Genomic DNA, 263,010 nt, shown 5'->3' with positions numbered 1-263,010 from the left:
AGATCGCCTCCACTACCGCCGCAAAAGATCACCTTTACCTACGCTCTTCCTCTGAATTCTCTTCTACTGTCAACCTAATTGAATCTCTTATCCATCCAGCGCTTTCCGTTCCGCCGCCGCCGTCTACTGTAGAGACCAAACAAATATGGTGATCATCGGCAGCAATAGAAGAAGACCGATAATTATTAAGCCCATAAAGATGGTGGCGGTGGCTGTAATTGGAGAAATCGTTATGTTGCTGGGAAAACGATTATGGAAAAGAAGAGTAAAAGTTAAAGGTTTAGATGGCGTTAGAGTAATTAATAGAGTAAATATAAATAAAAAGACATTAAGAGTATAAATATAGAGGGTAAAAAAACCAAGAGTATAAAACGTAACTTTTAGTGTGTGAGGTAATTTTTATAAATATTTTAGAAATTGGAGTATTTTTCCTAAATTTCTCAACTTTAAATGCGAGGCAAAATTCGTTAAATTGTTTATGTCAGGGTGACAATTGCGCAAATTTGAAAAGTCTAATGGTTTTATATAGTTTTTGCCAAAATATACGGGTCAGTTTCAGTGCTGGCTGAACTAAAGCCTGAAAGAAGAAGAAAACAAGAAGATGCAGTCACCGTGTCTGCACAAGGCATCGTTAATGGCCAACCATCGACTAGGGTTTTGCCACTCTCTTAAATCAAATTCACCTATTCAAAATCTCTCAATTCTCTCCAATTTTCATAAACCAAACTGCAAAAAATTCACTGCCCAATGCCAAAGCAAACCTCACCGTCGCCAAAATTTAGGACTAAATTTGAGAGGTAAGAAGGAAAATATTTGGAGCAGCGACAATGAATTGGCGAAAAATGTTGCGGAGAAAGATAAAGAGAGAGTTAAACAGCAGCGGAGAAGGAAAGGGAGGAGAGTTGTTAAAGGGCAGAGAAACAAAGGAGGTAGAGTTATGGTGTCCAGTGCTATGTTAATGGAAGTTGAGACTGTTCTCCAAACTCAGGTAATTTTCAATTTTTTAGTTGGGTACTACTTATGTTTTATATACTGGTTTATTTTGCGTTTGAATTTAGAAGAAAAACAGTGGATAATTACATGAATTTTGCCCGCACGGGTTTGGTGTAGTGGTCTAAGTTTCAGCCATTTAGGCGCCATAGTGGTAGATTCAAAATCCGGCTATGCCCTTTCCAAAAATAATGGAGTGGTTGAGACTGCTGGCCATTATTGCCCGAATTTGCTAGCTACGGGCTTGCAGACGGTCCACATTTTGGAGTTTGACAGTGGTCCTAGGCTTCGTCTAGGGGAGTGAGTTCTCATTTTCAAAAAAATTGTTGAATTTTTGGCTTCTGAGTGAAGGAAATGGTTTTTTTTTTTTGAAAACTTTAGAGTATTTAAAGATTTTGCCTATTCTTCAACTTTGGCTTCTCTGAGTTTTGAGCATGTACTCTATTTATTCATTTATACATTTCTTGTATTTAAAGCAATGATGGAGCTTACGAGTTGGTGGTTTTGCCTCAGGAGCCTGTAATAAGACCAGTGTGGAATACATTTTGCAGTAGTGTGAGTGGGATATGGAAGGGGGTTGGAGCAGTATTTTCACCAATTACTGCTGAAATGGAACCCATTGAAATTGGAAGCAAGAACGAACATCTATATGATTGCTACACTATTTCTCACATAAAAGCAATGCCGTCCCTCTCAGGAGGAACAATGCCGCAAATTCAAAGGAAAATAAATTGGGTGACTTTAAATCCTTTTGGCGAAGCGTTGCAGCATGCAGGAGGAAGTAATAAAAGTAAGGAAGAGCTTGAAGATGGAAATGCAAATTTACCTGCAAACCAAGCTCGTACTTTGCCCGCTTTTGAGTCTTTTAACTTCGAAAAAAGTGATGTGCTGGAAGAAGATGTCATGGGCAATGAACCCGGTCTCATTTACTTTGAGGTATGATCTACTTGAGTTGAGCCAAACTAGTGATACAAAGTTGAAAAGATTTTTCAGTTGGTTTATGATTAGCATAAACACCCTTTGGAGCTGCAATAATTTTTCCTATGAGCTAGTTGATAAGGAACATGCTCGAAAGAATCTCATTTTTTTAGTTTATTAGTCATTATTTTACTAGTACTGACTTGCATGTATATATTCGTCTATGAAGTCGATAATTTACTGAGTTTGTGGTCAATTGACTGGCAGGATGGATCATATTCTAGGGGTCCAGTAGATATCCCAATTGGGGAAGTTGACGATTCCAATTATTATCTTTCTCCAACTTTCAAATTTGAACAAGTAAGTCAAGTATGATATACTACTGTTATGATTCAGTTTTAATTTCAAACACCAGTTATTCAGCTTCTATTCTACAAGTTAAGGAAAACTAGTTACAACTCTAATATGGTTTCTGCTTAGTGTTTGGTTAAAGGTTGCCACAAAAGACTACGCATTGTTCATACAATAGAGTTCAGCAATGGGGGTTCAGACATCCAAATATTGAGAGTTGCTGTTTATGAAGAAGAGTGGGTCAGTCCAGCAAACATCCATGACCAGAGGTACTTTATGCTTTATTGCACGCATTTGTAGTCTAACAATGCTGTCCAAAGAGCTTAAACATTTGTACTTAACCTCCGTCGAACATGCTAGGACCAGATACATGTATTATACATGACGTCCGACTTTTTTTTAATCACTTGCTACTTAAGACAGAAAGTTCCCATGTTAGATTTGATGAAAGATTCGCAAGCCGAGAATAAAACAGCTCAAGTCTTTTAGTAAAATTAGTTCTGTTGTTTGTTATGATGTGAACAGCGGTATGGAATTTGAAGCAAAGCCATTTTCTCAGCGTAAAAGAACCCAGCCTGTGGATCTGACTGGGTCATGGAAAGTCTTTGAGGTCAGCGGTATTCCAGTGTTTGGAGATGACGTGGAAACTGAGGATAGCGATAGCACACCATATGTTTACCTCTGTACAGAAACGTTGAAGAAGAGGAGCTTGCCTGAGAATGCAGTCTGCTTTGCGGAGGAGGAGATAGTAGACATGCAAGATGCAAGTGTTCTTTGGCTGCCAGGTGGTGTTACAGGGTATGTTGATGTTAACAAGGATGGCACCCTCTGCATTGGAGTCGGGTGGTACTCCGACGAAGGAATCAACCTTGTTATAGAAAGGGACTATGGAATAGATGGGAAGCTCAAGGAAGTCCGATCAAAAACTGAGGTAAAGAGGAGATGGTCTGATCCGCACACTATGTAAATACTTTACTGATTTTTTGAAATAATTAGTTCTTAATTGTGTATTATATGAGTGGCAAAACCGTGACATACGAAGTTCAAGATCTGTTCCATATTTAATTGAGAGATTCCAATCAGGTCCGAGTAGCATAGAAGCTCGATCACTAATTGCAAGAAATTGTAAAAATCACTCATCCACTTCGCCTTCTGTTCCGGCTAATGGAAGATGATTGAGAGAACATATTGATCGCAAGTCCAGTTTGTGACAAGAAGTCAACCCCTCTGTTTGTTATGTAATCGAGTCGAATTGAAATATTATCAAGCTCAACTCGATTGACTTTTGTTTAAGGAATTCAAACTCGTTAAAATATTTCTGATTGAACTCTGCTCAACTATCCATATAAAAACTTACAAATATAATTTTGATTTAAAAATTAAAGTTATAAATTTATATATAATTACAGAGGGTAAAAGTTATTAGTTAAAATTTGATTAGACTCCCATAGTAATCGAGATGAGTATTTTAAAGCTCGAATTTGAGTCAATAATTTACTCGAGTAGTTCGAACTTGAGCTCAACTCAATATTAATTGAGTCGATTTCTAGTATGTTCGAATCAATCCCAAGTAACCTGCCCATTGGCTAGATTCAGATTCTTTTAGACCCCTACTCTCTATTGTATGGTGAGGTCGAGGGTTCCAAGTTTTTTCTCCATTGAATAAAATATAGCCACACACATTTTTATAGAAGTTAAAACACCGCATGCCACTATACTTAATAGATCAAATGAAATGATTTAAATCCATTATTTTTAACATTTTGTGTTTGATCTCCAAAAACTGTAGATTTTCGGAGGTTGTTGGCTGTCGAAATCAAAGAATAACACAATTACACAATAATCCTCATTTTGGACAAATCTAAATGCTATCCAGATATTCAAAAAGTTCACTGCACCAGTCGAGAACAAATGCAGTAAAACTGAAATCTCCATAAGATAACAGTTCAACCCAATCCATGAAATATACCTGTTAGCCAGTTACCAAATGCATACATTCTTGCACGATCTCAGATAATTCTCAAAAAGCAACAAAACTATCAGAAGGATTCAGATAACAATTCCTAAATGCAGAAATCATACACACAATCATTGACGGAAAACTGATGATAGACATTAAGTCCTTAAATGGGTTTGATCTTGAAGTGGAGCGAAATGAGAGAGAAAACAAAGCACTTCAAATCCTGCAATCACATAAACAAACAGCATTAATTTTAGAAATCCCACATTACTGGAAAAAAAATGGAGATGGGCTTGATTTCTTTCCCAATAGCATTGATCAGTTTTATCCCACATATAAGGCCCCTTTTCGCATTCATTCTTTATAGGGCAGGTTATAAGCATATCAAGCTTATAATGCCAGATAAAGACAAACATCTATGGTCACTAGTGAAGACATATCCCACCCGAGAAACATATAAACATAACATGCAAACCAAGAGTGAAGAGCACAGCCAAGGGTTGCAGCTCATGATACTATACAGAACTTGAACTTGCGAGTTTTCTGCATTTTTAGTCAGTCTTACTCTAGATAATCTACATAAACCGCCAAAACTAAACTATTTGCTACATATATTGTTTAAAAACATATTGTACACTATTGAATAAAGTACTACGCAAAGGTTAAATAAAATGCAGAAAAAATTATAAAACAAGAGAACAACAAAGCATGTATTTGCTGACCTGAACAAGGTAATAGAAGATACGAAGGCCTTCAGGGTCCTTGCTACTCTGGACATCAACAAGAGATCCGATCTTAGAGGTAGTAAAGGATATATGCTCGTTATTCATCACTATCTCAAGCTCTTGTCTACCAATCCTGTCTGGTTCTGGCCAATTTGCATCATCTTCCTTCATTATCTGTCAAACCCAATCAATTACAACCAAATTTAAAAGAAAATAAGCTCATCAAGAAGCTGCATTTCACTATAAAACGGATAAGCGCATAATGGTATTTGATTTTATTTCAACAATGTAAACTAATTTATAGCTATATCTAATCTTTATGCAACACTCCTTAAACCCCAAACATTTAAAAATGAAAAAGTATAAGCCTGTCAACTAAACCCTAAGTTTCGATTAAGCTTCAGCATGGCATGTAAGAGATTCAACAATTCAGATTAAAACAATCTAACATTTAAAATTGCAAAACCCTAAAAAATAAAAAATTCTAAAAAAAGGACCTCGCTCTCGGCAACGATGCGGCGGCATTCCTTAATGACGGCAGGAGTAAGGAAGAGTTCCTTGCGGATCATGGTGTCGTTCTTGTAGTTGGAGTTGTTGGCGTACCGGAGTTTGCCGTCCGGCCTGAACTCGAACTCCAAGAACTCGTGCCCGAACTTCCCCTTGTGACCTACATAGTATCGCAGATAAAACTCATCTTCTTCTGAGTTTGCCATAGCTCTCTTTGGTCTCCCTCACAACCAAATTCACAGTATCGCGAATTGAAATACACAGACTAGGACGATGGCCGCCTGAAATGGAGAGGATTTTTTTTATTTTGTAACAAATAATAAGCACTTGGTTTGAATTCGGTGGTGCCCCAATTTGAAGGTCCATAATTGTTTTTACTTTGGGCTACTTAATGGGCTCTTGCAGATCCATCCACTAGCCCACTCAATGGCCTCCCACAAATTGAGACTGTTCAATTTATTTATTTATTTGGACAAAAATAGAGTATAATAAGGTAAAATTGAAGTATATCATAGTACACCAAATGTTAAAAAATCTAAGAATAAAAAATTAAACTAACATTTGATCTACTTAAAGGTAAATTAAATAAATAATACAAAGATTACGAGAGACGGCGTAAAATAAACCAAAAATATCCCATACTCCATTTACACATATAGAGAAATCCATAGGCCAAACACATATTTGGGTCCCTGCACTATCATTTTTTTCCAACTTAAGTCCCTGAACTATAAAACATTTAAAATAAGTCCCTGCACTATTAAAAGTCTCTGATTTAAGTCCCTCCGTGTCATTCCGTTAGAGAGTGAGATACAAACGCTTGACTCTGAGATTGATTGTAGTTAAAATTTATAAAATTTAAATTTTAAGTCCCTACACTATTTTTTTGCCATTTGAGTCCTTGCACTATAAATCTAACTTAAATTTTTAATTACTCAAAATTAATTAATTCAAAATAAATTTATTTATTTAAATTAAAATAAATATTTTTAAAAATATGATATTTTAAAGATTGCGAGGTAGACGAACAGTTTTTTAATATATTTAATTTTTTATAAAAATAAAAAATTAATTGTAAAAAATAAAAAATTATTTTTATTTAATTAAATTAATAAATTTTAAATAATTAAAATTTTAAATTAAAATGAAAAAATTTTATTAATGGTCGGAGATGATTCTAGCTTTGGAAATGCTAAAAAAATTTAATAACATTAAAAAAGAAAAGAAAATAAAAATTTTATTAATATTATTTAAATTATGTGATAAAAAAGACTTAAAATTGATGTTTCTAATAGTGTCAGGACTCAATTTGGAAAAAAATGATAGTGCAGAGACCAAAATAGCATTTTTGATATGTAATTGTTAACGTCATCCACATTCCGTTAACTTGCGCAATGATAGGGACTTAAAATAGATGTTTTTGATCGTGTAGGGACTTATTTTGAACGTTTTATAGTTCAGGGACTTAAGTTGGAAAAGAGTAATAGTGCAGGGACCTAAATATGTGTTTGGCCAAATCCATAGTTTGTTTCATTTTAGAATATACTTCAATTATATTCCAAAATAGCCTTGAACCTACAAAAAAATTTGAATTTAAAGCTCGAACAAGCACTGAAAGATCTTGAACAATTATTCAAGGATCTATACAAACAAACACAAAATTTATAGAATCATACCGAAAAAAATGCATAAAACTCCTAAGAGTATAGTAGTTTATTTTTAAAAAAACTCTTAAAATATTGATAGATATTAACAGATCGTTGAAAAAAATGTGATTGCCGACCTAAACTATAAATCACAAATACTTTAAATTATTGTAAAAAATATTATTTGGACCATCATATTAGGTTTTGTATTTCATTTTGAGCCTTAAATTATCTTTCTATATTTTATAATCCTAACATCATAAAAATAAAAGCAAAATAATCTAAATCTCTCACATGTGTCATAATTCAGACTTTAGTCTTTCTTGTTTGAAAATTAAACGACATGGTTTGTCACTTTTGTTTCCGTCAATAGTTTAGTTCCTCCGTTCATTTTTGGTGTTAGTCAACTAAGTCAAATGACTTAGGGATAGATTAGTTTTCAAACATGAGAAACGAAATCGTTGACTGAAACAAAAGGTGGGGCTCATATCGTTTTTTGATTCTTTTTTTGTAATTTAGTCTTTTAACTCGTTGACTAACATCAAAAATGGACGGAATGACTAAATTGTTGACGGAAATAAAAGTAAAGTACCGCGTGTCGTTTGATTTTCAAATATGTAAGACAAAAGTATATAATGACATATATGTAGAGTCTAATATTTCTTAAAATAATTTACTTTGTACACCCTCTTAATAAAGTTTTGTTTTAAGTAAAGAAACAAGTGATTTTTGTTTGAACAGAACAAGTGATATTATTTGACTATTAACGATTGATAGTCGCTTTATTTTTCACATTAGCTTTCATATATATAATTTTGTTAAATATGTAATGATAATATGTGAGTACTTATTAAACTTAATTTTTTAAATTTATAAATTTTATAATTAAAAAAGTGATTATATGAAGTTTCTATTCCTATCCACTTCAAAACGAGATTAATTGAGATTAAATGGGATCATTGAATATTGATAAATCGCCAAAAATGGGATACAATCTGCTAAACCTGCACAGACCAAAAACAGAGGTCAGAAGGAACTTTCGGTAAGATAACCGGACGTTCGCTCCGACGCTCCAGTAAGTTTCAGTGAAAGAAAGAAGAAGAAGAGAAAGAAAGGAGTAATCAGTTAGAGAAAAAAGAATTATCTAGGGTTTGCACCTTAAACTCCTTTTTTATAGTTAGGGTTTTAGTGCAAACCTTGCCTTACTGGCAGGCTCTCCTTCTTGTGGTCTAGGGGTGTCAAAATGGGTTACGGGCCGTGTTCGTGTCGTGTCGACCCACTCTGTTGACACGATTAGGGTCAACCCAAACACGACCCATTTAACTAATCGTGTCAAAATTCCCAACCTTAACACGACACGAATTTTAAACGAGTAACACGACACGACACGATTAACACGTTAAAATAAACGGATAACACGATTAACACAAATTACACGGCTAACACGACACGGCTAACACGACCCACTTAACATTTACGAATATTATAAATCATATAAATATAATTTTAACCTCAAATTTATCAATTAATATTCAAATTATAAGATTTTAATATAATTAACTTTATTTATATATTAATATAATTAATTTAATAATTTTATTTTTATTTTTTATATTTATAACTATTTTATTTTTGTATTATTATAAATAATATAATTTGTAAACAGGTTAGGTGGGTTAGATGGGTTCGCGAGTCAACCTGTGACACGACCCATTTATTTCGTGTCTTAAACGGGTTGACACGTTTTCGACACGAACCCGCTAAGCCTCAACTCGGATTCGCCAATTTTACGGGTTAAGCGAATCATGTTATCGTGTCATGACCCATTTTGACACCCCTATTGTGGTCCCTGTATTCAGTTATATCTACGTGGCAAAGTCCCCCGCATTAAGCGCTGTTTGTTAGGTGCGTGAACATTCCTTACGCATCTGTCAGAGGATCTTCTGTGGTCCCAGGATCAGTTACATGTGATTGTAGATCGTAGTGGAATTTCGGAGCCCGTCTTTCAAATCTCGTTCGACCGAGCTTTCACGTTCTTGTGTCCAGAGCTCGGGCGGCGCTTTGTGTCTGACGTCATCTAGTACTTATCCGAGATGCCACTTTGTTATATCTTGTCTGGTGACCCCCCCCCCCCCAGGTCACGAGGTCTACGATCGGTTGATCTTGATCCGACCTATGACGGCGAGCATCACAGACGGACGCCGTACGTACATGTATTCCCAGATCTGAGTTTGGGGTGGCGTGCTCCTTGTTCATCACAGCTCGGCGTCCCTTATTGGGACCAGGTCGGTAAAAATGCTTGATTTAGCGATATTTGTTCTTGGTGAAGTGGTGCTTCGCCCCTACTAATTATACTACTACGTTATCAAATATCATTTTTTTGTTATCAAAGATAGAAGTTGAGCTGCATAATAAGAGGCAAGCCTCTGCCTATGCATATTTAAAGAAGCTAAAATCACATATGGTAGAGATAGGGTCTCAAATTGATGATCTCGGAATGTAAATGAAGAGGTCTATCTGCACTATTTTGAGTATAGAGTCGCAACCAAATAATATTTTGTTTGCCTCCTTTTCTATGAGTAATTATCATATGCATTCACTGCACAGTTTTTATAAGAAACTAATATGATGAGTGGAATGCCACTTTTTTGTATCATATTCATAATTATTGAAGATTTCGATATTTTACATATCTCATTGTCTATTATATATGAAAATAATGGTAATGGTACAACGAATGTATGAAATGTTCTTTTTATTAATGAGAAGAGCAAACATTGCTGGTATGTAAGAATTTTACATAAAGTCAAATTCAGTTGTTGTAGCCAGGATATGATTTTTTATAAACAAAATAATTGACCGAGAGTGATTGAAACCAAACATTCAATAAAGGTCGATTGTTTTGACATTATACAATAAAACATGAAAATTCAACTAAAGTAAGTTTTTATACTTCAAATTCCAAGTGACAACTCGAGAGTCATTTTCTTATGATTAAAACACGTTAAGTCTTTGTTATACCTTAATACTTAGCTAGTATAACATTGTAAAAAGTCGAGCTAATTCTCGATTACCAAACTTTAATTATTTCGTGTGATTACGCTGAGTAATTTCTTAGAAATTAAAATTTAGAAGAATTATGACAAGAATGCATTTTGTTTTGAGGATATGAAAGCTGACTGTTTAGTAGGCAAATGTACAAGTGATGTAAAATTATATCATGAAGTTATTTAAGGATAAAAAATATTTAGATGAATAAAACAGTACTAATATAAAACATAATGGAGAGTTATGAGTAAAATTCATTGATTATTCTAAGAATCTCTTGTACAATAATAAAAACTAAAAACACACACAATTTGATCAACACACAATCGAACGTGACAACATCAAAACATAGCAGCACTGCCTCTCCCCTAGCACATTAATGTAACAGTGGATCCAAACACAACCAAAGCACCAACCATCAAATTCCGAACTAGGCTATCGGCCCCATTACCGGACGGTGGAGGTGGTCGCGACGAAGTTGTAGAAGGTGGGGTGCCAGCCTCTGGAGTAGGGGTGGTGTTGCCACCAGAAGGAGTAGGAGTGGCCGGAGTGGTGCCGGGGGTGGTGCTGGCATCCATAACATTAACTGAGAGTTTCATGCCACTGCCGCAGTGACCGCCGGTCGGACAAATGAAATACTTTGGTCCTGATTTGGATAAGGTAACTGTGGTGCTTCCGCCGGAGTGGGTTGCAATGGCGTTACTGGAACTGCAACTGTTATAGTCGCCCTCATTTGTTTCAGCTACTTGGTGGTTGCTACCGTAGGTGAACACTGTTTCCATTTATCAAAATCAGCAACTTAGTAATATTTTTCAATTAAATCTGGTTATTAATCATAAGAGTTACTGTATTTTTTTAATTTGCAATTTGGTTACCGAACTTCAAAACATTACAAATTGGTTATCATACTATGTTTTTAGTGACTCCGATAGGTTTTTAATAAAATCCGACCAATTTTTGTCTATCTAGCAGCTGATATGCGCTTCAATTTTCTCTCATTTCCATATCAGCTACACAAATCAAAGTCATTTCACATTTTTGTATCATGTCAACTTCTCTATTTTCTTAAATCTAAAATTTTAGAACAAAATTTGACTACTATGTAAATATAAATTGGCCAGTTTTCATATCAACGCATGCCAGTATTATTAAAAACATACTACAGTAATTAATTTGTAATGTTTTAAAATTTAGCAATCAAACTTGAAATAGAAAAAAGTACGGAATACCTCCATAATCAATAACCTATTATATTTTGAACATCTAATTAAATTAACATACCAAGAGTGTCACCAACAGTGAAAGTTTCACCAGCAGCCCAAGTGTCGTAATCTACTCCGAAATTGGTCCATCCGGAGCTGCCTCCGACGATGTGCTGAGCACCGTAGACTGCCGGAATTGCTAGCAGAAGAAATAAGAAAGCACTTGACGCTGCCATTTGTTTAGTATGAAGGTGGCAAATGGGCTTCACATGTTATATAATGGCAGATTAGCTTACTAAATTATTAAATAAATAAAATTAATTAAGTCGCCAACCAATAGTCTTCATTTTATTACTTTAATTTAAATCTACCTAATGCATTGAGAAATTACTAGGCCATTGTTCTGGTTAAATCACTAACCAAAAGTAATCGGATATAAAATGTTAGAGTAGTAGGAACGTTGCTTAAAACAATCATGGGACACATCACACATATACATTCTTACTACCAGGCTTGGCTTCCGAGCCAATTAATTTTATAATAATAAATGTGTTGTAAAATAGAATTAATACTAACATTATATATCATATTTTAGAAAATTAATCATACCATATAGTATAATATAAACAATTATATAATACGATGGCACCTAATAATAGAGAAAGCAGAGGGAGTAGGTAGGCATGATCCCACTAGTTTCTCATGATTATGTATAGAATAAGATGTGTTAGTTATGTTGGAGAAAATGAAAATGATTGTCATCACGTCTTTGTATTGACTTTCAATTCTTAAGGAGTTGGTTTGGGTTGTTAAAGTATGGCTACTAATTTAATGTCAACAATACCTGTCTTTTTTTCCTTGTTTTTTTAGTACAGGGTTAATGAAATTTTCTGAACGGATTTCAACTATGAGATGACATCTTTAAATTTTTCACATTTAAACTAATTCTCACTCAAGCTATGTAGGTTCTTTATGGACACAAACTCTGACTCCAAATTTTAAACAGCCGTATACATGAGTACGGTTTGAACCCGCAACCTCACTTAAACATAAGAATGCCTTATTAAATTTCTTCATTCTTTTTAAAAAGCCTTCACCAAATAGTAGTAGAATAAGAAAGTTATTCCAGATGAAAGAATATATATTCCTACACGTGTTTGTCAATGATGGGCTGTGCCTCTCCAGCCAAGATAATCATCCAATCAGAAACTAGATCAAATTCCCTTAGACTAACTTACCGTTTTAAAATAATGGCCTCTACCTGGGTATGGCATTCCCTAAACAGTGTCTTATAATGTGCATTTTCTAAGTTGTATGAAATAGGATGATCATTGCAGGCCTAATTGCTTTGACAATAGTTTTTATCATAAAAGCTAGGTTTAATTACTTAAAAACCACCCAGCTTATAACTTTTTTTCATTTATACCATGATTTATGAAAATTTTCAATTGTACCCTATTTTTGATTTTTATGTTTCATCTCTACCCTAATGAGTTGAATTGACCTATTTTCTTTTGAAAAAGAATTTAAATTAGTCTTTCATTTTTAATTTATATTCTAATAATCTTGTTTTTAATATTTTCATCTTTAAATTAATTAAATTATCAAAAATTTTATTTTTGGGGTACAAACTAGGGGTGGGCAAAAAAACCGGTCAAACCGATTAACCGAACCGAAACCGGAAAACCAAACCGGAAAATGTGGTTAACCGGTCCAACAGTTTAGGTTTAGGTTTTGATTTTTAGTTTTCATGGTTAATGGTTTAGGTTTAGTTTTTGAATTTCTAAAAACCGTGGTTAACCGGTTAACCGGTTTATATATATATATTCATATATTTTTAATAATTAATAAGATATATTTTATGATCTATAAAATAATATTGATTTTATAATATACACAATAAAATCTAAATATAAAAATATATTGATATATATTTTATTTAGGAATATTTATATATTTTAGGAGATTTTATATATGAAAATATTGTAAAAGAAATTTGTTTTCCTTATTAAAATATTTACTTAACAAAAATAGGAATATTTAAGTCTATAAATAGTAGAAAGTGGACGTGAACAACACTACAAACAATTCAAAAAATACAAACCTAGCTTTAATATTACTCATAAATTATTTGTAAATTATAATAGTTTTAAATATTTGCATTGATTTAACTATTTATAAGATAGTTTAGATTTATATTTTTTTAATATAATTTGAATTTCTATAGTTTTTTTTTGTTTGCTAAAAAATCAAATAGAATTAAAAATATATCTTTTTTTGTCTTTAATTTTTCTAATGGTTATATGGTTAAAAACCGCAAAACCGAAAAACCGAACCGTTTTTTATGGTTAACCAATTTACCGGTTAACCGTTTAAAATTTTAGGTTTAGGTTTTTAACTTTAAAAACCGTATTACAATGGAACGGTTTACAAATTACCCTCATGGACCGGTTAACCGGTCCATGCCCACCCCTAGTACAAACGAAACATAAAAATCAAAAATAGGGTACAATTGAAAATTTTCCAAGGTCATGGTATAAATGAAAAAAAGTTACAAAATAAGTGGTTTTTAAGTAATTAGGCCTAAAAAATATGCATAAACATAATCTATCTAGTTTAGTTGTTACTAGTAGCTGATAACTGATAGTTAGTAGTTGTAATAAAAAAGCTACAATCTCGTAAGGTCAGTAGGTAAAACGGAGAAATTCTTAGGTAGACTCGGTCTACCACGTCATCTGTGGACTAAATCAATCATATCATAACACCTCATTAAACTGAGGGTATTCTTGTAATATCAACATTAAAAAGTGTATGCAAATAAAAAACAAAATTACAAAAATACCCTCATTTTAATGAGGTGTTAGAATATAATTGACTTACACTACTAGAAAACAGGGCATTAGCGACGGATAAATCCGTCGCTAATGCCCCACATTCCGTCGCTAACTGCTGTTAGCGACGGAATTGCGACGGACTCGGTCCGTCGCAACATTTTTGGTCGCAAAACAAATTAGCGACCAAAATTGTATTCCGTGGCAGATTTAGCGACGGATAACCCGTCGCTAAATTCACCAGAAACCGTCGCGAAATGGTCTCAAGCTGAGACCAAAGCTGAGACCGAATCGCGACGGATTAGCGACGGATATATCCGTCGCTAAACTGTCCAATTTGGAGACAGACTGGGCACGTTTGGCGACGGATATATCCGTCGCCAACTCCAGAAATCTAGCGACGGATTATGTCCGTCGCCAAAGTAGCCAAGTTTGTCTCTGATTTGGCAAGTTGGCGACGGATTTATCCGTCGCCAAAAATTAAAATCCGTCGCCAATTTATGTTTTTTCGGCAGATTTATGCCATTTTTCGCAGTTTTTTTCCCTGTCGTTTCAAATCCGGTAAATACAGTAATTAAAATTCATTTACGGATAACAATTAATAGAAAGTTGACACTGAATATATAGATAAATATCAAAATACACATAACGTCGTCTAAAAGAAAAAAATACATAATTAGTTCTGAATCCTAATCTAACAGGACACTACAAATCTGTAGTGTCATCACGGTCTGGTGGGGGAGCGGGAAACTGTGGCTGATACTCTGGAGGAAGATTAGGCATCATCCTTGCTATCTCCTCTCGGATAAGCTGGGCCATTGCCGCTTGGTGCTCACGCCGTTGCTCTGCCAGCTGTTGACGATTTTGCTCCGCTAACCTCTGCTCAACCTCTCGCAGGCCCTCCTGAATGCCTGTCTGCACACGGCGCTCGATGTCCTCGTCCGCAAGATGTGTCGACCTAGAAGAGCTGCCTCGCTGCGCCCTGCTGCTACTGGGGGCCGCATACCTGCTACTCGCCGACCCTAAACCGTACACGCGGTGCTTCTTATTGACACCCTCGATGTCCAGAAACAGTTGGGTCTCATCCACCTCAGCTGGACTCGTCGAGCTACCCTCTCCGGTCGGCGACTGAGTCGCAGCAGCCAGCCTCTCAGCAATAGCGTCCTGCAAAACAGTTAAAAAACATATCAGTTCAGGTTAATGACAAATAAAAAAGCATAACATATGAAAAGTAATTCAAATTGTTAACGAAATTTCGGCAGCATTTCTTTTATAATATGAGCATCACCCATTTTTCAGGGAAATCCTGCAAGAAAATTACAATATATAACCCAAACAACAAACACTTTCAATCTAATTAAGTATACAAACGTCAAGTCTACACAACTTATATACTTAAAGATTTAATCCAAATATATTTAACAAGTACAATATATATATTCAGCACTGAAGCCTAAATCTAATTAATAGATTTATGAATTTATAAGAACTTACAGTCATGTTCTGAGCCCGCTTGTCTACAGGCTTCTTCTCACCCTTCGTGGAGTGAATGCGAGTGTACAGCTCCGTCGCACTCGGTTTCCGGCCGAGCTCCTTAGCCTATTAGAAAAAATATGATTAAATAAGTTCGAAAAAAAAAAAAAATAATTTTACTTACTGAATTTAGAAACATACCATCACGTCCATATGCTTGAGAGCTGAGCGGGATCCCCCGGTATGACGGACCGGTCCAGTACCGGCGCCCGCCGGCTCGCTCATCGATAACCATTCTCTGAACGGAGCTGAACTCGTCACCCCCCTCATATTCCATGTCAACGTCATACTCCGGTAGCTCTGCAACGGGACGGGGATTTAAAACATTTCCCTCACCATGAAAAACCCAGACTTGATAATCTTTGACAAACCCTTTCTGCAAAATGTGAAGCTTGACTGTTTCGACATCCCGATAACTCGTATTTTTACATCCTGTCCTAGGACAAGGACTTTTAATCTCAGCCCCACTCATACACGCAGGATGACGTAAGGCGAAATTCACAAACTCTTGTACGCGCTCGTCAAAACCTGGGTACAACAACCCGCCCTGGAGCCGCCTATACATCCAACTTCGGTCTGATTCCATTTCTGTAGCACGGATAATTAGGAGGGGTTTTCGCTCGAAAATAGCAAAGTCAATGTAATTGACTGCTTTAAAGGTATGGACCTATCCCATTCGCAAAACTGGCGCCCCTTAACTCGGCCACGATATATGCCTAGCAACGGCGAAAATATTCGGCAGCCTTCCGGCGTCGTTCTCCTTCAGTGCGATATTTAGCATATGTGGTGTAACGCTAATTATATATTCCGCGAGGAATAAGCGTTACATAACATATACTATACATCCACCCGGAGAACAAACGCTGGAAAACAACCGAATATTTTTCTACCGCTACTAGACATATATATTTTTCGTGATCGAGTTACGGGAGGACCAATTTTGCGAACTGTACAAACTGTACAATCCCGTGTCGTTCAATCGCTTGAACACACGGGACGGGAACTCTACGGCTAGGTTTACGATTTTATTCGGTGGGAATAAAATCGAGGTCATTTTAGGTTTAAACAGCTTATAAATTAACTAATTAATTATAAATGAAAATAAAAATAAAAATAATAACGGTACTTACTTGTTGTAGAGCAGAACCGCAACAGATATAAAAGAACAATAAAGAATGTCGAGCCGCTGCAACACACTAACGGATATCACACCTATCACGCAATAAATATATTAAATTTCTAGAAAAAATTGGGCAGCACTTCCCCTAAAAATGAGCATCACCCATTTTTCAGGGAAGTCCTGCAAGCAAATTACAATCCACAAACCGCAATCTACATCAAACAACTAATTGTCCTAAATAACAATTAATTAAATTACCGAAAATTAAAAATAATTATGTGACCTAATTAAACAATTATTTAACCTAATTAAACAAAAAAAATCAAATTAAACATTTGAATAACAAGTTAATCTAAACCAATATAAAAAAGATTTACTAAATATTATTATTAACTAGAAAAATTATATTTAAACTTAAACACATTAAATTAATTACAATAATTAATTCACCTAAATTACATTTGCAAAGTTATGGGTTTAATTAACCTAACAAATTGTAATTAACATTTTTAATCTAATTTAACCTAACAAATTATATATATAGTAATAACATTAATTAACTAACCTAATTTTAATTTTAACTAACCAAAATTTTAATTAATAATCTATACTAACATACTAGATTAATCTAATTGAATTAACTAAAATCTAATTAACTAACCTAATCTAACAATCAACTAACCTAATCTAACAATCAACTAACCTAATTAAATAATTTAATAAATTCATTATAAATTAACAAATTAATACTAACCTTAACAGTGGAAGCCGGAGAATGCAGCGGCACCGGAGGAGGCAGTGGCAGCCGGAGGAGGAGCGGCGGTGGCAGTGGCACCGGAGGAGGCAGTGGCAGCCGGAGGAGGAGGCTGCCAAAAAAGAGAAAAAAAAAATAAAATTAAAAAACCAATTATATTTATAATGAAAAGCTAATAAGTAAAACCAACCTCGCCGGAGGAGGAGCAGTGGCAGCCGTAGGAGGAGAGGAGCGGCGGCAGCAGTGGTGGAGAAAAAGGTGGAGGTGGTGGGCGTTTTCAGAAAGGGGAGAAAACGGTAGGGTGGTGGGCGTTTCAAAAAGGGGAGAAAAGGATGGCCGGAGGACAAAAGGGAGAAGAAAAAATCGGTGGCCGGAGGAAAAACTTAATTGAAATCAAAAATGGAGAAGAAGAAGAAGCGTTCTGCTTCAAATAGGGTTTGCTTTTTAGCGACGGACGCATTCCGTCGCTAACAAGTAAATCCGTCGTAAATTGGTAAGTGAAACGGTGCGTTTCACTTACCTAGAATTTAGCGACGGATACAAGTTATCCGTCGCTAAATATTAGCGACAGATAACTCCATTCCGTCGCTAAACGGTAAAATGAAACGATTCGTTTTATTTGGTAACACTTTAGCGACGGATTAAACCAATCCGTCGCAAATATTCACCAAAAATTTGGCGCATTCCTTTCCCTCCAAATTCCCGCCATTTTAGCGACGTATTTGCGACGGATTATCCGTCGCTAAAATGGCGGGACTGCACCCGCCACAAAAATTCACATATTGGCGATGGATAAAGCACCGGTCGCTAAATCCGTCGCTAAAACAGCGATTTCGCGACGGATCCTTAGTCCGTCGCTAATTTCCGTCGCGAAATCGCTGTTTTCTAGTAGTGTTAGTCCACGGATAACGTGGTAGACCGAGTCTATCTAAGAATTTCTCGGTAAAACGTTAAAAGCTCTTAGCTAGCATCTGAACTGCCTTAATTAGCCATATTTTTCGAGATTAAGTATCCAGGAAGTCAAACAATTAGACTGAGCTACCAAATAAAAAGTTTAGAAACTGATAGCTATATTGAAACATAATATTTATTTGATGAAATCTAATTAGCTGTTGATATATTAGATAATTTAAATTGTATAATTATTATTGTATTTACTAAATAGAAAATCATTAAAATTATTTTTATAAGAAAATATGTTACTTTAACAATTTTTTATTGTGAAAATTGATATTGTTTTAGTTAATTTATTATAGATGCTTTAAACTAAAAAAAAACGATTTTATGTAAATTTTAAATATTTACATCATTTTAAATAATTTAAATGAATTTATACATTCTAAAAAATATTTATTTTAAATAATTTGTCTAGATAGTAATTAAAAAAGTTTAAATAGACACCAACATAAATTCAAAACAATACTGCAGTCAACCCTCTAATGATTAATATACATGATGGATTAAAAATTTATTAATTATTAAAATTATTAATTTATTAAATTTTAGAAAAAATTATAAAAATTATAAAATATATTTTAAAACATCTACATTCGCGGACCTAATATTAATATTATGTTATAAAAAAATTAATTAAATACACTTCACTATCACTCAATTCAAAATAAATAATTTTGTATTTTGTTCAAAATATATCAATTTGATATTAAACCAAAAAATAATTACTCCCTCCGTTCTTTTTTTAGTTGTCCATTTAGTAAAATATATTTGTCTCTAATTAGTTGTCCATTTAGGATTTTCATGTGATTTTAGCTATTATCTTCCAAATTTACCCATCCCTAATAAATGACTCCATGTTTTTATTTAAAAAGCATTTATTAACTAATAATTTTTCTTCATAATTTAAGACAAAAGGAGCATTATCTTGGTATGTGGAATATTTGCTAAATGGACAACTAAAAAAGAACGGAGGGAGTATCAAAAAGTTGTATTCATGAAGTAAAATAATTTTTAATATCTTTTTGTATTAGAAATGTTTCACTTACTTTTACTTGTTTATTTAATAACTTCCCCTAAAATTTCTCAAACGAACAAAAAAGTTATAATTTGATGGTATTTCAGCTTACACCTTATGAATTAAAGTTAGTGTTACCTCAAAATAAATCACCAATTGTAATATATTTCTTTAAAAAATCTCTCTAATAATTAATATTCATATAGAATATATTTTAAATTTTATTAATTATTAAATAATAGAATTATTAATTATCCGACGTGGAACGAAGTTGGTTTCCTCAATTTTCTATTAATTATTAGAATTATTAATTTATTGAAAATTGACTATTAAAGAGTCTACTGTACTTCTATTCCATTTAAAAAATCATATTTCAATATGAGATGTTCTATTTAAAAAGTCCTATTTTTATTTTTGAAATATTTTTTAATAAAAATTTTCTACTCTCCTTTTAGTTATCCTGAAAAAATTCTGTAAAAACTTCCATTATCATTAATGAAAATAAAACATAAAAAGAGATAAAAACAAATATAGTGTAATATCCCAAAATATTTTAAGATAATTACGTCGTGCCACGTGTCGTGATTTCCGATAAATTAATAAAGAGAATTTAATTTAATTATATCGGAAATTCAAGAATAAAATCTAATGAGTCAATTAGCGGGATTTAAGGAGTTAATGTTGAAAATTTGGATGTGGAGGTATTTTGGGGCTAAATTGCAAATTATGCAAAGTTTAGGGGCTAAAGTGCAAATTAGCCAATTAAGCCCGAAAATAGAGATTTGAGGATTTTTGATGGAAATATGTATTTTTGAGTTAGTATTATTTATTTGGAGATAAATAATACGTAGTTGAATTAATAGAAAGATTAATTGATTTCGATTTGGACTAAATTGTAAGTTTTGAAAAGTTTCAAGGACCAAATGGCAAGTTAGCCATTATATATATAATTCATACCTTCAGATGAAGGTTACAGAACCTTCATCTTCTTTTTCCTTTCTCTCGTTCTAAACGGCGATACCGTATCGTTTCCGTCGCTCGATTCCGTTTCTCGTCCGTTTCCGACGTTCTATAACTCCAAACGATCGTATTTCGACGGGTAATCACGGTAAGCTTGACGTTTTACCGTTTGGTTGATTATATTTTAAGTTATATCGATTCAAAGTTTTAGGCCACGAAACGATTTTATCGTTTTATCGAGTTTAGGATTGATATATAGCGTTTTGAGCTTAGAATACGCGTTTTGGTTGAGTTTGGAGCGTTTTTGCGTATATAGCAGGTCGGGAACCCCGGAAATCGATTCCGGGGGATCGTGCACGACAGTACACGATCGTGTACTGTGGTACACGAACGTGTACTGTGGTACACGAACGTGTACTAAAGTACACGAACGTGTACCATCATATGGTACACGAACGTGTACCAAGGTACACGAACGTGTACCTCCCTGTACGAGCGTGCACCCTTCGATTCTCGCACCCTGAGTCTTCGTACTTCGACTGAATTAATGGAATTCACGTATTGAATCAGAAATCGAATAGTAGTTAACCTAATGAGGTTATAAGAAGATTGAATTGGGAGTAACTTACGATCCATAAACGAGTTTGATATCGTTTAATGGGATATGCGTGAGAAGCACGACGATTAATAAGAGTTCAATGTGTCGAGTCTCAAGTCTAGAGTCAATCTTAGAATAGGATTCTGATGTGAGTCAAATGTTTTGAAATTGTTTTAGATCCAGCGAGGCAAGAAGGAGCTGGACCAGGAGCTCGGGAAGCTTGACGTTTCTAAAGCCCCGACGTATTTTTGGATAAGCGTTTTCAGTGAGTTTATACGATTTGCTTTTAAAGTATTTAATTAAGCAATTATTTTATATTGCTTTATAGTTGAATTGCATGATTTATATATTAAATCTTTAAGTGAGTTGCACTTATGTTTGATTTGAAACCAGTATTGATCCGATGGAACGTGCTACCTATTGAGCGGCAATAGGACTGTGTGATCACCAGTTTTGATTTGATACAGCTGTGAATATGATTAAGTATATGAGTTCTGAAGGTAGATGTATGATTGTGATACGAGAGTGAACTCGGTTACAGTGTAACCTGAGCCCCGTATCTAGTGGGTTAGACCCACCACTGGGATTAAGAGAAGTGTCGCGACTGAAGTGGTAGAGTGTGAATACTCCCGGGTCGGACTATTGGATAAGTCTTCCTCTGAGTATATACGGTTAACATATTTGAGGATTAGGGTTTCAATCGGATCCTGTACTTGGCTGCATATGATTGATTACGATTTTATGTTTTATTTGAATACTTACTAGTAAATGTATGAACTCACTCAGTATATCCCAATATACTGACCCCTCACAGATTTCCTTTCAGGATAAAGACGCTTTGAAGCAACGGACTTCTATCCTACTTCCAGAAGTCTGTATTTTTGAGTATGTAAAGAAACAGTACTTTACTCTTAGAGCTGCAGTAGATAAGTGTTTTGTAAGTCAGCTTGTATGTATAGTTTTCTGTAAATATAACTTTAACGTTTTAAAGTTTTAAACGTTTTACGCTTGCTGCGTTATATATATTGTGACTGCCAGAGGATATGTGTACCTGGCATGTGTGCTTCTGCATGACACGTGTTTGCTTATGTCATGCATGACGTTTATGTTTCGCGAAAAATTATTTTACGTTTTTAGGCTTGCTACGGGTTTCGGAGCAACCACTCCCATTCCCTAGCGCCGGTCTCGGCTCTGAGATTGGGTCGTGACAATGTTGGTATCAGAGCATGGTCCAGTTACCATTGCTTATGTTAGAAAAGTGATTGATTTTCCTAGGATTCTACTGCAGCACATAGGATTCAAGTCTTGTCTTTGTTACGTATTCATTTGATTTTCGAACTTTCAGCTTTCCCTCTAGGATGTGAGTCTGTCTTACGTGTGTGTTCGCTTGTGATGAGATGCGCGTTTAATACGGTACGCGTTTGCGATTATATGTGATTATGTGGCTAAGTAACGCTGTTTGTCATGGTCAGGATGTCTGACCAACGACAAGAAGTAGAGCGAGCTGCCGCTGCAGCACGTAATGTTATAGAAGGGGCGCATAACGTCCATCCAGAAGCTCAAGATGAGTCTTCTGTTCATGGAGGAGGAGATGGCCAAGAGGCCCAGGCGCAGGCACCTGGAGTGCAGGCGCAAGCCCAGCAACCTAATGTTGTGGGTTTTGATCTGAATCAGTTTCTTACGGGAATTGCGGCTATGCAAGCCAATCAGGCTGAGGTGCAGAATATGCATCGTGAGCAACTACAGCAGCAACAGTTGCGTAATGTGGCTTTCACTGACCGAGATATCGTATTGGCTTATATGCGTCTCAAACCAACTAAGTTTGACAGTACAGGCGATGCTCTCGATTTCCTCGAAGAAGTAGAACGTAATGCTCGACGCCTGCAAGCTAATGAGAGACAGACCATCATTATGGTGGAAATGTCATTGAAAGGACCTGCGAAAGATTGGTTTCAGCAGCATATTCAGCCAACCATGGACACTATGACCTGGGCTGAATTTGCAAACCACTTTAGGGAATACTTTTTACCTTATGCGGTGACGGAGAATTATCGTAGTCAGTGGTTGACCCTAAGTAGAGGCAATCGGTCTGTGCAGGAGTATGTGACGGAGTTTACCAGAGTGAGTAGGTTTGCACCAGACCTGACTACAGACCCTGTTAGAGTGAACTCAAGGTTTGTAGAGGGTCTAGGAGCGGAATTTGTGAGTCTGACGTCTGATATCGGAAGAACCCTAGTGCAACTGATTGATAGCGCTAGGCAAATGGAAGTTTCTCTGATCCGTTTTGGAAGAATTCCTGACCCTTCCAATGTTGCACCTGTGAGAGATAATACGTTTCGTAGCGTACAGAGTGCGCCTACTCAGTCATATGTTGGGAATTATTCTCGATACACACAACGTCAGCGAGAACGCAAAAGACCTCGACGCGGAACACGAGTTAGTACTTCAGGCACCGGATTTAGTGCCAGATCGATGAGTGACATGGGAGGCGGAGTTCCTTTATGTCTGAACTGTAATAGGAGGCACTACGGCGCGTGTTACACTGCTAATGGAGCATGTTTTAATTGTGGTCAACGGAGCCATTTCGCTAGAGACTGTCCGAGGCAGATGCCCCAAGGCTCAATGACTACTGTAGTACAGCCTTTCTATCAGCAGCAGAGAACTGTGCAGCAGATAGTGTCAGGATATGATCAGACTGGAAGTACCTTTACTGGCCAGAGAGGCCGTGGCTATGGAAATCGTGGAGGAAGAAATGGCGGAGGACGTGGAACTGGTCAGACTTCGCAGGCTGGCGGGAGTCAAGCTAGGGTCTTTGCACTGAATCCTCAGGAGGCTCAGGCTTCCAATGCGGTGGTGCAAGGTACCTTTCCTATCGCTTCTCAAGACGCATTAATTTTATTTGATCCGGGCGCTACGCATTCGTTTGTTTCGCCTAGTTTTGCTAGTAAGTTAGGAGTGCAACCAGCGTATCTTAGGAATCCCTTATCCGTAGCTACCCCAGTTGGAGAAAGTGTGGAAGTTAGTATCGTTTATCCATCTTGTCCTGTGAAAGTTCAAGGACGAGATTTGTTAGTTGACTTGATTTTACTTGAGGTTTTAACTTTTGACGTCATACTGGGAATGGATTGGCTAGCTCAGCACTACGCCAATGTGGATTGTCGGAAGAAGACGGTAACGTTTAACACGCCTGGAATTGAAGCGGTTTCAATTCAAGGTGATAAGATGGAATCTTCTGCAAGTATTATTTCAGCTATTAAAACTTGTAGTATGTTGAAGAAGGGATGTCAAGGGTTCTTGGCAATAGTACGAGACGTGGAAAAGAAAAGTGCAAAGTTAAGCGACGTACCAGTTGTATCGGAATATCCAGGTGTTTTTCCGGAGGAATTACCTGGATTACCCCCAGATCGTGAGATTGAATTTTGTATCGAATTGGCTCCTGGCACGAAGCCGATATCGATACCTCCTTATCGAATGGCGCCAGCAGAGCTCAAAGAACTTAAGGATCAGTTAGAAGAATTGTTTGATCGTGGTTTTATTAGACCGAGTGTATCCCCGTGGGGTGCACCAGTGTTGTTCGTGAAAAAGAAGGATGGATCGCTTCGACTATGTATCGATTATCGACAGCTGAATAAGGTAACAATTAAGAATAAGTATCCGTTACCTAGGATCGACGATTTGTTCGACCAGTTACAAGGAGCGAAGAACTTTTCCAAGATTGATCTGAGATCAGGTTATCATCAACTAAAGATTCGCGATGATGACATTCAGAAGACTGCTTTCCGAACTCGATATGGACATTACGAATTCCTTGTTATGTCATTCGGATTGACGAACGCCCCAGCAGCCTTCATGGATTTGATGAATAGAATATTCAAACCGTACTTAGATCAGTTTGTGATCGTGTTCATCGACGATATTTTAATCTATTCGAGTACAGAAGAAGAGCACGCTCAACATTTGCGAATAGTACTACAGAAGCTAAGAGAGCATCGGCTTTACGCCAAATTCTCTAAATGTGAATTTTGGCTAACGAAAGTGGCTTTCTTAGGTCATGTGGTTTCACAAAGCGGCATTAAGGTTGATCCAAAGAAGATTGAAGCTGTGATAGAATGGAAACGGCCTGAATCAGTTACGGAAATTAGAAGTTTCCTTGGTTTAGCGGGATATTACAGACGATTCGTACAAGACTTTTCGAAGATCGCTGTACCTTTGACGAAACTAACTCAAAAGAACGCGAAATTCAACTGGACGGACCAGTGTGAACTCAGTTTTCTGAAACTGAAAAAGTGTCTGACAACGGCACCAGTCTTAGCATTACCAGAAGGAACGGAAGGATTCACAGTTTACTGTGACGCATCAAGAGTTGGACTAGGATGTGTCCTTATGCAACACGGTCGAGTGATTGCATACGCTTCGCGACAGCTCAAAAAGCACGAAACGAACTATCCGACGCATGATCTAGAATTAGCGGCGGTGATCTTCGCGCTAAAGATCTGGAGACATTATTTATACGGCGCTACGTGCGAGATCTTTACAGATCATAAGAGTCTCAAGTACATTTTTGACCAACGAGAGTTAAACCTCAGACAGCGGAGATGGATGGAGTTACTGAAAGATTACGACTGCACGATACAATACCATCCAGGCAAGGCCAACGTAGTGGCAGATGCCTTAAGCAGAAAGTCAGCTGGAAGTCTCGCGCACGTTACAACAACATGGCGGAGGCCATTAATCAACGAGATACATACGATGTTTAGCCAAGGAGTGGAGTTCGAAATCTCATCTCTCGGAAACCTAATGGCTCAGTTAACGATACGATCGACGTTGATAGACCAGATCAAGGAGTTGCAAGCAGACGACCCTCAATTGAAGCATCTAATTGAGGAAGTTCAACAAGGAAAGAGTCAAGATTTCAGTATCGTCAACGGAATCTTGAAATACGGCAGTCGAATGTGCGTTCCAGATGCGGAAGACTTAAGACAGAAGATCATGGAGGAAACTCATGGAACGATCTATAGCGTTCATCCTGGTTCCACGAAGATGTACCACGACATCAAATCAACGTATTGGTGGAGCGGAATGAAGAAAGACATCGCAGAGTTCGTGGCGAGATGCCCGACTTGTCAGCAAGTCAAATTGGAGCATCAGCGACCTTACGGATTTCTTCAGCCGTTACCCATCCCGGAGTGGAAGTGGGAGCAGATCACGATGGATTTCGTAATCGGATTACCCAAGACGCAGAAAGGGTTCGACTCTATTTGGGTAATTGTGGATCGTTTGACGAAGTCAGCACACTTCATACCTATCAAGACGACTTATTCTGCAGCAAAGTTAGCAGAGATCTACATCGATAAGATCGTGAGCCTACACGGAGTTCCCGTGTCAATCGTTTCAGATAGAGGTTCCGTATTTACCTCTCATTTTTGGAAGAGTTTACAAGACGCGTTAGGAACACGATTGAATTTTAGCACTGCGTTTCACCCTCAGACGGATGGACAGTCTGAGCGAACGATTCAAACGTTAGAAGATATGCTTCGACTTTGCGTATTAGACTTCGGAGGTAGCTGGGATACGTACCTACCTCTAGTCGAGTTTGCCTACAACAACAGCTATCATTCGAGCATCGAGATGGCTCCATACGAAGCGTTATACGGTCGCAAATGTCGTTCTCCTATCTGTTGGGATGAAGTCGGTGAACGGAAGCTCACTGGAGCAGAGATTATCCAGATTACGTCAGAAAAAGTACCGTTGATAAAGCAACGTCTGGATACTGCTTCCAGTCGACAGAAGAGTTACGCGAACCCCAAGAGGAAGGATATCGAATTTCAGCTCGGAGACTACGTGTTTCTCAAAGTATCACCGATGAAGGGAGTAATTCGTTTCGGAAAGAAGGGTAAATTGGCTCCGAGATATGTCGGACCGTATCAGATCGTGGAGCGTATAGGCTCAGTTGCCTATAAGCTAGACTTGCCACAGGAGATGTCGCAAGTTCATCCGGTCTTCCATATTTCCATGCTTCGGAAGTATGTACCAGACCCTTCTCGAATAATTCAACCACAAGTGGTGGACGTGAACGAGGAACTAACTTACGAAGAACGGCCAGTGCAGATTGTCGATACGCAGATACGACAATTGCGGACAAAGAGAATTCCGATGGTAAAAGTTCTATGGAGGAGTCAATCCATAGAAGAGTGCACGTGGGAGACAGAAGAGGACATGAGGCAGAAATATCCATATCTGTTTACTCAAGGTACGTGGCTAATTTTAAATTCGAGGACGAATTTATTTTAAGGGGGGTGAATGTAATATCCCAAAATATTTTAAGATAATTACGTCGTGCCACGTGTCGTGATTTCCGATAAATTTATAAAGAGAATTTAATTTAATTATATCGGAAATTCAAGAATAAAATCTAATGAGTCAATTAGCGGGATTTAAGGAGTTAATGTTGAAAATTTGGATGTGGAGGTATTTTGGGGCTAAATTGCAAATTATGCAAAGTTTAGGGGCTAAAGTGCAAATTAGCCAATTAAGCCCGAAAATAGAGATTTGAGGATTTTTGATGGAAATATGTATTTTTGAGTTAGTATTATTTATTTGGAGATAAATAATACGTAGTTGAATTAATAGAAAGATTAATTGATTTCGATTTGGACTAAATTGTAAGTTTTGAAAAGTTTCAAGGACCAAATGGCAAGTTAGCCATTATATATATAATTCATACCTTCAGATGAAGGTTACAGAACCTTCATCTTCTTTTTCCTTTCTCTCGTTCTAAACGGCGATACCGTATCGTTTCCGTCGCTCGATTCCGTTTCTCGTCCGTTTCCGACGTTCTATAACTCCAAACGATCGTATTTCGACGGGTAATCACGGTAAGCTTGACGTTTTACCGTTTCGTTGATTATATTTTAAGTTATATCGATTCAAAGTTTTAGGCCACGAAACGATTTTATCGTTTTATCGAGTTTAGGATTGATATATAGCGTTTTGAGCTTAGAATACGCGTTTTGGTTGAGTTTGGAGCGTTTTTGCGTATATAGCAGGTCGGGAACCCCGGAAATCGATTCCGGGGGATCGTGCACGACAGTACACGATCGTGTACTGTGGTACACGAACGTGTACTGTGGTACACGAACGTGTACTAAAGTACACGAACGTGTACCATCATATGGTACACGAACGTGTACCAAGGTACACGAACGTGTACCTCCCTGTACGAGCGTGCACCCTTCGATTCTCGCACCCTGAGTCTTCGTACTTCGACTGAATTAATGGAATTCACGTATTGAATCAGAAATCGAATAGTAGTTAACCTAATGAGGTTATAAGAAGATTGAATTGGGAGTAACTTACGATCCATAAACGAGTTTGATATCGTTTAATGGGATATGCGTGAGAAGCACGACGATTAATAAGAGTTCAATGTGTCGAGTCTCAAGTCTAGAGTCAATCTTAGAATAGGATTCTGATGTGAGTCAAATGTTTTGAAATTGTTTTAGATCCAGCGAGGCAAGAAGGAGCTGGACCAGGAGCTCGGGAAGCTTGACGTTTCTAAAGCCCCGACGTATTTTTGGATAAGCGTTTTCAGTGAGTTTATACGATTTGCTTTTAAAGTATTTAATTAAGCAATTATTTTATATTGCTTTATAGTTGAATTGCATGATTTATATATTAAATCTTTAAGTGAGTTGCACTTATGTTTGATTTGAAACCAGTATTGATCCGATGGAACGTGCTACCTATTGAGCGGCAATAGGACTGTGTGATCACCAGTTTTGATTTGATACAGCTGTGAATATGATTAAGTATATGAGTTCTGAAGGTAGATGTATGATTGTGATACGAGAGTGAACTCGGTTACAGTGTAACCTGAGCCCCGTATCTAGTGGGTTAGACCCACCACTGGGATTAAGAGAAGTGTCGCGACTGACGTGGTAGAGTGTGAATACTCCCGGGTCGGACTATTGGATAAGTCTTCCTCTGAGTATATACGGTTAACATATTTGAGGATTAGGGTTTCAATCGGATCCTGTACTTGGCTGCATATGATTGATTACGATTTTATGTTTTATTTGAATACTTACTAGTAAATGTATGAACTCACTCAGTATATCCCAATATACTGACCCCTCACAGATTTCCTTTCAGGATAAAGACGCTTTGAAGCAACGGACTTCTATCCTACTTCCAGAAGTCTGTATTTTTGAGTATGTAAAGAAACAGTACTTTACTCTTAGAGCTGCAGTAGATAAGTGTTTTGTAAGTCAGCTTGTATGTATAGTTTTCTGTAAATATAACTTTAACGTTTTAAAGTTTTAAACGTTTTACGCTTGCTGCGTTATATATATTGTGACTGCCAGAGGATATGTGTACCTGGCATGTGTGCTTCTGCATGACACGTGTTTGCTTATGTCATGCATGACGTTTATGTTTCGCGAAAAATTATTTTACGTTTTTAGGCTTGCTACGGGTTTCGGAGCAACCACTCCCATTCCCTAGCGCCGGTCTCGGCTCTGAGATTGGGTCGTGACATATAGATAATAAATATTTTTGTAATCTGTATGTAAAATCAAAGATTTATGTAGCAATTCGCCCCCTCAACTTGTAAGCAATGAGCAATTAACATATAAATTAATTTTGTGGGCAAATTAGTCATGAATTTGCTGATTATGGGCAATTAGCCCCATTTTGAAAAAATAGCTTAAAATTTGATGGGGAAAATTGCCAATTGAGGAACAAATAATTTACAAGTTTAGGGGGTAAATTGCCAAATTGAAACTAATTGTCTATAATATGCAAATTTATGACTAATTTGCCCACAAAATTAATTTATATGTTAATTGCTCATTGCTTATAAGTTGAGGGGGCAAATTGCTTTTTAAATCTAAAATCAAATGAAACTTTTACGATGAGAGGAATAAGTGTATGACAATAATTAATGGTTCAAAAAGGTGACAACTCCTTGTATCAATTAATCAAGGTTTAATTACTTAAAAACCACCCATCTTATAACTTTTTTTCATTTATACCATGATCTAGGAAAATTTTCAATTGTACCCTATTTTTGATTTTTATGTTTCATCTCTATCCTAATGAGTTAAATTGACCTATTCTTTTTTAAAAAAAGTTTAAATTAGTCCTTCATTTTTTACCTATATTCTAATAAAACGTTAATGTTAATCATTTATGTATCTTGTTTTTAATATTTTCATCTTTAAATTAATTAAATTATCAAAAAAAATTACTCTTGGGGTACAAACAAAATATAAAAATCGAAAATAGAGTACAATTGAAAATTTTCCTAGGTCGTGGTATAAATGAAAAAAAATTACAAGGTGAGTGGTTTTTAAGTAATTAGGCCATTAATCAAACATATAGTAGCAATTAATCGAGGTCAAAAAGCACTTGTTCGACCATTAATAGCTAAACTAAGAGTATTTATCCCACACAACGGATGTGACACGTTATTTTTACAACCAGCCAATAATCGTTTGCGATAGAGAATCTTTATTTATTACTTAATTATTTATCATTAAACATTTGCACATGGCTAACGCCTTATTGGTTTGTTGCACGAATGACGTGGCGCAACCGTTGCGTTATATAATTATTCCTAAACTAAATACCAACATAGTTGTGTCGCCGATGATTAATTAATTTGAAAAATTAAAATTTTATTTGGATCAACATTTAAGCTTGCCAGATTATTTCTAAAAAGAAAAAAAAAAGATTGCCAGATTCTCTAAATAATCTTAATAATATTAACTTTATCAACTACTATTTGTCAATTCTGATTTTAATTTTAATTTTCTTTTATTTTTTAATGGTAATAAAAATTAAATTATCTTTTAAATGTATTTATCGTAGTCGAAAGGGTAATTGTGGAGAATGGAAATATTTTAAAAATAAAAAATAAATTTATCCGATTAGAATAATAAAAATAAAATTATTGATTAGAAATGTATTTCATTTTTTTCAATAATTGAAATTTTGCGATTTTAACAAAATTTTGTAATTTCAGTTTACTAGCAGTGACATATAACCAAGTTCTCTCAACAAATTCTGAATTTTATCAAACTTCTTTGAGAAAGAGACCTTCTTGGGGTTGGAGAAGCCTGATTCATGGTTTAAAGTTACTCAGAAAGGGTCTCATTTGGCAAATCAATTCAGGAAACCAGGTTCCTGTTCTGTAAATCCTTGGTTACCAAATCGGTTTCCTTTTTTGCCAGCTAATGCATCTGTATCTCATACTACCCAGGATTTGGTAAGAGTTGCAGATTTGAGAAGTCCTAGAGGTTCCACCTGAAATGAAATCAAAGTCCAGTCTTTATTTTTAAAGGAGGATGTTGATCAGATATTAGCTATGCCTATTCTAGTTTTTGAGACAGCAGACAAATTGATTTGGAAACATACTGCCAATGGTGTGTATTCTGTGAAATCAGGTTATCATATTGCCTTGGAACAATTAAATACAAATACACATCATAGTTCTTCTCCTCTGATAGCAAAAGATTGGCATAATTTTTGGCATCTTAATATTCCAAATAAGCTTTATATTTTTATTTGGAGATCCATTTGTAATGGACTACCAACTGGGCAACAGTTACAAAAAAATTGCAATCTGCATATTATTGCCCTTACTGTGGAGAAGAGGAATCTCTAATTCATATGTTTTTGAGGAAATTAGACTCAGCACTTGATTATCAAAAATAATTCCAAAAATACTTGAGCATCTTTTTTTTTTTTCTGTCAACACTTGATCCCACCTTTTTATTTCATCTAACACTTGATTTCACTTTTTTATTTCATCCAGCACTTGATTTCACTTTTTTATTTCATCTAACACTTAACACAATTTTTTTATTTCATCCAACATTTAACTTCATTTTTTTATTCATCCAACATTTAACTCCATTTTTTTAAGATTTAGAATTTAGATTTTAGGATTTTAGGGGTTTAGGTTTTATAATTTTAGGGTTAGAGTTTAGCATGATTTAGGGTTTAGGGTTTAAGATTTAGAATATAGGGTTTAGCATGATTTAGGATTTAGGATTTAACATGATTTAGGGTTTAGGATTTAAGATTTAGAATTTAGGGTTTAGAGTTTGGAGTTTAGGATTTAGGGTTTAGACTTTAGCATGATTTAGGGTTTAGGGTTTAGTATAATTTAGGGTTTAGGGTTTAGAGAAATAAGATTTTAAGTGTTAGGTTTAATGTTTTTATTAAATCAAGTGTTAGGTGCAATTTATTTTCTTTTATAAGTATTGTCCGCAAATAAAAATGAACACAAGTATTTTTGAGATTATTTTAACAAAATCAAATATTTTTCAACTTTTCCCTATGTTTTTCACATGTTCAATGGTGGGTCAGGTATGGTTTCTTAGTCCTTTAGAACTTAAAGTTTCAGAGTTACCTATGATGCCTTTTCCTTCACTCTGGATTTATTTATACAACCAATTACACAAGTTAGATCCATCCAACAATGCCATTTGCTTACTGGTTTATATTATGTGGCATATTTGGAAATCCAGAAATACATATATTTTTGAGAAGCAATGGCAACGTCCTTTGGATACAGGCATGGTTGGATTATCTTAATTTCAATAAGCCAACTCTCAATGTTTTAAATGAGACGGTTCAAAGTGCAAGAAGTGTTTTACGTTGGAAACCTCCTCCAATTGGGTTCCTTAAGCTGAATTATGATGCAGCAATTGATAAAAGATTAAAATTTGGATCCATTGGGGTTGTGGCAACTGATCATCTGGGTATTATTCAAGGTAGATTCTCTGTGTTTTATAGACATATATATATGGGATCCAGGGGTGTTAGAATTTATAGCATTACGAGATGATATGCTCTGGGAAGATCAAAGGATTGGAATAGTGTGATTTTTGAAGGAGATGCCAATCAAGTAACTCAAGCTGTGAATCATAATCAGTTAACTAAATTTCAAGTTTGGGGTATTTGTATGAACATCAAGCATCTTCAAAGTCAGTTTCATGAATCACACGTTTGCTGGGTTTCCAGAACTTGTAATACAGTGGCACATTCAGTAGCACAACAATGTAAGCATTCATATAGATTACTGCTTGGCCATTGTATTTAGTTCAAATACTTTGCATAAGTTGTAAGCCAGGGTTATTTCCTTAATATAATACCTTTAGACAAAAAAAAAAGAACAACAAAAATATTATAATCATCATATTTGAAATAAAAGTATACCTTTTATATTATATTTTTTTGTTACTTCTCTCCATTAACTCCTTGGAAAGTTAGTTTGTAAAATATTTTAATTCAATAAACAAATTATAATACATAATTTGCTCTTTGGCTCCCTCAAATACAATTACATTTTAATATTTTTTTTGTTCTACTAAAAAAGAAATATATTTTTAATTTTTAAATGTTTCATCTCATATCAAATTTTTTATGTTAATTTATACCTGATTGAATAAGACAAAATCTCACATGATGAAATAAAACAAAACCTCACATACCGACTTTGTACCAAAATTCGACATTTCTAATCTATAAAAAGCCTCATTCAACAAGTCTCTATATAAAGTCAAGTCAACCTATTACTATATCAAGTTAATCTTTATTATATAGTATTTTTTTATATTATATTAAAATAAATACTGACTTAAGTTTTGAAGTGGATTTCGGATCAAGAGTCCAAAATCATATCTGATCTTGTTTGTATTATAAGACACAAGTTCACCTAAATATCAAGTTTGTCATAAACGACCCGAAAGACAAGACGATCTCGGATCAGATCCATCAATATCAAACTTTCTATTTTATCCCTTATTTTATTTCTAACAATAATTATTATAATTCTAAATATAATTTACAAGGTTACAATTAATAGGGTAAATTGACAAAAATTAATCCTTTTTCTCTCAAAAACAAACCTTAGCACCCTTGTGCTCTTTGTGCAGTCAGCCATGGAAGATGGATTTTGGCAATTTGTGGCTAAAATTCATCTCCCCAACCTTTAAATTTTCTAAAATTATAATAAATAAATAATTTTTCATTATATATCTTAATTATTATTTCTGTACTACGTCTTTGGAGGTTTTATCTACCACATATGAATTTTATCAATTTTATATGAATTGTTGCTTTCTCCAAATAGGGAACTTTACAAAATATTTTCTTTTGATTTCTATAAAAAAATCTTAATACCTACAATTCGATATTTTACGCTCTTAGAGATCGCTTAGTGGTTCTTTATTTAAAAGTTTAACAGAACAAGCGTGTCGTCGAAGTTTGAAGGTATGCTCTTCCGTTGGGCTGTTTTCGTCTCTGTCTTTTCTATCCAGTGCTCGCTCAACATCAGAAAATCTTCATCTTCAATCTTATTCGCAACATAATAAATAAATATTTCCTTGTGCTTCCTTTTGTAAATTTAGTTTATAAATTTAATTTCTACAACTTGAATCATAATCTTCTTGTATTTTTTAAATTTATAAACTTTATGTAATTTAACTAAGTTTATTTTTAAATTTAGAGATATGATGTTTTTATTGCTGACACATTTAGTTGTCATATAGTTTAATATGTTGTAATTATCTAGCCCATTTTTGTAGCTAGATTTGAAACTCTTATAATCGATTCTTAATCTAAATGAAACCATTTTCTGCTAAAAACAATTGACAAAAAATAATACAAATTAATATCTTCTTAATCTTATGTATAAGCAATATGCCCGTTCAAAAAAAACAAGACAAAAGGAATACTCCCTCTGTCCCATTTAAATTGAGAAAATTCTCATTGCACATTGTTTAAGAAATTTTAGTAACTTTACTTTTATATCCTCATATTACATTAAATTCTTCACCACTTTTTAAAAATATGCTTTTAAAATGTATTAATTGAGGAGGGGAAACGAAAAAAAGTAGTGTAAAAAGTATTCTATAAATAAAAGTTCTCAAATAGAATGGGACACCTAAAATAGAAAATTTATTCAATTAGAATGGGACGGAGGGAATATATGTTAAGTTTATTTTCATTATTACCTCTTTATCTTGTTCAAAATGGCAAAAATGATCTTCCAATAGAAAAAAGAGAGGCCAAATTCAATGACAAATGGCATTGGTAACCTTTTAAATCGATCTTGTCCAAGCACGCCATGTGGTGTAACTACGATTTTCTTGTTTTCTTTTGCCAAATTACAAACAATGAATATAAGAGTATCGGCCTTCATCCCAAATGACATTTAAGATGACCAAATTCAATCACAAACAACAATGGTTGACCTCTTATCTTGACAAATCCAAGCACGCCATGTAACTCCAATTTTTTCATTTTTTTTGACAAATTATCAAGTGACAAGCATTGCTCACAATAATTGATGCAATTTTTTTTTTCATAAAATAAAAAAGTACGACAAAAAATAGGCATCAGAGAAGCAAGCATTTATTTATGGCACACTCATTTTGCACCCGGGATTGAGGAGGTTAAGCTGCTCTAGCATTGCTTCCAAATCTATGTTGAAACTAGTCATAGAATGCCCAACAACCTTTACCTTTTTGCCCCAGACAATAATGAAACGTGGCAAGTGCAGATTCAACTTTGCTCACTCCTCAGTCCTTATAGATGCATTGACATGTCAAAATAGTATGACAAGTTCAATGCTCTCCAAATCTACCTATAGTTTGCCTCCAATAAATTGCAACTAATTTTTATATTTATATTGCAACTTGCACCTTTAAGCTTTTAAGACTATTAATCATAAATTGCAAAACATATCCAATCTTCCAGTCAAAATAAATTGTAGAAAATGGCCATCCTCTAATTTTGTTTGTTTGACTAAATGCAGTGCACCAACATGAAAATATCAATAGTTTGTTGTTCGTGTGAGATGAGGAGTAATTGACACCAATTACCATGAACTATCGATTTTCTCTTTGAATTATTTCTAAACTTTAATTCATATCACAATGGTTTTTAAATTCAATTCGTATCTCAGTTGTCCCTAACAATATAAAAATAATTAATCTACAAATTAAAGTCTATGAACAATTCTAGAAAAGAAAGTAGTTCACTTCAGAGTCTGTCAGTGCAAATTACCAGTAAGACAGTGTGTTGAAAACTTTTGACATAAGAAAGGCCCAGCCAAATGGTCTTAGATGAGGCCGTGAGTGAACTTTTTGAGACAATAAGTCCAGTTTGGGAATTGTGGATTCTTCTTCAATCGTGTACAACAAAAGGTAGCCATTCTAGCAGAATATAAAAGAGAAATTTACATCCTATATGCTTCGTTTATATTTTGTTTACAGATTTTTTTTCCAAAAAATTCATTATCAAACCTACTAAAAATCTATCAAAAAAAAATACTATAAGATTTGCTAGCTACTAAAAAACTACTAAAATCATATTTTTATAAACAATCTCACTTTAAGAAAAATTTTATAAAAAAAAATCCAGTAAAGACCCGCCATTTCAGCAAGAGAAAATTACATGCTATACCTTAATTTTAAACATATTTGCTGGCATTTTTTTCTTTTTTTTTTTTCAAATTTATGTTTTTATCTATCTTAAAACAGTTCTTTTTTTTAATCCGCCACTAGCTACAAGTTTGGTCATATCCAGATAAATTACCTGCCGAAGAAGTAAGTGTAATCTCGGTGTGCCGGTTAATTTCATGAATGAAATTGGAGCTCAGGCCATTTGCCGGAATTTATCACATAGTGACAAGACTTCTTAAATAAAAGGCCATTCCACAAGATGTCACCCAAAGAATCAATTCTGCTGGTTTTGACTTGCAATACGCTTTGAACTTAATCTGGTTTTCATTGCAAGAGATACAATACATATTGAATATTGAACCCCAACCTACGTAATACTTTTTGTATTTTGACACACAATAACAATAAAGCTAACATATGACGAGTTGTTTGTCTTACTTGAAAGTTTATTTAAATTATCATGTTTGGGTCCTCATATACATATCCCACTTACATATATGTCGTAAGAGAAAAAATTAAAACAAAAACATTTTACTATTACTACCAGGACATTAAATTTATTAGAGAGCATATAACTGTTTTTCAGACTCTTACAAACTTAAAAGAAAAAAAAGGAAATAATATACAAGGAAAATGACATAAATACGTGGCGATTCTTATAGAACTATAGTAACTACACCGATTAACTTATATAAGAGTCGGTGGTAGTCATTTAAAATGATATTTTACTATATAATTCCCAAAAAATATGTGCGTTTATTCCAAAGAAAATAATAAAGAATATAAAATATATAGACATGTTCGAGAAAACAAAATATTTAATTAAATTAATTTACTCCAAACATAATATTCGGTTATTTCATTTCATTTAGAATGTTTTGTTACCATATAATTCACCTAAAATTAAAATAAATTCTAAAACAAGATTGAACCAAACAATATATTGATGAATTTGGATTTTCCGACTTTAAGCACACTTCAACTAATAAAGCTAACAAAGCAAAAATGTTTCCTTCCGATCAACTTGAATTTTATTTAAAATAGCTACTTAGTTTAACTTAGATCTCAAATATGACCAAAATACAGACAGCCAATGAAAAAACCAAAACGGTAGAAGATTTCACCGACGGCAATGCAACAAAACAGAGAAACTAACAACCATATAGAAACAAGTAGAAAAAAGTATTTAGTTAGATCACATATGGTATTTTACCTTCCTATATAGATTTCTAACATTTGCATAGAGAGATGAAAAATTTTAAACTTTTTTTGGTCCGGATTCAACAAATCAAATAGGTACACAGATTTAATGTTTAACAGCAATATTATATCTTATAACATGGGGAGCTTAAGTTTTGTTCTCTTGTGGAATTGGTTGTATGCCTCGTACATGACATGAAATATAAAGTACTAACCTCAAGCTCCTGCATGGAGCGTGCCCGTCACTCCCAATTGCATATATTCACTATTTCCTCTAATAATTCAGGTTCCCCTATCTCTGGATGATGGGTCCCTGTCTCCTGAAATTTGCACAGCAACAATTAGATTTGTATACAAATACCATGCAAGTTGAGTGGGACCACCTTCTTTCAATTTCCTTTTCTGACTTAAATGATCGCAAATATAACTACGAAAAATATGCACGATATCATTAATTAAAGGTCTTGAAGGATCATTGATTCAATGTTTCTATGTTGATTTCAATACATAACCATACCAGAAAGAACAATATGTGGCAAGAGGAACTGATATTATGGAAAATTCTTAAATTTCGCCCTATAAATAGAGCAAGCCAATATCATCAATTGAAGACAAATAGAAATAAAAATGGAAGGAGATGGAGAAAGTTCACACACTCAATTTACTAGTGCAATGAATCTTACAAAGTCAGGAACACTTCATGTGCCTGAACGTTTTGTTCTTCCTCCATCTTATAGGCCAAATCTTGGTCACTCCCCTTCTATCATCCTTCCTATTGTTGACCTTTCCTCTTTACACGATCCTTCCCTTAGGTCTCACGTTATAAATCAGACACGAAATGCTTGTAAAGAAATTGGAATCTTTCAGGTATAGTTGTATTCTTGCAAATTCCATTGTAATATGTCAAATAGTAAGGCATGATCATATTTTCGAGTAAAGCTCACTCTATATCTTTTTTTTTATTATATGACATTGTCCTTATCATATTCTAATCCATCTTTCACTCTTCATATCATCAACAATAGTCGAATATCAAGGAGGGAATTATGCCCCTTAAACATTGATATTAAGACAAATGCGTCGTGATTAATACCTAGATAAAGAAAGTCCGTAACTCAGAGTTGATCTGACTCATTCAACACTAGCACCCTTATTTTACGTACATTATCGAGAAAGAAGACACATGCATGCATGATCATAAGTCAGCACCATGAAAAACTGATATGAATTTCTGTAAAAACTTACATGTTTTCAGGTTATAAATCATGGGATCCCTCTTTCTGTAATGGAAGATGCTCTGCAGGCGGCAACAGACTTCTTTAACTTGCCTCTCGAGGAGAAAATGCTTCTACTGTCTACCAACGTGCATGCACCGGTAAGATATGGCACCAGTTTAAATCATGCAAAAGACGAGGTTCACTTTTGGAGAGACTTTATCAAGCATTACTCCCATCCCCTCTCAGACTGGATCCATTTATGGCCTGCAAATCCTCCAAGTTACAGGTAAATCGAGTATTAAGTTGCATTCCTTAAATAATTATATACTATAAGCAGTAAATTTCACACTAGAGCCACAAACTAGAAGCAACTTCAAGTAAGCATAATTTTATCAGTCAACATAAATACCATTTACAATAGGCAGTGGTTAACATCAGCTCAAAACGAGTTTATGCGTCATGCCTTCACCTTTTTAAAAAGAAACCAAGCAGAAAAGAACAAAAATGATAATACAATGCAATGAGATCGAACCTGCTGCTGCCATTTTTTGACATTGCCTAAAATATCTTATTTATTTGTTTGGTCATACAGGGAGAAAATGGGGAACTATGCAACAGCTGTGCAAAATTTACAAAAACAACTAATGGAAGTTGTTCTAGAGAGCTTAGGCCTGACACCTAAGTACTTGCACAATGAGAGTGAAGAAGGATCACAAGTTATGGCCGTAAATTTCTATCCAGCATGTCCTGAACCACAACTCGCATTAGGGATGCCACCACATTCAGACTATGGATCACTGACAATCTTACACCAGAGCTGCACTGGTTTAGAGCTCATGGACCGGGACAAGAACTGGTGCTCAGTTCAAGTGACTGAAGGAGCACTGGTAGTTCAGTTGGGAGATCAGCTAGAAGTATTAAGCAATGGCCAATATAAGAGTGTGGTTCACCGAGCAATTGTTAGCTCTGAGAAAAAGCGGATTTCGATAGCAAGTCTTCACAGTTTACCTTTAAACAATAAAATGGCGCCGGCAAAAGAGCTTGTAGACGAACAACATCCAGCATCCTACAAAGAGTTCAGTTTCGGAGATTTTCTTGAGTTCATCTCAAGCAATGATATACTGCATGGAAGGTTCATTGATACACTGAAGAAGAATCCATGAAAAACATATGCTTCTAGGAATTATCAACACGTCTATTTTGTGTTTGTGTGCTGGTTCTGTTAGTAGACTGTAAAGTCTAACGACTGCATGTTTAGATAACGTACGTACTACCCAATGATGAGTGTACTTGGGCAACATTACACTAAATAAAAATTCTATAATATTTTCTTCTCACTATGGCAGCCGACTCTAATTACGCGTATAAGACAAGAAAAAAATTCCTTTTCTGTTACTTCTACAACACTAGAGTATGTATATCTAGCGTAAGGGATTGACAGAATAGAATAAGTAGGAAGATGGAGAAGAAGAGGAATAATTATACAAAAAAAAAGAAGTTAAAGAGGTTTCACCATTATTCATTTGAGCATACTATTTACGTAAATGCTTTAATTCTCAAATCAGAAAAATCTTATCATTCATGAGCTAAAGCCTAAAAAAGAACAACTAAAACTAATTCCTGAGCTAAACTATGTGAACTTCACATGGAATGAGAAAACCGTCTTTTTTACGCAAATGTGCATAAATATAACGGACGTCTTTTTATGTCAAAAAGAAAATTTTGTATGAACAACCAACAGAATTCCCAATACAAGCATCATAACTAGTTAGAATAAAATCTTATAAACTTTGATTGATATTCAAAACCATAAAAAACACAAAATGCTCCTAAATTAAAGCGCCAACTCTCCTTTAATTAAGCTTGTGCATTGGTTACAATAGCAACTTTCTAATTTAGGTTGATTTGAGATTAAAGATCAAAATTCAGTCAGATTCTATGAAATTAGTACAGTTTCAAACATTTTAGATAAACTGGATAATCATATTTTGGTAAATTAATAAAAAAATTGATGCGATTAGACATTAATAATGAATTTTTTTCCAATTTCTTAATCGTTAACAATGATTAGTAGCATTTTGTTCATCAATTCGCTATAATAAAATTAGATACAACAGAATCGGACGGCAATCAATTCATAATTGGAGATGCAAATGAAAACAATTTTACCAAATCTGCCAATAATGAGTATGAACAACAAATAAACCATCTCATCATAATCGAAGACATTCAATTAAAAAATCACAATGCAATTATATTAACCAGTAATACACATTTAAATACATTGATTTCATTAATATTTTTCAAGATAAGCGAAAAATATATAATTACTTACTGAAAAAATAAATTAATCCACAGTAATCCACTCGCTAATGTCCTTGTCTTCTCTCTCGCTTCACGATTGAAAGTTTCCATTACAGTGTTTTTGGAAGAAAAATGGAGATATTCGAAGCTTCTATTCTCTTGGTGCTTTAATGGTGTTTTAATCGGACGGCCAATATCATTGGGCCTGCGGAAAGATCTCATATCGACGTCCCTTAGGAGCCTGTGACGAACGGGCATTCATCCATTTTTTAGCTGTCTGTTTTGTTGTTTTCCACACCGTGTCTTCCATGCAGTTGGGGTGTTCATAAAGCGTCCCCACACAATCCCACTCCATCCAAATCATCCAACAGAGGTTTATCCGGTTTAGAAAATGCATTTTTAAATGAGTAATGCTATTTAATTCAACAAAATTAACTTATTTTGTTATACCGTCTGACATGTCAACAAATAAGTGATTATATTTAAAAAGGAAATGTGAGACATATATTTTTCTTTTTTTAAATTTGAGCAAATAAAATACTAACACGTCAGATGGTATAATAAAATGGATATATTTTGGTAGGTTAAATAGCATTTTTCTTTTTAAATTAAACACAAATACCATTCATTCTTTTTTTTAATGGAAGGGTAAGGCTTGTGAAAAAAATGAACTCACACCAATGAGTTATAGTTCAAATGGTATAAGCGCTATACAGCAAACTAATAGGTCGTGGGTTTGATTCCTCCCACAAGCGCTCCCCCTCTCCAATTATTAAAAAAAAAAAAATACACTCACATTTTTAATAAATTGCTGGTCAGTGCTTATTTCAACGCAAATATAAAAACTATTACTATCTATTTCTTTTAGTTTATTGTGAAAAATTTATCAACTACAAAGTGAATTATATAATCATTTTATATAAAATTTCCTGTAGCTATTTTCTTATGATTATTTAGATAGCATATACAATTCGATGTTATAATTTAAATAGATTGTCCAATTTGATCTGCAGTTACATGGATTAAATTTATTAATCGTCTATAATAATTTATAATTATCAATACTATTTATTAAAGTACAAATCTGATAATAAAAACCCTGTTATCCTATTAAATAATTAGTTCATCTATAAAATCAAATGTTATATTAGTCACCATTATATAAATATTTGAAAATATAAAATATATGTTCTTTTGTCTTTATTAATTATAGAAATGATATATATATATATCATTAATTGTCTTATAAAAATGATGCTAAAAAAGATATAAACGATATAAAAAGAAACTTTTGAAACGGAATCGATAAAAATACAAATTGAGTTTTTTTAAAAAAGTTTATACAATTATTTTTATATAACTGGAGAGGAAAAAGGCTTGTGGAAAAAATTGAAGTCACAATCTAGCAAGGGGTAATTGATTCTAGGGGTCACTATACTTTTCAAAAATTGGAAAATGGTGACCGAACTTCAAAACGTAACAAAATGGTTACTAAACTTTCAAATATGTGATTTTGGAAGGTTTTTAAGTGTTTTACAGTCAAATTATACATGTGTAGTAATCAAATTTTGATTATTTATGACAAATAATACCTTATATTTCATATATACATACAATCAACAAAAAATCGACTCGAAATATTTTTCTTCAGTGACCAAAAATCCTTCTATCTTAACATAACCAAATAGTACAGTAACTAAAATGTTACGCATTGAAGTTCGGTCACCATTTTGCAATTTTTGAAAAGTACAGTGACCTCCAAAATCAATTACCCTCTAGCAAGATACTACCCAGAGCTTATACTATTTGATTTATTATTTATTGGTGCCATTAAATTATTAAACACTTATCAATCAGGGAATTATCTTATTGATTTTCTCACTTTTATGAGAATTATGGGGGTTTTGACCATCACTACTAGAAAACAGCCATTTAGCGACGGATTTTTCCGTCGCTAAATGGCCAAATTCCGTCGCTAAAAGTGTTTAGCGACGGACAACGTCCGTCGCTATATATTTGGTTGCAAACAAAATTTACGACGGGACGAAAAAATTTGCGACGGATTTTTAAAAATTTAGCGACGGATTTAAATCCGTCACTAATTTTTAAAAATAAAAAAAATAAAAAAAATAATTTTTTTTAATTAAAATCGTAAAATGTAATATCATTTAAACGGTCGCCAACCATCACTAACCCACCCGCGATAGACCACACACTGTCACCGACCCACAATTTTTATAGACTTGCCAACTTCCCAGTAGGTCACCCATCCTCCCATTACTCCACCCATATCTCTTTAACCATAGAGTTCCCTCGCGCGTAGCTCCATTTTACCCAACTCATATATTTGTTATATATCGATGTGTTTTATATTTAAATATGACTAAAAAGAAAAAATATTTACTCCCACACTTTATTCCCGCATAATAATTAATTTTTATATAATAATTAATTTATTTTTTAATAATTTTATTATATAAAAATAATTAATAATTATTTTTTAAATAATTAAATAATAAATAATTTTTTTTTAATTTTTTTAGTAAATAAATAATAAATAATTTTTTTTATAAAAAATAATCATATTTTCAAAAACAAATTAATAATGTTTTTTAATTAATTAAATTTTAGCGACGGATTATGAAATCCGTCGTTAACTCGTCTCTAAAATTGACGAGAATTATTTCGGCAATTTTAGTGACGGATTTAGTGACGGATTCAAAATCCGTCAATATCCCGCCAATTTTAGAGACGGAAAATCCATCGCTAAATTCCCGCCAATAATTTGATGAGATTAAAGCAGAATTTCTAGTAGTGCATATTACCAATCCATTTATAAAAATAAAGATTTACTATTATATTTACATTGGGTGTGAGAGAATGAGCTGTCAAAATAGTTTGAATATATAAATTTACCAAATAAAAATTCCGGTTAGCTCGTAGATTATATTGCTTTCTTTAAAATATTTAGCGGCTCTGCTTAATTGGTACAAAAAAGTATATCAATCACACTGTTTTGAGAATAAAACAACCATCAATCTGATTCACACTGCACTATGAAGATCATTCTAATAACACCCGAGAAAAAATTGCTCAAGAATTAAAACGGTAATAAATATTAATAACGTTGATAAAATAATAATAACTAAACTGGTAAAAAATTGTGGCTAAAAGGACGTTTTAATTTGACTAAAACATTCTTTTTGATGAATAATTTGACTAAAAACATTATAGATAACGTTTAGAAAATAACTCATTCATAAGACTAGATATCCTCTAAAGTTCAAATTTTCGAGTTTTAATGTTCAACTATGTAAGCTCACTTAAGTTTCAAAGAAAATATAAGCTCACTTAAATGACTTAATGTGAGATTCCCACCACATAGATAGATAAGGCATTTTCATTTTCGTTTAAAATTCATTATAAACCAACATTTAAAAAAAATAAAAAAAATAAACTACTCTATGTTACGTGTATTACACAGGCATTGGACCTCCGTTGAATAAAAAAAGAAGTAGCATAACGTATTGGCCTTTGATAATTTTACATTATCCGCCAATTGTCAATAACAAATTGCTAGCACCTGCACTCAACAAACAAAAAACAAAAAAACATTATAAATAACAAATTCTTAAAATAAATATACAATTTATCTTGTAGAGAAATAATAATTCTACCAGAAAACCATATAAATAAATAAATTAATAAATCTCTTTTAAACCTTGCATTTTGCATAAGTTTATATGTAAAAATCCTGAAATCCAAAACAAAACAGTATATATAAAAATAAAAACTTTTAGATGAGAAAGAAACTAGCAGATTAATTAGTCAGTCATAGATTAATAAAAATCAAGATTTCGGAGTGGCATTCAAGAAAAATAGACCTACTTCTGTCATTTACCAACGAGTTTCAGCTCAAATAGTATAAGCGTTGGATAACAAACTGTCAAGATCGTGGGTTCATATCTTTCCACAAACGCTCCCCTTTTCCAATTATCAAAAAAAAAAAAAATTCTTAATCATTTTAAATATTTCTTCATCATATGTATTTTTCTTCACATCCCTTTAACATGAATGGTGAACTCGATGCTATTTAATCTTACTGATTCTACAATACAAAACAAAAGAATCATGATCATCAAATCCAAGTGTAATATCATTCCTCTTTGTGCGGACCAATCAACACTAAATCAGAAAACAAAACATAATCTTTTCGTTTGATATATTGAATGAAACAAAATGTGTAATAAGTGTTTCTAAGGCAGTGGCGAAGCCATTCATTGGCGGAGGCGTGCGCGTGCCCTGATCGGAATTGATAGAAGACACAAGTTTTTTTTTAGAAAAAGTTTTAATTTTCAGCTCCGCCTCTTGATTGATACGAAAAACGTAATGGCAGTAGACTAGCTAGTAGACTATATTCTACTACATGCAATTTTGAGCATTAATAGCTTTCAAGATTTACCAAAAACAAGAAACAAGGCATGAAAATATAAGTAACTCTTTTCTAAAGGAATTAAGATCTAGGTGTATGATTCGGTTCATGCCAAGTAAGAACTGTGCGATTTATTGTGTAGTTCATCCAGATTTAAGCGTTTGTCTCTTAATTGGTAACAAAAACAAAAAATAGAATGTTGCCTTTTATTATATAAAGAATCAAATCGAAGTTATAATATTAAATCTTTCATGCATGGATGGCTATCCGTTTAAGAAAAAGTAGACGTGATCATAAATACAGTACCACTATTTGTAATTGGTAAATAAAAAGCAAAAGAAGTTAAGCAACGCCTCAACTTAACACAAAATGAATGAAGAAGATTCAATTTGCAGATATGTTAATTACCATCAACAAATTTAAACCTTGAGTAGTTGAGTTGGAATTTTAGCTCCCAAAGTGACCAAAGAAAATTTGGATGATCAAACTGATAACTATCATAACATTGAAATGACAATCATCCGCGATGGACTATATATATATATCAAGACTTATCCCTTTCAAATGTTAAACTTAATGTATTGAATCTTGATCATATTAGGCTCTTTTAAATCAAAAAATACTGTAAAAATCTTTGCTTATCATCAGGCAATATGGTTATGAATTATGACACAGAAAAGTGAAGCAAACTAGAGAAGACGAACCTGCAGGCTCGAAGCGACATTCGCACGAACCGTAAACAAGAATCAATCGTTGAAACTGCTAGTGAAAGTGATTGAGAATGAGAAGGATCAGTTAGAGTTCATTTGTGTTGATTTTTAGGTCATTCGAATTCGATGCAGAGGTATATATATATGAACGTACATGGATGCAGCTGTGACATGCAAAGTACACTGTACCTAATTCTGTCATACTCATTACTGCCAAATCTGTGGGTCCGTACTATTTTCTATGCACCACTTCATATCTATGTGTAATTTTTCTTTTTATCAAATCTATGTGTATGACAATATTTTTTTATTGCCTTCACCTATCACAACACATTCACACTCTCGCCATCCTAATACTCTCCATGTCAAACAGGAAAAAAGAAATCGGCCTTGAACACGTATATTTTAAATAAATTATAGATAATTAATATTATATTTACTTTTTATTAAAAAATCAAAGCTAAAAGTTATCCAATGTTCATTATTTTTTCAGCTCAATCCATTTTTCTGATGAATAATCCATTATCCATACTAAAAAAGTTAAATTATTTGTGTCAGATTTTTTTTGATGAATTTAATTAATTTATGGTCTGATTTGAATGTGCTTCTTAGATCAAATTATTTTACCATCTCTAATTAAGAGTTAATAAAAAATATTAGTTGAATATTCTAAAATTTTATAAAAATAAGCAAATTTTTGGAGATATTTTCAAATTAAATAGTGAATAAATTTTTTTAACACAAAAAAGTAGTAGTCAGTCAAATTTATTGATGCTTAATAAATTATTCTGTTTTAGAAGCAATCAGTTTTTAGGGGATGTTTTAGATGTCGCATTGCAAATATATAAAAATGAAAAAAAAAGTATAAACATCACTAAGAGAAAAATCTCCTATGTCCCTTCTACAAATTGTTGTTTTAATAAAATGTTCATTATACTAATGAGATCTTATTATATAATGCTTATAGCGATCCAAACAAAATGTATATTTATTTGGTTAAACTATATGCATGATAGTATTTATTTTTATATTGATAATGGATAATAATAATAATTCAGATTCAAACATGATATGATCACATAAATGATAAAACTCTTTCTACTAAATTTTAATATTTTTTAATATGTTCAATTTTTATGATCAAAATATTCTTGATTAAAAGTAAAGTAATTTTGTGGTAAAAATATATTTTCAATGTCTCGAAATGTAATTAATTATACGTGTAATTCTATGCAAACATCAGACATATTGCCAAATTGATATTTGGAACTTGCAATATAATGTTATTTATGAAAACACATGGTCAAAATTATTTTGAGGTCATAACTTCATAAGAGAATAGTTTTATTCAATCAACAAACAATAACAACCCAACTTGTTAACTCATTTTCCTAGATATACATATATATAGACAAATTTTTATGGATAATGAAATTAATTTCTTATCAGAAGATGCTACGAAAATTCGTTCTAGATAATGCTATTTAAATATGTGCTGAATTATATATTATAAGGTCAAATATAAATTAAACCACAAATTTAGTATATGATTTGTAAATAAAATAAAAACTTTGAAACATAACAAATGTTTTGACAAATGGGAGCATTAAACTATTTTTTATTGAAAAACGTTGACATGAATACTAAATATGCATTATTCCGGTAGCTACATCAACATATATTTCAACGGAAATTAGTTTGATATTCTGATTATTACAAAAATAAAAATTGATGACCAATTTTATCAATATTTAAAGCTCGTTCGTGTTGTAATTATAAAAACGCTAATGATTATAATTTTATTTATAATTAACTATTTATCATAAATACTGAATCGGGGATGATGTTTTTCACATGAACAACTTTCACTGATGACGTATAGATTATCAGTATCTATATATACAGTACGAAAGCCAACTTTTTTTTAAAGGATTTTGTTATCTTTCAGAAAGTTGATGAAAACTGCTGCATGTTTGATGGTTTTGAAAAATACTGTATTTTATGTGCAACCAGTCAACAACAAATACCGTATTCGTGTGACGACTCATTTTTTGGCTCATAATAGACTAACATGCTTCAAATCTGCAAGCAATTTGCTGTTGGTGGCTCACATGCTTCCCTATTTTCAATGCTTATATCAACACATAGTAAATTAGTAATGAGATGCATGTATTTTTCTTTTATATGGTTCATATAGCTGATGTAAATACGTATGAAATTCATGATCACGAAGATAATTTTTTTTATTTTTTTGAAACTTTTAAACACTGCAAACAGCTATATATACATGCAAGTTGTGAAACAATTAATTCCCGCAATAAATACATACAAGTTGGATAATTTCTCGCAAGTTTTAAAAATATTTATCTTGATGAAACCTAACTTCCGTTAGATACCTGTAAAATAGAATATGATTGGAATGCTTATCAGACATTGGCGGTCCGATGAACACTCTAATTTATTTTTACAATGAGAAAAAAGAAGACATTTGTGGAATAAACTGATAGTTTAAATGTTTAATTGACGATATAAGAATATTTAAATGTAAGTGAGTATTACTCATGTCCTTTATATAAAGGTAAAATAATTATATCAAAATAAGATGTTTTCGATTTTGAATAAGAATCCTATTAGGATATGAATTCTCTTTTAGATAAAAGAAATTTTTATTCATGTCTTGTATGCCGTTTATTTGATTTTGTTAGTCCCATTGCTAAGCTGTCGATTTGTTGGTTTATAGGATTGGACACTTTTTTAAGTTAATTTTTTAAAACTAATTATATTAAAATTTATAATATGGTATTAGAGAGGACCTTTTTGTTACGCGTGAAGATGAGTATTGAAGTTATATTCGTTCCACATTTCTAGACTATTGGTTTGTTGTTGTGCATGTAAGTGGATTGAACATCAGCTTTATCATTTGGGAATGAATTTTACCCAAATTCACTTTATATTTCTTCCGATAAACTGAATCCAAAGCAGCGGTTTCACTGTTTATTGTTTTTATACGAATTAATTCTGATTTTGCATGTTTACACCATGAAATTTAGTTATGAAAATAAAAACAAATTATTTTGCATATTAATAGTTTTTAGTAATTAAATGAATTTTTATCATTTAAATTCATAAAAGACAATTAATATGTAGATTGATGTTTGTAGTAATTGATTAAAGATGATAAATGTTAATAAAACAAATCCAACAGGCATAGTTAAATTTTACGTATAATAATCAGGTAAATCAATCTTTTTTATTTCAAATACTACATTTAGAATTAGATGAATGGATCAATACAGTATGATTGTGTATTTTCTCTAATTTATCTATTTTCATATAACATTATCTAAATATGGAATATGATGTATTAATATATTTGTACTATTTATTGCAATCTATTTGCATGTTAAGTATATAATGTGAGCTAATTAATTTTATACATAATCACTTAAAACTACTCTATCTTTTCAATATTTCTCATTTGTATCTCAACCTTTTAAAAATATCAATTATGTTCATAAACACATTTTAACTACAATTAATTTTTAATTTTTTTCAAAAAAAATTGAACTTTTTTAATTTTTTATTCTATGGCCAAACCTTTTTTTTGTTTCCAAAAGAAATATAGTTATCAAAATAATATTTGATTGACCATACATAATTTTTTTAAGGGTTAATGTCAAAAAAATCACGAACTTTACACGTTTTCTCATTTTAATCACGAAGTTTAAATTTTCTCATTTTCATACACGAACTACCACTTTTTCCCAAATTCATACACGGTGCTTAGGTGGCACTTATTCATTGGTGTAAAATGACCCCCACCTCAGCGAATTACACTAATGGAGCCGTGACACCTCATCACCGTGCATGAATTTGAGAAAAAGTGGTAGTTCATGCATGAAAATGAGAAAATTTAAAGTGCATGATTAAAATGAGAAAATGTGTAAGAATCGTGAATTTTTATGACATTACCCTTTTTTTTAAAATGTTTGAAAGAATATTTTTATAATTTAATAAAATTAACGGCAAAAGGGCTCAAAAGCTACCCACCTTTCATTTTTTTTTTCAATAGCACCCTGACCTTGTAATTTTTTCAATAGCACCCTATTTCGTATTTTTCAGTTTCAATAGCACCCTAAAGCATCAATTTGAACTTTTTTCATTTGGTTAATATTCAAAAAAAATCCTTCATATATATCATAAGTTCTAAATATTCTAGAATGTTTTAAATTATATATAAACGCCCTCTTCTTCACAAAATTAAAAAAAATATTTAATTAAATTAGACTCGTGGCGGAACCCGAGACGAAATCCGAAGACGGGCTCCTCGTCTATGGAGGAAGACCATGGAAGACCAGCTCTGGTCTTCCATGAGGGAAGACCAGCAGCTCGCTGGTCTTCCATGAGGGAAGACCAGCAGCTCGCCGGTCTTCCATCTTCCCTCATGGAAGACCAGCAGATCTGGTATGGAGGAAGACCACCAGCAGCTGGTCTTCCGAGGAAGACGAGCTGCTCGGCTTCCTCCGGAGCGGGTTTGGTTTTTTTTTTTAATTTTAAATTAAATTATTAATATATATTTATTTATTTTTTTTGGATTTATTTGAAAGATTTTTAAGTTAAAGGACTTATTTGAATTTGTCCAAGTAGAAAAAAGTATAAAATGACCCTTAAATTTAATTGTTTTAATAAGTTTAATGCTTATAATAATAAAATCATCTTTTTTTTAAAATTTAGGGTGCTATTGAAATCGAAAAATACGAAATAGGGTGCTATTGACAAAATTACAAGGTGAGGGTGCTATTGAAAAAAAATTGATAGGTCGGTAGTTTTTGAGCGCTTTTGCCAAAATTAACAATGAAAATACACACAGTATGAATAGATTTCAAATTGAAAAGCTATTTAGTCAGGTGCACGGTAAATACTCCCTCCGCTCCAAAATAATAGTCTACTTTCTTCTTCTTTTTTGTCCTAAATAGTTATCCACACTTTTTGTAAATTACAATTTAAAATGTTGATTTTTTTTATATTGTCCTTATTTCAAATTTATCATTTATTACCATTGGTTTAAAAAATAAATTAGTGTTGACATTTAATAAAAAAATGATAAAAAAAATGAGGATAAAATTATAAAAAATTAGAATATTAATTGAATTTTTTATACTATATTAAAAGAAAAGATAGACTATTGTTTTAGGAGGAAGTAAATGATATTAAAGTGGTATACATCAACTGCTAGAAAATTTTTTAAATACAATAGAGATTGTGCGCTTGACAAACTAATATTTCAGTATCTACAACATTTTTTAATCGAAATATTTCAGTATCACAATATAAATAAATAATTCATAGTTTAAAATCCTCTCCGATCACACAGTTGAAAAAAGAGCAAAACTAGTACTCCTTTTTTTTTCCATTTAACTAATTTTATTTATCTATAAATACTTATCCATTTAAAGATTTAAGGTGATGATTTTAATCTCTATCTTCTAAATTTATCCACTCTATGTTTTACTTTTAAAAACATTTATTAACTAATAGGACTATATTAGCATTTTTGAAGCACTATCTTAATATGTACAATTTTAACTAAATGGACAGCTTAAAAAAACCGGAGGGGAGTACTAAATTGCAATTTTTTGTTAGACAAAAATGACAGACAAGAGACCTCAAGGTTGTTTTCATAAATCAACAACCCCCTTCATCTGTCCCAAAATCTCAAAACAGCAATAAGATATCATAGATTTGAAAGGAAAAAAAAACTACAAGCAAGCAAATGAAACGCCTGAAAATATACATTTTAAAGCATAAAATTAAGCAGTTATATAAATATCGAAAAAGCACATTATTTCAGCCAATTTCCTGCCAAGATTTACTAAATGAACCCAAAAATGGCAAACAGACAATATCTTAAAACGGGGTTCGGAAGAGCATCACTTGCCACCCAAGGTTGGAAAGTGCCCAGGATCTTCTATAGAAGGAGCTGCCACATTGCTTAATGCATCTCTGTTGCTGAACCCTCCTCTTGAACCACTGCCACGGCCTCGACCGCGACCACGACCACCTTGGCCATAGTATCTTTCTCCTTCAGCAGGCTTCAAGAATTCATTAATGCTAACGGACTACAACCACCACAAAATTGAGATGTTAAGATCAGTATTTAATTATAGATTTAGTCGGAACAGAAAATAATGAAGTGAAAAAGGAAAGCTAGTTGCAATTCTTAGCAACAAAAGGGACTAATTAACAGAGAAGTGACTAAAAATATAGATCAATACGGTGACATTATGGATGCAAGATGATCCGCATGAGCACAACACAACAAACCAATATCGTAACAAGCCACAACTATAGAACAAATAAAATTTATATATTTAAAATGACTTGTAAAGTAGGAAAAAAAATTCAATTGAAGATGGTGATGAAAAACATCTTATGGCCTCACCAAAAAGCAGGAAAATTTGTGCATTTAAGGTGGCAGGAAAAACAAGAATAATACACAAGGCAGGCATATCAAGAATAGCTAGAATGGAAGGCAAAACATGTGATAGAGCGAGAAAGAGAGAGTACCTTTTTAGCTTTCTCATATTTTTCAGAAGCCTCTTTCTGCTTATCCTTTTCAGCACCCTTGAAAAAAAAATTAAGTTAATGCTGGCTTCATAAAATTAAAGGCCAGGTAAAAACTACAAACAATCATGACACGCCTCACCAATTTGATAAAGACATCATCGTTGACCTTCTTGTTTGAAAGCTGCTGCATGGATGTAAACTCTGTAGCATCCACCTTCCTACCCTCAACCTTGAGTGATTGCAGGGCCTTCCTCTTCTCTTCCAGCACTTTTTCATATTCTTCAAGAGTCATATTCTGAATAGCAACATACATCTTAGGCTATGTTTATAGTAATTCATTGATTTTGTTCATGCAAAAGCCTACAATAAGTAACAGTAATTCCATGGAATAACAATTCCATGAATTTTGTGGAAAGAACAGTTATTACATTTCTTAGGAATAGCTATTCCATTCCATATGTATTCCATTCTATTAACAAAACATGGCCTTAGTCATACATGCCATTAATGCTTAAGCGGGTAATAATTGCTACAGGTTGCCATGAGACAATAACATCAAGTGTTACATTAACCAGATATTGTTCAGAAAGCTAAGGTTAAAATCTAATAAAATATGCATTAGTATACATGAACAACGGTACTCCAGCTTTTACATTTGAAGCACTAGCAAGACCACAATTAAAACCTTCCTAGACAGCTGCACAGCTTCACATAAACTGCCCAGGAGGTCAAAAGGAATTTGAAAAAGAAACACTCCACTTTCACTAAATACCCTAGTATTATAAAATTCAGTCTGCCATGCCCACAACAAATCTGAAAGAAATGCCTAACAAGTACTCTTAAATGGCATACTGGCATATATTCCATTCCCAGAACTATGAATCTGAAGAAATAATAACCAGAGAAATCTTGCAAAGATCAGCATTATAGGTCAACTTCTCCCAGACGGCACAAACAAACATATAATTAGATGTATCGCACAGAAATAAGTACTGTCTAGTATATGAAAACATTGACCTCATTTTCTGGATCCTTTTCTTCAGGTTCATTGGCAGGGCTTTCCTTGATTTCATTCGCAGGTTCCTCCTCTCCCACAGGTTTCTCATCACTTACATTTTTCTCACCCTCATTGACAGCTTCCTCGGTCACCCTAAAATAGCAAGTAATATGTGTTCCCCGTTAGTATACTATTAAAACGGTAGCAAGCGAAATATTGGAAAGTATGAAACCAGAAAGAATAAAATGAGATTTGCCTAGATAATATTTAGGACCGCACACAGCACATACTTCAATTACTCAAAAGCTAATATGTATTACACACTATATGATGAAATAAGCATATCAAACCACACAATTCATAAGTAAGAAGCCATATTGATTGTAAATGCCAGCTAAATCATAGGGAAAATTTCAAAGGAATGTGAATTGGCAAGCTATAATGTGCGCCAAAAGAAACGAACGGGGGAAAAACATCAAGCACCTAGAAATGACAATTACTGTTAAATGTGAGATAATACATACTGAAATGATGAATAATGTATCAAGGCCAGTGAAAGAACCAACAGAAATGGTTGAGTTGAGTGCATTGTTCATCGACAATTCAAAAGAAAAAGGTAGATCTAAAATGGGTTAAAGAGAATAACTAAGATATGGCCCTAAACCAGGACTGAAATCACCAAGTTCAGAAATGAGGATTAGTTGAGTGATTGTTGTTGGTTTATTAGTAAACTTACTGAGCAAGTTCATCAGTTTGAGTTCCCCAATTACCCCGACCACCGCCCTCTCGTTTGAACTCATTTCTGCAATTAGAAACAAATCTGATTAGATGCATAAAAACAAAAACCACTTGAAGATTAAACATAAAATTAAAATATCCACCCGCGTCCAGTCCCACTACGACGTTCAAATGCTCGACGAGGGCGTTCATCATCACCAAAATCTCCATTATTGAAGCCACCACGGCGGCCACCACGATAACCACCGCGAGGTGCACCATAGCTGCGTCTTTCAGAAGTCTTCCCAGCATCTCCATCTTCAGGAGCTCCTTGAGCTGCAGGTGGTGCAGAATTGCTGAATGAATTCTCATTGTTGGAGAATTCCCGATTATATCCCCCACGGCCACGACCACCATACCCACGACCACCACTTCCTCCACGACCACCTTCATTTCTTGCCTCTTTCACTATACAAATGAAAGGAAATGAAAATTAGTGCACAGAAACAGCATGCATGGGATAAGGCGCTTCAATGGGATCTTTTATCCCACTTGCAGGGAAAATTTCCGAACGTTTAGCATTTCCTTACGCTTGGCATTGCAAAAAATACGACATAAGACATATATAAAGATATAGACAAAGTTGAACTTATGAGTTATGACAAAATACATGTGTGTAGTTTTTAGTTTTTACACTGAAACACAAAGTATGATATCAGTTATCATTATTAATTTCAAGTGCATTCATTCCTTTACCATATATCATCATCTTCCAAATAAGTTTAACAATAGAATGTTCCTATCAGCACAAAGCACAAAATATATGCTACGCAAATGACAAAAGTTAACCCGAAAGTACCTAAATATGACTAATAAATACAATCCTCTTAGGATTGACAAAAAAAAAACTAAAGTTCTTTTAAATAATACACAATCTCAAAATACTTTATTTAGTGAGCTGAAAAAAAAGCTAGTAAAGTAAAGTGAAATCAGAAGGAAGAAAGCTCACCAGCCTGAGAAGGAGGCAGAGGCTTGGAAGGTAGCTTAGCCGGCTGCTGCTGCTGCTTAGCTACAGGCTGAGACTGAGTTTTCTTAGGCACGGCGGCGGCAGCAGCGGCTGCGGCAGCGGCTTTCTCCTGCGTGGCAGCTATGAGCAGTGAGGGGTCATCACCGTCATCGTCGCCTAACAAATCGAACGGGTTCTTGGTGGCCATTTGAGATGGAAATATAAAACCCCTCCCCCAAAATCTCACTGATTCTTCAACTTATTATAAACCTTAGCTTAACAACATGACTTCCATCGTTAATAGGGAGACAGATCTGGTAATAATAATGGGGGATTTGAAGAAGAAGGAGAGAAACCCTAGCCGCAAAGATAAAGGAGGAAAAGAAGGCAAAATAGTGAAACCTAATCTTTTTATTTATTTATATTTATCACCCCTCCTACTTGTTGTCTACTTGCCTTGTTTGTGTCTCTTCACTCTATTTTACTGCTCCTGTGGTGTGCCAATGCGCTTACACTCTTTTATATTCCACATCTTGTCTTCTTATTTGGAGCTGCCTTTCCCTTTATTTACGGATATGCCATTATATGAACTCTCATGCTTCCAGTCTTATCCTTTTATTTGTCTTTTTCTTAATGATAATCAGAAAGGAAGCGCTTACCAGAGAATTTAAACCCGCAATCTAAACACTTACTGCCTAGCGGCTAGCGCTTATAGTATTTGAACTATAAAACATTGATTTTGTTTTATTTTTTAAAATCAATTAACCTAATACTCTTTTTAACCTCAAGTTTTAAAAAGCTGCATATATAAATACAATTTAAACTATGACCTAAATTAAACTGTTATCAGGAGATAATGCAGCATTGCACAATTTATCTTTACTTCACCAATTTCGGATTCACTTTTTGATTAATTAAGTTTCCCACTGATAACTGTCGCCTTTTGTTGGCTTGTAAGATTGATTAATTCCATTTATTTATGTAATGTAATAATATACTTGAAAAATTGTTGATTCGTATTAAACTTCATTTTTTACCTGTAGTCCAGCATATGAAAATCAGACACAAGTAGAAATTACAATCTTATTATTTCACACATTCTGAGTTATTATTGTCAAAAACCAATCAGAGAGAGGAGTTTCAACATACTTTATTGTATAGACTGTATAGTACACTGCAAAAAAAATTTGGAACCATTACTAGATAGGTTATTAAATTTAAGGACTTATTTGAACATTTCCCATTTTATTATTGTCTCTAACTGGTAAAGCTGCAACATCCACTCTGACTAGAAAAAAACATACCATAAGTGAGGAGAACATAATGGTTACTTCTTTTGGCAGCTAAAAGTAAGCTCAATTCAAGCAGCTTTCTTGTAAGTAAACTAAAACTGGACTTGGAGTTCTCAAATAAAATTGAATAAAACAAAAACAACTTAATAAATAAATGTTACAAAATTTCACAAGCCTCGCAATAGCTGGACCCTGGAGGCTTCATTTATATCGACCCCTTCCCCTCAAAATAATAATACTCCCGAATTAATTATACATTACTCACCGTAAAATCTGCCTCGACTTTTCTTCGCCTCTAATACTTGGCTAATACTAGATAATCGTTTAATAACATCTAAAATCCTGGCAAAATGGAGAGGTCTGCTATTCCTCGAGGTAGATCTGCAATTTTCTTTAGAAGAGCAAGTCTGTTCTTCCTGATCCTTTCATCTTCCTGTTTCCAGGAATAAGCAATATTAAACTATACTTCTCTTAAACACATCACTAGATTCACTATGTTGCCAGGAAATGGATAATGTACGAACCGAGAAATCAAAATAATTCATACGAATTAGAGCATTTGATACAAGTTTCAAAAAAAATAAAAAAAAATTGTAATAGAAAGATTGGTTCCGGTTAAAACCTCTCGTTTCCAAGAAAAGTTGAAAAGCATATAATTTTCATAGTGATACTTATCCCATTGTCAGAGTGAAGATAGAATAGAATTGCATGCTAACAACGCATTAAAAGAAAGACGATAAATAAATTATGTTGGAGACATACCACCATGACAAAGACATTATTGAAGAAATCCTCGAGTGGCTGCAGTAGCTCTGAAGACACTTCAACAAACTTGTCTATCTCAATATCTGTGACAAGGTTAATTATTAGTTCACATACTTGGTTAAACTAATTTTATTCATAATCCATAAACCAACATGGTCTACAAATATTACAGATTACAAGCATTGGAGAATACTGGTGTGATGAAGAAAACTTCTGTACCAGGATAGATTTTGCTTTTTGCTGACTTGAAGGTGTCCCATAAGGCTTTCTCTTCAGCTGTGTCAAATGCAGCCTCGTCCACCTTATCAATAAACATATTTCAACTATTAAAAGGCGATAGTGTACTAGTTTACATCTCAGGTAAGCATATCTTTCAGCATTGCACCTTCACAAGCATATCAGGAACTAATGAAGGGAATGATATTCTTCAAGCCAACATCATGTATGTTTGTGATGTGTGTGAGTGTACATCTAAATCATAAACCCGTAGAGTCTGGAGATAAACCTAGAGCTTTTACACGCTGAACAGAAGGCATACCTCAATATCAGACTCCACATCCTTTCCACGAACAATCCTTGTCGGACGAGAATATGCTTCAACTACCTTTGGGAAAAGATCGCCACTTGACAAAGTTTCCATCTGAAACAATTCTTAATTCAGCACTATTTTAAATTGTTGCCACTCAAGAGCATCAGACAAGGGCAAAGAGAAATATCCAATTTACTTTAACCTATTTTAATTTGAGACATTAATAACTGCAAACATGTCAGTCATCCATCCATACATCATTAGTTATTAAGACATTCATTCTAGCCTCTTTGGCTGCAAACCATTATCTTCATAATCACTCATTTTGTTTGTTTGTTTTTCTCAGAGCGGGTATCATTTTCTTTAGGAAACATATAAATTACAATTTTATTAGACTATCTAAAATCACATTCACATTCTTCAATGAGAGCACAACATCCCAACTTAACCTCAACAATAGGTCATCAGCATGTTACGATATAATTTTTCTAGAACTTCAAACAGGTCATCATCAGCATGTACCAGCAATTTCAAGAAGTTCCAGCAGACAGATAATTGTAAGGAGAAGAAACTACACGTACTCTGTATGCCGTCTTTGCTGCCAGACAGGGAAAGGTTGCACGTTCTGCAAGGACTGAGCGAACAATATCTGCACTGATTCCCTTATCAACCTGAACAAACCTCAATATGAATAAAACATTGAAACATTTTCACTATGTTGTCCAAAACTAGAACTGCGCTTGGCAATATTTTGTGGATATAATGAGAATTTTCATCTTCTCCGGCCTCATTATTTTTGTCCAGAGAATTTGTTGTCATCTTATAACACTTGTCAAGTATAAAACTCTGCAAATGTAGTAAACTGACCCTAGCAAGACATACTTACCAGATACTGCTCCAATCTCCGAGTAACAAATTGATATGCCTACAAGGAAAAGGGAGTTTTAATTGTCATATTCAATGGCATATTTGCAGTAAACAAATCAAAAGCACAAGGCTGTCCAAATATGAGGATGGGGGATCTTATACAGATAAACACACATAAAGATCACAAAAGGGAAAACACTAAAAGACATCAGGAATCATTGAATAATATACACTACAAGAATCAACTACACTATCTGCCATAGAATCCTGATAATCAGAACACAAGCATCGTAATCACATGAACCTCTATGGTTTATTGAATACTAAAATAGCCTTGTTCTTACATCATCTATCAGGTCAGCTTCAACTTTAATAGGTTGAACATCTGCTGCGATTCTTAAAGCATGCAACAAATCCAATTTTTTTTCCTTCTCCACCAATATTTGGACCTAAACAAACCAATGCAGCATTAGACTAGAAAATCCAATTCAGCCCCAAACCTTTAGAAATAAAATTGTCAATTAACTTACTAGACCATAAGAAATTCTCCGTAGCCCAAAAGGATCATTAGTGGAACTAGGCTGACAACCAGCAGCAAATAAACCAACAAGGCTGTCTAATCTGCAAACAACTTTCACATTAGTACCAAATTAAAGTGACATTCTAGAGAACAATAGCAATCTATTAATTGACCTCAATCATCCATACAATGATGTGTGCTTATTGCATATCTGGCAAGGAAGTTGAGATTGCAAAATAATTGCTGGTAGTTTATAAGAAAGACATCCCGCGGCAGAGAATAAGCTTGAATAGTTTAACTGTTTTCCCAGTTATTCTTTCAGAGAGTAAAATTACTTTCATAAGCATGAACACATAATTTCTGTTTCACACATTCATTCCTTGCATTTCCACTTAAAGCCAGAGGTTTACTGAAGGCCTTCTCTCTTTCCCATTTGTTGACAAATGAATTTACCATCCAATAAAAGAAAAGAATGTCCATTGTTCTTTTCTACAGCAAAAACATAATTATAACTTCTTAAAATACACATGCCTTGTATACTAGTCTTAAGATACTTTACTTTCATTTCAGAAAAAGTACATAACAACACTGTCAATCATGACACTAATTTTACCTGTCAGCAACTGCCAAAACTATCCCGACATCAGTTTTTGGAAGAACATCTCCAGAAAATCTGGGACGTGTAATTTCTAATAAGGCCTCTGCAACCTGAAGAACAGAGCCCACACAAAAGTCGAATTGTTAGTCTTTGAAAAATTCACTAGAAACATATAAAATACTGAGGCAGGGACAATACAACATAATTGACAATGAAGAAGACAATTTTCTTATAAATGCTCAGTATATAGATAAATGATAATTTGGTAGAAAAGCCTTCAAATTTGTTGACTGACAAACCTGCTCTGGATAGCCATCTCTAAGAGCATAGTGGCGTGCCATTATTCCAGAGAGGGCTGTAAATTCTGTCACAACTGCTGTAGCAAGATCTGACATTGCAAGAGATGCAGCATCTTGGACAACCGGAAGCATATCTTCACTGACCCCCATCAGTAAAGTTACTTTGGTGACTATGTTCTCGATGCGCATCATTTTGTCAAGCATTGTTCCAAGCTTCTCCTGTTTTATTTTATATGATAAGAAGAATACAAGCAATTACGGACTAAGTAGCAAGTATTTATCACTCAGTAAACATGTGGAACAAATGTTAACATTTTGTGCCTCAAATTGAATTTGAGAATTTAGATATTCCCTGATTCTTAGCATATGTTATCCTCTGAATACCTAATAGAACATAATTAACTTACATGAAAAAGAATCCCTTTTAGTTGACTCCGGAACTCTGAGAATTTTTTTCTGGTATCCATCTCATAGAAAAATTTTGCATCTTCATAACGAGCTCTGCATTTTAAATATAAAAAGCTTGACTTATCTTTCGAGTACTACGCGAGAAACCAAAAGGAACGAACAAAAAAAAAACCTCCATGAAAAGACTGTAGCTCATGCGAAAATGAGTAACTAAAAAGCCACTTAGAGAAATCTTGTAACCAAAATGAGGAAGATATATGGAAAGCTTTAGCTATATGATTTTATAGAACTGAGCTTTCCAAACATATTACATAGTAAGACCCGCATCTACCTGAGCACAGCCTCATTCCCTTGCCTAACTACATTCTCATTGATTGGTCCATTTGCCACCTAAAAGCAAACCTGAGTCACTTTATAATTTACAAAAAACAACTTTAAAAAGCATAATTGGTAAGCAAAGCTCACAGAAATGAAATACGGAAGAAGCTTTCCACTGTCATCAGTTACAGCAAAATACTTTTGGTGCTTCTGCATGACCTACAAAATTCCCGATTGTTATCAGTTATTGGACTATTTATTTAAGCTTAAAGGATCTTTAAGTTACATTTAGATGCTCAATTATCTACTTTAAAGGCTTTACATTAGCAAAGCCATAGTGTTCAATAGTCAGATGTAAGCTTTCTCCAACATTAAAATAACTGCACTAATTTTTTGCTGAAAAAGAAAACTTTCCCAGTTGTCTTGACTCTTGACCAGCGCAAGTGTTTGGCCAACTGCATACCATGTAAAGACCAGGTGGCTTGAGAAGCAAGACAATTGATCTTTGATAAATTTTAAGTTTCTTAATACAAACAAACAAATGTATGCAGGTAATTAGCATAAAATATTCACTTGTCGGGAAACAAGCATAAGAAAGCACTGTGAGGGACCAAAAGCCAAATAGAATCAAGCTTATAAAGTCTTACCATTGTTAAAAGATCATTTGGAAGCTCTAAGAAGGACTCATTAAACTTCCCAAGAACTGGTAAAGGTGCCTCAACAAGATTTACAACCTACAGCATTATGCAGATAAAGTTATTCACAGAACCCTAAAATACTCAATAAAAGAAAGTGCAGTTACCTCATCCAGTAAGTTTTTCTGAATTAGGATGTGGCCATTGACACTTTTTGCCAATGCATTAGAGTGCTCCAAGATACTTCTCTTTCTTTCCTGTGTGTAAAAATAATTACTTCCATTGGTTCAGATTACCCATTTCCAAAAGTGATGACAGAAACAACTAAATGTGATAATATCGCACCCTTAAATAATACCTCAATATCAATACGGATTCCAGCATTCCTCATTATACTACCATAAGATTCTGCACTTTCAACCTGTAGAAGTGTTTATGGAGTCACAAATGGTCTTATTTAGTAAAGATGCTAGAGGTTGACCAAGCTATATGTATATTACACAGATCCATTTTGCAATGAAAATGGAAAAAATGTTTAACCAAGAGGGAATATTGATGATCTCTTTCAAACTACTTCTCAAGGCCCACAAATTACTTCTTCATTTCCATTTTGAAATAAATTTTTGTAAATAAAAGTAATAAGAATTAGTTAAATGCACATAATAATTTCAGAGACTTTTCTGCAAGCACTTTTGTATTGCTCTCCCATATATATGAATATACTAAAATTGAACTAGCACTCAGTACTCTATTGCATGACCAGCTGATGGATATTAAACATATTAATTACAACAGACCTGAACAGTAGCTGAAGGAGTATTACGAAGGCCATAAGATTTGTTGCCGCTGCAAAGACAATTTTTATATAAAATGAGCTACCACAGATATAGGTAATGCAACTTATAAAATGTAGAAGTGCTATTGGCTGTTGATTGTTTATTAGACTTTTCAACTGAAGGAATGCAAAATATCCAATTTCCTTAAAACATCACCTAATGTCACGTGCATGCGACAGAACAAAGAAGTTACTGAAATCACCAATAGAGCATCAAAGACCATAAGAAACACTTTAAGGACACGTTTATTTATAAATTGTGGAATTCTCTAAAAGAATTACATGGACTTTAATTTTTTTTGCATAAACAAGTACTGCCAAATTCAATTAATAGTGTCAGCTAATTGCCACATTTAAGAGTCTTGGCTTCTCAAATGCAATCTTACAAATGGCCAACTAGTTGCTTCTGCTGTGCATGACAACAGTTTAAGAACCATAGAAAAAGGGTAATAAAAAACTTGTGCATGTGAGGATTAGACAAAGTTATCTAAATATTAATTCCACTTGAAATTCAAAATGCTAACTGTCAAAATAAAATAAATCAAATGCACCCCTATAAGTATGGTCTGCAACCAACACCCATTGGTACCGTCATCCCAGCTAAGCTGACTGACATGAAGATATGGCATCAGAGTAAAGAGAGATTTATTCAGATAAACATAGGTAATCATAAGTACCTTAAAACTCCAGCATACATAAATGGAACAATCAACTGTCCATGCAAGGCCATTATCCATCGAATAGGTCTACTGAACATGACCTGCATCACATGGAAAACCCACAAGTGGGTGCCGCATTGGAAACATATGCAAACACCTTTCAGATAGGTGTAACAAAATATAGAAATATTGTTTCCCAAGAAAATTTGCACAGCAAAATATTAGGATAGAAGACCTCTAAACAGAAAATCAACTTTGCAATTACCTGAGAGTTCCAACGCATAGTCTTTGGGAATGATATTTTACTGATGGTATGCGGCAAATCTTTAGATAAAATCTAGCATGACAAAGAACTACGTTAGTGTAAATAATGAAACAGCACATTGTCCAATAAAAGTAGATTTCTGTGGAGAAAATTGAATTGCTGTAACAGAATGAGAAAGTAGAGTTCTTTCAACCCAGTCAAAAATCCACACCCCAGCCCCCACTTTCTCTTCCTCCTTATTCATGCATATCAAAAAGAATAGCAAGTCCTTCCAAAAGACCAAGCATCTTATCCTCTACATCTACATAAGTGTTTTACTACCCAAAATGCACAACATATTATAATCTTTTGTACAACTAGCAAAGAAGAGAGGTGTCTGTATAACCTCCAAAGCAAGTCGAGTAGTCTCCGTCACACGAACATAAACATATTCTGTTTTCCCTGCAACGGAAAAAATGGACAGATTTAGCGACTTTACGTATACGTGAATTCTCAATTTCTATGTCCAACCAAATTCTTCCCATTGTTCCTAGAAAAAAAGATAAGCCACCAGCATTCCTGAAATTTTGGTCACTTTTAAAATGGCCTTCATACTTATTACAGCATCCATACAAACATTTTATGCATATGTGCAAAAAAAAAACCATTGAGGATGTTACAGATGCCAAAATAAATATAGGCCGCACATGATTAAGCATATACCAGAGCTGACCCAGAAAATAGTGCAGGGGTATTTAATTACCATATCAAAAGAGCAGGTTGAAAAGAAAGAAAAGAAGGACGAATCAATTGATAGCAAATATGCTTTATAAACTGTCCTATTAAATTCAAATGCAATGGAATAAAAGCTACATAATTGTTTATAAGAAAAGAATATAACATGGCATGATCACAAAAAGAGCGCACAGAAAATAAGTAGAAAGACAAAATGGAGTAAATTTTGGCTTCATATTCCAGTTAAAGATGCATCTGGATGACTTACCATCAACCTTAATAAATAATGAGTCCAAGGTAACATTGTATCTACGGCAAAAACCCTCAGCAGCCTAGCATGAAATAAGAAGCTAATGTTATAAGCGGACATTGAATAAACATAACACATGAGAAATAAACATATTCCAAAGCACTTTAGAGTTTCTGCACTACTACTATACATAGGATGACGTGAGGACATACCAATATGCTTTCGTCTACTTCTTTGGTTTTAGTTAGAAATGAGAAAAAATATCAAACATTATGTTGACAAAGAAAACAAAAAAAACTACTTATTGATCCTTTTTTAAAGGAAGAAGGAAAAAACAAATTTATCTAAAACTGCTTTTTGAAATATTGCAAATGCTAAAAAATTACAGGGTATAGGATAGCTTTAGATCTAAAAAAAGAAAATGCAACGCTATAATAACCTTTGTAGGATTCCCTTGCTCGTCAAAAGCCTTTGAAACAGGGGGTCCTCGCACTTCAACCTCTACTTCTGGCTGCTTAGAACAAAGACTCTCAACACAAACCTGAAAATGCAATAGTAAGGCATAAATTACAAGGATTCATACATTTTAGAACCAGAAAATAAGAAGATCACAATAAGTAGAAGATAATGCACAGAAATCCAACTTCCAACGAGCGATATCACAATTCAACATCATTGCATAACTGAAAACTAACTGAAAATGTAACTTGCCTGGCAACCTAGAAAAAAATACTACATGGACTTGAACCACATGGTCCAGAAGTTCAAATTTGGATTAGTTTGATTACCAAAGGGCCTGAGTTTACATGCTACTCTCCCATCTCACCTCCTCGCAGATGTGGCCCATTCTTTTACATTGGGTGTTACAAAGCAAAAAGACAGTGGGAGTTGTAAGAAATATACATAATTTTCTTAGTGAGGATACATTATTCCTACCTATATGTTCTTACATAAATTATACAGCAATAGTATACATTGCAACATTTGTATGAGGTGATTGACATGCAATAAAATTGGTAATGAAGCAGGAAAGTTGTTCGATGGTGAGCGTCTAGTTTTTATGTGGACAAAAAGCTATTTATATCATAATGGCATACAAGAAGTTCAATTACCACAGGCAGATAAACCATGATTTCTAAAAGATATGGAAATTGACAACAGGAAGCAAAGAGAGGTAGAAGCAAAGTTATACCACTAGTCGGCGAGGAGTGCCGAATGCTTCCACGTCACCATGGCTTAACCTCTGTTTTTCTAGTAATTGCAACACTGCATCTTTAAGCTGCAAGCAATATCCAGTAGATTAAAAATTTATGACCAATAAAGTACTTTGCACATTACAAGGAAAAAACCACAAAGCATGAGTTGGACAATAGCCCACGTTGCATGCTTCATACGGAATTACATCGTACTTGCTGGCTGGCATGAACTACATCTTGAGGAGGCATTTCCTCAGTCCCAATTTCAAGAACAAATGACCTTGGTTTGTCATGCATCTGCAATGCAATTAATAAAATAAACAAGAAAAGGAGAATTACATTGTAGATTACAACTTTCAAACATCATCCATGGCAAGTTAATATTAAGTTTGAACACCAAATATAAATAAAGGAACAGAAGCTACCAGCTATTTCTATCTATGCAAAGATTTTCCAGTGTTTGGTTAGTGTGCATGCATGTAAAACTTGTAGGTTCTCATGTCCCTAAAGTTCTGGGCATTTAGCAACCGAGCATAAAGTATGTGCACAGAGTAATCATGGCTTTTCAGCCTATTTGAGTCAGTCAAAAATAGAAGAGAAACATCTCTTTGTAGCAGAATAGCAATAAATCCTAATAATTTCAAGATAAGTATCACAAACACCACCATATATCTATTAACTGTCATCACAAGACTATAATTTAAGATTTGCAAGCTTTGAACTTCTTCTTTTCTAACTTTTTTTCCTTTCTAGAGGTGCGTATGTAGTGGCAGGGGAATAGGAAAACATCAGAACAAGATAGATAGATGGACCTCAACTAACCTTTTTGACTGCTTCATCCAAAACCTCCTTAGCACATTCAAGATGCATAGTTTCAGAAATAGTACCTAGTGGATGTCCAAGGGCCTCTCTGGTCTTTAACCAAAGTTGGGCACATTGCCGAGCTAAACTGATACATCAATGAGAAATAAGCAGATTTATAACTTTAGAAAGGTCAATTTACAAGCACCTCAATATCAAGTATTGTATTTTTTCCAAGCTACGCAGATTTCATTTCTTTTAAAGAATCATGTTTATTTCTCCATATTGACATCATCAAAGTAATAGAAGATAACATCACCTAAGATGAGCTAACATTTCATGCATAATTTTGGTTCTTTCATTTACCATCTCAACAGGCTGTCATTCAACCAAAGCAGTTTATAGCTGGATAGTATCAGAAAAATTAGTCTCACCTACGCATTCTACCAAAATAACGAGCACGCTCAGTTACGCCAATATAACCTCTAGAATCTAAGATATTGAAAGCATGAGATGTCTTCAGAAGCTGGTCATACCTAGCATGTTGAGCAAACAATAACATTAACAAAACATGGAAAAAGGTCCATATAATATAGGTGAAAGAATAACTAGAAGTTCCAAAACTTACGCAGGAATTGGAAGGCCTGAAGCAAGCAAGGATCGAGCTTCTTCCTCAAAAAAATCAAAGTGCTTTTGAACATGATTGACACTAGCATGTTCTAAATAATATGCGCTCATTTCCTTCCTGTAACATAGCTGTAACTTTTTCATGATACATCACTAGATGGTGTAAAAACAAAATCGAGCTAAATAGTAAACAATATTGACATACTGAATGAGAAATAAAAAATGATGCCAAAAGTAACAACACTGAAAAAAGCACATGTGAACACAAGGTTACAGGGACTAAACTTAATGAGATATGCAAAAGAAATTAAAATGACCATCATGTATTGCTAATAATGTGGGAAATGGATAATGTGCATTCAGATGATAGCAACAAAATTTTTAAGGGGAAAATAAATAATTTATTTACTCATTTTCTAAGAACAACTCTCCATATGTGATCCCATCTGCATACTGAATTTTTTTAAAATGATCAACTCCCTGCCAATTATTTAAAATAATATTAGCAAAGTTATAAATCATAACAAAGCTAGAAAGAAAGGAACAGAAATAAATTTGACTTGACCTGAAGTAACATAAGTATCCGCTCAAGGCCATAAGTTATTTCAACGGATATTGGTGACAGTTGAACACTTCCGGCCTAAAGAAAGAGTGGGAGAAACCAGAGAATATAAGGGAAACGTCATGAAAATTCACAAAGCAAGAGAATAACAAGTGCAGCCTCAATTGAGGGAAACAACCACTTCAAACTAGATTCAACGCCTCTTAAAAAATATTACCCCAGGCGACTTAAGCACTAAAGTTGTACTCAACTCAACTATACTATGCCCTTGGTCAAAGTTGATAGAGATTGACTATAGATTCTTTCCCCACTACAAAATGATTTTAAGCTACATCTTCATAAAAATGTAAATCCCATAGACCATTAAGAACTAAAGTTATGCTTGGGCAAAATAATTAACACAATGAAAGAACAAGAAGGGATGCACATGAATTAGGGGGGTTGTAGAGATGGTAGGAACAACTTTCAAAAGAGAAACTAATTAAAATGATGGTGCGAACAAGTATGAAAATAAATTCAACCTGATAATGAAATTAGAAAAATAAAATCAAAACTGGTATATTAATAATTCATAAAATTAGCTTAATTATCAAGACGTCCATTTCCTCATCTCTTAAAACAAATGAAAATTCCTTTCCCAGTGAATTCATCTTCCTATACTTTCTTCCACTCCCATTTCCTCCTCCCCAAACAGTGAAAATGCAATAATCAAAGAATAACTAATGTAGTCACTCAAATAACCTGTTGAAAATAAGTGAACTGAGTGACTTCCATCCCATCCATCCAGATTTCCCAGCCCAAACCCCATGCACCAAGTACCTGCAACAATTTCCATGGCGACGTGATTCAAATGGCAAGTCAGCAAGCCAGCACTCAATAAAAAGGCATGCATGCATATAGCATGAAAATATCTGTAAATATAAATTATTACTGGACTCTCCCAATTGTCCTCCACAAATCGTATATCATGTTCATTGACATCAATACCTGTCAAAATAAGGCAATCAAACGACCAAGCATCATTGAAATAAAACAGAAATTGTAAAGATAGACAATTCTATTCATTTTAATTCAAACTACTTAATTACCAAACAACATAGCTTGCCTATGTTTTATGAGAAAGATAATCACTGTATCAATTACAACACATTGTTTAATCAAGTGTAATTTGTAAAGTAGTTCTATCAATAACTAAAGCGGAAAATTAGATCATTTTTATCTACATATTGATCTCGCTTAGTGGGTGTCTACTAAGTGATCTGAATTTTTTCCCAACTTTAGTTGACATATGCTTTACTAGATATCACATGCAACTCTTGGATTTAAATGCTACAAGTTAGAGATTATATATAATTCCACGAACAACAAACATCAAATCAATACCTAAAGCTGATAGGCTATGAATAAAAAGGTCTTGAGAATTTCCAGGATCAGGTTTTAGGATAACCTGAAATAAACAATAAGCAAATGAAAGAATATAATTATCGCATTGGTTCCATTCTATATACAAAGCTCAAACAAACTTCAGAGATTGCATGAATCAATCAACTTAACCTGAAATTGAGTATGACGTTGAAGTCTGTTGGGGTTTTCCCCATATCGACTATCATCTGGCCGAATACTAGGCTCTGCATACCTGTTATCAGAACTCCTCATAAATAGATAAATAAAAAATTAACCAGACAAGAAATCAAGTAGAAGCTTTAAACAACAATAATTTGTAAATTTGCAACAAATGAGATATGCGCTATTCATATTATATCTGTGAAACAATAAGCTAGATAAATTCTATGTAGAGCAGGAAATATAAATAAATAAATAAAACTCAAAGCATACTTACGCCACATTCCACGGTTCAGGCCCAAGAACCCTTAAGAATGTAAGAGGATTCATAGTACCAGCTCCAACCTGGTCAAGTAACCACAATCTCAGCTTCAGAGAAATGCATACCAAACAAATAACAAGCACAGCAACTGTATGTAGAAATGCAAAGGGAATAAAAGAGAAACACATAGCATTAATGAAAGCAAATATAGCATAAACATTACCTCTGTATTGCTGCATTGCATAACTGCGCAACCAACAGAAGCCCAATACTCCTACACAAACAATAGAAATTCAAAAAAAAAAACAGAAATGAGAGTAACAGTGAATAGGATATTATTAGAGTGCACAATTTTGACCTGCAGTCGTTGAATGGCTTGTTGAAACGTTGGGATAGAAGATTTCTGCTGCTCATTGTTCGGACCTGTTGAGGAGTGTTGCTGAATTGAAGATGTAGTAGTGGCAGTTGTTGTAGTGAAGCGACGGCGGTTGAAACGGAGGAGGCTAGGGTTTGACCTGCCGGAGAAGCGGAAGAAGGATAAACGACCAGTCTGTGGTTTTAGAAAGGAAACGAGTAAAGGGAGCGCCAGAATGGCCATGGTTTGGTTAGTTCCCTCTATGTCTGACCGGCGTTGGAGGCTTTGCAAAGAAAAAAAAACAAAGAACCTTATCAATTATATTGGATGATTTTCTCTAACAGTCCCAAACTTCACTCTCTTTCGCCTAACCACCCCTGAAATTTAAAACGTATCCCGACCCGTCTTTATATTTTAAATTTATATCTCAATTGTCTTTGTCGTTAATTTTTTTTCCAACACCGTCAAATTTTACTACAATATATGTTTTGGTAGTCTTCGTCATTAAAATTAGAAAATTATTAAATTACTTGTTGAATATCAAACTGCAAATCACATCAACAAAATCTGATGGTTTTAAAAAAATAACAACATAAGTGTTGAGATATAATTTTGAAGTACACGGACAATTCGCATATAAATATGAAGTATATGGACGATTAGGATACCATTAAATTTTAGAGTCGGTTAGGAAAAAAATAAAAAAATTGGGAAATCTTTGTTAAAAGTTAAACATATTAAAAAAATGCCCTTTATATTTAATATGAAGATCAAGTTGGTCTTCTATGTTTAGAAAAGTGTTGACACGTATTTTATGTTTTAAAAAAGCTCAAACGAACCCCTTCTAATACCGCTAGGAAGATTCTTACTTATGTGTAATTTGATTTGGCGCTTAAATATGAAGTGGTTCAAACCCTGTCCTTAGTTTGGCCTGTGATTTATGTATGCATTTCTTACATTCAAATATATATTTTATGTATGAAAAAAATTCAAATATTATCGTTCATGTATGATTTAAAATTCAAATATGCCCATAACGGCTTACTTAGAAGTTTAACCGAGTCGGATTAACTTGCATGATATATAAGCTATATAGGATTGACTCAAAAAAATATGTGAAATCAACTCGATTAATTAATAGTTGAGGTCGAGTTTGAACTACTCGAGCTAATTATCGAATTAAATTTGAACATCAAATTCGCAGCTTAAATTTTAATTCATATACAAAATTTCATTATTAAATATTTATATTGATAATCGAATAAGTCGAGTTTAAATTTTGAATATTATATTAGATTCGAGTTGGAGCCTTTGGAATGAAGTTTGGTCGAATAATCAAATCGATCTCAAACTTAATTATGTTTCTCTTCGATTAGATTAAGTGACATTAATGTTCCTTGATTGAGGACTAACCCTCTAAAGGAACAATAGGTGATCACCTGCATAAATAATAAAGTAATCTTAAAGGGCCTTAAATTTGGTTTGCATGATAACTACTCTGGTGTTTAAGTCAATACGATTCTTGGTAAAGGTAATAAGTGCAGTAAGTATTTAGATCCCAAAAATACATTACTCTTCCAAGCATATGTACATAAATGTTTATCAAATTTTTATGAAGCGATTCTCATAGTATTGTGGATGGCTCATCTCGAATGTTTCCCTCCCTATTGGGTAACTCTTTATGAAGAAATGATTCCCGGTGTCACTACTCTCATGCTAGAAGATATGGCTAGTGTTTCTGTCCCTAAAACGTGTAGACTCAAATAGTTTGGCCATTCCTTGTAGAGCAAAAAAAAAAATTACATTAAGTGTGTGTTAGAACAATTTTAAATATGAACGATATGTTTAAACCTTGTTATATGTAAAGAGCATATTTGAAATTTTTTATATACGAGAAGCAAAATTAGACTATTGACCAAACAATGAGAGCATATTCGAATCAACTCATGTTCATAGCACCAAGTTGATCATTTTTCTAATAGTGTTAGAAGGAGGGGTACATATGAATTGTTTTCAAAAATATTGATGTGTTTCAGCATCCTTTTAAACATAGAGAGCAAACATAATCTCTGGGTCAAATAAAGAGAGCACATTTTATCCTTTCACCATAAAGTTACAATAAAAATGTCTACTAGCGCCACGCATCGCGAACCGCCCCGTAGAGCAGTACTAGTAAAAACGACATTGTGACAGTTACTCATCATTCACACTCCACCTGAGCCGACTGGCCCTTTTTCTCTGACGCCGCATAATTTCTTGAAAAGAAATGGCCGAAGAAGAAGAAGTGTTGATGGAAATGGAAGCGGTGCAGGCTGTATATGGAGACAATTGTATCGTCGTTAATCAATTTCCTCCTCATTTTCACCTCGATATCAAGCCCCGAACCGCCGATATATCTTCTCAACAGGTTTATTTTGTTTATTGAAAAACAGATTTCTAGGGTTTCTATCATTTTTACACTCCCTTTGTTTGTTTATTTCCAATTCGATCATTCCTTTTTTCTTGCTGCAGTTCGTAGAAGCAATAATTGAAATTCGAGCAAGTTCTCAAGTAAGTCACAGCACTCACAAGTAATCACTATTCTTATGAATTTGTTTGATTATTGTATGTTTATTCATTTGTAGCCTTATTAACTGTAGACATATTTATATCGTGCAGTATCCAAATGAACTACCGGAAATCAGTATTATAGAATCCAAGGGGCTTGATGATGGAAGGCAGAACCAGCTACTTGATAGCATACAACAAAAAGCTCGCGAACTCTCCTCTTGTTTGATGCTTGTTGCTCTCTGTGAGGTAAATTAATTGATATGTCTGTCAATTTTGTCTAGATAGCTTTTTTGTCGCAAGCATTAGTATCCAGATTCCGTATAGATTACAAACCAAGCAAACTTCTCATGTAATGATTATTAATTATACATATAGATAGTTTTTCTTTTCCAGTATCTGGTGGCTTTTGAAGTAAACAATGCCTATATGCATTTACATTACATAGAGTTTGAGCCTGCTATAGTTTACTCCCCTCCAGCCGACATCATCTATCGTATTGGACAAAAACACGGGAATTATCAAAATGATTGAACACTCGTAACTATCTAGAAATAAGACTCTTAACTTAAATACCCTTTCATTGAAATGTGCTCCACTTGTTATCTCATTAACTCAGATATTTCATGTTTCCCTCCAATACTAGTTAACTGTTTTGGAAATCAAAGTATGTAAAATGCTTTTATTAATAAATGTGGCATTAATACTTTCTTTTTCTTGATTTCTGTGACAGATAATTTGTCTAAACGGACAGTTAATATGGATTAATGACTGTTAGGACTGTGGATGTTTCTGTTGTTTTTTTAGCTTATCATTTTAGGTAGGGTAAAAATAACCTGCTCTCCGAGGATTAAAAGTTTGCATGGACATGGGAGATAATTTTACTTCCCTAGTTATTGTATTGGTTTTTACAAATTCTGAAAGTTTATTCTAATGCCAAGTTTCTCTACTTGGTTTAGGGTAATTTGGGTTACATTTTCTTTGATTTCCTTAGATTTTTCTTTATTGATGTCTGTAAAAGGAAGTATCGACTGATTTATATTTTCAGGATGCAGTTGAGCAGCTCTCTTTTATGAATCACCCTGATGGAAATTGTCCATTGTGTTTGTGCCCTTTGGTCTCAGACGATGAACAGAATGAAACCCGGCCATTTATGAAGCTGATGTCGTGTTTCCATTGCTTTCACAGGTATGGATCTTTTTTTTGTTTCTAGCTAACTCTAAATATATTATGTGCATCCACTTTTCAGCAATCTATTTTTGCTGTCAAAATTATAACATCGGAAGTGCAACACACTTTTTTATTTTGTTTCCGGCACTCCAAATTATTCCAGTGAGTGCATTTTAAGGTGGTGGAATTGGCTTCAGAAAGAGAACAAGACCAATTCTGACACCCCATCTGCCACAACTCTGCACTCCGTCAGAAGCCGGGAAAATAAGAAAGGTATGCTTGGCCTTAAATTTAAGGTTTGCAAATAGTATCCATGTGTAGCTATCAGTATCATGGGGTAATTTATAAACATTAAACCATTTACTGAGTAGGGACTTGAGAAACCATTTAAGTTTTGGCAACATTAAAAATTGGAACTTCAAAGCACTTGCTAAATTTCTAGGCCAATTTTAGTGCAACGATATTGTTCTAGAATGTACCTTCTCTTATCGTACCATGATGTTATATGGTGATTTTGCCAGTGCATTTATTTATCTAGGTATTTCTTTCTTGCACCTTAAACAATTTTTTTTTTTGGCAGAAAACTGTAATCTTCATCTTTTCGTTTTCTTTCATCATGGTATTAATTTCTTGCAATGAGCTGGTTTTATTAGATGCAATTGGAGAAAATATGGGAAACTGTCCAGTTTGCCGCAAGGTCTTTCACACCAAGGATTTCGAACATGTGCTCAGCTTGGTCGAGGTGCATACCTCTGAATCAGTAAGCATCTATAGTCATCTAATTATACTATCTTGGAACTTTGTTTCTTCTCATTTTTTTTGCAATGTTATAAAGAAAGATTGTGCGGCTGTTTCCATGATAAAATATTTCCACATATAAGTGCTAAATTCAGTCCGCTAAAATTTTGACAGAAATTGTATGAAAAGAGAAAACTCAGGAAATAAACTTGTTAAAATAATAAACCATTTTTCTTGCTAGTCCATTAGATGTTTTATATTTGAAAAAATATCAGATTTCATGTGTAATCATTTGCCGACATCAATGGCTCACTATCTTGGAAACTAAAATATTCTGAATTTTCAGCAGAGAATGACCAGAAGGCATTTTGGTAATAATGATGAAGGCAAATCTGCAGGATTGCCTCATATCCTCTAATTTCTAAGGCCTCACGAATTCCTCTTCTTCCACTTAAAAATATTAGAAACTAAAGAAAATAAAACAAGTGGGTTGGCAACATGATACAAGTGAGATAATTTAACATTTATAGGTAAAAGATGAAGCATTCAAACACATATTTTGTGATCCCCGTGTGACAATATAGGATATAAATCGTGTAACTGAGGCATTAATTTAATAAAGTTGTTCCATTCACAGTTCTTATGCAGATCTTGTTTATTCCAGGCATCAACTCTTCATTCTTGATATTATTATTAGTTGGATTCAATCACTGATGGGTCTTTTTCAAGTTTCTTCAAAGATGATGATGTTAATTTGCTTATTGTGTTGTTCTTAGAGCTCCAACATAACAGAACTTGATGAGGAGCTACTCCAGTCTGATTCAGAGAACATTCGAAGACATAAGTTTGAGGCCATATTGAAACTACAGCAAGAAAATAGTGGTTTAATTGAACCAAAGAAAAATATAGTAGTTTTACCTGGCATGCATCTTCCTCCGCCAGCCCCAGCGCCTACCCAGACGTTGAACGATGAAAGTAATGAAGAGCAGCAAAACAACTCAACAGTCTCGACGGGAATAAACATTGGGGATCCTTCAAATAGACCTAGCTCCAGTCAGTACAGGAAAACCGGCAGGCGAAAGCAAAAAATACAAAATTCGAGAAAACAAAGCGTGTGGGTCCGAAAAGAGGATGCTGCTTCTAGTTAGGTACACAGCACATCTTTTTTTAGACTTTTCCTTTTTTCGCAAAAGCATTATGTTGGAACTAAAATACAGATTGGCGGTGGCAACAACAAGCAGGGCTGCGGTCTGATCTTATACGCTTGTTATGTCTCATTGAGATCTTCTAAAATGCTATTTCAGATTTTTGATTTAGACTTTGGAGATGTGATGGCTTAAAAGATGATTTTTTGTTGACAACGATGATAACTTTGTAAATGATGAATGAATTGTTTTTTTTTTGAGGATGATGAATGAATTGTTGAAAATGATTAATAAGTGTCTTTATCTGTCAAGGGAGTTGCTCTTTTTTCCTAAATATTGGTTTCCTGAACTCAATGCATCCTAGGCTTTGTCACATTGCGGTGAATTCTAATCTCAAATTTCAGCTGTTGGTTGAAATGTTCTGAAATGCGGTATTGGTTCATAATGTGATCCACCTCTACATTAGCCCAGTAGGCCCAGTAATGCATTAATGCTCAAAATGTTTGTCATTTCAAACTTCAAGAGAAAATGCTTGCCGTTTTCACCGGGTAAGAAAAGCCAAAATAGAGTTGATGCTCCTGGACATGGTTAAGTAAAGGAGGATGTATATTCTTTTAGAGTCTAGAGTATATGCAAGAATCTTCTCAATTCTGACAAGCAGTTAATAAAAATGGCCCCTATTTATTTATAAAGTTTGATAAGAAATCTGAGCATTGTTGAGTTGGCAGGTTCTCATTCATTCCTTATATTCCTGGCTCATAATCTTTCTGGGTGCTTAAAAATTTCAACCATCAGTAAGATATTTTCGAATGGAAACTGTATTTTAAATTGATTTTGATTCTGATGGTGATTTTTTTTCAACGGTTAAAATTTCTATTAATAATAATAAAAATTATATAAATAAATAGTTCTTTATTAATTTAAAAGAAATATTCTAAAATAATGATGAGAATTGTTTTAATAGAATCATCGAATAAGGTTTTTTCAACCATCAAAAGATTTCCAAATACATAAATGGTTCAAATATTGAGACTACGATCTTGAAGCCGGCCTCTTTGTTTTCCATGTGAGGAAGACGAGCTAGGTTGTCTTCCTCCCAAGAAAGACAAACCAACTTGTCGTATTCCTTACATGGAGGACGACCAGCAGCTGGTCGTCTTTCGTGGAAGACGAATCAGAGCTGTTTTGGTTCACCGGAGGCTAAAAAAATTTCCGAACAAAATTAAACTAAAAATGATATAAAAGTATAATTTAATTAATTTAAAATTTATTTATGGAATAAAGTAAAAAAAAATTGTATAACATTTATAATTAATTTGTAGAATTTTAAGAAGATGATATTTTTGTTTTAATTATAACATTAGGGACTATTTTGAATATTTGTTAAAATATGAAGTATTGGGAAAAAATCAATTTAATGATTGAGAGTGTAATAGAAAGTAAAAGGTGTGGATTTTATTAACTGAGGGTGGAATTGAAAATGAAAGGTGCGGATTTGAGTAAAATTGGTGATTTTGCAACGTGAGGGTGCAAATGAGAAGGGGCCAAAAGATTGAGGTTTTTTCAGACTATTAGCCTTTATTTTTGCAAAGGTGCGGTTAGTTGGAAGTCTACTCGACAATTGAAAAGGCTGATAAGGAAGCAATTTAGCATTATTTTGTTACCGAACTGCTCGTGTTTTTCAGACTATTAGCCTTTATTTTTGCAAAGGTGCGGTTAGTTGGAAGTCTACTCGACAATTGAAAAGGCTGATAAGGAAGCAATTTAGCATTATTTTGTTACCGAACTGCTCACGAGCAGTTCGGCGTCCGACTTGATAAGCGTTCGGTTCATATTTGTTCGTATTTTAACCCTTGAACTTGATTTTATGTTTATTTTTTTAAACGAGCTTATGAGGTGTTCATCTCGTTTATATTCACAAATAGCTCATATAATAAACTCGTTTAATAGTTTGTGAGCAAGCTCGTATATAAGTTCGATTAAGAGTTCGTGAATTGGTTCGTATATGAGCTCGATAAAAAGTTCACGAACCGACTTGTGTAAATGTCCGATTAAGAGTTCTCGATCTGGCTCATAGTTAATTATATATAAAATATTTTGTTAGTTTATTAAAAGGCTTAATCACCAAAACCCCCCACCTTTTAGCCCCTTTTCAAATGCACTATGACGTTATAATTTTGCCAGCTGCAACCATATTCGCACCTTTGTATATCAATTCCACCCTCAAGTAATAAATTGATCTCTTCTCCATTTGGAGAAAGTTAAAATAAGTAATCCATTTTTAACTTTTTGTGTGGAAAAAAGTTCAAACAAGTAATTTACAAGGGTTTTTATGAATTTTTTCGAGTGAAAAAGAGTCCAATTTGATTTTGAGGGTGGAATTGAAACTCAAAAGTGCGAATTTGGGTGCAGCTGACAATATCGCAACGTCACGGTGCAACTGAAAAGGTGCTAAAAGGTGAGTTTTTTTTGTGATTAAACCTTTATTAAAAATACATAGTTTCAAACAAAACTATATAGTTTTGATATAAAAAGAACAATTGATTAATTGTTTGTGTTCGTTCATTTACCTGCAAAACCAACAAGCTCGCGAACAAGCACATTTAAAGCATTTGCGAACTTGTTTGCGAGCTTGTTAGTCTGTCAACTAAACGAACACGAGTTAAACACGAATCGGACATGAACATTATAATTTTTTAATGAACCGAACATGAACACTTCGTTTAAAGCTGAAATAAACATGGCCATCTTATTCGTGTAACAAACTGAATATGAACACTTCAGATTTCGTTCATTTTACAACCCTAAACATAAGCATTCAGAGAAGTGATAATCAGACTGTTATTCACTAAATAAAAAATCAATCTTATTGAATTAGGACGAAGCGCATTAATGTTTCGTGTTATTTTGTTAGCTTTTAAGATTTTATTTATAGTACTATTTTTATATATTACTGAGTATTGTCTTTTGGTGACGAGGACTCACTCCCTCGAGTCAAAGTCCAAGATCACTGTTCAAATTCCGGAATATGGATTGCCCGCTAGGGTACATATCTGACAATTCTTTGTTACAATGGCGAGCAATCCAATGCCAACCACTTCATATATTAAAATGGGCGTAGTCGGAGTTTTGAGCCCGCAATCATGACGCCCAGATAGCTGAAATTGAGACCAGTAAATCAAATTTTACGAGTTTTAGTGGAGTATTTTGATAGTGCTCAAGCATGTAAATTTATTTAACTTAATCTTGTTAAATTTTAGTGTCGATCTTTTTATTGCTTCCGCAACAAAAACTTATCATCAGACATGGGTACCATTGATGATCAAGAATGGAAGAAGAAGCAGCAGCAGCAGCACTGTTCCAATTAAAGCTCCGAAGCAATATTGTCCCTACCGGCCAATTGCAATAAAAGCGTTCAACTAATAAAGGCAAAAGGCTCACTTTAGCCCCTGAGGTCAAACCGAAATAATTAATAAGACCCTAAGGTCGAAGGTAGCTCAATTTAGACCCTGAAGTTGTTCAAAATGGTTCACATCCCACCGAAAAATTTGACACCGTTAGTTTTCTGTCAAGTGATGACGTGGCACGTATGAAAAAAGTTCAAAAACATCCTTAACGTTTAAAATACTTATCAATTTTTTATTTATAGCTTTTTTTAACCATTTTCACCCTCTTCTTCATTTAAATATCAATAATTAAATAATATTTAAAATTAAGATATTTATTAAAACAATCGAAACTCAATTAGACACTTCGAAACCTAATTTAACAAATCGAAATTCAATTAAACAAATCAAAATTCAATTAAACCAATCAAAATTCAATTTAAAACTGATTAAATCAACTAAAATTAAAATTTCGTAAAACCCATCGAATATTTTTCGAATCTATTTAAAAAAAATATCACCGCCTTCTACCGACCGCCGAATATTTTTTCCGGCGGTCTTCTCCGGTTCTCCCATGGGAGAACAGCCGGCTGTTCCCCCATGGGAGAACAGCCACTGCTCTTCCCAAGTGGGAAGAACAAAGGCTGCTCTTCCCAAGTGGGAAGAACAGATCTGTTCTTCCCAAATGGGAAGAACAGATCGACTGTTCTTCCCATGGGAAGAACAGCCACTGTTCTTCCCATGGGAAGAACAAGATTCTTCATGTTCTTCCCATGGGAAGAACAATAGGATGGAGAAGACCGCCGGAAATAAATTCCGGCAGTCGGTGGAAAAGGAAATTAAAAAATATTATTTTTTTATTAAATTTTTTTATTTTAATTTTTATTTGATTTTTGGTTGGAATTGTTTTTGCCGAAGATTATAGTGGTGCTGGTGTGTAGTAGCAGGGAGGTGAATTAGATTTAAATTGAATTTTGATTGAATTTCGAAACGTTTAATTAGGTTTCGAAATGTTTGATTGAGTTTCGATTGTTTAAAGATATATTTTAATTTTAAAAATTATTTAATTAGATATATTTAAATGAAAAAGAGGTTGAAAATAGTTAAAAAAAATTATAAATATAGATTTGGTAAATTTTTTAAACATTAAGGATGTTTTTGAATTTTTTCCTAAAGGCCACGTCATCATTTAAACGGAATAAACTAATGGTGGTGCGATGTGAACCATTTTGGACAACTTTAGGGGCTAAAGTGAGCTACCTTCGACCTTAAGGTCTTATTAATTCTTTCGGTCTGGCCTCAGGGGCTGAAGTGAGCCTTTTGCCACTAATAAACTAACGGACCAATCATGCCTTGAAAAGCTTCACATATAGTCTATAGAGAGCCACATTGCTCCTTTGATTTGAGCTTTGTTTTTTAATTGTTTCTTTTTGCTTTTTCAGAGTTGTCTCCGAACCAAATTGCTAATCATTCTTCAGACCACACTCCCCTGTCTACCTTTTCTTCAAATTCTATTAAATGAAAAAGTTCAAATCCAACTCATCACCCTAAATATGTATTTCAATCAATCTTAACTATTAGATTTTGCTTCTCTGTAACTGCAAAACTTTCTTTCACCGGCTGGATAGTTGATTACCATCTTTGACAAAAAAAAAACTGGATCGTTTTTTTTTTATAGGGAGCACCAAATTAAATTAAATAAATCAGGTGTCTACATTGTGTGCTATTTAAGGAAATACTTTACATTCATCCCATCAACTTTTTGTAACTAGGCTTGTAAAGTTTTACCAAAAATTGAGACCTCTTGAACAGTGTATTTTTTGGTCCTCTTGTTAAGTTTTGCTGCTGACTGAGTGGACTAATTCCATTATCAAAATACATGTTTCAACCCCTGCATTATTATATTTTTTGTATTGGATTCCTCTATTATTATTTATATACATTTAGTCCTTTATAGATATTAGGTCTTTCAATCACAAAAAGTATTAACATCGTCAAATCAACCCGAAAACCAAAAAAAAACAATAGAAAAACTTACTTTTAACAAAAATAAAATGCAAGAACTCAATTAAAAAATGAATATAAAAAAATGAATAAAAAATTTATATCAGTTGTGCTAGCGGCTTATGGTGTATATACACTTTATTTCCATGACCGTCGAATTTTTGTCTACAAAATTAAAAGTGTAGGATTCAATCTTGATAAATAAAAGTTGAGGGATCCAATTCAAGAAGGTGTATAGTACAGGTATAATTATATGACTTTAGTAGCTCTATGCGTCCACACTGACACTGTCCAGCACCTTTGGTTGTTAGTATGCCTCATCATAATTTGATGCCTTATAAGCTGATTTTAGCCACAAAAATATCAAAAATAATATTTTATATAAAAATAAATTATAAATGTAAAGATTTAAAATTTTATTAATTATTTTTATAAATATAAAGAAAATATAAAAATGTAACACTCTATGTTTCCGTAGAATATAGGCAACACACGGTTCGAAAGAAAAATATTCCAACCATTTTTACTCCGAAGATTATTTTTTTGTTAATTGGAGAGGGGGAGTGCCTGTGAGAGTAAATAAACTCATGATTTTGATAGTTAACTGTCCCGCACTTATACTATTTGAGATACAACTCGTTGGTTTTTACTCCAAACAAATGAATATAGATGTGATTGCAAGTGTGAATCATTCTGGCATTTGCAATAAAACCTGGACCATGGTTTTGTAGGACCAAGTGAATCACATCCACTATAACTGTTTTACTTCTTTTAGTTATTAGGACTGCAAATTGTAATATTTTTATAAATCAGTGTAGGCAATTTGATGATCCATCAATGCCTCAAGTAAATTAGTATGAATCAATCGCGTAAATTTAATTTTGTTTTTATTAGTTTAAATGGATAAGTTTAGTGGTGCAGTTGTTGTACAATAACTTCAAAGTTTAGAAAAATGGAAATTGAATTACTAAAATTTCAAAAAATGAACTGAAGATAGTAAAAAATAATTATAATTTAGTAATTATATATAAAAATTAACCTATAAACGAGTTAAGTTCGAGCTCGGTTCATATTCACTCATTTATAGGCAATACCCATGACAACTTTACGATTTTCCCGGGAACTTTTCTTTTTAATGAAAAGTCCTTCAACTTTTTTCTTTTCTACTTTAAAATGGTTATTAAGTCTATATTTGTGTACAACGATTGTAGCAATTTTATTCAATTTTTTTAATTTTTTTAATGATGTCCTAATTTCAACTTGCAATTTTAGCTATTTTTCAATCAATTTATTTTTTCAATCTTTCATCTCAATACTCTACCTGTTAACTTTATTTGATTTTTTTGTCAACTTTTTATTTATTTATTTTCAGCCACCAAAAGAGTTAGAAAATGTATAATTCGATTTTAATATTATTTTTTATTTTTTTAATATAAAAATTTTAATTTTAAAATTCTAAAAAATAAATTTTACTAATTTTATAGTCAGTTTATAAATTCAATTAGAAATTAGAATAATTAAACTGATTAGAAAAAAATTGGCTAGGATTAAAATGAAATAATAAAATCGGAATGCTATTGTAAAAATTAAAAGTTTTGAATAAAATTGCAACTATCGACATTTTCTTATTTTATTTTGCTATTAGGTCTTTTGTATAATTGATCCCTTTTTGTATAATTGGAGAGGGAAAGTGCCCGCGGGAGGAATTTAACCCATGACCAAGAAATTTTGCTATCTAGCACTTACACCGTTTGAGTTATAACTCACTGGTAATTGATCTTTTTTTTAAAAAAATATAGTTGTTAAATTTGAATTTTTGTATAATTCACCATCTATTAATTTTAAATTTTAATCGAGGTCAAATTTAGCTCGTATAATAGTTAAAAAATACGTTCGAGTTTGATTCATTCAACATCTAAACCAATGAAAACGAGCTAATTTTGAACCAAATATAATAATTATAAAATTTAAATAAACCGAACTCAAGTTTAATATTCAAATTCGAACAAAGGATCAATTCCCCCCTTACTTGGCAAGAAATATCAAAATGGCTCAAGGTCGTGATATGGGAACAAAAAAAATCCACAATTATGCAAAATCGGTCAAAATACCCCTCCCTCACCTTTGCCCACTCTCACCCCCTTTAAAACACTCTCCATAAAAAAATAGTAAAAAAATTAAAATAGTCCTTAATAGTTGTTTAATCCTTCAAATTAGTGCTTGAAGATTTTCATAAAAAAAAAAACAAATTCCTACAAAATCAAAAACTCATTTATTAAATAATTTTTTTAAAGCAATATAGGGACTTTATTATATTTTTTATATTCATTCCCACCAAATTCGCTAGCACCATCACCGCCGGCGTCTCCTCTCTGACGAGCTTTGTCTGAGAAGACTAAACCAATATGAGTCGTCTTTCATCTGTTCAACAAATTTGTTCAACAGATTTGTCGGAGTGGAGGAACGAGCTCGGCGGTTGGATAGTCAATATGGAACGGAGACAGCAGATTTGTTCAACGAGAATGCCAAAGTGGAGGAAGGAGGGCAGCCGTCAGAATGGAGCAGGGACGGAAGTGAAAATGGAGGCAGGTGTGGATGGTGGTTTTTGACCGATTAATTTGGCATAGTTGAGAGGTCCATTATATCACTATCTTTGGGCATTTTTAACCGATTTTGCATAATTGTGGGTTTGTTTGATCCTGTTTCACAATCTTGAATTTTTTTGATCTTTCGTGCCAAGTTGAGGTGGTGAATTGATCCTTTGTTCATTCAAATTCAAACTAAACTTAAACCATATATAACAATTTAAGCATAAACATTTCAAAATTGGACTCCACTCGAGTCTAGCAATCACTATATACTATAAGAGGACAAGCTCTTCAATCAACAAAAAGAGTTTGATCAATTGGGTCCTTGAGGAAAATTAATTACCATAATCTGATTGGTCATAAGTACTGCAACTGTTTTTATTGGTGCTACATTTCAGTGTATTGCCAGATTTATGTAGGCCTGCCTCCTCATTTATCATATACTATACGATTTTATGAAAAATAACATCAACTGGCCCTCTTTTGGCTGGATTATATTATTTAATGGTAAATTGCAGTATATTATGAAAATAGTAGTGTGGAGACAAATCCCATGCATATTTTTTTCCTATATATGGTCAATTAATCCGTACACGTTCATTTCCAATACTAAAATACTTGCAATAAATTGATTGCATCCACATGAAGAGAAAAATCGTAAAAGAAGATCATGTGCGAGACAAGTAGTTGAAATTTTGATCTTCTAAACATGTTGGTTGTCGTAGCCCTAGCTCCCAAAATGTCTTTCAATATTGAATTCATCTATCTATATTACATTTTTGATGAGTTATGACTTGCACAAATCTTTCAGATGAAATAAAATATTTAACCAATTAATAAAAAATAAAAATATAAGATGTTGAAGTGGGAAATCCTCAAAAATAATTTATGACAATCTGACCTGACAATTTTGTAATTTATGGCAACTAAATTCAACCCTCATTTAAATTTACGTAATATTTCTTAAACTAAGATATATATAAAATGCCAATTATGTAAGGTAATTATTCATTAAAGTGAAAATAAAATCATCACCTATAAAATCATTTACCTTGTAGCTCGAATATTGTCAGTGATGAGAAAAAAAATCTGCTAGGTCGTGGGTTAACTTCCTCCCACAAGCGATCTCCTCCCCAATTATCGAAAAACTATAGAATCATTTTGCCTATATTTTATGTTAAAAACTAAGTCATTGCTATAAACACATATTTGTCATTTTGGTCAAAAATATAAATATACAAAATTATTTTATTATAATTTTCTAAAGATGTGCAAAACAAAAATTGTAAAATGAACAAAAATATATTAATAAGTTAATGTAAATTTATTAAGTGAACATATATTCAACATAAATTATATGTATGCATAGGCATGACAGAGTTAAATTTCATAGCAACCAGACTGTCCCTCGACCTCGAGTGATAATGTTTTTGCAACCCATTCCATATAAATCACAAACCACTAAAGCATCTCCATCTTTACCTTTTAAAAATATTTTATTTTCTTTCTCACAACTTTTCTATATTGTGAAAAATAAATTGCCTGACCTACTTATCGGAAATTGTTCAATAATTATCGGTCTTAACGGTATTGATCGTCCACATAAAATAAGCAAAAAGAGAAAGTGGGACCTTACTATATATACAACATAATTTTGTTACTTTTCCCCAAGATATTTATAATACCTCCACCACTAACATTAATTAATTAATTTATATTTTCTCCGTCCATTCTTTTTTAAAAAAAAAAAAGTTTAAATTAGTAAATTGAAATTATATGTTACTAGTTAATTTATTAATCTTTTTAAATATATTTTAAAACTATTGTCAAACCCTATATATATTATCAATGTATTTTATATTGGTTCCACATATTGAAATTTAATACTGATATACGCCTTTGTGATTTTTTTAAATATATCAAGTTAGCTATAACTGAAATATATTTATAAAAAATTAGACTAAGCTGATGAAATTAAAAAATTGAAATTGAAATAATTTTTTTTTAAATGGTTAAACCTTTTAAATTTTATCCCACTTATTTTAATCGAGCTGCATTTTTTTGTTACTTAATGATACATTTTAAAGTGGATAAACTTTTTTTGTGTCTATTGTTTTTTATTTAATTGGATGAAATTATCTGTAATAGACAATAATTCAATTCAATGTCACATTTGCATAAACAGACTCAATTTATCCAATTAGACAAATTCTACTATAAATTTTGTCCAATACACTATAACTAAATTATAATAAAAATGGAAAAGAAGAGATGGGAAATATAGAGACACTTTGGTATTTATATATACATATTTCATTTTTCTAATTGCAAAATATTTTAGAGAGTCATAATCTAATATAAAATAAAAATTTAGCGAGTAATTTTTAAAATATTACTCTCTAATTTTTATCTATGTATGTATGTATGTATATAAAATATATTAATTTGCACTTTCATTTTTCTTAATTAAAAATAAAACGATACAATTTTTAGTTTTGTTTTCGTTAATATTTTAGTCCTCCGTTTATTTTTATTGTTCGTCAACTAAGTCGTTTAATTTGTAAATAAAACGTTTAAAGTGAAGGACCATATTATTTTTTAAGTAAATTACTATGAGGTCTCCATATTTGTCATAATTCACACTTTAGTCTCTTATGTTTGAATATTAAAAGATATGGTCGTTCATTTTTATTTCCGTCATAGTTTAATCCCTCATTAATTTTTGGTGTTAGTCAAATGAGTTAAAGGACTTATAAATTAACTTTCAAACATGAAGGGCAAAATCATTAACAGAAACAAAACTGAGGGATGAAATCGTTGAAAAAATAAAAATAAGGAACCATATAATTTCGTTGTCTCGGAGAACTAACAAAAAGAAATAGACAAAAGAATTAGATTGCAGACAAAATTAAAAGTGAGAAACGATATCGTTTAATTTTTAATAAGATGAATTACAGTCTGAATTATGATAAATATAGAAAGCCTCATATAGTAATTTGTCTTTTGATTTTAAAATAAAAATAAAATTATAATATATGTAGAGAAGTTAAGAATAATTTATTCTAATTTATGTATGAAATATATAGATATATATCAAATAAATATTTGTCCTAAAGTTTGTTGAGAAAATTATGAGATATATGGTTATGTAATGGGTCTAATCATTCAATTTTCCCACTTTTAGATTTTTTAAATTGCACCTTAATGTAGAAAAAATTTCAATTTTATCTTAATTTGTTTTTTTATATTTCAATTATACCCAAAACATTAGATTGACCTCTTCCATTTAAAAAATTTAAGTTAATCCTTCATTTTTAGCCTATATTATAATTAGACACTAATGTTATTAATAATAAAAAAAACTTCTTCCTCACTAAAATCAACAAATAATAATTACTTTTTAATTTAATTTATATTAACTATAAGATTAATAAATTTTTCTGTCTGAACTTTTTTAAAAATGATAATATGATGTCTTAATAAATATTTATATCAATTTAGTGTATGAACTTGTTAAATAATTACAAATTAGTTGTTCTAGCCGGCTTTGTTTTGGTAGCAAGTAAAAACGTCGGTTAGGAGTAGAAATACTCCTATTTGTAGGTTAATTTTTAGTCAATATTTACATATTATTTGTCATTTTTGAAATTATCGTTGTCTTATTATCATTTTGAACGTTTCAGGAAAAATATGCAAGTATATCGGATTTTGGAGCGTTTTGATGTAATCTAGAAGTCCCGGAGTCAAAGAGCGGTTTAGAGCGAAAATGAGGATCGAAAAGTGAAAGTTGTGTCCAAGTCTGAGAGAGTGCGAGCTAGAATGGAAGTTCCATGAGCTTTACAGATAAAAAGGCCAAAAAATTGCCCAAGGATGAGGGTGTGCGATCACACACTCTATTCCCATGTCACCTTTTTCTGACATAAACTGGCTGAAATAACTAATTTATAATTATTTAACAAATTCACTTACTGGTTTGATATAAATTTTTACTGAGACACCATATTTTCATTTTAAAAAAACTTCAAAAAAAGTTTATTAATTCCTATTAATTATCAATAATTTTTTAAAATAAAAAATCATAAAAAAACCATTTACATAAAATGAAGTCAATTTACAGAAAAAATTAAAACGCTTTTCCGGCAAAAAAAAGATAAAACAAATTCGTTGGGCGGGCTCGAAAAACAGACCCATTAGATATGTTCTTCCTCAAAGATAAAGCAGATCTGTTCTTCAACGGTTTGTTCTTCAGAGAAGAACATATCGCGTTTGTTTCTTTCCTAAAGAACAAACTATGGACGGCGGTGGGTTTTCCAGTAGGCGGCGGCGAATACATAAATCAGAAGAGTACGGTGGATGGTAGTAAGGTTGGAAGCGGTTTTTATTGATTAATTTTTTAATAAAAGAAAAAATATTTTTTTTATTTAAGACTTATTTGAACGTTTTTAAAGATGAAGGATTTATTCTAAAAAAATATGATATTACATTTTTATTAAGTTGTTTTGAATTTTTTTATTCTTGAACTAATTAAATTGTCAAAATATTTAATTTGAGATATAATTGAAACGTAAATTAAGATAAAATTGAGTATTTTTTTACGGTAAGTATAATTAAAAAAATGTATAAAAATGGCGATAGTTATTAAGTGATTAGGCCTATTGTAATGTGAGACGAAGAGTGAGTTCATCACATTCTGTGGCCATGGCCAAGTACATGTACTGTATAACCGAGTACACATCCCCATTGCAGAAACAATTAGAATTCTGCAGCTGCATGCAATCTTAAGTTTATCCAATAGTTAATCACATGTCAGCCACGTGGTCAAAGGAATGTTACATATATATCCAGATCAACATAACTTGATGTATTTAAATACAATAAGATCAGATGTATTATAGGAGTTTATTAATTTTTATATAATCAATTGCACACGACATGTATACCATAAAAACTGAGGTTACAACAAAATTAAGTACAATTAGCATTTTAATTGGACTGTTATTCTGCATATACATAATAATTGGTCAAAAATTAACAATAAAAAATGCCTAAAAAGTGATAAATTGGGATTTCATTATATATATTCAAAGAAGCACAAAAATGCATGGCTTAAATTTAATACCAAAATTGTTAGGTAAGAAAGCAATAAAAAGAATTGCATTTTTCCAAAATTGAAGTGTACATGAAATGCATTTACAAGATTTTGATCATACTAAACCAAAAACTTTATTTTGGAAAGTACAATATTTTCTTTCCGGCTTTAAATTAAAGATTGAATTGATCACATAACTCACTTACACATATAATAAAGGTCAATGTCTATGTCTAGACTATCAACAATTTTAATCCCTATGTCAAACATAATAAAATTTTAAAATCATATAATATTTGCTACTATCTTTCCAACCTATGTCAAATAGATCTATAATCAGTTTGGATCTGATGTTAAGTAATACTATATATTTATGCATAGAAAATTAATCTTACGTAAAATAAATAACATTACGCCACGTCAGCTCTACATCGATTGTGAATATATTTATTAAAAATCAATTTTTTTATATGACACCAAATTAAAAATATAGTACGTTTACTAAAATAGTTAAAATTATGGATAAATAAATATATTTCATTTATTATAAAAAAACAACGTAATGAAGGCTTAATGATATAGAAAAGCTAAATATTTTTTGATTTTGAAATCTATCCAACTTTTAAAAGTTTTAAATTTATTCGAATTTGGCTAATTAGCTGAAAATCTATTCAATTTTTTAAAATTCATTAAATATTTTAATAATTGATTTATTTGAATAATGTGGCAATTAATCACTAATTCGTTTTCTTTTTAGTTTTTAAACTTATACATTCAATTACCCACGTAGACATAATTAGACCAACTTCAAAAAATTGATAAATTTTCAATGAATTTATCAAATTGAATTAGATTTATATCTTTCAAAAATTTGGATAACATTTCTGAAAAGTTCAGTCTTTTGACATCATTAGGCCTATAATACTATCAAGTAAAGAAAAATGTGAAAAATAAAAGAAGAAAAGGCAAGAAAACACACAAAAAGGGCATTTATAAGAGAATTCTAAAATGTTATTGCAAAATGAGATTAATGTGGTGCAACTGTAATTCCAAATTTTGCTTAACGTTAACTACTAACAAACCATATTTATCTTCCAAACATGTTTTTCTACCATGTATACTCCAACAACTGTCGTGGCCACGTGTACGTTCCCTAGCTTTGACCCAAGCCGAACCAAGCTGAACCGGGGGCTTACGGCTCTCATGTCTTTGATTTGATACGGTCGGAAAGTGAGATTTGTCATTACTTTGGAATTTAGCCAGTACTTTTCCGGCTGAGTCAAACTCAGAATCAGATTAGACTGTGACCCCACCTTCACCATATCATCTCCAATCTCCATCGTTCATTTTACTTATTTTGTGGGTTCCACCACTAAGTTGCAGCCTTTTCAGTTGAGTTCAATTTCCATATACTAATTCAATTTGTAAATTGTTTTCAATGTTTTTATCTCAAACTATAAATAGTCATTTTTACCTGAATGATAAATAATTATATGTATTTTCATAGTAGAGTGTATTAAAAATAAAAATTATCAACAAATAAAAAAATAACTACTATACTATTAAATATGGCTAAATGTAATATTATTATAAATTAATTAATTAATTTAATGTTTATATTACTTATAAAATATCTACTAATTTTAAACAAAAAGATTATAAATTTTCAAAGTATACTAATTTATGTCCAAATCAAAATCTCCGTCCAAATTTAGCTTCTTGAAACCTAATGAAATCAAATATTAACATCAATTGAATTGATAAATTTAAACAAACTCTAACAGTTTTATAGATAACAAAATGAGAGGGCATAGACCATGATTGTTTTTGCCTTTTCTCTAAATTATAGTCTTTTTTATACCAATTTGTGTTTGTCATTTCTTGTGTGAAAAATTAGAATTTGGGTTTTGCCTTTTCTTATGACTTTTTAATATACATATTATTCTTAAAAAGAATAAAAGAGTTAGCTTTATACATCCTTCAAATTTTTTCTTTTGTTTAAAAAATAAGAAAACTAAAATCTGTTATTTTTATACATATAATATTTATTATTTTAAAATATTTTATATAAATTGATCAATTCTATATTTAATCAAAACGATGACTTTTTAAATTTGTTGATTTCACAATTTTAATATTTTAAATCCATTAATTTTATTGAATTTGTGAATTTCAAAAATTCTCCATCCAAACAATACCTAAGGTGATTGTATCTTTTTTTATTATATTTCTATGATTTTTATAATTTTCAGTGCCAACTCAATTTGACAGGTTAATAATCATATAGTACTTGATTTTTGAACTATAGCAGTGGAAAAAAGAAAAAGAAAAATAGCTGTATAATCATTGGAAATACTACAAACCATATGGAGTATATTTTGTAATCTATATATGTACATAGTAACATACCAACCAAAATAAAGTATACCTTACTTTTTCCTATAATATAGGTTCAAATATGAAGCTAGTTCTCTTCATATCATCAAAGTACCACAAATTTTTTTCTACTTTTAATGATCTTCTTCTCACTCTTTATAATAATTTACATATTAAATGCACCATTTCCCATTTCTCTCATACACTTATGTTGCCCTATAAATACCCCACTTTCAAACTCTCTCCATCCAACATTTATCTCCACCTTCATCTTCTTCTTCTGCAAATTCCTCTCTGAGTATCAGAAGCACGCATTTGCGAGAGGTTAAGAGAAATTGATTCTTAATTTCGAAAGCAATGCGTCTCTCTTTAGCAAAACCGGTGCCATATACAATTCCTTCAACACACGTAAGAATAGATTGCTGCAGAGCTCTTACTCAGCCGATAAAGCTCAACCGGAAGTCTATGCAGATAACTGACCAGCCTCTCCAGAACTGGGAGCGTCTTCTCGACCCAGTTGACAGCGCAATGCCGTCGCGGTCCCCCTCCGTTAAACTACGTAACAAATGGATGGAATATCAAGGCGTTCGAAACTGGGAAGGTTTGCTTGATCCTCTTGATGAAAATTTACGTGGAGAAATTCTCCGATACGGAAACTTTGTGGAAGCTGCGTATAAATCATTCGACTTCGACCCTGCTTCCCCCACCTACGCAACATGCCAGTTTCCGAAGAGTACATTGCTCGAGAGGTCTGGTTTGCCAGAAACCGGTTACAGAATTACCAAACACCTGCGTGCTACATCAGGGATTCAACTGCCACGATGGACAGAAAAAGCCCCGAGCTGGATGGCAACTCAGTCCAGCTGGATTGGCTACGTGGCAGTTTGCCAAGACAAAGAGGAGATTTCGAGGTTAGGGAGAAGGGACGTGGTGATTTCCTTTAGAGGTACTGCTACTTGTCTCGAGTGGCTCGAAAATGTAAGAGCTACCCTGGCAAATATACCCAATGCAGATTCAGACAAGAGCTCAGTAAAATCACCTCCTGGTTCTCCAATGGTAGAAAGTGGATTCTTAAGCCTCTACACTTCTAGAACACCGACGGGACCAAGCCTGCAAGAAATGGTTCGAGAAGAAATTCAGAGGCTTCTACAAACCTACGGCGATGAACCTCTTAGCTTAACCATAACAGGCCATAGTCTTGGCGCTGCTCTAGCAATTCTCACTGCCTACGACATCAAAACAACATTCAAACATGCACCATTAGTCACCGTCATCTCCTTCGGCGGCCCGCGTGTCGGAAACCGGAGCTTCCGACAACACCTGGAAAAACAAGGCACCAGAGTTCTACGTATTGTGAATTCTGATGATGTAATAACAAAAGTACCTGGATTTGTAGTTGACGAAGACAATGACGCCGCAAAAAAAGATGACATAATGAGCATTCCAGGAATTCCAAGCTGGATCCAGAAAAAAGTTGAGGAGACACAGTGGGCGTACGCCGAGGTCGGAAGAGAACTGAGATTAAGCAGCAAAGACTCTCCGTACATAAATAACATAAATGTTGCGGCTTGCCACGAACTTAAAACTTATCTGCACCTAGTAAATGGATTCGTGAGCTCATCATGTCCATTTAGAGCAACAGCCAAAAGGGTTCTTGGCAACCATGCACGTACTGTTTAGATAGATGACAAAATAATTAAAGAGTTAACTTAATTAGGGTATCTTTGTTTTTATTAGGTGATAGTAATGATTAACTGAACGAATGTATCCGTACAATGAAGTGGTTGTACGGACCTTGATCCACAGTTTCTTTTGTACAACAAAATTATTAATTCTTTCATTTTTCTCTCACAAAAATTCCAAGTCATTCATTATTGGATTTTGAAAAGCATAATTTGTCTGGTTGCTGACATTTCATATGTTTATACTTGTTGACTTAATTTTTATTATTTGACAAAAGAAACCTTTTTTCTATATTTAAATAACTAATTAGGCCTAATATTCAACAAACGTTTATGTAAATTTTGACACCGACCACATGTAATTAAGAACGCCGTCCAAAGGCATTGATTTAAGTTCAACTGTCTATTATGCATGTAAGGTAAGAAACATATTTTTGGGAATATTTGGAATCACTGATCTCACTAACTCAGACCAACTTAAATAGATTATGTTAGCACGATAGAATAAAACTCTTTTAAAAAAATTCAGTAAAACTGCTCCATATTTAGGGCTCAAAATCTAAACTTTTGATTAACGGATAAGGACTTGTTCTCATTTATCTCACCAGAACTATAGCCTTTCAACCAAATTATAAAAAAGTTATAAAACGATAATGGAACTATATTTTTTTTGTCGAAGTTAGCAAATTATAAAAAAGTATATAACGATTATCAAATTATAATTTTTTATTACTGCATGAATATACATCTCTATCTAGTCACATCACCAAATTGATAACCGTTTTATGCAAAAATTATAGTTTAACAACCGTTTTATAACTTTTTAAATTTTGTTAATCGTTTTATAAACAAACTATAATTCAACAACTATTTTGCAATTCTTTTTATAATTTGATAACCTCCAAAATACATGTCCCTACAAACAAAATTAAAATTAATTATTAGGCCAAGTTGGTATTATATAGTCATGCACTTATTAATCATTTCATGTCTTTTTGTAATGAAACAGAATAACTTATGCTAGCCATTAATGCATCAATCAACTGTTATCCAAGATTAATGGACAAAAATAAAAACTGTTATCCAAGATAAAAATATATTTGTACCGCTTTATCTACCTAAAAAATGTACTTAATACTATATGGTAGAGTAGTGGTGCCAACTTAATTAGTGGTCTGAGATCGATGCTTCTGTTTCCGGTAGGTGACTGACTAGAACATTGTCCTTGTTCACATTTCTAATTCTATCCTCCTCTCATTATCACGAATCAGAGTTAAGTTGCGGCATAGTATATGCAGTACAATTGCAATTTTTGATCGTGCTCTTTATACTTTGGTTAGCAAGTTGGAATCTTGGATATGTATCGCCAAATTTGTTAAAAATATTTTTATAAGGTTGTACTTATTTCATTTCTATTTTATCTATAATGATTTTTTTTAAACAGTTGGATTACAAATTAAAAAAATTAAGAACGACTCACGATAGAACAAAAACGGTTAGTGTAAATTATATTATCGCATTAAAAGATATGCAATTTGACATTAATTGTTGATCACAACAACAAACAAATACTAGTATATGTTATTCTCTCAATTATAAGTTTTATTTATAATTTATTTTCTTTTGTTCTTCTCTTGACTAACTTTAGTTAATATCATTTGAGGTTTTCTTTGAAGAAAAATGCGATGTATTTAGTGTAACAAAAGGTTTGTATTCTTCCCTAAAAAAAAGGTTTGTATTCTATTTGTTAAAAAAAACTAAAAATATACACATATAGAAGGATATTGAACATTCTGAGTCCTCATGAGTTACAATAGTTACATAAAGGCTATTATATTTCATTTTCTTATAAAAAAATCACTTTATAACGAGAGGTAAATTCAATTTAGCTATAGAAAATCACCAAACTTATAAGCAATTATAAAAAGATCACTGAGTTATATATCCTTTTTTATAATTATGGCTTACCACCTAAGCAAAAACGGTGTGTTTAAGTGTGAACACGGTGAGTTTTATACAGATAACCTCTAGTTAGAATAAAACGAAACATAATTTTGTAACCATCAATATATAACCCCAATGACTGTGTTTAATATCCCATAGAGAATTTTGAGTTTTATTCCCTGAAGAGGAAGTGTGATACTCCATAAGTATTAGTAGTACATAGTAACGTAAATTGTGTCAAAATTATCAACATCTTAGGTTGTAGCAGTGAGATACACGAGTCCGATCAATTGCATGACTATATAAATTCACTTCTTTGACATCTTAATTTCTAAACTTCCACCGTCCATTAATCAAACAGAGAATATAATATACTTAAGTTATATTGACGCGTGTGGTGTGGAGCTTTTTAAGTACATTTTCGAAGTTGGACTATGAAATTATTCTGAGGTTCTTATTATACAAGTCAGATTAGCTAACCGACTTATTACAACAAACAGTGAAGTGTCTGAATACTGTTTTCACACACACATAATTTATATATATACTTAATCATAATCATGAAAATTGTCAGTTTAATTAGAGAGCCATTTATGAGGGGGGAAAAGTCTAATTAAAGCATTTGAATATTTTTATCTTTGACTTGCTTTTTTGATGCATATTCTATACGTGTTTTAGGTGCACTGCTTGAAAAGAGACAACGGGTACAATGCAAACTCAACACTTACATTTAATATAGAAATTGCAAATACGATGCATTTATAATACAAATTGTGCCACACGAATAAACAAGTTTAACAAAACGTGTTAACTGTTTAATTATTTGAATAATAAGAAAATGTATTTATATAACAAAATAGAGTTATTACCACTTATTAAAATAAATAACACCACAATTATATATGATACAAAGATATAATTAAATAAATTTCCAACTTAAATAATATATTTCAAATTATTAATAGAACTAACAGAAGGGCCTTATAGTTTATAAAATCAAAACTGAAGTACCAAATCGTTTGATTTTCAAACAAGAGGTACCAAACTGTAAATTATAACAAATGTGAAGTACCTTATAGTAATTTGCTCTATAACAATTTTAAAAATTTGTTATTTTGGCCCATATTTTGTGAGTGTTAGGTACGACTTTTAGCTAATGTTGGGTGATTTTCAAATAGGGTACATTTTGTACACTTAACTGTATAATATCATGTTATGTTATTTCTAAATAAATTATGGATTATTTAACAAAAATTGAAAAAATAATAACTTAAGCTATCAAAATTCTAAAATCATGGTGTGAGTACATAAATATAAGATTAACTCTCTTAACTTTATGGATTTTGTTTATATGGTCCATACACTTTCATTTAGTGTTATTTGATCTTTTAACTTTATATTTTTTGTTTATATGATACTTAAATTTCCATTTGATCTTATTTGTTATTTAATTTTGATTTTGATTTTTCACTTTCTTGGATCCTAAAGAAACATAAAGTTAAGGAATTAGATAAATAAAAAAACATAAAGTTGAGGAATTAGATAAAGAAAAAACGTAAAATGAAAAAATCAGATAAGATCAAATGAAAGTCGTGGATCAGATAATTAAATAAAAAAAACATAAAATTAAAAGTTCAGATAAGATCAAATAAAAGTTTAACGATTAAATAAATAAAACTCTTAAAATTGAGGAATCTTAACACGGGTTAATCTATAAAATATATTTTGAATTGAATTAATCTTGCTAACAACAAGATGTTGCATGGGTACGTGTAGAAAAATTGGATTATGTAAACTATTTGACACAGAAAAGTCTTAACTTTTTGTTAGTATGATGATATCTTAACTTTTTGTTAGTAAGAAAGGGACAATTAAGCCCAACAACTCATGGAGAATGACAATACTTTTGAAGATCTATACCCCCACACAAATATGACATTTCATCTGCCTAACATCTATAATTCTTTTAGCACCCTAAGAGATGTACAAATAACTATACTACATAGCTTAACTATTAATTTTATTTGTCAATTGATCAATTTACTTAAAATTAGCTCAAACTCGAATATACAAGGCTAATTATTTCTGATACACTTTCACATGCGAATGTCAAGTTTGAACAAAGTTACAAAGACCCACTTTACTTTCTTTCTTTAATTTATTAATAAGGAGCTGTCATAAATAAAATTTTAGACCTTTCAATTATAAAGTTTCTAATACTATATTGAACAATTATAAAGTTTCTAATTACATTAAATAATTAATTTACTTTAAACGCGGCTTTGATGATGGTATTCTCTCTAACATTATTTACTGCCTATCCATTAAAGATAAAAATATTTACATTTTGACAAATATATTCTAAATGAACCTAAATAGGCCAAGTCTAGAGATCCTACCTATCATTTTAAAAAAATTCGAGACTTGAAAATTTACAATTCTGAATGTTGTATTGAGTGACATACTTTACAGTTCCAAAGAGTGTAGTGCGCAAATCAAATTTTAAAGTTTTAGTGAATACTTCTTTTAATATAAATATACTGTGAAATTATAACTAAAATATGAGCCTGAATTATTTGCAAACATTAAGACGGACTGCGATGTTATGCTCTCCCTTCCCAATTATCGGAGAAAAAAAATCTGAGATGTTTAATACCAATACTACTAAATTTTGTTTAACACCAATACTACTAAATTTTAGGTTAATCTACTTATTATTGGCTATATCTCTCTTGTCGCAGTTGTAAGTCACATAAGAGAGGAACGAGGGATTTTTTGTTACCATAGAGTTCCTTTCATATAAAAATATATCATATTATTAGTCACATAAGAGAGGAACGGAGGGATTATTTTTCTGTTTTTTTATTTGTAGTCCATCTTTCAGAATTTTCAATTTTATCTTAAATTTTAATTTTCAATTTCAATTATATCTATTTGTTTAAATTAGAGTGGAAGAAAAATCAAATATATCATCCATATTACTTTATATTTGAAAACTATTTTTTTTCTTTTTTGATCGATATTTGAAAACTATTATGATAAAAACGAACTGAAATAATATAAACAATATATTTGAACTCCTTTTCATCTAAATAAATAACTAAAATTAAAACTAAAAATTGAAAAATGAGTTGAAGTTTAGAATTTAAAAGATGAGATCATAAAAAGCTAAGATATTTTTAAATAATTAAACTTAATTTTAACTGATTTTTTATTGTATATAAATGTATAAAAAATGCGAATGCATATCATAGCATATAGTAGATATGATTGTGATTTTTATTTTTTCATTTTGAATTCCTAATCTTTATGAATTTATCATTTTATGAAGTACTGTCTTCTTCAAAGATGAAGTTTTTGCAAGAAATCGTCTATTTGGAAGGTTAACTTACAAATTTAGATCTTTTAGATTTGATTATTGTTCCTTAGATTTTAGATGTGGGGCTTTTTTTGTTGTAATTTTTTATTGTCTTTGAATTAGATTTAATTTTTAGGTCTAATTATTTTGACTTATGTATTTGGATGACTTTTGATAGTTAGTTTAGCCCTATTCAATGACTGTGATTTTACAGCTCTCATTATCCTTTTTAAAATAGTTTTTTCAATGTATTGAGAAACTGTTTATGTAATTTTCGTTATGATTAATGGAAATTTTAGTCTTTGATAAAAAAAAAAAACAGGTGTTACCTTCATGCTAAGCTAATAGACAACAGATGTGACGTCCAAAATTCCACATTAAAGACACAAGAGACGAAATTTGTTTCCTGCAATAAAACAGGCAAGTTGCGGCTTCATAATAAATACTAATTTAGAAAAAAGATCGTGCAAAACTTAGACCTTGAATTTGGAGTATCAAAGCAAGGTTAAGTCAAAATCAAATCTAACAGAAGAATATACATACGTTAATACTATTTGATACGGACATTTTAAAAGAATGCGTTCATACTCATCAAAATTAATCAAACCTAACATTTTATTTGACAACTAAAATATCGATTTATTTTTCGGTGAAAAATATTGATATGCACAATCATCATAATAACACTACTGCAATGACTAAATTAGTAGTATCTTTTTCCACAAAAAATAAATCACAACAAATAATGCATGCAATATCACAAATTAAGCTGTGCCGCGCAAACAATTTAACTCACCACTACCACAAAGAGTTGGTTATTGCCTAATTGGTAAATCCTTCAAATGTGATTCACGTCTAATTTTATCAACACATACCTTTTCATTAATTATTCACACACAACAAAATGTTAAAACAAACATCGCATTTTTGCCCATATGTACTAATTAAATCTACAGAAAATGTATCCATTAGATAAAAACTGCAGTTGCATTTTCATATTTTAAAGAGGCTGGCGGTCTAGCTGCAATATGATTGCCAAAATAGACTCCAATAAAGTATTAACTTTTTTTTATAAAAGATTGAAATACCAAGAAATATTTATTTTAATATTAGATAATACTAATTTAAGACATACAAATAAATAAAAATGGACAGTAATCGTTCGATCATGCTGAAAGTAAATAAATATAGGAAAGATTTTAACGGGTATTAAACTCTGTAAGTTACTTAAATTTTACTTAACTATAAAATAAATATAATATTATGTTTTGTTTGTTATCACCGAAATTATTATTTTGTTTAACTGGGAGATCACTTGCCGAAAAAAAAGAAGCTAAATTGCTAGCACTTTTAATGTCAAATGCTAGATATCCTTTTTTTAATTAATTTTTTTAATTTAATAATCTTTTGAAATGAATTTTAAATTTGATGATCTTTTTAAAATTTTACTTAAAAAGAAAAAATAGTTTTTCAACAAATAGCATGCCGGAGAAATACTTCAGTAACAAAAAAAAAAACAAATATAACATTCATTTTATAATTAAGAAGAAGTTTAGTAAGTCATAGAATTTAATATTCTAATTTTAAAGTTGAGTATAGACGGTCAAAAGTCAAAAGACAATGTCAAAAATTACATGCATAATTATATAATAGTCATTTAAAATTGGTATAGCGCGTTTAGAACTAAAATATTTTCCTTTTTTTAAGAAAAAAAAATACCGTATTAACCTTTTAAAAATTATAAATTTATTTTGGTTTAGCTAACTTGTTAAAAATTTATTCAATATTTTTAATTATTGTGTCTATGTGACGATTGAATATATAATTATTTATAAATTTAAAAAGAAAAATAACCTCCGATTGAGATGTAACGTGGTTTGAGTAAATTATAAAGCTGTCCATTTTTATATATACTTTCCGACAAAAATATGGAGAAAGTCCACAGTTCAATTGGAACAGACAAAATAAATTTTTTGATTTTATACTACTTACTTGACATGCCAGATAGATATAGTTATATTAAATTTAAAAAAAAATCTAAATATTATTTTTATGAATTAGAATATAAAAATTTATAATTTTTAAAAAATACAAATTTACCATAAAATTAGATGGAACTATAAGCAAAGGTATAAGCTAATTAGCCTTCATTAAAAATAATATTTTTTTTCTTATACTGCATTATATGATCTTCTTAATTTTAGTTGCTTTGGCAAGTGAAGTTTTTTACCTTTTCGAGATATTGGCAAATGAAATTAAATGAGATTGATTGAGTGGGAAAATTAAAATGTGAATGAAATGAAATGGTCCAATTAAAAACAAATAGAACTGCATGGCGGCACCGAAAGACGCATGAAGCGCGGCAACATACCACTTAGCAGCTGCTATTTCGTTTATAACGACAGCTGGTCCATTACTTAAGGGGTTTACTATTCGCCGCCCCAAATTACTGCCCATCGCTCAAGTTTTGACTGAAATGTCCCTAACATAATTTCAATTCAAAAAAAAATGAAAATCCTTTCAACTCAAAAATCTCTCAAACTCAACCTAAAATCCCGACGATAATCGGAGCCGATTTATGTCGCAATCGACGGAAAATAAAATACGGGAACCTTCGATAATTAATTTTTTTAGTTTTTAACTGTTTTAATAAAAAAAATATTTTTTTAAGGGCCATCGCCCGGCGAAGGCGTTGGCGCACTGGGACAATCGTCCCCGAGGGACGATTGTCCCAGTGGACCATCGTCCCTAAGAGATGATTGTCCCAGTGGACCATCGCAAAACAATGGTGATGGCGCCTATGGGCCATCGTCATCGTCTGGCGATGGCCCGTAGGTGCCATCGCCATCGTTTAACGATAATCCACTGAGACAATCGTCCCTCGGGGATGATTGTCCCTGTGCACCATCGCCATCGCCGGGCGATGGCCCTTAAAAAAATATTTTTTTTTTAATTAAAACAGTTAAAAACGGAAAAAATTAATTATCGGAAGTTTTCGTTTTTTATCTCCCGTCGATTGCGACATAAATTAGCTCCGGTTATCGTCGTGATTTTAGGTTGAGTTTGAGAGATTTTTGAGTTGAGAGAATTTTTATTTTTTTGTTTTTAAATTGAAAATATGATAGAGGCATTTCAGTCAAAATTTGGGCTGTGGGTAGTAATTTGGAGCGGTAAATAGTAGTCCACTTACTTAATTAAACATTTAGCAATTCCCTTTACTTTATTTGACGAAACATCATAATGAAAAATATTTATGGAAACCAAGGTTAACTAAAATTATTAAAATATAATTAATTATTGTAATATTTAATGGTAGTTATCATGTTAATTTATTATGTCCACGTATCATATAATAAATAAATAATTCATAATTCTATTTGATAAATTTAATTCACACAAAGATTTATTATATAAATAATACGAGGATGAATTAACTACGATATTATGTGGTTTCCGACTATTTGATTATCAGTCTTTAAACCTTTTGAGTTTTAATTTTGGATTGTAAATCCTCCAAATTTTAATTTAGAGGCAGAATGTCTTCCACTGTTAAAAAAATAGCTAACACCTAATAAGACATTCAAAAATAAAAATAATAAAATAAAATTTAAAAACTCATCACCTACATATATATTGTCTGATACATCATTAATAAAACTTCAAAACTCTAAAATTTAAAAATTTAAAACCAAACCAAACTCATAAATTTTTGAAACTCATCCATAGAACCTTGCCACCGCCCTCAGACACGGCCTCTAGCCGCTGCCTCCTTCTGGCCATCATATAAGGAAGAACAGATATGTTCATCCTCAAATGAAGACAGACACGAGGACGAACGGTTCGTCACCTAAGGACAAACAGGTCGTCCTCAAGTATGGATTGAGCGGGCGTGTCAATGGTAGACGGTGGTGATGGCGTGGGTGAGTTTTAGGATTTATGAGTTCGGTTTGATTTTAGCTCCTTGAATTTTAAAAGTTTTAAATATTGATGGCAAGTAAAATGAGTAATTGATTAGCATGGCATGTATTTTATTTTTTGATAATTGGAGAGAGAGGAGTGTTTGTTTGAGGAAATTAACCTACAACTTTGACAGAGTACTGTTGAACATTTACACCATTTGAATTACAGCTTGTTGGTTATTATTTTTATTTTTTAGATACTACATCAATAATGTTTTCTTTTTATCATCAGCTATGGTTGGAGACTGGGGCGGCTAGAGGTTGTGTGGGTGGATTTCGGGTTTTTGGTCTTTTGCATTTTAGAGTTTTGTAAGTATAATTAAACAGATACTGAATAAACTAAACATTTAAAAGTTCATTAATTTATAGCAAGCACAAATAATTTTAGCTTATTAATTTCTTCATATATACTACTACTATTTTAAAATACAATTATTTAAGTTTAAAATAATTATACATTTAGCTATAAAAGTAACAAGATATCGGATTAATGACATGTTTATCTATAAAATTAAGATTTTTTTTTAAATTAGCCCCGATTAAATTTTTTTCTGCATTTGTGCCATGCAAACCGCGGAATAGTTAAGCGTCTTGGGATAAACCGCGGAAGTATTCCGCGGTCTGCAGACGTGGCTCCACCTGGACACAGGTGGACGCAGGTGGAGCCACGTTGCCACGTTGGACAGCGGAAGTGTTCCACGGTTTGCTTTTCCCATGTGGCTCCTCCCTGACTGGTCAGCGAGGAGCCACGTAGGCTAGACCGCGGAACTGTTCCGCAGTTTACACAAACCTCGGAACTGTTCCGCGGTTTACACAAACCTCGGAACTGTTCCGCGGTTTACACAAACCGCCGAACAGTTCCGCGGTATGGAAGAGACTAAATGGAAATTTATTTATTTTTGGAAGTAATTTGAAAAATAATTAGCAAATGAGACACACAATTATCATTAACTCCAATATATCACCTAAAAATGTATAAGATGATAGAAAATGTGATGCAAATATGAGACTCATTCAATAACAATAATTAAGAGAATAATATCAGTATGAAGGAATGAATGCCCTCGTGGCTAAATATATTATGTTTGGAAATTTTATGAAGAAGCTAACCTTACTGCCACCTGGGCCATTTGCATCAGATTGTTGCCACCTCTTTCAGAGATTCTACGTGTTCGCTTCAAACTCCTTGCTACTCAAGCCAGGAGACAACTGATCAACTTTTTTTTTTTTGATAAATACAACTGATCAACTTGATTACCTGTTAAACAACATTTTAATTTATTTCTTGCATCATCAACTTGTGTAAACATAATTAACCAAAATTTAGCGAAAAAACATAGACAATAACACCGGACAGACTCGATAATACTATATCTACATGCATACAATAATCGTTTAAATTTACCTTCCAAAAAATAATAAAAAATAGAAAATAAGAGTGGATAACTAGTCAGATCTGCCATAAAACATTAAGACCACACAAAAATTCTATAGTTAATTAATGATTTGAGTTTTTGAATATGAAAAACAGAGAGAGAGAGTGAATTCAAGCAAAAATGAAAAGGAAAATAAATAAGTAACAAAAACATACCTTTTTTCATTAGATTAGGGTTTGTCTTCTGATTTGCTTTTCTGAAGTGATACTTGTTTTCTGGTTCGGGTCCTATTTGGTTTTTGATCTGTCAATTGCTTCTAGGGTTTAAACGGACATGTGGCGAAAACTAAAACAAACTCTTTTAAGCTACATTGCTATAAAAAAAAAAAAAAGAGTTGTATAAAATGTAGTCACTTTGGACTCATAATATCTGCCTAAAAGTTTGTGTTAACAATAAGAGGTAATTACTCACAACCATCACTACAAGAAAACTGAGTTTTAGTAACGCTCTATCGCAACGTTCGTTAAAGTCGTTGTAAAAAATATATCTATTATAACGACTTTTCTATTGGCGTTTCTAAATGTATTTTTTTCACAACGACAAAAAATACCATTAGTAAAAGTAATTTTTAGTAACGAGCTATCATAACGCCTATTATAATCGTTACTTAAAATATATTTTTCATAACAATTTTTTTAATATCGTTTCTAAACATACATTTTTCACAACCGTAAAAATTATCGTTATTAAAAGTATTTTTTTAATGGCTCTAACACAACGTATATTAAAGTCGTTATTAAAAATGCAGTTTTTATAACGACTTCTCTAATGCCGTTTTAAAATGTGCATATTTTAATAAAGGTAACATTCTATAATAATTTTTGTTAAAATCGTTATTAAAACTATTTTTTTCACAACGATTATATGATATCGTTTTTAAATATATATGTTTTACAACTTATGTCATAGTCGTTGAACAAAAACTATACTTTTTATAACGATTTGTTTGTGTCTGTGTTAATTTTTGGCTTTAATACTTACCCATCTCTTTTTGTCATTAATAATAAAAAAGAAACCAAACAAAACCCTTTTGTTATTTTGCTTCAGATATATCAACAGTGGTTCAATTTCAATAACATCCAACTTTTCCATTTCAAAACCCAGGTCAATTGTTGTGACGCCGCACTCTCAGAATGATGCCGATCTATACACCCTACCGGACTATAGTAGAGGTGGTCGTTAATGGTTCAACACAATATCAATTGAAGAATCGAAAATCAAATTTCTGTAGAAAGAGGATTTTAAAGGAAGGCATTAAATTTTTTTGCAGATCTTATAAGATTTATGAAAATAAGGAAGATGATACTCAGATTGGTAAGGTTGAATTTTATTTTTAAATTGTTTTAATTACTGTTTGGGGATTAAGAGAACTCGTTTCTAGTTTTAAAATTAAATAATTAATTTAAATTTTTTTATTATACAGAAATTTTAGAAGGTGAATTTGTTTTAATTTATTGTTTTTGGATTAAGACTACTTTTTCTAATTTTTAATTCTCTTATTATATAGAAATTTTAGAAATCGGTTTTGTAATTTGAATTTGTTTTAGTCTACTGTTTCTGAATTAAGAGTATTTTTTCTAGTTTTTTTGAATTACGTAATTAGTTTTAAATTTTCTAATTCTTTTATCATATAGGAAACTTTAAAAAGAAAATTAAGTAGAATCCTACTCAAATAATAATTCTTAAAATTGTTAAAAACCTAATTCTAAGTGCGAATTCTTTTGAGAAATTTGGCTAACAATTGGCGGGATAAAATTTTACATTCCCTCCTTTTTTTCCTTTCCTTTTGGGCAAATTACCTTCAATTCTATCATATCGCTTACGGTTTTCAAGTCTCTTCTTTATTGAGGAAAAAAGCTTTACGAGGAAAACAAAGCAGAAGAAAATTGTTACTGCACCTAACAAGTAAGATATCAAGCTATAATTATTTTTTAGAATTTCATGTCAATTGTTTCATTGCTGTGAATGAATTGAAATTTATTTAGCTAGAATTTTTTAAGAAAAAATTAAAAAATATTTAATAGTTGATATAGACAAAAAAATTGTGTTTTTTGCGAAGCATAAATTATTATGAATAGGTTAATCTGCTTATACAATATTATAGTATATGTTTTACAAGTTTAGAGGTCAGTGTTGAATTTTAACCAATTATCTCTGTAGATCACTTTTTGTGCTCGTAAAAAACATCAATTTTATGCATTTAAAAACCATTTATAACCCTTTTTATGATAATTTCAGATCCCTATTTGTAGCCTTTTTCTTATTTTTATATTTTAAAGATAGCTGTATCTTTATTTTTTTTCAACTTCTGCTATATATGTTGATTCACGTTAATGTATTGCTTATGTATTTGGTCTATTGTTTTGTTGAATTGACCTCGCTAATGATTAATCTCATATTAGATAATTCTATGGATAAAAAATGGATGAATTTAGACAACAAGGCTGATCCTCTATACGTAGAAGGAGTTAATAACTTCTTACAATTTGCATTTAGCCAACCTGGAATTTCAAATAGTATTCGTTGTCCTTGCAATGGCTGCAGAAATGTTGTATTCAAGAATATGGATGAAGTTAGATTAGATCTATTTCAGAATGGCATCAACAGGAGCTATAATATATGGAATTTGCATGGTGAATCATTGATTAATTTAGAGAAAGCTGAAAACAACTATGATGAAAATTATGATGATTTTCTTGGTATGCTTCGTGATGCATGTGGTGTAGCAGATATGAATGTTGACTTTAATGGTGAAACTGATTCTTTTTCTTTTAAAGAGAATTATAGCTCCCCAATTCCTAATAATGATGCAGCCAAATTCTTTAGGCTTTTAGGAGATGCCCAGAAAAACTTATATCCAGATTGCAAGAACTTTAATAAATTATCATTTATTGTTAACCTTCTGCATATTAAGTGTTTATGCCAATGGAGTGATAGATCGGTCGACATGTTGTTGTCTTTTTCTGAAGAAAACATATCCCGAGGGCGAGAACCTTCCTTCTTCCTATTATGAGGCCAAGAAAGTCATAACTGACTTAGGGCTAGATTATGTGAAGATTGATGTGTGTTGTAATGATTGCATCTTGTATTGGGGTGAAAACGCTGAATCACAAGAGTGTCCAACATGTCATTCTTCTAGATGGAAATCAAGTAGCAATATCTCTTCATATGGTCAAAAGATCCCTCATAAAGTATTGCGTTATTTTCCTTTAAAATCTAGACTTCTAGAATTGGAGCAACAGTTGCAAGAACTTCAAGATCAATTTGACAATGAACATGAACAACAGAAACAACGTGAGAAAGAATTTGAGACAAAAATTCGAGATCAAGTTTTGAAAGAGATGCAAGATATTTTGAAACAGAATCCTTTGAATTTCTCAAATTACACTGCACCAGTGTTAGATGATACTTTACTAGAGGTATGTATCATTTATACTATTGTTTAATAATATGAATTAGTTTAGCTGACTCATTAGTTTCTGTTATAATCTTATTTTTAATACTTAGTTACTAATAAAATTGTGTTTTAAATGCAGGAGGAATAATTTCATCTACATCACAAATGGCTGTACGGAGCTACATTATATTGTTTAATTTTTCATTAGCATTCTAGTTGGACAATTTTTTGCTTTTTTTTGTTATGTTACAGCAAATATTATATCAACAGTGGTTAGATAGTTTATCTAATCTTTTAAGTTTATCAAAGCTATAATTATTTATATTAAATTTATATCTGTGTGTGATTATTTATTATAGGTAATTTTTTATTTTTAAATTTTTGGCAATGATAATATCATTGAAAACTAGGCTTTTGGTGGTTACTAAAGAATTTAATACAATTTGATGATGGTTGCTAAAATTTTTTGTAACCAAAAAATTAGTTGTAAAAACAATCAATGTATAGTTTCCGTGGTTGTTACAAATCATTCATAACAACTTAAGTGGTTGTGTTAGTTACTTTTGACAGCCAAACTTTTTAAAGAAACTATTAGTAACGTTATTTGTCGTTACTAATAAGTACTTTTTACAACGACAAAAAACTTTAATAAATAAAATTTTAATTAATGTCGTTGCAATAGGTTCACTTTTAACAACGACATGACTTCTTACCAAGTTTTATTTTACACAACTATATTTTGATCGTTATTAAAAGCTATGGTTTATCACAGCCATATATTTGATAAAAGTCGTTGTGAAAAAGATAACATTACGCCAACACGCACAACCAAATTTGTCGTTGTCAAAACTTTTTAACAACCATATTTTGACTTTTAATAACGATATTCGTCGTTACTAAAACACTCTTTTCTTGTAGTGCATCTACGGTTTGATTAGCTCATATTATTTTAAAACTATATTATAATACTTTTTATTTTGTGATATTATACTGAATTTTTTTTTATTAAATCTATGTTAGTTTCTTTTAAATTTGACATATAATGCTAATTAATTCTTTTATTTCAAAATATTAATACATTTTACCATAATCTAAATTTTTAATATTTTAAATTCACTAAATTTGATATGATAAAAAATATATAAACAATAATTGAAAAATTCAGTTTAGAAGTATAATTATCTGTATTATTCTACATGTGATTTAAATTAACTAAGAACAATAAGATAAAATTATATATTTAACTTAATTCTTCAAACTCCTAAAGCACTCAAACTATATATGATAATATCACAAACTCCTAGCAACACATAATAAAATTAAGACAATAAGTACGTATTAATAGGAGTTTTATATTATTATTTTCCAATTTATATATTTTTATTAAAAAAAGTAAATATATAGTATTATCATCAATCCATACTTATAACTACTATTATTTATTTAATAAATTACAGCATGACATACTACTTATAATTAAAAGTATGAATAAATAAAAAATAAATTCATATTTATGTTTTTGCTATATCAAAATTAAAAAAAAAAATATGTTAGAAAAATATACGGTAGTAAAATTTTTAATTTAATAAAAATAAAAGGAATGACATGCATGTCAATCCTTACGGGATATACAATTTTTTTTAATTAACAGTTGGCTAATGGAAAATCTAACAAAATAGTATTTAAATATAATATCACAAAGTTGAAGGTTGTTTTAATTTAATTATTAAAAAGCTATATTATAGTGTAGTATGTCAAATATCAGGGGATGGAAAGTAATGATTTCAAATAATAACAACAATAATTAATGTTATGTTTTGGTTTAAATATTTTAAGAACTTATACTATCATTAGTGATGATTTAAATAACGGTGGTGTCACGTTATCTTTACAATAAATTAATAAATTTATGCGATATGAAAATATTCACAATTGTTTAATAATTTTTTTTGATATTAAATATTCAAATATTGAAAATGTTCCATTGGCTTGTTATATGAATGAAATCGTTACATTGAATAATTATTTTTGTAATCTCCTCACATATGAGTACGTTAATCATATAAATAGTAATTCTCTCCTACCCCTTCTTTGTTTAAGATTTTTCTAACTAAATATATAAGAAATAAAAATATATTTTTTTCTTAAAAATTAAAACTTTAGAAAAACCACAATGCAATGCAAAAACAAAATACCAATACCAAAACTATAACTTAACATTGAATTTTATAATCTGATTACCAACAAATTATAACTTAAATGGACCGCAAATTTTAGAAATATTTTTTTAATAAGAAAAGGATTTTCAATATTTATAAAAACAATTTCGAAATATTTTCTAAGAGTATTAAAAAGGTTTTAAAACCCAAAAAGTTATTGAAATAAAAAAAATGCAGCTTCTTCAGGACTCTATGTAATTAATGAAAAATGAAATATCTGATATAATTAAATTAGAGTAATGTTATTTTATTTTTCAAATTTTATTTTACCATCTGATATAACAACAAACCAGTGAAAAAATAAAAATTATTTTTGAGCTATACACTTTGAACATAGGTTAAACAAACGAAAATTTCACGTACAAAAAAATGGATCGTAAAACATAATCCATTAAATTATTATGCCTTCAATTGCGATTCAGGAGCTTTAATTATAAGTTTGGCAGTAAGGTGCAGAGGTGGAAGAGTGTAGACTATTTCTGCACGTGTCAGTAAATGCACTGACTTTCATGCCATCAGACACAGAGACTTGACACACCTCAACTATGGGCCGGCATGCTCGTGATTCTTCTTTCATGGCCCATTATCTGTTGGCTCCTTCAACTTTGTCTTTTTGGGCCTCTTTTGATATCTATGGTCCTCCCAGGCCCGTATTGTTAGCTACAGTAATCAGATGGCCTCAACTTAACATTGCTTGAGATATTACAATCGGCTACTTAGGAAAATTATACAACACACGATTGCTACAATGTCACTGGTGTAATAAACTAATAATGCGTTAGTTATATAAAAAATTTAATAATAAATAAAATAAATAAAATTCCCCATCATAATATTTATTGTTTGTTTTAAAAAGGATTAATGTCATAAAAATTCACCAACTTTACACGTTTTCTCAATTTAATCATGTTTTTTGAAACTTATCATAAACATACACCGACTTTCATTTTTTTTCCAAATTCATACATGGTGTTGACGTGTCACTCATTCATTGGTAAAATGACTTGGCGCAATAATTCTATGAAAAAAACACTCAATATTCAAAATTAATTAAAAAGGGTAATTTTTCAAATAGAGTCGGGTGTTTGATAACCCAACTTATTACTTAAATTAATATATTAATCACTTAATTGTTTTAAATTGGTTTGATAACTCAAAAAAGTTATACTTAACTTATTCAGTTAAGCCAAAAATCACTTAAAATAATAAGTCAAAAATTTTGACTTATTTTTTTTACTGAAAACATTAAATTATTAAATATTAATTTTATCATTGAATAAACTTTATATCTTTATTATTTCCAATTATTACTCACGCATAAAAATATTTTATTTCACATATTTTTTTTATTTTTTTTAACATCACAATGAGTGTATTATATTTAGATCAACACTTAAAATTGCAAAGTACTATATTTTTCATTATGAATATTTTATTTTCTATCTTTACTTTTTTTATAGTCTATAATGTCATTTTTTAATATTTTTGCTTTTTAATATTCTATGGAATTATGTTTGTAACACACAACATTAATTTTCATATCTAAACGGTTTTTCAGAGTTTTAAAGACTAGTATTTTAATTTTTAAGTTAAAAGGGAGTTTCATTATAATCTTTAAGGACTAATTACCAACATATGCAACTAAAATTTATGATTCTTATTTATGATATATGTAATGTTCATAATATTTTTTTATACATTATTTATTTAATAATTTATATTTGATAATTTATTTTTAAAATAGTTAATCTTTAAAGGTTTAATATGTAAATATAATAATTTCAATAATATTCAATAATTGGAAATTTGCAGTTATCAAACAGACCTATTTAATTTAGCACTTAAAAAAATCAGCAATTATTATTTTCAGCACTTAATTTTCAGTTTTATCAAACACCACTTAAATGTCAAATAAAAACACTCACAAAACTCTCGAATCTGAACGAGTTACAATAAAATTTCAGTGTATATTATCTTATTGATTGAACTTTAGATTTTATGACTAAAATTGTTTCAATGCATCACATATGATTAATAGTCTATTCATTAATTTGTTTTTAATTAAACTTGAATATATTCGAGTCCAATTTTGATTTAACAAATTTATGTATATTTAAACTTGAATTTGAGATTGAGACCTATACGAGCTTTCAAGTTTGGTTAAACAATCAAGCCAAACTCAAACTTCACATAAATCTAATTCGGATCAGTTTGTTTATGCCTGATACAATTGGCAATGGCAACATTTATCATGTTCCGAAATCCCATTTTTGAAAGTTTTAAGTTAAAATCCAACTCTTTAATTCCAATAACAGAGAAAATAAACGAATTCCTAAGACAACTTTGTTAAAATTATGCATTAATCATAATATTTGAATCTTTTTTCATGGAGGTTAATTCTGAGTGTTAATATATTTATAATTAGTGAATAACTTCCAATTAGCCGGATTATCGACAAAAACGGTCCCTTCGCTTTGTCCTCTATAATTAGAGATCAATGAGTCACTGAGGAATTTTCTCCGCCAATAGGACGAAGAACCAACAAATTTTAGCTCATTAAAATCCCTCGTTTGATTTACTAGTTTCTACTATAATATTAATGAACCTGTTTAAATATAGAAAAGAGAATGACTTAGGTTTAACATACATTTGAACTTTTAAATTACTAAAAAGAATGATGATGCATGTTTGTTTCTTAATCAAAACTTGCTGAGTGCTGACATCTTTTAGGTTAATTGAGTACTTGATAAATTAATAAGAATTGAAGGCAAGAGAACGGTTATCCACAAAATCTAAGTCATAGGCTGTGATAATATTGCATGGGGTGAATAAATCTTGACAACGTAAAAAGTCACTAAATCCAACGATACCGAAACTAAATTAAGCTCAACTATAATGAGATTCCAATATTTTTACTTTATGTTAATAAAAGTAAATACAAAATATTTTTTTAAAAAAATTATAATATTAAAATAATAATTAATATTATAATATTTTGACAACAGTTTTGATGGTTATTAATATCTTTTTAACAACCAATTTTATAGATTTTGTAAAATATATAATAACGATCATTACTAAAAAAAATTGTTATGAAATACATTATACTGCGTCAACACGTACATTCACATTTATCATTGTTAAAAACTTTTAACAACTATACTTTGAGTTTTCATAACGACAATTGACGTTTTTAAAAATCAATTTTTTTGTGGTGGTATTCAGCATCTCTCGTATATGATACAACTATACCGGTTAGAAGGTCAGAATGAATGGCCGAAAACTTCTTCCGACGTCTTTCATACTTCTATTATTTTGATCTTCAGTCTTCACCGAAGTAAACTGAGAGCTCGGGTGATGTATCAAGTAGCTTTACACAATCTTGGTCTACCTAAGAATAAGATGCATGGTAGGGATTATTAATTCAAAGACGTCGAAAGGTGCAAGTAAAGTGATGCATGGACTCATGATCATTAGTGGGTGTGAATGTGATTAGATAAGAAAGGATATATTAGCCATCTTTATCTCTCATCTTCTTAATTTAAATTAGGATTAATAGATGCAGAATTCATTCCCATTTTCCTTGTTATCCAACCGGCTCCATTTGACGTACGCTTTATGAATCTTATATATAAATGGGTAGATAGAAATATATAAATGATTAATAATAATAATCAATCCATAATTAATTAGGTATAGTTTGACTACCTATAAAGTAGAATATAAAAAGACTAAGAGAGTAAGAAGTCAATCTAATGGTGCTCAAAAAATAAAAAATAAACAATTTTCAAAAATCTATTAAAATATGATTAATTGCTGAAATTATTTCACAATTAATTAATTGTTTGGAAATTTATTAAATTTTTCAAAATTGATATAATATTTTAAATTGATATATTCAAACAATTTGCGACTATTATTCTTTTTTATTTTTTTATTTTAAAATATTATAAAAAATAGTTGGATAGATTTCTACGTAAATTTATCAAATTGTTTAGATTTAGGGCATGTTTAGATCAATTCTAGTGTAGAATTCATTTCATTTCATTTAACTTTTAAATAATTTTTATTTAAAAATTATTTGGAAATATAATTTTCCAAATTTTAAATATAAAATTAATTTTAAATAAAATGAAATAAATTGAATATTATGTTTCAATAAATTTAATACTATGTTTTCAGTGTAAATGTAAATTTAAATTGTGAAAATTTATTTAAAACAAACACATCTTATAAAAATTCAATTAAAGATTATGTGTTTTATAAAAATTGTGAAATTTATTTGAATCAAACAGACCTTTAAAGCATTTGAAAGGTTGAGATAGATTTTTAAAAAATCTAAAAGATTTGGCTAGCTTTTTGGCATCACTAATATTGGAAGCAGAGGTTGAAATCCCGTTCATATTATGTACTAGAATTTAAAAGGCATAATCGCCTCCGCAAATAATTAGGATTTTGGTAAACCGCACCTATGCAGTGTATATATAGAGAAAGAATATTTTGTTTGATAATAAGGTGATTTTGTAGGAAAAAAAAAACAAATGATCATTTTATCCCTCCTACTTGTCATAAAATATTTAAAATGTCAAAAAAAAAAAAAACACTTACATCCTGAATTTGACAAAATCGGCTCAAAAATCATCTCTTTACTTCATCCAAAAGAGTGAGACATACTCTTCGGTTTTGATGGTGGTTTTTCGATGACAAAAAATTTAAAATTGTCCTAATTTTTTTAACAGTTTAAATTAATAATTAATAATTAAAAAACAATTTAATCTTTTCAAATTTTTAAATTCTAAAATTTATCAAATTAACCCACATATTTTGTGTTTTTAGCACAAAAAATTATTTTTTAAATTTTTTTCTCGTTTTAAGGCGAGGAGGAGCTCCTCTTCGCATGAGAAGAGGAACAAAAATAAATATCCATTCAAATTTTTGATAAGATTTATAAAAATAAATTGTAATTTTTTTTATAAGACTTATAAAAAACTAAAATAAATACTAAATATTGTAATTATCTCATCTTATTTTTTGATTAATATCCTTTCAAATTTTAGTTAATATAAGAGGTTAAGTTCATTTATTTACACTCATAAAATATGAATGATGCAATTCAATTTCATTTAATTTAATTATATTTTTTTCATAAATAATATAATTAAATAAAAATTCAAATTCAAATTGAAATCGAAATTCCAAAAAACAAAAAGTTTATGCAAAAGGTGTAAAAAAAAAACAATAGAAAGAATGAAAAAGAAAAGGTAGAAGTATAATCAGGTGTCCCCATCTCTGGATCCATAGAAATGGTCTTCCCAAATTCTTGCATATTTGACGATCAGTACTACACAAAATGCACTGAGCGCCGTCCACTTTTCTTTTCTCTCTACCGTCTCTTAGTCCTCGCTATAAAATGTCCGGTTCAGTCCTCCCGAACCAATTGCAGCAACCCAAATAAAGAAAACAAAGGTAAAATGAGGCTTTCAATTGGAGCAGCAAGGTCATACACTTTACCTTGTGCTTCAAGTCATCTTGAACTAATATTCATTCTTCATCGCCACGTACCCACTTCCTACCTCTTCTCTAAATTTCTTAACCCTAAAAACAAAAACTTGTTTCACCATGTCCATTGCACTCGACTCACTACTTATAACTCAACAAAACTCGGCAAGAAATGGGTGGAATATCAAGGACTCAACAACTGGCATGGCTTACTCGATCCGCTTGATAATAATTTACGCAGCGAAATCCTACGCTACGGCCAATTCGTCGAAGCAGCTTATCGCTCATTCGACTTCGACCCTTCTTCTCCGACATACGCCACGTGTAAATTTCCCCGAAACTCTTTCTTAACCAGGTCTGGTATAGGAGAAACCGGCTACCGCATGACAAAGAATCTACGTGCCACGTGTGGTGTACAGTTGCCACGTTGGATCGACAGAGCCCCTAGCTGGGTTTCCCCTCAGTCCAGCTGGATCGGATATGTCGCCGTTTGTCAGGAGAGAGATGAGATTGCGAGACTTGGCCGGCGCGACGTAGTTATAGCTTACAGAGGCACGGCCACGTGTTTAGAGTGGCTTGAAAATTTCCGAGCAACGCTGACGTGTGTATCTGACGGCGAAGGAAACGCGGGTTCTTGTAATGATATCAGGCCCATGGTGGAGAGTGGTTTTTTAAGCTTATACACGTCAGCTACGTCAACGTGTCAGAGCTTGCAGAAGACGGTGAAGGAGGAGATAGCTAGAGTCATCGAAATGTACGGTGATGAGCCGCTCAGTTTCACGATCACCGGCCATAGTTTGGGCGCGGCGTTGGCTACACTAACAGCATACGATGTAAAATCTAGTTTTGGAAATGCACCAATGGTGACCGTTATATCATTTGGTGGGCCACGTGTAGGGAATAAAAGCTTCAGGTCCCAGCTGGAAAATGGTGGGACCAGGATCCTACGTATTGTCAACTCCGATGATCTCATTACAAAAGTGCCTGGATTTGTGACTGATACTGATGCCGTGGCAGTCCAGATGGCAGGACTGCCGAACTGGTTACGTAAGAGCGTAGAGAACACGCGGTTGGTGTATGCTGATGTGGGACAGGAGCTGAGATTGAGCAGTAAGGAGTCACCGTATCTTAATAAAAGGGATATAGCCACGTGTCATGAGCTAGGAACGTATCTTCACTTGGTGAATGGATTCGTGAGCTCGACGTGCCCATTTACAGCCACCGCCGAAAAAATACTAAATAGAAATCATAGAGAAAAGCTAGGAATAGGATTTAGATAAAATAAAATAAACTTGTATATGAGGATTAAGACATGCAAAGTGCTACGTGGTTATATCCTTAGCATTCCATAACAAGAGAAGTGGATTCCTACTTTTTCTGGGATCTTTACGGAAATATTTGGAAAAAAAAAAAATTGTAAAAATTAATTTCAAAATTGTAACTCGAAAGCTATATCTCAAAACTTCTTACGCTTTATTATCTTTTACTCTTACATGTTAGTTTCCTACTCCAAATACAGTTCAAGTATAATAAAAAAAAACAGTTTCAAACGGCTTTTATAACTTTTTTTAATTTACAATAAATATAATTTACAACTTTTTTTCAAAAAACTGTCTTTTAAAAAGATTTTAAATGGGTTTTATGGTTTCAAAATCAAACAGGTTTTTAAAATATAGTTTGCAGCAGTTTTAAAATAATTTTTAAAAGATAAAGGATGTTTATGAATTTAGAGTACAAAGAAGCATATATATTTGAAAAAGAGAGTAAAAAATAAAGTTATTTAGATTTTATTATTTTATTCTTAATTGATAAAAAAATTATTGTTAATTGATCAAAATGATTAAAATTCATGAGTTGTTGAATTTATAAATAGCGCAAAAGATTTCATGCATGAAGAATACAAATAAGTTTTGAAAAATAAAAATATGTGTGTGTATGTGTAGGAATAACAGGATGTGCTCATCTTTCACAATTTTTTTTATTTAAATTCTCAAATTTATAATATAAAATTTTCTTTTTCCGTAACTAACTTTAGTAAACTTATTCCTAAAGCATATTAAAAAGATTATTTTTATCGTTAGATATAGGTTTAGTGGTAAAAAAATTCTTAATAATTATGACTTTTTACAATTTAAACCAAATTTTTTAATTTTTGTAATGATAGTCAAAATTGTATTTTTTTTTATAATAATAGCCGAATTTATATATTTTTTATTGTAAGTTTGGCCATCAATTTAGATATTATTGCAATAAAAAAACAATTTAATTATAATTATAAAAGTTAAAAATTTTGATTTAAATTACAAAAAATCATAAAAATTTAAAAAAATTTCATCATCAGAAGTTAAATATTAGTATAAGTTTGTTAAGTATTTCATGTTTTAGAAATTGAGAGTATATATTGTTGTATATTCGTGTAATCCATTCATTTAGCGTTTATGTTAAAAACATAAATTTATTAGCTGAGTCTAGGAGTCAACCTATGTATGATATATGATCAAAAAAGAAGATGTGGATATAAGCTAGTTTGAATATGCTTCTCATAGCGGTGCTGAAATTGTGGAGACAAGTCTCCCTCCGACCATTTGCCACGTAAAATTAAACAACGTGGAAAACACCATACCAACATATAAAAAATTTGGGCAAAATGACAGTTTTCCTGTTTACCCAATTACTAATTTTGTACAACTTCTTCCCCACTCAAGTCAAATTTGATCAATACTTTTTTGAGTTGATTATAAATTACCAAATGCATCATTCAAGGGTTGAATTATTTTCGGTTATCAAATTATAAATTTTTTACTTTTTAATGATTAATATTTTATTTGTTATATTTTAGTAATCTAAATTTTATTTTCCGTTATTACAAGAAATTATTTATTTATTACAGGCGAAATTTTACTTACAGGGCAAAGAAAATCTATATGTCCTTCGTGGGCTTAATTTCATCCACCGTTTCTGATTTTTAGACATTTCATCACTAATGTCCTTAATTTCGGCTTCTAAGCCTCCTGAATTTTGATTTAAAATTCAATAAACTTTTTCTGTACATTTTTTTTTCACTCACGCTATTAACAGATGTTAATGTGACATTTTGAAAAAATAATGCATATATAAATCAACTCCGCTGCATCTGACACATCATAATAAAACTTTAAAAATTCAAAATACTCAAAATATCCTTAAACTCAAAATAACATAAACAATCGTGACTTAAAACTAGTAACAGAGTCGCCGCCCCTACCCTTCCACCACCTTGAATCCTAAAGTCGCCAGCATTTCCGGCCCACCGCCTGAACCCACTTTTGTCGCCAAAGGAGACAGATAAACAGATCGGTTCGTCATCAAACGAACCCATTTGAGTTCGTATGAGGATAAATAAATTTTCCTCCAACCACTACCTCGTCGCCGGTGATAGAACTTCGACGGGAAAGTGCGGTGGTCAACTAACTGTGGTGAAGTTAAGTTTTGCAAGGATGAAAATAGATGTAGGGTTTTCTGAACAACAAACTGCCTATGAGAGATGAAGGGAAAAAAGTAATGAGTTGGATTATAAATGATTATATAGTAGCTTGTGTAGTGATTTTGCAAAATAAAAATGTGTGTAATGATATTAAAGGTCTAATGTATTAAATGTCCGACCTTTTAATCCCTTTTCAATCCTATCATGACGTTAAAAAGTAGTCAATTTTATTATATTTCACAATTTCTCGTTTCAGTTGTATCTTTACACATTAAATTGACATTTTTTATTTAGAAAAATTTTAAAAAAAAAAAATTAAATTGACCTTTTAAACATTAAATTGACCTTTTTATATTAAATTGACCTTTTTAAAGAATTTTTTGAATTTTTTTAAATAATAAAAAGGTCAATTTAATGCTTAATTGAGTAAAATTGACTAGTTTAACATCAGGGTATGATTGAAAAAGAGATAAAAGGTCATAGTGTTTTTAAGATATTATATCTATATATATTAAATGGAAAGTTGATTATTTCTGTAAAATAACCTAAATAATTTTACTAAGATTACAAGTATGGCTAAAAGTATTTTACTTGGATTTTATTAGCGATCTTTCTCCTTTTAATTTAACAAAAGCGATATCATATTTCCCACGTATTTTTATTAATTATCCATTCTCAGCTATAATCAAAGGCTGAAAAATTAAAAGTGAAAGGAAATTCTTGAATATTGAATATTATTATTTAGATATAATAGTGTTAAAAAAATAAAAAAATTTATGTTTTTTTTAAATATATCTAAACTTTTCAAAAGTTAATTATAATTCTATTTAAAGTTGACAAATTCGCTGAAACTTTGTTCATTTTTCAAGATAGATTTAGTTGGTGTTTGGTTCAATTTTTCGATGCTTTTACCTTTTACTTTCTAAAAAACTCCAATAAAGCGTTTGGTGAGAATTCTTTAAGAGATTTTTGGAGATTTTTAACATCCAACGGCTGCTTTTGGAAAAGCTTCATTTTGAAGTTTTTGCCAACAACTGATAGCTTTTTTAATATTTTTAATTACTTAGACAAAATTACCCCAACTAGAATATATTATTTTTTAATATATAAAGTTATTTAAATTATTTTTAAATACTCTAATCATTTATAAATTATATAAAATTATTTTATTTATATTAAACAACTATAATTTAATTATTTTTTAAATAAATTATAAATTTAACAAAAGAATATCTAAATAAGTTTAAACTAAATATTGTTTTTTATAAAAAAATAATTTTTAATATTTTTATTGAATATTATATATTATATAATATATTTATAATTTAATAAATAAACATAAAAATTGTGCTTTTTACGGCTATTTTATATATAACCAGCAAAAACTAATCAAATCTCATTAAACACGTATGGTCTATCAGATATTAGCTCTCAGCCAACAGCTACCAGTTACAACAACCTGTTAAACCAAACATTATGCTCATTAAGATTAGAAAGAAAGGAAATTATCCATGTCACGTGATTCATATAAACCAATCAAGAAATATTAAATAAATTTTTAAAAATTGAATAAATTTTGGCAAATTAAAAATATTAGAATAAATTTACAGCTTCTAAAATATTTGAATAAATTTTTAAAATGTCAAAATAATTTAACTTCTCCATACTATTATGCCTATTATTAGGTGGCTCAAGTCATTTAAGTACTAATTATACTCAGTTTCTTCGATAGTTTAAATGGAATTTCTATCAAAAGAGTCTAAACAACAATTAAACATGGGAATTATTTATAAAATATTCAATATTTGAAATTTAATTTTATCGGTATCTGATTTTTTGGCTTCTTTATATATATTTTTAAAATTTTAAAAATACTTTTTTTTACTTTCTCGATTGAGACATGAGTTAAAGAAGAAGAATAAGACATGTCATCAGATGATGTTTTCATCGTATATTTTTAGTGTATTTACGATGTTTGTAAGCATAATCTATCCCTAGCTCTCTGTACTTTTTATTTTTTGTTTATTTGGTCCCTTGTCTACTTTATTTGTTTAGTTAGTTCTTATATATTTTACTTTTTGTTTCTTGGTCCCTCTACAATCAAATTTTGCAATGATTAAGTCCTTAAAAATATATTAGGAACGAACTAAATAAAAAATAAAATTTACAAAAAAAACTAAGTAAATAAAGAATTTACAAAAGATTTAGGCAAAAACAGAAGTACAAGAGTTAAGTGAATAAAAAGTGAAAAATACAGGGACTAATTAAAGAAGCAAAGTAGACCATGGACTTAAGAATGGGTTATACCATATTTTATAGTGTTTTTTATAATGTTTTAAAATACGGCATGTAGGGGTGAGCATCGGTCGGTTCGGTTGAAATTTTTTTGGTTTTTTCGATTTTCAGTTTGGAAAATTCCCAAATCGAACCGAACCAAACTTTTAGTTTGGAGGTGAAAAAACTGAACCAAACCAAACCGAAAATTTCGGTTCGGTACGGTTCGGTTAAAACCGAATTCACTATTTTTTATTTTTAAAAAAATTTTATATTAAAATTAATTGAAATATTAAATAATTAGAGTCTAATAAATTTTCATATATGTTTAAACAACAATTATTAACTCATATATCAACAATAATTAAGATATAAAGACAAAAAACATATAAATATAAGTATATGTATATTATTTTTAAAATATATATATATATTTTATATTAAAGTTCGGTTAATTCGGTTTTTCGGTCGGTTCGGTTTTCAAAACACCCAACCAAACCGAACACCAAACTTTACCTAAAGTAGAAACCGAACCAAACCGTTTTCACCAAAAAATCAAACCAAACAACGACGTTCAGTTCGGTTCAGTTTGGTTCGGTTCTTGCTCACTCCTAACGGCATGTCTCGGTCGAGAGACGCATATTCACAATCAAGACATGAGTTAAAAATAAAAATAAGACATTTTTCGATCGAGACATGCATGTTCTCGATCAAGACATGAATTAACAAAAAATTATTTTTAAAATTATTTTTCAAAAGCCGGTATTCAGTGAAATTAGTAAAATATGGATAATAAAATTATAATTACTTTTTAAAGTAGGATAGGTTTGAAACTATCTCGTGCGTTATTGAAATTTCAACTGTTTAATTGAGCATGACATAGCAATAAAACGGTTTAATCCATGGAAAGGCACATAAACTTTCAACTTTCATTTGTTTGATTTCTTCAAAGGTTTTTATTTAATAAGTTCATGTATTATTTATCTTTTACTTAGTGAGCCATTTTATAAATATATCGCTTACTTTCCGTTAAATAACATTTTTTAAATCATTTATGACATCATATTTTACGTGATTAAAAATTTTATGTAAGAATGACGAAAGACTTAAATCCCTCCTAAAAACAAAAATATTCAATAGGTTTATGTGTTCATGTGTGTTTCACTCTAAATATAGTGCGCACCTCTTTTCCGCCTAAAATAAATTTAATAATTTAAAATAAAGTAAATACAAAAACTAAAAAAGATCATAAAAATAAACCAAAAAAAATACATGAAATTTAGCCATAAAAAAAAGCGGCTAACAGATGACTAGCAATGTGTAAAATGCCTATTTTTTTTAGTAGTGGGTAGTTTTTGAGCACATACAAATATTTACACATACATGCAATTTACAAAACAAACAAAAACCAAAGACTGCAGCCATTTTTTCTTCTTATTCGGTCACTTTCTCTACAATCATTATCAAAAAAGTACGTCAAAGGTAAAGTGTAATAACGATTCCAGTTTTAATGAGTTGAATAAAGCCAACTACCAAGCGGCCGCAATTTGGATTTGGTTCCTATTTCTCAAGATATTCGATTCGAAAGTCGGTTGCTAATATCTTCGTACCATTCTCTCAATTCCACAAGGTGGTGCTTTTTCATATATTGTTATTTTAGTATAGCAAAATTAGGCAGCAAATAAACTTTTTTCTATTTAGAAAGAAGACAATAAGTGATGATATTAGAGTCACTTGGTAACATTTATGTTGCATCTTTCAGAGGGTTCGATCCACCCTTCTACAGCTAGTGAACGGATTATAAAATGAATCATTCTGCTAATCCCGCTAACACTTAATCTAATGTAATTCTATCTTTGATAAAAAAAATTATAACATTCTAATTTTCAATTATCATAGAAAGTTTTTGAAATGCAAATTAATGAACATATGCAATAATCTACAAGAACAGTGTTGAAATACATTAAAGAAAAGTTTTGAGTGTAATCTTTTGGCAAAATAAGATCTTAATTTTCAATCGTTGGTATGGACCGTTGTGTAGTTCGAAATATTTTTTTAAGGGGGGTGAACTGCAAAAAAATCGACGACTATTACTCATACTAATCTAGACAGAAAACCGAATCAAAACTTTTTTTTCTAAAAATATAGCTTCGTCCGCAGGTCGATGATGACTGGGTTTAATTAAAAGAATAATTACATCACTAGTGTTTGAATTTTTTTATTATTAGTAATATTTTAATTATACTTATAAAATATTTTTTTAATCATAAGTTAATCTCCGTCGATAGAAGTGAAGTTTGATACAATAATAAATGACTACTCAACAAAACTGAGTAAATCAATCTAAAACTAAATGATGATTACTACAATAACAGTTATTTAGAGGGGCTTTTTAGCCACCAAATAAACCACTCAAATATAATAATATTGTACATAAAAATAGTTGTCATTCAAACAACTCAGCCATCACTAAAAAAAAAAAATTCTTACATGAAATATTATAATTCCTTCATCAACGCATGAAGTCTCAATTCTCAACTATAAAAAATGCCAAGTTTAAGCCAAAATAAAATTAATTTGCCATCAAATTATTTATATTTTTTATAATTACTTTATTATTTTAATAAAATAAGATAATTTTATCCATTTTCACAATTAGATGAATCTATTTCATCTAATGATAAAATTAAAATTAAAATAATTATGAAAAGCGCTTAAATATATATTATCGCCAAATTAATAGACAAATTCATAAGAAAAACATAACATACATTTATCCAAAATTATTTTAACTTGTTAAAAATTTAACTTAACTTTTAAGTAATTATATCACATCAAATGTATTTTGTTTAATTAAATCCATATGCAATTGTTTCCATAATATATTGAAATATGAAAAACATACTTCTCTAATTTTTACATTCATTTGGTACTCATATCATATTTTCTACTTTTATGTTTATATTAGAAATTTTTCATAGGTATTACTACCAAACTATATATATATAGATATAGACACATACCTATTTGTTTTTTCTACAACTAATTTTCTGTTGTATAGTAAAATTATTAATGCTTTATTTATAATTATAATTTTAGGTCACACGCATATTATATTGATTCCCAATATGTCTATTGTTCGAATGTTCGAACACTTAAACCTATAATTTTTATATGCGGTATTTTATAAGATAGTATCAAAAGTGATGACATCTAGACTTCAACATATAATTTCACAAATAATTAGTCGTCCTCAAAATGCTTTTATTCAGGGGCGTCTTACCTCCTATAATAATTAATGGTTCTTGATTGCCGGTCTGAGTTTGATCCAACCTACAAAAGAAAATAGGTTAGAAGGATTCGAGCCGGTGTTGGCTCGAATACCCTCCGATGCCTAAGTCAGATAGTTTGGAGTGATGTTGAGAGTGAATATGAGTTAAATTAGGTTTTACCTGACTTAGGGCTTGGTTTATATACACCATAGTCATTGTGATGTACTAGGAGTCTTCTTCTTTACTCTGATCTCATCTTCTAGATATGATGAGATGTTCTTCGTCTTTATCCCTGATCTTCAGGGAAGCTTGACTTATCCGAGCTATCGGTTAGTTACTGTTGAGTTCTGGGTCAAGGACCTGCGACTGGTCCTACCTGTTCTGGATCTGTGTCATGTCATAGTCTTCTGGTACTGTTTCGGGTATGATATCCATCATTAGTCCCTCCCTAAAGATTGTGTCTCTCAAGTATTTATGCTTGTTGGTCCGGGCCATTCGTTTGGGCCTGTTTCTCGTGGTACGCCTTTGCTTTTTTGCCCGTTGGGAGTAACTGCTTCCTCCCTTGTCTTTTCAATTTCGTTTTTCAAAATTTAAACTGCCATCATTTCATGTTCCTGAATGTCCGCCACGTTTTTATCCTAGCAACTGCTGTCACGGTTACCTAGGTCTTCTTTAAAGTTCCTTTTGTTTCTTTCCTTTTTCTTCTATCTTGTTCTTTGCTGATTGCTTCTGAAATTTTCTTGCTTTTCTTCGCTGCCATTATTACTTTTCTTCCTTGTGGTTTCCAGGTAAGCTTCGTCTACTTTCTTGATTTTCCATACTAGGTATGACTCGTACTAGGTCTTCTGTGTCTCTCCCTTCATCCGGCGCTGCCGTTGATTATCGTAATTCTTTAAGTTCGTTCGTCACTAATATTGATAGAGAGTCTTTGGGTGAAATTCGTGATGATTTTGGTATTCCGGTGGCTTATTCTCTTTCAGTCTGTGGTGCTCGTATGAGTGCTAATGAGAATGTGGGAGATGACAAGGTAATCGTTTATAAGGAGCAATTCCGTTGTGAGCTACGTTTCCCTTTAGATCCTTTGATTGAGTCTTTTGTTAAAGACTATGGGATTCCCTTAGGTCAAATCCACCCAAACGCCATTCGTGTCTTGTGTTGCTTTATTGAGTTAGTCTGTGACAAAGGCCTGTCTCCTTCTTTGGGTATGTTGAATGAGCTTTTCTTTATAACGCGTAGGAGTAATGAATTTTATCATCGTTTGGCTGCTCATCGAGGCAAGCGCCTGATTGACGCTCTGCCAAAGATTACTAAGCGTTGGCAACGTTCTTTCTTTGTTGTGGGTCACGACAGTGCTTTTGCTAACTTCCCCTGTGATTGGGTGGATGAGTCTGAGTCCCTATCTTTTTCTCCCCTATGCGTTACTGACTCAGAAGCCCTAGATTCTTTAGTGGATGATGCCCAGTCTCAGTTATTTGATTGTTGTGACTTAGTGGATAGGTACTTGTACCGTAAGTTTCCTCATATTGAGTTGCCTCCTCGTACTGTGATTGAGGGGCCTCTTGAAAGTGATGGTACTGATAGGAGTAAAATACTCCTATGTATTGAGTTGTTTTCCGCATGCTTTTGCTATGTTTCACCGTGCTTTTTGGTTGTTTTGTATACCTTATTGCGCGCGTGTGTGTTATAGGGAAAATGGAGCAAAGCGGAGTCCTTTTGGCCTAAAAGATGGAAGAATCAACGAATCTAAGAAAGGGCGAAGTCTTGGAACAAAAAGATGCCGAAAGCACATTTCAGAATCTGACCCTGCTGCACTAATTGAAGATTTTGGATTAGTTAGAGGCTTCTAAAGAGTTTGTGTTCTTCACAAGAAATGAAGTAGACATCCTAAGCTTTCCAGGGGTTCAAGAACCAACTCATTTGGACGTTTCTACACCGAGTTATGAAGGTTCGAAGTCAGCAATTGTGCAGCAGAAAATCAGCAGAGCTCGATCGAGCTCCCCACTTATGGGGAGGGCTCGATCGAGCCCTTAGGCAAAAAACGAGCAGGGAACTTGTGAAGAATGAAGGGCTCGATCGAGCCCTTCCTCATAAGTGAAGGGCTCGATCGAGCCTTAGTGAAAAATGTGGCTGGGAGCTGAAATTGAAAAGAAACAAGACTTGGGACCACTTCCTCTTTTGGCTAGACACAACTTATACATGGTTGTCTTTATTTCCTCCTTTGTATTGCCTATATAAGGCACCTTATCTCCAAATTAGGTATAGACTTGATATAGAACATTTCACCTACTTTTTAGTTTCCTTTTTTAGTTAGGAGTAGATTAATTTTAAGGCCTTGTGCCTCCATCTTTTCCACCATTGTTGTGGTGTTGGAGCTTTACTTATTGTAAGAACAAGATTTATCTTTGAATGCAAGTGCTTAATTTCAATCTTATTCTTCCAAGTGAGTATATCTTATCTTTTATTTCTCTTTATTTAGGTTTTAATGTGATGTTAACATGATTGGCTAAACCCTCCATGTTTGGGGGTTGATATGATGGTTGAATAATTGCTAGATTGGGTTAGGGTTTGGCTTGTGTGTTCTAATTAATTGCTTAATGCCTATTCTAGATTGATCACCTAGTATTTGTTGCTAGATTAATTTCCACCTTGAGAGAGGGTTTATTAATTGGAATTAATTAATTAGATGCTTAATTAGTAACACCATGAGAGTGGGTTAGTAATTAGGTGGCCTATGAGTTGTGTTTAATTGCTAATTGCCTCTAATTGTGTTTAGTGCTACGAGAGTAGGTTAAGCTTAATTAGTTGTGGTTTTGTAAATCTTTGAGGCTCGAGAGAGCGGGATTTGCGACTTAGAAAAAACTCGCCTCGCGTTTAGAAGCCATAGTCCGACCCCTTGATAGTAATTGGGTAATCATAGTATCAACCCTCAAGCTTGTTATCCATAGTTTATCTTAATCATTCAATTGCTTGCTTATTGCGTTTTGCTAATTAAATTGTTTAGTAATTGTATTTGCTTTAGTTAATATTTTAATTGTTCAATTTCCAAATCAACTATTGTTGTGTGCTAAACGAATTGAGACTTAGAATCGATTCATTCTCATCAAATCCATTGTCCCTGTGGGATTCGACCTCGGTCTTACCGAGTATTACTAGTTGCGACACCGTACACTTGCGGTTTTCGCCAACAAGTTTTTGGCGCCGTTGCCGGGGATAGTGCGTATTTGATTGATTGAGAGTATTTTAAGTCTTGGTCGAGTTAGTTTTTTTTTGTTTTTGTGTTTATTGCTTATACCGTTTGTTTTCGTGATTTACGCTTGGTGTTCTTGTTTGTGGTTGTTCAGGAAAATTGTGTGTTTGTTGGTTCCCCTTCAAATATTCTTTTTGATGGAAATTATGGTCGGAAAGAAGTAATGGCATTGAGTCAAAGTTATTTGCCGTACCAAAACATTTACTACAATTGTGATATTTGTGGAAATTTTAGTCATACCAGAGATGAGTGTCCCGAACTCTATCCGGAGTGGAATGAGCATGTTGACTATGTGGGTGATCAATGGCAAGCTAGCGACCCTTATTCCGACGTGTATGATCCGGGGTGGCATAACCCACCGAATTATAGTTGGAGCAACAATTGGGAGAGCTTCAATGAAAACTTGAACTTCGATTCAAGCTATCACCCACATCAAAACCAATGGGACTTCAACTCCAATTTTGGCAATGAACCACAACAATCACATGAATTTCAGAAACATGGAATGTTTGATGAGGGGAACATGCTTGCTAAGTTGTTGGAGGAGCTTAGAAAGATGAAGCAACTTCAAAAGAACCAAGCCGCCACTAGTCAAATGCTTGAAACTCAAATCTCCCAACTTGCTATCAATCTTCAAGGTAGACCTCAAGGGGGATTGCCCTCCACCACGGAAAATAATCCGAGAGAAAAACTCAAGGACATTGAGCTTAGAAGAGGAAAAGCTCTCGATGACCCTCATGTCAAGAGACTTATGGTGGTTGAAGATGAGCCAAGTTATAGTGAGTTAAGTGCTAGTGAGGAAGTGGAAGTTGAAGCTCCATATGTTAGACCACCTCTCCCACCTCCTTATGTACCAAAAGTTCCTTTTCCGAGTCGACTCAAGAAGACACCGGACAACCAAGAAGGATTACTAGCCGCAATTGAAGCTACTCCAACACAACATGCTATGGCCATAGATTTGAAAGATAATGGTGCTTTAGTAGAACATCCTCCCACAAAGGTTCACATAAATATTGAAAGAGATAAGTGTGAGGATGTTGAACTTGAAGCTCCAATTTCCAAACCACTTACTTGTCCCAAGAGCGTAAATGATGAAAATGAGGAGAAATTTGATATTACGGTACTCTACGAGGAATTCAACAAATCCTTTGATTACAAAGATCCATTCTTAGAGGGGTTTGATTCCGAGTATGACGGAAATAATACCAAGTATATGAAGATGCTTCATACTCCTCATGTTCATTATTTTAGAGTACAAGCATACTTCATATCACATGAGCTTTATTTGAAGGAGCCAACAAGGCAAAAGAGGAAGAAGATGCTACCAAGACGGCTCCCGCATGTTAGGTTGTATTTTTAACAACGTTACGCGAAGAGTCTAGCTTTGGACTCCAACTAAAGCGCGCTCGGGAGGCAATCCCGAGAGGTTCAATTTCTTACTTTTGCTTCTTTACTTTTTGATTTATAGCTTTTAATTTTATGTTTGAGTATTTTAGTTTGTTTTTTTTTATGTTCAAGATAATGCCGGGTATGTTCGTTTTTGATATGTAGGAATCAAGGTTAAAGAAAAAAAAATTCTGCATCTTTTAAGCCTGAGGGCTCGATCGAGCCCTGCCTCATAAGTGAGGGGCCCGATCGAGCCCTATGAACAAAAAGAAACAGAAAATTTTTTTGGGGAAAGGGGCTCGATAGAGCCATGCTTACAAGGAGGAATTTGAATTATTTTTAATTGGTTCAAAGGGGGAGCACATAAATTGGTGAAATGGCATCATCTCTACACTTCTTCTTCTTCAAGTCAAATTCCGGCCACCACCCTACACCGTCTTCGAAACCCCGGCATTTGACTAGCGAGATTTGCATTATCTAACTCTATCTCATACAATTTCATGTTTTATTTTATTTTTTGCTTAGAGACTAAGCTAGAAATAGTGTGAGGAGGGTTGTGAAATTGTATCTCGCTTTATCTTATGTTTTTGTCGCTTTATGTTTGTTTATTCTATGTTTGTGTTGTTTGTGTTTAGATTGTTGTAGGTTGTTTTTATGTGTTTATGCTTTTATCGTTTTTTTTATGTTGTGTTGTGTCGCCTCAAACCTAAAATTTGAGCTCCAAACTTGTTGAATGCTTTTGTACGAATTTTGGTTTGATGGATTTTTATTAGAGTAGGATGCCTTGTTAGGTAGTTTTTGTTGTCTCCCTTTGATCACTAAATCTTTGGCTTGTAGTGTGATAAGCTTGATTAGTGATTTTAGCATTTTTGAAATTTTGTCAACAAATGTACTCCCCGGTTAATGAAAATGTTGAATGTTTGTATCTTTTATCAACAATTAAAAGTGTATGCTTGCCTAATGAAAGTCAATTTGTGTGACTTGTTTTGATGATATTAGGGTGCTACCATTTGTTAAATTTTGACCAACTCTAGCACGATTATAGAACATGAGGCGGATGCATGATATGTGTTTCAAATTGTCAAATTTGTGTTAATTTCAAAAATTTATGGACATAATTGGCATGTTTTTCATAGGAATTAAATAACTATATGCATGACACTTCTTTGATTGATATATTCGAGCCTATTGTTTTTGTGTATAAGTGTCGGAATTCCTAGAACTTGCTCGGTGTCCGTTTGAGATTATATGCTTGAGTGTTGACAACTTAGATGACTATGGCATTAGGATCACACAATTCAAAATACAACTTAAAAGCCTACCCCTTTTCCATTAGTTAGCAAAATTTTGAGCCTAAACCTCTTCTTGACTAACCACACAACTACACATTTAACCTTTCAACAATTTACCTCTCTAAACACCCGGATTTAACTTGAATAACTTAGGATTAAGAAAAATATGATACAAGCTCGATGTATTAGAAAGAAAAGTGAACAAGTGCTCAAAATATAAGTTAATGCCTTGAAGAAAAAGAAAGAAAAACAAAAGAAAGAAAGAATAAAGGAAGTTGAGAAATAGAAAAAGAAAATGAAAAGAAAAAAAAAAGATAAAGGCATATGGAAAAAGGAAGTAGTTCACTTATAAAAAGTTCCGAGTGTAGATCATTGTTAGTGATTGAAGCATTTTTGTTGTTCAAGTTGAATCTTAACCAAGTATCCAAATTACCTACCCAAACCCTTGACCAAGTTACAACCCTTCAAAAGTCCATATGATGAGTAATCAATTACCGAACTAAGTAGTGGAGACCGGACTAAGAGCAAGCCTATGGTGAATTCCCGCATGTTTTTATGCTTAATTTTCATACCCGAAACACTTGAGCGTTAGAGTGAAACCTTGTGAGAAAATGGTTGTCTAATGCCTATGAATGATATGCCATGCTTGCCGTGTTTTGAGTTAACCAAATGTTTGCATGTCCCGCCTATGATTGCAATGTTTGATTGTTTTGAGTAGCGCTTTATTGACACGGTTGTAGCCTCAAATATCATAGGAACACGTCGTTATAATTGAATACATCATTTGTTTGCATGCCTTTTAGTTGTTGGCATTGGATGTTTTGCTTTCACGTTTTCATCGGTCGGGAGTATGGTTGTGACATTTGTTCAAGTCGTTAAGGTCGCTAATCTTGTATCTTTAGTGAGATTCATTTCTTGCTTGGGGACAAGCAAGGATTTAGTGTGAGGAGGTTTGATAGGAGTAAAATACTCCTATGTATTGAGTTGTTTTCCGCATGCTTTTGCTATGTTTCACCGTGCTTTTTGGTTGTTTTGTATACCTTATTGCGCGCGTGTGTGTTATAGGGAAAATGGAGCAAAGCGGAGTCCTTTTGGCCTAAAAGATGGAAGAATCAACGAATCTAAGAAAGGGCGAAGTCTTGGAACAAAAAGATGCCGAAAGCACATTTCAGAATCTGACCCTGCTGCACTAATTGAAGATTTTGGATTAGTTAGAGGCTTCTAAGAGTTTGTGTTCTTCACAAGAAATGAAGTAGACATCCTAAGCTTTCCAGGGGTTCAAGAACCAACTCATTTGGACGTTTCTACACCGAGTTATGAAGGTTCGAAGTCAGCAATTGTGCAGCAGAAAATCAGCAGAGCTCGATCGAGCTCCCCACTTATGGGGAGGGCTCGATCGAGCCCTTAGGCAAAAAACGAGCAGGGAACTTGTGAAGAATGAAGGGCTCGATCGAGCCCTTCCTCATAAGTGAAGGGCTCGATCGAGCCTTAGTGAAAAATGTGGCTGGGAGCTGAAATTGAAAAGAAACAAGACTTGGGACCACTTCCTCTTTTGGCTAGACACAACTTATACATGGTTGTCTTTATTTCCTCCTTTGTATTGCCTATATAAGGCACCTTATCTCCAAATTAGGTATAGACTTGATATAGAACATTTCACCTACTTTTTAGTTTCCTTTTTTAGTTAGGAGTAGATTAATTTTAAGGCCTTGTGCCTCCATCTTTTCCACCATTGTTGTGGTGTTGGAGCTTTACTTATTGTAAGAACAAGATTTATCTTTGAATGCAAGTGCTTAATTTCAATCTTATTCTTCCAAGTGAGTATATCTTATCTTTTATTTCTCTTTATTTAGGTTTTAATGTGATGTTAACATGATTGGCTAAACCCTCCATGTTTGGGGGTTGATATGATGGTTGAATAATTGCTAGATTGGGTTAGGGTTTGGCTTGTGTGTTCTAATTAATTGCTTAATGCCTATTCTAGATTGATCACCTAGTATTTGTTGCTAGATTAATTTCCACCTTGAGAGAGGGTTTATTAATTGGAATTAATTAATTAGATGCTTAATTAGTAACACCATGAGAGTGGGTTAGTAATTAGGTGGCCTATGAGTTGTGTTTAATTGCTAATTGCCTCTAATTGTGTTTAGTGCTACGAGAGTAGGTTAAGCTTAATTAGTTGTGGTTTTGTAAATCTTTGAGGCTCGAGAGAGCGGGATTTGCGACTTAGAAAAAACTCGCCTCGCGTTTAGAAGCCATAGTCCGACCCCTTGATAGTAATTGGGTAATCATAGTATCAACCCTCAAGCTTGTTATCCATAGTTTATCTTAATCATTCAATTGCTTGCTTATTGCGTTTTGCTAATTAAATTGTTTAGTAATTGTATTTGCTTTAGTTAATATTTTAATTGTTCAATTTCCAAATCAACTATTGTTGTGTGCTAAACGAATTGAGACTTAGAATCGATTCATTCTCATCAAATCCATTGTCCCTGTGGGATTCGACCTCGGTCTTACCGAGTATTACTAGTTGCGACACCGTACACTTGCGGTTTTCGCCAACAGGTACCCTGTCCCAGTCTTGCCGTTCTCCCTCACCTCTATCTTTTGTAGATTTGACGTCTGCGTCTCAGGGTATGCTTCTTGTTAGTCCTTGTTTTGCTTTTATTATATTTGGATGTTTATTTATGCGTGTTGCCTTAGCAGGAATGGGGGAGGACTTTCTTGATGCTTTGACTCTGACTTTTGATGATGATTCTGCTGTCATTACTGGGTCTCGTCCTGCATCCTTGCCTCCTCGTCCCTCTGTCAAGATTGAGAAGGGCGTTGAGACTGGACTGCCGGCTTCTTCTAGCAAGAAAGGGCGTGATATCCGTGAACGAACCAGACAGGGGCTTGCGAAACTTCTTAAGAAGAATTTAGATGCCTGCCCCAATCCTAGAGAGTGGTTGGAGCAGAATGTTGAGGGGTTGTCAGCTTCTTCTTCTGAGGTGGGTGCTTTGTTTTCTCAATTTGTGCAATTTCCGAAGGATATGGAAGTTTGGGACAGTTGTACTGGGTCAGGTGCTTGTGACCGGATTGATTCTGCCTTGTTGCAGGTATTCATTTCTTCTAGTTTCTTTTCTTTGTGACCTTTTAGTGTCTTCTCTTTCCTCATCCCTTATTTTCTTGTTTTCAGCTTATTCAAGGAAATGCCGTAGTCCGTCGTAAGGTGGAGGAGACTGCGGCGTTGGAGTTGAGGCATGAGAAAGAGATGGCTTCATTACGGGACTCTATGTCCGCGGAGAGGACGAAGCTGAACAAGCAGCATCAAACAGCCCTGGATCGCGTCAAGATCCTAGAGAAGAAAGTTTCTGACCGTGAAGCTACTTTGTTGCAGCTTCAGGCTACATGTGAGAGGTTGTCTCAAGAGCAGCAGAACAACAAAAGGGATGCAAATATTTATGTGAGTGGGTGCTTGACTGACTTTTGTGCCACAGTGATCAAGATAGTACGTGAAGACTATCCAGATTATGACATCAACAAGTTTCTGTCAATTGACCTCCGGGCTCTGGGTCAACGCGTTGCGGCTAAGGTAGCTGCCAAGAAAGCTGGGTTGTCTGTGTCACCGGTGCTTCCTTCTGATGTTATCAGCGAAGGTGTGAAAGATGATGTAGATCCTCCTGAGAAATTATCGGGTTCTGACCCAGATGTTGGTAGTGACAAGGGTCCTCTGGGTCAATCCTTTGCGTCAGAGACGGCCTTGGTATTAGTCCCAGACTCTCATCTTTCTGATGCTCAGGATCAAGATCCCTTAGCTTCTGATGTAATCGAGGAAACTTTGGAGGACAAGATTCCGGAAGATACGATTGGTCCAAAGGAGGGAGCGACCCATCCAGAGGAAGAGTGATTGGCCGTTTGTTGGGCCGTTTAGCTAGCTTTCTAATTTCTGTACTACTTTTGCTGTAGCACTTCTGTTCTTTTATTTCTTTTGCTCGGAGGGTTTCATAGGAAACTCTCCTTTTTCTGTCATTTCTGAACATTTTCGATACTTTATGAATGTTGTTTCTGTTTGCTTTTTGTTGCGTCTATTCACTGAGTCATGGTCATGCATGATAATTTAGAGGATATGTTAAAAAATGGAAAAAATACGAGATGCAACTTTATTCATTATTCGTTTGTTACATCTTTCACTGGAAATATTTCTTTAAATTCTCGATATTCCAGGTTCTAGGCAATGGTGTGCCTTCTAACTGAGCTATTCTATACGCTCCTTTTCCTACGACTTCCGTGACTCGGTAAGGACCGTCCCAGTTGGGCTCGAGTTTTCCTACTCCTGCCGCTCCTTTCCCTATTTCTGCTTTTCGAAGGACTAAGTCTCCTTCTGACAGACTTCGTTCTTTGACTCTGGCATTGTGATACTTAGTCATTTGTCTGCGATAAGCTTCTGCGCGTATGGCTGCTTGGTGCCTTCTCTCTTCTAGTAGATCCAGGCATAGCTTCAATGTTTCTTCATTGCGCTCTTCGTCTATGACCTGTACCCTTAGTGTGGGCATTCCCATTTCTACGGGGAGGACAGCCTCTGTTCCGTAAGTGAGTCGAAAAGGTGTTTCTCCTGTGGCCCTCCTGGGAGTTGTTCTATAAGCCCATATGACATGGTATAGTTCGTCTACCCATCTCCCTTTCAAGTCTCCGAGTCTCTTCTTGATTCCAGATAGGATAGTGCGGTTAGTTACTTCTGTGAGTCCGTTGGTTTGCGGGTGTGCTACTGAAGTGAATTTCAAGTTGATTCCTAGCTCGGCGCAGTATTCCCTGAACTTTGCGCAATCGAACTGTTTCCCGTTGTCTGTGACTAGGGTGTGTGGTGTCCCAAACCTGCTACGTGTTAGTATTCTTTCATTTGAGAGGTTTTTATTTATATAACTTTGAAATTTTACCTGCTCATGACTTCGTTTGAAAGCCAATTGATGATCTTCTGTGACGTTATGGTGCTCATTGGTTGCACTTCCATCCACTTGGTGAAATGATCTACCGCAACCACGATAAATTTGACTTGTCCCCTGGCTGGGGTGAATGGTCCCAGTATGTCCACTCCCCATGTCATGAAAGGCCATGGACTTCCAATTGCTGACTGGTGGGCTGCTGGAGTTCTTATGATAGTGCCAAATCTTTGACACTTGTCGCATTTTTTCACCATTGTTTCTGCGTCTTTCTTCATGGTTGGCCAATAGTACCCCATGAGTAATGCTTTTCTGCTCAGAGAGGCTGCTCCCTCATGTGCTCCACAATCTCCTTCATGGATTTCCTTCAGTACATAGGCTCCCTCCTCTACTGAAATGCATTTGGACCATGGGTGTGTGACTGAGGTCCGGTACAAGGTGCCTTCTATCATGGAGTAGGCGGCCGATATTCGCACTAGTTTGGCTGCTTCTGCTCTCCCTTCTGGGACTGTTCCGTCATTCAAGTATGCAACTATGGGTTGCATCCAAGAATCCATCTCTGTGATCGGTAAAATTTCTTCCTCGTCTATTATGGGATTCATCCTCTCCTCTTTCATGTAGAGTGAGAGATACAGGGGGCTTTTTGTCGCAGCTGCCTTGGCCAGGGCGTCCGCCCGTGTGTTTCTTTCTCTGGGTATTGGGATTATCTCCCATTGCCCGCCATGACCTTCCATTTCCTTTAGCATCCCCTTCGCTTTTGCCATGTATTTTGCCATGTTTGCGTCTTTCGTCTGGAATTGGCCCAAGATCTGACTTGTGACCAGCTGGGAATCACTGTGGATCCTCAGCTTTTCTGCTTTTACTTCTCTTGCCAATGTGAGTCCTGTTAGAAAGGCCTCATATTCTGCTACATCATCAGGCAGACATGAGCGTCTAAGTAATTATATGCAAGGAAAAAATATTTGCGTGTTAGCGTACCTGCCACATTGTTGGTAGCTCGAAACTTCAAATGCACTGCATGCTCAACAACTATCTTCTGAGGTCCGAGTAACACTATTCCTGCTCCCGCCCCTTGTTCACTGGAGGCTCCGTCTACAAACAGGTTCCAGGTTATGTCCTCTGAGACTGCGTCAGGTGGTTTCTCAGTCATTTCCGCGACGAAATCTGCCAGTGCTTGTGCCTTCAGCGTCTTTCTTGGCTCGTACCTTATATCGTGCTCTCCCAACTGTACCGACCAGCTTACTAGCCTTCCAGATGTTTCTGGACGATGGAGAGCTTTGCGTAAAGGTTGGTTTGTCCGGACGATGACTGTGTGCCCTTGGAAGTACGGTTTGAGCTTCTTTGTCGTAATCACTACTGCTAATGCCAACTTGTCGATGGTTGGGTAGTTGAGCTCTGCGCCTTTAAGTGTCCTGCTTACATAATAGATAGGTTGCTGTTCTTCCCCTTCTTCTCGGACTAGGACAGATGCGATTGTCTCCTTCCCTACTGAGAGGTATAGGTATAGCGTCTCTCCTGCGATGGGTCTGCTCAGTAGTGGTGGTTGGGTCAAGAAAGACTTCAGATTTTCAAATGCTCTCTGGCACTCTTCGTCCCAAGTGAATTTTTTTCATATTCCTTAGTTGCTTAAAAAATGGTAAACATTTTTTAGCCGATGAAGAGATGAAGCGTCCCAGAGCTGTGACACGGCCATTCAACTTCTGCACTTCTCTGATGCTCTGCGGAGCCTTCATGTTTGCTATAGCTTGGATTTTTTCGGGGTTAGCTTCTATGCCTCGTTGGCTGATCAGGTATCCTAGGAATTTACCTGCTCTGACCCCGAAGGCGCATTTGGCTGGGTTGAGCTTCATTCTGAATTTGTTTAAGACTGAGAAGGTTTCTTCTAGGTCTTGGGCGTGTGTCTCCTCCGTAAGGCTCTTCACAATTATGTCATCCACGTAGGCTTCTACATTCCTTCCTGATTGATCTTTGAACATGAAGTTGACCAATCTTTGGTACGTTGCTCCGGCATTCTTCAGTCCAAAGGGCATGACGTTGTAGCAGTACGTCCCCTGGTCTGTTACAAAGGAGGTCTTCTCCTGATCCTCTTTGTCCATCGGTATCTGGTGGTATCCTTGCGCTGCGTCTACGAAACTGTACAAGAGGTAGCACGCGGTTGAGTCTACTAACTGGTCTATGCTTGGGAGCGGGTAACTGTCTTTTGGACAAGCCTTGTTCAAGTCAGTGAAATCCACGCACATTCGGTATTTTCCATTTGACTTCTTGACTAGGACAACATTTGCTAACCAGTCTGGGTAAAACACTTCTCGGATGAAACCAGCTGCTTCCAATGTTCTAACTTCGTCTGCGATGACCTTTTGTCTTTCTTCTGTGAATCGCCGTTTCTTCTGCACCACAGGTCTGCTCCCTGGTTTTATGTTTAGCTTGTGTGAAGCCACTTCTGGGTCGACTCCTTTGATTTCTGTTGGCTCTGTGGCGAATGACTCTGAGTTGTTCTTTAGGACGGACTGTATTTTTTCTTTTACTTCTTTTGGGGCCTCTGTCCCTATCTTCACTATCTTGGTTGCAATTATTTTGAAGTCCTCCATGTCTCCGACTGGTTCTGCGCCTTCTACTTCTTCTTCGTCTACGACTATCCCTGGGAAAGTGGTAATTGGTAGGCTTTCTCTATCTTCCGTTGTTATCATGCAGCATTCCCTGGCCATTTCTTGGCTTCCCCTTACTACCACTGTTCCCTCTGGGGTAGGCATCTTTAAGGTCAGTAACCTAATACTGGTTACCGCGCTTGATTGGTACAAGAAAGGTCTGCCAAAGATTCCATTGTATGCTAGAGGTAGATCCACCATGTTGAACTGGGCATGCAGTTTCTTGAGTGGCCCTTCGGTCTTCTCCCCTAGCTCTACATACAGGTTCACAGTTCCTTCTGGCCGTATCGGCTTTCCTCCGAGTCCGATGAGTGGGACAGACGCTTTTCGTAAATCAGTAACTGATCCTTTCATCTCCTTGAAGGCCTCTAGGGTTAGTAAGTTCACCGAACTTCCTTCATCTATCAAGATACGTTTGACCATGTGGTTTCTTATGACCGCCTCTATCACCAATGCGTCATTATGAGGTCCTCGCACATGTCCGCCATCTTCTGGGCCGAATGAGACTTCTTGTGTTACTTCCCTTTCGATTGCGAAGATCGTCGCAGAGCCTCTTCGGTTCCTCTTCTTGTTTTGGGAGTTGCTATAAGGGTCTCCTCCATCGATGACATGTATTACCCCTGCGACTTCTTTGGCTTTCTTCGTTTGTTCTTCTTTTTCTATGGCGTCTCCTTTCCTTTTTTCTCCTGTCTTTTCATGGGCGAATTTTCTTAGCACGCCGGATTGGATTAGCTGTTCTATTTCTCTTTTAAGGTCCCAGCAACGATCTGTGTCATGGCCGTAACCTTCATGAAAACGACAATACTTGCTCTTGTCCCGTTCTTTGTCTGGGTCCATTCTTCTGGGGGTATTGAACAGTACTCGATTTTGTTTCATCCAGTTGAGTATATAGACTGGGGCTCGGTTCAATGGCGTGAAATCGTAAGGTCTGCTCAGTCCTCCAAATCTCTGTGTCCGAGGTCTCTCTTCTTCCTTCTTTCCTCGGTACCTGGGGCTGTCTTGCTTCGTTGTCTCCGACTGCTTTGTTAGGGTTCTTCTTGCTTCGTCTAGTTCCACATATTTGTGTGCTATCAGCATCAAGTCCTGGAAGGTCGTTGGCTTTTTCATCAGGATTTTGTCTCGGAGTTCTTCGAATCGGGTTCCCATCTTCATAGCCTCTATGGCTGTGTCGTGGTTGAGATTCTCGATCTGGACTGCCTCTTTATTGAATCTTTCGACGAAGTTCTTTAGTGTTTCTTGGTCTCCTTGTTTGCACTTTCGCAAGTCACTGGAATTTTTCTGCAAGGGAATGTTAGTCCGGAAACGTGCTTTGAATCCTGTGGCCAAATCAGAGAAGCAACCGATTGAGCCAGCTTTGAGGTGTGAGTACCACTTCTGTGCCGAACCCTGCAGCGTTGCTGGGAACACTCTACAGAGCATTGGGTCTGTCACGTCTTGTAGCATCATAATTGTTTTGAACTTAGAGATGTGGCTCTTCGGGTCTCCTGTTCCATCAAAAGAGTCAAATGTTGGTAATTTAAATCTCGAAGGGAACCGTACCAGTTGAATTTCAGATTTGAGGGGTGAGTCTTCGTCCTCCTTGTCTTCGTCTCCTCCCTTTCCTTCCTCTCGAAATTTTCTCATTGCGTTATTGATCTTTTTCTCGATGTCTATTTGCTCCTCTGCTCCTCTTCTCTTGTTTGAGGAGTGGCTTTCTCTGTCTTTCTCTCCGGCCTTCTTCTTTTTCTGCGCTGATACGGCCTCCTTGGACACGCGATCATCGTCAAGGTAGATCCGATTGCTCTTTGTTTTCTCTGCGCCTGCATCCTTCTCTTTGTTCCCCAATTCTCCTTCTTTGTTCTGTGGACGGGCATCCGCCTTATCTTTGTCTGCGTCTTTTCGCTGAGGCACTGGTTCAGATCGCCCTCTCCTCGCTCCTTCTTTCGCTCCTCTACCTTGCGTCTGGGCTTCGAGTCTGCGTCTCTCCACTGGGATCGTAGGTTGTGCTTCCTTCCCTGCATGTCGTTCTGCTGACTGGTTGGCTAGTCCCACCAAGTAATCCTGAAAATCATTAACACTTTTCATTACTGCTTCATGGTACAATGGAGGCAATGGTACGCCTTGCGGTACATATGGCGGAACAGTTGTAGTTGATGTCACCGTCCCTTCTGTGTCTAACGATGGGAACGGAATTGGTTGGACTGGTCTTTGGTATCCTTGGTAACTGGGATAACTCCAAGGAGGATATCCTGGGTACCATCCTGATTGCGGATACGACAGAGGTGCTTGATACTGGGGGGTGTAATAACCCCATGGGGACGGCGTCTGTCCCGGAATTCCCCTTCTTAGGGGCGGTGGAGTAATGTCGTACGGTACTCCTGTTGTTGGGGGAGTGAGGTTGACTCCTGGTGCAATTCTTCCTCCGGTGCTAGCTATAGGGAGAAGAATTGGGCCGCTGCTTATGGGAAGAGCTCCCGTCGTTACCACCACTCCTGGTGGCGGTGGTTCTTCCTCGTTATTCATTCTCTCGGCAAGAAACCAAAATTAAGAATTTTTAAGTACGTAGAAAACGAACTGATTGTTCCCACAGACGGCGCCAAATAATGGTTCTTGATTGCCGGTCTGAGTTTGATCCAACCTACAAAAGAAAATAGGTTAGAAGGATTCGAGCCGGTGTTGGCTCGAATACCCTCCGATGCCTAAGTCAGATAGTTTGGAGTGATGTTGAGAGTGAATATGAGTTAAATTAGGTTTTACCTGACTTAGGGCTTGGTTTATATACACCATAGTCATTGTGATGTACTAGGAGTCTTCTTCTTTACTCTGATCTCATCTTCTAGATATGATGAGACGTTCTTCGTCTTTATCCCTGATCTTCAGGGAAGCTTGACTTATCCGAGCTATCGGTTAGTTACTGTTGAGTTCTGGGTCAAGGACCTGCGACTGGTCCTACCTGTTCTGGATCTGTGTCATGTCATAGTCTTCTGGTACTGTTTCGGGTATGATATCCATCAATAATTTATTAGTTGCTCATGAAGTGATTTACTATATGAAAAATAGGAGATGAGAATCTAAACAATACATGACAATTAAACTGAATTTCAGTAAAACAGATGACCGAGTTGAATGTTCTTTTTTATTTGAGAGATTTAGAAATTTACCTCAAAAAAAAATAGGCCTTTATACCTCAAAGCGGAAAAGTCAATGAAAATACATCACAATTTTAATTGTTTTGTGTTTGTACTCCCATGTGTTAAAGAAATTGGTATTATACTCTGAGTATAAAATATCCACACTCTCTCTCTCTCTCTCTAACAAATTCTACTATGATACTTCTTTCATTTTTAACTTTTTTTTGTTCTTTTTCTTCATTCTTTAAATTAATAAATGTACAGATTGTACCAATAAATTTGACATCTTTTTTTTTCATTTATTTAAATATTATCAAATTTTTCTAAATTTTTTAAAACATATGCTAATAATTTAATATTTAATTTTATTAATATTAAATTTAAAAGAATAAAATAATTATAACCTTATCACATGATTATCACTATATCATCTTATCATATGATTATTACAGCTTCACCTTAACATGTAATTATCAGTGTATCATATTGTATTGGCGTCTTATTATCATGTCATTATTAGTTTCGTATGTATCAGATTATTATATGATAATGTGATGACACTGCTGGATAATATTAGACAAATCACAGTATCACATTATCATATGATTATCACTATATCAACTTATCATATGATTATCACAGTTTCACCTTAACATGTAATTATCAGTGTATCATATTGCATTGACATCTTATTATCATGACATTATCAGTATTGCAAATTGCAAATTATTATATGATAATGTGATGATACTGCGGGATAATATTAGACAAAACACAATATCATATTATCATATTATTATCAAAATATTACATTATCATATGATTATCACAGTTTTACCTTATCATATAAAATATATTATATTGCATTGTCATCTTATTATCATGCCATTATCAGTATCGTATGTAGCAGATTATTATAATGTCATTATCATAATCTTTCAAGTAATTTTTTTTCATGCAAATATCATATTATCATACTATTATCATTTTATTATCAATAAGAACCTTATCATACTATTATCTTCACATTATCATCTCGTTATCATAATTTTTATGTAATTTTTTTTCTATATAGGTATCATATTATCATACTAGTATCATAACTTTATTATTTAATTGTCATCTGGTTATCACTGATATCATGAATTTTTTTGTAATTATATTTTCACGTACATTATCATCCAATTATCATAATCTTATCATACTTCATTATCATCTAGTTATCATAGTGTTACAATACAATGATACTCATATGATAAACAAACGTTTTTTTTATAAAAAAACTATTTTTTTCTCTTCAGTTTTATGATAATGGCATGATAATGCAGTGATAATCAGAAGCTATTTTTTTGCAGAAAATCATTTTTTTGTGCAGAAAATCGTTTTTTTTTCATCATAACATCGTTTTTATGCAGATTTTTAGATCTAAAGTTAAAAAAAATCAAGATTAATTTATTTAGATCTGAAAGTTAAAATAAATTGTATTTATCATCACGAATTAAAAAAAATCTCTAAAATCAAATATGAAAGAACGGCGGAGCGACGACAAAAGATGGCGGAGCAATGGCGGATCGATGAAGGAACGATGACGAAAAAAAGAAGAAAAATAGAGAAGAAAAGAAAAATAAAGAAGAAGAAGAATAAAAATGACGGAAAAAAAGAAAGCAGAGAAAAAAAGAAAAAGAAAGAGAAAGGAAAGAGAAAGAGGAAAAAAAAGTGACAGGTGGTATATAATTAGAGTAAACGAAATATGATTAGAGTAAAATAATAATAAAAAGTAGGTATAATTATAATATAAACATGTCTTAGAATAAAAAAATAATTATATTAAAAGGGTGAGGTATTTTCTCTATCTTTTCCTTCTTGAGGTAGAAAATCATATTATTTTTGAAAATAGCGTATGTTTCCTAATTTTCTCTTTTTATTTCATATGATATTTTATTGGTTTTCCATCCACGTTGGAGATGCTTTTAAGAGTCTGGTGATTGAAAATAGCTATAAAGGACACTTTTTAAAATATTAAAACACTAACTAAAAAAATTAAACTGACATAGAATATTATATAAAAAAAATCAAACTCTATTGATATAATTCTCCCATTTACTAATAATGACACTGCATTCTTATTTTTGATTAATTTTATTTTCATCTCAACTAACTAGTTTTGTTGCTTCAATAGAGCTTACATACAAATGTTTCATATATCTATTGTTTTCTATTTTTAAATTACATGCTTAAACCTAAAATGTCTTAAGAGAAAAAAATTGATCTTGTTGTGGTTCCACTCATCTATTAAGGTTTTCTGTGTTATTACCATACAATATGATATGCATTGGAATTACACATTGGCAACATTATATGGTCCTGAGATCTGACCTTACCCCAAGTCAGGAGTTAGTATAATGATCAATTAAAAACCCTGGAATGGCATTATATACAAGACATGCGAAACAATCTGGAAGCAGAATGAAATAAGAAAAGCACATTTACTTAAAATCGTGATCCATACAATATTCAGGTTATTTACTTACCCTTTTCAAGACCATCGAGATCTTTCAACTGGGATTTTAACCAATTATGCTCGTGTCGCAACCTCTCAAGATGTCCCTCAACCATAAGCATCTCATCTTTAAGGTGGTGCATCCGCCTTTCCAGCCAAGCCACAGCCTCCGTCGATTTGTCGCTCATCAGACCACCAAAGTAGTAGTCTCCTGGGGAAACCACGTGGACATTTTGGGGTCGGTTTAATAGGACAACTATGCTCACCTGCAGGGGGGAAACAATGAATCACATGTAGCTTATGTCATTTTAATAATATTAAGTTCAGATGCCACATGAGCTCCTTATTGCCCTTGGCTTAGGGAACATGAAATCTTAAAGGCAGACTAATGCAAACCAACAAGTTTTAGCCAATCAACACATAAGGGGAGAAACCTAGCGAAACTCCGAGTGTATTTCAAAGCATACGCAGGCATGTGAGTTGTGGAATTAGACTGGGCCACGGTTCATGAACCGGCAGTTCACGGTTCCTATAGAAATGGAAAGTGGAGTTGACACGAACGGCCACTTTAGTTGTTTCTTTAGGTTTGGAACCAAAACCGCCATTCTGGAATTGGACCGGTTCCTAGAAATGGGAAACAGCCAGAACATGTGCCGGGCCGGTTCTGGGACGGTTTTGACCAATCCGGTTCTGGGCTCAAACCGGCCCATGTCCCGGTCTATGTGGAATTACTAAACCATAATTGTGAAATGGGAAAAGAGCTCATCAGACGATGCGCAAGTTTGTGAAAGAACGCTGCTGCAACTTAAAGTCTAAAAGCATATATCTAATTTAACCTAAGTAGCACAGACACTTCATTCAATCAGGTAAATGTGTCGGAAACTTAGCGTTTGGGACACGGAACTTCATTTTAACCTACGAAACCTTAAAATAACATTGTTTCACTATGTCCAAGTTTTCCGTTTCCCCTATCCATATCCGTAATCGTGCAACATAGAATTTAACTATGCAAATACGATAGGATTTCAAGTTGCATCCGACATTTTCAACCAAGTAGATATAATGATGCTATTTGCAAAATTATGCTTAAGCAAGGCACTTACCTGCATCAGAAATATGACAACAAATGCCACAATCAAGACCAGGGAAATCTGGCTCTGGCTTTTCAAAAAGGTAACGGACTTTGTCGCATATTCTCCTAATAATGATGTAACTGCTGTAGCATCTGTAAAATTTCCTTGCATGAGGTTACCGGTCCGTACATTATCATCCAAGGCACCAGATATCCGTGCTGTCCTCCCGTCGTCATTTGATTGGCTTGATATTTCTGAAGCATCCAGAGCCTTCACCAACCTTTCAGAATCCCCTTCACCATTCTGAATCATGCTCGGACCTTCTGCTTAAGTCAAGGAGAACATCATTAACTAAATTTAGATAATGCGAAACTCAAAGTATAAAACATAAGTGTATAGAAAGTTTGTTTGTATCGTTGGTGCCCTTTCAACCTTCTACTCTTTCAATTTTCTTCTGCTTCAGTACATCATGTGCCTGCAAAAGAACTCATTATAAAATTTGCAAATAACTGCGACTAGGATAAACAACTTCAACATGAAACTCTTAAAAGAGATAATATTACCATATTTATCCATGTTGCATAAGCTTCACGACATTCTTCTACAGTAGATTGCACTATTTTCCCTGTAACAATATGAAAACACCAGGTACATTCATGAATTATGTTCAGGTATTGTGAAAGTGTGTACAGCGAGATTTTTAAGAAACAATGTGATTAACATAACTATTATATGAAAAAGATAAATTAAAAGTTCACAGTCACCAACTAAAAAGGCAGAAACATTGAGCTTTCAGGCTTATCCTTCAAACATGTATACATTCATCTTGTACTGGCATATTTGGTGCATAGTGAGATTCAGGTTGAAGACAGTAATTAGTAAAAGAACCAGAAAAACCTTTGAAAACGGTTCTCTTGCTGAATGCCACATCCACATATATCTGCAAAATGCAGCCTTCCTTTGACCCACCATCATCTTTGACTACATCCCAGATCCCCTATATTAAGATCACAAGAATATCAGACACTAATTCCAGCAGATGTCTGGAAGTTTCTGCATCCAATGTACATCATCAACCATCATTCAGCAAAAAAAAAAAAAAAACTATTTCATGAATTCAAAATTTCAAAGGTCGCATCCAATGAATGCTTATCAAATTATCAACCATCATGGAGCAAAATAAAGGTTGTATCATGAATTCAAAAGTTCAAAGGTCTCCCTAACCCGATGTAATGCTAAACAACCTCAGTATTCAAGCACCAAACAAACAGAACAAAAAGTTTTGCCTCTCATTATAATAAAATTTCCTTACCACTAAAATCAATTGTTCATAAAGTACACCATTTTCAAACTAGCATGTGAAATTAAAAAACACTTTTGAGAAAAGGGTACAAAGAAGTAGGAAACAAAGGTATCATATTCATCAAGCAATACATAATTATTGGATGGTGATGGCCTGTACCTCAACACGAAAATAATCTCCATAAGGTACATCACTGACTTCTTGTGATGTCTCAACAATCAAATGGCTGACAAACGAAAAAAATAAGTAGGTCATGGAACAGGAAAAAAATTATATCAGAATGCAAATTCAGAGGCAAGTTGTTGCAGGCAAGAAGCCAATATTATCTCATAGACATTAAAGTTAGTTCTCACTAAGTTCAGCAACGGATCCAATAGAGTTGATGAAACATTTTTAAAATTTTCTCATTAAATCTCTGTTTTTGAGTACTATTCAGAAGGAAGATAAGCTTGTTTTTTCGTATTTAGTTATCTATATGCAACTTAGCATAAGTCAGAATGTAAGGCCTTATTTTATTTTTAAGATATCTATACGATAAGCATCATGTTTGCTGCTTACACATTGACTTTGTGGCTATAGAAAATCACTACTTCTGAGCTAACCACTTTGTCAGTTTATGAGATTATAGTGCATTGGTCATAATAAGCATAAAATCCAATACATTCTACAAACTAATGATCTTCGCTAGTATTATATATAAAGCCCATAATACAACTCAATTCAACTCGACTAAACCTTAATTCAAGTTAAGGGGAATCAGCTATAAATATTTTTCACTTCCAAGTCTAATGAATTTGGGCTGAATCTTCATAAAGATCTAGGAACCTTAAATCATCTTGAATCACTCTTACGAGACAAAAGACATCTAAAATGAACTTAAGGCCTGATCAGTAATGCTGTTTAAGGCAAAAAAAAAAAGCACAATTGAGATTATTTAAAATAATTAAGTATATTTTTAAATTTGTATAAATTGTAAACCTGCTTTTCAGAAAAGCTATCTATTTACATCCTTTACTCACTCAGCAATTTTAGAATTTCCAATAAAAAAGATGTTTGAAAAGAACTATTCCAACCTCAATGTCAAGTGAATTTTAAGTTGCAAATTCTACATTAGTGTACAAAAAAGATTTTCAAAATATTTGCTAAGTCTATCAAAATTTCATGGCCATGAAGTATCTACACTACTATACAGGGACCAAACTGCAACACCATATAACTCAATAATAATAGCTTCTGCAGCATTTTCTATTACAAAATTCAACACATTCAACACATTCATCCACAAACCTTCAACTTCTGCAGAAATGTTGCTGCTCCTACATTAATTATTACCAAGCTAGTAGAAAAACAAGATTTGGATAATCATTCTCCAAAGATTTAGGTAACTGCAGCACAGTTCTAAAATTCACAAGACCACCTTAGAATTACCAGATTGCATCAAGAGTTCAAGACAAAGCCCTATATTAGACAGTAAAAATATGATGCTGCTAGAGCAAATTAAGAATATTGTATTTCTTTATTGTACTACTACACACCCTCACTGCTCCTACAATCCTCAGAAAACTCATTTTCTTTTCTAACCAAAGATAATTCCTCTGTTATACTGTAAGAAACAGGGTTGGTACGAAATAATGCAACCAAAATCCTAAAAAAAAAAATCAAAACAATAAATTCAAACAGTCTCATGTTACAAAATTTATGCCAAAAAGGGAACCTGCTTCTGTATACTCGAAATTTCTGGACTTCCTGGCAGCTGCCAAATTTTGCACCTTCAAAAAAATTCAAGAAGTTCGCTATGATAGAACACATTCACAGAATTCAGAGTGCAGAAACAAATAAACAGGCGGCGGGGCAATTACATACCAAAATAAAGTTTTATAGGATGTTGAAATGACACATCACGAGTATATCCAAATTTCTCCTGCGGGTGCCACAGAGAGCACTTGAATTCTGAAAAAGCAGAATTATTTATCCAACAAATGAACAAACAGTCGATTTATCAACCTCACCAACAAAGAAAGAAAGGATGTACTATGTTTCTAAGGGATGCGGATTAAATTACCCTTATCTCCGCATTTTTCATGGAAAGATTCAATAAAGTTGTTAGCATTATCTGAAATGAACAAATTGAAAAACTCCTCAACTTTTATCTGCAATCCATGAAATAAAACAAAAAACGAGGGCAAGAAAAAGCCTCCTGGTCAATTGTTATTACAAGTATCATAACAGTAATACACAAGGATACAAATGTTTAACATACAAAATGATAGCACAAAAATGAAATAATACCGGAAATTTAGTTTCTCCTACTTTGGTATAAGATTTTCGAACTGCAAACAAAAAAACAGCCAGTTCAAGTTATCAGAACCAACCTATAGCAAATAATGCAACTTGTACAAAAACATTAAGCGTACGTTCAAACATCATCCTCTACTTGTCCTACTATTTTTATGAGCCACTAATAATCTTCTCTTTATAAAATCATTTCATCATGATATTTCCATGTTAACCAATTTTCAACCAAAAGACTAAGGTAGGGGGTGGGCAAGAACTATGTTCTTTGTAAGCATGTTTAATAGGAAAATAACACAACCATAAAGTAGAGAAAAACTATTATTTACAGCAGTGGTGCATAAGATAAGATGATATAAACCATAATTTGAACGTATAGGGAACAGGTTACTAACTCTCTGGTGCATCTGTATTTTCTTCAATCCATGTTGAAGTTCTTGTTGGAGATGAAGAGTTCATATATCTATCTGGTTCAACATTCTTTTCGAAATTTTCTCGTGTCTCCGTAAGTCTTACTGGCACTGTCTCAATCTCAACAGGGGAAGGAGCTGAAAGATTATAGTCAGTTGATGGAGAAGCGTCCTTATGCCTGTTCCACATTAACAAATTTGACCTAATATAATTCTCCCAAGAAAAATCAGAGCTGACTAGTATGTTAACATAGATCATATATATATACCTGTCATCAGAATCCAACTGATCGACTTCTACAAGGCTATTGACTTTTTCGATTACAACAGCGCCAATATCAAGGCTTTCAGACCTAGATATTGATTCCTGAGGTAATAATCAGCATGAAAAGTGTAAATATCAAACAGTCTAGCAGACTTAAAGTGTGTCGTCAATCAATTAAGCATACGTGAAAATTTATTGAAACAGCCACAAGTAATATTGTCCACTTATAATATAACCATGTAATCAAATACTTGTTCATTAATGCTAAAATCGAGAATATTGGTGATCAGTTGTATTACTTTGAGGCACTTACTTACAATCACTTGCCCTGGAATATATCATTAAATGTATTACTATATCAAAAAAGCATTTATAGCATAAAACTGAGGAAGTGGCAGTTTCAAACACCTGCTCGCCCGTTAGTACTTTAGTACCGTTAACACACTGCATCCATCCATCATTAATAAGCTTGAAGGCTTCATCACGGGAGAGGAATGATGCAAAGAAGTACTGCCAAATTAATAACCGGGTTTAGAAATTGCAGCTGTTACTGAAATTCAAAAGTGCGAGGGAGCATTCTCAGAAAAACAATTTTTTTTAAGACATGTAGGGCAATATAAAATGCCAAGAAAGTAATAACACCAGATATATTACTACCTTTTTCTCCCCCGCAAAAATTTCTATAGCATTAGGGAATATCCCAGCTGTCTTGGCTCTTTTTACAGTTGAAATTTCAGCGAAGGGAATTATTTTCTGGAACAAAACCCCATGAAAATTAGAAGTGTATTAAGAAGAGTGACAAGTTCATAGACCATCTGATTAAAAGAAATACACTTGATTTTTTGAAGTTACCTTTGTCTCAAATCCAAAAATGTTGGAATAAAAGCAAATATAGCTCGAAAAAAGATACATATGCCCCTGCAACAAGTAACAAGTTAAATGAATAAATATAAAAGAACTCGCTGCGTGTCTATCAGTGCAAGTCAATAAATCTGTAGGAAACAAAATTAAGATCCCATCTTGACCAAAGGATGTGCTTGCTCAGAATTTGAGGAGCAGTGAATGCAAAATGGTCAAAGAAGCAACGCAATCCCCAAAATGCATAGTACATGTAATAACTAAATTACCTGAAGAAGAATGCTTTCTTGAAATGCACAATTAAAATCCTGCACAAGAACCTAATAGAAAAAGGAACAAGAAGAATCTTAGATGCTTCTTCAAAGAAACAAATGTATATCCATAAACTAAAAGTTGCTCACTTCGTCAGCTGGCAGACGGAAAAGCTGTCTATACTCTTCACTCCTCAATGCCAACTATACAAAGGCCAAAAACAAAGCAATGAGTATAAAGATCGAAAAAATAAATTGGTTTGACAAGGATTACCAAAATAAAATTAAAAAGAAAAATGAAAATGATTATACGGATCAAGGTTAATTGTTAACTGCAATTGCTCAAGAAAGCTATTAATCTACAAGCCATACTAATCAACTAGCATAAATTCGAAACGAGTTAACGAAATTACTAACTAAAGTTTATCCAGAACAGTAAACATAGTAAAATTTCATTTTACTTTGTGTTTCACTTTTCTCATAACAGAATTTCAACTTTCAAGAATCAACAAGCTCATGAAATTGAAACAAAATAGAACATTAGAATCGAAAACAGAATTGAAGAATTAGTAGGTGCCTGAATTTCCAAGTCTCTGTTAGGGTTTTGAGAGGAATCGGAGAGATCACTGCGAGCAGGTGAGTCAGCATAATCGCAAGAAATAGTAACCGGCGGCGAAGACGGTTCGGCTGCCGCCAAAGCAGAAGAAGACTCCATCGGCAACGGAGCGATCCTCTGCGCGGTTTCCGATGCCACTGCCATGTGATAACAGGTCAGAGGCGGATCTGATCGTAATTTTGTTTGTTTAATTGCTGAAATTTGAGAAAGGGAAAGTTTGGATTTGGATTTTGGATGGAAGAGGTGGTTGTTGAGTTGTTGCGAAACCGACAAAATCAAGAATTAAGAGTCGGTTTAAGTCCACAGTTGCAGTCCACTTCATTTCGGACGTTGACTTTTTCGTACGTGGATATTTTTTAATACTGTTTCAATTAATCAGCTACCTTTCTACTACCTGCCGCCGTTTAGTGTAAGGGTTCGTGATAATGTTATTTAATCAGAATTGATTAGGGAAATGAGCAAAATTCCAGAGCCAAAAATACCCAGAATTGGGCCAACCGAGGTCTTTAAGGCAACTCTGCCGACAAATCTACTTGTCATTACATATCTTTATTTACAGGAAATGTTAATACATTCGTTTGCTTAGATTCCAAATTTAAATTTCTATTCATTTTTTTATCATCTATCATAATTGAGGAGGAATATTTAGATATTTTAATGAGATTTCATCCTAAAAATTTAAAAAGGTCATATCGAATGTATATGCCACTCGAGGTAAAGCTTATTAATACGAAAAAATATACTGTATATAAAAGAGTGGACTACATTTTATTATATAACCACACAAAAATTAAACTTCTTATGATTAAAAAAAAATTGGACTATAATATCAATATGAACAATTATTTCAATACTCTTTCCAACCACAATTATTTCAATACATAAAATGATAAATGATCTCATGTATCAAATAATAGTTTTTATATTTTTTAATAAATAAATTATTGATTTATAATTGATATTGTTTTTGCATATTAGTCGTGTTCTGTAGCCGACACATTTAATGTGGATCAAATTAATATAAAATACATTGTGATTTGTGAGTCATTTAATTAGTGACCTTTGAACAACGACAATACGGTGTATAAATAGCAAAAATTTAATTTATATATATAAGCTAAAATATAATATTTTAAATTCGAAAGTAATATATAAATTTGTAAATTTTAATATTTTTATTGATAAAATGGCGTATAATATTCTCATTGTGGTCTAAACCCAAGTTTTGTCCCTAAATTTTGAAGGAGCATTTAATGGGCCAGAATAACGAATAATGGGCTCGCAGATCCAATAGAATCCGTGTAATGATCTGTTGGCCTATAACAATTAAAGGTTTGGACCTGATCAAATGACGTACAAGTTGTCAATTGGGTTGATCCATCAAAGTAGGGCAACTGATCACCTTTGCTGAATGGGGGCAGATGGCCTATGTTGAGGTGGAATATGAAGGTCCTGTCCCCCTTGCTTAAGGTTTTTTCTTTTTTATAATTAGGGAGGGGGTACGTGTGGAAAAAATTTAAACTCATAACATAGCAGTTTGATGTACAAGGCTTATATCATTTAATCTATAGGTTGTTGGTTCCTTTAAGTTTATCATACGGGTGTGGATGTGGAATTTGATTTCTTGAAAAAATTGAATCGCGGAACTAGTATTGACAATACTTTTATTAAAGTTTGAGATGTGCAATTTAGGTGATTTATGAGTCTAAAATTATTGGAAACAGACAACAATCGATACACACCAACTTTACACGTAATGTACATCGTTTTGAGCCAAATTTGCTATTTGATGGAATTGATTTTATTAATCAACAAATTATAAATTTATTGTATTATTTATTATTTCCGCAGCATCAGTTTGTTCGTTGTATTTCTAATTAGAAACAATAAATTCTACGTTCATAGAAAAATGTAATCTTAAAATTCATGTTTAGCGCATGTTTCACTTTATCTGTAGTTCATTGGTGCTTTAAATTGTTGGTTACTACTATAGAAGGATCAGTAAAAAAGAGTGAATAATAGTATGAATGATCCCAAATGTGGGTAGTGATGAATTAAACTACGTTGATTCTTAGAGACAATAATAAAGAAAAAGAGAGGTTATGTTATGGTCCACATATAGTGCAAGAAAAAAGTAAAAGAATGATTGAAGGCGAACCCACCTTGAATGCCTCCACCCTTTTCCTAATTCCAACATTTTCAAACCTCTAATTTGCATTTGTTCAAAAAGCAACGCCCTAGCCCCACTTCCACTATAATAAAACGCTTCTTTTTCATCGAAATCTATGAATGTGGGTTGTGACTTCTCTCTATATCACCTTTTCATCGTCACCATTCATTTGTGACTATGATCAAATAAATTCCAAATGTGGATGATCCTCATGTTCTTGTTTTATACACCACTTTTTTGGGTGGAGATTTTTGCACTCCACCATTTTATAATAGCACTCCACTTTTATATTTACTCCCTCTATCGCAATAGAGTTGTCCACTTTGAGAAATATTTTTGTCCCAAAATTCTTGTTCACTTTGAAAAGGTAACTAATTTTTTTACTCAATTTTTCTATATTACCCCTATTTAAAATCTACTGATGAGTAAATTGAAAGTAAATTGCAAGTGAACCCTATATTAAATAGGGGTATAACAAGAAAAGTAAGAAATTTTTTATAAAATCTATTAGTAATAATTGCTTTTCTTAAACTGTGTGATAAAGGCAAAGTGGACAACTCTATTGGGACGGAGGAAGTATTAATTATATATGACTGACTTACCCTTAACTAAAAATCATTTAGTTTTTCATCTTTCAATACTCTACAAATTATCCTTTTAGATAATTTCTAGTTTTATATTTCTTAGGATTGATGTTTTGTACAAGTCTTTGATGATTAATTTTTAAATGCGGATAATTTTTTTTTGTTTTTTTTTGTGGTCTATTTACTTATTTACTATTAAAAAAAATTAAAAATCATAATTCAATAAAACTGATTTTTTAAAAATATTAATATTATCCTCAAGTTCAATGGCTCAACAACCATTCAAACATGTTATCGTTTTTATCGATTCTAATCAAATTTTTTTAATCAATTATTGTCTGATTTTAAAAAAATTATCTCAGTATAGCAAAAATTTCTCATTAAATAAATTATTAAAATTTTGCTCACTTGGCAATTTTTGATTGGTGTCCAATTGAAGGAAAATTAACTCAATTGAATAAAAAAGAGGAATAAATAAAATAAAATTGTTTAATAATTTTCACATGAATAAAATTAAATACTGTTGGTTTGATTAAGCGGACTTGACTCTTGATTGTAATTGAAATTAAAATTTTCTAAACTATGCTATAACTGAAAAAATAAAAAAAATAGAATTTATAAAAATGTCAAAATTTGGTTTTTTTTAGGTCATTTATTTTTTTAGGCTGTAGTATTTATATTCTATTAATTTATTCATAGTCTGTAAATTTTTAAAATATTATCTTTACAAAAATTGATTTATCTTTATTTTATATAATTTTGAAGTAATATAATTGTAATTTTTATATTGAAATAAAGTTATCAACAACTAAACATCAAGTAGAATTAAAATGTTTTGAGAAAGAAAAATAGCACTAAAATAAGGATAATGGCTGAGTAGAAAATGTTGAAAACTCAAAGAAATAAATATTCTTAATGAAGGATGATAAAGTCTTTTAATATAAAAGTGGAGTGCAATTATAAAGGGTTGGAGTGCAAAAATCTCCACCCCACTTTTTTTCATGTTACTATATGTTTTATATTAAGAAAGTAATGAGTAGGGTATATAGCCTTGTTTGAGGTAATTATGTTGAGAGTCTCTAGACTCTCGATTGATTTTATTATAATTATCAAATTTTGATTTATTTTAGTCGTCCAATTTTAAATTTATTTTAATGGAATTATTTTTTAAATTTTAAGTCAAGTTATGCATTTGATGCAATTGGTGTTTGATTATGTGCGTCAATTTATATTGTATTATTTTATATAAAACATAATCGGTTAATAATTAACTCGATGTTTATGTGTTTAATAACATAGTAGTTCCTTTTTTTTTTGAAATGGGACTAAAATTTAATGAAATAATAATACCCCAATTAACATTCAATAATTAAATACAAATAAATTAAAAGTTTGCTGACTTCCATGATCAATTACTCCTTATGCGGATTCTAATTTGCTTAGAAGTTAGACCCAAAAAGAAAAAAGTTTCTTCCACACCATCTTTCTTAACTAACCTTACATATTTCACATTTGATCACCGTCTTTGTCCACTAATCCTCCCTATACTATTCACATCTTTAAAATGCATGATTTCAGAATTCAAACATGCATCATGTTACTATAGCTTTATTTTTCTCGAATAGTTAAGAAACAAATTCAAACATTCAAAGGGTAAAAATCTAGAAAATGCTTATTGACTCTCAATTCACTCTACATATTTCAAAAGGCTAGCCATGTTCTCAGTCTCAACCAGTGAGCCTATTTAACATACTCCTCTATCTTATAAAAATTAAAAAGTGCACTTCTACAAAGATGTTAATTAATTATAAGAATAAATGATTATTTATCTATAATTAACATTTATTAATTTATTACAATAACTTTTTTTTCATCTTTATAAAGAAAATACCAAAATAACAAGTTTCATTATTTACATAGGACGGAGAGAATATATATGGTATATCCGAAGAAATGAACGATAATTGGGACAATAATAATTATTGATAAAGTATGTCAATTTTGAAGCAAGAATGACATCTCTTAATCCAATTCATATACGTTAGGGGACAAAAACAAAATGTTCCATATAAACATCAACGTCGACGAGAAGAAACTCAGAATAGGCAGTGACATGGTTGTCTTAAACGGCAACACTTTGGGCCACCCTACAGAAGACGGTGACCGGTCACTGACTCTCTCTTCTCTACCACTGCGCTATATACTACACTACTACTGGTTACTATGTTTAAATACGCTTTATAACCGTTTTCTCTAACATTTTTTTAATTGGCTGCAATTTTGGACAAATTTACCATGCACGCGTACCTGTCCTTTTCCATAATGTCAAGAATGACCCTTGTTTTTAGCTGCTTATGTCGCCACACTTCTTGCAAGGGTTGTTTAGACATTTAAAAATATTTTACCAATCCAACGCGCCAATTTGGTCGTAGCAGACACATTCTAATGATAGACTGTAGATAATTGGACTATACTGTCACTGGACTTAAAAAATTGATGAAATGTGGATTAAGATTTAATATTTGTTTTTAAGACTATATAGAACCTGCGGTGGTTATTCAAATGATTAAAGCTATCTGAATGGAAGACCCACTTAAAAGCCAATTTGGCGGTAAAACATAATAATGGACAAAAAGAAATTTATGGGAAAGAAAGTGGAGGTAGACCCTATATTATTATTGTGATAATTTTATGTTGTCATTGGGACCATAATTATTAATTTCTTTTCATTTTATTTTATTTTAGGAAAAATACTATACTACTATACTTTAAAATGAGTAGTTCTTTTTTGGCCAAATATTATAAAAAGGCAAAATCTTTTATAAAAATTTCACAAAAATTCTGACCTTTCAATTTTGTCAATTTTAGCCAAAACAGATTATTTGGTTTCAATTGTGGCCAACTCTCAATTTGATTTCAATTTGCCTATGTGGCGCCTATGTGGCGTGCACATATATTGAAAGGTCAGGATTTTTGTGAAACCAAATAATCCATTTTTGGCCAAAATCAACAAAATTAAAAGGTCGGGACTTTTGTGAAACCAAATAATAAGTTTTTGGCCAAAATCGACAAAATTAAAAGATCAGGACTTTTGTGAAATTTTTATGAAAAGTTTGGCCTTTTTACAACATTTGGCCTTCTTTTTTCTATATTAAATGTCTTATTTACATAATTATAATTTAGCTTGACAATAGTTGTCTTTTTCATTTATGCATTAGATAGTTTCAAAAAAAAGATATCTTTAGATATATTATAAGAAAAAAATTAAAATTTATTTATTTATACAAAGACCAAGTATTTATTAATGATATGGACAGTCAAACCATTTTTTAATTAATATATATTTAATTTTTCTATTAATGTATCGACCACTTTATTTATAATTATTAATAATATTTTAAAGTTATAATTTTTCTGTCTTGTGCAATTATTAATATGAATGCTATAATTTCAGAGGAATAAAAAATCCTTATGTTAATTGAGTTTGTAGATATTACAAAACTAAATATTAAGCTAGATCCTAAATTTTTATATATACTACAAAGCAAGTTATACATGTTTTTTTCTTAAAAATAAATTTGCTACACGCAATATGTGTGTAATGCTGATATTAATGCACACATTATGTGTGTAATATGGACGCTCATATTGAATGTTGCTGAAACATAGCAGCTTGGGTTGCTTGCATATGCAGTGTTACATAATAAAATAGTGCCTTGCAATTTGAATTGATACTTTAATTTGTTAATGTAGTCAGTTTGGATTGACAAGATCCTTTTAATTTTTTTATCAAGCATTACATCAAATTTTTATATATACTACAAAGCAAGTTATACATGTCTAAATGACCAAAAATTATATGCTATCTATCAGGGGCGAAGCTATTTTATGGTTTGAATAGATTCCAATTCAGCTTTGACTAAAATTCTTTTTTTTAATAAAAAAATAGACATAAATCTTATTAAAATGGGAATCAATTTATAATAAATTTAGAGTTAAATAAAGGTTAATTTTGAACTGCCAAAAATTACTAGTGAATTAACAATTAAATCCAAACTAATTTTTTTTTTCTAATTCTGCCATTGCTGCTTAAACACAAAATATGCAAAATTTAAATTAGTTATCAGTAATTCACAAATCAAGTAACTAAAGGCACGCGCGGTTGATAATGCGAGTGAGAGACTGGAATAACCAGAATCCAAACCGGATGAAAGAAAAGGGACAAAAATGGAAATTAAAAAATGGGGAGGTGTTGCCACCCGAACCGTGAAAAGAAGTGTAGCTTAAAGAAGAAACAGAGTGGGACCCGCTGCTCCGATTCTGCTTTCTTTACCACCTCCTCTTCCTCTACTCTACTAAAGTGGACGCTGCAAATAAAAAAAAAAAAAAAAACTGCTCCCATTCCCATTTATACTTATTAATTAATTAATTAAAGAAGAAAAGCAAAAGCAAACCGTATACCACTAATTTGCTTTTATTTTAGCTGCAGAGCTACCCTGTACTATACACTAAGCATAAACCCACACTAAAAGTGAAATTCCCATTGATTTTGAGAGTGAGCGAACGAAGAGCTCGAGCTCTGATCACTAGCTTAGCTCCGGCGCTACTCTTTAATTCTTTAACCTTTATTTTCTTTCTCAGTTTAGCTAAAGGGAAATAGCAATTATTCAAACCCTAAGGAAGATTCGAGTACATGAGATTCTCATTCTTCTCTCGTTTTAATGGCGTGTAAGTATTTTTATTAGAAAATTTTGAATGTTCATTGTGCTTTTTGTTTTTATGTTTTATTTTATTGTTGTGTACTGAGATCTCTTTGGATTCTCTGTTTTGTTTTGTTTTGTTTTGTTTTGCCTTTTGGATTTTACTTTCATCATGATAATGCTGATAATACATTATGTTTTGTGAATTTTCTTTTTCAAACTTGCTGGTTTGTTTTTTGACTATTATTTTTTATATAAAATAGGCTTGGTGTGTTCTTTTTACTAATTGACTAGAAATACTGTTTTTGATTGTGATTGAAGTTAAGGATTTAATGATTCCTCTTTGATTAGTTAAATTATTTTAGTGAGCTTTGCCAAAAGAAAAATTGTCCAAACGTGCTGGTAGAAGACGGTTAGTGAGGATTTGGTATATAAACTACTTTCCTAAATTATTTTCTGGTTTTTTAATGTAGTTTTTGTTTATGATTTTATCGTCATTTCCTATTTTGGCACGAACATGTAAGCGGAGAAAATTAATTTGAGGCTCGATTTTTGTTTTTGTATTAGGACTAAATTCTAGCTCAAAACGATTGCTATTTATAGTTTAATTGTATAAGCTAGTTAAGAATCAAGGGAATGTGGCATCCTTTCATATTTTTATGTTAGGGAAAGATTTGGCACTTTAAGCAATGCAGTGGTGGTTATTAATGTAGTAAACTAAAGTGTCTCTTAAACTCTTCAGTCTTGCTTTGCAGGGTTACTAACTGAAATATAGTCACATGTAATGTTAAGCGGTTATTGGAGATGGAGAGGTTTCCAGAATTAAAGGCTCCTCCTGGGAAATTGCCTGGTGCGGGACAGTTGTCAAATGCGTATGTGTCCTTGGGAAGAGAAGGGGGCCAGATTCAAAAGCTTCATGCTGGCTTAGTTAGAGAAGTCGCGGGACGATTTAATGCCCACGGCCCCCAAATTACGGACTTACCTATTCCTGTAAGACCATGGAAGGGAAAAGATTCCGTGGAATTACTAGAAGAGATAATGCTAGATATTGCTCCTTCTAAGGGAAGTAGTGATTCCATGGATGAAAGTGGCCCTAGTTCTTTCTCTGGTGCTAGTCATCCACCAGAACCTATCGATATGGATCTAATGAAAACAGTGTATGTACCAATCGGGCAAAATCAATCTGACCCCAGATGTCTTATGAAGAGTATGTCTATGAAGGGGCCTTTCCTTGAAGATCTTTCAATCAGAGTTCCACCTAAGAAACCAAGCCCTGCTGTTCTTTCACCAGCAGAAAGTTTGATTGAGGAACCTAATGACTTAGTATCTTTATCTCCTCCATTTGCTGTTGCTCGTGCTTCACAAAATACGGAAGGTTCTCTCCTTCCACCGGATTCGGATGAGAAAGAATGTGTGTGGGATGCTTCTTTGCCACCAAGTGGTAATGTAAGTCCACATAGTAGCATTGATAGTATGGGTGTTCTGACGGCTATGAGCATTGTCAATAGCTGTGCCAGTACATATAGAAGTGATGTTATTACGAGTGATGGCATGATAAGTATGGAGAGAAACTGCGAGAGCACAAAAGGGAGCGTTAGTGTTAGGGGGGATTCACTTGAGAGTACAAAGACTAGTGTTAGTCGGGCGAGTGATAGCAGTGGCCTTAGTGATGATAGCAACTGGAGTAACATCACTGGAAGTGCAAATAAGCCCCATAAAGGAAATGATCCTAGGTGGAAAGCTATTCTTGCCATCCGAGCACGAGATGGAATTTTGGGCATGAGTCACTTTAGACTACTAAAACGGCTTGGTTGTGGTGACATTGGTAGTGTATATCTTTCAGAATTGAGTGGGACTCGTTGTTATTTTGCAATGAAAGTAATGGATAAGGCATCTCTTGCAAGCAGGAAGAAGTTGACCCGGGCTCAGACAGAGAGGGAGATCTTGCAGCTCTTGGATCATCCATTCCTACCAACTTTGTACACACATTTTGAAACTGATAGATTTTCTTGTTTGGTCATGGAATACTGTCCAGGAGGTGATCTGCATACTCTGAGGCAACGACAACCCGGGAAACATTTCTCTGAGTATGCAGCAAGGTGTGTTTTTATTTCAATACATTTCCTTTCTGGCTTTCTCTAATTAGTGAAGCATATCAATTTTCTGTCCTCATCGTTCAATCATTCATTCTTTAGCTATCTTCTTTTATGCTATCTCCTGTATGCCTCTTCTAAGTTCAAACTCATCATTTTTCCTCTGCATTTTAAGTGCTGGGAAGGGCTTTGTTGCTTGGGTCCATAGCATGTTCTCATGATCATGGCATTTATCAATTTTTGCATATGATTTTTAAAAGTAAGAAAGTTTGGCAAATGGATGGTCTATTTACCATCTATTATGGTTCATGATGCATAACACTGATACTGCTGCTTTGTTCAATTTTAGGAGATAACACCTGCAGTTCTTCCCTGTCATTTCTTCCCGGTCTTTACTTGTTTTGGATATTCCATCCTTGATATTACTCGTTATCAGCTTTTAGCAAAGATACATTTCTTTTAAAAAAGGCTTATATTTACAGCTGTTAAATTAATTAGAAAATATATTTGATTGGAGGTGACACAGCCAATCATCTCAATCTCGGTAATATGTAATGTAAACAGGAATAAGTTCTTACATAAAACAATAATTGCTTCAATTAACTGTACAAGGGAACAGCTGGAATTCTATAGAAATTTAGAAAGAGAATTGAGTTTGATGCCTTGTTTTTAGTGAAAAAAATAGTTGTGATTAAGGATAATATTTTGTGAATCTTTTTTCTTCTTTGTTTAAACAAATATGATAACTTTTTGATACTTCATGTGTCAATTTGAATGATTTTCTTAGGCATAAACTTTTTTGTGACAGATATGTAATCGTTATTTTCTTGTTGCAGATTCTATGCTGCTGAGGTTTTGTTGGCTCTTGAATACATTCACATGCTTGGAGTTGTCTATAGGGACTTAAAACCTGAAAATGTTCTTGTTCGTGATGATGGCCACATAATGCTCTCAGACTTTGACCTTTCCCTCAGATGTGCAGTCTCACCCACCCTGATCAGAACCTCATTTGATACTGATGCTTCAAAACGAGCTGCTGGTGGCGCATTTTGTGTTCAGCCTGCCTGTATTCAGCCATCATCTGTTTGTATTCAGCCTTCCTGTTTTATTCCCCGAATATTCCCTCAGAAAAGTAAGAAGAAAAACCTAAAACCTCAAGCACAGCTTGGACTGTCTTCAACTGCACTTCCAGAGCTTGTAGCAGAACCCACTGCAGCACGGTCCATGTCCTTTGTTGGAACCCATGAATACCTAGCCCCTGAAATTATCAAGGGAGAAGGTCATGGCAGTGCAGTTGATTGGTGGACATTTGGCATTTTCTTGCATGAACTATTATACGGTAAAACGCCATTCAAAGGCTCAGGAAACCGTGCTACACTATTTAATGTAGTTGGGCAGCAGCTTAGATTTCCAGAGTCGCCCGCGACCAGCTATGCTAGCCGAGATCTGATACGAGGCTTGCTGGTGAAGGAGCCAAATCATAGATTAGGAGTGAAGCGAGGTGCGACTGAGATCAAGCAACATCCTTTCTTTGAAGGTGTTAATTGGGCTCTGATTAGGTGCAGCACACCTCCAGAAGTGCCACGTCCGATGGAGGCTGATCTGCCCGGAAAATTTGGGCCCGTTGAACCAATTGGGGTGCGCAGTAGCAGTAAAAGAATAGTAGGAACAGACATGAAATCTTCTGGAGGTAAATATCTAGACTTTGAGTTCTTTTAGTGCTGTGTAGTATTAGAATTAATTGATCTTCTTAAGGGAGTCAACAAGTATGCCTGTATTACATTGTTCTGATAATGATTTTCAGTTTACACTTTAAAATGAGTAGCTATATATAATTGAAAAGTTCATTTTTGGACTTCTTAGTTCTTACAATGTGTTGCTTAATCATAGACAATTTCTTTCAAGTCGTAGAAACATAGTCTATTCTAATGTTATCGGTTTACTTTTATAGAAAAGAAAAATTGGCAATTGGAAATCGAAACATCTTTCAATTATTTCATGAATGTGATACTTATATTGAAAATTAGTCAGCAAAAGGCGGGATGGAGTGGTGAGGGTTACTTCTTTCGTAATCAAAGATTCGAGCTCTGAATATGGAGCAGTTTTAAAAATATTATAGAAAAACTCGATTCATATTAGTTAGAAGTTAGAATAATGGCTCCTCCCTGGATTCTAGTCATTAATGGCATTTTTTCTTTAATCGTTAGACATACTGCATCATACTCATACATGACTTGATGAGAAAAAAACACAACTTGGGAAAAAAATATTTCTTTGTTGGACCAAAGAGATTTGACAGGCAAAAGCATATAATATATGAGGTGTTTGGTGGGATCGTGGCAGTGGCTTCAGAACCTACCTTGGGTAAATAATTGCAAGTTATACAAAATAGGAAATGATTAATATTGTTATTTATTTATTAAGTATCCATGTCAGAGAGATCCTAGCTTCCAGCCGGTCCCGGCAATTGTTCGGTAGAGAAGCAGACTGACAGATACTGCGATTATGAAATTTTAAAAATTACAATAAAACAAAAACAATCAATGTTCAAAGATAAACATTGACTTCAAATGTGCAATTACTTTTTCCCTTCTTAAAAATAGTCCTCTAGTTTTCTTTTTCTTTTTAGGCTTAATTCCTTAAAAAAACCCCACCTTGCACTTTTTTTTCGTTTATACCCTGACCTTGTAAAAACACCATTTGTACCCAATTTTGAGTTTTTATGTTTCATCTCTACCCAAAAGCATTAAATTGTACTTTTTTCATTTGGAAAAGAGTTTAAAACATACTTTTTTCTATTTTAAAATATACAAATAAATCCTTAAACTTAAAAAATAATCAAATACATCCAAATAATTAATTAATTTTTTTAATTTGATAAAATAATAAAAAATTAAAAAAAATTATTATTATTTTTAATTTTTTTTGTCGGAAATATTATTAAAAAAGTTGAAAAAATTAAAAAAAATTCGAAATATTTTTTAAAAAAACTAAAAAAAATTATTATTATTTTTAATTTTTTTTGTCGGAAATATTTTTAAAAAAGTTGAAAAAATTAAAAAAAAATTCGAAATATTTTTTAAAAAAACTAAAAAAAATTATTATTATTTTTAATTTTTTGAAAAAGATGGTATTTTTGTACTATTAATAACATTAATATCTAATTCGTATATAAGTTAAAAATAAAGGATTGTTTTAAACTTTTTTTCAAATGAAAAGAGTACAATTTAATGCTTTTGGGTAGAGATGAAACATAAAAACTCAAAATTGGGTACAAATGGTGTTTTTACAAGGTCAGGGTATAAACGAAAAAAAATACAAGGTGGGGGTTTTTTAAGAAATTAAGCCTTCTTTTTATGATTACTACTTTTGTATTTTATTTTTTACAATATATATTTATTTATATATTACTCCCTCCGTCCCACTCTAATTGACAAAATATGGAGTTTTTGGTGTCCCATTCTAATTGACAAAACTAACATAACTATAATTTTTTCCTTTAACTTTCCATCTTTACCCTCATTTAAATTTAAACTTTTTATGGGAAAATGGTGAATATTTAATGAGAATTTGACTAATATACTAATAGCATTAATTAGCTCCATTATCAATAGAGGGGTATAGAAGTAACTATCTATTTCATTTATTAGTTTGTATTGGTTATTGTAATTTAGTTATTTTGTCAATTAGAGTGGGACGGAGGGAGTACAATTTATAATTCATGTATCGAGCTCAGAAATCTTCGTCAAGAAATTTAACTCAAAATTGCCCGCTCATATCACTATGGGAATTGTCCTATCATAGGCAAGGCGCTGCTTAAATGACTTGATATGAAAAACAACCAGTTCTATTAATAAGTTTTTGTTAATGCTAGTACATAATTATCCTTTTAATTTTAACTTAATAAATTTATATTTTATTATTTAAATAAAAACATTTAAATTCCTAAATCACTAAATCTTTTCATTTTAACTTGTTGAGTTTGGCTTGTCTTCACAGGATTTTTAGTAAAAAGAGAAACTGCATCCTCTTGCAGTACAGTATGATAAAACAAAATAGAAGCTGTCAAATTTAACCGACAAAAGTTTTATTTCTGATATTTTCAAAGGATTTTGTAGATAGGGACAATTATTTCCAGCTTTATTACTATATTTACATATCTAGATAACATTTTTTCAATGGGTGCAGTCTGAGACTCTCAGTTCTGCCAATTTTTGTTCAAATATTTCTCCATTTGCAATCATAAAACAAAAACACAACCATTTCAAAAAGCATCCAAAGCCCTTTATAAAGGGCAGTCAATACTGAAATAATCTTGTGGTCCCCTATGCCTTCTTTGTTACAGTAATTTCAACCAAAAATGACATCCCATGTTTGAATACATAACTTGAACATAATAAGTACAAAACGCATTGGCTAAAGGTTAAGAAAAATACTTCTAGTTATTCAAAGGAGGGTATAACTCTTTCAATTTTTTTAGCCACTTGGGCCCTTAACAGTTTTGAACATTGCAAAAATATCCTTTTAATCTTTTTAGAAAATACACTTTGGCCCTTTTAGTTTATTCTTTTGACACGCAACCCCTCACATTTTCAGTAATTTATGTGTTTTAAGCGTTGGACAAAAAACAATAAAAAGAACAACTTGAAAGGTTTTTATGTACCTTGTGCCAGAAGCATAAATAGAACTGTATAAAACCTATAAAAAGCATTTTGTAAATTTAAATTTTCAAATAATATCATTAATATACATGATTTATCTATCATTTTATATTTTTATGCACCTTATTGAAAATTTCTGAATCCGCCAGGAAGGCATATTATAACTTATTCATTTATATGCCACAGAAAATGATCCTATACACAAGACATTTCCCTCTCCCTTTCACATTTGAAAAAAATATTACCAAAACCGCAAAAAGGGTTCACATATTTACATATCAAAATTCCCCCAAAAAATAATGATAATTCTCACAAGAGGCCACAGCCAAAAAAATTTCCCAGGCAGCTCTCATGAATTTCTCAAAAATCCAAAGTAAAAATAATTACGTATACCTATTTTATGGCATACGAACGATTGCATACTGACTCGAGTGCCTCCGTAAACAACGAAGAAAAGCTCGTTAATGCCTGGAAAACCCCAGGCAACCCTGTCTGAAGATTATTCAGTGTCATTGCTCTTGTTACTTCCACTGCTTTGGCATGCCTCACCATCTCATCTTCCACACGCCTCTGGCATGCCGCAAGCTCTGATTTCTTTTCGGCCAATGGGTCTCGAGCATCCAATGCCTGTCCATTGTCGGGTCCGGTATCAGGGAGCCCAATACCAACCATGGAATATGAGTGATAATACTTCCTTTCGATATTTCGTAGAGAAGAAGCCTTCTTCTCCAGCTCCTTTGAAGCTGTTTCTGTTTGCTTTTTAATTTTCAGCTCTTCGGATTGTTTTATAGATATTACATGAACGACATTGATAAAGCTCTTGATAGCTTCAGAAGCAACTGTATCAGGGACTCGATCAAGAGCAAGCTTCCACTCATCACAGAAAGCATATACATCCGAGTGTTCCACATTTCCATTCACATTGTCGTTGCTGACTGGAAAAAGGGTAAGCTTGAACCAGCCATGTACAGAATGGATAAAGTCTCGCTGGAATTTTATTAGGCGGCAGAAACTGGAATGCCATGCGGAAACAGCTGACTCAAGATCACGAGTGGCTTGCTTGTGTAGTTCAGAAGTCAAGTCACCCTTGGCAGATCGGTTCACAAGGCCACGAACTTGCTGCACAATGTTGTTCTGAACTTCATGGTACTGGTTCATTGATCTCCACATGTACATAAATCTGCACCCAGAACATAAGATAAGTGACTACCTAAATGGTTTAAGCGGAAGACAATTAAGAACTCAGAGCAAAAAGAAGGCATTAATTTCATTCATCAATGCTGCAAATATGCGGTATTAGTACTCTATCTGTAGTCAAAATCCTTACTGGTGATTCTTAGGACTATTTCTTGGTAACATAACATAATCCAAACATAAATAAGATGGCTGAATGACACAAAACACTTTTTCCTATAACATTCATTATGAAATCATCAAAGGTTATCCCTGTTAACTAACAATTTATTATGATGATAACATCAAAATGGTTGAATTAATTTATGAAACCATGAAAATTGTCTCACAATACACAAACAGACAATGATGGGTCATAGCATATTAAGTTCATCGCACCTAACTCTCTGCCCAGTAATTAACCATAGCCTCAATGGTAGATCAAATGAGATAAAGCACAACCACCAGAAGAGTGCATCATTGGGCCACTCTAATTTTAAGAGGTGGTTGACAACTGCAATGACCAGTACAACAAAGCACATGTTTATACATGTGGATTGAGGGCATGAGGCAAGTGGCACAGTAAGGTTTTACCTACCAGTAGAATATTTATTTAATGCCTTAAAAGTGAGAAAAGTTGGTATGCCAAGTAATGTTTTGGTTCAGCAATAGAATCTAAGAAAAAGAACAGAGAATGCAAATATCATAGGACCTTGCCAAAAAAACAACATTGCAGATAATAGAAACTGGAAACAGTTTGCAGATTCTGAATGAAGAAACAGCGCAACGTTTATATATCTTCCTAAAAGTCAGATTTAATCTGGAAAAATCTCAAGAGCAAGAACAAGATATGGGTAAAATTGAGATTTGAGAATGGTCAACCCTAACTGCAATTAACACGAGTTAATTTCCAAAAGCTACTATATTCTGCTTCATGCATAAACCATTCAAAATTCAGAAAAGAAATGACTTACCCGTGACAGAGTTCAACCAACTGAGGGACAAGATCAGTGTCCCTGACACCAGTGATGGCAGTTGAGGTGGTAGAAACGGCCTGAGAAGTAACAATAATTAAAGACTGCAGCCTCTGTATTGCAGCTTTGGTCTTATCTACCTTTGCTTCGTCTTCTCCTTTGTACTCTTGACTCTGGAGCGTTGACAGCTTCTTCTCATGCGCAATCTTTACACCCTCTCTGGCCTAATAATTCATGATTTTTTTTACATTCAGTGTTAGCACCTGTAAGCTTGAAAATATCCAGCTACACTGGAATTACTTAATACAATTATATGTACATACAAAACAAAATGAGTGTTTAGGCAAATTTAATCCAATTCATACCTCAAGAATTTGAGAATCTACAACTATAGAAATGCAGAATATCAAATTTCATCAACTCAATCATTTAATTAATCTCAATGTTGAAGTCCATCACATTTCTGGATTTTTAGTTAGAAAATGTAATTACTATTCTAAAGAAAGAAATTCTGCCACTATTATTAATCCATCCTCAACTAGGGAAATTTTTTTATCTTCTTCAACAGCAAACCGTACAAAGTAAAAACATTATTTTTAACATATGTCTAGCAATTTAAAGAGAAATTCAAACTAATAAGAAAATAAGTACACCCACTACACTGACAAAGAGCAGGGGTTAGTTCAAACGACCACAAACATGTTTAATAGAAAAATAATAACTAAATGAATATGAAAAGTGCAGTTTTTTGTCATTGTGCTAATCAGTAAGGGATAGTACAGTAATTGTAAGAAGTAATATTTTATACTGAAGATAACAGATACGGTCAACTGCAATTACCAGTGAAGAAAAGATAAAATGAAAACACCAATTCAGAAAGATGCCCAGCCTTTGGGTAATACTAATACCTATTACCAAAAGGTAAATTCTGATTAAATAATCCAAAAGGGCATTTTTAGCATATGAATAAAAACAAAAAAAATCAATTTTTAGCATATGAATAAAAACAAAAAAAATCAATCCACCGTAAATTAGGTACTGCGGAGGAATTACGCTATCCCAGACACTATGGTGCATATCCTAGTCATTATTTTGCTTTAACCAAACGCACAAAAGGTTAACGTGACCATCAAATAAGTTCATTTTAACTTTGTGAATCAATTAGACCCAAAACTTGTATATTAGGTCAATTAAATCTAAAACTTTCTTAATTTAGATCAAGTAACTCTGAAATTATACACCTCAATTATAAACTTATTTGACCCGAGATGCAAATTCGAAAACCTAATTGACTCAAGTAACTTATTTGATCCTAAAAACACAAATTTTTGGGTCTAATTGATCCAAAAAGTTAAAATGAATTTATTTTATCCCGACACAAATTTGAGGGCAGGTTTGATCCTTTGTTATTTATCGAACACTTTTGTTTCGATAAAAAGATTAATCCTTCTTCTCTTTGTTTTTCTTAAATTACTTTTATCTTCAAAAAAGATAAAAGTAAAGTAAACAATTAGGTATACCTTGACTTCCTCATAGAGTTTCTTCTCCCAAGCCAACAACCGTTCCATGGTGGAGCAAAGACTTGTGTGGCCACCCGGTTCATTGAGCGAACCGGTATCCAGCCGATATTTAACGGCCAACGGCGGTTTTGACGTCCAACTGGAGCTTATATTGCTCAACATGCTTGTTGAATGATAAACCGTCTCTGCCAATCAATACGCTTAATTTGTTAATACTATAATTCATCATTCAACTGAAAATTCTAATTTAATTTTGATTGGATAACACAAAACTTACTCTTCAACTGCCGGAAACTGCGATCCAGCTGAGCCCTACCGATCTCAAGCATCTCCGACACCTGATCTCCGGCTGCCGCAGCCTTATCAAAATTCTCCTTAATAGCGTCAACAATTTCTTTCAAATCCCTATGCCTAACCACCATCTTCATATCAGACATCTCTCCAGTTTTGAAACTCGCAGACGAACCAGCCTCGTCAAATTTCGCCGTGTTTCCCCGTTCTTTAACCGACTCCGCCCGAACCGATGATCCGAAATTCGACCGGGTTCCGATCTCGGATCTGGACTCTCTATCGTCGTCATCGTCGTCTCCTTCTACCGACGAGCTCGTCGTACTATAATGATCGTGATCTTCCCATTCACTGCATTGAACTTCCTCTCGCTCCGTTTCTTCATCAACCGTACTGTTATGCTGCTGCTGTTTGGCATTTAAGCTGCTATTATTTTTCTTGTTCTGTACCTGAAAAAAATCGTATTCGGATTTTTCCGTTTCCGTTTCAGTTTCCATTTCGTCTTCGTCGTCCACGTCATCAGTGTCTAAGTGATGCTGCTGCCGGCGGCCGTGTTGGTGGTGGTAATTTTGATTTTTATTTTGAGTTTCAGCTTTACCGTCGAAGAATTCGGAGTCGGGAGGTGACGGAGGGTAAAAATTCTCCCAGTTCCAAACAGATGAAGCTTGCGACGGAGTACTTGAGTAATTAGAATTTGCCTGATATGCTGTTGGATTGCCGTAGTTAAATCTCGGAGATGATGCCATGCTGGACTCGGATAATATGTGAGGCAGCTTCAGCTTCGGCGGTTTCCGGCGCCGGTTGGTTTTAGACACCGAGTTAATGCTCGAAGAAGAGAGGATATGAGGTAGCTTAGGAGGAAACGGAGAAGGAGACGGAAATGCCGGCGGAGGTGGCGGTGGATGAAGAGAAGGCGACGGAGATGGAGCAACACGTGGAGGTATACTATTGGTGAATGAAAGTGGAGGAGGAGGATGGTAAGGGTTTGAGTTTGAGTTGAGAAAAACGGCTGGAGTTTGTTCAGAGACGGCAAGAGGCTCGCCGGCGGCGAAAGAGCAAAGAGCTGAGCCGGTGATACGAAGGGAGCGGCAGTAATCGGCGTGAGCAGCAGCTAGATGGTGGCGAGCGTAGACGGCTTCTTTGATGAGGCGGCGCCGGTCCTTGCACCGCCGAACTGTGTCCTCGTTGTCGAGTTTGGACGCTGTGCAGCCCATGGCGCGGTTTCAGGTGGTGGCGCCTGAATTTTGAGCTGCAGATTTGTGTTTTTTTTTTTTGAAGTGGGAGAGTAAAATTTGGTCTTCTTATGTGGACTGTTGACTACTGTTACAGTGTACTGGTGATTAGGAAGAAGAAAGTGTTTGATTTTTTTAATTACAAAAGAAAAATGAAAAAGAAAGGGCAAAAAAGTGATGTTTAGAATAATTAATGTTGTGGTTAGTTAATTAAATAAGTGTGCACTGTTGGAGAAGGCTGTTTTTTGTTTTTCTTGGTGGTGAGGTGGAAACAAACTTCTCAGTCCCTAATATTTGAGGTATTACACAAATTAGCACCTAGTATTTTAAAATATATTAAAACATTCTTTAATTTTGTTTCTTTTCGTTTACTTTGCTAATATAAACATTTTAGTATATTGTAGCTTTTAAAAATGTTTTTATGTTTTTATAAAAATACTAAGACTCGTATATAATACATTAAAATTCTTTCTTTAATTATCTTAACTTAAGTTATTCTCGCATCTTCAAATGTGATTGTTAAGGCATTAATTCAACTACATGAGTTTCCATTATCTCTATCAACACCCAATCAAGTCACTTCGTAAAAAATAATTCTGATATGCATGTACAATAACGACGACTACTTCTCTGTGGTATGATTGCTAGTAACTTTAATGCTTTCTCTCATTTTAATGGTAGTATTTCAGTAATTGACATGGTTTATACATATCTATTAGTCTTTGTTATTCATTGTAATTCTCATAGTTTTTCACGTATAATATCTCTTGAAATTACAGAAGCTCTGAGTTTGTATTAGGTCGTTTTGACTGCTTCTCAATTAAGATTATGTAAAATAATCATTGAAAGAAATCGCTTGGTTGCGATATTTATATCATAAGGTTAAACTGGACCATCGATGACAATTGAAGTAATTATAAGATGTCATTCGTTCATCATCATAATTTTATAATTTTTCACATGTTAAGTGAATTTTTAATTGGATGACCCAAGAAATGACTACAATTTTTTTGTATAATTCTTTTATATGAGATTGTTTGCTTGATTTAGAACTTATTATAGTATTTTCTGAAAGTATTAGTATAATATAGTATTTTATCCGCTTAAGCTCATTTGTGGCTTGGTGTTAATGTTGTCTAATTATTAGCGTCTACTTGTGTGTATTTTAGCCTTTAGGAAATCAGCATCTTTTATTTGGCTATATCTTTAATATTGATACGCACAGTTGTATTTATTTTTAGTTTGATTACAAATAAGTGTCAGCGGCTTGGTATCGCTTAAGCAAGGTCTCGGGTTCGAGTCCTTGTGAATGCAGAAAATTCCCACTGGAAGACTCCCCCACCATGCCAGGTGCGCGACACGGGTCGGATCCGCATTAGTCAGGGCGAAGCCTTGGAAACCGGATGGGCTTACCAAAAAAAAAAAAAAAATTAAAAATTTATTAAAGAATAGCTTGTGATCTGATCTTCAAAAGCTAATTTGTATTAATTGTTTCTATAATTGACAATTGTTTCTATAATTGACATGTAAAAACAAAGAAATGAAGAAACGTAAATTAGAAATCTCAAATAATTGGACAATTCCATGAACTTTCCGTCTATAAACTTTGATTAAAATTCGTGAATATGTTATTTCTTTAACCATATAATAATAGCAAAAAGAGAATTGTAAAGCTAAATTTAACATGTAATTTCACTTCTTTGGAGAAAGCAATTGAAAAGCATAGAGGCTTAGATATTCCGCAATAAGTGGATCCTTTCAAGAGATAAAGCAGAATACTCTCTTTGGAGGTAAAAAAAGAGGTAGAGATTTAGAAACGGCGAAAGGTTTTTTTTTTTTTTTTTTTTTGATTTTTGATTTTTTTTATTCTTTCTTTTTGAAAAATATACATATTTATTCCTCACCAAACCATCCATTCCAATTAGAAGTATAACTAAATTGAGTTACTCTCAAGTTCAACTCAAATCTATAATTTAAAGCTTGACACAAATTGGATCGAATTTTATTTTAGGAGATTCGGCTCGAATTTGATAAAATAATTGAGATTCGAACTCGGCTTGATAATTTGCGTAACTATTTAAAAGTTACATTTTAAAGTAGTATTGTAATCATATATAACTGTAAAGGGTGAAAAATAGATTAACTAAAGTTCGATTAAGCTCGCGAATTTATCGGGCAAAAGAATTGCGATGCTCGAACTCAACTCGAGTAGCTGGAATTTGAACTTGACATGTATCAATTAAAATGATTTTGAATATTTTTTGAGTCAGTCAAGCAAGTGCAAGTAGCTCATAAGTTAACTCGACTTAGTTAGACTCTAATTTGAATCTACATTTTATTACTTTTGTTTTTTGTTTTGACATTTAGGCGTGTGAAAGAAAGAGTTGTTCACTTCAATCTGGAGTTAGCCTAGCTTTGTGAGTTTTGGTCCTTTTTAGAGCATCGGATTCTTTCATAAAATCAAATGTTCCTTTCAAGATATTCTCCACCTTTTATTTTCTTTAGCCACTTTCTTAAGAATAGCTTGCTTTCCTCGAATTAGGTTAAGATTGAAACTTGATAAGCTTCGCAAACTCACAAAAGAAACAATGGTCAAATCCACCATGGCTCGTCATGTGGGGAAAGTTTATTGAATCTTTTTTAGCCTGAACACTATTTCAATCCTAACCTTGCACTCAATATCGATTAAACTAAATCTTTTACTAATTACATTTTTATCCCAAATTGTGTTTCTGTAAAATTATCACTTACTATTTCAATTTGTATTATATGTTTTGTGTCTGACGTGACTTTAAACTTATCCGAACGGTATCTAGATGTATTGCCACATAACTATTCTACATAAATCCAAGTTTAGACACAATTGCTATAAAATTAAAAAATTGGCTGCAAAACAGGAAGTTTGGATTTGATATTCTATTTCTTTTTGTCTCAAACCCATTTCTAATAAATTACAATCTTTAAAATTAATCTTTTTATATTACATTTATATGAGATCCGCTATTTATTGTCATTGCATCAAGGAAGTGAATTAGTCGTAAATTTATAAAATCTAGAATATCAATTATATATTTCAAAAATATGCGAAAACGATGAAACAGATAATTGTTTTGGCACGGATGTAGCAGCATTTAGACCAACAAAATATACACAAGATTCAATATGAAAACACACATGTGTGTTCTATTTTCCAAAAGGAAGAGACCAAAACGACAAAAAAGGGCTTGTACTAAACGACCAGGTTGCAGAGAAATTACCACGTACCTCTATTACTTATCTTACAACAAAGAACTGGAAAACAAATATTGTAAACGAAGGATCAGCTAAAAGCTGCAAATGATAAATTGATATAATTCCCTGAATTTAGGTTAGGAAGTATCCAAAACAAACACAGTAAATGGTAGGCGCCAATCCAAAGAAAATGATAGCAACTGTTTTCTTGTTAAAACTTTAACAAAGTGGACCATTGCTCCACACTCCACATCTAAATGTACACTTCTTTTTTAGCATTTGCAATTTATCATTAAACATTTGTTACTTTTTCTTAATTCGTGGGCCCTCAGACAATCTCCCAACTTTTTACTTTTGGCTCCAAGATCTTCACTAATTACTAATTAGGCTCTAGCAAAACACAAAACTAATACCTATAGACGAGACGAATCTAGTTTTGCCACCTGAGTTTTTAACATTTCTAGCATAGAAATTTTCCACAAATATATATAAAAAGGAAAGGGGGCAAGAGAATCGCGGTTTTTGAACCTGCGTCAGGATCAATTAACTCAACTTGACCCATTTGAATCAATTAAAAATAACACTCGCAATATTTAAGTCGATTAACTCTCAGATTATACGAAATAAACGAGTTCGTGAACTACAATGACCCAATTTGGGAGTTAATTAAACTAAAAATAGATAATATTATTCCTAATTGATCTAAAATAGAAAATATTGTGCTTAATTATAAAAATAACTAAGTATGAGTTAATTGATCCCGATGCATAAGCTCAAAGACGGCGACGATCTTTTGTTCAAAGGGAAAACAAACGTCTTACCATCTTTAGTTTAATCCCAAGTACACTAGAAATTAAAATATATTAACAGCATCATCATGCTCAAACCACCTGGTTTCTATACTAATGTGAAAAGTCTTCCATTTTTCTACTCTATGCAGTCGCTAGCTTAGAACTCTAATCAAACAACCTATAGATTTGGGGTTCTGTTCATAGGATAGCACATCGATGGTCACAAATTCACAAATTCACATTGAATTTTACAATTTTACAACATTGCTATTCCATAGACATTTTGGCCATCTAGGGGGAAAAAAGGAACAAGAAAAGACGAGCAAAAAGATGAGTGGAGGAGAAAATTAAAAGCAAAATAGTGTGAGAATACAGTACATTAATAGGCAAATCATCAGTTTTAAAAAGTATATTAAAATGAAAAGGCAAACCATCCATGCACATATAATTTGCACATGACAATGGACCCCAGAGCCATTTGTATGACACAGTGCGGTGCTGTAGGGACCCACCCACCAATTGTTTTGGTAAACAGCTAGCATGAAGAAATTAAAGGATGTGCTCTTCTAGAGCCGGACAAATAATGCACAGAGATTTATCCACACAAGTCATCAATCCATGTACAGAAGAAGACTAATAGCTAAAAACCAACTGTGTCTGTTGAGTTGAGAGACATTTTTTTACCTGGTTAACTGGGCCGTACTGTTCGAATGCGCTATTCTCATACTATTTGTTTCACCAAACTGGATAAGAGCATTCATGACCGGTGGTTTGTTTTTAGGCCTCATGTAGATGCTGCCGGGCCGGAAGGGCTGCTCGTCACGTCCTGCTGATGGGTAGGAAAACCGAAATTCACAAACAGCCCCTGTATAGTCGAAAGTAATCAAAATGGTGATTGACAAAGGTTATCCTTTGGGTATCAAACAATAATAATATGCATCAATAAAGTGATGTATAATTCTCCTCATGTCATCATCAAAAAAAGAAAAAGGAGAAAGATTGGGGCACTTTTCTACTGTTTGACATGATTCAGACAATAACATATGCCTTCAGGATGAATAGAAACTTCACATGAAAATGATAATGAGCATGGATATTAATTAGCTATCATTCAAAACAAAAATTACTAGTCTACTGTGAAGTTTTATTATATCATTATTTTGCAAATTGCAAAGGACGATCGTGTATTACATACCATGGCGTCGTTTATTGCACAAGTCACGCAGTAGTGCTCCTGAAAAACAGCAATAGATAACACAGCAACATCAGCAAAAAAAACAGAATGTTCATTGCAGTTTATGGCCATTTAAGATGAATTACCACTTGACTGATGCCCTTTTTTATTTAATGCATGGAGCAGAAAATCATATTTGGTCTAGGCCCACACGTTGAAATCAAGTATTGTCATGATGATTAAGAATCTATTGCACTTTATACTTTCTTTTACAATAGGAATGAGCAAATGCTTGCCTGCATCATATGCCACTCTTCAAACTCATCAAATAGTTCCAGCCTTTCGATCCTAATGACCAGAAAATTCCCATGAGTATTATAAAGTTAAAGGCAAAGGGAAAAAAAGTAAGGGAAATGAAAGCTTCACAGTACAGAACAGAATAGATAAAGATTAATCCAGCAAAAAAAGGGAGGAGATAACAGCCAACAGGGAGAGAATTTTCTTTTGTATATTCTATAATCAACACGTCAAAATCTTGAAAAGACGAGACATTGAGGATTCCTCCTTTCAGAAAAAGAAGTATCTGAATCCAGAAATTGCACATTTAGTCTAAGTAATTAGCTAGTCACATCAACTTTCTCCTTGTTTTAACCAATAAAGGTCCATTTCGCCCCTCCAACTTGGGAGGGAAGATCAAAAGAGTCCAAATTTGTGGGTTTGAACAAGAAAACCCACAGCTTGTCAATCTTGGGTCAGTTTACATTACACTCTAATCCGACATTATTCTTGCTGGTCAGAAGTGTAAAACGATAAAAAGTTCTACAAGTTGTGGGTGCCTTTTGAAAACCATGAACTTTGATTCTTTTGATCTTTTGTACCAAGTCGGAAGGGCGAAAAGAACCTTTGTTGTTGTTTTAACATATGAACTACTTAAGCTGCTATTTTTCAAACACTTTTCAAACAGACAGCTATACATCTTTTCACGGATGCGTAAGTATAATCATACAACTCCTTTTATTGCCAGAAATAGGCAAAGACGTTGAATCAGACACTGCTACTGGTTTCATTAACAGCTAACAACCAATGCTATTAGATTCATTTAACTAGCCATATAATGAGATTTGGAAGATGCAATCTCAAGCATCTATTCTACAGTAAATCAATTGAGCAATGAGTAGTCTTATTCCCAAGCAAAACCATAAGAATTGAGAAGGATTGAATGCAAAACTGTTCTTTTTCTAAAGCAATTCTGAAGTATGTAATTAATTGTTTGAAAAATAAAACAGCAGATCTGATGATGAGGTTTTCTGGTTGTCCAATATGAATTAGAGCAAATACCTGCGCCTTTCTTGAGCTTCAATAAAATCGGTATAAACTCTCAGCATGTCCCAAGCAACAGCCCTCTAACATCTCAGATGTGTGCAAGAGAAGAATAAAGAGTTAAAGGTAAAACAAAAAAATGAATTGAGAACAATAACATTTAGGTAACTTTAAAAATACCTAAATCAGTTTTGATAGAAAGAGCTTATGTATTTATCTTTATACTAATTGCCTAATGACATTTTTAGGTTCCAGTTCTTGCAATAGCCAATCCACCATTTAAGCGATCATTCACGATAACTTTTCTTGCTCATTGCTATTAATTTACCACTTGCGCATAAACAATGTCACAAATCTTTTTTCCTATCAAAACAAGGAAGTGAAGTTCGACCATTTACAAGAAAAACTGGCTACAAGGTATACCTGCCATCCTTGATCTAGGAAAAGTTTTTCCTTTGCAAGTAAAGTAGGTGTCGCATAAATCCCAAGTAGTGCACAGCCACGACTCTAAGGACCAAATGAATAAAAAGATTACTATCATAACTCATAAGAGCACAACAACATGTGGAAGTTAATAATAAAGCATGTCTTCTTTCATTCAAGATATTTAGGGAATTCTTCAAACTATTGCGATTAACATGAAAACACTGATAACTGCCTCATAATCAATAATTGAAAATGCTCAAGTGATGCCCGAAAAAGTTTACGCTTCATTTACTTTGCTTGGCAGTCTAACTTAATCTCTCTGCAGTATCCTTAAGAGAAGAAGGGAAGAGTAACAGCATGCAGGATTCTTTAATTTTCAACTTCCAAAAGGAATTTAAGAAAAAAGTCAGGATACTTCCCAATAGTTCCCAGATAATTTTTAGAATAGGGTTAGAAATAACAAATAGGTTTACCATTTGATTCAATTTTCTAGTTTTGGATCTATTTGCTTCAATATCAAAAATCTCAATGCAAAAATGACCCAAGTTCTGAATCAAAAAGAAAAGCTGGTAAATTAACTAAAAGAATTGATTCAACTAATATAACAGCAATATAATGAAGTAAAATTCAAACCTCCAAATTCCTAATCATTTGTTGCCCAAAAGCATCATCGGGATGGATCTGTTACCATCGGTAAGAAATGTAAGTGACCTTGTTTATCATATAAAACGAGCATGCAAAATTAAAAAACAAAATGGTAAACCAAAGAAGCTAGGAGCCACATTAAAAAATGGTATTTATACTGTATTCAAGCTTGTAAAATGGGCCTGAAAATGCCTCTAACCTGTTCATATAAGAAAAATAAAGCAGTTGAAAATGTCCTTGATGTCCAACCAACTATAGCACGAGTTGATTCTGGATCTAAGTATATCAAGACGCACTCTGCAATTATAAATGTTGGCAAGCTGATAAAAGTATAAGAATAAAGCAATTAAAATTCCCTACATCATGAACTACATTACCAGACTGAAATCAGCAACAACTATATTAGTATTCAGAAAGAGTTATTTGATTTAGTAAGAATTGTAAAGTTTCAGCAGATTGATGAAACAATGAACAGTGACAGAAAAACCAAGAGTAAAGTTCAGAGCAAAAAGAGATAGGGCTCAAAAACTATTAGCATGGATAGATTCTTTTTGACAAGATGCACTCAAGAGATCACGGATAGAAGTAAACAGAAACAAATTGACCACTAGATAGAGCAACTACTTAGGTAATCAACATGATCTAAAAATACTAAACTATTGAACTAATGCAATTTGATCATTAACATTTAAATAAAACTGAAGCTGCACACATACATGGGGACCTTATTAACCAAATCTACAATCTCATGTAGTTTTTTTTGATAAATAACAGTGCAAAAAACGCTGCACACATACCTGGGATCAATATTAGCCAAAGCTATGATCTCATCTAGTTTTTGGATATCACGCAAATCAACTGGCAGTAGCTTGTAGTGATCACTGTGAACTTCTCCTTTCTCTGTAAAACAAAAGAGGTTGAATATAGCAAACCAGAAATTAAACGTGAAGCATGTAAGATCAGCTTACAATCTATAAACCACAAACATCCATTTCTTTCACGAACCAAAATAGGAACTGTAACTATCCTAACTCAAGATTCCATGTCATCAAAAATATCTAGAAACTGACCTTGCGAGATTGATGCTGAAGCACCAAGTTTGCCTCTCAATTGACTGGATTCAATAATTGCTGCCTTTTTACTAGTTACCTAACAAATAGTTCATGTATGTGAAGAGCAAAGAACTGCCAGCCAAACCCATATGATATAATTATAAGTGATTGAATCTCAAACCTCCTTGAAATCCAGCTCCACATATAGAGATGGTGCTTTTCCCTCATCCTGTAATAGAAAATGTAGCAACTACCGATAAGCTCGCCAACATCAAAAGTTAATATAAATTATGCGGTATATCAATTTTTGCTAAATTATGCGTTATATCAATTTATCGAAAAGTCATGAAATGAACTGTTGCACCTGTAACTGAAAGTAAGTTGTATCAAACCCAGCTCCAATCGACAGTATCTGCTTCTTTGTACGCCCGTTATCTTCACCATCCGTTTTACAATCAAGAAACTGATTCATAAGCTTGCGAAGAGCCGCCCAACGAGCAAAATAGCCTTAATTATAAAATCAAGCAAAAACATATAATTAAGCCAGCACTAAATACTGAGAATAAGTAAGTCCTGTAATGTCAAAAACGTAAATAAGACTACTCAATTAATAATCATACCGCGGTTGATTATCGGCGATCTCCTCACAGGTCTTCTCACGAATAAATGAACATAGTCATCCTTCATGTATCCCTTTTTAACACAGGACCTAAATATACACACGCATTAAAATAAATAATCAAATCACAGATATAATTTTATGTTCTGATAGTCGTCTCATAGCTTAAAAATTAAACATAATAACTTAATTTTTTTTCTTCTCAATTTTTGAGAAATTTGGCAACTAACACACGCAGCAAGCAAAATAATATTGAGAATTAACTAATTGAATAGATGAACATATAGAAACTAAAATAAGAGAATGATAGAAATGAAATGTAACGCACAATTTACTGGCTGAAGCGTCGTCGTTTGTAGCTTGAACTGCTGCTCTGTTGCTGTGAGTATCGGCCATGGGCTTTGCCATTGTGCTTTACGGAAGACAGAATAGCCTCCGAAGCGAACGGAAGTATATTTATTCCGATGAAAAGTCGGGAGAAAAACACCGAAGCTGGTGATTACAGATTCTAATTGGTTAACTTTTTTCTGATAATCGGGGAGGGGGGACTAATTGGTTAATTCAATTTGGGCAAAAAGTGCAAATAAATACAGTATAATTACTCTTCAAGGATAAACACTCTACATAATTGAACAAAACATCAATTCAACCCCTCAACTTAGCACAAGATATCAAGAACATTATTCTCAAAAAGATTGATAAAGAACACAATACTTTGAATTTTCAAATGGAATCCTCCTCCCAATTGCATAACTATACGTGAAATACACGTAGTTGGAATTTCTTTTAGAAAAATCTTTAGTACTCGATATGTAATGGTTCTTAAAATTTTAATTATAACTCTTATATATTTAAAGTCTAAAATCATATAAATTTTAAAATAAACATTTAAATTTTTTATATTTTAACTATTTTTCCCTCTTTTTCCGCCGTCACCATCAACAATTAAAGCTAATTAGAAAGTTAATTAGGCTTAGAATTTTAATTAAAAGATTTATAATTAGATATTTCCTCTTTTTTTTAGTGTGTAAAATATTCTTTTATAAAGGAATGACACTAATATGAAGTGGCTAAATATTAAATTTTTTGACAGATTTTTTAAGTATAATTTTTTGATATTTTGTACTAAGTTGAAGGGGTGACTGATCTTTTGTTCAAATTTTAATTCACTACAGCTTGACCTTAAAATTGAAATTCAGTAAAAAATATTTTTGCAGACTAATGTTGTTTATTTTCCGTTGGGGAACAATTTATTTTGAAGACTCAGTCGAAAAGAATTAGAATTTAAGGATAAAAATATTTTTGTATTAAAATTTAGAGGGTGCATTTGTATATTCTGCCAAAAGTAAAATCATTTTCCATTTTATTTCCTCCCTGGACCCTGACAAAAGATAAACACGTCACAAGTAAGCAAGCAAGCTATACATAAAAGAAAAACCAGGCATCTGTCGGACAAACAAACTCATCTTCTTTCCTATTACACAATCTGATTGCTAAGTTCACAAATCTCATCTCCAAACTTACCAAGAACCCTAAAACCTCAGCTTTCCCGATCCACACATTTCAATTCAAATCCTTACAATTGATTTCCGAAGGCCTTAATTACCATTAACCGCTTCAATTTATCGTTTCATTGTCTGATTTTGGTGGGTCTAACTTAATTATTTAACAAGTTTTGAAGTTATGGAAATAGAACAAAAACAAGCGGAACTAATCGATCACTTCGTCAAGCAAGCCTCTGCTCTTACAGCCTCAGCACTTGGTCCACTTATCGTCGAAGCCACTTCTCACCCCTCACTGTTCGCTTTCTCCGAGATTCTCGCCGTGCCGACCGTTGCTGACGTCAGTATTTTTTTTCCTTTTTAGTGTCTCTATCATTTCGAGTTGAAGATATTTTGTGTAATGTTTTTGTTTTTGTTTACAGCTTGAAGGAACTGAAAATTCAGTTTACCTTGGTCTACTTCGGTTGTTTGCACACGGCACATGGACTGACTACAAGGGTAAGTTTACTTTAATTAGCTTCGAGAAAACTTTTTATCTGATGCGCAATTTTGTTCTACCATATGACTTTGTTTTTGGGTTGTGTTAGAGGTTTCCAATTTGAGGAGCTCAATATTTTCTCACTTACTTTAAGATTAGGATTTTGCAGTCGTTGCGCAGTTTCATTGTCGTCACCTTGTTGCGATTAGATGACTTCTTTCTGTTTAGAGGCAATGGTTTAATCTTAAAATGTGCATTATGATGAATGTGTATCAATTGGAGAAACTAATAATTTAACATTTTGTCCATCTATCTTGCTTTCCGCATAGCCAGTTGTGTTTTGTCGAGATCAAATTGCTATTTCGTTTTTCATATGTTTCTTTCTTTGCATCATCTGCTTCCTATATTCCCTATTTTTCTTTCTTCTTTCGGTACTCCATAGGCTCTGCTCTTGTTAAACTCGACAATCATGCTGGTTTATAATTGTGTCTTGCAAATTGTATAGTATCTACTATCTATAAGCTTGCTTGTGAGATGCTTGCGGAGGAACGAAACTTTTGCAACTAATGTTATGAAGTACTACTTTTATTTCTTGCATTTGAGAGATCATGATGTGAAACTTAGGGAATTTTTGGGGTTATCTGGCTGGTTTTCTAATTTTTTTTTCAAAACCGGCAGAAGACCAAATTTAATGTAAGTCAAGCACGCTTAAGAAGGAAAGTTGGTTGGTAGAAAGGAATAAGTCAAGCACGCTTAAGAAGGAAAGTTGGTTGGTAGAAAGGAAAATGAAGAGATAAATTTCATACAAGGAATTCCATAGAGGAAAAATTTGGTTAATAGTTGGTGGCATTGATGTGTGCAATTATTTATTTCGTATTGCTTCCATTTTCCAGGAGATTACTCTTTTGTTTAGTTGTATTGGATGAAGAACAATTTTCTCACTGCTGATTATGGTTCTTGACTTTACTTTTGAGACATTGTATTGAAATTTCATATTACACTCAATTCTTTACAGATATTACTGGTCAGCTTCCAGAATTGGTTTCTGATCAAGTCCTCAAGCTCAAACAACTCACTGTCCTAACACTTGCAGAAACAAACAAGGTATATATCTTTTGATTGTGAGCCCTTTCCTACAGCATTGAATTTATCTACCTGAGCAGTGGATTTACCCGTCCATAAGTACTGTGCAATAATATGATGATCAAGAAACTTTGCATCTAACTTAAATGACAGGACTTTACAAGTCTCATCAGTTAAAAGCAAATTGGAAAGCTAAAATTGATTACTTTGAATCTATCTCTTTCATGCTTTACTCAGAATTATGATAATATAACTTAGATGTCCTTTAAACTTGTTCTGTTGTTTGTCTTAACCAGGTACTACCCTATGATCAACTAATGCAAGAGCTAGATGTCACAAATGTTCGTGAGCTTGAGGATTTTCTAATCAACGAGTGCATGTATGCAGTATGTTTCTTCCTTCTGCATTTAATTGCCCATCTTATGATTGCGTGCTTTTTCTTTCTGGAAGGAAAAGACTCTTAGTGTGTTGATCTTGCAAGTGAAATAGATTAAGATTTTTATTCATCAGCTGACTTCTTTTTCATATAATTCTTATGAAATTTAGTTTTCACGTTTTTTGAGGTCATTTTCATAGGTAGAGATCTGGTGTTTTTCGTCTTTTTTTGTGGGGTGAATTGAAGATAGAGATCTGGTGTTGAGTTTAGGAGTTTTGACATTATATTTGGTCCATTAAGAAGTTTTTGAAGGAAGACTGCCCTGATGTTTTTCTTTTACCCTTGTTATTTTAGGGAATAGTTAGAGGAAAGTTGGATCAGTTGCGAAGGTGTTTTGAGGTTCGTGAATTCTTCAATACTTTGCCTTTGAGCCATTTCTGTCTTTATTTCTCCTCGTTCCCTATTAAGCATATTGAAACTTTTTAGAATTTTGGAAAATACAGGTCCAGTTTGCAGCAGGGAGGGATCTTAGACCTGGACAGCTAGGGAATATGTTACAAACTCTATCAAACTGGTAATTCTTTTGGTTCATGAATAATTCTATATCTTCTCTTACCTTGGTGCTATTCATCTTGTTGCAAGAACTGTTTTTGTTGCTGAACATGGGAATATCTTGGTCCCTGCTGCCATGTATTAAAACCTGCCTTGGAAACTTTAATTGCGCATTTCACCTTCAGTAATTGAGCATGTTGAGGAATGTTACAATAGCATACTAACTTCTTTGGAGTCTTTGGGCTAGTTATTTTTCTCTACAGCAATTATTAGTTTTTTTCTTCTTTGAAAAATAAAGCTCAGAAGCGCCCGTTGTGGTCTAGTACGTTGTTGTATTCTACCATAGTTCTACTTTGCTACCTGTTTGTTTTTCTATTTTTTGTAAGAAAAAATGAAATATATTTTCAATGTATCATGAGTTTTTGTTATTAAACTTTTTGGTGACAGCATTTATCTAATTTAATACCTGGATGTATAGGTTGTCTACATCAGAGAATCTACTCGTCTCAATCCAAGAGAAGATAAAATGGGCTGATTCTATGAGCGAATCGGACAAGAAACACCAAAAGGATGTGGAAGATAGGATTGATGACGTAAAGAAAACCCTCTCCCTCAAGGTCAGTTGATTCCAGTTTTATGCTTCAAATCATTGTATCCTGAATCAGGTCTATTATACTCCACATTTCTTGCTCAGAGAAATTTGTTTTTTGCGGGTAGGGTGAGGCATGTATTGGGCACATAGTGAGTAGTTTTCTTCCTCTATTCGCATGCCATGTAATAACTAATGATAATATATAACCAGGAAGACTAGTTAATAGGATGATGTAAACCGGCATTTATATGAAAGGATAAATTCTGGAGTATGGGCAATTCAAATCTTGTGATAGTTATTAGTAGATGAGTGACTTTATATCAGTTTATGGAGTATGTTTGTCGATGTGTCTTACTTACGCTGTGGCAGAAGTTACACACTGTAAGCAGGCCGACGCTGACTACAGAGGGCACGAGGAGATCTGCTCTGAATCTGGTGGAGTGATGGACTACGAAGAAGACCGTAGCCGACCAAAAAGGTATTATATACTAATGATACAAATCCCCAGTTGTACTGTGAGTGTCATTATTTTATTGCTTGATGGAGAGTTTGAAAAAAATGCAGGAGGCGGCACCCGATATCTTGAAAGTTATAGGTAGATGAAGAAACTCATATGAATGGGTTTCTAGGCCACACGCCGGAATTTCACGGATGGCATTGCAGCAACAAATGATTTCTACTCATGAGGAGATTGATTCACTTGTCATTGTCAATTTAGATTGATATTTGAAACGTGTTTACCTTTTGTTGAACCTACTGTTATTCAGATCGAGTAAGAATGGGACCGTAGTTGGTGGTGCGGCTGAAATTTTTACTCAGAGTCACCTATATTCCTTCCCATGCAATTTGGGACCGAAAGAAAAAAAGCCTAGGGTATGATGTATTTTAGTTTTTCTTGTGAAGAACATTAACATCTCTGTTTTCTCGTAGAAAGTAATATTTGAGGCCGTATTTGTGATGTCGCTGTATTTCTGATGCTGTTGGTATTTTGAAATCTTTTACATTTAGTATGATAAACTCTTTGAGACTTGGTATCCTGATCCCTCATTTCCTGCATTTGTTGTAATGGATGTGATTTTTCTAATACTTTGCCGGCCGGCATTTTAACTCCAAATACTGAATTTGCTAGTTTCCGATTTTTGTAGTATACTATTTTATAAGTCAAACGAATTCTCTTGAATGCCAATATTTGTAGGTCTCTTGTCAACCCATTAAATCTCTTTATGCAAAAGTGAAGACCGTAAACTGAATTGAAATCTCCGCTGTTTTTACCTCCTTTTATCATCAGCTCAGCCTTTAACACGAGTGAAACTCATATGGTTAACCACTCTGAATTTGATCGAGTTTTGCCGTGGACAACGGTGATCAAAAAACAGGGCAGGCCGGATAAAATTGGTTGAATTGAGAACTTGCTGGCCGTCAGGTGACTCTAAAAATTAAAATTTGATTTAAATTAACTCTTTGTCTTTATCATGTATTCTAGTTAGTGTTTAATATTATTAATAGAATAAAAAATCCTTCTTTTCTACAAATTCAAAAAAATAATTAATAAAATAATAATAACTTTTTTTATTTGATATAAATTTATCATATTTATTCCGACATTTCAACGCCTCCAATTCTGCCACTGTCCTTCGACCCGCGGCTCGTCTTTCTCAAGATGAACCCGATGAGAGACAGGAAGATGAGAGAAGGACAACGGCTGAAATGTTGGGATGAAGAGCCATTGACACAAGGTAGGAGTCGCTTTCATCTCCTTTTGCCTTGACAGTTTCAATTAATTTATTTTTTTAATAAATTTAAACAATTAATTATATATCTAATAATATTATTTAGGTCTAATAATTAATTAAGATTTTAAATTAGATTCTAAAAATGAAGGACTTATTTAAATTTTTGTGAATGGAAAAGAATATAACTTTACTATAAGATTTAATTTTTTTGAATAATTTCATCCCTTAAATAAAAAAATCGTCACAAATTAAAATTTATTAGTACAATTAAAAGTGAAAGGTGTTGATTGCGTAATGATAATATAGAGATAACATATAATAGGGGCGAAGCAACCTCGATAGGATCTAAGTCAAGCGCAGACTAGTTGAGATACAGGGTAACCCAAAAAGGTATCGACATACGAACAACCTAAAACACGCTTCTCAGAATAGCTCGGAGCGATGATTACCCTGCTAGGAGAATAGTCCATAGCTCTAGATCTCGATGATAGCTTACCTCGGTATGAGTGCAACTCAGAAGATCAGTACCTCGGGTGAGCACCAGCTCCGAACCTCTAGATCCACCGATCAACCTAGAATTCATGCAAGGGTGTCTGTTGCCCGCTCACCCCGAAGTATCAGATAATTGTCATCACACGTGAGAGATGATCTTGAGGGGACCAGATTTGCTGACACACGAGGATGTTTCCCGCGCGGTTCGCACCTGACACACTAATCGAGGTGTAACCGAACTGGCCACCTAAGTCAAACAGAAATGTGAGGTATAGAGAGAGAGAGTAGAGGAGAAAGTTTGCACGAGTGACTATATAAAACACCTTATGTGCAAACTCTAAGGTACGACTCTATTCTCACACTTAAACATTTCTTTTTTCTCTTCTCTCTCCCCCACTCATATTGACTTGAGCGTCGGAGCGGACAATCAGTGAACCCCACCGGTGTTCTATCTGACCTCTGTTTGCTCTTCTTTTCCAAGTTGGGAGAGATAGCTCGGAGCGTAATTTATCACATAAAACTGACAATTCTACAAATTTAGGGTGTAACTGAAAAAGAAACTTAAAGATGAATTTTTTAAAAGATATTTTTCTATTTTTAACTTTATATAAAAAATAACCCCAACCCCAAAAAGTTAAAAAAAGGTTGAATAGCATAAAAATCATGAATTTTAGCGTGTTTTGTAATTGTTTTGTAAATTTTATGCGAATTTTTTTATCTTTGGCAAACTAATACATGAACTATCAATTTTTTATAATATTAGACACCGAACAATTTTTTATCAGAAAAATGCTGATGTGTACACTTAAATAACCACTGTTCTGGCGTTCACATCAACATTTTTCTAATGGAAAATTGCTCGGTGTTATAATTGAAAAAAAATTAAAAATTAGTGTATTAATTTACTAATATTAAAAATTTATATTAAATTTATAAAACACGTCAAATTTCGTGACATTTTACACTATTAAACGAAAAGAAAACTTAGATATACCATATCATTCTCCTCTAGTCATTTAACATGAGTATACATATATTGCATAAAAATTGTCTATATAGAATTGTGATTTGGTCCTATAATTGGATTATACGACCAATAACAACAAACTTATCTTAATGTCAAATACTTTAAAATAGAGTTTCAAATCAATTCTAGACATCATTCTTAACATGAATTTTATTCAGAATTTATTTAGAATGAATTCTTATATCTATTATCACAAAAACTACGTATAAAATTTACTTTAAATGAGATAAAATGAATTGAACATTATGTTAGGTGTAGTTTTAAATCTAATTAAATATTTTACTTTTAAAAAAAATTATCGATTAAACTTATCAATTATTGTTTAAATAATTTTAAATATCTAATTTTTCTCTAAAATTAATTATTTGTTTTACATAAATTTGTATCTCTAAAATTTATGATTTTTCTTTTTCGCTCTTTAATTTTATGAATTTGCTTTCTAGAATTTTATGTCTTTTTTTCTTCTAAGTTCTGCTCTTTTTAAAGTTTATGGGTTTTTTTTTTCTATCAAATAGTCCTTTTCTAAAATTTATGAATTTGTTTTCTAAAATTTATAAATTTATTTTTAAACATTAACACATTTTTTTCTCTATAAAATCCTTTATTTCTAAATTTTTTAATTTTTATCTCTTTTATCTAATTATTTTTCTAAAGTTTTTTAAATTGTTTCTTTTGAAATTCTTTCTAAAAAAATTGAATATCTCTAAAATTTATGGATTTTTCCCTTTTAAAGTTAAATTATAGAATATATGCAATTTCTCTCTCTCTCTCTAAAAAATATATGAATTTTCTCTCTCTAATAAAAGTATTAAAAATATTTTTCATTATTATAATAAAAATATATTTCACCGCTTAGAATTTATTTATAAATTTGATTAATTTTATTACAATTAAAAATAAAAATAACTAATTTAATGGACTTAGCATATTAAAAAAATATTTGAAAAACTTAACCCAAAACTGCAAGTTTTCAATTATACTCTAGCGCGTCACAGTTTCAAATGGTTTCTAAAAACATAATTTGCAATTATTTTTTAGAAACTGTTTTTAAAAGGGTTGTAGTAACGGTTTATAAAAACACAATTTGCAACCATTTTTAAAAAATTATTTTTTAAATAGTTTTAAAAAGTTTCAAAAATGATTTATAGAATTATATTTTGCAACCGTTTCTTAGAAAACATAGTATTTTCATAAATTTATAGAGTAAAAAGAATAAAATAGAAAAAAAAAATTCAAAACTGGAGTAGTTTTTACAATTTTTTTTTTAAAATAGAGTACTTTTTACAAATTCCCTTAAATTTTAAAATAAATTTCCATAGCAAATCAAACATAAGAAATTTCAAATGAATTCCTACAAAAATTGGAATTTATTTAACATAACTTATTAATCACGGTTTTAGGTAGCTCTAAGCCTCTAATCTACCCACCCATTCTCTGAATTTTCGGAATTATAACTTGTTGTGAACTGTGAGAATATACATGAAATTTCGCCACCGTCATCTTCTCCTCTTAGAAGAATCACTGTTCACCCAAATTGCAACATCGGACATAACACGCCGCTTAGGGCTAACTCTAACCGGAGGTTGATAATCTCGAGAACCGATGAGATGAGGAAAATTAAGCTTAGCTTTACAGCCACGCATCTTAAAAGCAGCTTGGTCATAAGCTAGAGCAGCATCCTCAGGCGTCTCATAAGTTCCAAGCCACACTCTAGCTCCATTCCTCTTCGGATCTCTAATCTCCGCCGCAAACTTCCCCCACGGCCGCCTCCTCACCCCTCTAAACTGCCATCCTCCCGCCGGCGCCTTGTTCTTATCAGCATTTGAACCAGAGGCTACAGGTTCAGGATCATTACTATCAATAACCTCTGCCTTGACGATCGTCGAATCGAGCTGCTTTGACGGATTAACCCAGTCGAAATTTCCTTCATCTACTAGAGCAGTGATACTCATATCATCTAAATCGTTGATTTTGAAGGATGAACGAGTATGATGATCAGTCGTGAGGAAACTCGCGTCCTGTTCGAGCGGATTAATACTAGTAATTAGGGTTTGAAAATCATCCTCGAGCTTAATAAGATTCTGAATCGACTCTAAGAAAGTGAAATCATCATCATCATCATAATTTAAGCTACTTTTTCCTCCCAACATGTTTGTGTTTGAAATTTTTAGATTGTTGACTGTACGGTGTGTGTCTGTATATATAGGTGAGTTGATAAAGAAGGTTTATGGAACAAGGGTGTTTCTTTGAAGTTGCATTGTTTCTCTTAGCTAGGGTTTTCTTCTGTTTTCGAATCTTTCATTTTCTCACGTGGAGTTTTTTTCAAATTGTTTATTGATTTCTTTCATCTGTGATTGTGACCGCTGTCTGGTAAATTAAACAACTGAATAAAAATCTTCTCGATACTTGAATTTACGAACAAGAATCATAAATTAGATTTAAAATATTTTAACAATTTAATTTATAAGTTTTAGATTAAAATAAATTAAAAATAATCATTTATTCTTAAATTATTTTTAAAATATTTTTATGTCAATATATGTTTACATTTTATGGTTATTTTATTATTTAACTTGTCAAAATAACATATAACAATTTTTTTTAAGATATATCTGTTAATATGATTAAATTTAGAATATTTAAATTATTTTATTTTTAATTATATACTGTATTTTATCCGACGCGTTTTGGAAATACAATATCAAAAGATGTAATTGAACAATTTTAATTGTGGACAGAAGTACCACATATAGGTCAATTTTCTAATTTATATTTCCTTACCTAATTAAATAATTCTTGGGATGTCACCTCCTTTATATTTACTTAATTGAACAATTATAAAATACTGCATGTGTCACATGGATATTAAAAAAAACTTAATACTTTATATGGATGGTTATCTCTAATTGTATGTAATCTACTCTATTTTATAAAAGAAGATAGAAACAAATTACACCTCATTTTTTCTTATTAAAGAACTTAAATGATTCTTCTGTGTGTAACTGCAATGATGTTGGGTTCTTTTGGAATTATATAAAATAATTTAAATCTGATGATGTTGCTAGCGTGTACTTACTTAGAGATTGGTGAGTCTTGTCGTTTCAAATATATGGAGAACTTTTTTCTCTTTATACAACATGTGGATATATATAAAGATTAATTCAAATAATTAATTGCAACTAATTGGACCCATAACTTTTCTTTCACAGTCTAAATTATTTTCTCAAGTTTAAATAGTTTATTTTGTTTGAAGAACTTTAAAGTGGTGGTGAAAACTATTATTATTGAATATGTTAGAGCACTGCATGTATTACAGTTTATGTTATTTTTAGCATATAAATAGTAAAATATTAATTATAGCACGTATTTTAAACTCTAACTCTAATATAAAATACTATATAGAATGACAAATTTGTAACTTCATAACTGATTGCAATTATTATTAATAATTTTATAACTAATTTAGATGTGTATATGAGCTAATTGGTCTTGAGGATACTCAAACTATCATTTTTTTACATTTTGATGATCATATTTTGATTTGTTTCAATTTCATTATTAAGTAGAAATGTTATTTTAGATAAGGTTTTCCAGCAAATGGACAGTCAAATTTTGCCACGTATGAATAATTGTTGGAAAATATTAAATATGGGTGTTAAAATAACATAATTATTTGTCATTTGTTTAATTTTGAGATGGACCTACTATCCGAAAGTATCGGATCTTGGTGGTTTTGTATTCTCTACCGTGAGTAGATCAAAACCGTATATTATATGCTCAAAATAGTTCAAAGGGTGAATGAGAATTGATGCTCAAAAGTCACACTTTGAAAAATAAATTTGAAAAGGAAATTATGCATTCCCACATTGGTTTGGAAATTTCACTTGATATAGTTTATATTGAATTATTCATTAGCTTAGTTACAAGCTCACAATTCAATCAACCAACTTCAAGTGACAATGGGTGTGCGCTCCATCAGTGCACGCGAATGCAATGATAAAACTAGCTGTGTGCAAGTTTTATTTTGCATTTTTAATTTTCTTTTTAAATTACATAACACCCGTTGTTTTATTTTTTATAATTGGGTAACTGTTTATAATTTAATATCTATTTATAAAAAATTATAGGTCGATATATATTTTATGATATTTTATAAATCGGTAACCGTTTAATTTGATAAACACAAAAATATATAACCCATTTTTTTATCATGTGAACCGATGTGCATTAATTGCTGGCTTCTTTTGTATATTGAGTTAGAGTGTGGTAGCAACAATATTTGAATCCTAATCGAGGTATAGGATAAAGAGTGTTTATCCCATGTAACCGTTGCGCCACGTCATTTTTACATCAAGCCAATGAGCATTTGCGATAGGGAATCTTTTAATTATTACTTATTTTTTTTATCATTCAATTTTCCACATGGCTAACGTACAATTGGTTTGTTGCACGAATGACATGGCGCAACGGTTGTGTGCAATAATTTTTCTAGGATAAAACAAATAGCATCATCCAATATCATAAAAAATATTATTTAATGAAAACATCAGATTTTAGTCTTTCTCATTTCTTGATTTCGTCAAAATGAAGATCTATATATACACTTTATTTGACAGTAATTTTGGAATTTGAATTTTCAATAAAATATTGATTTACCTAAAACCATGTGATTGTGATATATGGTGTTTTTCATGATCCATTTTCGATCCACATTCAACAACCTTCCAGGAACCTTACTTCTACTATTTTCACCTGAAATAGATCTAATTCAAACATTACATATTCAGATTTTTGCACGTTTTGAAATAAATACAAAGTAACAATTACCTGCTTTTACTGTTAACTAACTTTTTAAGTTGGACGAAATTATAAAAAGGTAAAAAATATATTTTTGTTATAGTTCTTATAAGACTCCTTAAACTAATTTTGGCCACATTAAACTCCTTTATTTTTAAAACAGAACAATTAAACCCTCTAAATTTTTAAAATTATACAAATAAAGCCCTCCGTTAATTTGCTTATAATGTGACAACTAGTACAATCGAATTTAAGAGAAAAAAGTTCAAAAATAATCTTAAAATTCAATCTCTCTCAAGTTAATTCTTCATGGATAGAAACTTTATTAGGATCCTAATTGATATTTTTTTTAATAAAACAATATTTAAAAAGAGAAAAAAAAAACGACTTTCGGCGAACGGCCGACCCTACTCCGCTGCCGGCTACCACCCTTACCCGCCACTGGCCGCCAGAGACTCATAGCTTCATCTGAGACGAACCAGACGAAGAGCTTCATCTGGTTCGTATCAAACGATTACAGAGGATCTCTGGCGTCTAGTGGCGGGTAAAGGTGGCTGCAGCTGAATGTGGAGATGGTGGCTATAGAGGTGCGGAAGGAGGAGAGAAGTGCAGTAGACAAAGAAAACAATTCCGCTTGTCGAAGAGAAGCGGGGAAGATGAATAAACACTAATAATTAGGTGAAGTGGCACTGAATATGTGAGGAAAAATATTCCGCTCGTCGGATGTCCTTTTTTTTCTTTTAAAATATTATTTAATTACTGGTATTTAAAGGAATAAGGAGGTGAAAAAGTGTTAAAATTCATAAATATATATAAAATCTGTAAATATTTCAAATAATTAGATTATTTTTAATTTTTTTTTCTAAGGTCATGAGAGACATATTAACAATTAGGCCAAATGCTGTAAAAACGCCAAACCTTTCACAAAAATTCCACAAAAATCATGACCTTTCAATTTCATCGATTTTGACCAGAAATCGATTATTTGGTTTCAATTGTGTCCAACACTCAGTTGACATTCAATTTTGCTGATATGGCGCCTACGTGGCGTGTCACACAATCTGTCACCGTGACAATTATCAGGTTAAAAGTGCATTTAAGTTTTTAATGTTTAAAAAAATTACCAATTTTATACTTAATTTTTTTTTACCAAATTAAATACCACCGGCACCGTTTTCGGCCGCCTCTCCCGTTTTCCGACCGTCCCATTTTTTTCTGATCGATCTATCACAGTCGCCGGAGCAGATTTGCTCCTCCGACGAGGAGCAGCAGCTCCTCGCCTGAGGAGCTGCTGCTCCTCAGAAATGGAGGAGGAGCAACGGCTCCTCTGTTTTAAAAAAAAATTAATTTTTTTTTAAATTTTTTAAATTAGTTTGGTTGAAAAATAAATTCTGGCGACTGTGATGGATCGGAAAAAAAGGTCGGGACATTTTTTTAGACGGAATGGTATTTTCATTAGTTTTAATATATAATTTTATTTTTTAAAAATAAAATAAATGAAGAAGAGGGTGAAAATATATTAATAAATTTATAAATATAAAATTAGTAAATATTATAAAAGTTAAGTTGAAATAATTTAAAATTAGAGGGTGTAAATAGTTTTTTAAAAACATTTTAGAATTTATTTGTACTTTAATCTGATAATTGCCACGGTGGCAGATTGTGTGACACGCCAGGTAGGCGCCATATCAGCAAAATTGAATGTCAATTGAGTGTTGAACACAATTGAAACTAAATAATCGATTTCTAGCCAAAATCGACGAAATTGAAAAGTCGGGACTTTTGTGGAATTTTTTTGAAAGATTTGGCATTTTTATATGGCCTAACAATTAACTGTTGTTTACAACGCTGATGTACATAAGAGTTTGATTATTATATTTTTAAACAACGAAAATTTAATTATGTTCGAATTAGTTTAAGGATTTATGGGCACTCTTGTAAAAATTATGAGAATTTTTTATACCTTTTTTCTTATTAAATTCAAAAATATTTTTAAATTTTTAAAATAATATTGACTACTTTTAGACTAAAGTTTCCAGCAAATCATCAAGATTAGAAGAAGTTGAATCATCAAGTAAAGCATTTACTGAAGGTTTTTTTTTTTTAGAATTTATGTTAATTGTCAATTTAAGTATAAGAAGCCGTGAAGCGGTGTACCTTATCTAGAGAGAGAAAACATTTCTAGAGAGAGAAAGTGCAATTTCTTCGATTTCGAGCGCAGGGGACGGTGATCTTCGGCTTTTAGCCGGATGTCATCGTCACTTAACTCGTTTTTTTCAATGTTTTGTTGTTTGTTTGAATAAATTGCTCTGTTATTTGGAGTTTTGGTGTGTTTTTGTGTGATTTGTTCGTGGTTTTTATAGATCCTTGATTCGTTCAAGATTTTTGAGCGTTTATTCAAGGTTCAGCTTCACGTTCTTGAAGATTCAAGGTTTTTTTTATCGTTCGAAGTATCTTAGCAGCGGAACAAGTGGTTAATAGAAATTATGGAGTATGATTGGTGACAGGAAATTCTTACACTGGAATTCATCCTGTTTTAGTCACCTGTTAAATTTGTATTTTTAAATTTGTATTTTTGTTTCGTTTCTTTTTATAGATCGATATAGGTTTCATTTTTTTTTTATTATTTTGATCTATAATGTACTTCGACCGTAGGATGTAATATGTTAATCTATTAATATTACTATCTTTTGACAAAAAAAAGAGTATTTTTTTTAGGATTTTAAAATCATTTTCAAGTAAAGAATTTTTTGGGGTTCCATAATCATCTTCAAGGAGATACTAGGATTGATCCAAAAGAGTGGAAGAATCATCATTTGACAACGAGGTACTAATTTGTTCAAACATTGTTCATGATAAGAAGAAAAAAAAGTTTACTAAGGTATTTTTTCCTCCCAACATGTCCGGTTTATGTATCGAAATTTGGTGTCTTGAGTAATTAGATTGTAGACTGTGCTGTGTGATTGTAGTCGTTTTCTTGAATAAGATTGGTTCTTTGAAGTTGCATTATTTCTGTTGGCTAAGGTCCTTTTTCTTTTCCAATCTTTCATTTTCTCACGTGGACTTATTTTAATTTCCGTCTTCCAATTCAAATTAAATAATGAATAAAAGTCATCTCCATAATTAGGGCATCCACGATGAAAGCTAAGGAGAATTTAATTTTAATGGATTGTGTCACTAATGATAGCTTTTTCTTTTTAAATTAAAAAATTTATTTTTTTAATTTCAATAAAAGAGTATGCGGATCCTACATCAATAATTGATTCAATATAGTAAGAGCTATTAAACCTTAACCTTCTCTTAATCTCATTTTCAAAATATTGCTTTTGCATTTTTTCACAGACAATAAAGCTAAAAAATATGTAAAGACATTATAGAACGAAGACATGCTACACAATATCAAAAATTAAAATATTGAAATGTGCGATGCCACGTTTAAAGAGTTAGAATAAATCGCTATAACGTGAATCATTAGAATTTAATAATGCAAATAATTCACATAGAAAAAAATTGGTGTAATAAAAAAAATCTGATAAAGTAACTTTAGGTCTAACCATTTTATATGCGCTTGTGATTACTCCCTCCGTTTTATAATATTTGTCGCATTTGATTTTAACACATTAATATATCATAATTTGTAAACATTTTTATTAAGTTAACCCTGCATCGAAACTTATTTATATTTATAATTATTATTTATAATTATTTATTAATTGTATTCTTTTAGTAATAAATTAATAGGAAGAAAATATGAAGTAATAGCAATTAATGCTCTCTTGATATTTTAAAGTGATAAATATATGGATTAAAATAATTTTTCAAATGCGACTATGTCTGAGATGGTGGTGGCATAGCCTGTCAGAACTCTGACGGCTCTACAAGGGAGTAGTATACGCCGTCTGTTCATACATCGAGTCAAAAAACGGCATACCAAAAACTATGAAGCCTGAGACACTTGGAAGAAAGAGTATAAAAATAATATTTATTAGTTTTTATTTTAAAATACGAGATTACAAATTAACTGACGTAAGAAATATAATTTTTAAAAATTGTGTACTATAATTGGACAATGAATTGTCCTATCATTGTATTAATATCTCCCCAATAATTGGGAAGATATAAAACTATCTCCACAATCATTGGGGAGAGTGGCAATCCGCTATCTAGAATTGCGGATTGCCCTTAATTACGCAGTCAGCGTAATTAAGAGCAATCCGCAATTTTAAATTGCAAATTATGTGGATCCAAACACTAAATCAATAGTAATTTTAAACAGATACAAAATTAAAATTTTCAAAGTCTCGTAGGCACAAATTCTTTAAATATCTCAAATATTATGGACGGGAGGGATTAATTATTATTAATTTATGAGTTTAAATTCAAAATATTCTTTTTTCTTAATTAAAAAAAATATTTTTCTCTTTAATTTTAGTAAATCACTATTTTTCTTAATTTTAATATTTTATAAATTGAAACTTCCTAATAAAGATGAATTTTATTTAAAGAAAACAAGGGGATGGGATTTGAAATTTACAGAAATAATAATAATGCAGATCTAAATTTATTGGATCATAATAATTAGATAAAAGTATTTTACATATTCCTTAATCAACATGATTAATATATATTTTAAAAAAATTATGACAATTTGATCCATTAATTTTATAATTCAAAAAAATATATATCTAATTATCATTTTAAATTTATTTTTGAAATTTATTTTTATATATATTTGATGATTTAATTTTAATTTATGTGTTGATCTCATATAAATTTGATTTAAATTATAATAACAATTTAGTTTTAATTTTTTTAAAACAAAATTAATTATATCCGCTTGTGTAATTTTAGAACATATAAAAGACAATCTTAAAAATATTTTTATTTATTAATTTTTTAACATGTTTGTAGTACTTTTTTTTTTTGAAACTCAAAAATCTCATGTTTATAGTACTTAGAGAAGATTACATATTTACCTAAAATAAGATAATATTTATATAATTTACCTCAACGCGGAGAAGTTGTAAGAAATACATCACGATTTTAGCTTTTTTCTATTTTTACTCTGCGCATTGGACTAATTGTAATTTTACTCTGACTGCCACACGCATGATCTGACCCCTCATATCTCTCTTTCTTTCACTGCCACACGCATAATTTGACCCCTCATATCTCTCTCTCTCCAACCATCCACATGCAGACCACTTTTTTTATTCATATTTCTTTTGTTGTTTTTTTTTTTAAATTATATGTTGGCAATTTCTTTTTACCTGTTGACACTTCTTTTTTATTTGTTCAAGTATTTAGTTTTTCCATTTCTTTTTTTCCTTTATAAATTAATTATAAGTAATTTTTTTAATTAAAATATAAAATATTTCTATTAATATAAAATTATGTGCTACTTAATATTTTATTATATTGATAATAAATTTAAAAATTTACAAGAACTGAATAAAATAATTAAAATTTGATAAAATATACTTATAACAGACATATATTAATTATTAATTATATATTATGATATTAATAAATTATTACTTTATTATTTATATTATATAATTATATTTTTTTTATTATCTTGTCATAATGTTTTGCATAATTTTTCTCTTAATTTTTACATAAAATATTTTACGTAATTTATGCAAAACTCGATAATATTTTCATAACAGTGTTATAATATCATCAATAATATTATCATAAACCTACATAATATCAAGGACGAAGACACATTATCATAATTGTATCGTAAATTTATCATAATATTATCATAATTGTATAATGTAAAATTATTTACGTATTTTTTCATAACCTTATCATAATCATATCATAAAATTATCATAACGATCTTATTATATTATCATAGCCTTATCACAATATTATCATACACTTGTCATATTATTATCATAACTTTATAAAATATTATCCAAGCCCTATAACAATATTATCAGAGTCTATATTATCATAGTCTTCTCATATTATTATCATAACCTTATAATAATATTAACATAGTCTTATCATAATACTATCAATATTATCAGAGCCTTATTGTAATATTATCATAACCTTTGCCAAAACTATATCATAATATTATCTTAACGTTATCATGATTTTATCATAACCTTATCATATATTTTTATATAATTTATGCAGAATTAAATAACATTTTCATAGCTTTAAAATAATATTATCATAGTCTTATCATAATATTATCATAACTTTATCATAATATTATCATAATATTATCATATTCTTATCATAATATTATCATAATATTATCATAGCCTTATCATAATATTATCATAGCCTTATCATAATATTATCATATTCTTATCATGATATAATCATAGTGTTAAAATAATATTATCATAGTCTTATCATAATATTATCATAGCCTTATCATAATATTATCATATTCTTATCATAATATAATCATAGTGTTATCATGATCTTATCGTAATATTATCAATAGTCTTATCATAATTTTTGCATAAATTATTTTATATTATATTATCATAAATGTATCATAAAATTATCATAATTTTGTCATAATTTTATAATGATATTATCATAACCTTATCATTTCTTTTTTTTTATATAATTTATGGAGAATTAAATAATATTATCATAGGTTTATCATAGTATTATCATAGAATTATCATAGTATTATCATAAACTTATCGTAATATTATCACAGCCATTTCATATCATATTGATAGCTTTTTTATGAATTATTTATATAAGTCCAGTTTATTAATTACTTAACACTATCATAACATTATCATATTATTATCATATTATTATTATCAATAATTTTATCATTATATTATCATAGCTTATCATATTTTTCTACATAATTTATGCATAATTGGACATTTTTAGAACAATATAATAATATTATCACAACATTATCATAGTTTTTCTATGATAATAATTTTATCATAATAATATCATAATCTTATTATAAAAAATTATTTTATGTATTTTATTATCACTTAATCATAATATTATCATAACTTTATCATATTATTAGCGTAATTTAATTAATATTATCATATTATTATCATAACTTTATTATAATTTTGTGTATAACTTATCTTATGTAATTTATGCAGAATTAAATAACATTATCATAATATTATCACAACCTTATCATAACTTTAGCATAACCTTTTCGTGATAATAATCTTATCATAATTTTAGTATGAAAAACTATTGTATGTACTTTATCATAATAGTATCATGGATCTATCATAATATTATCATATTATTATCATATTATTATCATAATCTAATCATAATAGTATCATGGATTCATCATATTATTATCACAATCTAATTATTTATCACTTTACGGCTCATAATATAATACATAATTAGCCAAAATATTTATAAGTTGTTACGAATGTGAAATTTACTTCCATAAGAGAATTACCTAAAGCTAAGTTGCACTAATGAGTAAAAAACAATATTTCATGTGAGATACCAATATTAATACAAAATCATTATATTCTCAACTGGCATTAGTATTAGGCTATTAGCAATGGTCATTCTAATCCGCATGGCACTCATTTGTATTATTATGGCATCAATTGTTGCCCTAACCAGTAAAATAGCATACAATATGTTAGAACATCTTTAATACCCTCATATGCAAAGGGTCCTACACAGAAACATTAACATGCTCCATAAAATGGCACAAAAAGAAAAAAGCAAGTTATCTTACATTTAACAAAGAACAGAAAAAGAATGAATGAATAACCTCAAATCAAACCACACTAACCTTGACAATTTTCAAAGAAAAACGCTAACATACATATCAAAATGACAATTAAAAATTTCACATTTCTTTGCAATGGTCATAGGTTCACTATAAAATGACAACAATACAAAAGATCAGAGACATGACAATCCAAATAGATAATTTTTGTCATCAGTCAACAAAAATTAACACCAACAATGGATCTCGACAATTGAACAGTTTAAATCTGAAACTATATTTTTTTTCATTTTTTTGAGTAAAAAAGATAAGATAACAGCATAAAGAAAGATTTTGAAATCAGAAACAGAAACACAAAACAATTAGCAACAATCTGCCAACCACAACCGAAAGTTTAAATATCACATACTTCAACAATTTCATTTGCTCAAACTTAGAAAAAGAAGAAAATCCAAAATCATAAAACTTGTTTCGTATTCAACTCGTTCATTGAACTCATCAATTCAATAAAATCGGCCCCAACTCAGTTCTCGCTTCCAAATTAACCTTGATTATTTTCAATGGAGGTCAGCCCCGTGACGGCGGCATCGAAGGATACTAACAACATTCTAAGGCCGACGCTATTTTTGCCATCGAAATCTACAACGTCGTCGTCTTCGAGTAATAATAACAACTATTTTGTTATTGTTGAGATAAGCGTTGATTGGTGGAACGGACGCCGCTTGGGGATTTAAGCTTGGACATACGAACACAGAGGGAGTATTTTGTTTAGTTTACACAGATATAGAGTATTTGTTTTAATTAAAAAAGGTAAATGAATAATTAAAATAAATGTTAGAGTAGAAATATAAACACGCTGAAAAGGGGAAGTATTTTTCTCAACTTTTCCGGCTTGAGGTAATAATTACAAATATTGTTAAAAATGGAGTGTTTTTCTTAAATTTCTCTAGTACTTACTATTCTATATATTGCGCCAAGTTTTCCGGTCTCTACTATCTTTTGTATTTCTCTCCTTTACCTCAGTAGAAAAAATAAAATATATGCCAATTTCAACATATTTATTTTTAATATTTTTATAGTTATTTTAACGCGTTTTGGAAATATAATTGAACTATCGTAAAAAGTTATGGATAAAATTATGAACATAGTGCAATTCTGATTTCCTTTTCTGATTAAACAATTTTGCGTATGTCACCTCCTTTATATTCTTAATTCAATAATAAAATATTTCATGTGTCACATGGGATATTAAAAAAAGAAGCTAATTGTATATAATTCCCTCTATTTTTTTATGAATAATTCCCTCTAATTTAATAAAAGAAGATAGAAACAAATTACACCTCACCTATTCTTCTCCATTATCACCAAATTACACCTCACCTAACTAATTAAACAACTTAAATGATTCCTAATTGTTTAACTGCAATAATGTTGGGTTCTTTTGGAATTATATCAAATATTTTAAATCTGATAATGTGGCTAGGGTGTACTTACTTACAGATCGATGAGTTTTGTCGTTTAAAATTCATGGATAATTTTTTCTTATTTGTTATAGAGCATGTGGATATATATAAAGATGGATTAAATCAATTAATTGCAACTAATTGGACCCATAACTTGTCCTTCACTATTTTAGTTTCTCAGGTTTAATAAGTTCCTTTTTGTTTGTTGCTTCCACGGCCAAATCTATTTTTTTAAAACTTTATTTATTTATATATTATTTTTATTTTTATTTTTCATCTACTCTTTGTATTCTAAATTTATTTAAAAATTCAGTTTTTTTTAGGACGGAAAAATCAAACATTTGTAAGATCAAATCTAAAAGCCCACCTAACCCGCCACATACACAAAATAGTCCATATAATTAAATTTGTAAAATGACTAGATACAAATTTGAATACATTAGAACCTGTTTATTGAAAAAATAAAATAAATAAAAAATGAAAAATATCATTTTTTTTGTCATTTTCACGTAATATTTTTGATCACTTAACGTCTTCTAAGCAACACAATTTTGTTTTTTGCTGAATACTCTTCCACTTTTTTTGTATTTACGAAACTAAAATTAATTTTCCTTAAGATGGACAATTTTTTTTTATAAATTTATGACGTCTTTATTAATTTATTGAGTTAAAGCGTGGTAGCTAGCAACAATATTCGAATTCTAATCGATACATAAATAAAACAAATAGAATCGAATATATCATAAAACAGACCGAATACACACTGATCACACTACAGCAAATCTGACCTGTAGAGACGGTTTTAATTGCCTTTAGGGGCGGTTTTAACCGTCTCTACAAAAACTAGGGACATGTGGTATATTTCATCAGCTACAGCAACTATATTGTTGATAATTAAACACCTGTCAGTCCAAATGGGTATATCGAGTATATATTATTTATTGAAATCATCAGATTTTATGAGTCTTTCTTGTTTCCTAGTTTAGTCAAAATGGGTAAATGAAGATCTAACTATATATACACTTTATTTGACACAGTTATTTTGGAATTTGAATTTTCAATAAAATATTGATTTACCTAAAAGCATGTGATTGTGATTAATGGTATTTTTCATGATCGATTTTCGACTCAACAAGCTTCCAGGAGCCTTCCTTCTGCTACTTAATTTCACCCGGAGCCTCTGCAATATCTACTTCGAACATTTCAGATTAACATATGTTAACCGAATAAAAATAATTAATTTATACAATTTACAACATAATTTTCAAATAATTATCAAATAAAATGAAAAATAACCTAAGCTATATACAAATTAGTTGGAATTGAGTTTTATTTATAATTTTTTATTTTAGATAAATGATTGATTATAAAACACAACCACAAAATGAGACAGGCAATAAAAAAATTCTTGCAAACAGAAAATAATCTGAAAAATAAAGCAGTCTAAACATTTAAAGACGTCACCAATAAAATTGCGGTTGAAAAGATACAAGCGTTATATAACAAATTGTTAGGTCGTGAGTTTAAATTCTTCCACCAGCGCTCTCCCTCCCCAATTATAAAAAAAAAACATTTAAAAACATCATAATAAAAAAAATGAGAATGCAAAGAAAAATAATACAAAGCCGCCTTAAAAATAGCTGATTTATTTATAAAGTTTGAAAATAGAAAAGAAAAGATGTTGTATTTTTAGAGTTGTTTGCGGCAATGATTTCAAACCCGGACCGGACCGGCCGGTTCAACCGGTTAGATCGGGAACCGGAAGGCAGTCCGGTCCCATTACTCATCAATACCCGGATTTCCGGTTTAACCGGTTTGAACCGGAAAAACCCGCTGAAACCGGCAACCCGTTGAACCGGAAAAACCTTAAAACCCGGCCGGTTCATTGTAAAGAGTAAATCAAAACAAAAATGACGATTTCAGATGATAGCTTTTGGTTTAAAAAAATATAGTCTGACGCTTACTTTTTAGTTTATACATAAAGCTATGTATTAAGTTTTATCAAGAAGATTTGACATAACTACAAAGCTTTGATTTTGGTTTAGGTAAAAGTTTTAGTTTTGATTGTTAAGAAAAGAGATGACAATGCCATAGTGACGGCTGGAATGTTAGGATTTTGAAAAAAAGAAATGGTAGCAGTTACTAGTTAGGTTAAGGTTGGAGCAAAAGATTATTTATTGGGCTGGGCTTATTATGGAGATTTAAGTATGTTTGTTTTTGTATATAAAATATGATCCAAATCCAAAAAGTCATATAATTTGTTTATTTATTTAGTATATTTTTTTTTGCACATATATTATAATTTATATAAATATTTTTATTTTTTTATTTAAACGGTTGAACCAACGATTGAACCAACGGTTGAACCGGTTGAACCTTGAACCGCTAGACATACCGGTTCTGTCACCGGTCCGGGTTTTAAAACATTGGTTTGCGGATCTTAGAGATCTCCGAATTCAAGCTGAAAATCGAACTAAAAATATACAAGACTAAAAATCTATATGAGGTGTTAGTTGCCGACCATTTTCACTACAATAAAAATAGTCGTTTACCATTTTCACTATAATATATGTAATTATATATAGGGCTGTGCAAAAACCGTATCAACCGAAAAAACCGAACCGAACCAGACCGAATCAGACTCTTTGGTTCGGTAATTTCGGTGAAACGGTGCGGTTTGGATGGGGAGGGGAAGAATTTCGGTTAAACGACATTCGGTTCGGTTAGGGTCTGGAACCGACCGAAGTAACCGAAGAGATAAAACGATGTCGTTTTATCCCACGCCCTGGCACGCGTGCAGAAGGTTCCAGACCTTGGGCACGCGTGTGTTTTCTCCTAGCAAAACGGTGAGTTTTGCCCTCATATATAAACTCCCTCTAAAAAAACCCTAACCCTAAAATCACTCTCTTCTCACATTCTCACTTTTCACTCCCTCTAATTCTCTCGCCTCTCTCATCCTCTCTGATGAACTGAACCCTAAATTACTCACACAGCACCCAACCAAACCCTAAAATTACTCTCATCTCTCTTTTGTTTAGTGATAACTGCTCTAAATCAATGGCTTCTCGATTGATTCTCATCTTTCACCACTTAATTATGTCTGTTTAAGCCATTTTATAATCTTTATTTGTGGCTCTTGGACTCTTCGTTGCTCTGCCTCTGTCATCTATGAGTTTGAGAATCTTATTAACGATTTGTTAATGATGATTCAGGAAAAAAAGGAACTGATTGTTCACAAATGGTGAGGTTTTCCAATTTTCCAGATCTATAACTTATTATATACGATTTGAGTTACAGATCTATGGTTCTTCTGTATTATTCACTTATTTCTGTTCTTATTTGATTATACGCATGTTTTGAACTTGATATGATGGATTTGTTGGAGCAAAGCTTCAGTTTCTGAGGTATTTGTGACCCAAGGTACTACCTACTTTGTCTCTGTTCTTAGTGTTGTTATTTTTTTGAGTTTGGTGGTTGATTTCATGGTCTTTGACAATTCTGTTTATGTTTCTCTTTTGACATATGTGGAGACATTGAAGGGGTGGAAGCCTGAATCTGTTGATTTGTGCCATTGATCAAAGGTAGTATCTTTTAAAATTCGTTTTCTCTTTTGATTATGTTGATTTTCTGTGATGATCTATTAGTCAGTATTTGACAATTTCATTTTTCTCTGTACATGTTTACCATTTTTGGTGGAAGCCTGTGATCTGCTTGTGTATCTGTGATTCTCTGGTTTTATCTGTGATTCTCTGGTTTTTATAAAAGTGGAAGCCTAAGTCCCTTTGTTGGCAGATGGAAACCAATTCACAGGTAACTTGATTGATCAGACTGTCTTTGTGATTTTTTTTTGGTTCATTGTTTCTGTGTTTCTGAAATGGATACTAACTTGTTGTGGCTTGATGTTCCTTGTGCAGATTCCAATAGTTGAGCGAATTGGGACTGAGAGCAATATAGCTCCCAGTCCTATTGCTCCTGTTGATGGTGCTGCTGCTGTGGGTAATATTGAGGGTTCAACACAGGCTCAACAAGAGAATGTAGTTGAGCCTAATACAAAAAAAAGGAAGCCCATTGTTGGAAGGTCAGCTGTTTGGGACCATTTTGAAAATATTTTTGATGATGATGGTAGGGTAGTTTCTGCTAAATGTTTGTATTGTGCCAAAGTGTACCAGTGTCATAGTAAAATTAATGGGACCTCAACCCTAAGGGCACATATGCTTGCTTGTTTGAAAAACCCTCAGAGTAAACAAACCAGGCAGACCTTATTAACTTTGCAAACTGTTAATTGTAATGCTCTTGATGATGTTGGTGATAAAGTAAACATAGGGGCTTGGAAATTTTGTCAAGATGCTATTAGGGAGGCCTTAGCTTACATGATCATTGTTGATGAGTTGCCCCTTAGGTTTGTAGAAGGCATAGGGTTCAGAAAGTTGATGAGTACAGCATGTCCTAGGTTTAAAATACCTTCAAGATGGACTGTAACTAGAGATGTGTTTAAACTTTATGCTGATGAGAAGATAAAACTTAAAACTTTCTTAAAAGATCACAGTCAAAGGGTTAGTATTACAACTGACACTTGGACTAGCATTCAAAGAATAAACTACATGTGTGTCACTTGTTACTGGATTGATGATGCTTGGAAATTGCATAAGCGTATAATTGCTTTTATGCCTGTTAGTGGTCATAGGGGTGAATATATTGCTAAATGTTTGGAAAATTGTGTTGTTGAATGGGGTGTAAAGAATGTTTTTTCTATTACCATGGACAATGCCAGTAGTAATGATGTTGCTGTTTCTGTGTTTAAGAAAAAGATGTTGTCTTGGGGAACTGCTGTAACTAAAGGAAAATATTTGCATATGCGTTGTATTGCTCATATTTTGAATTTAGTTGTTAGTGATGGTTTAAAAGATGTTAATGAGTCTGTTAAAAAGGTTAGAGATTGTGTGAGGTACATAAGGAATAGTCCTGCTAGACTTAAAAAATTTAAGGAAGCTGTTGAGTTTGTAGGAGTAGAAACTAAAAAGGGATTATGTCTTGATGTACCTACTCGCTGGAATTCAACATTTTTAATGCTTTCAACTGCCTGTTTATATGAGAAAGCATTTGAAAAATATGACGAGGATGAATCTTCTTTTAAGAGTGATTTGGGTGGGAGTGTTCCTGATTCCCTAACTTGGGAGGTGGTTAGGAAGTTTGCAGACTGTCTTTCACACTTTTATTATGTCACCTTGCGAATATTTGGTTCTTTGTATGTTACTTCAGACATGCATTTTCAAGAAATCTGTGATTTAAATGTTGTATTGTCTGATATGATGTTAAGTGAGGATTTTGATGTGAACAATTTGGGTGGGAAAATGAAACTGAAGTTTGACAAACATTAGGGTGATCCTGATAAAATGAACAAGTTAATTTTTTTTGCCTATGTGTTTGATCCTTCAGCTAAGTTAGAGGGCATGGAATACTCTCTCTGTATTATGTTTGGGAATGTCAATGGTGCTGTGTTGTACAAGTCTGTTGTTGATGAGCTTAACTTGTTGTTTAATGAATACAAAACTTTGTATGAATCTGGTGGGAGCAATATTTCTGTCACTGAGTTAAGCTCTGAGACTCCCTTGTCACAACCTGAAAAGGGATTGAACTTGGCCTCTGTCCCTGGTGCAAGAAAGAATAAACATCCTTCAGTAATGAAAGCACGATTCAAGCAGCACAGGAGGGAAATGGGAACCTCAAGTGCTCGAAGGAGTGAGTTAGATGTTTATCTAAGTGAGGATTTGATTGAGGATGATGATGATCTTGAGGTTCTAAATTGGTGGAAGCATAACTCATCACGCTTTCCAGTTCTCTCTCGACTTGCCCGCGATATACTTGCTGTTCCCATTTCCACCGTGGCGTCTGAGTCTGCATTCAGTGCTGGTGGGAGAGTTCTTGATTGCTTCAGGAGTTCCCTGACTCCTAAATTGGTGGAGGCACTCATCTGTACCGAGGACTGGCTTAGACAAGCAAGTAAAACCCCTCTGGTTATAGAAGAGTCAATCGAAGAGCTTGAGATATTTGAGCAAGGTTATGTGCTTCAATCTATTTTTATTTCATGTTTGCCATTAATCATTATCTGTTTAATTCTGAACTTCCTTTTCTTTTTCTTTTGGCTTTCCAGAGTTGCCAAATGTTGGCCCTCCTGCTTTCTGAACCAAAGTATGCTATGATCAATCTTTTTGCTTTTGGAACACATGTTCATCATGTGTAGTTTGGAGCTTTAATATGGTGGAAGCCAAACTGAAGGAACTGATCTGTTCCAATGTCCCTTGCCTCTTTTGAAATCAGAAGCTATGATTCTTTGATGCTCTGAAAAGCTGTGAAGCTTATATCCATTTGATGGATCCTGTTGCTGTGACCCTTCTGAAAAGCATCAGTCCTTGACTCATTGCTAGTCCCTTCTGAATCTGAACTTTTCCTAAATAGGTGGTGGGAAGCAAAACTAAAAGTATGATTTTCTAACTCTTTTAACTCTTTCAAAATAGTTTATTTTAGTTTTTCTATAATGTCTATGATATTGATTAAACTTAAGTGTTTTATTCTGAGTTTGATCTTTTTTGAAATTCCTGGTTTCAAACTTTCATTTTTGGTGTTGACTGCTCTGTAATGAAATTCCTTGTTTCAATTTACAGTTTTAACTTGCTTTCTGATTCATGACTGATTTAGACTTTTAAAGACCTCATTTGAAATGTCTTGTTTCAAAGTTATTGACCTGTTTTGAAATTTCTGGTTTCAACTTTTAAGTTTTACTTTCAAATTGTTTAAGTAATATTTTCAAACTTTTAGTTTTGGGCAATGATGAAACTTCCACCACTATCAGATTTTGTAATGCCTTCTTTATTGATGTGATGAAACGGCACATTTTTGAGCCACCATGTTTTAGTTCGCATTACAAATGAAACGATAAGCATATTTCTGAGCCCCTGTTTTTTATTAATTTTTTAACTATTAACTAGTATTTAGTAGGCTTAGTGTTTAATTTTTTAATTTTTATGGTTCATAGTCTGTTTAATTACTTGCTTCTCCTGCTCCTGCACACAGCTGAGCTGCTTGATGAATTACAATCAGCTTACGGATTGCATTTTGGCGAGATCCGGTGCTATCTGAACTTTGAAGTTCATATTTTTTGCATCTATGAACATTTATTGCTGTAATATGGTAATTGCTGAACTGTAAATTTGTGGTTCTGTAATATGTTAATTGTTGAATTGTAATTTTGTAAATTTTTTGCAATTTTGGAAAGGGATGTATGTATTATTTATTGTATCCAAATAGTAATAGATCAGTTCATTTTTTGTAGTCTTAATAGTAAAATTGGTTTTATTTTTGTTAAATTTAAAGGCCCTGGCCTTGGCCCAATAGAAGGCCCAAACCGAATGACAAAACCGAACCCGAACCGAACCGACCGAAAAATTGCGGTAGTCATTTTTTTCGGTTTTACTATAAAAAGATTGTAATTTGGTTTCAAAATATAAGTACTTAAAAACCGACGGTTTCTTCAAAATATAAACCGAACCGAACCGAACCGACCGACGCACACCCCTAATTATATACATATATTCCAATAATTTCATTATGTAAATCTTTATCATCTTTTAATTTTAGTTTTCATCCCAATTTTTCTTGACATTGTTATCTTTAAATAACATCCATTTTACCATGAAAAACATCTCTATAGTTTTACCCCTGTAACTAATATTAAATGCAACATTTTATAGATACTATTAAATAATATTATATAATTATTTTTAATATATATCACAATAAATATTTTTAATAATTACTAAAAAATAAAAAGCCAAACATTATTTAAACATCGAGTGACACCTACTTGGATAACATTTGAATAAGAACAACAAAAAGTATTGGTGTAAATTTAAACTATATTTTTACGATATTAATAGAACTTTTTTTGATAATATCAATACAACTGTTGTGCCATGTTTTTCGTTTAACAAACTAATTATGTATTATGCCGTTAGCTATGTGGATTTTTTAATGATTAAAAAAATAAATAATAACTGAAAATTTTATATCGTAAATAATTATTGGCTTGTTACAAATATAACGTGCCACAACTATTGCATGGGATAAATACTGGGTAATAGACACTGATAGTATCGAAACTATCGCTATATTTTAATTTGGTGACTGAATTTTGATTTTTTTTATTTTAATTGCTAAGCTTTAAATTTTTTTCAATTTATCTACCAAACTTTTCATTTTTTTCAATTCGGTTACAAAATTTGGCTACCATGTCATCTTTTTTGACCTAGAAACAGATACACAAAATCGCAAGTGTACGACGTCAAATAAACAAGTAATTAAGTGATAAGAAAAAATCGATCCTAAGACAATTGAATTATCACCAAAATAATTAATTAAAAATTATTTGAACTAACAAAAATATGGTTTATATGTAATTTTAATTAAGACTAACAAAAATAGAAAATAATAAATTAAAAAAATAACAATAATAACAAATAACTCAGCATATTGTTTTCTTATGGATTATCCATATCTTACAACTCTAACTCATATCAATCAATTTTAGTTGTTATATGTAATGGATGATAGATAGAAGATACTAATTCAATATTTCTATCTTATTGCTAGCCTATTAATTATATATTAATTACTCCAAATTATCATTATTTTAATGATTACAGAACAATATGAAGTAATTAATATTATAATTAACGCGTTATCGATATAGTTATCTATATAGACCTATAACGTAAATATGGTGGCCAGACTCATGCTTTATAAATATGCCTTGATTACCTCTTCCGATTAAATTGCTTAAGTTCCTCTTCACAATTTATTCTAAGTTCGGGTGATTGTTGATCAAGTAATCACAAGCATTACGTACTTTCAATAATGAAAGATTGCATTAACAAAGAAAAATATAAAATCAGTTTTAAAATTTAAATCTAGCATCCATACTACTTACAATATTTCAAGTCAAAAAATTTAATTAGATATATTTAAATTAACTATGCAATTAATAATAATAAATATAATTAAAACAAGAGATTGAAATAAAAATACTTGAATAAAAATATGAAAATATCATGAACACACACGCCTTCGAATTAAAGTTTAAAATGTTCAAATCTTTGAAAATAACTCTTAAGAACTAATAAAAGAGATTAACTAAAACTTAAATTGTTTGTAAAACTAAAAAAACAATGAAAAATTAGATAATTTTTACATAGTCTTGAAGTAGTCTTTATATAGGAAAAAATATTGGAGTCTTAATGCAAGTCGGAAAGTCATTTTGAATCCAAATCTAAAAAAAATTAGAAATTTGAAATTTTATCTCACTGCACATTTCTGCCGGCCGGGAAGATCCTTCATGTCCGGCAGGATGGCTTCACTGTGAGCCATCCTGCCGCCCTCCTATTCTTATCGGCCGACAGGATTGCTATGACCGACATGATCTTCAGTTCTTGCTCTTTTGCGACTTTAACATCGGCCGACAGGAGCTTCAGTTCTTGCTCTTTTGCGACTTTGACTTCAATCCTTGCTTCACAACGCTCCGCTTCAATCCAATTGATAAAACCTACAAGATAAACACCTTTTCAAGCATAAAATCCTCAAATATGAAAAAAATTGCTAACAAAATACTCGAAAAGACGCTATACAATTTACGCGTATCAGAAACCTCTAATGAAATAATTTTGAAGTTTAATAACCAAAATGAAAAAAAAAAACAAAGTTCGGTATCAGAATAGTTTGGATACCTCTAGTGTCTATTACATGATAAATACTCTTTAGTAAGTCGTTTTTGTTACATCGTGTAGGTTGGAAAAGAGGCGTGGAATCAATATAATAAACTTACAAAAAATCAATTAAGGTCAAAATTATAATTTTTAAAAATACAACATGAATTTTACATTTTGGCTTGGTTCTCAATTGTCCAATAATATTTTGCCACCTCAGTTTTAATCTGAATTTAATGCTTTAATTGTTTTTTGTCGTCTCATTTGAGAGGGCAAAATAAGTTAAAACGCCAAATTTAAGATGTGTTTTTGAAAATCATAAATTTGACCTTAAATGATTTTTGTCCAAAGGTATAAAAAAAACCTATCAAGTTATACAGAAAGACTATATAATCATTTTTTGTATTTTTACCACTTAGACTCTCATTGTTATTAAACATTGCAAATAAATTTTTAAATTTTTGAAAAAAGAACTAAGCCTTTTTAATTAATTTTTTGGACACTTAGCCCTTCATAATTTTAATTATTTCGTTGATTTTTTAAGCACAAGTTTTTATGCATTTAAAAATATTGAGGGTCTAAATAACCAAAAAAACATTTAAAAGAATTATTTGCTTTTTCTAAATAATTTAAGGAACTTTTTTGTACTTTAATAAATCTTAAATCTTTTTTATTTTTTTCACACATACACTTAGTTCAGCGATAAGTGAGAGCCAAAATTAGAGTTGAATCTGCTAAATTAGTAATTGATGATTTGAGTAAACTGGTAAACATTTCTTTACAGCATTAGCTATTAAATTAACTGTTTTTATTTTCTTGTTGGACCTTGGAGAATCATCATCCTGCAGCGGATCCAACGAAGACGACGAACTCGACGATGAAGAAGATTGTTCCGGTGAGATACGCTTGTTAGTAACTCTAATCGGCTCATAATCAGTTGAGCCAATTAAATGAGGAAAATTCAGCTTAGCTTTTGAACCACGCATTTTAAAAGCTGCTCTGTCATAAGCCAAAGCTGCATCTTCCGGTGTCATGTAAGTACCCAGCCAAATTCTAGCTCCATATCTCTTCGGATCTCTAATCTCCGCCGCGTATGTCCCCCACGGCCTCCTCCTTACACCTTTATATTTCAAACCCACGGACTGCACGCTTTTTTCCCCGGTGACTGTTTCTTGAAGACGACGATCATTACGTGGCAATATTGTAGTTTCCTCGATCTTTACGGACGGAGTGTTTTTTTCTCCGGTGACTGCTTCTTGAAGAAGATGATCATTAGGTGGAAATATTGGTGTCTCCTCAATATTCTGGAGCAAATCTTCAAGTTTAAAAGAAATTGAATCATCAAGTAATGAAGTATTTAGTGAAGAATTTGTTAGGGTTTCAAAATCTTCAAGAAAAGTCTGCAGTGAGGAATTTGTTAGGGTTTCAAAATCATCTTCAAGAAAAGTATGCAGTGAAGTATTTGTTAGGGTTTCAAAATCATCTGCAAGAAGATAATCTTGGATTGACTCCAAAAGATTGGAATCATCATTAGACAAAGATGAACTACTTTCTCCAAACATTTCCATAATCAGAGGAAAAAAGAAGTGATCAACTAACTTTCAACTGTCACTAAACTGAGTTTTGAGTAAGTGATCGTGAAATTGGTTTATATAGTGAGTTTGCTTTTTCCTAGGAGATGAAGTTGAGGTTCTTTCCATGAAAGTGCATCTCATCACTCTTGTTTTTTTATTGAATTATTTCACGTGGTTTTAAACATTAATAATTTTATTTCCTTTTATGGGTAGATTTAATGTAGTTTAGGATCTCCATTACTATTTGTCGGATTGTGGAATGGCCCCATCTGGCCGCGTGTAGAGTTGTGGATATGTCATTTGGGTTCTGTTTGATAATCAAAACCGATTAAATTAGAATATGTTAAATATTCAAACAAAACAAAACTAAATAATTGATAACGTAGCACATCTAGTAGGGGCGAAGCAACCTCGCCAGGAACGAATATCACTAAGTCAAGCATTTCACCGACCTGGTAACAATGTCCGACCTTCTTGAAACCACAGAACGCATGACTTGGGGGGTCACCGGATCGATGGGAATTCAAACATCATCCGAGACAATCATGCCTGATAAGGTCGGACCAAGAATCTTACCCGAGCTCTGACGTATGTTCAACTCAGACCTGAGCCGAGCTCCGAGCTCCTAAGCCCGAAAGATTGGACCATCTGGTTCGAGCTCTGGGCTGCTCCAGATACGGGAATTATGATAACTTGACTCCCAAGTTATCCGGGCTCCGAGGTTCCGTCCAAAGAGCGCTCACTCGTGTACCAGATCCTGGGACCACAGAAGATCTTCTGACAGGTACGTGAGGAATGTTCCCTCTGACACACCTAACGAGCCGCACCACCTGCAGGGATATTCTCCCACGTGAGCATAACCGAATTCTGGGACCACTGGGCTCACAGCCTGCCAGCAAGGCAGGTTTGTCCTTAAACCCTAACTATAAATAGAGGGTTTAAGGACAAACCCTAGGTAATTCTCTTTTTCTCAACTGAAAACTCACTCTTTTCTCTTCTTCTTCTTCCTCTACTTCAATACCTTACTTGAGCGTCGGAGCGAACGTCCGGTGACCCCCACCGGAGTTCCTTCTGACCTCTGTTTGCTTGTGGTGTGCAGGTCGGAAAAGCCTGGATCCTGTTTGGTGATTTATCACTTGGCGCCGTCTGTGGGAAACGTTTTGTATTCCCTTGTTCTACTCTGGTTCTCTTGACGTTGCTGATCAGATCTTGACAAGAAACAATGGCTGATGATCCTGTTTTGGACAGGGTAGATCCTCTGGGAACTACGGTTGCCGACGCTAACTTGGTTGGTGGAGTCTCTGCTAGTGGTCGGACCTCTGTGATCACTGGCTTAACTCCTCCGGCGAATGCTCAGGTGGGAGGATCCAGGGCTTCCGGCAGTGGAGCTGGATTTGTGCCTTTATATGGGTTGGAAAACTATCCAAGGGCGAACCCTTTTGCTTCAGATCCAAGTCACACCCACCTATCAACCCCAGGAACCACCGTGCCTCAGAGTTTCCTCCACAATACCTTGTCTCCCACTCAACTCAACTTCCCGGTAGACGCTACACTGGTGGCTACGGGAACGGGAACAACTTCTGGGCAGGATATACCTCCGGCGGTCTTACAAGCTCAAGAATATTTAGAATACATGGCTCGCCAGCTGCACCAGGCGCAGCAGATGCACTTTGCAGTCATGTCCCAGTATTACCCAAGTTACAATCCCTCGGCCACCCCTGTGGCCCCGCCGCCCCGAGCTGCTGAGTTTCAGGATGGTCGTCTTCCGAGAGAAGAAGGTCGGAGCGACCACCCACGACCCAGACCTAGGGGTCCTACAGAGCACCAAGCACCCAGAGGCGAAGATCATCGTGACACTAATCTGCCGAGAGACGAAGGTCGGCACGATCGCCCTTTTCCGAGAGATGAAGGTCGGAATGATCCTCCTCCTCCTCGAAGGGAGGGGGTGCAAGACGAGAATCTACCACCGGGGACACAGCGCGGAGACGCTGGTTTGGGGAGGGGAGACCCAGACCCGGAGGCAGATCCTCTGCGGACCGCGAGAGCAGGAGTTCCACCGGTCAGGAGAAACGGGGCCGAAAGTGTTCACAGCTCGGGGGCAGCATCTCAGCATCAGAAAACTTTGCATGACGAAGTTACTCGTCTAGTCCAGGCCGAGCTGGACAGGCATAAAGGGCACAAGGCAGAATCTCGACCTTTTACTACCTGTGGCATTGCTAGCCCTTTGTCAAAGGCTATATGGGATGACCCATTTCCAGATAAGTTTAAATATCCGCCCATTGACAGATATAACGGTAAATCCGACCCGATGACTCATTTAAGTTGTTTTCAGGTTGCCATGGGAGTTCAAAGTGTCTCGGACGCAACAGTGTGCAAAGTGTTCCCCTCAACGTTGAGCGATGCGGCGCAAAAGTGGTACCAGAACCTCAAGGAAGGCTCTATTACTAGTTTCAGGGAGCTTGCTATGGCTTTCAAAACTCATTTTGCCCCGAGCATCGAACGAAAGAAAAGATCCAGTGATTTGAAGAAGTGTTTTCAAAAACCGGGAGAAAGTTTAAAAGCTTATATTGCTCGGTTCAATGCCGAGGCAATCATGATAGAAGATTTGAACGATGATACCGCCATCGATGCTATGAAAGATAACACCAGCATGCAAGTCTTCCGAGACAGCCTGATCACCAACCCGGTTGACACTTACACCGAGTTGATGGACAGGGCTTGGAATTATATCAATCTTGACGAGGAAAGGCAGAGGAAGTCTTACGGGACGGCTAGCCCGGTTCCCAGCAAAACGCAGAATACTCAGGGATCTAACCGTAACCAAGATCGGTACCGACCTCTGAACGAGACTTCGGGGTACAGAGGTAACAAACCATTCAATGCTCAGACCAGTCCGCCGAGTACGGGGCCTGGTACTAAGCCAAGTTTCAGTATTGGAGGAGGAACGGAAGGATATGTAGACCGAGCAGGAGTGCCGAGACAGTATGTACCACTCAATACTCCGAGGGAACAAATTCTATCCTGGATCAAGCACAACAACGAAGAGATTCGTTACCCGCCGAGGCTAGTGAAAGACGGAGACCGATCCAAGTTCTGTGATTTTCATGATGGTTATGGCCATGAAACAGAGGAGTGCGGACGTTTGCGGAGTGAAATAGACAAGTTGGTCTGTCAGGGGCGATTACAACATTTTGTTGTGGCCAAGGAGGGCCAAGACCGAGGAAATACGAGGGTCAACTCGGTCAGGTCGGAGCCCGGGGGGAGTAGGGAGGCCCAATCCCCATCAAAGAAAACACAAGTCACGGGGGTAATTAACACAATCTCGGGAGGAACCTCAGAGTCCGAATATGGTCGCAAGCGCAGAAAGAAAAAGCAAAAGATGGTCATGTCAGTATCTACCGGGACGCCATGGCCTAACATTGTTTTCGGGCCAGAGGATGCGAAAGGAGTAGATTTTCCTCATGAAGACGCTTTGATTGTATCCGCCATCATTGGATCGAAATGGGTAAAACGATTGTTGGTAGACGATGGAAGCTCGGTTAACTTGTTGACTCTGTCAGTCTTTTTGACGATGGGAGGATCCAAGACTGACCTCAAGCCTGTGAACATTCCTCTCCTGGGGCTGGGGGGAGCTCCGGTTACCCCAGAAGGCATGGTCGAGCTGGATCTAGAGCTCGGCATCGAAATACCTCAGGAGGACGGAACAGAGGGAATCCTGGCGGAACCAACACGGAAGGTACGTTCACTGTTCATGATAGTTGACATGCCTCTTGCTTATAATGGTATTCTTGGTAGACCTATGTTGTATAGCACAGGTGCAGTGACTAGCATTCGTTACTTGATGATGAAAATCCCAGTGGAAAACGAGGTCATAACTATTAGGGGAAACCAAACCCTATCTAGGCAATGTTACATGGCCACTATGGGCAGCACGGTGGAAACGATGAACATCGATACACCCGAGCTGCTCATCAGAGAGAAAAAAGCTCAGAAACCCCGAGAAAACTTAGAAACGATTGAACTTACAGAGGGATCCGAGATGTATGTAAAGCTGGGGGTAGACTGGCCAGACGAGCACCGGGAAGCTATCATAGCTCGGATAAAACAGTATGTGGAAGAGTTTACCAACAAGCCAGAGGATATTGGGGGGGTAGACCCTAAGATCATCTCGCACAAGTTAAACGTGGATGCGAAATGCAAGCCTGTCAAGCAAAAGAAAAGAATTTTCTCTCTAGAGAAACAGATTGCTATCCGAGACGAAGTGGAGAAGCTCTTGAAAGCCGGGTTCATCAGGAAAGTAGACTACCCTGAATGGCTGGCTAATGTAGTCTTGATCAAGAAGTCCAACGGTAGATGGAGGCTTTGTATAGATTTCACTGATCTAAACAATGCCTGCCCAAAGGACAGTTTTCCTCTGCCCAACATTGACCAACTGGTGGACGCGACGTGCGGATTTGCGGTCTATGCATTCTTAGATGCTTCTCAGGGATATCACCAGATCCCGATGAGTAAAGATGACGAAGAAAAAACAGCTTTCACAACGGATCTGGGGACCTATTGCTACAAGAAGATGCCTTTCGGTTTGAAAAATGCTGGGGCAACCTATCAAAGACTCATGAATCATGTTTTTAAAGATCAACTGGGCAAAAATGTCGAGGTTTATGTGGATGACATAGTCGTGAAATCTAAAGGGATCGAGGAACACGCAGGGGACCTGGCAGAAACTTTTGAAAAGCTGAAGGGTTTTAACCTCAAGCTGAATCCAGAAAAGTGTGTTTTCGCAGTCCGCTCTGGGAAATTTCTAGGGCACCTCATCTCGGAGAAGGGCATCGAGGCCAATCCGGAAAAAATCGAGGCAGTAATGAGCATGAAAGCACCCAGCTCGGTGAAGGAGGTACAAAAGTTGAACGGAAGAGTAACGGCATTGGGCAGATTCATGAGTTGCTCGGCCAAACGATGTTTGCCATTTTTCAAAATCCTGAAGAATACAAAGAATTTCAAGTGGACAGAGGAGTGTAACGTAGCTTTTGAAGAGCTGAAGGTTTACCTCAGCACACCCCCGGTGTTGGGTAGACCTGAGCCTGGGGAAATCTTATACTTGTATCTCTCGGTGAATGACGAGACAGCAGCGGCAGTCCTGGTGAAGGAGGATAAGGGTCTGCAAACCCCGGTTTATTATCTCAGCAGGGTCTTGAAAGGCCCGGAGGTCAGATACCCAAAAATCGAGAAATTTGCTTTGGCTTTGAAGGTGGCGGCTGAAAAGCTAAGGAGATATTTTGAGGCTCACATCATTGTAGTACGTACGAACCAACCTCTGAGAAAAGCATTGCAGAGGCCAGAGATGTCGGGACGGCTGGTCAGCTGGTCGGTCCAGCTGGGAGGATATGACATCCGGTATGAACCAAGACCGGCTCTGAAAGCACAAGTATTGGCAGATTTCATAGCTGAGACTACTGCAAGCGACCAACCCGAAGAACCTGATGAACAACTTCTACGGTGGGTCTTAGAAGTTGACGGGGCATCAAATCTAGATGGATCGGGGGCAGGCGTAGTCTTGAAAGGCCCTCACGGAGTCACACTCCGAAGCTCGGTAAAATTCGATTTCCCGGCATCCAACAATGCCGCGGAGTATGAGGCTCTGTTGATCGGATTGAGAATGGTAAACGTGGTCAAGGCCGAGCACGTAACAATAAGAAGTGATTCTCAGTTAGTTGTTTGTCAAACTCTGGGTACTTTTGAAGCTCGGGATTCGGAAATGAGGAGATACGTAGACAGAGTCAAGTTCTTCTTAAACAAGATTCAGGAGCTCGGAGGAAAATGGGTAATAGAGCAAGTTCCTCGTCTGGAAAATCAAGAGGCCGATGTTTTGGCCAAAGCAGCAACAGTGAACGAAAAGATACCAGGAGTCCATTTCTCTGTTCAAGAGCATTCCAGTATCGACAACTATGAAACCATTTTTCTAACTCAGCCTTTGGAAAACTGGATGCAAGGTATAGCCCACTACCTGATGGATGGAACTCTGCCAGAAGACAGAGATAAAGCCTACAAAATCTTGCGACAAGCTCCGTACTACGCGTTCCTCGACGGAGTCTTGTACAGAAAGTCATTCACCCACCCGTGGTCGAGATGCTTGACAGCGGAGGAAGGAGAGTATGTGTTGAGAGAGATACATGAGGGTATTTGCGGAGCACACATAGCTCCTCGCATGTTGGCCAAGAAAGCAGTGTTGCAGGGCTACTACTGGCCCCTGATGGTTAAGCAAGCAGAGGAGATAGTAAAGAAGTGTGAGAACTGCCAGAGACACCAGAATATCCGACATGCTCCTACTACTGAGCAGTGTCCTATCACAAGTCCTTGGCCATTTGCAACTTGGGGAATTGACATCCTAGGTCCTTTCACGCCAACCACGGGGCAGAAAAAGTTCTTGATAGTGGCAGTAGATCACTTTACTAAGTGGCTCGAGGTAGAGGCAGTGAGCACCATCACGGAAGCTCGGATTCGAGATTTCTTCTGGAGACAAATTGTGTGTCGTTTCGGTATACCCAGAGCGTTGGTAACTGATAACGGAAAGCAGTTCAACTGCCGAGCCTTCAAGGAATTTTGCAACGACTTGCACATTGACCTGCGCTTCACGTCAGTAGTTCACCCGCAGAGCAATGGGATGACCGAGGTGACCAACCGAACGATCCTAAAAGGGCTCAAGGCCAGGCTAGGGGAGTTCGATAGACAGTGGTTGGAAGAGCTACCGAAGGTCGTTTGGGCTTACAGAACCACGCCAAGGGCAGGCACAGGAGACACCCCGTTTTCTCTAACATATGGGTGCGAGGCCATGATACCGGTGGAAATCGGGATGCCAACTCTAAGGGTCCAGTTCTTCGATGAGGCAAAGAACGAGGAAGAACAGAAATTATGCTTAGACCTGCTGGAAGAGCGAAGAGAACAGGCAGCGCTAAGAATCGAAGCATACAAGCAAAGAATGGCTAAGTATCATAACAAGAGAGTTAAACCCTTGAGTTTCCAAGTCGGCGATCTGGTCCTACGACGGGCAGACATTGCTAAGGGAAATGCTGGAGTGGGAAAGCTCGAACCTAACTGGGAAGGCCCCTATCGAGTCACGGAGGTCGGACGAGCAGGAGCTTATAAAATAGCACACATGTCGGGCCGGGTGCTCCCGAGAACTTGGAACTCCCAGGTTCTTCGGAAATACTATCAGTAGTTACTTGTTTTCATTTTCAAGGTACCTAGGGGTTTTTTCACTTATGTTTGAGTTAGGCTTTTGTAAAACTCAAATATAAGTTTTTCCCCTCAATGAATAAAAAAGATTAAAAAGAATTCATGTCTTTCTCAAAACCCGAGCACTTTACTCGGTAAAAAATCCACGGGCTATGTGCCATCTACGGGCTATGTGCCACCAGCGGGCTATGTGCCATCCACGGGCTATGTGCCATCTACGGGCTATGTGCCACCAGCGGGCTATGTGCCATCTACGGGCTATGTGCCATCTACGGGCTATGTGCCACCAGCGGGCTATGTGCCATCTACGGGCTATGTGCCACCAGCGGGCTATGTGCCATCTACGGGCTATGTGCCACCAGCGGGCTATGTGCCATCTACGGGCTATGTGCCACCAGCGGGCTATGTGCCATCTACGGGCTATGTGCCACCAGCGGGCTATGTGCCATCCACGGGCTATGTGCCATCTACGGGCTATGTGCCACCAGCGGGCTATGTGCCATCTACGGGCTATGTGCCATACACGGGCTAGGTGCCATCTACGGGCAAGGTGCCACCAACGGGCTGCATGTCGCCTGCGAGCTATGACAATCCCGGGACATCCGGAGATAACAAGTTATCCACGCCGAGCAACTGGATCAAGCTCGACCTATGAACAACTAAGAACCTACCCTAGCATTTTATATCCCAATTCTAAGTCAAGAGCCCACGTATAAAAACAACATAGAAACTAGAAAATTTTTACTACTAGAAGGAACTCGGAAACTAAGCTAAGTTAGCCATGAAAAAACTTCATTCAGAAAGATAACAGGCAAACCGGCAGGTAAAAAACAAGATATATATACTAAGGTCAAAGTGACCAAACTTTGCAAAAATATGCCAAGCGTAACAAAGGAGCTCGGAGCTCAACATTACAAAAACAATGGAAAATTCATTCAGAAAAAACAAGTATACGAAAGGAAATATTCAAACTAGCAAAAAGAGCTCAAAGCTCAAACATCCCAAAAATTTACAAAGACAAGGAAAATTGTTCAAAACTATAAAACTAAAAACTAAATTGTTCAACAATTACAAAAACAAATTGCCTCAGTTTGGGCCCTCGCCCTGATCATCGGCCAGATAATCTTCAATATCTGCCGGTATGTCATAATCTTCGGGCAGCTCTTTAGCTCGGCGGTGCAGCTCCAGCACGTCCAGCTTGAAGTCCGAAACATCAACGTTAGCTCCAAACCGGCCCCTCACATACTCCCCGGCCTGGACCTCCCCGACATATAGCATTTTCCGGAAGTCTTCATACAGACCTTCTTCCCGAGCTGCAGACTCGGCGACTTTAGCCTCAGCATCTCCGACTCGCTTGGTGGCCTCCTCCAGCTTCTTTTTCTGGTCATCCACGGTGTCCCGGAGCCCTTTGCTCGCCAACTCATTCCGGCGCGTTAGGTCGGCCAGCTGCTTTGAAAAATCCTCTTTGTCAGCAGCCTTCTCGGTCTCCAACCGACCAACATCCTTCCGCAAAGACTCCAGGACTCCCAAGTCCTCGACACGCCGGTCCTCGGACTCCTTCAGCTGGTTTTCTAAACTTGCCACCAAGGAAGCCCCTTCCGAGGCCCTCCTCTCCGCCTCGACAGCTCGTTTCTCAGCATCCCGGAGACTAGACCTCGCAGACAGCAGAAGGTCCTTGGCAAGAAGGAGGTCAACCTCGTTCTTATTGGCGTTTTGGTCGGCCAAGTAAGACATCTGCGCAGCCTGCAATACAAACAAAGCATGATTCATGACTAGATAAAAGCAAACACTTAGAAAAATTTTAGCCAGACTAAAAAGTACCTGAAGGCAGAGAGAGGAAACCGCAGCCAGCATATTCTCGGGCTTGTGCGTCTTGTAGTGGGCCAGATCTATGGGCAGCGTGGTCACCCGGGCTACGTCCCCCGCAATGGGCAGCTCGGTCAATGTCGCGCGGGCCCCATCGTTATGACGGCTCACCCACTCGGCAAAGCTGGTCCTAGTTATCGTCTGAGGACCAGGGGCGGTGGTGCTTGTATCAGAGGAGATCTCCGGCAGATCCGGGATCTCGCGTCTAGGCCTGTGAGTGCTCGGGCCACCTCCCCCAGGAGCTCCTTCCTCGGGAACCTCCTCAGCTCGCCTCGGTCCCACCACGGTCTCGGCCGACCCTAGGTCCACGAACGGAATGTCCCCCACGGGTTCTGCAGTAGGGGGAACATCAATCCCTCCGGGCAGTTGAACCCGAAGCGGGATAACGTGAATGCCAGCAGTCGAGGTCCCTTGATCACCCGCAACCCGCGGAGCCGAGGTCGCATCCGCAGCAGCTTTTGGAACAGACGGGGGCGCCGGAGTGGCAGCTCGGGCTGCCGGTCTTTTGCGTTTCTTGCTCGCGAGCTTGGCCACATCAATATTATTCACTGCAGGAAACAACCAACAACAATCAAAATAAAAACAAGCAAGTTCATAAAAAAAAAAACAAACAACAACAACAGCACAATGAAAACAAGCACCAGGATCCGAACTCTTCCAGAATTCAAAAAACTTCTTCGGACAAAGATCATCAGCATGAGCTTTGTCCGCCACGGGAGAAGCATCCCGGAGCTTAATAATATCGGCCAGTTCCAGAGGGGCAGGGGTATGGAACCATTTTTCTGGTTTGTAACACTTGTCCTGCCAAGCAGTCACCATCCCCTCAAAGGCAGTCGGGTGGGTGATCTGGAAGTAATCCTCTTTGAAATCCCTTAAGGAGTCAGTTATCCCAGTAACTAAGCCTCCTACCACCTCTTTCCTCTCTCCTCGAAGCCGGATGTACGCGAAATGATTCCGATCTTTAAACGACAACAGGTACAAGCAGCAGAACAGTCGCATAGAATCTACCACCCCGGTTTGCCGACACAACTCCAGGAAGCAAGAATAATGCCGAACTCCGTTCGGATGAATCTGAGATAGCGGCACCTCGAAATAATTGCTTAAACGCTTGTACTGCTCCGAGATAGGGAAGCGGATCCCGGACTGGAGATGCTCCAGGGTCAGCATGATAGTGCCCTTCGGAGGCGCGTCGTTCAGCTTTTTCCCCTCCGGGATCACGGACAGTTGGTACTCTACCGGGATACCAAAAGTGGCCCTCACGGCCTCCAAAAACCCAGTCGTGCACCGAGACGCTTTAATATCACGATCATCAGGTCGGCCACTGGCATCCACGGTTGTGCTTTTCCCCTTTACTTTCTTCGGGACTTGAGGTTGGGAGGTCCCTACCTCCTCTGGCTCCGAGAAGTTAGCTCGACTAGAGCGAACAACGTGAAATTCAACAGACGCCTCAGCTGTCCCTTGATCATTATCATCATATCCCACCCCTTCCTCGCGATCTGATGGGTCACCCGACATACCTAAAGACACAGAAACCAGCTCGGATGAGACAAGCTTCACTAACAAAAATAAACTAGCTAAGACTCAAAGGTACGAATCAAAAGACAATTTTAGAGGGTGACACCATCAGAAACACGAAGACAACGAACTTGAATTTCCAGATTTTTGGAAATCCACACCCCAAACAAGAACATGAAAAACACGCATGAACCTCCAGATTTCTGGAAATCCATGTCTCACAACAAAATCACAGAGAAACAAAGGCATGAAACATGAAAATCCTAAACAGATACACTAACGCAAGGAAGAACTCAGTCAAAATATAAGAACATGCATCTAAACCAGAAAAACAAGAAACAAACAGCAAATCAGAAACACTCACTTGTGCAAAGGAACGAGGAATTCTGGAGAAGACGATCGTGAATACAGAGAGTATCTGGAAAACAGAGGCAAACACAGCAGATGAAGCTTCAGCAACCAGGAAACGAAGACTTGGAGAAGACAAAGAACAGAAATCTGGTGATTCGCAAGAACAGTTTTCTTTTTCTTCAAAGGCAGAGAGAGAACAGAAATGGAGAAAGGAAGCGAAAAGTCTCTCAGTTTGAAAAACCAAATTTATAACGGAAGAAAAGAGAGGGAAAACCAAAAGGCACCTCTTAAATTTTCTCTCTCTTCCCATTAAGCGTGACTCCTAGAAACCAGCACCAGCAATAACTGCTAGACACGTGGCTCAAATGTAAGAAGAAATACAACCGCCATCAAGGAAATCCATCCCACCAGCTGTCAGAAGAGACAACTCGACAGTCACGTCCTTTCACATAACCACATCAGCTCACCCATCTTTCTGACAAGAGGCTCGGTGTCAGAGATCACCCAAAAACAAAGCAAGCATGCCCGGACTCACGTGACCTAATAACTCGGATAACACTACCATCTCGGACATAAATATCCGACACACTGAGGGGGGACTAGTGATAACGTAGCACATCTAGTAGGGGCGAAGCAACCTCGCCAGGAACGAATATCACTAAGTCAAGCATTTCACCGACCTGGTAACAATGTCCGACCTTCTTGAAACCACAGAACGCATGACTTGGGGGGTCACCGGATCGATGGGAATTCAAACATCATCCGAGACAATCATGCCTGATAAGGTCGGACCAAGAATCTTACCCGAGCTCTGACGTATGTTCAACTCAGACCTGAGCCGAGCTCCGAGCTCCTAAGCCCGAAAGATTGGACCATCTGGTTCGAGCTCTGGGCTGCTCCAGATACGGGAATTATGATAACTTGACTCCCAAGTTATCCGGGCTCCGAGGTTCCGTCCAAAGAGCGCTCACTCGTGTACCAGATCCTGGGACCACAGAAGATCTTCTGACAGGTACGTGAGGAATGTTCCCTCTGACACACCTAACGAGCCGCACCACCTGCAGGGATATTCTCCCACGTGAGCATAACCGAATTCTGGGACCACTGGGCTCACAGCCTGCCAGCAAGGCAGGTTTGTCCTTAAACCCTAACTATAAATAGAGGGTTTAAGGACAAACCCTAGGTAATTCTCTTTTTCTCAACTGAAAACTCACTCTTTTCTCTTCTTCTTCTTCCTCTACTTCAATACCTTACTTGAGCGTCGGAGCGAACGTCCGGTGACCCCCACCGGAGTTCCTTCTGACCTCTGTTTGCTTGTGGTGTGCAGGTCGGAAAAGCCTGGATCCTGTTTGGTGATTTATCAATAATATTTTAGACTAGAATGGAATCAAATTGAATTATCTGATTCCTTTATTTGATTAGAAAATTTTAGTTTGAATTTTTTAAATAATGTTTTGTTTTGAAATTAAAATTAAAATTAAGCATTAAATTTAACTATTAGAAAATTTCATTTATAATAAATTAACATATTTTTTTTAAAAATTATAATTAATTGACTTATTTGTTAGATATAATTAATAAAAAAGGACTTAAATTAAGGTTAAGGATATTGTTTAATCGACATTAGAAAAATAAAAAATACTTACCAAGACTTGGTTTGAACTTATTCAATCAAATGTTAAAAAATAAAGAACAAAGGGTCAACGTACCCTCTGAACTTGAGACACAGAGTCATTTAATCCAATTTTAACTTATCTGAGCAATTAACCCTATAAAACTCTTCATTTTTGGGTCAGATAACCCAAAAATTGTATTTTAAAAACGCGTAAAATACAAATCGGAGGTGAGAAATGCGAAATAAAAATTAAAAGTTTCCTAATTGTTGCGATAAAATTATCCTAAACTTATTTTTTTTCAATAAAAAATAAATTATGGGGTTATTTGACCTAAGAATGAAGAGTTTTGGGATTAGTTGCTCAAACAAGTTAAAACTGGGCTAAATGACCTTATGTCATAAACTCGGGGGAACCCTTTGTTCAAAAAATAAAAACAGAGAGAAAATCATGAGTAGAGAAAGAAAATTTTATTAACTTTTTTTGACAAATGTATTGAAAAACAGTCATATTTACGACTATTTATAATTATATTTTTATTTTGATGTAAAAACATCATTTTGCTCAAATTTCCACCTTTCACTTTTAATTGGACCTAAAATATTAAATTGACATTTTTTTCACTTAAAAAAATTTTAAATAAATTTTTCATATTTAATATATATTCTAAATTACTGTTAATGTTATAAATAGCAATAAAAAGCCTCCTTCCCCACAAATTCAAAAAACAGTAATAAATAATAAGACTTTTCTATTTAATAAACATTAATTCTAAATTTTGTTAAGTAAATAAATAAAAAACCATCATATTCATTCCGAGATTTTATATTCATCCCAAAGTTTGAGCTATCCCCTCCTCTGAACCATCACCGCGCTCCGACCCGACCTTCGTCATCCTCAAGACGAACCAAAGGAAGACGAACTCGATATGGGTTCATGCATGATCGGTCTTGTCTTCCTCAAGATATACGAACAACCTCGGGGCTGTTTGAAAGAGAGAGAGATGGGTCGAAGGAAGGCGGCGGGGTCAAAGGAGGACTGCTGCTGAAATGCCAAGATGATAACATGAAATCTCGAGATGAATATGAGGGTTTTTGATTTATTCAATCTTTTTAATAAAATTTAAAAAATTAGTTATATATCTATTAAATTTATTAAGTTCAATTAAAATAATTAAGATTTTAAATTTGTTTTAAATTAATTAAGATTTTAAATATGGAGTACTTATTTAAACTTTTTAAGCGGAAAAGAATAAAACTTTACATTGGAATATAGTTTTTTGGGTTAATGTCATAAAAGTTCACCAACTTTACATGTTTTCTCATTTTAATCACGTAGTTTAAATTTTCTCATTTTCATACACGAACTATAACTTTTTCTCAAATTCATACACGGTGCTGAGGTGTCACGACTCTATTGGTATAATTCGCTGAGGTGGATGTCATTTTACACCAATGAATGAGTGCCACCTCAGCACCGTGCATGAATTTGAGAAAAAGTGGTAGTTCGTGCATGAAAATGAGAAAATTTAAACTACGTGATTAAAATGAAAAAACGTGTAAAGTTCGTGATTTTTTTTACATTAACCCTAATTTTTTTTAAGAATCTTCATCCGTTTAGTAAGAAAATCATCTCTAATTAAAAAAGTTTAGGTACTGATAACGTAGCACATCTAGTAGGGGCGAAGCAACCTCGCCAGGAACGAATATCACTAAGTCAAGCATTTCACCGACCTGGTAACAATGTCCGACCTTCTTGAAACCACAGAACGCATGACTTGGGGGGTCACCGGATCGATGGGAATTCAAACATCATCCGAGACAATCATGCCTGATAAGGTCGGACCAAGAATCTTACCCGAGCTCTGACGTATGTTCAACTCAGACCTGAGCCGAGCTCCGAGCTCCTAAGCCCGAAAGATTGGACCATCTGGTTCGAGCTCTGGGCTGCTCCAGATACGGGAATTATGATAACTTGACTCCCAAGTTATCCGGGCTCCGAGGTTCCGTCCAAAGAGCGCTCACTCGTGTACCAGATCCTGGGACCACAGAAGATCTTCTGACAGGTACGTGAGGAATGTTCCCTCTGACACACCTAACGAGCCGCACCACCTGCAGGGATATTCTCCCACGTGAGCATAACCGAATTCTGGGACCACTGGGCTCACAGCCTGCCAGCAAGGCAGGTTTGTCCTTAAACCCTAACTATAAATAGAGGGTTTAAGGACAAACCCTAGGTAATTCTCTTTTTCTCAACTGAAAACTCACTCTTTTCTCTTCTTCTTCTTCCTCTACTTCAATACCTTACTTGAGCGTCGGAGCGAACGTCCGGTGACCCCCACCGGAGTTCCTTCTGACCTCTGTTTGCTTGTGGTGTGCAGGTCGGAAAAGCCTGGATCCTGTTTGGTGATTTATCACTTGGCGCCGTCTGTGGGAAGCCGTTTTGTATTCCCCTGTTCTACCCTGGTTCTCTTGACGTTGCTGATCAGATCTTGACAAGAAACAATGGCTGATGATCCTGTTTTGGACAGGGTAGATCCTCTGGGAACTACGGTTACCGATGCTAACTTGGTTGGTGGAGTCTCTGCTAGTGGTCGGACCTCTGTGATCACTGGCTTAACTCCTCCGGCGAATGCTCAGGTGGGAGGATCCAGGGCTTCCGGCAGTGGAGCTGGATTTGTGCCTTTATATGGGTTGGAAAACTATCCAAGGGCGAACCCTTTTGCTTCAGATGCAAGCCACACCCACTTATCAACCCCAGGAACCACCGTGCCTCAAAGTTTCCTCCACAATACCTTGTCTCCCACTCAACTCAACTTCCCGGTAGACGCTACACTGGTGGCTACGGGAACAGGAACAACTTCTGGGCAAGATATACCTCCGGCGGTCTTACAAGCTCAAGAATATTTAGAATACATGGCTCGCCAGCTGCACCAGGCCCAGCAGATGCACTTTGCAGTCATGTCCCAGTATTACCCAAGTTACAATCCCTCGGCTACCCCTGGGGTCCCTCCATCCCAAGCTGCTGAGTTTCAGGATGGTCGTCCTCCGAGAGAAGAAGGTCGGAGCGACCACCCACGACCCAGACTTAGGGGTCCCACAGAGCATCAAGCACCAAGAGGCGAGGATCATCGTGACACTAATTTGCCGAGAGACGAAGGTCGGCATGATCGCCCTCTGCCGAGAGACGAAGGTCGGCATGATCGCCCTCTGCCGAGAGTCGAAGGTCGGCATGATCGCCCTCTGCCGAGAGACGAAGGTCGGCATGATCGCCCTTTTCCGAGAGACGAAGGTCGGAATGATCCTCCTCCTCCTCGAAGGGAGGGGGTGCAAGACGAGAATCTACCACCGGGGACACAGCGCGGAGACGCTGGCTTGGGGAGGGGAGACCCAGACCCGGAGGCAGATCCTCTGCGGACCGCGAGAGCAGGAGCTCCACCGGTCAGGAGAAACGGGGCAGAAAGTGTTCATAGCTCGGGTGCAGCGTCACAGCATCAGAAAACTTTGCATGACGAGGTTACTCGTCTGGTCCAGGCCGAGCTAGATAGGCACAAAGGGCACAAGGCAGAGTCTCGACCTTTTACTACCTGTGGCATTGCTAGCCCCTTGTCAAAGGCTATATGGGATGACCCATTTCCAGATAAGTTTAAATATCCGCCCATTGACAGATATAACGGTAAATCCGACCCGATGACTCATTTAAGTTGCTTTCAGGTTGCCATGGGAGTTCAAAGTGTCTCGGACGCCACGGTGTGCAAAGTGTTCCCTTCAACGTTGAGCGATGCGGCGCAAAAGTGGTACCAGAACCTCAAGGAGGGCTCTATTACCAGTTTCAGGGAGCTCGCTATGGCTTTCAAAACTCATTTTGCCCCGAGTATCGAACGAAAGAAAAGATCCAGTGATTTGAAGAAATGCTTTCAAAAGCAGGGAGAAAGTTTGAAAGCTTACATTGCTCGGTTCAATGCCGAGGCGATCATGATAGAAGATTTGAACGATGATACAGCCATCGATGCTATGAAAGATAACACCAGCATGCAAGTCTTCCGAGACAGCCTGATCACCAACCCGGTTGACACTTACACCGAGTTGATGGACAGGGCTTGGAATTATATCAATCTCGACGAGGAAAGGCAGAGGAAGTCTTACGGGACGGCTAGCCCGGTTCCCAGTAAAACGCAGAATACTCAGGGATCTAACCGTAACCAAGATCGGTACCGACCTCTGAACGAGACTTCGGGGTACAGAGGTAACAAACCATTCAATGCTCAAACCAGTCCGCCAAGTACGGGGCCTGGTACTAAGCCAAGTTTCAGTATTGGAGGAGGAACGGAAGGATATGTAGATCGAGCAGGAGTACCGAGACAGTATGTACCACTCAATACTCCGAGGGAACAAATTCTATCTTGGATCAAGCACAACAACGAAGAGATTCGTTACCCGCCGAGGCTAGTGAAAGATGGAGACCGATCCAAGTTCTGTGATTTTCATGATGGTTATGGCCACGAAACAGAGGAGTGTGGACGTTTGCGAAGTGAAATAGACAAGTTGGTCTGCCAGGGTCGATTACAACATTTTGTTGTGGCCAAGGAGGGCCAAGACCGAGGAAATACGAGGGTCAACTCGGTCAGATCGGAGCCTGGGGGGAGTAGGGAGGCCCAATCCCCATCAAAGAAAACACAAGTCACGGGGGTAATTAACACAATCTCGGGAGGAACCTCAGAGTCCGAATATGGTCGCAAGCGCAGAAAGAAAAAGCAAAAGATGGTCATGTCAGTATCTACCGGGACGCCATGGCCTAACATTGTTTTCGGGCCAGAGGATGCGAAAGGAGTAGATTTTCCTCATGAAGACGCTTTGATTGTATCCGCCATCATTGGATCGAAATGGGTAAAACGATTGTTGGTAGACGATGGAAGCTCGGTTAACTTGTTGACTCTGTCAGTCTTTTTGACGATGGGAGGATCCAAGACTGACCTCAAGCCTGTGAATATTCCTCTCCTGGGGCTGGGGGGAGCTCCGGTTACCCCAGAAGGCATGGTCGAGCTGGATCTAGAGCTCGGCATCGAAATACCTCAGGAGGACGGAACAGAGGGAATCCTGGCGGAACCAACACGGAAGGTACGTTCACTGTTCATGATAGTTGACATGCCTCTTGCTTATAATGGTATTCTTGGTAGACCTATGTTGTATAGCACAGGTGCAGTGACTAGCATTCGTTACTTGATGATGAAAATCCCAGTGGAAAACGAGGTCATAACTATCAGGGGAAACCAAACCCTATCTAGGCAATGTTACATGGCCACTATGGGCAGCACTGTGGAAACGATGAACATCGATACACCCGAGCTGCTCATCAGAGAGAAAAAAGCTCAGAAACCCCGAGAAAACTTAGAAACGATTGAACTTACGGAGGGATCCGAGATGTATGTAAAGCTGGGGGTAGATTGGCCAGACGAGCACCGGGAGGCTATCATAGCTCGGATAAAACAGTACGTGGAGGAGTTCACCAACAAACCAGAGGATATCGGGGGGGTAGACCCTAAGATCATCTCGCACAAGTTGAATGTGGATGCGAAATGCAAGCCTGTCAAGCAAAAGAAAAGAACTTTCTCTCTAGAGAAACAGATTGCCATCCGAGATGAAGTGGAGAAGCTCTTGAAAGCCGGGTTCATCAGGAAAGTGGACTACCCTGAATGGCTGGCTAACGTAGTTTTGATCAAGAAGTCCAACGGTAGATGGAGGCTTTGTATAGATTTCACTGATCTAAACAATGCCTGCCCAAAGGACAGTTTTCCTCTGCCAAACATTGACCAACTGGTGGACGCGACGTGCGGATTTGCGGTCTATGCGTTTCTAGATGCTTCTCAGGGATATCACCAGATCCCGATGAGTAAAGATGACGAAGAAAAAACAGCTTTCACAACGGATCTGGGGACCTATTGTTACAAGAAGATGCCTTTTGGTTTGAAAAATGCTGGGGCAACCTATCAAAGACTCATGAATCATGTTTTTAAAGATCAACTAGGCAAGAATGTCGAGGTTTATGTGGATGACATAGTCGTGAAATCTAGAGGAATCGAGGAACATGCAGCGGACCTGGCAGAAACTTTTGAAAAGCTGAAAGGTTTTAACCTTAAGCTGAACCCGGAAAAGTGCGTTTTCGCAGTACGCTCGGGGAAATTTCTAGGGCATCTCATCTCGGAGAAAGGCATTGAGGCCAACCCAGAGAAAATCGAGGCAGTAATGAGCATGAAAGCACCCAGCTCGGTGAAGGAGGTACAAAAGTTGAACGGGAGAGTTACGGCGTTGGGCAGATTCATGAGCTGCTCGGCCAAACGATGTTTGCCATTTTTCAAAATCCTGAAAAATACAAAGAATTTCAAGTGGACAGAGGAGTGTGACGCAGCTTTTGAAGAGCTGAAGGCTTACCTCAGCACACCCCCGGTGCTGGGTAGACCTGAACCAGGGGAAATCTTATACTTGTATCTCTCGGTTAATGACGAGACAGCGGCGGCAGTCCTGGTGAAGGAGGATAAGGGTCTGCAAACCCCGGTTTATTATCTCAGCAGGGTCTTGAAAGGCCCGGAAGTCAGATACCCAAAAATTGAGAAATTTGCTTTGGCATTGAAGGTAGCGGCGGAAAAACTAAGGAGATATTTCGAGGCTCACATCATTGTAGTACGTACGAACCAACCTCTGAGAAAGGCGTTGCAGAGGCCAGAAATGTCGGGACGGCTAGTCAGCTGGTCGGTCCAGCTGGGAGGATATGACATTCGGTACGAACCAAGACCGGCGTTGAAAGCACAAGTACTGGCAGATTTCATAGCTGAGACCACTGCAAGCGACCAACCTGAAGAACCTGACGAACAACTCCTACGGTGGGTCTTAGAAGTCGACGGGGCATCAAATCTGGATGGATCGGGGGCAGGCGTAGTCTTGAAAGGCCCTCACGGAGTCGCACTCCGAAGCTCGGTAAAATTCGATTTCCCGGCATCCAACAATGCCGCGGAGTATGAGGCTCTGTTGATCGGATTGAGAATGGTAAACGTGGTCAAAGCCGAACACGTAACGATAAGGAGCGATTCTCAGTTAGTCGTTTGTCAAACTTTGGGTACTTTTGAAGCTCGGGATTCGGAAATGAGGAGATACGTGGACAGAGTCAAGTTCTTCTTGAACAAGATTCAGGAGCTCGGAGGAAAATGGGTAATAGAGCAAGTTCCTCGTTTGGAAAATCAAGAGGCCGATGTATTGGCTAAGGCAGCAACAGTGAACGAAAAGATACCAGGAGTCCATTTCTCTGTTCAAAAGCATTCCAGTATCGACAACTATGAAACCATCTTTCTAACTCAGCCGTTGGAAAACTGGATGCAAGGCATAGCCCACTACCTGATGGATGGAACTCTACCAGAAAACAGAGATAAAGCCTACAAAATCTTGCGACAAGCTCCGTACTATGCGTTCCTCGACGGAGTCTTGTACAGAAAGTCATTCACCCACCCGTGGTCGAGATGCTTGACAGCTGAAGAAGGGGAGTATGTGTTGAGAGAAATACATGAAGGTATTTGTGGGGCACACATAGCTCCTCGCATGTTAGCAAAGAAAGCAGTGTTGCAGGGCTACTACTGGCCCTTGATGGTCAGACAGGCAGAGGAGATAGTAAAGAAGTGTGAAAACTGTCAGAGGCACCAGAACATCCGACACGCTCCTACTACAGAGCAGTGCCCTATTACTAGTCCTTGGCCATTTGCAACGTGGGGAATTGACATCCTGGGGCCTTTCACGCCAACCACGGGGCAGAAAAAGTTCTTGATAGTGGCAGTAGATCACTTTACTAAGTGGCTCGAGGCAGAGGCAGTGAGCACCATCACGGAAGCTCGGATTCGGGATTTCTTCTGGAGACAAATTGTGTGTCGTTTCGGTATACCCAGAGCATTGGTAACTGATAACGGAAAGCAGTTCAACTGCCGAGCCTTCAAGGAATTTTGCAACGACTTGCACATTGACCTGCGCTTCACGTCAGTAGTTCACCCGCAGAGCAATGGGATGACCGAGGTGACCAACCGGACAATCCTAAAAGGGCTCAAGGCCAGGCTAGGGGAGTTCGATAGACAGTGGCTGGAAGAGCTACCGAAGGTCGTTTGGGCTTACAGAACCACGCCAAGGGCAGGCACAGGAGACACCCCGTTTTCTCTAACATATGGGTGCGAGGCCATGATACCGGTGGAAATCGGGATGCCAACTCTAAGGGTCCAGTTCTTCGATGAGGCAAAGAACGAGGAAGAACAGAAATTATGCTTAGACCTGCTGGAAGAGCGAAGAGAACAGGCAGCGCTAAGAATCGAAGCATACAAGCAAAGAATGGCTAAGTATCATAACAAGAGAGTTAAACCCTTGAGTTTCCAAGTCGGCGATCTGGTCCTACGACGGGCAGACATTGCTAAGGGAAATGCTGGAGTGGGAAAGCTCGAACCTAACTGGGAAGGCCCCTATCGAGTCACGGAGGTCGGACGAGCAGGAGCTTATAAAATAGCACACATGTCGGGCCGGGTGCTCCCGAGAACTTGGAACTCCCAGGTTCTTCGGAAATACTATCAGTAGTTACTTGTTTTCATTTTCAAGGTACCTAGGGGTTTTTTCACTTATGTTTGAGTTAGGCTTTTGTAAAACTCAAATATAAGTTTTTCCCCTCAATGAATAAAAAAGATTAAAAAGAATTCATGTCTTTCTCAAAACCCGAGCACTTTACTCGGTAAAAAATCCACGGGCTATGTGCCATCTACGGGCTATGTGCCACCAGCGGGCTATGTGCCATCCACGGGCTATGTGCCATCTACGGGCTATGTGCCACCAGCGGGCTATGTGCCATCTACGGGCTATGTGCCATCTACGGGCTATGTGCCACCAGCGGGCTATGTGCCATCTACGGGCTATGTGCCACCAGCGGGCTATGTGCCATCTACGGGCTATGTGCCACCAGCGGGCTATGTGCCATCTACGGGCTATGTGCCACCAGCGGGCTATGTGCCATCTACGGGCTATGTGCCACCAGCGGGCTATGTGCCATCCACGGGCTATGTGCCATCTACGGGCTATGTGCCACCAGCGGGCTATGTGCCATCTACGGGCTATGTGCCATACACGGGCTAGGTGCCATCTACGGGCAAGGTGCCACCAACGGGCTGCATGTCGCCTGCGAGCTATGACAATCCCGGGACATCCGGAGATAACAAGTTATCCGCGCCGAGCAACTGGATCAAGCTCGACCTATGAACAACTAAGAACCTACCCTAGCATTTTATATCCCAATTCTAAGTCAAGAGCCCACGTATAAAAACAACATAGAAACTAGAAAATTTTTACTACTAGAAGGAACTCGGAAACTAAGCTAAGTTAGCCATGAAAAAACTTCATTCAGAAAGATAACAGGCAAACCGGCAGGTAAAAAAACAAGATATATATACTAAGGTCAAAGTGACCAAACTTTGCAAAAATATGCCAAGCGTAACAAAGGAGCTCGGAGCTCAACATTACAAAAACAATGGAAAATTCATTCAGAAAAAACAAGTATACGAAAGGAAATATTCAAACTAGCAAAAAGAGCTCAAAGCTCAAACATCCCAAAAATTTACAAAGACAAGGAAAATTGTTCAAAACTATAAAACTAAAAACTAAATTGTTCAACAATTACAAAAACAAATTGCCTCAGTTTGGGCCCTCGCCCTGATCATCGGCCAGATAATCTTCAATATCTGCCGGTATGTCATAATCTTCGGGCAGCTCTTTAGCTCGGCGGTGCAGCTCCAGCACGTCCAGCTTGAAGTCCGAAACATCAACGTTAGCTCCAAACCGGCCCCTCACATACTCCCCGGCCTGGACCTCCCCGACATATAGCATTTTCCGGAAGTCTTCATACAGACCTTCTTCCCGAGCTGCAGACTCGGCGACTTTAGCCTCAGCATCTCCGACTCGCTTGGTGGCCTCCTCCAGCTTCTTTTTCTGGTCATCCACGGTGTCCCGGAGCCCTTTGCTCGCCAACTCATTCCGGCGCGTTAGGTCGGCCAGCTGCTTTGAAAAATCCTCTTTGTCAGCAGCCTTCTCGGTCTCCAACCGACCAACATCCTTCCGCAAAGACTCCAGGACTCCCAAGTCCTCGACACGCCGGTCCTCGGACTCCTTCAGCTGGTTTTCTAAACTTGCCACCAAGGAAGCCCCTTCCGAGGCCCTCCTCTCCGCCTCGACAGCTCGTTTCTCAGCATCCCGGAGACTAGACCTCGCAGACAGCAGAAGGTCCTTGGCAAGAAGGAGGTCAACCTCGTTCTTATTGGCGTTTTGGTCGGCCAAGTAAGACATCTGCGCAGCCTGCAATACAAACAAAGCATGATTCATGACTAGATAAAAGCAAAACACTTAGAAAAATTTTAGCCAGACTAAAAAGTACCTGAAGGCAGAGAGAGGAAACCGCAGCCAGCATATTCTCGGGCTTGTGCGTCTTGTAGTGGGCCAGATCTATGGGCAGCGTGGTCACCCGGGCTACGTCCCCCGCAATGGGCAGCTCGGTCAATGTCGCGCGGGCCCCATCGTTATGACGGCTCACCCACTCGGCAAAGCTGGTCCTAGTTATCGTCTGAGGACCAGGGGCGGTGGTGCTTGTATCAGAGGAGATCTCCGGCAGATCCGGGATCTCGCGTCTAGGCCTGTGAGTGCTCGGGCCACCTCCCCCAGGAGCTCCTTCCTCGGGAACCTCCTCAGCTCGCCTCGGTCCCACCACGGTCTCGGCCGACCCTAGGTCCACGAACGGAATGTCCCCCACGGGTTCTGCAGTAGGGGGAACATAAATCCCTCCGGGCAGTTGAACCCGAAGCGGGATAACGTGAATGCCAGCAGTCGAGGTCCCTTGATCACCCGCAACCCGCGGAGCCGAGGTCGCATCCGCAGCAGCTTTTGGAACAGACGGGGGCGCCGGAGTGGCAGCTCGGGCTGCCGGTCTTTTGCGTTTCTTGCTCGCGAGCTTGGCCACATCAATATTATTCACTGCAGGAAACAACCAACAACAATCAAAATAAAAACAAGCAAGTTCATAAAAAAAAAAAACAAACAACAACAACAGCACAATGAAAACAAGCACCAGGATCCGAACTCTTCCAGAATTCAAAAAACTTCTTCGGACAAAGATCATCAGCATGAGCTTTGTCCGCCACGGGAGAAGCATCCCGGAGCTTAATAATATCGGCCAGTTCCAGAGGGGCAGGGGTATGGAACCATTTTTCTGGTTTGTAACACTTGTCCTGCCAAGCAGTCACCATCCCCTCAAAGGCAGTCGGGTGGGTGATCTGGAAGTAATCCTCTTTGAAATCCCTTAAGGAGTCAGTTATCCCAGTAACTAAGCCTCCTACCACCTCTTTCCTCTCTCCTCGAAGCCGGATGTACGCGAAATGATTCCGATCTTTAAACGACAACAGGTACAAGCAGCAGAACAGTCGCATAGAATCTACCACCCCGGTTTGCCGACACAACTCCAGGAAGCAAGAATAATGCCGAACTCCGTTCGGATGAATCTGAGATAGCGGCACCTCGAAATAATTGCTTAAACGCTTGTACTGCTCCGAGATAGGGAAGCGGATCCCGGACTGGAGATGCTCCAGGGTCAGCATGATAGTGCCCTTCGGAGGCGCGTCGTTCAGCTTTTTCCCCTCCGGGATCACGGACAGTTGGTACTCTACCGGGATACCAAAAGTGGCCCTCACGGCCTCCAAAAACCCAGTCGTGCACCGAGACGCTTTAATATCACGATCATCAGGTCGGCCACTGGCATCCACGGTTGTGCTTTTCCCCTTTACTTTCTTCGGGACTTGAGGTTGGGAGGTCCCTACCTCCTCTGGCTCCGAGAAGTTAGCTCGACTAGAGCGAACAACGTGAAATTCAACAGACGCCTCAGCTGTCCCTTGATCATTATCATCATATCCCACCCCTTCCTCGCGATCTGATGGGTCACCCGACATACCTAAAGACACAGAAACCAGCTCGGATGAGACAAGCTTCACTAACAAAAATAAACTAGCTAAGACTCAAAGGTACGAATCAAAAGACAATTTTAGAGGGTGACACCATCAGAAACACGAAGACAACGAACTTGAATTTCCAGATTTTTGGAAATCCACACCCCAAACAAGAACATGAAAAACACGCATGAACCTCCAGATTTCTGGAAATCCATGTCTCACAACAAAATCACAGAGAAACAAAGGCATGAAACATGAAAATCCTAAACAGATACACTAACGCAAGGAAGAACTCAGTCAAAATATAAGAACATGCATCTAAACCAGAAAAACAAGAAACAAACAGCAAATCAGAAACACTCACTTGTGCAAAGGAACGAGGAATTCTGGAGAAGACGATCGTGAATACAGAGAGTATCTGGAAAACAGAGGCAAACACAGCAGATGAAGCTTCAGCAACCAGGAAACGAAGACTTGGAGAAGACAAAGAACAGAAATCTGGTGATTCGCAAGAACAGTTTTCTTTTTCTTCAAAGGCAGAGAGAGAACAGAAATGGAGAAAGGAAGCGAAAAGTCTCTCAGTTTGAAAAACCAAATTTATAACGGAAGAAAAGAGAGGGAAAACCAAAAGGCACCTCTTAAATTTTCTCTCTCTTCCCATTAAGCGTGACTCCTAGAAACCAGCACCAGCAATAACTGCTAGACACGTGGCTCAAATGTAAGAAGAAATACAACCGCCATCAAGGAAATCCATCCCACCAGCTGTCAGAAGAGACAACTCGACAGTCACGTCCTTTCACATAACCACATCAGCTCACCCATCTTTCTGACAAGAGGCTCGGTGTCAGAGATCACCCAAAAACAAAGCAAGCATGCCCGGACTCACGTGACCTAATAACTCGGATAACACTACCATCTCGGACATAAATATCCGACACACTGAGGGGGGACTAGTGATAACGTAGCACATCTAGTAGGGGCGAAGCAACCTCGCCAGGAACGAATATCACTAAGTCAAGCATTTCACCGACCTGGTAACAATGTCCGACCTTCTTGAAACCACAGAACGCATGACTTGGGGGGTCACCGGATCGATGGGAATTCAAACATCATCCGAGACAATCATGCCTGATAAGGTCGGACCAAGAATCTTACCCGAGCTCTGACGTATGTTCAACTCAGACCTGAGCCGAGCTCCGAGCTCCTAAGCCCGAAAGATTGGACCATCTGGTTCGAGCTCTGGGCTGCTCCAGATACGGGAATTATGATAACTTGACTCCCAAGTTATCCGGGCTCCGAGGTTCCGTCCAAAGAGCGCTCACTCGTGTACCAGATCCTGGGACCACAGAAGATCTTCTGACAGGTACGTGAGGAATGTTCCCTCTGACACACCTAACGAGCCGCACCACCTGCAGGGATATTCTCCCACGTGAGCATAACCGAATTCTGGGACCACTGGGCTCACAGCCTGCCAGCAAGGCAGGTTTGTCCTTAAACCCTAACTATAAATAGAGGGTTTAAGGACAAACCCTAGGTAATTCTCTTTTTCTCAACTGAAAACTCACTCTTTTCTCTTCTTCTTCTTCCTCTACTTCAATACCTTACTTGAGCGTCGGAGCGAACGTCCGGTGACCCCCACCGGAGTTCCTTCTGACCTCTGTTTGCTTGTGGTGTGCAGGTCGGAAAAGCCTGGATCCTGTTTGGTGATTTATCAGGTACAATTGAAGGTGGAATGTGGAGATTTGGGTAATTGATGATTATATAAGGTAAGGATATAATTGAAAAAACACATAAAGGTGGGATTTATATTAAGACATTTTGTCAATTTTTTAACATTTAATTGGATAATCCATGAATTTTTCGTGTATAATGTTTAGATAAGATTTCCCATAAAACAATATATCATTCAACTGCTAATAACTTAAAAATGAGACTCATGACCAATACGACAATACCTATTTCTACGCAGGACCGACCTTAGATTATGAGACCTTAAGCGGGTTTTTGGACATTTTACAAAAATATGTATTTTCATGCATCAAAATGTTTATAAAAATACATTTATTTAATTTTTATTTTATAAAAGTACGCTCCTTGTTTTTATTATTTTTTAACAAAAATATACTTTCAGTAGATTATTTGTAAATTTTTGATAATTTTTTATATCCTCAAAAAATAAGAATAAAGTATATTTCTATAAAAGAATAAAAAGGCATATTTTTTAGGCTTATTCACCCAAAAATGCCAAACCTTTGCGTCTCGAGTCAGATTTAGCCAAACTTTTAAAAACTACCAGATTTAGCCAAACCTTATATGTTATGTGTCAATTGTGACCATTTTTGAATCGAACCGAAATTGTTGCCCACATGTCATCCATGTCATCTCCAACTCAGCAAAATTTGGTGACATGGCACATTTCAAACCACTAACCCAACTTAATCAAACCAAATAATAAATCCAAAAAAATCAAACCCAACTAAATCAAATTAATTAGTAATTAATTACTAAAATTCATATTTTAATTATCTCAACATTATAATATTAAAAAAAATCACCGCCACACTACTTCGACCTCCCCGTTTTTTCCCGACTCCGATGTATATTTAAAATAATTAATTATTTATAATTAATAAATTAACATCACGCAAAATTTTAATTAATTTTATTCAATTAAAAATATCCGTTAAAAAATTAAATTAATAACTAATTTTTTTTATATAATAAATAATTTCATAAATAATTTTTTTAATTTTTTTTACGGAACACGGTCTGCTCCTCGTCGGACCACCTCCGCCCGGATGACCGGCCACCACCGCCGGAATTTGTTTTTCCGGCGGAATTTTCTTCGTCGTTCTTCGTTGAAGAACAGATCCCACCTGGGATCTGTTCTTCAACGAAGGAACAGATCCCCCATTGAAGGAACAGATCCCAGGAGGATCTGTTCAATGAAGAACAGGGATAGAACAGATCCCTGGATCCCTGTGATCTGTTCTTTTTATAACGAAGAACGGATCCCAGGGATCCCTGGGATCTGATCTTCGTCTTCTTCGTGAAGACGAAGATCTGTTCTTCGTCTTCATGAAGAAGACGAAGAACAGATCTTCGTCTTCTTCATGAAGACGAAGATCGGTTTCTTCGTCTTCATGAAGAAGACGAAAAACAGATCTTCGTCTTCTTCATGAAGACGAAGATCCGTTCTTCGTCTTCATGAAGAAGACGAAGCTCTGTTCATCGTCTTCTTTATGAAGACGATGAACATCTTCTGTTCATCTTCAATGGAAGATGAACAGAGGTTCGTTTTCAGGCGAAGTTTGGTTCGCCTGAAAACGAATCCCATCGGAACGGAATTTTTTAATTTTTTGTTTTATTTAATATTTAACGAAACTCATCGGAACAGAAAATAAATATTTTTTTATTATGTAAATTTTTTTTAATTATTAATTTAATTTTTTACTGGATATTTTTAATTGAATAAAATTAATTAAAATTTTGCGTGATGTTAATTTATTAATTATAAATAATTAATTATTTTAAATATACATCAGAGTCGGGAAAAAACAGGGAGGTCGAAGTAGTGTGGCGGTGATTTTTTTTTAATATTATAATGTTGAGATAATTAAAATATGAATTTTAGTAATTAATTAATAATTAATTTGATTTAGTTGGGTTTGATTTTTTTTGGTTTATTATTTGATTTGATTAAGTTGGGTTAGTGGTTTGAAATGTGCCATGTCACCAAATTTTGCTGAGTTGGAGGTGACATGGAATACATGTGGGCAACAATTTCGGTTCGATTCAAAAATGGCCACAATTGACACATGACATATAAGGTTTGGCTAAATCTGGTGGTTTTTAAAGATTTGGCTAAATCTGACTCGAGACGCAAAGGTTTGGTATTTTTTGGTGAATAAGCCTATTTTTTAAAAAGATTAAAAAAGAGATATTTACATATTTACCTAAAAAACAAAAATATTTGCACTTTTTACCTCAATACAGAAAAGTTACAAAAAATACCTCACGTTTTTTTTCATATTTATGTTTTTACTCTCGGTATTAAAATAATTATGATTTTACTTCGTTATCATAAAAGCAGTAGTGACATTATCATCTCGGTATCATAATTTTTCTGTAAAAAATAATTTTTCGAACGTTATCATACTACTATACTTAATTTTGTCATACTATTATCATAACCTATTTTTATAAAAACTATCATAAGCACGTTATCGTAATATACTTTATTATAGTAATATCATAAAATATTATCATACCATTATCATGACGTACTTTATCATAACTATATCATAATCTTATCATACTATTATCAGAACCGTATAATATTATGATATTGATATGATAACGTGATACATAGATGCTAACATTTAATGATACTGATATGATAATCAAGCATTTTTTTTGACAAAAAATTATTTTTTCTGCAGTGTTATGATACTGATATGATAATGTCATAGTGATACCGATATGATTATCAAACGCTGTTTTCTGTAGAAAATCATTTTTATACAAATTTTTAGAGGTAAAACTGAAAAATTATAGATCTGAGAACTAAATAAATCGTAATAATCACCATATTATAAAAAACAATTGCTAAAATTAAATATGGAAGAACGGTGTATCGATGACGGTGTCATGGCGAACGACGGCGGAACGATGAAGGAGCGGTGCATGGCAGGGTGGCAAAGAGAAGAAGAAAAAGAAATGAAGAGGAAGAAAAAAATGGAAAAAAATGAAGAAGAAGGAGAGAGAGAGAGAGAGAAGAAGAAAAAAAGAAAAAAAATACATGTAGGGCAAAAAATATATTTTTATTATTATTTTTTACTCTAAATATTATTCTGCAGTTTTTAAGAAAACATATAAAAAATAATAATAAAAATAATATTATCATAGTAAAAAAAATTAGGGCAAAAAAATAAAAATATTAAAAAAATGAAATATTTTTTCTATTTTATTTATTGAAGTAAAAATTATTATTATTTTTAAAAATAGAATATTTTTCCTAATTTTTTCATTAAAAAATGCCTATTTTGTAGAAAAATTAAAAAAGTGTAAACATGTAGTTTCCTCTTTTTTATTAAACAAATAAATAGGAGACTGGGCCATTTATGATTAAATATATATATATAAAAGTTATATATTGTGTTTGTTGGTATTAGTCAAAACTAACTGCAAAGTTCAATTATTTTTTAAAATAAAGATTATATATATATATTTTTAAATTAATATGTAATTCTTTTACGTAAAATAGTACCTAAAAATATATTTATAAGATTTAACCCTCAAACCGTAAAGTTTTAAACATAGCTCAACGTATCCAATTTTTACTTTTTTTATTCTGCAGTTTCAGTCAGGTTCAAATGGTTTTTAAAAAATACAATTTGAAATTGTTTTAGAAACTGTTTTTAATAAATTTAAAATGATTTCAAATGATTTCTAAAAACACAATTTGCAATCTTTTTTTAAAAATCATTTCTTGAACAATTTTAAAAGATTTTAAAATGATTTTAAACAATTTCTAAAATTACGGTATTTAGAAGATATGGAGTATTTTTTATAAAATTATTTTTAAAAATACAAATTTATAATATTTTTGTGAATATAGTTTAAAAACAGAATATGTTTGACAAATGTTCCTTTTTTATAAACACAAGGCCTTTTAAGATTTGGAGTCTTAAACATAAGCCTCAGAGGCCTATGCCTAAGGCTGGTCCATGATATAGGTTTGACTTCAATGTGGTCGTCATTCATGCTGGTAGAGTAAATAAGGGCAAAATCATTTTTATGTCTATGTAGGGATATTGGTAATGGGGAGGGAATTTCCCGTTTCCCGTGGGGATCCGCCCCTAATGGGACGGGGAATCTCCACCAATTACTTCCATGGATACGGGGATGGAGGAAAATCATTCCCCAACCACGGGAATGGGGAGGGGACGGGAGTATAATCCCCACCCCATAAGGATCCTCATCCCCATCCCCATGGAGACCCCATTCATATTTATGCATATTTATATTATATTATAAAATTTAGTATGTTATTTATAATTTTAAATAATTTAATTTAATTTAATTTTTTTTATTAGTTTCAATTTAGTTATAAATATATAATATTATAAAAGATAATAGTATTTTTTATAATTAATTTTTTCTAAATATCTTATGAAAATAATGAAATTATTTATAAATTATATTTAATTGTACGGAAAACGGGGATCCCCATGGGGATGTGGAATCCATGGGTATGGGGACGGGGATGATTTTAACCCCATTAATTAAACGGGGACGGGGATGGGGATGGGGATGGTTTTCCCGTCCCCACCCCGCCCCATTGCCATTCCTATGTCTATATACATAAAAAAATTTATTTATTTATTTTTTTCAATTTTTTTTTATTTTCATCACTCGTCGTAAAAAGTGCGTAAAATCGAATTAAATATCTGCCTAACTTGATATGTTAATAAAATGAACCATATCATCATCGTTGGAAAAAAAAATCACATAAATAAAAATGTGCAACCACAAGAGTTTATTTAATAAAAAAATAATAGAAAGAATGAAAAAAATTAAAAATTAAAATATAGAGATTTTTTTGTTATTTCTACGCTTAAATACACCAACAATCACCAACTTTCGCGTGTTTTTGGTATTTAACATAATATTTTAATTTTGGCAAAAAAAGTACATAAACTTTTAAAATTTTGCAATTAAAAACACCAGCACCGTTTTGGATGTAAATGACACTAGCTGTTTTTCAAAGGAAAACAAACGTGGTTTTAATTGCAAAAAATTAAAAAGTTTGTGTTAAATATATTCAAATTAAAAAGATTATGTTAAATCCCAAAAACACGCGAAAGTTGGTGATTTTTGGTGCATTTAAGCCTTATTTCTAACGTAAAAATTGTTAGTCACTTAACATAGACTGTCACACATTCACAATTTCTATGCATAAAAAATAATTAATTATTGAAAAAAAATAGAAATTAAATACAGTCGACCCTCTGATAATTAATACACATGGTGGATCAAAAATTTATTAATTATTAGAATTATTAATTTATAGAATTTGTATAAAAAAAATTATAAAAGATATTTTAAAGCATCTATATTAATAGACCTAATAGTAATATTATATAATAAAAAAAACTAACTAAACACACTTTACAATCACTCAATTTAAAAGAAATAATTTTATATTTAATTTAAAAAATATCAATTGATATCAAAATAAAAAATAATTATTAAAAAGTTATATGAATAAAGTAAAATAATTTTTAATATTTTTTATAATAGAGATACTTTACTTACTTTAATTTGTTTATCTAATAACTTCTTTTAAAATTTCTCAAAAGAATAAGAAAGTCATAATCTGATGGTATTTTAACTTCCACTTTATGAATTAAGGTTAGTATTGCCTCAAATAAATCATCAATTATTATATATTTTCTTAAAAAGAATCTCTCTAATAATTAATATTCATGTAAAATATATTTAATATTTTATTAATTATTAAATAATAGAATTATTAATTATCCGACGTGGAACGAAGTTGGTTCTCTCAATTTTCTATTAATTATTAGAATTATTAATTTATAGAATATTAACTATTAGAGGGTCGACTGTAGCAAATTTTAAAGAAGAATTAAATAATTAATTTTTTTGAAATACATTAACTCTTTGATGGGTTAACTCTAGATAAAATAAAGGAAAAATAAACTTATCTACCCGCAACAATAGTTTCTTTGTCAAATATACCATAATTTTTGAATTTTGCTAATTTAGTCTGTCATCTATTAAATCTTCGCCAAAACTACTATATCATGGATTTAAAACCTCCCACAAGCGCTCTTCTTCTCCAATTACCAAAAAAATGACAAAAATGCTATAGTTATAGGTATTGATAACACACCAAATGGACCGATCTCAAAATGTATTAAGAGAGGCATGCATAACTAAATCAGGTACAACATCAAAACATGCATATTCGAGTATAACACACTCGAATGACAGAACAAGACCTGGCAAACCAAATCCACAAACATACTCGGAGAAACCGAGCATAACGAGGGAACACGACACAAGTCACTAAAGGGCTTGCTTGGTCTACCGAGCAGAACCTCCTCTGATTACAAGGCGACAGACTAACAAAACGTACACTAACTAATATATGCCATCCTGCACAGACAAAAGAACAAACAGATTAATGCCGGGTATACACAAACATATAACTATCAAACATTAGAAAATTAGGAGATAGTATAAAAGGCCTAAGAAAAGTAGGTAAAAAGGTTAATACTCTTTTTCTCTCAACTCATAACTCTTTTTCACTTCTCTTTTCTTTCTCCCACTTTAACGGTTACTAACTTGACCGTCGGAGATAGGGGTGAGCATTAGATGGTTAAAACCAAATTAATCAAACCGAAATATAATTTGAAAATACGGTTTGGTTACGGTCTGAATTTTTAAAATTTTGGCTATTCGGTTCGGTATACAGTTTTGACAAAAAAATAACTGCAATAACCGAACCGACCGTATTTCAAGACTACATCGTTTTAAGCTTTTATATACACACATTCATATATTAAACTTGTTTATTTTTATAGTTTTAAAATAAAAAAGTGATGAACATAGATTTAATTTAAAGCACATGTACTCTTTAAGTTAAATTTCTCTATTTTCTTTTGAGTTTTTTGTAAAACTGTTTTTTTTTCTAAAAATCATACAAAAAATATTACGGTTTTCAACCTAACCTAACCGAACCAAACCGAACCAAAATATTTTGGTTTGGTTAATTCGGTTTTGACATAATTGCGAATGATTTTGAATTTTTAGGCGGTTTGATGACCGAACCGACTGTTGTTCACCCCTAGTCGGAGAGGCTTGCTGGAATTCCATTACGGCGCCGTGCTATCGGCTGTTTGTGAGTTTCAGGTGCTTTTCTGAATACATTCCGGATTCAAGACTGCTCACGTGATTCTCAAGTTATTGGGTATATAAATTTATTTTGCCTTTTTTTTAATCACCATTAAATTAATATAGATAATTATGCAATACAAGAAAAGTGACTTTTAATATTAGTCGATTACAACGATTCTTAAAATCATTTTCAAACATATAAACATGAACAACTCAAGCAAAATGGTATAACCATACCAATAGCCCAAAAAAATGTCAATCTCGGTTAGGATACCTACAATTCGGAATGCTTTATATATCATCTCGGGCTATGTTTAGTAAAGGCACAGCCGAGATTGAGGTATAAATAATGTTATTTATAAAGAATGTTCGGAAGATCACGTTAGTCAAGGTGACCATAAAAGATTCTCTGACAAGAGAAGATACACACTACACTACCCACGCTCAATGCACACATCTCTTCTACCAAAATAACTGAAAATGTTAGCTCAGCCTATATGTCACGACCCATAATATTGAGCCGCAACCGGCGCTAGGGAACGGGAGTGGTAGCTCCGGAACCCGTAGCAAGCCTAAAACCAATATTAATTTTTCGCAAATAATAAACAATTAAAATCAAACAACGGAAGCAAATATACATATATAACATATATACATAAATATTTACACTAACTGTTCTGTTAACCTCGCGGACCCTAGTTTCCGTACTCTGTACGAACCGGCCTCGCGGTACTATATACATCAGTTAGTGTACCAAACGTATCACCGACATCTAGTGCCGTGAATAAAACATAAAACACGTAACCTACAAAAATATAAACAAGACAGTGAGTAATATACACAATCAAAATATACTGCTGTCTAGGATACGACTTTGTCGACGCAGGACCACTACTGCAGCACTACGGAAGTCAAAGAACTATACATACGTGGCTGACTTCCGGATCCCAAAACTAGCTTCTAGCCAGGTCCAAACACTAAGTACCTGAAACACATCAAAAGTGAGGGGTCAGTATTTGAGAAATATTGAGTGAGTTCGCATTTTACTAACAGTATTATTATAAAAACATAGCATCGCACTTCAAGAAAACAATAATATAAAATAATATATATAAACAGGTATTTGATCCGTTCGAAACTAATATCCTAGCATGCGACACAACTTGCAAATATATATTCAAATCATACTGATCCAAATGGTCCGACCCGGGAGTGTTCACACTCTACCTCGTCGATCGCGACCTATCTCTTAATCCCAAAGTGTGAGTCCAACTCACTAGATACAGGGACTCCAGATTACACCGTAGCCGAGTGCTCACTCGTATCGAATTCATTGTCCGACTTCGAAATTCATATTCATATCATATCATATAATATCATACATGTATATATCAAATCATTTTTCAGATGCAAACACACTAGACCGACTCGATACTGGTGATCACACAACCTATTGACACCCAATAGGTAGCTAGTTTCTTCGGATCGCATACTAGTTCTCGTATACGAACTTGATAGAAACATATATCATTTAATCAAAACATATATAATGTGATGCATATAAACAATACACGTATATATAAAATATAATAACAAATAACTTTAAAATATAATATACGAAAGTAAAGTGCAACTCACAGTGACCGCTATCCACTCTATAATGAAGTTGATGTGGTGGTATGCTCGTACTAGTCCGCGTCTAATGCCCTCACTGCTCGTTCGTACGTCTGATACATATTAGTTAACGTTTAGTAGTTATATATTAATCTCGTGTTTTTACACGTATAATACTTTCTAATTCTAGGGTTGAGTTTCATTCTTAATGTTACTCGTGAACTCAATATTCCTTTATCATACTCACGATATATCGAACTCTGCTTCTCGTATTCGAGAAACGTATAATATCCTTAGCGTTTTCCATTATCGTTAATTATCAAAAACGTCGAGCTAAAACCTTACTTTTAAAATTATCGGGGTCCTTAATTAAATTTTAGGGTTTAGTATCCAAAATATCGAAATCTCGGTCACATAGGGCTAAAAGCCCAATTTGGTCCTCTGGACCCACTGTGCGGGCACACATAGGCACTGTGCGTCCGTATAGTGTAGTGTGCGTCCGCACACTTCAGTGTGCATCCACACACCGAGTGCAACCCTGTCACGACCCATTTTCATGAATCGTGACCGGCGCTAGAGTATGGGTATGGTTGTACCAAAACCCGTAGCTAGCCTTGCGGATAACCATCTTATAACATTTAAAACAATAAACCTGCAGAAAATCACATGCTCGGGGGCAACCGAGACTTCAACCTAATCTAGCGGTACAATATAACAACATATATCTGAAGTACGCTTATTTCAAAATAATGTCTAACAGCATGGTAATATATATAATTCTATAAAACACTGTAATCATGCCAAAGCTGATAAAATAATAGTTGGACCAATCCAACAAATAATAGTTTAAAATATAAATAAAAGACTAAGACATGAATAACTGATACTACTACTGCGGTCTAAGTGTTTAAAACAATTCGACTCTTTTATTCTGAAAATAAAATAAAAACCTCTGAGAATGAAGAAACAGAGATTGACCAAAACTCAAATCATAAACCTGGAAAATTTGGGAAAACAACGGGGTCAGATTTACTGAGTAGAGTTTATATAACCATTTACATTTATTAAGTTAAAAACCTTTAAAACGTTTAATAAAACATTTTCATTATGGATTATCAATGAAACCCTAATCCACAATTCTAAATCCATTGTCGTGTCGGTGAGACGTATCTCAATAACTGATCCCCGACTATCACTTAATAAATAGTGAGCCCAGGAGACGTATCTTCCACCGGTTCCCTCACTAAGGTGAGACGTATCTCAAACCTACCTCAATACCATAATCATTACCGGTGCGCACGCAGTCCCGATGATGCCCATCGAGTAGCACGTTCCAAATCAAATCCACAATGTCGAAAAACAGTTCAAAAGCTACTTATACATATATATATATATATATATATATATATATATATATATATATATATATATATATATATATATATATATATATACAAAATATAATAATTTCTTAATAAAGAGGTAAATAGAGATATAAACTCACTGCTTACTATTCCACGTGAAACTTGACAAGCAATCTAACTCTGGTTCGCCTCTGAAGTACGAACAGTCGACGGGTCTAAATACAATATTTAAATTATAATTAAAATCAGACCCTAACTCTAAAGAGTACTAGACACCACATAGGACTAGCACAACACAATACCAAGTCACATTTAATAACACCTATATTAAATACATTCCAAAAATAACCCAAGTTATAGAGTACAAATCATATAAATATATTTAGAATGATTCATAAAATAATTTAAATAAACCCAAGTTAAAATCTGTATCAGTGAGTCAGCCGAGTTATTTAAAACTACCAAACTTCTTCCCACTTGTCGGGCGACCACAGTCTTACCCAAAACAAAACTTATTAAATTTATAAACCCGAGTTTATAAATTAAATATTTGATAAAATAATTATCTATTTTTAAATAGAATTCAATAACTTCAAATTCAAGTAACCCAAATTACAACTAAACTTAATCATTTTAAGTTTATAAAAGTTTAGGGACTAAACTGTAATTTAGCCGATTTAGGTTCAAAAATGTTCAGGGGCTAAACTGTAATTTAGCCAATTTGATATTCGAAATCAAATTTAATTGCTCATTTTCAATTTACTAAATTATAAATCAAATAAACAAATTTAAAAGTTATCCAATAGATAAAACTTAACTTGAATAAATCTTTTAGAAATTTTAGGCGCTAAATTGCAAATTTACCAATTTAACATATCAAACAAAATTAACTATAATTACCCGAGTAATTATATTAATTTAGATATAAAATAAATACCGTTCTCAAGTTGTTGATTTAAAATTGGAACAAAAACAAAAGTTATTATCAATTTATAACATAAAGGTAATTTGGTTAATTGGCAATTTGATTAAGGGCTCAATTTACCAAAACAAAAAGAACAAGGGTTTCAAATAAGTTGACGAAATTTACACATGACCCAAACACACTTTTAGTCATCTTCCCTACTTCATTGAATCCCTTTCCCGCCAACCATACAATTCGAATAGACCAAAAATATCAACAGTAATATTAACAACAATCACAATTTGTCATTAAAAGCAACTTCAATTCATAGAACTTAATAAATAAAAACTCCAACAAACATTCAAGACAAGAGCAACCATGATACCATGTTCACGTTGCCGAGAAGAACAACAAAGGATGAAGAATAATGAATGGAATCCAAATCTCGGACACTAACGATTCAGTTTATGACTAGAACGTAAGCTAAGACATCCAACACATATTCAAATAACGGCAACAACAATAAAAAAAATGGCAGCAAGTTGTATTTGAAACGGCGAAACGGAACGGCAATGAACGGAGGAATTCTTACGTACCATATATGATTCCGAAGCGTAACGATTATAGAGATCGCTGAGTTGATGTGAATCGTTGAAGAAAATTCAGATTATAGCTAAACAATGAGATACGAAATCAAAAACCGTATTTGACGATAAAGCGTAGAATGAACGAAACTAATACGATACTTACCGAGCTTGAATCGAATGGAGTTGGAATGTAATTTAATGAAGTTTCAGATTGTTAAAGAGTGTGGCGGCTGAGGTTGTGTTTCAAAACAATATGAAATATTAGGTTAAGAAGCAGCAAAACGTGAAGCACTGTAACAAAAAAAAAAAGGAGGGCACAATTTGGCGTGAATGGTAATTTACAAGCCAATGGGCTTTTATGTTGGAATGAATAATATGGCATTTAAATCAATGGACCACCAACGTGGTAATAAGAATAGGCCATTGCATGGACTATTCATGCAATTTTTATTAAAGCTTTGTTCTTCCTTTTGTTTTTCTATTAAATAGACAAAATAGATGTTTAATATATTCAATTTAATAATAATAGTAACAAATAACCTAAAACTTGGCGGAATATAAAAGTTAAAAATAAATTTGAAATAATTTAAAAATAATAATTATATAAAACAAATACGGAATATTACATTTTAAAATAATTCAAAACAAAAAAATACGGGATATTATCCCCGGAAAACTTGTTTTCCGGGCGTTTTGACGCGTTCCGACATCCCACGCTCATACTCGACCCCGTTTTCCACCAAACTCGTATCCTAGTCTTCAAAATGTCAAAAACGACTTAAATACAAAGAATTCGAGCTATATACATTTTAAATTCTAAAACAGCCCATTAAATCAGTTCTAGCACCAATTCTCGAGAGTTTTACCTTGATTTGATGCCCGGAGATGATAGAGCTTTCGATTCTGAAGAGATTGCCCCAAAAATCGCTCGAATCGGACGTCGAACGGAGAAACGGCGGCGAAACGACGGTATCGATCGATTTTTCTCCTACTCTCTGATTCATATTTTCTTTATATATATATATCTTGGTTAAATGACTCTTTTAATCCTTGTTTTCTTTCTTTGTTACACTTATCTTTCAAACTTTTCTTTTGTACGATTTAATCCATAGCTAAATCAATAAATTCTTTTATTATAACTTATACGTACTATTTATATCGAATAAATAATACGAAGCTCGATATTAATACTTTCCTGTCAAAATTTAAAATTTTCATTTTTGATACATAATGGCTAAATTACCACTTTAGTCCCTGAACTTTATTTTGAGACCTTTCTTGACATTTCTCCTTTTAATTTCAATTCCAAATTTAGAATTGAAATATAACATTTATTACCGCATCACTACTTTCTCGAAACCGACCTGCTAAAATTTTATTTAATTTAATTTTTATCGGAAAACTTTCCGATATTGCCACTCCAGCAACTCAAAGCGGGACACGTGGCCCAATTAGACAATTAAATCTTTTGGGGTATTACACTATAATATATGGCACACCTCACCATGGAAGCACGAGTGAAGAAAAAGAAGTACATTATATAAATCACTTTATCCTAAAACCCTAAGATATTCTTTTTTGTTATCTAATCTTTTCTCTGCTTGCTTTAATCTTTTTCTTCGCCAAATACTTACATGAGCGTCAGAATTAATGTCCAAAAACCCCTTTCGACGTTCTTTTTTACCGTGCTCTCTATTTTCAGGTCACGGAGTTGTATTGGATCATATCATATTTTCGGTATTTTATCAATTAAAAAAATACAAATAATTACTAACGTTTTTAAAATAATTATTTTCATAATTATTTTTTATAAATAATTATTTTTGAAAATAATTAAAAAAATACTTTTTTTTTAAAATAATTGTTATTTTTTAAATTATTTTTTTAAATTAATATTTTTTTAAATAATTAGCGGTAGATTTTAAAATCCCTCGCTTATTAAGCGCCATGTTCTTCTTTAGTACATGGTTTATAAGGTGCCATAGACGGTTTTAATTATGAGACGGTACTTTTAATTTTTTCGCATTTAGATTAGTTTGAATGCGAGCCGAATATGTCCTTTACTAGTAAAGTTTTAATTTTAAATTTTAAACAGCTATATAAATAAATATTATTTGAATTTAATGTCTCACTTAAATTAAGATTGTCTTACCAAATTTGATACGCTTTGCAAATACATGTCATGTTTCTTTTATATTGCAAATGGGCAACAATAGATTAATTGCCACATCAGACATGTTAATTAGTGGGCAATAATAATTGTTTGTTTAATTGCTGAAATTTGAGAAAAGGAAAGTTTGGATTTGGATTTTGGATGGAAGAGGTGGTTGTTGAGTTGTTGCGAAACCGACAAAATCAAGAATTAAGGGGCCGTTTGGTTCCAAGTCCGGAATGAGAATGGGAATGAGAATGAAAATGGGTGGAAATGGAAATGAGAATGAAAATTTTACTATGTTGTTTGGTTCCACCAAAGAATGGGAATGATTCCATTATAATGTGTTTGTTTGGCAATAATTTAAAATGGGAATGGGAATGGGAATCAATTTTATTTTTTAACTTTCTTATTAATTGTCACGAAAAAATTTAAAAATTACGCAAAAAATAATAGATAATTAATATACACAATTTTCATAAATTGTAATTAAATCATTCAATAAAAATATGTCTAGAATAATTTGTTTATAACACAAACATCAACGTTTTAATCAACATTGTTCTAATCCATGAACTAAAAAATTACATGATAATTTTGAAATTGAAACACTCAAAAGCACTGTCAATAGTCTTGGAGTAATCAACCTGCAAATACAGTTAAATTTAAATGAGTGAAATTACAAAATATATAAGGAAACCAACAAAATATTAAACATTTGACATATTATCAAGCACAAAACAATGGCATAAATAAAACAGAAAAATCTAATGTAAAACACAACTTTTGCACAGAACCTAAGGTAAAGTAAACATATAACCTAAGGTAAAACAGCTTGATAATACCTAAATTGTCTATGCTATCCAAAATAACAATCACATTGAACTAGAATAATTAAAAATGAAAAAAATATGAAGCTTACCATAAAGAAGACTACTGATATACTGCAAAAAATAATAATTAATGTACATTCAGATTTGTATTAAAATCATTAAACCATACACTATACACTCAAAATGACTACTAAAATCAATAAGACTGCAATCATACACTCAAAATGAACTTCAACTACCAAATTGAAAGTTTTAGTAAGTTTTCATGTGCTTATTGTTCTTTGATAATTCATATGTATCATCTTCGTCAAAAACAGGACACCCTAACCTCAGACTCGCCGGATCAGTTACTGCTAAAGTTCACGTCATTGCAATTCAAACAAACATAGACAACATTGCTAAATTAATTGTTGAAAACTACTACTTTTTTACAGCATTATTAGGAGTTGAAATTAGAATATAATCAGTGTTCATCCTTTTAAAGTGGTCAAATTAGTTAAGACATGTGAGGACAGTAACTAATCTTTAATACTATTAGGGGCTATTTTATTACACTATATGCAGCTTAACCATATTTCCTGAATCATCTCAAGCACTCGCCAAGTAATCATAATTAGAATAAAAATAAGAGAGAAACAAAAATCTGAATTACCTGACACCATTCCTCAAAACTGATTTTTCACATCTATTCAAACAGGGGAAAAAGCTAAAGCTATCAAGAAATACCTTAACCAACTCTAACAACTTCAAATTGATACCAATTTTACTTCTCCAGCCAAAAAGTTCAGTCAAGTTTCAATTCCGGTGATAAATGTACTAACCAAAGATGCATACAAATACCCATCAAATCAGAAGTAAATTATCAATAACCGAAGAACAAATTTGAGTCAATCTCTGCCATTGAACATCAAAAGGCATAACATCACAGCTGTTTCAGATTTATCAATAACCAATTTAAATTATCAGTAACCAATTTCAAATTTTCATTAAAAAAAAAGAACAAACCACAGAGTATAATCCTATCATATTATCAATGAAAACAAAAAAAAGACACTTATGAGCATGTTTATGATATCAAATATCACATTATCAGTACAATTTTTCAACAAAATTTCTCCATCAGTCACAGACCAACAAGATAAGGAAATCTGAGTAAAGAATAACATATAGGCACATCCTTACCTGAGAAAGAGCAGCGGCAGTGGAAGTGGAGCGCCGGCGAGACTGAAGAAGGGGAGGGACACGAGCAGCAGGACTAGAGCAGCGACGATGGAAGTAGAGCGCCGGCGAGACTGAAGCAGCGGAGGGATACGAGCAGCAGGATTAGAGCAGCGACGGTGGAAGTGGAGCGCCAGCGAGACTGAAGCAAGCAGAGGGACACGAGCAGCGGAGGGAAAGGATTAGAGCATCGACGGTGGAGGAGCAGCGACGGTGGAGGAGCAGCGACGGTGGAGGAGGAGCGACAGTGGTGGCAGAGTAGTGGCAACGACGATGAGCAGTCGAGGTGCAGAGGAGAGAAACGATATCGTTTATTTTTTCAAAATCACAATTAGGTCAGGAATGGGAATGATTCACCTGGGTCTGATAGGGAATGGGCCATTTCCATTCCATGGGGTTTAGAATTCCCATTCCGGGCTTTTTTTATGAAACAAACAGATTCAATGGGAATGGGTCATTCCCATTCCCATTCCTGGCCTTTTTTTGGTCCAAACAAACAGCCCCTAACTGTAATATACATAATGGTTAAGTGGCGCTAAGGGGATATTTAATAACGCAACTTATTATTTAAGTTAGGCTTAATTTCTTAAAAAACTCTCACCTTACACTTTTTCTTCGTTTATACCCTGACCTTGTAAAAATACCATTTGTACCCAATTTTGAATTTTTATGTTTCATCCCTACCCAAAAACATTAAATTGTACTCTTTTCATTTGGAAAAGAGTTTAAAACATATTTTTTTCTATTTTAAAATATACAAATAAATCCTTAAACTTAAAAAATAATCAAATACATCCAAATAATTAATTAATTTTTTTAATTTTATAAAATAATATAAAAATTAAAAAAAAATTATTATTTTTTATTTTTTTGTCGTAAATATTTTTTAAATAAATTAAAAAAATAAAAAAAATATAAAAAGTAAAAACAAATCGGAAATATTTTTTTAAATAATTAAAAAAATTATTATTATTTTTAATATTTTGAAGAAGATGGTATTTTTGTACTATTAATAACATTAATATCTAATTAGTATATAAGTTAAAAATGAAGGATTATTTTAAACTCTTTTTCAAATGAAAAAAGTACAATTTAATGCTTTTGGGTAGAGATGAAACATAAAAACTCAAAATTGGGTACAAATGGTGTTTTTACAAGGTCAGGATATAAACGAAAAAAAATGCAAGGTGAGTTTTTTTTAAGGAATTAAGCCTTTAAATTAATGTATTAAGCACTTAATTGTTTTAAATTGGTTTGATAATTCAAAAAAATTCAACTTAACTTATTCAGTTAAGTCAAAAACAACTTAAAATAATAAGTCAAAAATTTCGACTTATTTTTTTTACTGAAAACATTAAATTATTAAATATTAATTTTATCATTCAATAAACTTTATATCCTTATTATTTTCAATTATTACTCACGAATAAAAATATTTTATCTCACATATATTAATTTTTTAATTCTTTTTAATATCACAATGAGCGTATTATACTTAAATCAACACTTTAAATTGCAAATTAGTATATTTTTTTACTATGAATATCAAAATATGCAATTAAAATTTATGATTTCTATTTATACTATGTGTAATATTCATAATATTTTTTAATTTTTTTTTATGAGTATAATATTTTTTAAATACTATTTATTTATATTTTATAATTTATTTTTAAAATAGTTTGAATTTAATTTTCAGCATTTAATTTTCAATTTTATTAAGCGCCACCAAAGTGAGGCGCTTAAGAGTTAGATTCTGAAAACGTGCGGTTCATAATTCAGCCTCGAAAATCAGTCTAGTCTAGTATATCCAAACATATATTAGGGTTTTTTTTGCAACCCTAAAAACAATAGTAGAGATCAATTGCATCACTTTCTAATAATTGGCGTAGAAAATTTTACACGTTTTAAACACATTAGTCGCTTTATTGTTCAATTGCTATTGTTATCTCATATTAATTATATGATTATTAATTTTGGAGGGTTGTGGAGGAAGGTGGTTGATGAGCATATATTGTTTTATTCATATCAAACAGACAATATTAAAGAGTTGACAATGATTGATACTTATAGTAATTTATTTTTATGTTAAGATGAAAGGGACTTAATTTTCTGTTATCTCCTTTTTTGTGGTGGATATGTTTTTGCCTGTTTGTGGGGGGACGAGTAAATGCAATCTTTTTTCTTGATATCAAAGATATGCTTGCAATTTATTTTAAGAGAATATGCTTGTGGAATATTTCAAGTTAAATATTTTTACAACTATTTAACCATGTGTTATTTAATAAAGGTTTAATAGCAAAAAAAATTCAAACCTTTACAATTTATCGTAATTTTATCCAAACTTTTTAATTTTTACAATAATATCCAAATTGCATTATTTTGTTGCAATACCAAATTGCACTTTTTATATGATTTTTTTTGAGTTATTTGCCATTTTTTGGGAATTTTACTATATTAATCAAAAAATAATAATAGCCTAATATCTTAATTGAAAACAACAAATTTAGCCATAAATTTGGCTATTATGGCAACAACAAAAATGCAATTTGGATATTATTGCAAAAATTAAAAGGTTTGGATAAAGTTACAACAAGTCGTAAAGGTTTGTTTTTTTTTACCATTGGGCCTTTAATAAAATAGTTATCAATATTTTATTTACTAGGCTAAACCTCCAAAACATATCTAACCTTTGCGATTTATGTCAGTTATGATTAAATTTTTCAAAATCAGCAAATATAACCAATTTTTGTATATTATGTTCCTTTTATAACCTTTTTTATCCGGGTCGGTTTTTTTTATTGTGATTAAATCTTTTATTGTGACACAACACGCAAAGTTTTGATATTTTATTGTCATTATATCTTTTTTAATCTTATATACATGGCTCTTATAGTTGCCAATTTTACAAAGTTTGGTCATAAGTGATATAAATCGCAAAGATTTGGTATTTTTAGAGGATTTGCCCTATTTATTATTTATCACTATAAAATGTTCATTTTCGAAAGGATATACAGTTAGTATTGGTCAATAATTGTTTATTTTTGCATGTCTTATTTAAAAAGTCTATATCATAGTTTTAGCATTTGTTTATATATAAATTTTAAATTAATAACTATTATAATTCTATGTTTAAATAAGAAAAACATCATTAATAGAGATACAATATTAATTTATAAATTACAACTGTTAATATTTTATTTGTTTGTGTTTTTTATTTTTTTGGACATATACTTCTAAATGAGGGGCTTATCAAGCATTCCTTACTCTTTCCGTCGTCAATTGGTGAAACTTCTCTACTATCAATTAAATAATCAGGTATTCTATGCTGGTGATTGTTGCTCTGGATGATCTCGACATTTTAATTTTTGCTTTTCTACAAAATCAAGGTAATATTTACAGCACATTAGCCGTAACCAATTGTAAGTAATTTCTTCATTTTTATTATTTTTTATTTATTGTTCGTTATTGCTACCGTTCGTTTAACAAATTATTCATATATTGGTATTTAATTTGTTAAATAAATGTGTAATTGGATGGTTCAAACAGTAGTCGCGAAGTCCACTTTTTAGTTTTCTTGTTTCAAGAGGGTTTATCATCTTCATGAGATGGTCTTTCTTATCATATATTTATATATTGTTATCTTTGACAAAATAAATTAATTCAACTTAGTTTATTAGCAGTGGCATAGAAGCATTTCAATTTCATATGAATTATCATTTTTATGTAAATTAATTCAATTTTTGTATATTATTTTATTATACAATTACCTTATTTTGGCTATAATATATATTTAAAGACTTTTCTATAGTTATCTTATTTTTTCAGATTATTTGATCTATTTTTAGATAATATATGGCAATATAAAAAAAATATACAAAAAAACTTCATTAATTTATCTTATGTATATTTGATGGCCTCTTTCATGGTTACTTCGTTTTAATCTATTTCATCCAATAATAATTCATCCAATAATGATAAATGGATAAAATACAGTATTTACAAAACGAAGTTATCATAGACCTAACTTGATGGCAAAATTATCTTATTTATTTTGGCTAATTTTGGCTTTGACAATTGTCTTAAAGGCACCGAAAATTAGGCGTATGAAATTATTATTCATGTATAATTTCATCTTATTTCTAAAGACATCACTAATTTAATACAAATGCAAAGTCTTTCGGATGAAATGAAATTTTCTTTTACCCTAATTTTCGGGGTTTATAATTTTTAAATTTATGTTATACACTGTAAGTGTATTTGGATGGTCCATTTGATGGTTAAAAGATCCTAATAGATGACTGCTTGACAGTATTACTTTTTGAAAGATTGGTTCATTATTGATGAAAAATTGTCCATATATACATAGTTACTAATAGACACTTCACCTAAGTGAAGTTTGCCTATTAAAAAAAAAAAAGAAAGACAACACTAGTTATGGCAATGGCCCTCCAACTTCGCTTTCACGACCACATGCAGTATTATTATCAGCTGAAATAATGACTCTGACCATTATTAGATAGAAATTTAATTGCATTTGTGTTACTCCTACTAAGATCGATAGAGGCTTAAAAATATGCTCCATTTATTTATTTTATTTTTTCAGATTATTTTCACACATATTAAAAATATATAAAATATTATAAATAATTTTTCGTACATGATTCCTTACTATTACTTTGATATATGATACACTTAAATACATAGAATTTTTTAACATATTAGTCTATTTAACAAACTCATTAATATCAACAGCAGTGTTTTAAAAACAGGACCGGACTGACCGTTCGAACTGGAATCCGGCTGGTGGTCCGGTTTGAAACAGTAAAAGCTCGGATCTTTTGGTTAAACCGTATTGGACCGGATTAAAGCGGATTGAACCGGTAAAAAACCGGTGTTGAACCGGTAAAATCTGCTAAACCCAATTTTTTTATATAAGACACACGAGGAGCTAATTTTTCTTCTTCCTTTTACTTATTATCCAACGAGAAAGAAAATTATAAAGAGCATTATAGCAAATTACAATTTTATAGATATTCAAGCCGGCTCTCTGAAATCTTTGTAGAAGAGAAGGATAATGGAAAGAGGCTTAATCAAAGAATCACCACAGCCAGTCTCTTCTGTTACAATAGAACTACATTGATATCTGCACGGTAAAATTAAATATTAATTAATTGGAAAACTAAAATCTTAATATTATAAATATAATTTATTCATAAAAAAAAGTATATTTTTTTTTGAGAATATTATATAATAGTTGAATTAGTTGATACAGGTTGCAACTTTAACTTAAATTTATTAATTTAATAAAAGTAATTAATTAATTGATTAAAAGTTCTTTTGTTTCTATAACTCACATCAAATTAAATTATTTAATTAAAATTAAATGTTATGTATATTAATACAATATAATAAAATTAAATTACTGATTAAATTTAAAAAATTAACTATATTCAAAAGCTTATGAAAATTATTCATATGTAAAACACTCTTAAGTTTCATTACCATTATTTCTTTTTCGAATTCTATTACTTTAAACTTTTAATTAAAAATTTAATAAATTATACTTTAATTTTTTTTTTTCAAAAGTTACGAACATTTCTTATATATTAAAACTCTTCAAACTTCATCAATCATAAAACTTTTGGAATTCTATTAAGTTAAATGTAATCAATTAAGTTTTAAAAATATATTCTGTTTCATAATTTTTACATATTATTAATATACTAAAACTCTTTTTTTTTTAAATTCTATCTAACTTCATAATCATGATTTTTTAAAAAAAAATTTATTACTTTAAAGTTAAATTTAATAATTTCAATTTTAATTTTAAAACAAATCTTGTTTCAGAATTTATGAACATTGTCAATATATTCTTCAAAATTTCATTAATTATAAATCTTCCAAAATTTTACCAAGTTAAATTTAATCAATTAAATTTTAAAAAATTCTTATGTGCATAATTTATAAATATTGTTTAAATATCAGTTCATCAGATGAAATAGTATAACCATAATTTTTTTTAAAAAAAATTCCATAATCTTAAATTTTAGCCAATAGATTTTTTCATGTTTCGTAATATCCAAATTATTAGCTTATTTTTATCTTCTATTAAGTTTTTATATAGTTTAATTCAAGTTTTTTAAGTTTAATTTAGTTGCTCTCTTGTCCATTTTGGTTAAGGTAATGTAAAAAAAATCACGAATTTTATATATTTTTTCATTTTAATAACACAATTTAAATTTTGTCATTTTCATGCACAAATTATCAATTTTTTTTTCAAATTCATACATGGCGTTGAGGTGACACTCATTCATTGGTGTAAAATGACCTCTATCTCAGCGAATTACACTAATAGAGTCGTGTCACTTCAACACCGTGTATGAATTTGAAAAAAGTGGTAGTCCGTGCATAAAAATGACAAAATTTAAAATATGTTATTAAAATAAAAAACATGTAAAGTTCATGATTTTTTTTGGACATTACATATTTTTTCTATTAGAATTTATTTCTAATTTTGTGTCTTACTTAGGTTAGATCTAATCTAATCTTCACTTAAGATTTGTTTTTCTTCACTTTCTGAAGAAGACATGTGAGTTTTTAAATTCATGAGAGCTGGATCTCTGCAATCGAAGTCATCGTCCTCATAAGAGATCCCCTTGAACAGTTGAGTATCTGTAAATTTTTGGTATTTTTACTCAGTGGATCCTTATTTCGGGTCTCATAAAAAACCTGGTTCAGTTGACATCTCTCAATTGTTTAGGTAGGTTGTGAAATTGAAGCGTATTTTTTTTAATTGTAAAATTATTATTTGTAAACGAGAATTGAGATCTAAACAAAAAAAAGTTTAAACATAGGATAATTTCGAACAGTTGAGCTATATGACTTGGAAACCATGTGGACAACAATCACGTTAGAATTTTAAAAAAATTGTCACACTTGAAAGAGAGAAAAATTAAACTAAACTTAATATTTTTAGGACAAAAAATATTCTAAAGTTCTTGTACTTCTTTTTTATTTCATCCCTAAGCATTTTTATTTCTTTACTTGTACTTTTGAAAATAATTTTATATAGTCCTTTTATTAATAAAAATGTGGAAGTGTGAAAAATCAAGTAAAACTGTTCTTAAAAGTGCATGGACTAAGTAAAAAAAATAAAAAGATTTTATAAAATTGTTTTCGAAAGTACAAGACCAAATAAAGAAATAAAAACGCCTAATAACGAAGTAAAGAAAAAAAATAAAAAAATACAGGGATTTCAGGATAAGTTAAACCTATTTTTAAAAGTTTGAAATATAATAAGAAAAAGAGTAGAAAAAATAGAGTATTTTTTGATGATTTTACCTTTAATTTAATCAAGGATTCCCATGTACACATTGGTTCTAGTCAACTTGGCTAAATTGGCAATTGATGACACAGCTAAACTGGTAAACATTCTGTGCTACAGCATTAGCTATTGAATTAATTATTTTCATTTTCTTCTCGGACTTTTGAGAATCGCCATCCTGCTGCTCCAAAATCGATGATGAAGAAGATTGCTCCGGCGAGGAGCGTTTGCTATTAGTCACTCTAATAGGCTCATAATCAGTTGAGCCAATTAAATGAGGAAAATTGAGCCTGGCTTTGGCACCTCGCATTTTAAAAGCGGCTCTATCGTAAGCCAATGCCGCATCTTCTGGTGTCTCGTAAGTACCCAGCCAAATTCTAGCTCCATGTCTCTTCGGATCTCTAATCTCCGCTGCGTATGTGCCCCACGGCCTCCTCCTTACACCTTTAAATTTCTTCTTAGCGGTGACTACTTCTCGAAGACAACGACCATTTGGTGGCGATTTTGTAGTTTCCTGCAAATCATCAAGTTTACAAGAAGCTGAATCATCAAGTAAAGTATCCAGTGAAGTATTTTTTGGGGTTTCAAGATCATCTTCAAGTAATGTAGGCAATGAGGTACTATTTATTACGGTTTCAAAATCATTTTCAAGTAAACTATGTGGTGAGGTATTTGCTAGGGTTTCAAAATCATCTTCAAGAAAATTATGAGGTGAGGTATTTGCTAGGGTTTCAAAATCATCTTCAAGAAAACTATGTGGTGAGGTATTTGTTAGGGTTTCAAAATCATCTTCAAGAAGATAATCTTGGATTAAATCCAAAAGAGTAGAATCATTAGGTAAAGAACTGATAGTTTCTCCCATCATATCCATGAGAAGAAGAAAAGAAAAACTAAACTGAGTTTTGGTAGTAGTGAAGTTGGTATATATAGTGAGTTTCTTGTTCCCTGAGAAATGAAGTTGAGGTTCTAATTTCCATGAAATTAATTGTCATATCAGAAACGAACACGTATTTAATTTAAATAAAAAAGTGAAATTATTTTAAACCGAGGGAGTAATATTTTCTTTTATAGGTTGTTATCCGTTGAGTAGTTGTCACATTGATGATTTGCCCATGTGCTTGCTGCATAAACCATAGATGACAAAAGGCTTCGGACCACTTGTTCATAATTTTTTTGTTCATTTTAAACGCTTCCTCATTGCATATTGCATCTTCCAAATTACAGTATATAATTGAATGGTTTGTATGGGAAGATGACTTATCTTCTATTCCATGAGAAAAAGAAATTTTGGTACAACTAGAAATATCGACAAAGAAATTTATCATAAGTAAATACTGAAGGTAGGGGGAGGTGATTCTAAAATATTGAGGATAGCGACTAGTTTTTTGTTTTTGTTTTCTTCCATGAATATGATAGCGATTAGTTGGTAGGTATTAAGTGCAATGTTGTGTTTTAATTTCCTTCTTTAATTATAATTTGAGTTTCTTTGGTTTGATTGAGAAATGGGGAATACTACATAGTCAATTTGCAAATATATATATATATATATATATATATATAGTACGAAGCCCTCGTGTTGTTTTGGAAGATTTTTTTTTTTAATTTACATACAACTCAAACATTATAATAATTATTTACGTAATTTTTGAATATTGAAAACACAGTTTTTTTGAATAAAATTATTACAATTATAATTAAAGATTTGTCACATTCTGCTAACACAAATGTTAAACTCACATTATTTTCATTACAATATTAAAAAGTATTTCAAACTAAATGCTACATTTAAAGAAGATTCATCACCAGTAAGTTGAAGAGATCACTTTCTAAAATATTGCTAGAAGAAGACCACAGTTGAAAAACTATCACAATTGCAAAGGAATTAGACTTGAAGTGTCTTTTTTGCTAATTTTGAAATTTATAAATAGATGAAATTGTG

At 33.8% G+C, this 263,010-nt stretch overlaps 21 protein-coding genes and 6 long non-coding RNA genes across 38 annotated transcripts; 10 read left to right on the top strand and 17 right to left on the bottom strand.

Moving 5' to 3' along the window:
• Window positions 1–544: 544 nt before the first annotated feature.
• LOC126653531 (uncharacterized) lies at window positions 545–3,589 on the top strand. Its single transcript, XM_050347435.2, has 5 exons — window positions 545–988; window positions 1,504–1,926; window positions 2,176–2,268; window positions 2,389–2,528; window positions 2,785–3,589. Exons 1-5 carry the CDS (start codon window positions 602–604, stop codon window positions 3,224–3,226), a joined length of 1,485 nt encoding a protein of 494 aa, XP_050203392.1. The 5' UTR covers window positions 545–601; the 3' UTR covers window positions 3,227–3,589.
• Window positions 3,590–4,138: 549 nt separating this feature from the next.
• On the bottom strand, window positions 4,139–5,781 carry LOC126654078 (protein mago nashi homolog). Its single transcript, XM_050348131.1, has 3 exons — window positions 5,442–5,781; window positions 4,942–5,118; window positions 4,139–4,442 (listed from the first exon to the last, which is right to left on the bottom strand). The coding sequence occupies exons 1-3, from the start codon at window positions 5,655–5,657 to the stop codon at window positions 4,383–4,385; spliced, it is 453 nt and encodes a 150-aa protein (XP_050204088.1). The 5' UTR covers window positions 5,658–5,781; the 3' UTR covers window positions 4,139–4,382.
• Window positions 5,782–10,386: 4,605 nt separating this feature from the next.
• Window positions 10,387–11,607, bottom strand: LOC126685919 (uclacyanin-2-like). The gene is made up of 2 exons (XM_050379928.2): window positions 11,427–11,607; window positions 10,387–10,917 (listed from the first exon to the last, which is right to left on the bottom strand). Exons 1-2 carry the CDS (start codon window positions 11,581–11,583, stop codon window positions 10,514–10,516), a joined length of 561 nt encoding a protein of 186 aa, XP_050235885.1. The 5' UTR covers window positions 11,584–11,607; the 3' UTR covers window positions 10,387–10,513.
• Window positions 11,608–14,841: 3,234 nt separating this feature from the next.
• LOC126654172 (uncharacterized) lies at window positions 14,842–15,927 on the bottom strand. The gene is made up of 3 exons (XM_050348248.2): window positions 15,853–15,927; window positions 15,673–15,777; window positions 14,842–15,342 (listed from the first exon to the last, which is right to left on the bottom strand). Exons 1-3 carry the CDS (start codon window positions 15,862–15,864, stop codon window positions 14,884–14,886), a joined length of 576 nt encoding a protein of 191 aa, XP_050204205.1. The 5' UTR covers window positions 15,865–15,927; the 3' UTR covers window positions 14,842–14,883.
• A 19,186-nt stretch (window positions 15,928–35,113) lies between these two features.
• LOC126654060 (uncharacterized) lies at window positions 35,114–41,505 on the bottom strand. Of its 2 annotated transcripts, none has more exons than XR_007632402.2 (4): window positions 41,344–41,505; window positions 39,418–40,129; window positions 39,037–39,272; window positions 35,114–38,111 (listed from the first exon to the last, which is right to left on the bottom strand). It is a non-coding gene; the product is annotated as an uncharacterized LOC126654060 (long non-coding RNA). The 2 variants fall into 2 exon arrangements; XR_007632405.2 differs by having other exon boundaries at window positions 39,418–40,074; window positions 41,344–41,504.
• Window positions 38,264–40,171, top strand: LOC126654059 (flavanone 3-dioxygenase 3-like). Its single transcript, XM_050348102.2, has 3 exons — window positions 38,264–38,658; window positions 39,047–39,294; window positions 39,601–40,171. The coding sequence occupies exons 1-3, from the start codon at window positions 38,419–38,421 to the stop codon at window positions 40,169–40,171; spliced, it is 1,059 nt and encodes a 352-aa protein (XP_050204059.1). The 5' UTR covers window positions 38,264–38,418.
• Window positions 41,506–52,228: 10,723 nt separating the features above from the next.
• LOC126686743 (RGG repeats nuclear RNA binding protein A-like) lies at window positions 52,229–56,235 on the bottom strand. Its single transcript, XM_050380969.2, has 7 exons — window positions 55,745–56,235; window positions 54,900–55,203; window positions 54,755–54,820; window positions 54,039–54,171; window positions 53,161–53,316; window positions 53,022–53,078; window positions 52,229–52,573 (listed from the first exon to the last, which is right to left on the bottom strand). The coding sequence occupies exons 1-7, from the start codon at window positions 55,947–55,949 to the stop codon at window positions 52,385–52,387; spliced, it is 1,110 nt and encodes a 369-aa protein (XP_050236926.1). The 5' UTR covers window positions 55,950–56,235; the 3' UTR covers window positions 52,229–52,384.
• A 908-nt stretch (window positions 56,236–57,143) lies between these two features.
• LOC126686019 (glycine--tRNA ligase, chloroplastic/mitochondrial 2) lies at window positions 57,144–70,427 on the bottom strand. 3 transcript variants are annotated; one of them, XM_050380030.1, is made up of 36 exons: window positions 70,065–70,426; window positions 69,930–69,980; window positions 69,722–69,789; window positions 69,436–69,517; window positions 69,265–69,328; window positions 68,813–68,868; window positions 68,623–68,700; window positions 67,885–67,959; window positions 67,729–67,799; window positions 67,321–67,437; window positions 67,127–67,228; window positions 66,714–66,840; window positions 66,105–66,188; window positions 65,888–65,974; window positions 65,135–65,236; window positions 64,714–64,777; window positions 64,117–64,172; window positions 63,732–63,803; window positions 63,485–63,567; window positions 62,770–62,818; window positions 62,331–62,393; window positions 62,140–62,229; window positions 61,985–62,071; window positions 61,485–61,556; window positions 61,351–61,409; window positions 61,019–61,112; window positions 60,612–60,830; window positions 60,328–60,422; window positions 59,725–59,815; window positions 59,539–59,643; window positions 59,214–59,252; window positions 58,909–58,998; window positions 58,337–58,438; window positions 58,018–58,099; window positions 57,796–57,881; window positions 57,144–57,466 (listed from the first exon to the last, which is right to left on the bottom strand). In XM_050380030.1, the coding sequence occupies exons 1-36, from the start codon at window positions 70,302–70,304 to the stop codon at window positions 57,368–57,370; spliced, it is 3,201 nt and encodes a 1,066-aa protein (XP_050235987.1). In that variant the 5' UTR covers window positions 70,305–70,426; the 3' UTR covers window positions 57,144–57,367. The 3 variants fall into 3 exon arrangements, 2 of the variants coding, with proteins under 2 accessions (XP_050235987.1, XP_050235988.1); XR_008790928.1 differs by lacking the exons at window positions 57,144–57,466; window positions 57,796–57,881 and having other exon boundaries at window positions 58,337–58,449; window positions 70,065–70,427; XM_050380031.2 differs by lacking the exons at window positions 68,813–68,868; window positions 69,436–69,517; window positions 69,722–69,789; window positions 69,930–69,980; window positions 70,065–70,426 and having other exon boundaries at window positions 69,265–69,302.
• Window positions 70,428–72,176: 1,749 nt separating this feature from the next.
• LOC126686020 (uncharacterized) lies at window positions 72,177–75,919 on the top strand. Its single transcript, XM_050380032.2, has 7 exons — window positions 72,177–72,468; window positions 72,573–72,611; window positions 72,720–72,857; window positions 73,657–73,796; window positions 73,942–74,051; window positions 74,432–74,538; window positions 75,293–75,919. Exons 1-7 carry the CDS (start codon window positions 72,328–72,330, stop codon window positions 75,662–75,664), a joined length of 1,047 nt encoding a protein of 348 aa, XP_050235989.1. The 5' UTR covers window positions 72,177–72,327; the 3' UTR covers window positions 75,665–75,919.
• Window positions 75,016–75,526, bottom strand: LOC126686021 (uncharacterized). Its single transcript, XR_007643773.2, has 2 exons — window positions 75,435–75,526; window positions 75,016–75,332 (listed from the first exon to the last, which is right to left on the bottom strand). It is a non-coding gene; the product is annotated as an uncharacterized LOC126686021 (long non-coding RNA).
• Window positions 75,920–91,250: 15,331 nt separating the features above from the next.
• Window positions 91,251–92,900, top strand: LOC126688343 (phospholipase A(1) DAD1, chloroplastic-like). Its single transcript, XM_050383005.2, has one exon. It carries the CDS (start codon window positions 91,462–91,464, stop codon window positions 92,782–92,784), a length of 1,323 nt encoding a protein of 440 aa, XP_050238962.1. The 5' UTR covers window positions 91,251–91,461; the 3' UTR covers window positions 92,785–92,900.
• Window positions 92,901–103,156: 10,256 nt separating this feature from the next.
• On the bottom strand, window positions 103,157–103,756 carry LOC130015640 (uncharacterized). Its single transcript, XR_008790926.1, has 2 exons — window positions 103,639–103,756; window positions 103,157–103,305 (listed from the first exon to the last, which is right to left on the bottom strand). It is a non-coding gene; the product is annotated as an uncharacterized LOC130015640 (long non-coding RNA).
• Window positions 103,757–104,391: 635 nt separating this feature from the next.
• On the top strand, window positions 104,392–106,695 carry LOC126686319 (uncharacterized). Its single transcript, XM_056106126.1, has 2 exons — window positions 104,392–105,388; window positions 105,886–106,695. Exon 2 carries the CDS (start codon window positions 105,894–105,896, stop codon window positions 106,494–106,496), a length of 603 nt encoding a protein of 200 aa, XP_055962101.1. The 5' UTR covers window positions 104,392–105,388; window positions 105,886–105,893; the 3' UTR covers window positions 106,497–106,695.
• Window positions 106,696–106,711: 16 nt separating this feature from the next.
• Window positions 106,712–107,213, top strand: LOC126686318 (uncharacterized). Its single transcript, XR_007643899.1, has 2 exons — window positions 106,712–106,902; window positions 107,020–107,213. It is a non-coding gene; the product is annotated as an uncharacterized LOC126686318 (long non-coding RNA).
• A 7,189-nt stretch (window positions 107,214–114,402) lies between these two features.
• Window positions 114,403–115,878, top strand: LOC126687972 (phospholipase A(1) DAD1, chloroplastic-like). Its single transcript, XM_050382523.1, has one exon. The coding sequence runs from the start codon at window positions 114,403–114,405 to the stop codon at window positions 115,876–115,878; it is 1,476 nt and encodes a 491-aa protein (XP_050238480.1).
• Window positions 115,879–142,673: 26,795 nt separating this feature from the next.
• On the bottom strand, window positions 142,674–150,120 carry LOC126687210 (protein VASCULAR ASSOCIATED DEATH 1, chloroplastic). The gene is made up of 18 exons (XM_050381658.2): window positions 149,736–150,120; window positions 149,309–149,362; window positions 149,177–149,227; window positions 148,902–148,967; window positions 148,707–148,802; window positions 148,458–148,559; window positions 148,054–148,151; window positions 147,770–147,963; window positions 147,372–147,412; window positions 147,145–147,232; window positions 146,946–147,032; window positions 146,797–146,851; window positions 145,242–145,308; window positions 144,677–144,776; window positions 144,343–144,404; window positions 144,212–144,254; window positions 143,810–144,102; window positions 142,674–142,972 (listed from the first exon to the last, which is right to left on the bottom strand). The coding sequence occupies exons 1-18, from the start codon at window positions 149,916–149,918 to the stop codon at window positions 142,730–142,732; spliced, it is 1,923 nt and encodes a 640-aa protein (XP_050237615.1). The 5' UTR covers window positions 149,919–150,120; the 3' UTR covers window positions 142,674–142,729.
• A 6,789-nt stretch (window positions 150,121–156,909) lies between these two features.
• Window positions 156,910–161,178, top strand: LOC126687118 (serine/threonine-protein kinase D6PKL1). 4 transcript variants are annotated; one of them, XM_050381500.2, is made up of 3 exons: window positions 156,910–157,252; window positions 157,984–159,327; window positions 160,158–161,178. In XM_050381500.2, exons 2-3 carry the CDS (start codon window positions 158,033–158,035, stop codon window positions 161,038–161,040), a joined length of 2,178 nt encoding a protein of 725 aa, XP_050237457.1. In that variant the 5' UTR covers window positions 156,910–157,252; window positions 157,984–158,032; the 3' UTR covers window positions 161,041–161,178. The 4 variants fall into 4 exon arrangements, with proteins under 4 accessions (XP_050237457.1, XP_050237456.1, XP_055962181.1 ...); XM_050381499.2 differs by having other exon boundaries at window positions 156,910–157,256; XM_056106206.1 differs by having other exon boundaries at window positions 156,910–157,256; window positions 157,971–159,327.
• Window positions 161,179–164,138: 2,960 nt separating this feature from the next.
• Window positions 164,139–169,319, bottom strand: LOC126654160 (nitrate regulatory gene2 protein-like). The gene is made up of 4 exons (XM_050348237.2): window positions 167,927–169,319; window positions 167,650–167,834; window positions 166,130–166,353; window positions 164,139–165,162 (listed from the first exon to the last, which is right to left on the bottom strand). Exons 1-4 carry the CDS (start codon window positions 169,149–169,151, stop codon window positions 164,376–164,378), a joined length of 2,421 nt encoding a protein of 806 aa, XP_050204194.1. The 5' UTR covers window positions 169,152–169,319; the 3' UTR covers window positions 164,139–164,375.
• A 4,193-nt stretch (window positions 169,320–173,512) lies between these two features.
• Window positions 173,513–179,012, bottom strand: LOC126654161 (leucine carboxyl methyltransferase 1 homolog). The gene is made up of 13 exons (XM_050348238.2): window positions 178,756–179,012; window positions 178,429–178,517; window positions 178,173–178,315; window positions 177,990–178,037; window positions 177,827–177,905; window positions 177,554–177,656; window positions 176,956–177,076; window positions 176,745–176,792; window positions 176,109–176,192; window positions 175,704–175,768; window positions 174,662–174,713; window positions 174,387–174,425; window positions 173,513–174,056 (listed from the first exon to the last, which is right to left on the bottom strand). The coding sequence occupies exons 1-13, from the start codon at window positions 178,833–178,835 to the stop codon at window positions 173,976–173,978; spliced, it is 1,032 nt and encodes a 343-aa protein (XP_050204195.1). The 5' UTR covers window positions 178,836–179,012; the 3' UTR covers window positions 173,513–173,975.
• An 804-nt stretch (window positions 179,013–179,816) lies between these two features.
• Window positions 179,817–184,044, top strand: LOC126653446 (COP9 signalosome complex subunit 7). 3 transcript variants are annotated; one of them, XM_050347342.2, is made up of 9 exons: window positions 179,817–180,269; window positions 180,352–180,427; window positions 181,423–181,511; window positions 181,787–181,876; window positions 182,221–182,265; window positions 182,370–182,440; window positions 182,897–183,035; window positions 183,383–183,488; window positions 183,575–184,044. In XM_050347342.2, exons 1-8 carry the CDS (start codon window positions 180,111–180,113, stop codon window positions 183,452–183,454), a joined length of 741 nt encoding a protein of 246 aa, XP_050203299.1. In that variant the 5' UTR covers window positions 179,817–180,110; the 3' UTR covers window positions 183,455–183,488; window positions 183,575–184,044. The 3 variants fall into 3 exon arrangements, with proteins under 3 accessions (XP_050203299.1, XP_050203297.1, XP_050203298.1); XM_050347340.2 differs by having other exon boundaries at window positions 179,818–180,269; window positions 183,400–183,488; XM_050347341.2 differs by having other exon boundaries at window positions 179,819–180,269; window positions 183,380–183,488.
• Window positions 184,045–187,501: 3,457 nt separating this feature from the next.
• Window positions 187,502–188,496, bottom strand: LOC126688385 (ethylene-responsive transcription factor 13-like). The gene has a single exon (XM_050383057.2). The coding sequence runs from the start codon at window positions 188,410–188,412 to the stop codon at window positions 187,759–187,761; it is 654 nt and encodes a 217-aa protein (XP_050239014.1). The 5' UTR covers window positions 188,413–188,496; the 3' UTR covers window positions 187,502–187,758.
• Window positions 188,497–203,676: 15,180 nt separating this feature from the next.
• On the top strand, window positions 203,677–204,300 carry LOC126688285 (uncharacterized). The gene is made up of 3 exons (XR_007644219.2): window positions 203,677–203,820; window positions 203,939–204,049; window positions 204,154–204,300. It is a non-coding gene; the product is annotated as an uncharacterized LOC126688285 (long non-coding RNA).
• Window positions 204,301–210,713: 6,413 nt separating this feature from the next.
• Window positions 210,714–211,700, bottom strand: LOC126653640 (ethylene-responsive transcription factor 13-like). The gene has a single exon (XM_050347576.2). The coding sequence runs from the start codon at window positions 211,560–211,562 to the stop codon at window positions 210,729–210,731; it is 834 nt and encodes a 277-aa protein (XP_050203533.1). The 5' UTR covers window positions 211,563–211,700; the 3' UTR covers window positions 210,714–210,728.
• Window positions 211,701–219,735: 8,035 nt separating this feature from the next.
• Window positions 219,736–222,195, bottom strand: LOC126688337 (uncharacterized). Of its 2 annotated transcripts, none has more exons than XM_050382999.2 (2): window positions 220,623–222,195; window positions 219,736–220,544 (listed from the first exon to the last, which is right to left on the bottom strand). In XM_050382999.2, the coding sequence occupies exons 1-2, from the start codon at window positions 222,180–222,182 to the stop codon at window positions 219,888–219,890; spliced, it is 2,217 nt and encodes a 738-aa protein (XP_050238956.1). In that variant the 5' UTR covers window positions 222,183–222,195; the 3' UTR covers window positions 219,736–219,887. The 2 variants fall into 2 exon arrangements, with proteins under 2 accessions (XP_050238956.1, XP_050238957.1); XM_050383000.2 differs by having other exon boundaries at window positions 219,736–221,215; window positions 221,309–222,195.
• An 11,500-nt stretch (window positions 222,196–233,695) lies between these two features.
• Window positions 233,696–236,157, bottom strand: LOC126688339 (uncharacterized). Its single transcript, XM_050383001.2, has 3 exons — window positions 235,271–236,157; window positions 234,584–235,176; window positions 233,696–234,504 (listed from the first exon to the last, which is right to left on the bottom strand). Exons 1-3 carry the CDS (start codon window positions 236,142–236,144, stop codon window positions 233,848–233,850), a joined length of 2,124 nt encoding a protein of 707 aa, XP_050238958.1. The 5' UTR covers window positions 236,145–236,157; the 3' UTR covers window positions 233,696–233,847.
• A 9,551-nt stretch (window positions 236,158–245,708) lies between these two features.
• On the bottom strand, window positions 245,709–249,788 carry LOC126653892 (uncharacterized). 3 transcript variants are annotated; one of them, XR_007632351.2, is made up of 4 exons: window positions 249,705–249,788; window positions 249,551–249,627; window positions 246,711–246,799; window positions 245,709–246,057 (listed from the first exon to the last, which is right to left on the bottom strand). It is a non-coding gene; the product is annotated as an uncharacterized LOC126653892 (long non-coding RNA). The 3 variants fall into 3 exon arrangements; XR_007632352.2 differs by having other exon boundaries at window positions 245,709–245,877; window positions 246,002–246,057; window positions 249,551–249,775; XR_007632350.2 differs by having other exon boundaries at window positions 249,551–249,775.
• An 8,576-nt stretch (window positions 249,789–258,364) lies between these two features.
• LOC126687970 (pathogenesis-related genes transcriptional activator PTI5-like) lies at window positions 258,365–262,056 on the bottom strand. Its single transcript, XM_056106439.1, has 2 exons — window positions 261,089–262,056; window positions 258,365–258,890 (listed from the first exon to the last, which is right to left on the bottom strand). The coding sequence occupies exon 1, from the start codon at window positions 261,940–261,942 to the stop codon at window positions 261,127–261,129; it is 816 nt and encodes a 271-aa protein (XP_055962414.1). The 5' UTR covers window positions 261,943–262,056; the 3' UTR covers window positions 258,365–258,890; window positions 261,089–261,126.
• Window positions 262,057–263,010: the final 954 nt, after the last annotated feature.

This window comes from Mercurialis annua, linkage group LG6 (assembly GCF_937616625.2).
Source record: "Mercurialis annua linkage group LG6, ddMerAnnu1.2, whole genome shotgun sequence".
Classification (NCBI taxonomy): domain Eukaryota; kingdom Viridiplantae; phylum Streptophyta; class Magnoliopsida; order Malpighiales; family Euphorbiaceae; genus Mercurialis; species Mercurialis annua.
This window is presented reverse-complemented; position numbering and strand designations above follow the sequence as displayed.

Bases quoted from the DNA above. Each gene is read 5' to 3' on its own strand.
- LOC126653531 (XM_050347435.2), top strand. From the start codon at position 602: ATGCAGTCACCGTGTCTGCACAAGGCATCGTTAATGGCCAACCATCGA. The intron at 1,927-2,175 runs GTATGATCTACT...ATTGACTGGCAG, and splicing joins CCGGTCTCATTTACTTTGAG to GATGGATCATATTCTAGGGG. The intron at 2,269-2,388 runs GTAAGTCAAGTA...GTTTCTGCTTAG, and splicing joins CAACTTTCAAATTTGAACAA to TGTTTGGTTAAAGGTTGCCA.
- LOC126654078 (XM_050348131.1), bottom strand. From the start codon at position 5,657: ATGGCAAACTCAGAAGAAGATGAGTTTTATCTGCGATACTATGTAGGT. The intron at 5,119-5,441 runs GTCCTTTTTTTA...TGGGTTTGACAG, and splicing joins GCATCGTTGCCGAGAGCGAG to ATAATGAAGGAAGATGATGC. The intron at 4,443-4,941 runs GTCAGCAAATAC...ATGTGATTGCAG, and splicing joins TCTTCTATTACCTTGTTCAG to GATTTGAAGTGCTTTGTTTT.
- LOC126685919 (XM_050379928.2), bottom strand. From the start codon at position 11,583: ATGGCAGCGTCAAGTGCTTTCTTATTTCTTCTGCTAGCAATTCCGGCA. The intron at 10,918-11,426 runs GTATGTTAATTT...AAATGGAAACAG, and splicing joins CACTGTTGGTGACACTCTTG to TGTTCACCTACGGTAGCAAC.
- LOC126654172 (XM_050348248.2), bottom strand. The intron at 15,343-15,672 runs GTAAGTTCTTAT...ACTGTTTTGCAG, and splicing joins AGCGGGCTCAGAACATGACT to GACGCTATTGCTGAGAGGCT.
- LOC126654059 (XM_050348102.2), top strand. From the start codon at position 38,419: ATGGAAGGAGATGGAGAAAGTTCACACACTCAATTTACTAGTGCAATG. The intron at 38,659-39,046 runs GTATAGTTGTAT...ACATGTTTTCAG, and splicing joins AAGAAATTGGAATCTTTCAG to GTTATAAATCATGGGATCCC. The intron at 39,295-39,600 runs GTAAATCGAGTA...TTGGTCATACAG, and splicing joins GCAAATCCTCCAAGTTACAG to GGAGAAAATGGGGAACTATG.
- LOC126686743 (XM_050380969.2), bottom strand. From the start codon at position 55,949: ATGGCCACCAAGAACCCGTTCGATTTGTTAGGCGACGATGACGGTGAT. The intron at 54,172-54,754 runs GTAAGTTTACTA...TTGCTATTTTAG, and splicing joins CAAACTGATGAACTTGCTCA to GGTGACCGAGGAAGCTGTCA. The intron at 53,079-53,160 runs GTGAGGCGTGTC...TTTTTTTTCAAG, and splicing joins ATGATGTCTTTATCAAATTG to GGTGCTGAAAAGGATAAGCA.
- LOC126686019 (XM_050380030.1), bottom strand. From the start codon at position 70,304: ATGGCCATTCTGGCGCTCCCTTTACTCGTTTCCTTTCTAAAACCACAG. The intron at 69,329-69,435 runs GTTAAGTTGATT...TGTTTATTTCAG, and splicing joins AACGTCATACTCAATTTCAG to GTTATCCTAAAACCTGATCC. The intron at 68,701-68,812 runs GTAATAATTTAT...AAATTGTTGCAG, and splicing joins AGGACAATTGGGAGAGTCCA to GTACTTGGTGCATGGGGTTT.
- LOC126686020 (XM_050380032.2), top strand. From the start codon at position 72,328: ATGGCCGAAGAAGAAGAAGTGTTGATGGAAATGGAAGCGGTGCAGGCT. The intron at 72,469-72,572 runs GTTTATTTTGTT...TTCTTGCTGCAG, and splicing joins CCGATATATCTTCTCAACAG to TTCGTAGAAGCAATAATTGA. The intron at 74,539-75,292 runs GTAAGCATCTAT...TGTTGTTCTTAG, and splicing joins AGGTGCATACCTCTGAATCA to AGCTCCAACATAACAGAACT.
- LOC126688343 (XM_050383005.2), top strand. From the start codon at position 91,462: ATGCGTCTCTCTTTAGCAAAACCGGTGCCATATACAATTCCTTCAACA.
- LOC126686319 (XM_056106126.1), top strand. From the start codon at position 105,894: ATGGATAAAAAATGGATGAATTTAGACAACAAGGCTGATCCTCTATAC.
- LOC126687972 (XM_050382523.1), top strand. From the start codon at position 114,403: ATGGTCTTCCCAAATTCTTGCATATTTGACGATCAGTACTACACAAAA.
- LOC126687210 (XM_050381658.2), bottom strand. From the start codon at position 149,918: ATGGCAGTGGCATCGGAAACCGCGCAGAGGATCGCTCCGTTGCCGATG. The intron at 144,405-144,676 runs GTTTTTCTGGTT...ATATTGTTACAG, and splicing joins CAAGAGAACCGTTTTCAAAG to GGAAAATAGTGCAATCTACT. The intron at 144,255-144,342 runs GTAATATTATCT...GTTCTTTTGCAG, and splicing joins ATGCAACATGGATAAATATG to GCACATGATGTACTGAAGCA.
- LOC126687118 (XM_050381500.2), top strand. From the start codon at position 158,033: ATGGAGAGGTTTCCAGAATTAAAGGCTCCTCCTGGGAAATTGCCTGGT. The intron at 159,328-160,157 runs GTGTGTTTTTAT...TTCTTGTTGCAG, and splicing joins TTCTCTGAGTATGCAGCAAG to ATTCTATGCTGCTGAGGTTT.
- LOC126654160 (XM_050348237.2), bottom strand. From the start codon at position 169,151: ATGGGCTGCACAGCGTCCAAACTCGACAACGAGGACACAGTTCGGCGG. The intron at 166,354-167,649 runs GTATACCTAATT...ATGAATTATTAG, and splicing joins AACTCTATGAGGAAGTCAAG to GCCAGAGAGGGTGTAAAGAT. The intron at 165,163-166,129 runs GTAAGTCATTTC...TTCTGGGTGCAG, and splicing joins TTGGTTGAACTCTGTCACGG to ATTTATGTACATGTGGAGAT.
- LOC126654161 (XM_050348238.2), bottom strand. From the start codon at position 178,835: ATGGCAAAGCCCATGGCCGATACTCACAGCAACAGAGCAGCAGTTCAA. The intron at 176,793-176,955 runs GTTAGAGGCATT...CGATGGTAACAG, and splicing joins TATTTTTCTTATATGAACAG to ATCCATCCCGATGATGCTTT. The intron at 174,714-175,703 runs GTATTTGCTCTA...TCTGGTCATTAG, and splicing joins GAAGCTCAAGAAAGGCGCAG to GATCGAAAGGCTGGAACTAT.
- LOC126653446 (XM_050347340.2), top strand. From the start codon at position 180,111: ATGGAAATAGAACAAAAACAAGCGGAACTAATCGATCACTTCGTCAAG. The intron at 181,877-182,220 runs GTATGTTTCTTC...TTGTTATTTTAG, and splicing joins TCAACGAGTGCATGTATGCA to GGAATAGTTAGAGGAAAGTT. The intron at 182,441-182,896 runs GTAATTCTTTTG...CTGGATGTATAG, and splicing joins TTACAAACTCTATCAAACTG to GTTGTCTACATCAGAGAATC.
- LOC126688385 (XM_050383057.2), bottom strand. From the start codon at position 188,412: ATGTTGGGAGGAAAAAGTAGCTTAAATTATGATGATGATGATGATTTC.
- LOC126653640 (XM_050347576.2), bottom strand. From the start codon at position 211,562: ATGGAAATGTTTGGAGAAAGTAGTTCATCTTTGTCTAATGATGATTCC.
- LOC126688337 (XM_050382999.2), bottom strand. From the start codon at position 222,182: ATGTCGGGTGACCCATCAGATCGCGAGGAAGGGGTGGGATATGATGAT. The intron at 220,545-220,622 runs GTACTTTTTAGT...TTTGTATTGCAG, and splicing joins TTTCCTCTCTCTGCCTTCAG to GCTGCGCAGATGTCTTACTT.
- LOC126688339 (XM_050383001.2), bottom strand. From the start codon at position 236,144: ATGTCGGGTGACCCATCAGATCGCGAGGAAGGGGTGGGATATGATGAT. The intron at 235,177-235,270 runs GTGCTTGTTTTC...TGTTTCCTGCAG, and splicing joins CTGGAAGAGTTCGGATCCTG to TGAATAATATTGATGTGGCC. The intron at 234,505-234,583 runs GTACTTTTTAGT...TTTGTATTGCAG, and splicing joins TTTCCTCTCTCTGCCTTCAG to GCTGCGCAGATGTCTTACTT.
- LOC126687970 (XM_056106439.1), bottom strand. From the start codon at position 261,942: ATGGATATGATGGGAGAAACTATCAGTTCTTTACCTAATGATTCTACT.